General features: G+C 38.0%; 1 pseudogene; it reads left to right on the top strand.

Moving 5' to 3' along the window:
• The first annotated feature begins 185686 nt into the window (after window positions 1–185686).
• LOC129236170 (peptide transporter family 1-like) lies at window positions 185687–188580 on the top strand (annotated as a pseudogene).
• The last annotated feature ends 99778 nt before the right edge of the window (window positions 188581–288358 follow it).

The raw sequence follows: 288358 nt of genomic DNA, 5'->3' as shown, positions 1-288358 counted from the left end.
TAAATTACAGCTGGCATGTCAGGCGGCTGTTGCAATGCATACCTTTTGGTACAACTAATTATCGCGCACAAATTTTTGTAGCATATTTGCAGGCGTGCGGACATACCAACAAAGGACTGGTTGCAATATGCGAGCAGGCAATTTGTCACGCTTACATTTTTGCGCTTTGCTACAAATAGACACTTGCTCATACACAGACACACATACATACATATCTATATATAGAGAAAATGAGTCTCGCTTGATGCAGCTGGATTCATAAAATATTCGCATTTGGTATTTAAATAATGCGACATAAGGTTGGGGTCTCATTATCATTTCAGCACGCGGTGGCAGTGGTAACGGTATTCGAAACGTACAACAACAAATGCCAAGAGTGGAAGTGAGGTGAGGCGAGATATGCGAGTAACTTTGGCTCTGGTTGCGCAAGTTAGGTCGAAGGCGTAATGGGTAGGAAATACGCAAGGACATTCAAGCCTGCCAGCGGCAAATTGCTCTGCCATCCACTGCTACAGTTCAGCTACGTGGCCGATATAAATTGCGTTCTTGGATTTTAACAACTCAACGGTGTGCAGCTGAGCAGTGTTGCCATATTTAGGGAATACAAGGAATAAAGAAAATATTGGTAAATTTATTTCTCATCAGCAGTTTTGTTAGGTTGTTAGGACGAGCTGCTGTTTGAGAGATTGTAGCTGAAAACTGTAGCGAAAGTAAGCTGCTGACAAGAAAAGATAAATTTTGAATTTCAGCACACAAAATAAATTCAGGTTTTATTAGTAGGTAGGTAGTATGGTAAAATGGCTGAAGTACCACACTGGCACTCCCCAAGTAGCACTAAAGCGGCGTTTTGATACCATTATGAGACCTACAACAGGAAGATATCTACAGCCAGCCAGAGCTGTTGTTATAGTGGAGAAGATTGATGGGACTTAGGTTGGCGCACTGTCCCAAGCAGTCGAAGAAAGGAGAAAGTGTTCAACAGTCTTCTTCTCTGAAAGGTTCCCACAGCTTCTACAATGAGTATTATATATTTTTTCTACTACTTAATTATTTAACAATTTTACTCCATTTTTTTTTTTGGTAAATCCACTGCATTTTTTTTTGAGTCCGTTTAGCGAATTTTAAAAGTAATCAAAATCAGCTCTTGTAACTCTTACCTTCCTCACAATATTAGAAGAAAAACACATTGGAAGAACTACCAAACTGAAAAGTACACGTTCTAAGAGGTACTATTTTTCAACTGGTGCTGCTCTAGGCCCTCATCTACACTTATGCTCCCATAATTAATTCCTTTCATTGTACAATATTTTTCCAGCTAAATTTTTTCGCTAATTTTATTTTTATAAAAAATATAGTCCGCTGGGTGTAACATCTCAAACTATAAACATAAATTCCACAAACTTAACAAATTTATTTAAAAAAAAATTACCAGCAAATGTCCTACCATCGAACTTCACATATTTCGAAATATGTTGAGAGACACAATTACGGCAATCGTTTTCGGCATAGAGCAACGTTAACTAACTTCATATAGGCAGGGCTCAACAACATCAATATATCCAACCTGTGGTGCCAAAAGTAAGACACTTCTTGTCATACAAGAAACGGAACGCTGTAAGTTTTAATGCAGCAATTCAATGATTCGATAATCTCACAGTGATCGTTCATTAATTCGTCACAGAAACAATGAGAATTGGAACCCATCGATTATCTTCTCTAGGGCTACGTGCGTGAAGCACTTTTTGGATGTTTTGCCGAGCTCCTCCTTCTATTTGTGGTGTGGGTCTTGATGTTGCTCCACAAGTGGAGAAACCTACAGTTTTAAGCCGACTTCCAAGGGCAGATGATTTTTTATGAAGAACTTTTTCATGGTAGAGATGCATTCAGCAGTTCGTCATTGCCTGCCGATGAGCAATCGCTATTAGACAAAAACGTTTGCTATCATTTGGTGTTTCATGTACCTTCACACTACTGAATGGTAGTCACTCACTAACCCATTCGTCTACGGCGGCCGTCAAGTTCTTACTCTAAGTGGACAAGCCAACCACTCTCGATCGCTCAATTCTTCTAATAGTTGCTGAAAAAGTACTTCTACTCATCATCCAAATTCAGACCTATACCATATACTGCAGAATCCTTACTAGAAGCTTCTAAGCTTGCTCTGGTTTAAAGTCGATTACCTATTCTGTGAAAGATGAAAAGAAGCCTATCCTCAGATGAAAAATAAAAAGGGCCTATCTTTTTTATCTTTGATGTGTTTGGTTCGATATTCGAAGCTGCGATACGTGAGCTATTCAAAATCCTCTAAAAAAACATAACCTTCTATTCATCGGTACCACAAAACTGCAGGTCCTCCATTTGTAGAAAGACATGAAAATGTACATCAGAAATTCTAGGAAGACCTCAGTCGAATACCAAAAACAGAATCTCTGCACGAACTACACTCACCAATACACACAGGGAGTATCGTATAACGAATCTGGAGCGGTAGAAATAGGCTGTTCCCAAGATGTGCGCAAAAGGGAGAGCATGTCACTATTCCGGAAGCAGACCGTTGACAGATGGACTAACTTGGATATCTGCAAAATAACTAAACAAACGTGGCATCATTTTCACAAATCCAGAACTGTAGAGCTGCTAAGAAAGTCACGAGCAGACATATTGAGAATCATGTTAACAATAACCGGTCACTGGCCTTAGGGAGACCATACCAAGAAGATAGGGGAGGCCGTACAACGATAAATATGGAAGCTGCTATTAAGAAGAATCTAAAGAAAGGGTATTTCACTACCTGTGTGAGTGCCCAAGGCTGGTGGACTACGAAATAGAATGCTGGATGAATTCTCGCTGGCCAACTTGAAGGAAATTGCATAAAGGAAGTATGCGATATAGGCAGATTTACTATCAAATCAGGATGGTTTAACTAATAAAAAACAGTTGCGCACCAAAAGGGCAGCTTTTGTGTTAATCGGATCTGCGCTGTGTCACTGAAAAACCACCTTCACAACCATCACCACACCACAAATTTGAATTACAGTCTTATCCAGTTCGAGCTTGATGGTTTCTCCTTTTAACTGCAAGAGCCTCTCTAGGGGACGTTGGCATTTATGGCATACTAATTATTTTGCGAGAAGGAAACAGAATTCAAACAATATTTCCGAACAATGAAAAATATTTCTCGTTAGGAGTTTTCGCCATTCTTGGCATCTCTACTTTATATGTGTGACTACGAAAAGTTGCGCGTACACCAGCACTATTTAAATGAAGCTCCTCTGCCTTATCGGATATACTTTTTCAATTCCTCAGAAAATGTTTATATTTTGCCAGCTTATTTTCGTGTTCTACTGTTATTCTTAACTTTTGATGATTTGGGGAAAACTTTTTTTGCCGTATGTTGCGTCGCCTTCTTTGAGATAGGCTCAGATGATTTTGGATATATGAGGGGCAAGCAACTGAAGTTACGGGTATCCGAATTTTTATTTATTCAATTAAATATTAAGTCGAACAATTTACAATCTCACCACGAATAACGCAAAGTAACTTAAAACTTATTACCTGTAGAAATTTCAAAAGCTCAGAAGCGGCATTCAAAAGACCAAAAAGTTGCTCCTGAAGCAAAAAAGACACGAGAGACAGTATGATCTCTTCTTTTTCTTGGTTGGTGCGAGAACAATTTAAGCGATTTTGGCCGAGTGCGCAAGTCGTTTGTTTCTCGTACCAACCGTCGCCAGTTGTACTCACCAAGTGACGTCAAGCCCTTGTCTACCTCATTTTTCCAACGCGAAGATGGTCCTTCTTTTCCTTTGCTACCACCACCTGGTGTCGCTTTGGTATTACTTTCAGAGCGTTTGCATCTATTCAGACGATATATGGAACCGCTGGATCTTTATTCGTTGAACTGTGTTCCATCGCCTGCGTTACTCGCCCTCGCCAACATGTAAAAGTGAAAAATCTGAAGCAAACACTCCGAGGGTCGCCTCATCGGATGAGCCTTAAAATAGGACCGAGAGGACAGTACGACTAGTTGCATTAAATTCATTCATCCACGAGAAGTAAGTTACGAAAAGGACATTGGGGGTCATTAAAACTGATTCGTTCCACCTGCAGAATCGCCTGACAATTGTGGCCGACTGTCAATGACAGTCTTAGCACACTGATTTCAGATTTACGTTGGCACTGTCTAATAGGTAGACACGCCCAAAGAATGGGTGTGCAAGCACATGGCTTTATGCAGAAGCTGTCTAAATGAGCAAAAAGAAGAGACGATTTCGCACCTTTTGTGTCGTTGTCCTGGGAGACATAATGGACCATAAGCTTGAGTGTGTCCTGCAACTAAACCGCTTCAACCTTGTTGTTGTAGGTTGTAGACAGACGATTTTCTTTTCTTCAGTTCTATGTTCATTACAAACAAAGTTAGAGTATGTGGCATATTTCAATTTAGACTTTTTGTCTTTATTTCTAGGACATAGAAAGCAACGACCACGTTTTATTCCATTCTTTGTTATGAGCTTTTCAAATTTCTTTTTCAATTTCAGCTGCAACACCACAAGCCGACAAAGTGCGTCGTAAGTTTGGAACGGGTTTAGCTTCTTTGAGAAACGTTGTCTCATGTTTAGTTCAGCTAATTTGTGTCCAAGATTTAATAGAAAGACCTTTCTCTGTGATGAGTTTGAAAGTTGCCATTCAGGATTCTTATGCGTAAATATTATAAAAGCATTTAGTGCCGCTATGCCTACCATATTCATAAATATTCTAAATGGCCAACGTCAGCCACATGAGTATTCTCTTATAAGTTTGTCACTATTGTCTACTGCTCCTTTAGTTCGGTTATAGTCCATAATTGTAATTAGCTTGAAATGCATTTCATTAGAAACAGAATTTTCTGCATGTTGGGAAGACAGAAGATGTACCATCCGGTCCTTTGTAGGAATATATGACTCCATAGAGATGGTATTTGTGAAAGAAACTACCGAACAATACTCCTTCCGATTTTTTTTATAATTCTAATTCGTTGGGTGTGTCCATTTTGGTTTTTTGACAGTACACAAAAGCGTCATATTTTTTGTAAGAAGGAACTCTGCCAAATCGTAACTTGAGAAAAAACTATCAATAGTTATACCCTTGCCAGATCCAAACAAAGGCTCATCGAGTTCTTTAACCGTAGATCGTTCTTTGTATCAAAAATGATACATTTCATATTTTAGAAGCCAATAAATTCGTCCACGTTGGCAACACTTACCTCAACTTTTATGACTTTGTTTGTTCCGTTGATAGAAGCATTTTAAACTGAGTTTCAAATTTTAAAACCAAGTAGGCCGCGAGAAAAACGAAAACTTCATAATTCTACTCATTGTATCATATTTGATACATTTGAAATTTTTCATGATTTTTCGTGCGAATAGTTTTAGTTTCATCCTTGTTTTGACATTATTCGGACGTTTTTTTGTGAATAAGTGATTGTTAGTGAAGTTTGGTTCAAAAATGTCGCGTCCGCAGTATTTAACTTCAGAGGAGCTGGTGAATGAAGTTCTGGATAACAGTTCAACCGATGAATCTGAAAATGGAAATTTTTCCAATGGAGAAACTGAGGCGGAGGACTATGTGTTTGAAAATGACTCAAATGAAAGTTTTTTATCAGATATTTCTGAGAATATTGGTCTCAACTTTGATATTGATCCGTTATATACTGCAAAAGATGGTACCATATGGAATCCAGAGCCATACACCATCGGTCGTTCAAGGGCGTAAAACGTCATTAGTTTGAGACCAGGTTACTAACTGTGCTTTTTTATATTACGATTTTTCAATTTACATACTGACTTACTTCTTTTAGGAGTAACAAGAAACGCATCTAGCCGAGTTGGAAACATCCGAGATTCCATGCTATTATTTTTCCCTACATCGATTACGAAAATAATAATTGAAAATTCGAATAAGTATGGGAAAGAATTGCATGGAGATAAACATTTAGAAATTGATGAAGATCTACTTCTGGGTTTTCTGGCTGTTTTGATATTGGCTGGTGTATATAAGTACGTTAATACATATATTCAAAAACTAAAATATCATAAATAAAAAATTGTTTTTTTGGAATACTTATATAGATCTAAAAATGAAACTTTGCTTGATTTATTTCGATACTACATATGGGCGACCTATATTTCGCACAATTATGACCGAAAAAACATTTTTATATAACAGGTATTGAAAGTAATACGCTTTGATGACGTACTTAGTCGACGAGAGAGAAGAAGTGAAGATAAATTTGCACCAATTCGCGATCTTTGGGAACGCTGGGTAAAACTACTCCCTACTTTCTATAATCCTCATGATTGCATCACAGTAGACGAACAATTATTGGGTTTTCACGGCCGCAGTAAGTTTCGCCAGTACATTCCGTCGAAACCCGAGGAGTACGGTATAAAGTTTTGGTTGGCCGTTGATTCCGAAACATGTTATGTTTGGAAAATACAGACTTATTTGGGAAAAGGAATTACTGGAGTTCCAGAGCGCAACCAAGGCGAGTGGGTCGTACTTGATTTAGTGGAAGGATTGAAAGGTCCCAACGTTACCATGGACAACTTTTTCTCGTCGCATAATTTGGGTCAAAAACTTTTAAAACGAAATCTAGCAATGGTTGGAACATTCCTCCAAAGTTACTTCAGTGCAAAAACATTCCTAGATTTAATTCAACTTTTGCATTTACTCCGGACACTACTCTTGTTTCGTATATGAGCCATAAAAACAAATGCACAATTGTTATGAGCACAATGCTCCACGACGTGAATGTTCTAGGTAACTCAAAAAAATTTCCAGAATTAATTTCCTTTTATAACTGGACGAAAGGAGGAATTGATACGGTGGACAAAATGTTAACCTGTTACAGTTGCAAGCGAAAAAACAATCGTTGGACTATGGCAGTTTTTTCCAATATGATTGACATCTCAGCATTATTATATATATTATATACAATGAAATAGATCCAAACTGGAAGTCTACAAGGAAGCACACAAAACGCAAGTGTTTTCTTCATGAACTTGCCATTTCATTAGCTAAACCTTATGTTGAAAAACAATCCCAACGTACTCAAAATGGCATGCTTTCGTCGATTTTCTTTACTGGCGTCGTCAACAGTGCAGACGAGAACGAAGCTGGATCATCAAAAAAGGCTAAAATGTAAAGTTTGGAAAAAAAGAATCGAGCAAGATGTTGTATGTGTTATAGTTCCGGAGAAAATAAAAACAAATGGACCTCTTTATATTGCAGCAAATGCAAAAAACCTTATTGTAAAGACAAGCATATGGAAAATATTTGTACAAAATGCGTCAATAAAGTTTAATTTTATAACTATCTCAAAATCTAGTTAAAACACATTGGTTTGTTTCATTTTTAATAATAATTCGGTATGTATCAAAAAAGATGCACGGTATAGAATTGTGAAGTTTTTTGTAGGGCTGATCTACGGTTAACAAACCGTGCACCTCTATTTTTTTCTACATTTCCACCAGGAAGCTTTCCCGTACACACCTGCAGGTTGTATAAATATGCCATTTTCACATCAGCGGGAGCCAAAATTTTTTTACCATATCTTCCAGGTTTAGATTTCATGTATTGTCGAAATGGATATATTCCACGAAAAGGTATCAATTGTTCATCAATAGTTATCGCACCAAAAGGATTTAATGAGTTTCGGCAATTGTCTACAAAAGCGTCCCAAATTTCCTTTATGGCAGCTAACCTGTCAGTCTCCTTTCGAGTTGCTTTGATGTTAAAACTACCAAAGCAACTCGAAAGGAGACTGACAGGTTAGCTGCCATAAAGGAAATTTGGGACGCTTTTGTAGACAATTGCCGAAACTCATTAAATCCTTTTGGTGCGATAACTATTGATGAACAATTGATACCTTTTCGTGGAATATATCCATTTCGACAATACATGAAATCTAAACCTGGAAGATATGGTAAAAAAATTTTGGCTCCCGCTGATGTGAAAATGGCATATTTATACAACCTGCAGGTGTGTACGGGAAAGCTTCCTGGTGGAAATGTAGAAAAAAATAGAGGTGCACGGTTTGTTAACCGTAGATCAGCCCTACAAAAAACTTCACAATTCTATACCGTGCATCTTTTTTGATACATACCGAATTATTATTAAAAATGAAACAAACCAATGTGTTTTAACTAGATTTTGAGATAGTTATAAAATTAAACTTTATTGATGCATTTTGTACAAATATTTTCCATATGCTTGTCTTTACAATAAGGTTTTTTGCATTTGCTGCAATATAAAGAGGTCCATTTGCAGGGTGAACGATAAGAAGTGTTACCAACTTCTCACTGCTTGTATCTGTGAAACAGCTCATCAACGTCAAAATTGTTCTAATGACAGTTCAATATATTCTTTATAAGCCATAAAAAGCATTTGCGTCTCAGTTTTGCTGATTTTTTTTCTGTGATAGAATTCAAACGTAATAGTGTGATTGCGTTATATTTAGCTGAAAAATCACAACCTGCTATAGTTCGTGAGCTCAGTCACCTCAAAGTGAATGAAAAGTTTTCGAACGTGGCAAATTTCCTAACATTGTGTTTTCTGATTTAAAACACTTCCCAATTGAGCAGTTCATAAACACTCAAAACAATCGTGTTTACTTGACCGAACGCTCATACGAGAATTTGAGCCTACGTATGGCCACTCGAAGCAATTTCCCATCGCAAGTAATGGTTTGGGCCGCAGTGTCGAGCCTGGTGTCAAAGTGAATGCGATTTATTAGCGGGAGAATATTTTAGAAGCTGCTTTAGAGCCGTGGACACGCAAACATTTCGGTCGTAGACCATGGACGTTCCAACAAGACTCGGCACCGTCTCATAAAGCTCGTGTGAACCAAAAATGGTTAAAAATTCATGTTCCACACTGCTTTCGCCCACACAATGGCTTTCGAATTCGCCAGACGCAAATCCGATGGACTATTCCATCTGGTCCATTTTGGTGAGCAAGGTGAGGATTGAAAAAATGCCAGTATGGATGCGCTGAAAAAAGCTGAAAAGATTATACGAGAATGGGCCAAAATACCTCAAGATCACATTCGTGGAGCATGCAACTCATTTTTTGATCGTTTGAAGGCTATAGTCAAGGCAAAAGGTGGTCATATCGAGCTAAGGTTAATATATGTTAAAATTGTAATCATTGTTCAACAATTTTGTCTTTAAAATCAATAAAAACTAATTTCACACAAAAAAGTTATGGTGTTTTGAATCGTTCACCCTGTATACTTAGACAATGCAATAAATCTATCACGAGGCACGGATGCAGTACATATATTTCTACGAATGGGTTCATTCGTCAGTACTCCAATTTCCAGCTGTTATAAGTACTCCGAGAATGGCATCCAGTTCATCTTCGGTTACTACTCTCCAGAACTAACTACTTACTTTCCAGTAGTACTGGGGTAGTAACTTGGTTTGCCTCCGGGGATATTTTTCATTGTACTTATCAAATACTCTTTTGGCATCTTCGTTACTATGAAGTCAGATTTGCTCTTTCTTCTCTGTCATCCAAATAGTCTTCTATCTGTTGCTGGGATAAATTTTTTGTCCGGTTTTCCATTTTTGCAAAAAAACAAAATCTGTAACTTAAAGTACGAAATGGTGTAACTTGGGTCCCCCAAGAGAAAAACTTACCTCATAATTTTTAATAAATTAATAATATCAGGTCAGTCCATAAGTTCGTGCATATTTTACCCATAATTTCACTTTTGTATGATTTTTGCATACAAAATATTATTCGCGTAATATAACGGAACTATTTATATTTTCTTTGATATATTGTGCATTCAACAAGTGATTTTATTCGCGGATAGAAACACGTGTTGTTAAAAAATAAAATGGAATCTTCGAACGCGTATAAGAGGCATATTTTGTATTTTTTTTTTATAAAAGTGGTAAAAATGCAACAACTGCTGACTGCTGCTGTAGAAAGAAACACCGTTCACCGAGAGAATGCCGTGAGTGTAAGGACTGCGCAAAAGTGGTTTTCAAAATTCCGAAGTGGGAACTGCGACCAATAGGATGCCCCGCACGCTAGTCGTACTGAAGTCTTTAACTCCGATGCCTTGCTCAAACTCGTGGAAGCTGAGCCAAATTTGACAGTCGATATGATAGCTCAGAGGTTAAATTCATCGCATGAGTGAATGTGTGTTCTCAGCTGCTGCAATGGCTTGAAAATGAAAGTTTTTTGAACCGTATCGTTACTGGTGATGAAAAATAGGTCCATTACAATAATCCTGTTCGCAAACGCCAATGATTAGATAAATATGAAACACCAGAACCGACTCCTAGAGACGGCTTTCACCCCAAGAAGGTTCTCCTGTCTATTTGATGGGATATGGCCGGTATTGTTTATTATGAACTTGTGGAACCAAACCAGACGATAACTGCTGATTATTTTTCCCATCAGCTATCAAACCTGAATGAGGCGCTTATCAAAAATCGACTGGCTTTAGTGAATAGACGCAAAGTTTTGCTTCACCACGACAACGCAAAACCTCATACCGCAAGGCAAACATTAGGCAAGCTGAACGAGGTCGTATGGGAGCTAATGCCACATCCACCATACTCTCCGGATATTGCACCTTGTGATTATTACCTTTTCCGTGGAGTTCAATCCCGTATGAGTAACAAGAAATACTCCTCAAAAGAAGCTATAAAAAGGGATATCGAAGCGTATTTTGGCTCTAAGGACAAAGAATTTTTTGAGCAGGGAATTAAAAATTTGACTAAACATTGAGAAGACATTGTAAATAATGAAGGAAAATATATTATTGATTAATAAATACTTTAAACATCTTTTTTATTAATTATAAAACTACCTTTAAAAATCGCACGAACTTATGGACTGCCCTTATAAAATGCCACTAATAAGTTTTTATAAAAGATTAAAAATAAAACTCCACTACCTAAAGAGAAAAAGAGAGAAAGAAATTAGTTACGAAGTTATTAAAGAAAAACTAATCTTGGGTACCTAAAGTCCCTCACACTGTATTCTAAAGGTTAAAGTCAGGCATCAGGTCTGCATGCATCTAATAAACTAAATATGCCAAAAAGTGATATTTTTTGTAACTTTGTAGCAAGGGCAGAGTATTTTTTAATTTTACAGAAACATTTTATTTTCAGTGGCAACTCTGCAATTCTTAGCCTATGCCAGCTTAGTGACGTGTTAGAACCTATTGCCTTGAATTGCGGAAAGTCGAGATGGGCTGGTTGTTGTTGTTGTTGACTTGGTGTACTTTAATGAGCATGCGGAAGATGAAGCAGCATTAAATGTCAGCTCAGGGTGGTATCCATATACATATATTTCACCACAGACCAGTAACCTGCAATGCTCGGTGAATCAACTGTCTGTCTGCTCTTGAGTTCTTCCTATAAATTGATAATACTCGCATGCGTTCAAGTACCTATACTTATAAGTACCTATGCACATCTGTGTGTGTGTGCAAATATTTGTGTTAATCTGTGTGTTTCCGCCTTCTCCGACATCATTCGAGAAATTAATTTACTCTTGCGGTAAACGAGGCATAAATTCTGTTTATGTAAATGTGTAAGAAAAAGAAATAAAATCTCTCAGATACATCGTCCGCACCCATATAATTTCAAAAAAAAATATATATATATATATCGCTCGTGGCTGCCCGCGGCTGTTTCAATTATTTCGCTTCGCTTTAAATGCGGTGAAAATTTGCTTTAAAATTTCAAATATGTGAACTTGCCTACGTATGCATGCATGTGCCAAAATATAGTTGACGTTTTTGTGCAACGATTTAATAATCAATTTTTACATTTACCCACGTCAGTTATTTTTACTTTATTTTTCCATTAACTTCCTGGTTATTTTAAAATATAAATTCAGGCTTCACTGCATCGAATGTTGTGCGCTCCGGTGGTATTTTGTTGTCAATAACGGTTTTTTGCAACAATCCCTTTTTATTTGCTTTGTTGAATTTATAATTGATTTATCGCTTTTTCAGCACATGTGTGCGTCACACGCATACAAACACACACACACTCGCATATATGCAGGTCATCAAGCAGTTGCATGCAACCAGCTTGATTGCCTGTATGTCGTTGCCAACACTGGCTCGGTTGGTGCCGTCACCACTTCCCGGTTGGTGATAGCTCTTCAACATGTTTGGCAATTCATATCGCATGCTATTCTGACTGATTGACAAATAACAAAAGTTTTAATGGAGTAACAAACATTTTTCAATGATTTTTTTTTTCTTTTTTTTTCTCAATTTATGTTACTTTTACACATACACACACGTACATTTTTTTATTTATTTCGAGTTTTTTCTTGTTCCAGTTTGGTATTGTAATATTTTAACGCCTGTATACTGCAAATTGTAATTGTATTAAAGGGACATGCAACCATGGCGAGAGTTTCGATTGTTTGTTGATTTTTCTTCCGCGCCTGCCAATTTGCGCCTTTGCAGCATAGAGTGAGTGTTTTTTTTTATTTATGTATGGAATTATGCTTGGCTTTATTAGTTTGCAAATTTTGTGGCATTTATAGTGTACATGTACAGTAGCGAGCATAATTGAGTGCATGATGACTTTTACTTTTTTTTTTAAATATTAACAAAGGGTGATCACATTCGAGGTACTTCTTCCATTAGGATTTTTTGACAGGTCACAGCTGACTACTGTCAAACTAAGTACATAATTTTTTTTCAGTATTCAAGACTTACATTTCAACAACGTTTACAAATCGTACAAAAATCTTACGAAAATCGACGCTCTGTGAAAACTGTTCATTGCGCGCTCAGGCCAACTTCTGGTGCATATAACCGTCCTACCGAACGCACTATTCGGCAAATCATCGGCAAAGTTGAGAATAATTTGACATTACTGAATGATATTGAACTAGTTAGACCACGTACTGCCCGAAATGAAGAGAATATTACGGCTGTAAGTGAAAGTTTTGCCAAAGACCCAAAAGAATCAATTCGGCGCCAGTCTGAATAACTTCGCCTATCTTATGGCACTTCTTGGCCTATTTACGCAAAGATCTTGGTTTAAAAGCATATAAAATACAGCATAAAATACAGCTTTTCCAAGACTTGAAGCCAGTCTAGTTTCCAAAGCGTCATAATTTCAGTCGTTGGGCACTTGAAAACTTCGCCGAAAATGCGCATTTTGTTCCAATTTTGTTCAGCGATGAGGCTCATTTTTGGCTTAATGGTTACATCAAAAAGCAAAATTGTCATATTTGTGTGGAAGAGTAACCCAAACACATTCAAGAACAGCCATTACATCCATTGAAAACAACCAGTTGGTGCGGCCTATGGGCTGAAGGAATCATCGGCCAACATTTCTGCAAAGTCGAGGCTGGCGTCAATGTCACAGTGAATGGCGAACGCTATCGGGCCATGATAAACGACTCTTTGATGCCGAAGGTGGCGCTTGTGATCTGCACAGCACTCAACTCCAACAAGACGGCATTACTTGTCATACAGCCCGTGAAATAAAGAATTTACTGCATCGTCGTGTCGGTGTGCCATTTATCTATCGCCTCGGACCAGTGGAGTTAGCCACCAAGATCGTGTGATATCACACCTTTGGACTTTTATTTGTATCTAAAGTCTAAATACTATGCGGATAAACCAGCTTCGGTTGAGGTATTGGCGCCAACATTACTAAAGTTATTCATGAGATACCGATCGAAGTCTTCTAGCGAGTCGCGCGTCATTCAAAATTGGTGTTTACGCATGGCCAAATCACGGCGATTTTTCGGCCAACACTTGAAAGGGATTATCTTTAAAAAATAAATGCCATGAAAGGTTCTACACAAAAACAATAAAGATTACTCAATCAATTTTAATTTTCGTTTTTTTATCTCAATTCAAAATCCGATACTTCTAAATTGATCACCATTTATTTACAAATTTTTTCGAATACATATTTTTTATTTGTTTTCCTATTGATCACATATAATTTTAAATTTGCTATGAAACTGTAGATTAGATAAAAAAAAAATCAGATGAAAAAATTAAAAAATTTCAGATTAAAAAATTTAAACTTTATATGAAAATTTGCTGAATTTTCCTAAAGTTTGTGTAAAGCTAGAAAGTTGAACTTATAGTATGTGATTTTGGTTAAAGAATACGCAACATTAAAAACAATAGCTAATAAATTTTAACTCGAAAAACATTGTAAAAATTCAAGACGAACTCATGATGCACTCAGTTATGCTGGCTACTGTTTATGTATGTGTAAGAAGTAAAAACTCGGCCCGCTCTAAGTCTATTTTGTATATTAATTGGAACAAATTTTTAGTTCAACACTCCTGTGTTGACAAAAGGAGTTGTTTTACTGCCCCACTCGCGAGCAAGTAGCAGATAACTTACAATGGGAGAACCTCCGTTCCACCATATTTAATACGCAGGCTTGTAGTGACTGACCTTGAGCTTCATTTGTTGCTAGTTTAGATTACCTTTTTATATTCCCGACTAAAATTACAGTGAGGCATGCCGAAGAATCAGTTAGGCCCGAATTAGGCAGGCCTTACTGAGGCACGTCTCACTATTACCTTACCAGGCCCACGTTAGGCAAGGCAAAGATTGGCATGCCAGAACAATACCAATATTGGTTGTGGTCATGAAAATCTGTGGCAGTGTCTCACTTAGGCATAAATTGGAATCCCTAACTGATTTGTAGAAGGGCATCCGGAGTATTACCGAAGTACGGTTTTTCGAACCTGCGCCTAATGAGGCAGATGTGTGGCGATACCTTTCGAGACTTGGGCCTAGTTTGGCTGCCTTATGAGGCGTAAATTTGGAATGCGGTCTGCCTTATTTGCACCTAATCACCGCCTTACCAAAATTTTTAGTCGGGTTGTCTTATTTTCCATCAAAATGGGCGGTGGGCCCGCAAATGCTGACATTAAAATGACATACCTATTTATAGTGATCAGAAGATTTTTCAATTTTTCTTTTTTTTTGCTTTGCTTCCATCATTAAAAAGGGGTAATTTTTTTATAGAGAAAAATTTCCACATTCCCAACTTAGCCAATAAAAGGGGTAAATATTAGTTGCGCAACTAAGTTCTCGCTGTTTGTCAATAGATGTCGCCAGCAGTGTGTGCTAGTCGATTCTAACATAACCTAAACGTCATAAACCAAGCTAAGACATATGGCAAACAAACTGCTTTGACGCATTAGCGATTTTGTTTTGGTATCATATACTTTTGGTTTTGTGAAAATGTCTGATTTTGTGCCGAATAATCGTCATTTGCGGGAAGTGTTGATTTTCCTCTTTCATTCGAAAAAAAAAAGCGGCGGCTGAAGCGCTTCGAGAGCTACAAAAAGTTTATGGAGACGCTGCTTTAAGTGAAACAACGTGCCGAGATTGGTTCCGTCACTTCAAAGACGGTGATTTTAATGTTGATGAAGGCGTAAAGGAAGGCCAACCACTTTCAAAGACGCTGGCATTGGAGGCATTGCTCAATGAGGATCTGTGTCAAATGCAAGAAGGGCTTGCTTCAGTATTAGGAGTTACCCGCCAATCCATTTCCAAGCGATTGTGTGCTTTCAAAATAATTCAGAAACAGAGAACTTGGATTCCTTATGAGTTAAAACCAAGGGATGTTGAACGTCGTTTTTTTTGTTTTTTCGCCTGTAAACAACTGCTCCAGCGGCAAAAAAGGAAGGGGCTATGCTATGCGAAGGTTTTGCTATGTATTTGGTGGGACCAAGTTGGTGTTGTAAAGAAATGTATTGATGTAAAGAAAGTATTGTTTATTATTTGAAATATATTTATTTATTTTATTTATCGTTTCAAGCTAGACATCCAGCTTGTAAAACGATTGTTTTCTTTCTTGTGTCTTACATACTACGTACAAGCGTTTTTATAGTAATTTTTGTCAATGCAAGCCAATAACAATTTTTCGGTGTTTACTTATGTAATATGATTCTAGCATTCACGCGCCGCACATAAAATAATTACGTTAGCTATGTTTGCGTTTAATTTCAAGTGTAATGAACCTTTTAAGAAATATGATACTCTATTTAAACGGCACAGCAAAGTGAATGCATAAGTGGACAATAAAATAAAAACCAAAAACAAAATGTTTATGAATATTAATGTTAAGGCATATCCGACTTATAATCATACTACAGGGTTATTTATTATGAACTGTTAAAACCAAGCGTTGCATCACAGTATAGGAGAGATAAAAATATATATTCTTGACTCCCAGAGATTAGGCCTACAAGCCGTTGGGAACTTACCACAAAACCCGAAAATCTGAAGTCAATTCAAACATTGAGGACTTAGTAGCTATCAAATAGTCTCAATTTGGAGCTGCCATGAAGTTGAGGCCGCAATACTTAGGGCCGCATAAAAATATCGCCGCCAAGATAAGTCACGGTAGATAAGAGGTAAAGAGGGAGCATAATAGTAACCTAAAGTACGACGCTGTAGCCTTGGTAACTAAGAGCCGAATACAGTGTCAGGACGGCTGATCGTGGGAATGAGGCAGATGGCAACGTTTGATAGGTGAACGAAGGAAGTAAATGGTCAAGAAACTTGACCCGCTTGTATTACAAAACTCTCTTGAGACCAATTTGGTATCAGCAAGACAATTGTCTACAAACCAGTGTAAAGAAGTGAATTGAGCAATAGAAATTCACTGCTAAGTCCCAAGGATGTTACAGCCCTGAATGCCCTTGAGAAGGGTGTGAACATCAAAAAACTTGACAAGGTTCAAGGACTAGCATCTGTTCTCATAACTGGCGCGATGTCAAGCACAAAATCGAAAGCATTATATGCGACATTAAACTTTCTGCCGGTAAATCTGCAGGCAAAATACATCGCGCGTAGTGCGGCAATAAGGCTGAACACTCTAAGTAAGTGGTAAAATAAGAGCTACGGTCACGGCAAAATCCTGGTTGACACGTCGGTGGTTCCCGGATTGGTGGACTATGCACTCCCGCCTACACTTGCCATTACAACGTTCACGACCCTCCTACCTTCAAGGGAAGCGTCGGAACAGGACGATGTAAGACAAAGCGAGTCTATCCATATATACACTGATGACTCAAAGCTCGAGGGCAGGGTGGGCGGAAGTGTATACTTCGAGCATCTGGGGATATCCTCCAGTTTTCGGCTCCCCGACTACTGTAGTGTCTTTCAGGCTGAACTGATGACAATAAAAGTAGTCATGAAATACCGCATATCCCTTAACGAGATGGCTGAGTCATTTCACCTAAAGGCTGTAAGGAAAGCGAGCGAAAGATGGCGTAATGAAGCCTTGTAGGTGGCCCGTCAACTGTAGCCGACTCTCAATGCTAAACGCCCATAATCTTTGCTAAGCCAAAATAAACACAGTCTTAGCACATTGACGTCGGTCATAACGGGGCACTGCCTAATAGGTAGACACTCCCAAAGGATGGATGTACAAACACGTGACTTCTGTAGAAGTTGCCTTGATGAGAAAGAGGAAGAGACAATCTTGCACCTTCTGTGCCATTGTCCTGCTCTATCCAGACGGGTATTTGCTATTCTAAGCAGACAATTTTTTAACGAAATGAAAGATCTCAGTTCTGAAGAAATGGGAGGTTTTAGGAAAAATAGGGAAAGCTCCCCACGTGGCATCACAATGGACTATGAGCTTGAGTGTGTTCCACAGGACAACCGCTTCAACCTTACCTACCCTAACCTAATCTACTGCTGATTCCCAAATAAAAGAAGTCCTCTAATAACTCAAAATTAATAACATCAGCAGGAACAGCTGCCAAGGCGTGTGTGTTTTAATTTTTATGAATCTGAAAACATATTCACTGCGCTCCTTCTACAGTTTAGGAAAACCAGGTTTGAAATACAGTAGATTCTGATTTTATGCGGATTTTTTTATGCGGTTTTTAAATAGTGCGGTTTTTAAAAAAATTAAAAAATGCATGTTGACCTACCGGGAATTGTACATATAAACAAGATTCTAAACCAGCTAAGCAAAAACTCATCACAGATTACATCAAAAATGTTAACCCTACAAGTGTGGAGCCGCCTGCATCACCATCCAGATCAGACGTGTACGTTTCCTCAAGTGACGGAAGTGATTTTACGCCAAATCCTAAACGAATGCGCAACATGCGGGTATGGTCTGATTATTTTTCTGACGATGTAAATTTATTTTTCGATTCTGACGTTTCTTAAATAAAGATATTATTTTCAAAAATACAATTTCTTGTTTATGCGATTTTATTTAATTATTTCAGATTCATGCAGTCTATGGAACGTATGTGTGGTTATAATATGGGACTAGTACCCTTTTTTTATGCGATTTTATTACATTGATTCAGATTTATGCGGTTCTTAGCACTTTTGGAACGTATCTATAGTTTTACTCTAGAACTGGTACCTTTTTTATGCTGTTTTTTTTTTAAGCTGTTTGTTGGGAAACGTATATACCGCATAAAAACAGAATCTACTGTACATTTCAAGGCTTTAGGAGGGTAACTCATTCATTTCGTATGAGTAAAATACGTCATCTTGATTTTATTTCATAAATGGGGAAACCTATAGTTTTAAGCTGACTCCGAGGAACTTTTGGGAAGCTTTTTAGGATATTTATGAGGAACAGTTTTATCGTTTACCTGCCGAGGGGTGACCGCTTTAGAAAAGACGTTTTCTATCAGATCGTGTTTCATGCGCGGAGTTTCGAACAGGTTAAGATGGCCAGCTGCTCATATCCCTACAAGGGTACTCTTAGTCCTTGTACAGAGTTGCCAATATTCGACGGACCCATCTGGCAACCCTGTATAATTTTTGACAGAGACGTCAAATCGCTTAATGACATACCGCGTTGGAAGCGTCAGTCCAAGCAGATTTTTACCATGGAACAGTACACGCCACGCGAGCGCTGCCAAATTGTTGAAATTTACAATTCAATTGACACAAAGATTGTTGCCTGCGGACAAGCCTCGTCGATTGGAATGGGCTCAAAGAGTCATCGAAATCCGTCGGGTCCGTCGAATATGGGCAACCCTGTATTATCGCATCAAAAGCGATATCATGTTCGTGAACCAAACTGAAGCAATTTAAAAATTCAAATGCCAATGGGAGCAACTTAGATATTTCTTAATAAATCATCAAAAAAATTGCTTTTATTACTTCTCAACAGCTTCACTTTGCTTCAATGCATCAGATCTTACCTTTAGCCTCTTAAATTGAGAAACGAGCTACAGGAATAAAAAACGGCATCAATTATTTATTATTGGCAGCATCGCCACTTAAAGTATGGAAAGTTATGATATCTATGTATGTATGTATGTATGTATGTTACGACTTACACGGCTTTCCCTTATTTAAAAAGATGCAGTTTCAAAAACTATCACTCGCTGTTGCTGTAGCGATTATTTGTTAACGTCCATATATGCATAGATAAATAAATATACAGCCCATGATGTATGTACTTACTTTCACGCATACACACACACACACATACATATGGGTTTGCACATGCAACAAATTTTCATGTTAACATAAATAATTCATAATTCACTCAGAGCAAAAGTATGTTACTGGGTACGAAATTCAGTCAAATTTACACATACATACATGCACATGCATGCATATATTCATATACGTGTAGCCTACTTTGGTGCACTCAAACGCTTGCCCGCATGTGTGGCGCGCTTTAAATAATTCATCAAAAGTTGACTGAGCTCCCTCAACTTCTGATGCGCAGCATTCCACTCGGTAAGCTTTCCAAATAAGTCACAAGCATCTGTTTCTTACCCTTCTCTTCTCAATTTTCTCTTTGCCGTTTTCATTTTTCTTATTTATAATTCTTTCACTACTCACTCGTTCACAAACGCTAATATTTTCCGGTGAAACCGTTAAAGCCGGCGCAACAATATAACAGCTCGTTTTATACACACGAAACACCGTTTCGACCTTTAGCATGCGCATGTAAAGATTAGTGATGGCAGTCCCGAGAGAAGGAAATCCCTTCATACTGTAAAGCCAAGATTCTGGTAATTCGTTGAGCCATATTGCATTTGTACGTTTTAGTGATGGCAATCCCAAGATGCTGAAATCCCGTCATACGGTCACATATTACTTATGCCAATCTCGAAGTACCGGGAATGATAGTGCGTGAATTCTGGTCGCCCGGTGTTGTTCAAATACCGAAAATCTGGGAAGTATTTGGTATTAATCCCTGGATAATTTTTTTCCCAAGGTTAAATGTAGGAGAAATCAGGAGTCAAATTGTAAGGAAAGAATAGGAATAATAAGAAAGAAAAAATAATATGAATAAAAATTACAAAAAACAAATGAATTACGAATTCGAGCGAACCCTATGATCAACAAGTACCGGGAAGGAGATGTTGACTGTTTTCTTCGATTGCCAAGGGGTAGTGCCCCATGAGTACCTTCCATCAGGCCAGACAGTCAATAAGGAATATTATTTATCCGTTTTGAAGCGTTTGAGAGATGCTGTACGTCGCAAACGGCCGGAAATGTGGGCAAACAATTCTTGGATTTCGCATGATGATAATGCGCCATTGCCATCGTGCAAGCCCCATATTCATCTGATATGGCCCCGCGCGACTTCTTTTTGTTTCCCAAGTTGAAGTTAACACTTCGTGGAAGGAGATTTCAATCGATAGAGGATATCAAAAGGAATGCGACGAAGGAGCTGAAGGCCATCCCTTCGTCGGCCTACCAGGGGTGCATGGCAGACTGGGTTAAACGTTGGCACATTTGTGTTGCTTCAGGAGATATCCTTTTTATAAATAAATCTCGAGCCCTATAGGTAAAGCACGTAAATTTCCGACTTTTTTGATTAGTACTCACAGCTTTTGGAGCTGGAATTTTCTGTAAAGGCTTTTTATATGATGACATGGCATCTTATAATGCTTCCAGTTTCTAGTTCCAGTGCAAAAACACTACTTAGTTAACAGTTTATTGAATGTTGCGCTCCGAATATTTCCACCATACGGCGACAAAAGGTGAAGTACTGAACTAAAAGTTGATATTCAAAGGATCATTGATGAATGTAAGCCATCACAAAGTCGATATGTATTTAAAAATACTGCCGGCGCCTTGCGTTACCAATTTAAAGGAAACATTTTCAGTCAAGCCTGAAGGCTACTTCGGATATTTCGAAGCTAAAGCAAAATCAGAGGTCCTCGCTGCCCAAGGTTACTCAACTCACAACTCTGAGTTTACAATAAAAATAGCGAAACAGAGTCTGAAAATCCATCACCAATTTCTTTCTTATGTTTATTTTTTTTTTTTCAATGTATATTACATATATGTATCTAAAAGTAAATTATTTGTACGGTATTGTAGGAAATTTTGTATATCAATATTTTTGCCATTTAATATGTAAAATTAAATAGTATTTAACCAATTATTTGAAAAGTTAATTGAAAATATGTGTAGGTAACACACGTAAGGTGTTAAAATTATGTTGTCTTCAAAATAAAAGTATACATCTAGGGTTGCCACTTATTTTCAATTATTTAAGAAGTAAGCAAAATATCATAGAAATATTTTCAAAGGAGTGATATTGTAAACAAGCTTCCTCTGATACACTTTTGAACAGGGTTGCCACCTATTATGTAAAATTAAATATTATTTACTTAAATATATGAAAAGGTAATTTAAAAATATTTGGGTAGCAAACGAAAGGTATTTAACATTTTTTGTCTTCAGCACATAGTAAGTACACATGTAGGGTTGCCACTTTTTTGTAATTTTTTAGAAAGTAATAAAATATTACATAAAGTTTTTAAAGGAGTTATATATTTTAAACAACCTTTCTCCGCTATAATTTTGAATAGGGTTGCCATCCAATTTTTAATATAAATATATTTTACATTTGCATAATTTCACATTCGAACTGAATGAAATATGTATACATTGAATTGGCTACCGAAAGATGTGTAAAAACTTTTGGTCGGTGTAAGAGTTTTCCTGTAGAATTTTTATTTAGGGTTGCCAATTTTTTTTAATTTAAGAAAATAGAATACCGCAAAGAGGTTATTAATCGACAGATATTTAAGGTCGCTTTATTCATAAATTTTCGATAAATAGGGTTGCCACATAATTTTACATACTAGTGTAAGATATTTCACTAAAAATTTAAGAAGTATGGAAATAAACAAAGTTGAAAACGCTGTAAATCACAGGGTGAACGATATGAAGTGTTACCATCTTCACACTGCTTGTATCTGTAAAACAGCTCATGACATCAACATCAAAATCGTTCTAATGACAATTCAATATATTGTTTACAAGCCATGAAAAACATTTGCGTCTCAGTTTTGTTGAATTTTTTTTTTCTGTGATGGAACTCAAACGTCATAGCGGGATTGCGTTATATTTGGCTGGAAAATCACAACCAGCCATTGTTCGTGAGCTCAGTCACCTCGAAGTGAATAAAATGTTTGTGTATCGCACTATAAAAGTTACAATTATACTGGCAGCATTGCAAAACGCTATGGAGGTGGACCAAAAAAAACCGCAACAACGCCAGAAGGCTCGACTTGAACGAAATCCACGTCGAAGTGGAAGAAAAATGGCCAAAGAACTGAAAATATCGCAAGACAGCATTCGACGCATATTGAAAAATGAGCTCAAGGTCAAGGCTTACAAATTCTAAAAAGCACACGATCTTTCACCCCAGCAAAAAAGATTTCTGTGCGAAAGAGCAAAGGAGTTTTTGCGCTTGCACGAACGTGGCGAATTTCCTAACATTGTGTTTTCTGATGGAAAAAATTTCCCAATTGAGCAGTTCATAAACACTTAAAACGATCGTGTTTACTTGACCGAACGCTCATACGAGAATTTGAGCCTACGTATGGCCAATGCGAACCCCATCGCAAGTAATAGTTTGGATCGCAGTGACCGCTGATTGGCGCTCTCTAATCGTTTTTATCGAGCCTGGTGTCAAAGTGAATGCGACTTATTATCGGGAAAATGTTTTAGAAGCTGCTTTAGAGCCGTGGATACGCAAACATTTCGGTCTTAGACCATGGACATTCCAACAGCACTCGGTACCGTCTCATAAAACTCGTGTGAACCAAGAATGGTTAAAAAATCATGTTGCACACTTCATTTCTTCCTCACAATGGCTTTCGAATTCACCAGATGCAAATCTGGTGGACTATTCCATCTGGTCCATTTTGGAGAGCAAGGTGAGGACTAAAAAATATGCCAGTGTGGATGCGCTGAAAAAAGCGATTATACGAGAATGGGCCAAAATACCTCAAGATCACATTCGTGCAGCGTGCAACTCATTTTGTGACCGTTTGAGGGCTATAGTCAAGGCAAAAGGTGGTCATATCGAGCTAAAGTGAATATACTGTGAATGTATAATTGTAATCATTTTTGAACAATTTTGTCTTTGAAACCCATAAAAACTAATTTCACACAAAAAAGTTATGGTGTTTTGAATAGGTAACACTTCATATCGTTCACCCTGTATATACAATTTTATTAGTAGAAAAATAATACATATTTGAAAAAATTAAAATTTTTTAAAAAGGTAAGGTAACTCTACTTTGAAAGGAATATATTTTTGCACTTCCATACTTATATTTGTACACTGGAAATGACTCTAAAGATAATCATTATTAGAAAATGAATAAAACAAGAAAATAAGTAAAAACTACTTTCGCCCCGCGCATTTGCTTTCGCCTGCAGCAAATCGAGTTTTTTTGTTTTATCCACGAAGAAAAACTTATTTTAAATTAACCTTCAACAAACTTTTCTTTGCCCGCCTGATTGCAAATACTTTCCAACACAACGCAGTAGTTTCAGGCTTCAGCGGTTTCAGTGACATTTGGACATTGCAAAGTGACAGATAAATTGGAGCAATCAGACTCGGCTGCACTACAATCACTGGCACGCGCGAAATTTTCTCACTTTGCGTGCGATGCAGCCGCCACTTAACAAGCGCCAAATATCCCATATACACCTTTTATACATAAGCAATGATACAATTATTTATTTATTTTATTTATTTATCCTGCAGTAATGGAACCAAGAAAAAATCTTTTAATTTCACACTTTTCTCACTGACCTGCATTCCTGCTTTGTAATGGAAGTATTTTGGCAGTAGCAATCATAGCTGCTCCGTCTTCCGTGCGCATCGAAAATTTACCTTTGCTTTTGTTTTCTTTGCTTTCATTTTTCATTTGGTATTTTTCCGTTAACCGACACTAACAAACACCACCATCCCTCTGGTGTGTGCTTCTTCATTTCGCTGTCCAACGACTGACATTGAATGTATAAAACTTTCGCGGTTGGTATTTTTTCTGTTGCCGATGCATTTTCGTTCTAGCTGTCTGCGCCAGTGAGAGGAGCTGATGAAGTGATGCCTTTGAAGTGGTTTTCGTTGTATTTTGAAAGGTAAATAAAGTTTAAATAAAAGAAAACTTTGCATCCGCGGCGTCTTTTTAGCTTCTTTACTACTTTCAGCTTTACATATGAATTAATTTTACAGCTATAAAGTATCCACTTAGATTTAAAATTCATGTCCTTTTTAAGCCTGAAGTCTACATTTGATGCAAGTTCTGACTTTCTCAATAGAGAAATGGTTCATTACTATGCACACAGGAAGAAGGCATATGCAAATACAAATATGTGAATGTATATACATATGCGCATATACATATATATATATGCTCACTCAAGTAGGAGAGAGCTAGATGCCGAACGTTTGTCGTTCGTTCCGCGCTCTCGCTTGCAGTTCAAGCAAGATAACGACGATTGAGCAAGATTCCGACGCATTTTTTTGTGCGTGCAGCCGGCTAAATCGAATTATAAGACGTTATCACGTCAAAAAATTCTGACAGTAAATGAAAGATCTCATCGGGGTGAGAGTGAATTTTATCAAAAAATACCAGATTTATAAGAAAACGATCCTGGAAATAAGAAGCAATTATTGTGGACTAATGCTAAGGTCAAGAACTCAGCAAATATCATAGAGGAACTATGTACCTGATAAAGCTCTGTCTAATTTTGTCTTCTTCTTCTTCTCTTTAGTATTTTATTGTAGGTTTGCACCTGTTTATCTTCACACAATTTACAGATAAAAATGAGCAGATTACGGGTATACTTTATATAAACGATCACAAGGCGTCTCCAAAAGTTCATCAACCGCTGCTTGCGCCGCAAAATGCCAATTTTCTGGCCTCGAACTATATCCAATACCGATTTACGGAGGAGAGCTAATCAACCAGATGTGGCAACTGAAATCCGCAGAAGAAAATGGCAATGGGAGGAAGAGTGACGAAAACATCGCCAAACAGGCGCTGCAATGGAACCCCTTCCAACAGACAGGACGGAGTGCAGGCTGGTCACGAATCACCTGGTGCCGCTCAACGGAGGCGGAAATGTAAATAAGACCTGGACCAGTTGCTGACACCCTATGCTCCAACTAGGAGTTAGATGACCTTTTAATATATATATATTTACATTAAACATAACAAAATGTTTTTATTAAATTATTGCTCTTCCGTCGATGTTGAAAGGCAAGTTTCGCGCTATCTCGTTAGTGTGCGACTCGGAGTGCGTCTTTCAGATGCTATAAAATTTCTCGCTGCTCTAATAACTTTGTCGCTTCCAGCTCTTGTCATATACTCGTTTTAAGCTCGACGTCGTGCTCTGGTGCAGTTTACGATGTCGTGTATTCTAGTTTCGCTTTGGATGTCCGAGCCCAGGCGCCTTGATCGTGACTAAGTGGCCTCAATTTTTGTGCCTTCCGTAAGGACAGACCAGCTCCCGTTGGCGATAGGCTTTGTATTAAACGACCTTTATTATACTCTTTTTCGAGTTTAAGCGCTTTTCTTAAAGCTTTTTCGGCGTTTTTGTAGTGCGCCATAGATGCCATTCTCTTCTGTACCTGCGTTTTTCCATATCGAGCCTTTCGATTCCACTTTTTGTTATATTATGGACTCTCTGTCTGTTAAAAGGTTACAAATTTTTACAGAAACTATTCTAAAAATTGCTTAAAAAACTAGCATACCTCTTTAGCTATCCCAAAAGGTTCTTTCTCTAAGAACGATAGTTTTGAATAGACTCAGCAGGTAATCTAACGAAATATTGATTCCGAACACTACCAGTTTAGTTCCTGGTATAAATCAAAGAATTGAAAAAGGTGGAGTGATGAGTAGTTGCTCACTGTTTTATGAATGTTTATGAATCCATTTCACAAATTTCTCTGATTAAAAGTACTTTTAAGTACTTAAGTACCACTCGAAATCTATAATAACGGGTGATTTTTTAGCTATTACCTTTTTAAACAGTTGGTTTGAACAGCTGACGCACGTTTCGAGTTTTGTTTCACTGTCAAACATCTTCAGTTTGGTCTATAATTTAACCATGAATCGTCTTAAAAACTAACAACGCTTGCAAATTATTCAATTTTATTACAAAAATGCGTGTTCTGTTAAGAAAGCTTAAAGTCGACAAATTGTGTTCAGCGACGAAGCTCATTTTTCGATCAATGGGTACGTAAATAAGCAGAAATGTCGATTTTGGAGTGAAGATCAGCCAGAAGAATTGCTAGAGCTACCAATGTATCCAGAAAAGGTCACAGTTTGGTGCGGTTTATGGGCTGGAGGTATCATTGGATCGTACTTCTTCAAAGATGCTGCGAGTCGTAACGTAACTGTGAATGGTGAGCGCTACCGTGAAATGATATCCAACTTTTTTTTGCCCAAAATGCAAGGGCTTGACTTACATGATATGTGGTTTCAGCAAGACGGTGCCACATGCCACACAGCACGCGTAACAATGGACCTGTTGAGAGGCGAGTTCGGTGAACATTTTATTTCACGTTCGGGACCTGTCAATCGGCCAAGCAGATCGTGCGATATAACGCATTTAGACTATTTTTTGTGGGGCTATGTTAAAGCTCATGTATATTCAGACAAGCTCGCTTCAATTAACGCATTGGAAGAGAACATTAAAGCATTTATATGTGAGATACCGGCCGAAACATTGGAAAGAGTATGCCAAAAGTGGATTAAGCGGATGGGCCATTTGAAGCGCAGTCGCGGTCAACATTTGCATGAAATAATCTTCAAACATTAAATTATATGGACTGTACTATCGAGTTAAATAAAAATTTCATGCATTTTTCTGAATTTTACGTGTGTTTTTTTGAAAAACTTTCCTATAGCTCTTAAAAAATCAGCCAAGTAACTAGTCACTCTAGTACCTGTAAGCAACTGTTAAAATATTATCGTTCAACTGCAATAGGTATACGTGCCTTTGCAGTCGCCATCTTCTGGGAAGCGCAAAAAATTACAGCAGACTTGCTGACAACAAAATTGATAGCTTGCTTTAATTCTATTATTCACTGCCGCGTAAGTCGATTTCCCGTTTGCTATAAATCAAAAGCATTAGAACGATAATTAAGTTTTCATTTGTTACTGCGAAAATGTAAATTACCAAAAAGTAAGAGCTACTCGTCATTAATTTCATGTTCACTTGCCACATTTCAAATAAATATATTAGCCACACCCTCTATCGCCAGTAGCACCCCAGGCATTTCAGTGGGTGAAGAAAAAAAGCAAAATACACAAAACCTCTTAATACAGTTTACCCAGCACAAAGGTCGTGTTATTATTTGCCTATGCCGTTTCTGGTCTGTTTTTTTGTTTTTTTCTTTCTATTTTTGTTGTTTCGCCTAAAAGCATACTTCAATGAAATTAACGAGCGCCCCGTTGTAAATTTCCATTGTGCATAATCAGCAACATCAGATAGCAATCCGCGAGGCATAGTTAAAAATCACCTTGCAGCTATTTGGTGAAAGCTGAGAAAACTTTTTTCTTGAACTGGTCTATGGCTTGGTGGCGTCGGCGGCAAACAGGCGGGTAGACAATTAGGTGTACAGGTGCATATCCGCTCGTAAATCGCCACACTAAAAAGCGATACATCTCGAAACGAGGACAAGAAAGCCACTCACACATACACTCGCATACATACCCCCACTCAGGTCAGGCTACGGTATTTCAACGAGCCATAAGATGCATTAGTATTCAATTTAAATTAATTTAGCACTTTTGCCATTAGGCGCCATGAATACTGAGCAGCGTTAAACATCGCTGAACATCAGTGAAAATAAATGGTGAGAATTCATTGCCTAACGTTAGTCGCGAAGGCTACCTGATAGATGTGAAAGCGAGTTGGTATGCGCTTAACCTCGTAAGCCGCCATTACAGTCACCACCACCACCACCACCATCACCGCCGCAGAGTCCGCGAGCACATGCGGCCATTTTTCTTCGGTCGTTTTTAGTGGCCATCTGAAATGGCCATTCCGCAGGAATGAATGGGCAAATTGGCAGATGGATGGTTAGGCTGTTTTGCGTGTCGAGTAGCTGCGCTGAAGTGAAAGTTGTGCGGAATCGCGATTCTGTTTTTTCCGTTTTTTTTTTGTTTTTGATTTGGATGTAATATAACACATGAACATGAAGTGGCATAGGTATCTTCCGAAGGAATTGAAGCCATGAAGTAGAATTTTAACAAATTAATTGTTTGCAATAAATCGTGATGAGTAAAAAATGTAGGAGGCATTTAAGGGTGAGGTGCTTAATGAATTGAAAAATAGTAGTCCACTAACAACGATGAGTTTGCGCAAAAAAAAAAAAACAAATTTATATACATATAAACTAACGGTAAAATATCTTCTCTTGTTTGCGGCCTACACTGAAACATGCCGAGGTAGCAACAATTTGAGAGTTAAATGAAATTAATTTAAACGGATATGAAGTTATTTGAGTTAACAGATTTTTTTTATAAAATATGTTAAAGAATTTAAAACACCTTCGGAATTATAAGTCGCATGCACAAATATTTTCTACTCTTTATATGGGGTGGGCCATGTAAAATTTGCGTTTTGAATCGGCTATAAAAAAAAACTAATCAATATTTTTTCAAACTTTTTTTTTATTTTGAAGATTGAACATTGTCATTTATGAATGAAAAATAATATCGTTCAAATGACTGCCACGACTGGCTTTACTATAGGCCATTCGATCAACCCAAATTTTAAGCACATTTTCGATTGTTTGGGCTCCAATTTCATGAATGGCAACTTCGATTTCGTGTTTTAAAGCATCAATCGTCTCTGGATGGTTCGCATAGCATTTGTCCTTAACGGCTCTCCACAAAAAATAGTCCAACGGGCTTAAATCACAGCTCCGAGGCGGCCAATTGATATCGGAATGCCGGCTGATTATTCGGTTTTCAAAAATGGTAGCCAAAAGTTCGAGTGTAACTTTGGCAGTGTGACAAGTTGCACCGTCCTGTTGAAACCAAATGTCGTCCATGTCATCCTCTTCAATTTTTGGAAGCAACTCGTTGAGCATGTCACGCTAAGGCTCGCCATTTACTGTAACCGTGGCTCCTCGCTCATTTTCGAAAAAAATTGCCCGATGATGCCGCCAGACCAAAACCCGCACCAAACAGTGACTCGTTGTGGATGCATTTGGTTGTCTACAGTAACGTGTGGATTTTCTGAGCCCCAAATCCGACAATTTTGCGTATTGACGTAGCCACCGATGTGAAAATGAGCTTTATCAGAAAAGAAGAAGAGGACTCACCACTTTGGAAATAGGTTTTCAATATTTCCCAATTTTGGTCAAGCGTATAGCGTCCCATTTCGTAAATGTCAAACCTTTAAGTAAATTAATTTAACACGTCATTTGTGTTACCATTCTCAAAAAAATAAGTGGTTCAAAAAGCAAATGCTATATGGCCCTCCCTGTAGAAATGGGCACGGCATAAATTTCAACACCAGAAATGGCATCGATGAGATAACAGCTGGAGAAGTTGCGCAAGCAGCAAAAATAACAGAAGATCGCAAAGCTTCCGGCTCCGATGGTATTCCGCACAAGACTTAAAAAAGCCATCCGGGAAAACCAGCTAGCTATTTGCTAGGGTCATGCAGTTGTGTCTTGAACAAGGCGTGTTTCCGAATCTCGGGAGCAGGCAAAGATTTGTGCTGTTCCCGAAGCCAGGGAAGCCACCAGATATATCGAGATACTACCATCTTCTATGCCCCCTTGACACGATAGGCAAGTTTTTGGAATGATTCATAATCAACAGAATGCAATCGTGCACTGAATACGAGACGGGACTATCCCTCCAAAGCCTTACTACAACAGCAATAAAAAAGATAGTTTTGATTGGCAGGCAAACGACTCAAGGGCGGTAATAAATAATACCATGATCTTGGTTGGGAAAAATGGCTTAAACTCAGAACTGAGCTATCCTCTTACCGCACTTAAAAAGCTAGCAGTCCCAGCCTATATTTATAATATTACCAGAAGCTGCCGAGCCATCGCATTTTGGAATATGACACAGCTGTTGGAATAAAGAAGTATGAGGTTGCAGCTGGTGTGCCGCAGGTTTCACTACTAGGCCCCACGCTGTAGAAAATTATGTACGATGAAGTGTTTCGCCTCACATTTTCCACAGATATACATATCATCTTTGCAGCGGACATAGCTCTGGCAAGTGTAGACAGACACTGCTTTTGTCAAAGTCGCAAACTGGATGGATAGTGTAAGCTTATTCAGAACAGAAGTGTTTTTCATAAGTGCCCGTAAGAAACCACAGACTGCCTCTTTCAACATAGGCACAAATGAAGCATTGCGAAAACTCGACAAAAGGAATGTGGAGCTATGGGCAAAAGTCGAAGATGGTTAAATGAAAGATATGGTATCTAAGCTTAACTTCCAGCTAACACAATTCCAGACAGGTCATGACTGCTATCAGAAGTACCTGCACCGTTTAGAGTCCGGCCTTCACGACCAGTACCAGATATTGATACAAATTTGTTTTTTTTGTATTTCGCACAGAGTTTCAAACTTGGATTTATATGGTTTTTGTAGTAGAATGAAATGATTTTTAGTAGCATTTATCCAATGGCTTGTGGGCTAAGAGCGATATTGAAAAAACGGAAGTCTTTGCTGATCACTTAGAAAAAACATTTAAGCCTCATGAAGCACATCATGCTCCATTGCTTACAGATATTCATCAAGCTGAAAACCAGTTCTGCACTTCGATCTTATCACCGCTGAAACCTTAAATAATATTCCTCAAAAAACATTGATTAGGCTAACAAAAATTATAAATGCATGCCTTAAGCTAAAATATGTGCCAACGCACTGGAAAATTTCAGAGGTAATAATGATACCAAAACCTGGCAAAAGTCCTCACGAAGTGTCATCATACCGTCCAATCTCCTTGCTACCTATAATGTCCAAACTACTCGAAAAAATAATTCTGCAGCGGTTAAAGCCTTTGATTGAAAACAAACGCCTTATTCCTACGCACCAGTTCGGATTTCGAGCAAAGCACTCAACAATCGAACAAGTGCATAGGATCACAAATGTGATAGAAGAAGCAATTGAAAAGAAAAAAGTGTGCTCTTCCATATTTCTCGATGTTGCTCAGGCCTTCGACAAAGTATGGCATGACGGACTACTCCATAAAATTAAAATCTTGCTTCCAAGGGAGTCTTTGGACCTATTTACTTCGTATCTAAATAACAGATATTTCAGGATGAAGTGCGATAGCTCTTATTCAAGCCTAAAGCGAATTAAAGCCGGGGTCCCACAAGGCAGTATCCTTGGCCCTATACTTTACGTGCTTTTCACATCTGGCCTACCGGTCTCTAAGACCAGCACTATAGCTACCTTTGCTGACGATACGTGCATTTTAGCAATTGGAGATGATGAGACACAGTCCTCTCGCAAACTTCAGGAAGATGTTAACAAAATCACCGACTTGCCAATTTAGATGACCAATGCCGGAGACTTAAACGAAAAAAAACCAAATGATCTTGTTCCAGAAATTTTGATGACTGGCAAATATATGTAAATTTCTATCAGCTGTCTTCCAGTTATATACGTATTTCCTGTAAATACTATTGAATTTAATAAAATAATATTACTTGATAGTTGTGAACTAGGTGTAATCGAATGAAATGTATTTAAATATTTATAACGTTTCAATAAAAAAAAAATTATTTAATAATAAATAATATTTAATGAAATATATATAAAAAATAATTAAAAAAATTGAGAAATAAATGAATCGCTAAAACGTATCAATGAGCTTCTGTGGTATAGTTATTTACTGCACTGCACTGTCTGTCTAAAGTAGTAGTCTGGTCAAATACCCATTTAAAAAAAAAATGTTCCCATTGAAGCATCTGTCAGAATGCCTACACGCCTACAGAATAATAATCAGTTTAACTTTTTCGTTTCAGATGTCCTGAAGAGCCAAAATCCCGGTGACAAGCCACCTATCTTATTTTAAGACACTTACTTTGGTGCCACACTTCTACAAAACAATATGTAAAAAAAAAAAATAAAATTGTTTTTGTATACTATTTGATGTCAATAATAACATATTATAAAATCAAAACGATCGCATTATATTTTCTTAAATTCTTAAAAACTATCTATAAAAAATGAGTATTTGACCAGACTGATACCCTAATAGATGCGTGAGCGCCAAAATTTAAACTTAGGTTAGGTTAGGTTAGGTTAGCCTGGATGGCAATAAGCCGCGCATAGACCTTTTGGTCCCTAGCGATACCAGATGGAGACCGACCTCTATGAATACCTAAAGTAGACATCATGTAGGATGTCAGCGCTTTTGGCGAATCTAAGTAGGGCTGGGAGCTCCGCTTTTGAGACGTCTTCCAGACCCTCAAACAGTGGGGCTCCCAAGCATTTTAGTCGCGTTTTTAATAATACCGAACAAGCGCACAGAAGGTGTTCTAGAGTCTCCTCAACATCCTCTCTGCATTTTCTGCATTTGTCCGTGTTAGCCATCCCTATCTCCTATGACCTGTTAGCATACCTAAGATAGTTCTGCAGTCTTTTTTCGATAGCGTAAGTACGAATGGAGTCAGTTTTTTGTCGTTAGTTCTACACATGACTTTTGCTGTTTTGCATGTGGTCAAGTTAGTCCACCTAGCTTCCACTTGCCTTTTCATGTGGTCGTCCATTTCGTTGTATATTGTGTTTAGCGGTTTCGGTATGTCGTTCTCTTGTTCAAATGGTAGTCTCACAGCACATTTTGCTATCTCATCTACTATTTCGTTCCCCATAATGCCTTTGTGACCAGGTACCCAATAGATATGCAGCCTATTGTTTCCGGCTAGCCTTTCTATGGCCTCCCTGCTCCGTCGAACATTTTTGGACTTAATACAATATGAGCTTATTGCTCTTATTGCTGCTTGACTGTCCACGTATATATTAATTGTTGAGTTCTTTCTTGTTCTAGTGTAGGCTAGCTCCGCAGCTTGATAGGCTGCCTTAACACTAGTTTTGAGCAGTAAATGCCCGCTCTCACTCCATCTAAAGTTTCAGAGCCGCCTGTATAGATATGAAAGGTTCTGTGGCCAGGCTTCATGCCTTTGTGCCATCCCTCCTCTTCAATTGTAGTACGAAACCTTCTCTCCCAATTAAAGTACGGAGTCATGTAGTCCGTGCCACCTGAGCTCCACTTTCCTATTGAGCTGTGACCGAAGGTTCTGCAGGTGAATACCCCCGCAGCCATTAGCCTCCGCGCGGATTTCGCTGCCAGGTTTTCCGCCATGAGGTCAATAGGTGGCATGCTGAGTATCATTTCCAGCGCCGCCTTTGGAGTGGTATTCATCGCTCCTGTTATGCACAGAGCAGCGAGGCGTTGAATCGTTTCTAGCGGCATTAAGTATGTCAATTTTTTTGTCGCAGTCTACCATACTAAGGCCCCATACAGCAATATCGGTCTGACTACTGCTGTGTAGCATCAATGCATCAGAGAGGGTGATAGACCCCAAGTAACGCCCAGCATTCTTTTACATGCGTACTATTCATGACTTGCGTTCTTCACCCTCTCCTCAACGTTGTGCTTCCACAGCAATTTGTTGTCCAGTATTACTCCGAGGTACCTTGCATAATCTTTGAGAAGTAGTTTGTTGTTGCCTAGCTTCGGGAGGTTCCACACCGGAACTTTGTACTTCCTGGTAAAAAGTACCATGTCCGTTTTTCCCGTGTTTATCCCTAGCCCTGCGCGAGATGCCCATTGGTGTATCGTTTTAAGAGTGTTGTTCATCACATTACTGACGGTGTCCAGGTACTTTCCCGTAACTACTATAGCTATGTCATCGGCATATGCCACTAGTTTAGGTGCCCCTCTGTCAAGTTTCTTAAGAATTTCATTTGCTACTAGTAACCATAATAGCGGCGATAGTACCCCATCTTGCGGAGTACCTCTGCATGCATATTTGGTGACGCTCGCATCGTTCCACTCCGCTCTTATCTTTCTGCTAGCTAATAGCTGTCTTATCCATAGATAAACCGCGGGCTGCACATTAAGTGACTCTATGCTATTTAAAATAGCATCTTTTGTCACGTTGTTAAAGGCCCCTGATATATCTAGAAATACTCCTAGAGCATATTCCTTATATTCTAACGCCTTTCCTATGTTTAGTACAAGTGAGTGAAGTGCAGTTTCAGTGGATCTGCCTTTAGTGCAAGCGTGCGGCGCCTTGGATAATTCGTCCGGCGCAATTGTGTCTCTAATGTATGTATCTAGAATCTTCTCTAACGTTTTCAGGAGAAATGAAGTCAAACTAATGGGACTGTATTCTTTTGAGTATAGAGGGTTGCTTTTTCCCGCTTTTGGAATAAACACAACCCTCGCTTCTCTCCACAATACAGGAACGTAGCTGAACCTCAGGCATCCCCTGAATATCGTTCTTAACCATGGTACCACAAGGTGGCTTACCTTTTGGAGCATGGCTGGGAAGATTCCATCCAGTCCTGGCAATTTATATGGGTCGAAACTTTGTATAGCCCATTCTATTTTGTTGTTTGTAATTACTTTCGTCGGGATTTCGTGCACAATATCTCCTCTAGGTTCGAGATCTGCAGTGACCACACACCCTGAAAAGTGTGTAGCCACATCGTTAGTGTCTTCCATACTGCTACAGAAGTCTTTCCAAGATTCTCTCTTGGCTTTACGTATCTCTTTCTTGTATACTTTTAGCAGATCCTTATACTCTTTCCAACAGAACTCATCGTCAGCCACTTTGGCTAACCTATAGAATTCGTGTACTCTACGCCTTTGTGCAAATTTAAACTTAGGAACCGTTATAAAAAAAAATTCAAGCCCCGCTAAATAGGCATATCTTTTTCTAATACGCGTGGCACGATTTGCTAATTTTGTGAGAAGTTTTGAAAGCGTACGTAGCTTTTAAAAAATGAGTTCTGCGTATGAAAAACAATTTTCAGCAGTTCTATGTGTTCCTATGTGCACACCTTAAATATCCAAATCTTTACCATCATCGGTTCATGTTTCTCCCACTGCAGCATAGAGCCTCAGTAAAACACCTCCATCTGATTCTATTTTTTGCAAGAAGCTCCATTCCAATCCAAGTTATTCCTGACGTTTCAACTTACTTCTGGACAGTTCTCCTCCACAATATGTTTGGACGGTCAACCTTGCGAGCACTTTGTGGACTCCAGTGCTTAACGACAGATTTCATTTGCGTCCTTGCGAAGCATACGCTCAAATCCAAAAATTGCATGTTGCAATATTTGAAAAAGTTCAAGACGTTCATAAATGCACCGAAGCTAAAAACGTTGACTAGTTCACCGGACGACATCTATAAAAAAAGAAAGAACCTCTCCAAAGCAAGATCAGAAGATCATTGATTTGTTTGTGACAAAGCCGAACTTATCGTTGCGTGAAACTGGAGAAATTTTAAGTAAAAGTGGTGTTAATGTATTCAAAGATACGATTCAAGGACGTTTACGTGCCTCAAATTCCAGAGTACATTGAAAAAATGGCTGCCCACATCACTCAAAGTCAATCATCAATCAAAAATACCTGCATAGGTTAAGGCAAATTCAGAACGGAATTGGATAATTGGACGTAATATTCGCGGATGAATCTCTGTTTGGGCGATTAGTTGCATATGATGCTTTCCATTTCAATTCAACTTGGCTATTCGGGTCATGTTCTTCGATTTCGATGTAACTCCAATATGTTGCTCTATGGTCAAAATAATGAGACACGTATTTTTTTGTTCGCCCGAAAAAATTTTTTTTCAAGAGTTATCGGCAATTTTGTTTTTCGGCTCAAAATCGATTTTTTTTTTAATTATATAAAAAATTTTTTTTTTTAAATGCTCATAACTTAGTCAAAAATGAACCGATTTTAATAATTTAGGGTTCAAAATGATCGTCATTACTTACACGAGCGATTTCATGTAGAAACAGTTGCAAAAAAGTATTTGAAATTTTTTTATTTTGCAAAAAACAAAAAGTGCGAAACAGGTTTTTTACTCAAAAATTCATTACTCAAAAACAACTCATTTTAGCTACTGGGCTCAATTGAAATTTGAGGTGTCCTCTTGATTTGGAAAAAGTTATAAAAAAAAAAAATACACTTTTTAAATTTTGAATTTCGAAAAAATCTCAATTTTTTTCTTTTTTGCTAAATAAAAAATTGTTAACTACTTTTTTGCAATTTTTTCTACATTAGGTCGCTCCTGTAGGTAATGACGATCATTTTGAACTCAGAATTATTAAAATCGGTTCATTTTATATTATATAATTACAAAAAATCGAGTTTGAGCCGAAAAACAAAATTGCCGATAACTCTTGAAAAAAAATTTTTTCGGGCGAACAAAAAAATACGTGTCTCATTATTTTGACCAGAGAGCAACATATTTCAGTTACATCGAAATCGAAGAACATTACCCGAATAGCCCGGTTGAATTGAAATGGAAAGCATCATATGTCAATACTGATGTATCTACCGCTGATAACCGACAACTTCAACGAACTGTTAAACGTTTTTGTTTGCAGCTGCTTTTCCGAAAAAAAATTTGGCAGTTCCTTTGTTTTATCTGAAATCTGAAAAATATTTTGTGAGGCCGCCATATTGTTAATTTTGAAAAACAAAAAAAGCTTGTCTTTTAATAAAACTAATTTCTCTTGTCCAATTGATTTTAGATAAATCCCCAAGGACTTGTGATGATCCGCAAGGGACTTCTTGAGAAACGGCCTCCACACAAACGGTGATAACTTTTACAATTACTAATGTTTTTTTTTTTTGAAATTTTGCTAAAGTCAAGTCGAAACTTGATGTATTAATGCTATGTTTTTACTTTTGTGAAATACAGCAATTAACTAGCAAACAAAAATTATTGAAAATCATCATGCTTTCGGGGCTCTGATTACCCTAACCCGTTAATTGCTTTCGAACGCTTTCAGAAACTAAAATCCCATTTTTTTACATTTTCTCTAACTTCACTTATTGCCTGCATCTTTGTTAAGCGAAACTCTTCCGGGGCTCTTCATAATTCCATTAGCCACATGTATGCTAATAGTTGATGTTATTCATTCATATTTGTGTCGACTTTATTCTATGCGCCCTTTGAATCACACAGGCTGTACAATACAAAATTGCATAAATAATTTTTTGCATAATTTCCATTATTCCGTTCTTCTAATTGCAATAGCAATAGCAATGTTTGCCTGCACATTCTCCAACCCATTACCTCAGATCGAGGAAAATTGCATTTTCAAATTAAAAATTCCAACTTGGTAATTCAGAAGTAGCAGTTCAATACAATGCCGGTTAACCCATTTAAGATTGCTAACAACCGGCACTAAGAGGTAATACTCCGCACAAGTTGATAAGTATGCACCCTGCACACTAACACATACACACATACGTACGTAGAATAGCATGGTCTAGAATTAAAGACCAAAATCCACTTAAGGCACTTGTACCAATATCAAGCTCATAACAGTTCAGCTCCAGCTCCCAATTGTGGCACAGGCGAATTGAGTGATTGTGCGTGTTTGTGTATGTTGAAGAAAAGATGGCAGGGTAGGGCTTACGTGTGGGTTTCTGTTTGTGTTTCTGTCGGTTGGCATACGAAATCAGCGCTGAGCTTAAGCTTGTGCGCCTGACAACAAACAAATAGGCAAAGAGAATGAAAATCAAAGCTACTAAGCCCATTGAGGCATTGGAAAGCTACTGAAATTAATTGCGTTGCATGGAAATGTGGCAATCATAAATTCAATTGTTTGATGGTTGCGAGATGAAGGGGCTAAGTCGAGTCATTCAAATACACAAAACAACCGCGTGAGTAGGTATGCACGCGTGTACTCGTGTCAGTATAAGCACACATACACACGTAGTCCTATGAGTAAAAGAATGGAACAAAACGAGTTTCAAATGTGCGTTAACTTCATGGTTTTACAAAAGGCAAATGTTATGCAGCATTTGTATATGTGTATAGACAAATGTGTGAGCGTATGTGCGTAGCTCACATTTCCGATGAGGAAACAGATTAAAATGACGTATACGCCATGGTTGACTGTTGGAATCGTGCCTTATGACTTCTTTTTTAATTGTTAGCTTATATTACTAGCTTGGCACTTGAGTTGGTTATCTACTCAAGCATATATTTTGCTTTGCTATAAATATTCAGGGAATAATAAACTTTTTGAAATCTTTTATCAGGCAGTTTTACTGTCTCACAATTGGAATTTCTCGCATTGTCACAATGATAGTTGTGTAATTTACGGTTTGTTAATTTGTGAGGCTTAAAAAAATTGACAATGATAAAGAAAATACTGACAAAGGCAGAAATAGAGATTTCAGCACGCAAGGGAGGCAGCTCTCTCCAAAACTAACGAGAAGAAACATGTGTAAGGGTACACATAAAACAATATAATGGTGTTGAAGGAATGCAAAAGGACAGGATATACATGACAAATGCCTGACAGTCCCCGAAACTATAAATGCACAAGAATATTTCACTTACTAAAATTAAAAGTTAAAAGCTTTCAATGTTGGAAAGCATTTCGCGTTTCCTTCTGCTTCTTGATTGACTCTACGATCCTCTTAGTAACATCCGATCGCTTCCAAGAAGAGCAACTTTTTAAATCTATTTTTTATTTCATCCCTTAACTCATTTCCATTAATTATACGCTCCTCGAAGTAAACTTAAACTTATTTGGATTAAGGACTTAATATTCAATAATTTTTGTTTGCTAGTCAATTGCTTTGTTTTACAAAAATAAAAACATAGCCTTAACGTATCATGTTCCGACTTGACTTTAGCAAAATTACAAAAAAACTTAAAAAAACATAGTTTTCTGAAAAAGCATTTAAAGTTTTGCGAACGCTCCGGAGCGCCCGCGCGGCCTTTGTTAATTGCTGAATAACTCGAAAAGTGTTAGTCGAATTCACTGCAAATTTTCACACAATATTTTTACGATAATATAGTTTAAGAAAAAACCAAAAAATTAAGTTTTTTGAAAATTCTGACTAGCCCTCATCCTTTAAAAATGCAGTTTTATCTTTGTTTACTTCGAACTGCGCAAAGGTTCCGACTAATATTCCACACTAAGAGTTTTATAACCCACTTTTTACTAAAAATTGCTGAGGGAGTGAATGTTATTTTTAATTTTAGTTTTTATCTTTTTCAGATACAGAAAAAAACTTCTCCAATCCTGATAAGGCTGAAGTTCTCGCAAAACACTTCAAAAGCACTTTCACCAATAATACGCTTAATATAAACCTTCTTGGCTCTTACTTCTTTGCCACGCCTGCTGATATAGCTGGCGCTGACATTAAAAATCTGATGAGTTTCATCAGCAGCACAAAGTGGTTGACGCAAACATAGTCATCGTTCATAATCCGCACGTTCCTAACCATTACATCACCACCTCTCCCCGCCCTCTCCCTGCACCTCATCGGTCCTTCGCCTCACCTCAGTTCCTTGACAATGGTATCACAAAGGACGAATCCTTCTTCGCCCAAGTGTGCTCACTCCCTGGGCAACCATACCAACCTAACCTAATGTAAACCTTTCCCCGACCCACGCAAAAAAAGATCCATGCAAACCAAAATGTGTTACTTTAGAAGAAATAGAACAATGCATATGTAAGAAAACTGCTCCTAAGAAATCTCCCGGATACGACTCCCAGAGAGGGGGCTTATCTATATAAGGAACTTGTTCAATCAAATGTTAAGCTTGAAATATTTCCCAAAAGTATAGAAAATTGTTCAAATTATTGCAATACCAAAACTATGCAAAGATCCTACGCAAGCAACTTCGTGCCAGTATTATCAACAATTTTTGAAAAGTTACTTTTTGACAGAATCGAGCCCATCATACACATTTTTTTTTATTTACATTGTAACTAGTTAATAAATTATAAACTAACGAACGATTTGGATTTAATTTTGTGCAATACAACTAAATTTAATAATGCTCTGCCCAAGGTTTGCAGAGAAGTGGGCTACTGCGGGAATTGGTGCGGTTTTTTTCGTTTCAGCCTTTCTTTCCATTTACCGGCATCGATTAGGGCTGAGGCTTCGCTATTTAGATGGTGGTGTAGTCTTTCCATATGAGACTTTGCGTTCATATTGATCGAAGTGGCAACTGATTCGATGCCAAGGTTGCGTTCGATATCGGTGTTGCCGACGTACCAAGGTGCATTAACCGCGCATCGTAGTACCTTATTTTGGAATCTTTGTATAGATTTTATATTGGTTGATCTTGGTTGATTGGATCTCATAGGTCCAAATTGGTTTAAGCACCTGCTTATATAAGAGAATTTTATTGTATAGGGATAAGGCTGATTGGTTGCCCATAAGCCAGTACATATATCTCAATCTGATTTCGAACTGTTTTTTTTTTCTTTTTAACGTGAGCATTCCATCTAAGCTTGGTATCTAGTGTCATACATATTTGGCGTTGTTGTGATACGGAATTTGCACGCCGTTTATGTATAGTGAACCGATTTTGTTTCATTTAGTTTTATGCGCCATTTAATGGTCCACTCTGAGATTTTATTTAAATAAATTTGAAGGTTTTATCATACAAAATGATAAAATAATACCTTGCCACCAATTCGGATTCAGGTAAAAACATTCCACCGTCAAGCAAGTTCAGAGAGTTACAAAAAAAATTCTTGAAGATCGATAAAAAGCGAACGGTAACCAAAGCCTTTGACACAGTATGGCATGCAGGACTTGTACAAAAACTCTTACCTTATTTACCAACAGACTACTACAAGTTAATGAAAAACTGGAAGACAATTTTATGTAAAATTCGAAGTTGAGTATTCTGATATACTAACAGAGGAAGCAGGTGTGCCGCAAGATAGTGTCCTTGGGCCGCTTCTTTACCTTCTTTATATAGCTGATATCCCTACACCGGCAACGAAGAACTCTTTAATAGCAACATTTGCAGACGACACTGTCTTGCTAGCATCAGACAAAGATCCAAGGGTGGCTGCTTATAAACTTCAGGAATTACTTAATAACACCACTCAATTGTTCGAGATGTGGAGAATCAAAAGAAACGAAATAAAACCACCCACGTCACATGCACTAACAAGAGAAAAAAACAATACAATCCAATATTCATAGAGAATAAACAAATCCACCACGACACAAGCGCAAAATACTTGAGTATGATTATAGACAATAAATTTAATTGGAAGTTGCACAGTGGGCAAACCAAGACTAGGTTTAAGCAAGTTCATTCAAGAAAATGAGATACTAATATAAAAGTAATTATAATACCAATATAGCAATATGGCTCAGAGCTTTGGGGAACTTCAAGAAGTACAAATATAAAAATTATACAACAAACGCAAATAACAGCTTAAGGCACACAAATCGACTACTAGAGCATTCTAACAGGGAAATTCGGCAACTTCCATTAAAAGAGGAAACCGAGGCGAGGAGACTTAAGCGCAAACGACCAACTGACCTGCAGATTTAAATAGTGTCACACTTTTATGAATAAGAATGAAGAAATATATAATTAAATAACGACTTTTTTTTTTAAATCAATGTTCATAGTGGTATTGACTTCTAAATATCGTTGAAACCCGAAAAGAAACAAAAATTGTAAATATTTTAAGTGGAAATAGAATCAATAATAAAGGGTTAAAAAAAAAAAATTAATACAAAGTACTTTTAGTCTTTTAACTGTTTATGACGAGTATACTCGTCGAACGAAATTCGACGTGAGGATAAAAAAAATCGCATTTGTATTTTTACTCAACGAATCAGCAGTAATTCTTTTCCTTGAAAATGGCAAAATAAAGGTCTTTTAAAAAATGTACATTCTAGAATATTCATTAATCTGGCAACCATATTATTTGAAAACGCAATAGCTTGTATTAGGCTGAAATAAGCAATTCTGGAGGAATACCGTTTCAAAACGATTTTTTCAATTAAAAAAAGCATTTCGTATGCATTTCTCAGTTGATTGTGCGATGTCATAGTTGAGAGAGCGGATGTTATAAGGGTCTTGCGGAATTATTGAGAAGAAAAGTTATAGTAAGTCCTTTCAAACCGTTGAGGAATAAAATTGTGAAGTACATAACTTAAATTATCCTTACCAGAGGAATTATTATGATGGTGATGGAGATCTGTGATCAAACACAGAAGAACGCAAGAGAATGCAAGATGCAGAAAGTTTTGAAGAAGATATAGAAAGCAGTGATCAAGTGGAAGACAACGGGGATGCATTTAAAGAGAACAGTGATGATAATTCAACTTGAAAATGGACGTCTGTAGGTAGATTTCTTTCTTTCTTTATTGCTTCTGTTTCTTCTTTTATTGCTTCGTTTTTTCATTTCAATAAAAGCTTAATTTTATTTGTATGTGATATATTTTTTATCAGTGAAATAAATTTGGTTTGTTAACAACGAATAAAAATGTATATTTTCTGAAAAACCCACACGGAACGTAAGATTTTTAATCATTATTGCCTACTTTTACAGACAGAAACATTTTAATTTGTTAATGTCGAGTATACTCGTCTTCGCTGGAAAATAATTTAGTAGGAAGAAAAAGTTGAAAAAAAAAAATTAATCAGTTAAGGGATGACACACGTCCAGCAGCGGCAAAATTGCGCTAACAGAAAAATTGTTTTTGGAAGGGATAAGAATAGAAATAAATATCAAGAAATTCTATACATTGTTTATTAGTACTTACTCTTTACAAAAAAATGTATTTAATTTTTTTTTTACAAAAATTCGTACATAAAAATTATCTAACCCAAAGTGCAATGGAAATAAAGTTGCTCCACGGTCTGCATCATTTCTTCTTGAAATGTTGATGGATCTGTAAAAAAGGAAAAACTTCTTGTAAAATAAAGTTGTAGTAAAACATAAAATTTTCCAACTTACAGCATTTAAAAAAAAAGTATGCGTTTTTTGTTATAAAAACCACACTTTAATTATTTTTATAAAATTTTTTAGTACAAATATCAAAAATCTGGCCCGACTGTGGTCTGTCTGAGAAAATCTGAGAAAACACTTTCCAATATTTAAAAAAAACCGCATCAAAAAATATTACAAACTGTATGAGTTATCCTGCAGACAGTGTCGGAAAAAGTAGTTTCGAGAAAAACGAGTAGTAACGGCCAGCTTCCTCACACGAAGAACAGCTACCTGTGCGCATCAAACTCTCATCGGACGGTTACATTTTCTACCATTACTTTTTATCTATGGGAATTTTTACAATCAACTTGCACAGAAATACGCCTAAAATAATAATCCATAAAAAATCGATTTTTTTTAATTCTGGACGTACGGAACCCTTCTAAGCGTCCCGGTCGTCTAAAGCCCGGGTATTATCAGAAATTTTTTGCACTAAAAAAATCAAAAATGATATTAAAATTTTTTTGGCTTTTTATTTTACTGCTTTACATATAAAAATGAAAAACAAAAAAAATTTAAATAAATTAAAAAATGTTTTTTTTTGTAAGTTTTTCAATAAAAAAATACGAAATAATTGAAATAATATTGTAATATGATTCTAGTAAGGGCGATAGCTATTGATGTTGTGAATAACATATTGAAATTTCAGACGATTCGGTGGAATTGTTTTGTTAAAGTTTTGAGAGTGGCCGCGCGACAAATCTGACTCTACCTGCTAAAACGGCTGTAGAATAGAATAGCGCTCGGGCGCCCCGGAATCGATAGCAAAACTTTAAATGCGGTTTTCTCAAAACTATAATATGTTTTTTAAAGTGGTGATCACTATAACTTAAAAACCACTTAGTAGACTTCAATAAAAGTTATAATGTTTTCGAAAAAAAAAATAAAAAACTCGTGCCTGATCCCAAGATTTTTTGAAAATCTTTTGATTTTTTTAAAACAATTAATTGTCGGTTTTTTTCTTAAAAATCTGAAAAACAATTCTAGTGGCCGCCATATTGTTAATTTTGAAAAACAAAAAAAGCTTCGATCTGGCTCGAGATTATCTATTAATAAACCTAATTTCTTTTGTCCGATTGATTATAGATGAATCTTTAAGGAATTGTGATAATTATCCAAAGGGACTTCTGGAGAAACGGAAAGTCATAATTTTTTCGGACCTCTGACCACCCCTAACCCCATAATGTATGAAAGATGAAATTGCGTTAGGTGTAACTAAGTAGTGCTAGAAATGAAGGTGTAAGTACCAAGTAGAAGTACTCTAAAACAGTACTGAGTACCCAGGCACTCAGCTGTTTACAAAATATGTATATATATTTATTAAGAAATATATATTTTTTAAGGCATTGAAATTACCGGCATTCAGTGGCTTCAAATGCACCTTAGAACTATGCTTTTACTTCAAAACTGTTACTTAGAATTATCTATAGAATATATTTTGCTATACATGTTTTTGCTTGTGAAGAATAAATGTTCCCTATAGCTCTAATCACTTTAATGTAGATGCACTTTTGTGTAAAATAAATCTTGTACAAATTTTCTGGGCAACGCTCACGTGCCTTCATTTGTCAGCAATGGCCTAATAGCACACATTTCTTGCTTGCTATATTTCTTAGTAATTCTTTGGGTGCATTTAGGTGTCACATGAACTTTACGATGTGTAAATTGGGAACTTCACACGAACAAATTTACGTGTGGTATTACGTACATAGATTTTTATATTCCTTCATCTCTTTAAATACAAAGCAGGTAGAAGGCAATGGCTATACTTTCCTTTGTCTGCTGAACACAAAAATAAATAAATCGCGCACCGAAGAGTGCTGAAAATAATTTTTATTGTTGCATAAAATTGATGAGCAGCCTGAGAGGCGATTACTCATGCATATGTAAATGCACTTTGGTGTGTATGTGAGGATATACCACGCGCGTGCACTCAAACACAATGAGCTTACGACCTTTAGCACCACAGCAAGCCATGAAAATGTTCAAGGAAAGTAAAGTAACGGTAATTTTTTTTTTATTTTGTTTTTTTTTTTTGTTTTTTTTCTTCGTTTTTTTTTTGATTCATTTTACTTTTTCCATTAAGTGAAGTGGCTTCATTCGGTATAAGCTGGAACTTAAAGTTGAGTATCAATTTTGTGCTTAGACATTTTTTTTTGCACTTTTTTCCAATTCTCGGTGTTATGAGCTGTGCGATCCGCAAATTGTATTCAATTTTTATTGTTATTTATAAACAAACTAAAGGTGTGGCACGCATCGATTACCCAGCACCTACCGTCATTGTTAGTAATCACCTGCGTTGACACGCAAACGGCAGGCTGTGAATACCAAAGCAGTCGACAAAACTTATTCAAAAGACATTCACAGCTCGGCTCACGTACGAAAGGTGTGAATTTATTGACTCGTAAGTGATCGTAAATGTTTTCTACCTTTTTTGGGTAAATCTGCTAATATTATGCTTAGGGGTCTAATATGCATATATGTATGTATGTAGTCATGAATACGCCCATTTGCATTTGAGCTGCGGCTATTTTGGTGTATGTGAGTGGGCGCGTGCAACTCTTCTCGCACAAAAGTATTTTAAGTATTTACGGTTGTGTTTATGGCAAAAGTTGGAAGCTTATTTGATGTTTATGCCTGGTTTTTGGCCAACTAGGCGCCATGTGCAGTGATAAGTAATATAAAAAAAGGAGAGCTACTATAAAATAGTGAATACGTTGATGGGCAGCTTCCACTTTAATGCATTTTCGAAAATATTTTTTCTGCCAATTTGGTTGAATTGGTTAGATTCCCTTGTAGAAGGACACGCAAGTGGGGAAAGTTACTGATCGCCATTCACTTGGGAGTGGCCAGGACGATTCTTCTGCATATAATTCAAGCAGCTCACAACGTCCGGGATTAGCCCACGTATCCTCTGGGTAGCTTCCGAACACCCGTTCGGGAGTAAGCTAACGTGAGAAGGCGAAGCATTCCAGGATAGCTGGTTCTGCGTTGGGTTTGGGACCCGCCACTTAAAAATCCCTCAGAATGAAAAGATTGAAAAAGGCTCGGATGAGACCTCCCTATACTGATGACGACCACTGCAAACGAAATAAGGAATACTATTTGAGGGTATGCATCTGGAACGTCCGGTCCCTTAATGGGGAAGGTGCCACTCCCCGGCTGGTTGATGTTCTCGTGAGAGTAAAGGCTGACATCACTGCCATTCAAGAGATGCGATGGACGGGACAGGGCAAGAAAAGCGTAGGACCTTGTGACGTCTACTACAGCTGCCATGTAAAGGAGCGCAAATTCGGTGTTGGATTTGTTGTGAGAGAGAGACTTCGTCGCCAAGTACTGTCGTTCACTCCGGTGGACGAGCGTCTCGCAATAAACCGCATCAAAGCGAGATTTTTTAACATGCTAATTTGCGCCCACGCCCCGACGGAGGAGAAGAACAATGTGGCCAAAGATTCCTTCTATGAGCGCTTGGAACGTTCCTATGAGTGCTGCCCCCGCCACGACATAAAAATCATACTTGGCGACTTCAACGCCAGGGTGGGCAAGGAGGGAATTTTTGGTCCCACAGTCGGAAAATTCAGCCTGCACAACGAAACATCCGGTAACGGACAGAGGCTGATTGACTAATTGAGAAGGACCTCTCCGAGCCGTTTAATACCAAACGAGGTTTCAGACAAGGTTACTCGCTGTCGTGTGACTTCTTTAATCTGATGTTGGGGAGCATCGTACGAGCCGCAGAACTTAATCGCTCAGGGACAATATTTTATAAGAGCGTACAATTATTGGCGTATGCCGATGATATTGACATCATCGGCCATGACAACCCAGCTGTTAGTTCTGCCTTCTCCAAACTGGGTAAAGAAGCAAAGCGAATGGGTTTGGTGGTGAACGAGGACAAAACGAAGTACCTCCTGTCTTCAAACAAAAGTCTTCGTGTATTTAGGAACCAGCATTAACACCGATACCAATGTCAGCCTGGAAATCCAACGTAGAGTCTCTCTTGCCAACAAGTGCTACTTTGGACTAAGTAGGCAACTGAGCAGTAAAGTCCTCTCTAAACGAACAAAACTAACACTCTACAATGCTCTCATCATGCCCGTCCTAACGTATGGCGCAGAAACTTGGACGATGAAAACATCCGATGAAGCGACGTTTGGAGTGTTCGAGAGAAAGATTCTGCGCAAGGTTTTTGAACCTTTCCACGTTGGCAACGGCGAATATCGCAAGCGATGGAATGATGATCTGCATGAGCTTTACAACGACATAGACATAGCGCAGCGAATAAAGATCCAGCGGCTACGCTGGCTGGGTCATGTTGTCCGAATGGATACAAATGCTCCGGCTCTGAAAGTATTCGATGCGGTACCAGCTGGTGGTAGCAGAGGAAGAGGAAGGGCTCTTTTGCGTTGGAAAGATCAGGTGGAGATGGACTTGGCTTCACTTGGTGTGTCCAACTGACGCCGGTTAGCACGAGAAAGAAACGACTGGCGCGCTTTGTTAAACTCGACCAAAATCGCGTAAGCGGTTATAGCGCCAATTAAGAAGAAGAAGAAGCTTTCACTTTAATGAATTTTCGAAAATATTTTTTCTGCCAATTTAGTTAAATTAGTTAGATTCCCTTTCATGCGGATAAGAATCTCGCTGATTTTCCACCAGTGCTTCTAATTCTTTATTGTTTTGCACTTTTCATTTCACATTCAGTGTCCTCCGTCTCTCCCTTAGTGCGCTTCAAATTACCCGATTAATTGAAAGCGGAACTCTGCAATCAACACAGAAAGTTTTGGCGTAATTGGAAACAACATTGAGTGTGTTTGTGTGTGTGCATGGCGGCAAGGCAGTTAAATTGCTGCCCACTCACCCACATAATTGCAGCAAAATTTGCCAGCAGCAACACATAGTTAACAATAATAACTGTAATTATTGTTGCCTTTCGAAAACTGTTGTTGCATAAATAAGGGAAGTTATCTTTGAATATTGTTGGACAATTTATTTATTTGCCAAATTCCTGCAAGCAGTATTAGGGTTTCAGTGCGTCTTAAAATAAGACATTGCCCGTTAAACTCAAAAAGGAAACCTTTGTCTGCTCTTTGAAACGCATTTAATATAATGTTTTTAAATTTTTATGAAAACCATTGGCGTGAAAGTAATTCAAACCTTTGACTTTGCGCAAACCATTAATTTTCTATTGTACATCTAACTCATTTTGTGTTGCATGAAAATATTTTCAGCGGAATTCAGTGGGTAAAAAAGGCTACATTTTTTTTGGTGAAACATTTCTTTAAGTTGTCTTTTTGTGAGCGAAGAAGATTTTTCTGACTGCTCTGGGGTTAAAATACATAAAAGAAGTAAAACAGGGAAAAACAAATCAACCAAACTATTTGTCAAATGCAGGGATGGTAGGTCTTCTATATCAAAGTGATAATGAAGATATCTGTCGTCGCTTTGTTTTTAGTGATGAAGTGTTTTTACCAGCGGAGTCTAAGAATTTGCATGCGAGCAATAGAGGTTCTGATAATGAAAATATTGATGCATCCCCTAATAATGCACCTGTTACCGCTGCAAATATCGGCCCATTATAAGAGTACATTTCAAAAGATAGTAAAGGGTTTTCCAATAACAGGTGTTATTTAGAATAGCCAGCTATTTCGGTAGATGTCACTTTTGAAGCTGGGTCAACGTGAAGCTCCTTGTCAGACCGCAATACAGAAATTGGTGAAAAAATTCGAGCTGTTGGGACAAGTTAGTGATGTGAAGAATAAAACCCGTGCACGTCGCTCAAGAACAGCCGAAAATATTGCTGTTCTAACCGAAAGTGTTGAAGAAAACCCAGGATTGTCCATTCCTCGCCGTTCTTTGGAATTAGGCATTCCACAAACGTCATTACACCGTATTTTGCATAAAGACTTGGGTCTTAAGGCTTATAGAGTCCAGTTAGCACAAGAACTCAAGCCGGCCGATCATCAACAACGTCCTGTCTTTGCTCATTGGATCGTTGAAATGTATGAAAATGATCCAGAATTCCATCGAAAAATCATTTTGAGCAATGAGGCCCATTTCCACTTTGTCGGATCTGGGGCTCAGAAAATCCAGTTATTGTTGAAGAGCATCTGTATCCTCAACGTGTGACTGTTTGGTGCGGTTTATGGTCCGGTGGAGTCATTGGACCTTACTTTTTCGGAAATGAAACTGGAGCAACAGTTACGGTGAATGGATTGCGATATCTAGAGATGATTAACTATTTTTTATGGCCCTAATTGGATGGTATTGATCTGGATAGCGTTTATTTCCAACAAGGCACGTGCTACGTGCCACACAACCAAAGAAACCATTGATATTTTACGGGAATAGCACCTCTTATTGGAAAAGCCTTTATAATATGGAAGCCAGTCACATTTCAGTCCCAATGTATTAGCTGTAGAAATGAGAATATTATTACTATACCGCCTCGTATCATCCGATTTGCTAAAGCCCGTGTTAATCATATCAGAGATTCGCTTCACAATTTTTTCTAATCTTATTTGGAAAACTCATACCTAAAATACTAAAATATGTACCTAAGTGTATAATATAAGTTATATGACGAAGAAGTGCATGGTCCCAATTTTGTACAAATTGATTCTTCTTACAGTGCATTTACTTGACGTCGGTGCTCCCACATTTAGAGGCATTAAACCTAAACAAATTTTTCAATATAAGAATCAAATATTCGATTTGATGATGCCACAGGGCGAAGGCATTCATAGTAGCTGTAAAGGAATAGATTTAAAATAATTTCCGCTTAGATATAAAGGCCCGGAATTCAGCCATTGTTGCTGCGAGTACCTATTTCTTCTTACTTTCTTTGTCTAAGACGTTTGAATCGCTATTCTGCGTTCTTCATCTAATCATCTCTCCCTGACTATATACATAAGTCTGTGAAAGCCTGTAATACTAATTACCTGAAAAAAATTACCATATCACAAATAGCTGCTGTCAAATATTTGCATCCCCTTGGAACTCAACTACAACAATTTTGTATGATTGACGATATTTTTAAAGAGTTGGATGTTGACAGATCAACCATCGGTAAACGTTTGCACGCGATGAAGGAGAGGACATCGAGAAACGTTTGGTGAGCTGTGAGATGCTTCTTGAACGCCAGTTTTCTGCATCGCATCGTCACTCGCGATGAGAAGTTGATCTATTATGATAACCCTAAGTATTGAAAATGTTGGAGCCTGTCAGGTGAACCAGGTCCATATACAGCAAAAAAAAAATCATGCTTGAAAGGTTATGTTGTGTATTTTTTTTCCTCGGTCTCTTCGCGCTTACTGTGTTTCGAGTAGTTTATTATTTCAATTAATTTGTATTTTAGTACAAATATTTTTATACATATTTTTATGACACTTAGTTTAACAAATCCAACTGAAATAAAACGCCTGCGATTGGATACAAGCAGTGTATTAGTTATTCTACTGTATTACTATTATGATTAAATCATGAGGTAGGATTGTTTGAAGTATTGAAGTTTTTTTAAATTATAGATAATTTTTTTGACAAAATCATTGAATGATGTTATCAAACTAAGATACTTTGAAATTTGTTTAATATTAAATGTTGGAATATCATATTGTGCACATAATGTTTCGTGTCTCTGGCGTGCACTGTGAAAGCTTGGGCAGTCGTGCAAAAGATAATGCATACTCTGCACAGTGAGTTGGTCACACGGGCACCAGTCTTCGTCCACGTGTACACCCCATGTGGGTCTAACATATAGGCATAAGTTTTTATATACTCGTTGAACTTTTTCGACAACGTACTTAGCATGGTTGGTTATTCTCAGTCCATCGTCTATTACTACACTCAGGTACTTCATTCCTTTGACGAAGATTAGTCGATTGCCATTTAAAAATACAATAGTTCAGCTTGTTTAGCATTATGTCTTGGTGTCGCTAAAAGTCAACTTCACATTCTCTTTCCAATTATATATTACGCGGAGAGCATCGTTAGCGTAAAATTGCAGTTCTTTTACAGTTTTGGTGCTGACTATATATTTGGTGGACTCAGAAGGGTGTCATATATAATAAACTACTTAGATCTTCTGAAATCATCACTGGCGATCATTACCGACTCCTGCTAAAGCATTTGATTTCAGCTCTCAAAGAAAAGCGGCCGGAATGGGACGGTAGGCATGAAAAAGTGATTTTGCTGCATGACAACGCCAGGCCACACGTTACTAAATCGGTCCAGAAATATTTGGAGGGACCGAATTGGGAAATTTGCCCCACCCTACGGATTCTCTAGACATGCACCTTCGGATTACCATCTGTTCTCATCAATACTGTCAGCCCTTATTGGAGAGCGGTTCACTTCTTCTCGAGCATCGCACACTGGCTCAATGAATGGATCAAGTCAAAAGAATTCGAATTTTTCGTCGGAGGAGTCCGGATGCTCCCTGAAGGATGGAGTAAAGTTGTAGCTTCCAGTGTCACATATTTCACATAATATCATGTTTTATTTAATTCTTTTAATAATTTGTAACTTTGGCTAAAAAAGGACGGAAACTTATTCCCATACCCAATAACTTTTACAACCTTTAACAGACTGAAGAGGAATTCATCAATGGAATTATTATGTTAATAAGCAAAAACTTCAGGAATGGTTGCACCACTGGGTGTCGTCTAATAAAATGATTTTGATTTAAGTACAAATATTGCTGAATATTAGAAAACAGATTGCAATGTATTGGCAAATGGATTTAAACAAAAAAGAAATACATATAATACATATTTTTTAAATTTTGATATACAAGACAAGTAACAAAAACATGTTGCGTGTTCTAGAATCCTTAAACCAAACAATCTCTCTGCCTACACAGTCACTCTCACGAAACAAAATATGTTAAACAGAGGCTGTGTCAAGTGGACCATATAAAAAAGATGTGGACGAGCATGGATAGCACAAAAAGAAATTAATTTTTCGATCTTAGTCTATCACTCATTAAAAACACGCACGAATTGGTTGGGAAGAAACGCCACTTGCAGTTAATAAACATATTAAATAACCGTTGTTCGCACTCAAAACGCAATTTATCATATTTTTCTAAGCTGACCTTCATACGCGAGTATTTACGTAGATAATTAACTATAATAGACAATTAGGATGTGTTAAACACGCATGTACACTCTGTTCGAAATAATAACAGCGCCATTTTAGTGAAACTTCTACTCAAGAAAAAATATCTCTAAGCGAGTTCTTTTTGTTCTGTGCTTTTTATTTTGTTTCATTTGCTGTTAATTCACTTTTCTCAGAAAAATAGTAAGCAACGAAAAGTTTAACACTTCAATATTCATTAAAAAAAATATGTGTGAAAAGGAATATTTTGATTGTGATTAAAAATAGCAGTGGTCAGCGGGTCATATCAAAAATAGATCTTAATAGAATTATTTCATTCAACAAGCTGGCGCAACACTAATCGTTCAATTTCCTTTTGAATAACCCTTTTTTCACTCACCACATGGCTCCTGGATAAAAAGGTCGCATTGACCTAGGGATGAAAAAAAAAATAAAAAAAATTAAATAAACCAATATCAAAATAGGTAAAACCAGGATATGTAAAGATACTGAATTGAATTAAAAAAATCGCAAATATAGGAAAATGAATTTAAACTCCAATCCACGCCTCAAAAAAGCCTAAATAAAAACTAAGAACAGTCCGCCGGTTCATCCTACAGGGATACCGTTTTGATAATTACGTCTGGAGACCACCGTGAGCAATAACCTCATTCGTAAGTTATATTTGTCTGCTGTTCGTCATGCAGCATTTTATCAGTGCGACAGTTGTGGTTGCTGCCGCATTCGTCTCGTATCACTCCTTCACCTCCAATCAATGTTGCGAAGTTCCACGTTAATTTGTGTTGCAAAAGCTTGTACCGCCCTCCACTTTTCATTGGACTCAAGAATTTGTGGAACTAGGTTATTGGGCGTTAGAAAGACACCAGTTGTTCTTGGTAGGTCATCACGTTCCTTAATGAACCTGCTGCAATAAAAAGCCACATGCTCGACCGTGTCCACTTCGTCCAAGCATTCTGAACAATAAAGACTACCAGCCAAGTCTAGGCAATGCAGATATTTTTGGAAGCACACGTGTCCACTTAATAGCTGCTCTGGGAAGAAATCAACGTCTCCGTGTTTTCGACTGATTCACTCCTCAATCCGTGGCATCAACCTATGCGTCCACCGGGCTTTTGATGACTGGCCCCATTTTGATTGTTATTCAGCTATCGCGGGAGAACGTTCTGTTTGTTTGAGTTCCTCTGACGGCTTCATACCTTGCAAGCAGGAGCTACCGTAGTAACTGTACAAACAAGTGCAGTTCTATGCCGAAGCACGAGACACATGCTGGATCATTGTATACCCTCGCTAGGTCCGAGCGGAACTTTTTCCATTCACATTCCTTCAAAAGAAGAGTGCGCGGGATGCAACATTTGGAAGCAGAGCAAGGCAAATATGTTTACGGATATCTCGAAGTTGGACGAAAGAGTTGGTGGAGGATTATTTTGCGAGCAGCTCCCCATGAAGCTCAAATTTACGCTTCCGGACTACTGTAGTGTAATGCCCAAGCAGAAGTAGCCGCAATTAAGGCAGCTGTTGGTTGGTTGTTCACTTCTGTAATTACAGTAAAGGAGATAAATATCTGCTCCGACAGCCAAGCGGCAATTAGGGTCTTGGGCTCATTGTTTGTGCATTCGAAATTAGTTGGGTAATGCCTGACTTCCCTCTTGATTGCATCGGAATACTTTGATATTAGGCTTATTTAGGTTCTCGATCGCAGCGCCATAGAGGGAAACTGCTGAGCCGATGACAGGGTACCCATGAGAGGCTTCATCGCAATATGAGAGGATTGGAGTTCCCTTAAGAGCCTGTGGTCTACTACTGGTAAGATACAGCTCAGCAAGCGCTGACTACTAAGTAAACGTACAAAGTCGCAAGATCCTTCTAACCACGGGTAGATGGGAGGCGCTCGAGAGAGCTTCTAAGGCTAAACAAAGCTCTCGAATTTGGTGGGTGTTCTTATAGGGCACTGTCTGTTAGGTGTCCATGTGGGGAGGCTTGGCATTGCTTCAAGCCCTTTATGCAGAAGCTGTTTGGAAAACGAGGTGGAATCATCTCAGTTGCCTTGCTCTGGTCGGGCTAAGGTTTCAGCATCTGGGGTTCCACTTTTTTGCTACACCATCTAGTGAAACTCATCAGCAGCTTGAAGCGGTTAACACAAACGTAAATCGTAAAACTGCTGATCATCATTCCCAACTTCTCTAATCCAAGTCCCGGATTCAGTCTGGTTCCTCCCCCTCTCATGTTCCACTCCCCTCCCCCTTTATGATATCAGAACGGAGAAATTTTAATTTTCGTCCAATGGGCCCCTCCCAAGGGCAGCCATTTAACCTAACCTACCGAAACTTGTCGAAACACAATAAATCAGTTTTAATGAATTCTGTGATTTCTAATATCCAGGCATTTGCCTTAAATCACTGAAGGGGAAATAATTCCGAAAAGCTAAATTTGCGCCGACTAGCTGGTACTCCCATCAGAGAAATTTGCCGTTCGCAAAGGGTTAAATTGAAAAAGAATCTAAATATTTTTATTTTCATAAGCCACTACTATTTCTTCGAACAGAGTTGTATGTAAGTGTGTGCTTGTGAACCAGCTCCTAATTTTGATATCTAAATGTTGAATTGCAATAGGCGCTCATGAAAGCACTTTGCGAAATATCATTTTTACGTCACTATTCTTCAATGTACTTACATATACACATACAAAGACACATACATATTTATATTATACGTACACACATATATTATAAACTATATACATTATTAGCAACAGTAATTGACAACGACGATTGAAGCTGATATTAAAGCATAGCAAAAGAAAGCAAAGTCAAGTGAACAGATATGATGCGAAGAGGCGGGCGTTGGCTGCTGAAGGCACAATGACACGAGCCACTTTTTCTATAGAAGTCTTGCTAAGCGAACAAAAACAACAACAACAACTGCGAGAGTGCCATAAAACAGCTTTAGCAGGAAAATTCTTGGGCGTGAAGAAGATATATCATACAGATATGCCTGTGCGTAGGTGGGTATGCCGATATGCCAGAAGAGTTACAAAAAGCGGGAGTGAAATCGGATAAAAGAAGTGTACTTGTGCGTGTGTGTGTGCTAATGGCACAAAAAAGGGCATTTTTTGCATGTATACGTGTTTGCGCAATTTGTTGAATAACAACAATGGCAGCAGAGCAAATAACTAAAGCCGCTTGTTTATTTTTAGCTTAACGCGTGTTAATGAAATGAGCGCAAACAGCTCAACACAAATAAGTCATACGTGTAAAGGATTTTTCAATAGGGGCATACACATTTTTTATTTTAAATAAAAGGGGAACTCACATATGTTTTTTAATACAGCAATGCCAAATTTTATTAATTTTTTAATTTTATTTATTTGTTTAATCACAAATAACAAAAAGTCGTTACCTTAATAATATTAAGTTTGCATAACCTTAACCCCTGGTAGACACACTGGGGGTAGACTCAAGAGGTTTGATGAGTTGTGGTTTGTTTATTTCTACTAACAGGTGGCGCTAAAGTAATCCTCCTATCAGAAAATGCTATAAATTTTGCGATTGGCCCCTAACGTCAGTTTTGTTTTGACATTTGTGTAGTAAACACATGCGAAATACTAAACAATGTTACGCTACACTGCTCCAGAGCGCGGAATATTGCCGACTATTTATTTGACCAATAATCGGTCGGCGACTTTGGCACAACGTGAATTTCGTCTCAGATTTCCTCGCCGTCCAACGTCTACTGGTGAAACACTGCGATGTTTAGCCGCTCGACTCGAAAAGACTGGCACAACACGAGATGCTGCCAGGCGTGGCAGACCCCGGAGTAGCCGTTCTGCAGAGACTATTGCTGCTGTAGCCGAGGATGTCGTGGAAGCGCCGTCGACATCGACCAGACGACGTGCCACGCAAATGGGTATCAGTCGACGGTCTTTACAGCGAATTTTGGTACAAGATTTGAAGATGTTTCCGTACAAAGTCCAGACGGTGCATCAACTGTTAGCTGCTGACCGCCTATCGCGTCTAACATACGCTCAAGCCATCCTTAATCACCACCAAGAAGAAGATGATTTTTCATCAAAAATAATCATGAGTGATGAGGCCCATTTCCATCTTAGCGGGTACGTAAATAAGAAAAATTTACGCTTCTGGGGCACTGAAAATCCGCGTGTAACCCACGAAGAGCCATTACACCCGCTCAAAGTCACTGTATGGTGTGCTGTTATCGCTGGAGGAGTCATCGGACCTTTTTTCTTCGAAGACGTCGCGGGCCAAAAGGTTACTGTGAATGGTGAGCGCTACAGAGCAATGATCAACGAGTTCTTTTTGCCGCAACTTGATGAATTGGGATTGTAAAACATGTGGTTCCAACAGGACGGTGCAACGGCACACACTGCACGTGCCACAACCGTTATGCTGAAGGATGCATTTCCCGGGCGCCTAATCTCCCGTTTTGGCGATTTGCACTGGCCAGCAAGATCGCCTGATTTGACCGCTCCAGACTTCTTTTGTGGGGCTCTTTGAAGTTGCGGGTTTATGTCAACAAGCCTCAGACTCTTGCAGCTCTTAAAGACAATATCCGTCAAGAATGTGAGGACCTATCGCCGAAAGTTTTGGCCAAAGTGATGGAAAATGCCATAAAAAGGGCTCAAATTGCAATCAACTGTGGCGGCGGCCATTTACAAGACATCATATTCTCGACTCAATTTAAAAAAAATTAAAAGACCAAATAAAAAAGTTTTTCATTTACTGCCAATTACAGCCAAAAAACATCGCAAGGTTACTTTTGCGCCACCTTGTACTATTTCTGTTATTACCAACATTCGTTAGCTGTATTTTAGCAACGCCGATTTTACTCTTTGAATTCATGCAGTAAGTCCCCAATACTGCACCTTTTTTAGGAAGATCTAGAAAATAACTAACGGGTGATTTTTTAGCTATTATCTGTTTAAACAGTTGTTTAAACTTGAATGAATTTCATTATAAAAATGCGTGTTATGTTAAAAAAGTTTAAAGTCGAAAATCAGCGACGAAGCTCATTTTTGGATCAATGGGTACGTAAATAAGCAGAATTGTAGATTTTGGAGTGAAGATCAGCCAGAAGAATTGCAAGAGCTACCAATGTATCCAGAAAAGGTCACAGTTTGGTGCGGTTTATGGGCTGGAGGTATCATTGGACCGTACTTCTTCAAAGATGCAGCGAATCGTAACGTAACTGTGAATGGTGAGCGCTACCGTGAAATGATATCCAACTTTTGTTTGCCCAAAATGCAAGAGCTTGACTTGCATGACATGTGGTTTCAGCAAGACGGTGCCACATGCCACACAGCACGCGTAACAATAGACTTGTTGAGAGGCGAGTTTGGTGAACATTTTATTTCACGTTCGAGACCTGTCAATAGGCTACCCAGATCATGCGATATAACGCCTTTAGATTATTTTTTAGGGCTTGTTAAAGCTCATGTCTATTCAGATATTTAGACAAGCCTGCTTCAGTTAACGCATTGGAAGACAACATTAAAGCATTTATACGGGAGATACCGGCCGAAACATTGGAAAGAGTATGCCAAAATTGGACTAAGCGGATGGCCCATTTGAAGCGCAGTCGCGGTCAACATTTCCATGAAATAATCTTCAAACATCAAATTATATGGACTGTACTATCAATTTAAATAAAAATTTCATGGATTTTTCTGAATTTTACGTGTGTTGTTTTGAAAAAATTTCCTATAGCTCTTAAAAAATCACCCTTTAGAAAAGAACTAGAAAAAAACGAATTTCTCCGTAAATTGACAAAAATTGAATTCTTAATTAGGAGTTTTTTTTTCTTGCTCACTCCACTCGGTAGCATAGGGCCTTGACAAGATTCAGTCTTGCTTTTGAAAATTTTGAAAATGCATCTGCTTAGCCTTCTGACAGGATAGGTGATTAGCCTGCCGCTACCAGTCCTAAGTGGTGGGAATGCCCACCTGTCGTTGCTTATTAACGCCTTCTTACTGCTTGGAGCGCCATCTGTGTTTGACATTTTTTTGGCAGAAGGATCGCACAGATGGTTGAGGACTTCGCTAAATTTGGTGTGTCTGCGCTATTACCGCGATTGCCCGCTTCCTCTTGCAGGCGCCACTGATGCATTGTTTAATTGTGTGTTTTTCTTTGTTTTTGCTTGTTTTAGCAGCCACAATGCAAATAATGCGCTGACTATTGTGCGGTAGTAAGGATGAAAAGAATAAGTTTTGGCTTCAGGGAATTAATGTCTTTTTTTTTTGTTTTAGGACCAGCGAAAGTAGGTAAATTTGGAAAAGTGCGAGTACCGTGCTTTACGTGGAATTCGAACCCACAACCTCTGGTATGGCAGGCTAGTGCACTTACGCTAGACCACCCAGGCCGCTGTATAAGGAGTATGATATGAAATGTGTCTGTTTGGATAAACTTTTACACAGAAACTACGTTCCAAGCTTCGAAAAAGGTTTATAATAGATTCATCTGTTCCCAATATTCCATCCGCCCTTTTCTTTGGTGACAAAGCTGCTAATATTCTTGCTGATGCCGCTAAACTCTTTGTTGAGTTCTGGAAGTCCAATTTTGCAGTGATGAAAACTTTTCAATCGATATACAACCATCTACTGACTTCGACAAGTTAGTATTGTTCACTGAAGATGTCTTCAGAGACATTACTCGACTTAAACCCTCCTCAAGCAGTGATATTGACGGTTTGCCTGCGCTGTAATTTAGGAAGTGTGATTCTTTAATATACTCTCTGTTGTTAACCTTTTCCCTAGAAATTCGCTTTCATTTCACTTATTTTCAAGAGTGGTAATAAAAGTGATATTGGTAACTGCAGGCCTGTTTCAAAGCTTTCCGCCACTGCAAGGCACGCATCATCAAGACAAATTACTTTCAGCTTTCAGGAACATGCCGCGTCCAGAGCAGCGAGGCTTCTTTCCGGCCCGCTCAACAGTGTCTAATCTAACTGTCTTTTCGGGTGATTGTAGCGCTGCCTTTCAATCCGGTACCTAGTACAGCACCGTTTATACCGACTTCTCGAAAGCCTTTGATCGGATTTCCCATATAATATTCGCCGTTGCTTGGTTGTCGTGGACAATGTTAAGCCTCTTCCTTTCGTTGCTTACTATGGGGTTCCGCAAGGTACTATTCTGAGCCCACTCTGTTTTGCTCTGTTTGTGGGTGATATTTACTCGTGCTTCCCGTCAGGAAGACTCCTGCTTTATGCAGGCGACGTTAAGATTTACTTGGCGCTCACGAGCTCTCTTGATTCTGAATTGATGCAAATTGATTTAGATAATTTCAGTAACTGTTGTATCAATAATCGCCGGTGTTTCCAAACTACCTCTTCCCACGTCCCACTCTTATTGACACCTCTCATCACATATCTAGCACGCCCCTGTCACGTGTAAATGAAATGAAAGGCTTGGGTGTAATATATGGTTTTCCAAACATAGGTGTTATTTTGATATTCAAAGAAAAAAATCATTGGATGTTTATTTCATTATAAAGAGGAAGGTGTGTCGTTAATAGTGATAAATAACATCAAGCAAATGACCACCACGACCACCTTTACAGGACAATATCCTTTTCATGAAATTTTCCATAACGGAATTGCAAAGTGGTGTCAGATCAATACCATACAACTCCGGCCATAAAAGTCGTTAATATCCTCTCCTCCACAAGGAAAAGGAATAGTTAATTTAATTGCGCAATAGGCTGCTAGTAATAATCAGTTGGAGGAAATAAGTAAACGACATTTGGGTGGTTGGTTGGTTTGAGTGGTGATTCTTCCAGAATCCAACTAGCGCTTCCGCACCATTTTGTTGCCACATCCTCGTTACCAACTTGTTTAACGGTTATTTACAGCATGACTATATCCAGTCTGTGCGGTTTGAGAACCTTATGCGGTTGTTGACGTCTAATACAGACAGTGGTTTGAGACTCTCAAACAGCGGTTGGCCCAGGATTAACATTCTGTCCTTCCATAGGGCAGGGCACTCGCAGAGAAAATGGAAGATTGTTTCCTTTTTCTCGGGTTGTTTACAACCGTGACAGTATGTATTGTGAGGGATACCCATTTTGGCTGCTTGTTCTCCCACGCCGTTAGCCTACAGGCGTCCCGCCGTTTCATGCTTATCAATGTGCACGATTGCTTGAGGTTGTAGGTGGGCCATAACGTTCTGCTAATTTTGCATTTCGTCTGGTCTTTCCATCTACAATTCGCGATTCGGATATATTTTAGGGAAATTATATTCCTGACTACACCCAATGATGTGAATAGCGATTCTGCAAGAGCATTATTCATGACTGATCTCCCTCTTGCCAGTTCATCTGCTTTTTTGGTACCTTTAATATTCCGATGTCGCGGGACCCATTTTAAGGTAACATTTTGGTTTTCAAGGTGGAAAGGCTAATCCTGCTTTGTTGCACCACCATAGAGGTTGTTGTAGCTGAATCCAGTACCTGGATTGCTGCTTGACTATCCGAAAGAATAGCGATTTTGCCCTTAAAAGAGAAATGTGCGATCAGCAGCCGACAGGCTTCCCAATTGCCAGTACTTCCGCCAGTGCATTGAGAGCCTCTTTAGGACATGATCTGATTGCACCGACCGTTATTGCACAGGCTGATCTTTGTATTCTGCCGAGTAATTTGGTATTGTCATCTTTCCCTAGAGCTTTCCATCAAACTACCGAACCATACGATAAAATTGGTCGTATAACCGCCTTATACAACCATAATGTATACTTGGGTTGAAGACCCCATCTTCTTACTAGCATACGTTTGCAGGCATAGGTATAAAGCAATTTCAGCTTTCCTTACCCGTTCTTCGACGTTTAATTTCCAGCTAAGTTTGGAGTCCAAAATTGCCCCTAAGTACTTTGCACTGGGTGAAAGTGAGAGAGTTTGTCCGTTAATATTTGGTAGGATAAAGATTGATACCGACGTTTACTGAGGTTTCAAAAAATTATGCGAAATTCGATATTACATCATAAGCGGACAGAGCGTTTATGGACACACGCTTTTTTCTCTTATATAATGTTTAACAATAATTAAAAATATTTAAAAAAAATTATATTAGAATTATGTCTAAAAACCTGTTTTATTTACAGGCATCGATTTCATTTAGTTTTTACTTTCACGTTTCTCTTTACATTCGTAAAAATAATTATCTATGGTATAACACAGAAAACAAAGGGTTGTATGTAAAAAAGTATGGTAATAATCTAGAATTATTTTATAATCTTAAATTTCGAGAGAGAAATTTTGTATGGGTAATATCGCTTTTTAATTACGAATTGGAAGTTAAGCACGAAAAAGTCGATAATCTACTCATAAGTCGAGAATGTTAGAAAAAACTTGAAGAGGTCATCTTGGAGATCCTTGTTTTACACTATATTTTCTGGTCATTTGATCTGTTATATCTCACCCATATTTAGTCGTATTATAAAATACAACCATTTCTGGTAATTTTCTATGTATTTTTTCTTCAATGTTGGCTGAATTTTGTTTTATATTCAGTAGAAATACTTTTTTTAAATGACTTACTTTTATATACCATCAAATTACAATTAACGGATTTATACGTTTCAGATGCAAATCCCGGTTAATTAACTTTTTTTTGCTTAGCCAGTTTCAGCAATTCTCTTTTATTTCCATGAATTGTTTTAACTAAAGCAGTCCGTTTTTCCAATAATTTTGATGTCAGTGATGTGCTAGTAAAAAAGTGAGCAGTCGTCAATGAATGGTTGACTCTCTCAAAGGAATTGAGAACCGGAAATCTTAATTTTTTTAAATTTAAGGAAAAGTGGCCGCTTAAAGTATCCAAATACATGATTCGGGGACGTTTATGTGCAAAACACCTCAATTTCCAGAGCACATGGAAAAAAGACTTGCATGGACTAAGGCAAATTCAGAAAGGAATTATAAAAAAGTAGTATTCGCGGATGAATGCATACCTCGCTCCTAGTGTATAGCTGATAATCGACGAACTGTTAAGCATTCAGTTAAAATTCATGTTTGGGGCAGCTTCCTCAAAATAGAATTTGACTGCTTATTTGTATTAAAACTAGCAAACCCGGCCCGCTTCGCTGGGCACACTAAAATAGAATAGATATGGTTTAGAACAGAAAAGATATGGTTTTCATATTATTTATTTCTTTATTCTTTATTCAAGCGCTTTGGCATATATATAATGTTGTTGGCTTCCCAACACGTGAACAGCCAACGTATAGTTGGCCATGGGTGAATACTGGTTCTTCTAAATTTATTCCGCATATTTCTAAAGTTTGCCCTTGTGATTTATTGATAGTTATTGCAAATGCTAAACGAATGGGCAGTTGCAAACGCTTGAATTCAAATGGCAATTCAGGTGGAATTCTTGGTATTAGAACGTCTTCATTCTTGAATTTGCCAATTAAAATAGTTGCTTGGATAACATTATTCATCAATCGTTTGACTACTTCATTGTGTTCTTGACGTTCTTCTGATGTCGCGTTATTCCGGCCATTTCTCATGTGCCTGTTATTATTTGTCGAACGACCAATATGATTACGTGATTGTCTTGGCATTTGTACTGTAATAAACATGATTGTAATTATAGTGTTCTGAGATTTTAAAACACGTTTTTTTCAATTTTGTGGATTATATTTTCGATGCATATGTGTTTAAAAGCCCAAGTTCACATGGTCAGGATTATTTTATTTTGTTGTGATTTTCTTAAATCATCTCTTTTCTTCTGAAAATTGTTGACAATTTGCATGATAAGACTATTAATTTTTTCATCAAAGTTACGTCTTTTTCGTGCTCTTCTTTTGCATCCTTTAACAATTTATTTTGTTTCTTCTTTTGTTTTTTCTTTTTTTTTACCATTTTTTTCGCTCATGGTGTATCGTAGCTTATCGCATATGAACCGAAAAAATAAATCCGCAAAACATAATTTCATTTGAACATTCGGATTTCACATTAAATTCTCAAATTTCGTAAGAAATTATTCACTGTTGTTCACTGTTATTGTACAAACACATCCTAGGGTTACCCGGGTCCACGTTTTGGCCTATTTCTCTAGACCCTGGTATCCGATTCTTTAAATTTCAAAAAACAAACTTTTTCCACATGTGTCTCTTCATTGTGGCAAAGTTTGGTTAAAATCAGTTGAGCCATTCACCGTAAAGTTCATCACAACGCGAAAAACGGCTGAATTTTTATATATATAGATGTAAATTTTTTAAAAAGCATTCTTACCGTCCTCTGCGAAGATGTTTGGTAGAACTACGTAAACTCGGATTTTACAAGAGGAGAACGATTCCAAGCATCGAAGCGCAAAGTGTGTGAGAGGAAACACACCTCCTCCTATTTTGTGGGTGCGTCTTGATGTTGTTCCACAAATGGAAGGACCTATAGTTTTAAGCTGACTCCGAGCGGCAGATATTTTTTTTATGCGGAGCTTTTTCAAGTCAGAATTCACTCGGAGGTTTGCCACTGCGTGCCGAGGGGCGACCACTATTAGAAAAAACCTTTCCTTAATTTTGGTGTTTCATTTTATCACTGCGAAATTCACGAACGAGCACCATCGATTACTAACGAACCCACAAATGAATAGGAAGAAAATTCATCCAGAACAGCTTCAGATTTGTGGCGGGGGAGGTCATCCTTTATCCATTTTAGGAGAATAAAGTGAGGCCTTCTAGAGAGTCCATTGCATTCGAAGATCTGAAAATTACCGTTACGTTACAGTCAAGGGAGTTCGCTATCGTGCCATGCTAGAAAACTGTTTTTGGCCAGTGTTGAACGTACGTAAATTCTGTAATACAGGGTGGCTGATGAAAGCCGCTACCAAAAAAAAATTGAATAAATTTTTTTCTTTTTAAGTTATCTGTTCCATTTTTGTTTTAATTTGCAGATTGATCTTTAAAATTTATTAAAATGGATAACTGGGACACGCAAACAAGAATTTGGATAGTCCGCCGCTATCACGCACTGGAGTCCGTAGTTTTGGTACAGAGAGAGTACAGGCGGATGTTTGGCGGCGATCCCCCGAGCAGATGGACCATAATGAGACTGGTGAATAATTTTGCTGAAACCCACCAGTTCGGACGGAGGAAACGATCGCTGCTGTAGCTGCAGCTATACAAAGCAATCCAAGGGTTTCAACAAGAAGCTTATCTGCTCAACTGTGGTGTGCGGTTTCTTCACGCTGTATTGTCGGGCCTTATTTTTTTGAAGAAAATGGTCACACCGTTACGGTTACTGGAGACCGTTATTTGAAAATGCTGAAAGAATTTTTCTATCCAGAACTACGCCTTTCAACTCTGTGTGGTTTCAACAAGATGGGGCAACGTCTCACATAGCTCAGACTGTTATGACAGAGTTGCGACGAAAATTTCCCCAGAAACTGATTTCAAGAAACTCCGAATTTCGTTGGCCCCCCAGGTCGCCTGACCTTACTGCACCTGACTTTTTCTTGTGGGGTTTATGTAAACAAGAAGTTTATAAAACAAAGCCAACAAATTTGGATGAATTAAAACAATCCATTCGGGCAACAATTGCGGCTATTCCTGTCGCAACTCTCAAAGCAGCAATGAACAACTTTTTACTAAGATGCCACACTTGTGTCAACGAGCATGGGGGGCATTTAAATTCAATTATTTTTAAAACTAGTTAAGCTACATTTAATAATATTTAATGACCTTCAACTTAAAACAAAAATAAATGAATTCCATACACTAAAAAAAAAGTTATTTGAGTTTCTTAATGTAGCAAAATTCATCAGCCAGCCTGTATATGGTACCAAAAAGATGTCATACTGTTGATCAAATAATTTTGACATGAAACGGGAAGTTCGTTAATCGCATAATCTCGGCAAGACAGCCCTAGCTGAAATAATTTAACAACATCGGATCTTGTTTTATGAGGTCCCATTAGGTCACAAGATTATATGCCTACAAGCATAACTACAGCTTAAAGTAACTCAGGAACAATAACGAGTGCAAAATTGCCCAAACTCGCGCAGTTATGTGTGAATGAGTGATGGAAGATTTACTCCAAATAATCCATCACTGTGACTGTGCTACTAGTGGTACGAGTAATAATAAGTCAAGTAAAAGGTACTGAGCGAGTTTTTTTTCCTCATCTTGGCGATGGAATCTACTGAAGAACTAATAGAATTTTTAATTTTTATCTTTATTTCAGAACACCATAACACACAACTGGCTTTAACAAACACAAAGCTATCAAATAAATATTTCAATTGGAAGCATAAAATCAAAAATTCCGCCAACGCTCAGAATTTTGCACAAAACTGGTATCTTTGATAGAGAAAAAATGTATAAAGGATCTAAAATACATCACTGCGGTGTTACGGTTATAACCACAAATATCAAAGATTACTGTTTGAAAATACTTGTAGCCCCATACTCTGAGTTTGCGAACTATTGAAAAATATATATTTATATCTACATAAAGCGTTTACCGAAATTTTCTTACTGCTCCTTAAAAAGGTAACAAGCAACTTCAAAATTATATCAAACAAACTTTTTTTGTTTACTGTATATAATATTTTGCTTTTCCAAAAAAAGAAATACAAAAATCACTTCTTCTGAACAGGAAATTACAATTCATTACTTCCGGTTTTCCCTACGAGAATGCAACATACTTGTATATATACAGTAAATGTCAATGGGCGCCCACACAGCTCATCACCGTTGTGGCACCAACAGACATGTGGTAAAAGTTGCTATAGAATTTTTTTTTGCGAAAATCAGTGAAATATTGATACATTTTCCGAAGTGGGTGGTAGCATGAAAATCGATTATCTTTATTGATTCGGGTTGGCAGTTGGCCTAATTTACCCACGCATTCTCGATAAGTGAAAAGTAAATGAAAGAAAGCCGCATAAGACAAACATATATTATATGAATTGCAGCTATATTGGTTAAACCAAAGAATAAAGAAAACATTTATGAAATAATAAAAAAATATCCAAGTTGCTTCTAAATACCCAAAATTGAGTCTATCACACCATTCTTTGATAAGGTGAAGGTTAAAAGGATTGCAAAAAGTGATTTCAGCAGGAAGTTAAAGAAATAAGCAGGAGGATGGTATAGTAAATGGTTATGGTAATAGAAAATCACATAAATATTGCAAGCACCGAATACTTCAACCAGGTGTATTCTTAAAAATAAACTAACATTAGAAAAACTCAGTTTATTCTACTACTGCCTTCATAAGAAAAGGCAAACAAACCAATTGCACAGAGCGAAAACGAAATTTAGTATTGCATTAAATCAATTGCAAGTGCTCGTTTTAGTTGTCAATAATAATAGGTTAAGAGCTTTTTCGAGTCTAATTCAAATAAGGAACTGAATTCCGGCCCACTACTTATTGCTTAATTGGGTTAAACTAACGAAAAATATTCTCAGAAAATGATTACTAAAGGATTTTACTGATACGAGGAATTTAGTTTTGGGGCTTTTGCTTTATTAAGTCCATGCTAGATGGCGCTGTAGAACAATTTTATTGAGCTAAACGATGACGTGCCCCTTAGAGCGTTTGAGAGAAAGATGCTGCAGAATATTTTTGGACATTTGCAAGTTGATGACGGCGACTATCGTAGGCGATGAAACGATGAGCTGTATGAGCTTTACGACGACATAGACATAGCGCACCGAGTAAAGATAGCGCACCGAGTAAAGATCGTTGGCTGAGTCATGTCGTCCGAATGGATTTCAAATGCTCCGGCTCTGAAAGTATTCGATGGGGTACGAGCTGGTGCTAGCAGAGGAAAAAGAAGGCGACATCTGCGTTGGAAAGATCAGGAGGAATAGGGCTTGACTTCACTTGGTGTGTCCAATTGGTGCCGGTTATCACGAGAAAGGAACGACTGTTAAACTCATCCAAAATCACGTAAAAGGTTTTCCCGTCAATCCCCAGCGCACAATCAGCTATCGGTTTTTTAGTCATCGATATAAAACTCAGGGAGGTGGTCATCACAAGACTGCAACGTCATGTGAAATGGTTCAAAAAGTGAAGAAGCGACTTGAGCGAAATCCCCAACGAAGTGCCAATCAAATGACGAAAGTACTGCAAATATCATCCGCCGCATACTGAAAAATTATCTCAAAGTCAAGCTTTGCAAGACCCAAAAGGCGCCTGATCTCACACCAAAGCAGCAACAAGTCAGACTTCATAGATCGAAGGAGTTGTTTCGCTTGGCCGAAAACGGTGAATTTCTGAACATAGTCTTTTCTGACAGAACATTTTGGTGGCAGACCATGGACGTTTCAACAGGACTCGGCACCGTCTCTCAAAGCTCGAGTAAACCAAAAATGGCTAAAAAACAACGTTTCAAACTTCATAACGTCCACACAATAGCTCTCAAATTCGCTAGACGCGAATTCGTTGGATTATTTTCTTTACACCATTTTGGAAAGCAAGCTCAGAGCTAAAAGATTCACCAGTTCACGAGACGCTGAAAAAAGCCATTGTCCGGGAGTGGGCCAAAATACCTGCAAGTCAAATTCGGGCAGCTTGCGATTCATTTCTGGACCGTCTCAAGGCCATAGTCAAGGCAAAAGGTGGTCATATCGAGCAAAAGTAAATGGCTTCTTAATTTGTTATTATTTTCACACATTTTTTACTTTGAATTGAGTAAAAAAAAATTTCCCAAACTAAATTTTTGGCCTTTTTGGTTACACTTCGAGTGCTGGACTCTGAATCTGTTCAAAAGCGATTATCATCTAAATGCTTTAAAATATCTTTGCGCCATTAAATCGACTTCAAAAGCGATTGTCCTCTTTAGAATTGTGGCAGCTCCTTTTTGCGACGTACAAATCTTTGTAGGATACGTGAAATATGTTACTTTATTCAGTAAATTTGTCTTGGGAAAATAAAAAAAAGTCATTTTAACTTTAAATTTAAGTTATATTAATAAGTCAGTTTCAGTCATTGCAATTGTCTTAACTGCAAAATTTAAATATTCGGAGATTTTAGATTTCTCACTTTTTCTGCCCATTCAAGTTAACTTTTTTCTTTTTAAGATATTTTTAAATATTATTATAATGGGTGATTAAGTTTCAAGGGCCGGTGTTGATTTTGTATAAAATACATTTCTTGTTTAATTTTTGTCATTTTTCTTTACTATGATAAATTTGGTCATATTGTCATTTTTCTTTACTATAATAATCCAATTAAAACAAAATATCGGCCAAATGGTCACCGCGGCTTCGGCGGCACACCTCCATCCGATGGTCCAAATTCTCGATGACGCTGAGGCATAATTGAGGTTCTATGCCGTAGTGTGTGGAATTATCTCATCCTTTAGCTCTTGAATTTTTGCTGGCTTATCGACGTACACCTTTTCTTTCAAATAACCCCAAAGAAAGAAGTCCAACGGTGTCAAATCACATGATCTTGGCGGCCAATTGACATCGCCGCGACGTGAGATAATTCGGCCATCAAATTTTTCGCGCAAAAGAGCCATTGTTTCGTTAGCTGTGTGACAAGTGGCACCGTAATGTTAAAACCACATATCGTCCACGATCTCATTTTGGAAAAAATACGGCCCAATGATGCCGCCGGCCCATAAACTGCACCAAACAGTCACTCTTTGTGTGTGCATTGGGTTTTCGGCAATCATTCTTGGATTGTCATTCGCCCAAATGTGGCAATTCTGCTTACTGACGAATCCACTGAGGTGAAAATGTGCCTCATCACTGAAGATGATTTTCTTCACGAAGTGTGCGATATGCATTTTGATTTGAACGCCCGTTTTCATCAGAATAACTTTAACGCGTTGCTCGATTGTATATCTTTCCATGATTCAAATTGAGTTAATGTTAAATGAAATGCAGAAAGAGAACTTGACGTTTAGGTGTAGTTTGCATTCAATATCGGCCCCTGAAATTTAACCACCCTTTAATTCATCAAAATCCATTATGACTTTAACCAGAAAGCAGAGCACAGAGTGGTACGCATTTACAAATTTTTTTACTGAGTTCCCAAATAACGAATATAACTTTAACGCATTCGCTGTGAAAACCCCTAAAGTACTTAAAATTTCTACATCTCCAGCTGAGTAATTCGACCATTACAAACTTTTATTCTCCTCTAATCACAATTATTTCTTATTTTTTATTTTCCTATGCACTCAGCTTTGTTTTCCTTACTTGAGCGCTTTGCCAATTCGCTGGTATGCCATTTGTCCCATCCGCAGCACAGTCCAGCTGACCTTTAACAAGTATTTTTATGCCACTAAACAATCGCTTTCCGCAGTTCATACTCCATAAATTTCACTTTGGCATCATTAATGGCACTGAAACGCAATGGCACAAGAGCAACAGCAAAGGAAAAAGCAAGGAAGTGCTATAACAAGGCTTTTCAGCATTCGTTTGATAGCCTCGCCGGCCAAAGTCGCTGCAGCGCTTGCCATTTCTATTGTTAAGTAGCATTAGAGGACTTAATTTCAAATATTTCTCCTGCATTGCTCTCTCACATTGGACACTTGCCCTGTTTGCTGGCAAATATTATAACGGCACATTCAGTTTTTCGCTTCTATTTTATTTATGGTTCGAAAATTCTTTTCTACCTCATTTAACTGTGCGTTTGTTTTTTTTTTTCTATGCTATCTGCGCAATTTGTGTAACATTTGTTGTTGCTTGTTTTCTTTTTACTGCTTACTCGCACACACACACACTACCACTCCACTCGAGAGTTTACAAGTTACAGCTCATAATTTTGGCAAATGGGTAAATTTACACATTATTAGGGCGTGCAATTGGATCTAATCGAATTATGAATTGCTTTTATTGCCACTGTTTTTCGTTGCAGTATTTTAGGGGCACAGTTGTATGCATTGCCAGCACGTGCCAAGTGCCTTCGGCCGTTTGCCACTTATTACAAACAAACTTACCGCTTACCATTTGCCCCACACTGCAAAGTCTATGAGCCATTGCATGTTTTACGCGTATCGCCCCAACAACTTTCGACGCTTTTCCATTTCAACCGTTTCAACGAAACGCGAATTTTTACTATTTTCCTTCACTGTTAGCGCCAGCCTTTTGCTGCCTTTTTTAAGCCCTTGTTTGCGTTATTTTGAACATCACCCGTTTTCTGCGTATTACCACAATTTGCGGCATACACTCCGGGTCGCAGTGTCCCTATTATGCCTTCTGCAGGCCTTCCCTTCTCCCTTTCAGCAGTCTGAGTGGAGTGCGCAGCATGCGTTCAATGTCCTAAATAATCGTCTTAACTCGATTTTTCACAAATAGTTGTTGTTGATTGGGAAGCAGCGTTGCATGTTGTTGGCAAAAGGTACGCATGGTTTTTTTTTTTTGGATTTTTAGACGCACAAATTGGACAAAGTTGACGCAAATTCCTGGTTGAGAGAGGATTTCGTGCAAATTTGTTTACTTCAATTCGTTTATGTTAAGCTGATTTGTTGCTGAGTAGGCGGCGGCAGGTAAATACTAGCAAATCATGACTTATGCAATAAAGTGAACGCTGAATAAGCTTCTCCCTTTTTAGTTCATGCAACGTTGCTTATAGTTACAGATTAAAGGTAATGACGACGTCAGTATTGACCTACAGTAAAAGAATAAAATTTTGTTAAAGTGCGTTGTTTTAATTAGAATATTTTTTGAGCAGCTTAAAAGTTTGAACATTTTGAACTATGCGGATGGGAATCGGACAAAAAAATTGCACTTTTCAAAATTAAGTTTTGAATTTTCAAATATATCACTAAAACGTGGTGTGTTTGATGCGCCATACCAACTTGAATATATTAAATTTAACCCCTCCGTTACACACTCGATTCTGGCTAGACCTTTTTAGACTTTGTGCGTGCATTTAACATATTTCTTTTATAAAGGGTGGCTAAATTTCAAGGGCTGAGGTTGAATTTGAACCACACCTAAACGTCAACGACACCGTTGGACTTCTTTCTTTGGGATTATTTGAAAAAAAAAGGTGTACGGCGATAAGCCAGTAACAATTCAAGAGCTAAAGGATGAGATAATTCCACACACTAACGGCATAGAACCTCAATTATGCCTCAGCGTCATCGAAAATTTGGACCATTGGATGGAGGTGTGCCGCCGAGGTCATTTGGCCGATATTTTGTTCTATACGTAATTGAGTCATACCAATATTACCATAATAAAGAGAAATGACAATAATTTCCTAAAAAAATTTGATTCAAAATCAACACCGGCCCTTTATAAACTACCTGAACTGTAATCTTATTCTGTAAAGAGGAAATAGCTCATTGACTTGAAATAAGTAAATAAATAAATTAGTACTTCTCTTATATTTGTTAACTGTAAATTTTCTGGGAAGAAATTGTAATATTTTCTAGACTATGATGTTATAAGTAAACAAATAGTAAAGGGAATTTATTTTGGGTGAATTTGATGATGGAGAACGTCATCTGAAATATGACGGTGGTGGCATTACGACCAGCAAAAAAGAACAAATTAATAGAAACATTATAGAGACATGCTATCTGGTGTTACAGAAGAAAACTTTGGAGTATGCGAATGTGTTCCTCACACCGAGGCGGAAAACATCACCATAGATAGCCCAGACGAAGCAGAAATCGTAGCAGCAATAAATAATTTACGTATAAACAAATCAGCAGGCCCGACGGTATTCCCCCTGAACTTCTTAAGGCAGAGCCCACTGTAAGTGCAAACATTTTGAAGCAGCTAATGGAAGAGTTTTGGCAGAACGAGACGTTACAGGACGAGCTTAAAGAAGGCCTAATCGCTAACATTCCCAACTGGAGAACAAAGTAATCGCACATAACCTAAACAAGGTGCCACAAATCATGCGCGGGTCATATAAATAGCATACGAATATTCGTTGGCCAATCAAATGAATAGCGAACGCCACTCTCCCTTTTCTTTACTTATTTTGAAAAAGCATTTGACCGCGTAGAATGCAATACAATTTGGGAGGCGATGAGATGCTAAGGCGTGCCATCAAAAGTAAAAGCACTCGATGCGGACGCCAGCTGCAAAGTAATTCACGAGCGGATGGTCAGTGAACGAATCCTAACAGAAAAAGGCGTACGCAAGGGATGCGTACTTTCCTCCGTACTATTTAACATCACTCTCGATGTGATACGCCGGCTCTCAAAATGAAAAGAGGTATTCGCTGGGGTTTGACAAATTGTCCACAAGACTTAGATTATGCAGCCGATATCTGTTTACTAGCGTATAATCACACCGCCATGGACGCGAAACTGGACGCAGACCAGTGAAAACAACAATTTATTGTATTGTAATCATACCAGTACTTACACACGTTGATGAAACTTGGACACTAAACAAGGCCGATGAACAAATACTCAACGTTCTTGAGCGTAAAATTCTTTGAAAAATATGTGGTGCTTTTTGCGAAAACCACATTTGGAACATACGCTTCAATCACGAGCTTCAATGTCTGTATAATCACCTGAATGTTGTCACGATAATGAATCTTCACCGCCTAGGATGAGCTGGTCCCATTATAGGGGCAGACGAAGTAAACCCACCGTAGAAAATCCAACTGGGTATGTGCAGAAGAAAGAGAGGCAAAGGAAGGTCAAAGCTCCGATAGTTGAATGACGTAAGTCGGGACGCTGAGTTAGTTGGTATACGTTGTTGGAAGGCTCAAGCGAGTGATAAATCGGTCTGGAGGAAAATGTTACAGAAAGCCAAGATCTGGACCAAGTTCTTTGAGCTAACAATGATGGTGATGATGCTGACACCAGGAACTCGTGATTTATTGCGCTTGATTGGCTTGATAACATAGGTTAATTACAGCGCCTATACACCAAGAAGTATTTTTATCAACAAACATCTCTTTTATGACCGATATACTTATAAATTCAAATTTATTTAGATAAAGGTTATATTTCACTGAAAATTTAGTGATTTTGCATATCAACTACCACTGAGTACAGAGTGTCAATGCCATTTATTGGTAGTGCGAAAATGCTGAACTGTGTCAATTATTAAGTTTTTTTAGAAAATTTCATAAAAAAATAAAAATTACAAAAAATACAAAGTGAAATCCAAAATAAACAAGACTGAGCTAAAATAGAACTGACAGGAGCTTTGTTCTGATAATTTCGAAATTATTTATTCAAAATATTCCCCTCTGGCCTCAATAACAGTGTATTGCGATCTAAAAGCTTTTCGAAAGAGTGTTTCAGGTCATTGACCGGAATCCGAAATGTCCCTCAGGATGTCGGTACAAGCCTTTTGGAGGGCCTCTACGGACGAAAAACGTTTTCCTTTCATGGTCAAATACAATTTACCGAAAAGGTAGAAGTCACTGTGAGCCATATCAGGTGAATATGTTGCGTGATTGATGGTTAAAACCCAATTTCTAGTCCGAACATCCGTCACAAGAGTGGCTGGATGAGATTATCATGCAATACACACCACGTTCCTCCTTCGCGATATTCAGGGCGACTTCGACGAATGTGATGCAACAAACGCTTCAAAACACCAAGATAGATTATTCTACAGGGCCCGCCATCTATCGTTATGGATTTGAACTAGGTATTATTTGATGAATGGTAACACTTAGCTGTCATCTGATTTGACAGAAAATTAGTTTTATTCTTCCGCTGAACGAAAATGGTTGTGTATACGTTCAAAAGACCGACCACCCAATGCGTTTTCGCTTCGCTTCATGGGCTTGGGATCGACTTAAAGAAGATGAAGACTTTTACCGAAAAATCATCTTTTCGGATGAAGCCCATTTCCATCTCGGCGGGTATGTTAACAAGCAAAATTGCCACATTTGGGGCTCAGAAAACCCGCACGCACTCGAAGAAAAGCCGATGCATTCACAACGAGTCACTGTTTGGTGCGGATTTTGGTCGAGAGGCAACATTGGCCCATTTTTCTTCGAAAATGAGCGAGGAGTGGCCGTAACCGTAATGGAGAGCGTTACCGGGCCATGTTGAACGAATTTTTGTTCCGATAAATTGAAGAGGAGGATATTGGTGGCATTTGGTTCCAACAAGATGGCGCTACTTGCCACACAGCGAATGCTACGATCAATCTTTTGCGCACTGTCTTCGAAGATCGCATTATCAGCCGAAATTCTGATATCGTTTGGCCGCCTCGGAGCTGCGATTTATCGCCGTTGGATTATTATCTTTGGGGTGCCGTCAAAGACCAGTGTTATGCCAACAAACCAGCAACAGTTGATGTACTGAAGACCAACATACGCGATGTCATAGCTGAACTACAGCCGCATACAATCGAAAATGTGTTGAAAAATTGGACCGATCGTATGGGATGGTGCATGGCTAGCCGAGGCAGCCATATGGATGAAGTTGTGTTCCATCATTAACCGGAAGGATTATACTTCAAAATAAAAAAAAAGTTTGGAAAAATATTGAGTAGTTCCTTTTTTATAGCATTTTTAATTCCGTAAAGTTATACGGCAGACCCTATATTAACGGTTTCGCCCATTGGCATGAACTTCTTGTGGACAATTCCTTTGAAATCGTAAAAACAAATGAGCATCGACTTGATGTTTGACTTCTCCAAACGTGATTGTTGGGACGGTGGCTCGTCTGGGGCCTTCCATTCAGCATTTTGACCAGTTACAATGTTGTAAAGGAAGTTGTCGTCTTTTCTCGAGGAATGTAGTTCATTGTCATTTATGTCCTCACAACCATCTTTGAGACGTGTAAACCACTCATGCACTCTGGCACGAGATGAACAATCATCACCTTAAACTTTTTTTATCAATTCAAATGTTTCGGTATTCGTTTTACCGATTTAAAAGAAAAATTTGATATTAGCTCTTTGCACGGAACTCATTTTTGTACCGATGACACAAACATACTGGGTTGCCCATATTCGACGAACCCATGTGTTTTTTTTTATATCAAAGAAAAACACAATTTTTTTGATGTTGACGATAATAATCATTTTATTTGGTTCAAGTAGATTTGTTGGCATCACTTTTTGAATACTCTCAAATGGCCGCCTTAAGCCTGTACGGTGTATTGTGCCCGCTTTGTAGCATTTTCCATAATTTTAGCTAACATTTCGGCTGGAATAGCGGCTATTTCCTCACGGATGTTGTTCTTGAGCTCTTCTATGGTCTTTGGCTTATTAATATAAACCTTTGATTTTAAATATCCCCACAAGAAGAAGTTAGGTGGCGTTAAATCGAGCGAACGCGGTGGCCAGTCAAAATCGCCATTTTTCGACATCAAACGACGAGGAAACAATTTTTTCAAAAAATCGATTGTGGTGCGAGCTGTGTGTGGTGGAGCGCCGTCTTGTTGAAACCAGAACTGCCTCATACGCTTTCGACGAATAATTGGCATCACAAAAGTGGTTATCATATCGCGATAACCTGTCCGGTAACAGCTTGACCATCTTCATTTTCGAAGAAAAACGGCCCAATAATCGTTTTCGCACTTAAGCCGCACCAAACAGTAACTTTTTCGTCGTAAAGATGTACCTCTTGAATTTCGTGAGGATTTTCAGTGGCGTAAATACGTCAATTTTTCTTGTTTACCGTCCCATTCAATAAGAAATGAGCCTCATTGGGCAGGATGATTTTGTTCTTCTTCTTCTTTTAACTTCTTTTGTTGAATGTAAATTTCAACAATTTGGGAGCGCTCGCGTGCCGTGTACTGTTCCATGGTAAAAATCTGCTTCGACTGACGGTTCCAACGCGGTACGTCATTAAGCGATTTGACGACTCTGTCAAAAGATACAGGGTTGCCAGATGGGTCCGTCGAATATGGCAACCCTGTACTAATACTTTAGACGCAATAACTTCGTTTCCACTAAAACGAATGTCACCAAGTTTTCACTGGAAGTCAGCTGGGGATGTAACCTCCAACGCACTAACTCATTAAAAATACGGCACAGTCTTGTTTATTTTGGACTTCAGCTTGTATATTGAAATATGAGCGTAAATACATATGCACCCAAAACATAAGAGCTATTATTTCTCTATCAGCTATTCCTTTGCCTAAAACTAATAACATAAAAGCGTTTTTTCAGCTGTTTAAGCCAGCGAGCCAGTCATATATTTTTTGATTGTTAGCATTTGAAACTTAGATTGCTCTACATATATGGAAATATACTTTTACTATTCATAATTCCCAACAGCCTTCCTTTTGATTAATCCGAAAAATATTCGCAATTGACATTTTCAAGGACTGGTATTACGCATAAATCACTCAATTTCTCAATACCAAAATTCACAGCAGTAAAGCTTTCCCTAGCAAACTTCATCAAAGGCTTGCTAAGCCTATCAAGACCCACTCAGTGCCAGAATTCTGCGAATAACTTTGCATGAGAAACATGGAAAAATGGGAAAGTGTGAATGTGCACAGAAAATATGTAAGCGAAAACATTTCCTATCTGGTAGGAATCAGTGCGACATTTACGACATCCTAGCGCCCAATGCGCGCATAAAATCATAACCGCGTTGAGACGTCGTGGTGGTGCACTCACACACAAACATACAGTGGAGCCGAATTAAAAAAACGGGCAAACAAATGTCTTACCTGTTTATTTTTGTTTTTTTTTTTTTGCTGTTAGCTAGTCGTTCTACCTGGCTTGTGCGTGTTTGCGCGCTCTTATCGCCGCTGACCATTTGTAGGCTAGTGCTTGAAAATAGTCCTCGAAAAGTAGGCATGCACATTTACATATTTACGGTAGAGTGACTAAATTTTTTTTGAACATTGCTATTTGTTTTGCCGAACGAAGCAAGTGCCAGACTATTGGGCAGAGAGAGAGTGAGAGAGAAAAGCAAAGAAATCAGAAGCAAACAGAAAATTCAAAGGTCCACGACGAAAACCAACAAAGGCAACAAACAAGGCGTAACGAGAAGCAGAAAAAGGACAGTAAAATCAGCGACACAAAAAATCTGCCGTGATACAGTTAAGCTTTGTTACGTTGTTGCGCTTGTGGCAAGTGACAAAAATCGCAATTTCGGTATTTTCACAGCAACAGACTTGAGGCTAATACTTCAATTCAAACTCGAAAGCCTTCAAGTAATAATTGATCAGACAACTGGAATGCAAGTCTGGTTATCAAGGAGAACACATGTAGTGCATAATGTTACTCAAGGATTGCGGCATTAACCTACCACTACTGCGTGGGAGATAAACAAAACACACATTTTTTTTTCTCGCCACTAACACACAGCCATTCGTTTTACTTACTGCTTAGGTTTGGCGAGCACATTTTACACAAAATTCATATTTAGTGTCGTAGTCCCAAAATTTTGTATACACATGCATACAAGTACATATACATACTGCGGCGACCACGTGTGCGCTCCGGAAGAGAAGCCAGGAAAAAGCTTTCGTTCATTATTTACTTGCCGTGAATCGAATGAACAGCCGATGAATCAGAGCACCTCAGTCACGCCATTTACTTTGCTCAATCTCTTTCTCTCTATCTCTCACCCTCTCTTTAGCTCTCTCGCTTTCTCTCTTTATTCTTCTCTCGCTTTTTGCATCATTCATTGCCGCAAAATAAAATAAATATATACTAAATATGTATGCCACATATTGGTGCTGCTAGTGCGTCCACTTTGAGCAGCTGTTCATCGTCAGCTCTGAGTCAGTTCCATTTGGAAAATACAATGAATAACATCACGCCATGGGAGAGGCGGAAAACGGAATTTCCTGAATGCGAAGCGTACGTAAATTCTTCGGTGTCTGAAATAATAGTAGGCAATGCGCTCCGATTCAGCAGAAGCATATTTTGCAGCGCTATGCTTGTCAGATAAATATTTATTTTCAAAGTTTTGAGACGAAGCGGTGGGCGCCAAATTATTCATAAGTTTGAGGGAAGCAAGCATTAGTTTTTGGAATTTTCCGTGCAAGAGTTCAGATCATATGAAAAGCAGGTAGCTTCAGTTAGGAGAGCGCGCATAGCTGGATTGCGGTGTAAGCTGGAGATGGTCGGGAACATGTTTTTTTTAGGCCGGCTCTAAGCCAAATAGATTGGTCGTATAGATTTAAGAGAAGCTTTTTAATTGTCCAAATGCGTTTCACCAGCCGAGGATTGTCCGCGGATAGAAAAAATATTTCAAATCAGAGTAGATCAGAAAGTGCCGGGAAGATGATGTTGGCTGGTTTCTTCGATTGCCAAGGCGTAGTACACCAACAGGCCAGGCAGTCAATAAAGAATATTATTTATCTGTTTGGAGCATTTGAGAGCTGCTGTACGTCGCAAACGGCCGGAAATGTGGCCAAACAATTCTTGGATTTTGCTTATCATCAAACGAAATGTAAAAAAAACTTGACGTTTAGTTGTGGTTCACATTCAACATCGGCCCTTAAAATTTAACCACCCTTTAGTTAGATAAGCTCTTCCTGCGTTAGTTTGTTCCATGCCTCCATCAACTCTTTCCGTATCGATTTCGCGTCAGTTACTATACTTCGTCGAATTTTTCCTCTAAAAGCCTCAAATATGCTCTATCGTATTTAAAACCGGTCTCTCACGGCCGTGTATTTAGTTGTCTGGGTGAGTAGTATACGAACCATTCTTTGACAATAAATGCAGTATGCTTAGGACCATTGCTTTGTTGGAAAACCCAACCTTGCCCAAGACCCAATCACTCTACTCATGGCTTCAATGGTGTTCCAAAATATTTTTGTATCGGTCCATAATACCTTGAATAAAAGTCCTCTTTCCAATGCCAGATGCAGCTATAGCTCTCCAAACTATTACGCTACCACCACCGAGAGAAGGTATCAAATTTTTCATTTCCATATCCGCATTTCTTCTCCTCCATATTTTAGCCCGGCCATCACTTCCAAATATATTCAACTTTGATTCGTCAGTAAATAAAACTTTAGCCTTGAAATTCATTCCCTTGCCAATGTGTGCCCATGTAAACTCAAGCCGAATGGAACGGATTTTATCTGAAATCAGAGGTTTTCTACGTGGTATCGGGCTGAAATATACGCTATTATTAAGATATCTTTTAACAATTCTTGGATGAGCACTTTTGTTAGATGAGCACGGTTTTCCTTAAAACGGAGCTAACATCTCTTCGGAACAGCTTCTTTGGGCAGCCGGTTCTCTTTTTATTTTTATACGGATTACGAAATTCCATTAAACAATTTTCTCAAAGAATTATTTCTTTCTTATCTTAAGTTTTTATTACATTGCGCAGCTCCTTATCAATTGTCTAAGTTTGCAAAGCTTCCTGTTTATTTATTATTTATTTGTTTATGTCTAGAGTTAATGGTACAGGCGTTAGGAAATATTACAAAATATATTTTTCTAGTAGAATGCCTTAAGGGCAAATTCCAATAGCTTTCTGATAAATTATTACACAATAAATAGTACATCAATCTATTATATAGTATTGATTTTTAATCCGATAAGTTGAGTTCTAAAAATTCGAGAAATAATTGAACTCGGACAAAGCCCAGGAAGGGACGAGCAGTCAATTTTAGCCGAAAGGATGTCAAGCTGAAATGTCTGTTATTTAATGATAATAAGCCAAAAAGCAACGAGAGTTATAGGATGAATCGGTTCCGAAAAATTTAAGGAGTGCAAATCAATACGCAAGAATATTTTCTGCACTCTCTCCGATCGATTTATATGGACAGCGTTAAAAGGTCTCCGGATAACAACAGGGTATCCCAATTTAGACCGAACAAATGCAGAGTATAGAATCTTGAGTGCATATGGGTCAGAGAATAGCGAAGAATGACGCCTAACAAATCCCAGCATGGCCAGCGACTAAGAAATAATATTTATAATTTATATGCAAAGTAAAATTGAGCTTTGAATTAAAACAAAAACTCCTTGAAAGTCCATTAATTAATGTAAATCGATCACCCACAATCACGTGCCGACTAGGACTAATAAATGGTTTTACAAAAAAAAAAAAAATAAAGCTTATTTTTAATGATGCATTCGAAGAGTTTAGAGACAAAGGATAGTTTCGAAATCAGCCTGTAATTTGCAATGCCACTCTTATCACCACTTTTAAATTCATACAGTACTGCTCTATATACACAGCAGAGGCAGCGGCACTGCATGCAACGGTTTCCTTCGTCTCGCGATCAGATAAAAAATAGAGGCTCTCCTAAACCCGAAAAATAATTCAATCCTCATAGACAATATTCGCGATATCCTATATCGCTGCAAAATCACAATAAAAATTAAGTGGGTTCCGGGTCACGCTGGTATCCGAGGCAATCACCTAGCAGACGAGCGGGCCAAAGAAGCAGCCGGAGAACCACTGGAACTGTTTACGTATATTACAATGAAAGATATTCGTAAGCATGTGGCAAAATACTTCGTTGCTAAACATAATACAGAGTGGAGAAACTACCGACACCATTACAAAGAACATAACCCTATTGGTTTGAAGCCTAACTAGCCACCAAATTGTTTATGCAGAGATTTAAAAACGCCTACTCGCCTTAGAATAGGCCACACTTTAAAAACACATTGCCACCTTCTAAATGGATCCGACAGTCCGAACTGCTCACAGTGTAACTCAAGCTCTCTAACTCTCTCTGCTATTCACATCCTAGATGAATGTCCTGGCTTGGACCAATTCCAAAACATTTTATTCGGGAATCTTCAACTATCCAACCTTCTAAAAGCTACCATCTATGAAAACATCAGCACTGTTAACAAATTTCTTAAACTATGTAATATTACAGACATTTAGATATATTTCCATAGGCATAAGGTATTTATTATAGAATCAGTTTGTAAACCAATTTTGTATATAACGTAAGCCGAAGGCCTTAGCAGCCAGTGCTTATTATCTCATTGTATCAACTATTTATAGTTGGTTCTCTTGTTAATACAAAAAAAAAAAACAGAAAAAAAAACCAGGAGTAATAGAAGTACACTTCCAATCATTAGTGAAGACACCAAACGATAAAGACTTACTAGAGATTAATGTGAGTGAAAAAAAATTAACGAGAGACCATCCACAGAGAAGAGTTTTTAATTTTTCTTTTTCAGCCTTCAACAACGATTCTCAACTATTCGGTATTCATGGATCGACGGCGACTGTTAGGCGAATTTTACGTGTAGACGTGCCATAAAAAAACAATGTTTGGCTGATATTATTTCTTGACTTCCTTGATCATGCAAATTTGCAAATTTGCTTTTTGCAAAAAAATTTGAATTTTGTTGTACTCTGGAAAAAAATCAGTTATAGCAAAAGTTTAGTTCAGCTATTGTCTGCTTGTATGTGCGTATCTTTCTGAAAGTGAGCAAGTTACTCATAGATTGACGCTGCAAATAACTTTTAGTATTTCTTCCATCCTTCTACCCACATTTTGTTCAACAAAAATATTCAGCATTATAAAATATTTAAATCACAAAATTTAAAGTAAAATTCAACATTTTTCCTTCCTTTCTGCAAACTGGAGCTAGAGAAAGTCGAATAAGACAAAGCTTATCTTGCCATGTTGCCTAGTCATTAATTTGACTTTTTTTTACAAATAGCGCCGTAATGATACGGTTGTTTATTCAAATTGTCACAATTCCTTACCACTCTACCTAATCGATGGTATCAACATTTACTCAGCCACTGCTCTCGGCACAAAATTTTTTAAACGGAAATTTAAATCCATTGCCATTCACCATTAATCATGTTATCAATATGCAATCACTTTGTTGTGATGCGGCCACAGCTTCTACGCGTACTTCCTTTCATCTCTCTTTGAACGACTCTTCCACTGACGTCTGCTTATAATTCGCTAGCGAGTGTGGCTGTGGTGATGCTACGGTCGAAATCGCAGAGGAAACCGGTTTGCCGCATTTACCTAAACTGTTGTATTTTTGGCAGGAAAATCGAAGATAGCAATTATTTATATACCAAACAAAGATTTATATACACAAATCGATACATACCATACATATGTACGTGGACCGAAATTAGCTTAGGATAATTTTAAACACATTTTTTTTTTGTTTACAGATTTTTTTGAGTACTTTAAGGAGTATTATTGAAAGTATGTAGGCTAGTCACCTCAGTCCCGTAATTTCGGGATACTGGTATTACTAGGCTACGGCAACCCGAAATCTCTGTGTTATTTAAATATTAAAAGTATTTTATTTTAGTCGATTTGAGTCTCGATAATATAATATATTTGATTCGAATTTAAGCGTAGGAAATATTTGGAATAAAGTTTTATTGAAATCTATATAACAAAATTATTTCATTTTGATTTGAAAAAGAAGAAACGTGTAAAAGGAAGTTTTCGTCGACATGGGTTATATGCCACAAATGAGAATTATAGTTTCGCAGAGTCCACTTGAAATGCTTTACAAAACCGTGAATGCATACCAAATATTTTAAATGCATTAAACCATAAGTTCGCGATGTTTTAGACTACTAAATTTTAATACGAAAAAAAGTTTCCAAATATAAGAAAAAAATTTCCCATCTTGCGCTGATATTACTTGGCCCAAACTGAGGGAGATGCGGCTGAAAAAAATTTACAGAAATTTGAAAAAGTCGTGCCAGGAAGCACCGAGAGATTTGGTAATTCCTAAAACACTCAGCCTAAAAAACCCATTGCATTCAATGCTACAGAGACAGAGACAGAGACAGAGACAGAGACAGAGACAGAGACAGAGACAGAGACAGAGACAGAGACAGAGACAGAGACAGAGACAGAGACAGAGACAGAGACAGAGACAGAGACAGAGACAGAAACAGAAACAGAAACAGAAACAGAGAAGGAGACAAAGAATAACCAGTAACAAGGCAATGAGAGTGAATAACGCACTCATGCGTATGCTACCAAACGTTGGAGGACGCCAAGAAAGTAGAAGAAAGATTATTTCAATGGTTGCTAACTCTATTATCCTATACGCCGCCCCAGTATGGTCAGCAGGACGAACGAGACGTTCAAAGAAGGTGCTGCAAGCTAACAGACTTGGCGTGCTCAGAGTAGCATGTGCATACAGAACAATATCTGATGATGCCACCTGCGTTATAGCGAGTAAAGTTCCCCTCGATATACGAGCAGAAGAACTAAATCGACTGTATCACTCACGTGGGCACAACTAGCATCTGAAGATAAAATAACCGAGCGCGAACGTACGATAGCAAAGTGACAAAATAGATGGGATCACTCCTCCAAAGGACGATGGAAGTATTGTATAAGTTCATCCCCATACTAGATGAATGGATAAACAGAAAGCACGGCAAAACGGGTTACTATCTCACCCAAATCTTCAGCGGACATAGTGGCTTTCTTGCGTAACTCCACCGTTTTAATCTAGCAGATAATTCGACCTGCCCAGAGTGCCAAGATGAGAGTGCCGAGCAGGTGACTTTTCACTGCGCCAGATTTTATGAAGAGCGTCTTGAGCTCGCAACAGTCCTCGGCGTCGTCCCCACACCAGAAAACCTTGCAACGCAAATGCTGAACTCGAAAGGGAAATGGGAAGCAGTAAAACAGTTTACAACAAGGATATTAATAAAATAGCAAAACTTAGAATGGGAGCGCAAAGCGGAAGCAAAGCGAATGCGATTGATACAGAATAGCCAAGAGGTGCCTAGATGCGCCACCCAAAGAAGTCATTTTGAAACAGATCTCCTGTGGGGATGACTGTATTCACGAACAGACGACAAGCACGAACGCGTGAGGTAAAGCCTCAAGACAAACCCAAACCGACGGAAAGTCGATGACGAGTAACAATATTGCAATTCTCCGATAACACATTGATGACAAACCAATGGATGCTATCGATAGTGTAAAACTCCAATACGCTATTAAGAGAGGAACCTGGTCGCAAGTATCTGGTGTATCTAAAAGGCGTAAACAGGGTTCCACCTTGATGAAATTGCGTTTAGCAGTCCCAGGGTGGAATCAACCGAGAGGAGAGGAATGTTATAGGGTTAGTGGGAGCATGCCCTACATACCTCTGCTGTGACGGCACCTTTGATGATGTTTCCGACATTTTCGATTTTAACCTCCTCTGCAAAAAAAAAGAAACAGAGACGGACACAGAGGCAGAGACAGAGATAGCGAGTCCTGTGAGAATTTTCCAGATTCTTTGGCAAATATGAAAATTTCCTCCAGTTTGAAAGAACGAATTTTACTCATTCTCATCGAATCGGAACTCAAAATTCAAAGCCTTGCTCTAGCAAATGCAGGCCACTCACAGGAAAAATAGTCAGTGCTATCCTTCTCCTCTAAACAAGACAGGCAAATCCTTAGTGTTTCCAATGGTCACATACTGACCCCATGGGCTGTGTTCTGTAATAATACCGACCATTAAGCGAAGGTATTTTCTTCCAAGCTTTAGAAGAAAGTTCGACAGTTTTCTGTTTGGACTTTTCACAAACCACTCTGCAGTTCTATTACGTTCTAGACCGGACCATCGCTCTTTATGTAAATTGCACACATAATCGCTGATCCAATTCATGATTCCCGCGGAACTGATTTTAATTAATTGCTCTGATCTCTGTGGGGTAACCGCTGATCCACAGTTGGCCAATTTATCGGCAATTCCATTGCCTTGAACACCGCAGTGTCCTGGAATCCATAAAAGGGTGAACTTAATTCTGCTACATTCTTGAGCAACCCTTGAGGTTCTTTTAGCGTTAGTGCAGTCTGACTATTACTAACGACTTCAATATGTTTCCCGCTCCAACTCCTCTCAATTATCCATTTTTCTACTTTCACACTGGCAAAAATTTCCGTTTGAAAAACAGGTATCATTCCTCCCTACTCATTGCTATCGTTTATCGTTTAAGAACCATCCGGCTCAGTCCTGGACCCATGCACTTTGGATGGAAAAAATTAACTAATACCCAAGTTGATTTTGGCTTAAGAATTGTTAGTTTCTGTTGTTATTTGGAACTAAATAAAAAATATTCAACTCTATTTAGAATTTATTTTTGTATCAATATCACAACTTGTCTATGTTTAACTGTTTTTAATATAAGACTAGATTTCTTTAAAAACTCGTTTGCTTTATATTGAATTTTTTCTGAACTTAAGAAAAATATTTTCCGGAACTGATCACGGCATCCACAAATTACATTAATCCCGAAATACCGGTATCAGCAATTAATACTAATATTAGCAATCTAGTTAATACATAATTTTTGCAGGCACTTGGTTTAACTGTACAAATCCCGACATACCGAGACTATATAAAAGCATCCCGGAATTTCGGTGTCTGCAATTACAGCTAATATTGAAAATCGTTAATTTAAAATTTTGAATGCGAAAGCATGAGGAAGAATTCCCCATAGAGTCCGTTACTTGAAGTCTACATTTTTAATCTTTGTGGTAGGCATAAAAGTTTAAGTCTGAAACCTCTGCATGAAGTCAAGATTTATTTTTGCAGCTGAGCCACAGATTTTAACTCCATATGTCCATATTGGCTTCAGCCTAGCTTTATATATGTGCAGCTTAATGACATTAGCGTCATCTTCAAGATCAGCCTTATAAGGGTTCCGGGACATAGAGATATGGAAGGAAATTGCAAGGTTGATGAGCTAGCCAGAAAGGGTACTAATCGTCCACTGCTTGAAAATAGAGAAAATATTTGGATTCCTATGGCAACTTACAAATTAAGGATAAAAAATAATATTCTCCAAGAAGCCAATAGGTAATGGAAAGAAGAAAATACGTTTGCCACTACCTGGCTGAACAAAATTGCTCAATGTCTGAAGACAGAACATCCCGAAGGTCGTGGCTTGTGCTATCGGCCATTGGCGGTTAGCTAAGCACCCTTCTAAGCTAGGATTATTTTCTCATGAATATCCATGTGTTGGAATAAAACCTATCCTACGCTCCATAAGAGAGTGTAACTGGTTCCAAGAAAAAAGAACAGTAAGATTCACAAGTGACACAGTGATGTCACAATGGATCTACGATTACAATAGCTTTTGCAGTTGAAATTCATTTCTGTAATATCTATACGTCAGCTTTTCGTCTATACCGTCCACCTATGAAACAAGGTTAGGTTAGGTTGAAGCGGTTGTCCTCATAGCCCATTGTGATGCCGCGTGGGGAGCTTGTCTTTATCTCTCCTAAAACCAGTGTGTGCTGTTCAAAAATTTGAGAATATCTCTGATTTCTGCAGAACTAAGATCTTGCAACTCATTAAAAAAATTGTTTACCCAGAATAGTAAAGCTGCGTCTTGATAGAGCAGGAGAGTGGCACAGTAGGTACGGGAGCGTCTCTTCCTCGTCCTCATCTAGACAACTACTACAGAAGTCATGTGTTTGCGCACCCATCCTTTGGACGTGTCTACCTATTAGACAGTGCGCCGTTATGACTGAGATCTGGGTGCTAAGATTGTGTTTATTTTGGCTTAGCAGAGATGCTGTGCATTTAGCATTTAGAGTCAGCCACAGTTTACGGGGGATTTTGCAGGTGGCTTCATTACGTCACCCGTCATTCGCTACTTTTACAATTTTCTCAAAGATAAGTAGCTTACATGTTTGTAAGGGTATCTCTATGTCATTGTCTATGTACTCATTGGTCAATTTTGTGCCGAGTCTCGCTAGTTCATCGGCTCTACAGTTACCCTCAATGCCGCGATGGCCAGAAACCCATGTTGCCTTTAGGTGAAATGACTCAGCCATCTCGTTAAGAGATGTATGGCTTTTCATGGCTACCTTAGAGGTTGTCGACTGTTTTGTGAGCGATTTTATCGCCGCTTGGCTATCAGTAAAAAGTAGATGTTATTTCCAGATATCGTCTCACACTGTGTCAGTGTAGCGGCTTTCATTATTGCCATCAGTTCAGCCTGGAAGACACTACAGTAGTCGGGGAGCCAAAAACTGATAGAGATTCCCAGGTGTTCGGAGTATACACCTCCACCCACCGTGCCCTCAAGCTTTGAGCCTAGGTATACATGGATGGACTCGCCCTGTCTTACACCGTCCCGTTCCCACTCTTTTCTTGACGGTAGGAGGGCCGCAAACGCTGTAATGGCAAGTATAGGCGGGAGTGCATAGTCTACGAAACAAACTACACCTTAAACTCAGGGATGCTAAAGAAAATGGCATTTGTATTAACTAATCATTTATTCTACGTTACTTTACTAAATTCTTGTATTACTCTTACTTTTTCTTCAAATCTTACCATTCATGGGTAATGTAATTTAATTTTGATTTAATAAATTTTAAATGTTAAGTTCGATGTGAATTTTTTTTTTAATTTTGTATGCTTTAAGTTTTATTATCTAACACTCAAATACAACCTCTTGTTGTCGTATTAGGCTAAATAAAATAAATCAAATAAATAAAACAAAGTGATTTACCGAAATACTTCATTGGCGTCTGACCTACCTTTTTTAAAATGGCATATGAAATATTGAACTAATTCTTTAAAAAACGAAAAATGCGCAATGACCTTGAAAATTCACTCAAACTCCTTCAATTCCTTCAACCAAGTGAAACCATCAAACCGAAGGGCGCCCGTTGTATGTATCCGAAATTTACCACCACGCATACATTTACGTCTTTCCGTACTATGCACACGAACTACATTCCGCTTCCTTTCTCATTATTATTCCAAATGATTCGCAATAATTTAAAACCAATGAGTGCGAGCGCCTCAATCTTTAATGCTTCGAGACGAGTGAAGAAATCTTTTTTTAATATTATTTGCTGCTCGCCACTTTTATTTATCCTGCACAAGTACACAAACCAGCGCACGCACACACGCATACGAATGCAGCTTTACTTCGCATTGCGCAATGAAGAAGGAGGGGAAGACAGAGATGAAAAGCTGAGCTTAAGTGGCAATGTGGCATTTCAAAAACTCGCTCGAATATATTTTATTCTGAGCAAATGGCTGCGTGTTGTGCTTACGCCGAAATTCCTTTAAAATTACACGCTCACTGGCATACGCATACATGCGTACATACTTGCGGGCGCCTATGCGAATCGACCATGTTGGAAAATTTTAAGCAGTGCCATGAGCTACATTGTCCATTCGAGCAGAGCAGTCCGATTTTCGATTGATTTTTCCAATAAATCTGGTCATATGGCCTTAATGGTGGCTTGAGTATTATAATAAATCGCCTTCTTCTTCGTCTTCTTCTTCTTCTTAGCGTCACAGTCCTTGGTGAACCATTGCTTCCTTCACAGCTTCTTGTCATCATTCCCGACTTACAGCCACTTCCCTCCAACATTGCACGCGCACTTTCCTAAGATCAGCTTCCACATCTTCTAGCCACCTTTATATTATTTTTTGTGGGGCTGTGTTAAAGCTCATGTCTATTCAGACAAGCCTGCTTCAAGTAACGCATTGGAAGACAACATTAAAGCATTTATATGTGAGATACCGGCCGAAACATTGGAAAGAGTATGCCAAAATGGGACTAAGCGGATGGACCATTTGAAGCGCAGTCGCGGTCAACATTTGCACGAAATAATCTTCAAACATTAAATCATATGGACTGTACTATCGAGTTAAATAAAATGTTCATGCATTTTTCTGAATTTTACGTGTGTTTTTCCCCAAAGCTCTTAAAAAATCACCCTTTAGATTTTCAAAGATTTGCATGACTATGAAGCCCTGATCGATCGTCGACTAGTTGGCTCTAAAGCCTGCTTGGTAACCATCTAATATTTCTTCAGCTTATTGACTCAACCTGAAATATAATATTTAGTGCTGCTGATGAAATTCATCAGATTTTTAATGTCAGCGCCAGCTATATCAGTAGCGAAAAAGTAAGAGCCAAGATGCCTGCATCTTAGCCCCGCCAGAGCAGGGCAGCTGAGGAGAAGGTGCTGAGATGATTCCACCTCATCCTCCATACATCCAGCGCAGAAAGGGCTCGAGGTGATTCTAAGTCTCACAGCAATGCATTTCTCGCGCATATTGACCTGTGAGAAATCCCACGAGATTCGAGAGCTGATATTTTGTCAACCTCAGAAGCTCGCCCGAGCTCCCCCGGTCCACACGTGGCCAGAAGGATTTCGCGACCTTACAAGTTTGTGTACTTGCCCAACGCTCGTTGAGTTGGCGCCATGCCCATCTTTCCAAGAGCAGACCGCAGGTAGTTAGGGGGATCCCAATGTCATTTGTCTGGCCAGCTCATCCGCCTCACAGTTTCCCGCAATATCGCTGTGAGCAGGAACGCAGATGAGTTTTATCTCAAAGAATTCGGGCGCAGTCGAAAGTGAGGTCAAGTATTCCTTGACCAGTTTCGAATGCACCGTCACTGACCCGAGGGCCCTTATTGCCGCTTGGCTGTCGGAGTAAATATTTACTTTCTTCACTGTTAGTACACATGTGAGCAGCCAATCAGCTGCCTCCTTCCGCAATCTGTTTCCCAGCATCAAGTTGTACAGAGTATCCACAAATTTTCCTCTAACGATTAGTGCGAAGTCATCCGCTATTGGCCAACTCTATTCCACCATACTTTAGTAATTCAGCTACTGTTTTTATAATTTTTTTAATTGTGACATCTTGTTGGAACTAAATGTCGTCGTTATTTAGTAAGTGATTATTTTTCGGAAACGAAAACTTAGTCAGCATGGCCCGATAACGCTTGCCATTCACAATAACGACAACTGCTTACTCATTGCGAAAGAAGTAAGAAGCGTTGATGCAGCCAGTCCTCTATGAACTTCACGAACAGCTTAATTTCTTTTTTTTCAAAGTGAATTTTCACAATTTGGAAGCGTTTTTCTGGCTTTAAATGATTCATGTTGACTTGTCATACCTTACTGACTAGAAATGTCGGCACAGTTTGCCCGCTGCTACAAAAACAACTGATATACATTGTGTAAAATAAGTACCCGGAATTTAAAAAAAACACATTTTTTCATATTATTCATCATTATTTGTTGGATCGCCTTCAAAATAGGCTCCTTTTGAGCCGATACAAATATTCCAACGAACAACCCAGTCATCCATGGCCCGCTGGAGGCCGGCGCCGGGATGGCCTTCAGCTCCTTTAGCGAATTTTTTTAATGTCTTCAATCGACTCAAAACGCCTTCCCCGAAGTGGCAATTTTAGTTTTGGGAAGAGAAAAAAGTCACAGGGTGCGAGATCTGGCGAATACGGTGGCTGTTCGATAGTATTTATTAAGTTTTTGGTCTTGTATTCGCGTACAATCAAGGCTCGGTGCGATGGCGCGTTGTCGTCGTGCAGAATCCACGAATTGTCCTTCCACAATTCGGGCCGTTTACGGCGAATGGCTTCACGTAAACGCCTTAAAACGGATAAATAATATTCCTTATTAACCGTTTGGCCCTCTGGAAGGAACTCAGAGTGCACCACGCCTTGGTAATCAAAGAAAACCGTGAGCATAACCTTCACTTTTGACCGGCTTTGGCGTGGTTTTTTTGGATACGGTTCGTTCTCGAAGCGCCATTCAGACGATTGCTGACTGGTTTGCATATCGTACTCGTAGACCCATGTCTCATCACCAGTTATTATGCGTTTCATGAACGTAGGGTCGGTATTAGCTCGGGAAACCATGTCTTCAGAAACCTCCTTCCGATGCTGTTTTTGCAAAAATCCATAGTAAAATTCGTCAAGTAAACAAAAGATCAACTCACTTTGACTGCAGAATAAAACACACTAAGTAATAGATCCCGTTCTAATAAGGCTTGTGCATTCAAGGACATGTGTACCAACATGAAAAAACCAAATTTGAAGTGTCAGGTATTCCCGGGAGAGTTTAAATTATAAATTCCGGGTACTTATTTTACACAATGTATAATTTTTGTTCAATGAAAAGGCTTTCTTAGTGTATGAAATTTTTGAATTGCGTAACAAGTTAAAGTTACCGATAAAATTACTCTTAATTTACTTTTTAAACGATTTCCTTTTCATCCAAAATGGAGACCTGAGTTTCATATTCGTTCCCTGCAACTCAGTGACTCTTAGCTGCGCTCGAACTACTTATCTTAGCTGCCAGCTACTTCGAATCCACTTCGGCGGCATCAGGTTGAGTCAGCGCAAATTTAGCTACAGGGTATTTAAAAGTGCAGATCAGCACAGAAGACTCGTCGCAGCAGTGCGTTATTTAATATGCACCAACAACGAAATAATCACAAATAACAATGGCTGTTGCATGCACTGAGGTTTATGCCCTTGTATGTGTGTGTATGTGTGTGAGAACAAATTGTCATAGTGTGATCATGCATGCGTAGCCAGAGGTTGCCTTGAGTTGGAGAGGTTGTACGTAGTGTATGCATGTATGTGTGTGCCTTACGTCATAAGCAACACTTACGCAAACACAAACGCACGCTCACTCACACAGCCACACACACACAGTGTTCACTTACAAATGATGCAACATGTACTGCATGCGGCACAAAATAAATATTTTCCTTCACTTTTACACTTGCCTCCCTTGATTTCCCTTCGCTTCCTGCTTATTTTTCATTTGGCATGCGCTTTTGTTGCTGTTTTTTTATTTCGCCTATTTCTTTTATGCCTTTGTTTTTCCGGCACCCTCAACAGCATGAAATTACTGTTAACTATTGTTCTCTACTTTGCAGCGGCAATGAACTCGCACTGTGCACTCCCTCTACCCGGCCCGCTCACTTGTGACCCACTCTTACCGCTGTTTAAATAATTTCGGTGCATGCGTCCCACTTGCCCCAACTAATACATGCAACCACTTTAATCATCACCATCCTCTTCATTAACTTTGTTGTGTATAATCGACCACTCTACCTCTTACCTCACCGTAATTATCACCATTTGTTGTAGTTTTTGGTTTGAGCTGGTAAATTCTACTCGGCATACATTCGCCAGTGTGTTTGTGTGTCTGTGTGTCTGTGTGCTTATGTACTTTGGTAAGCGTACAACGTTTGGCAAACTAATGAAAAAACCCTGCCATGCTTCGTGTTCTAAGTTGCAAGTTGGAAGTTTCTAGTTGCCAGCTGTTCTAGGTACAGTAGTTCCTCCTTAAAGTGAACTAAACGCACAAAATGAAGATTTGTCAAAAAAACTGGGTCAACCGCTTTTGCACAGTCAAATAGCACTACATTCGACAATAAGTTCCGTTATATCAATTGCAAAGCACAAAAATGCTACAACACAGCAACAAAAATCTAGAAACAATAAAAATAATAAAAAAGTTGATTGACAATACACAGTTCGTGTTCACTCTTATGAATCTCGCATCAACAAGTTCATGACTGTAGAAAACTTCATTCATGCATTTGGATGTACCTATTTAAATGAGCGTCTACTGTATGTAATTTCTATTGTTTGCCATTTGTATTTTCCCTTTCACTTGCCAAAAATGATTTTACGTGACTTTATTTCAAAACAGTCACGTACGTGCGTATGCAGCTGTTTGTTGAATATATGTTCGACACCCTACAACAACAACAACAACAACAACAGCAGAAACGCTAATATGGTGCGTCATATTGCATAGTTATGGGCGCAAGAGCAGCAGGACAAGTCACACAATGGGATAAATGCAGGTTAAATAAAAACAAAAGAATGGAAAAATTCGAGAAAATACAAGTAGAGACTTTTGCACAGCTTCGTAGAGGTTAAAGGAAGCGTGCGTCACCCGGTGGCAATGAGCAAAATTCTGCCCTCGAGTATCCTCCAGTCAAGCATTAAAGGCAAGGTCACTGGGGTGTTGAAAACTGAAGCCATGCATTAGATGAAAGTGGTGCCACAATAATTAGCAGGTGTCAAAGCAGCAAAAAATCGGTGAACTCGCTACGAGTGAAAAGGGACGAAATATCGATAAAAAAATGCAATTTTCAAAATAAGCAAAACATTTTTTCACCATTATTATCTTTCACATCACATTTAAAAATGTAATAATTTATTTAGTAGGACTATGAATAAGTTCGTGCGGTTTTTTTGCGAAATTTGAAACTTTATTGACGTAAAATGGTTACAAATTTAATATTCAAAGTATTGTCCATCGCTTACTACTACTTTTTCCCATCTTTCTGGCAATTCACGGATTCCCTTTGTGAAAAATTCGGTCGGTTTTGCCGCAATCCACGAATCGATCCATTTTTTGACTTCATCGTAATTACGGAAGTGCTGGTCAGCCAGGCCATGTTGCATCGATCGGAAGAGATAGTAATCGGATGGCGCAAGGTCTGGACTATACGGAGGGTGGGGTAGGACATCCCATTTGAGCGTTTCTAAGTATGTTTTGACCACTTGTGCAACATGTGGCCGAGCATTGTCATGTTGCAAAATAACTTTGTCGTGTCTATCGGCGTATTGCGGCCGTTTTTCTCGCAGTGCTCGGCTCAAACGCATCAATTGTCGTCGGTAGACATTCCCCGTAATCGTTTCATTCGGTTTCAGTAGCTCATAATACACAACACCCAGCTGGTCCCACCAGATACACAGCATAACCTTCAGGCCATGAATATTCTGCGCCGACGTCGATGTTGAAGCATGGCCAGGGTATCCATACGTTGCCCGACGTTTTGGATTGTCGTAATGGACCCACTTTTCATCGCCAGTCACAATTCGATGCAAAAAACCCTTTCTTTTGTGCCGTTGAAGCAGTTGTTCGCATGCCATAAAACGGCGTTCAACGTCTCTTGGCTTCAATTCATACGGCACCCAATGGCCTACCTTTCGGATCATTCCCATGGCTTTTAAACGTTTGGAAATGGTTGATTGATCAACTCCCAAAGTTTTTGCAACCTCTTCTTGCGTTTGAGCCGGATCTTGATCGAGCAATTCCTCCAATTCGGTATCCATGAACTTTGGCGGCGCACCCTCGCGTTCTTCGTCTTCCAAGCCAAAATCACCACTTTTAAAGCGTGCAAACCACTTCTGGCACGTTCGCTCAGCTAGAGCATGCTCACCATAAACTTCCACCAAGATACGATGACTTTCGGCTGCTTTTTTCTTCATATTAAAGAATTCCCCGCAAAAACATATTATTTGGCACGAAATTCGACATTTTCAAGTGTGGCAAAAATATTGTTGTTTACGCTTCAAATAAAAAACTTATACTGACGTTTGTGCCTTACGACAGTAGCTCTCCAATGAATGTTTGGAAATGTGGATCGATGGAATAATAATCAAGTTACGCCATCTGTTGTAAAACCGCACGAACTTATTCATAGTCCTATTATTTATTTATTTATCAACATCGACGTCGGCGCAGAATATTCATGGCCTGAAGGTTATGCTGTGTATCTGGTGGGACCAGCTGGGTGTTGTGTATTATGAGCTACTGAAACCGAATGAAACGATTACGGGGGATGTCTACCGACGACAATTGATGCGTTTGAGCCGAGCACTGCGAGAAAAACGGCCGCAATACGCCGATAGACACGACAAAGTTATTTTGCAACATGACAATGCTCGGCCACATGTTGCACAAGTGGTCAAAACATACTTAGAAACGCTCAAATGGGATGTCCTACCCCACCCGCCGTATAGTCCAGACCTTGCGCCATCCGATTACTATCTCTTCCGATCGATGCAACATGGCCTGGCTGACCAGCACTTCCGTAATTACGATGAAGTCAAAAAATGGATCGATTCGTGGATTGCGGCAAAACCGACCGAATTTTTCACAAAGGGAATCCGTGAATTGCCAGAAAGATGGGAAAAAGTAGTAGCAAGCGATGGACAATACTTTGAATATTAAATTTGTAACCATTTTACGTCAATAAGTTTCAAATTTCGAAAAAAAACCGCACGAACTTAAACATAGTCCTATTAATTAATTAATTATTAACAAAGATTTAAGATTTAATTATTAATTAATTAATTATTAGTCTAAAAATACAGTATTTCTTACAGACTATGAAAACAGATTAATGCTGAATAAATTAATCAAAGTAAAATTAAACTTATAATTAATTAGTTTCTATTGTAATGAGTGAAAGAAAAAGAATACATTTTTTATAATTTACAGAAGAAGATTAGATTAATACTAAGAATTTAGTTCAACAGTTCATTTAGAACCAATTTGAAGTGATTCTTTGTGGAACAGAAATCCAGGCCAGTATGATTTGAAAGCGAATTAAAATCACCCAGAGTTCTAGAAATCGGAGCATTGGAAGCATAATTAGCTCTTGCCATCCCTAACCAGAAAAAATCATGATTCCGTAAACTTCGCTGAGGAATATTGAAATTGATTTTCTCGAGTAGCGATGGGGAGTCAATAACCCCATTTATCAAATCGAAGAGGAAAGTAATGGAGAGAATAGTCCTTCTAATATCTAGTGATTTTAGATTTATAAGCAAGCAGCGACTTTTATAGGATGGAATTGGATCAGTGAAATTTAAAGAACGCAATGCATAACGCTCAAAAGCTTTCTGGACACGTTCAAGGCTACTAATATGACAAGCATAATATGGTCTCCAAATAAAGACGGCATATTCCAACTTGGAACGCACCAGAGACGTATACAACAACTTTAGAGTATATGGATCAACAAAGTCTGAACTAAAACGTCGAATAAACGCAAGTACGGAATAAGACTTTGAAATAGTGTGATTTAAATGTTTTTGAAAAGAGAATTTAGAATCAAATACCACACCAAGATCAGTTATTTCACTTCGATGAGATAAGCTAGAACCACAAATGTGGTAGGAAGTGGGTATAAGAGAACAAGATTTAGAATAAGAAATATAAAAACACTTGCTTATATTTAAATCTAACTTATTTCTTTTACACCAAGAATCAACGTTATCTAGATCAGATTGAAGGTTTAAAGAGTCCACTGTACTTGCAATCCTCGAGTATATCTTTAAATCATCGGCATACAAGAGAAAATTTGCGTTATTAAAACAACTAGAAATGTCATTAATAAAAAGTATAAATAGTAGGGGACCCAGTATACTTCCCTGAGGTACACCAGAGGACGCAATAAAAGAAATAGATGACACACCATCAACATTAACAACACATTTCCGAGAGGAGAGATAGGATTTAATCCATTTTAAAAGAGTGGAATGGAATCCTATAGCAATCAATTTGGAAACGAAAACCCTGTGATTAAACTTATCAAATGCTTTTAGTTTGAGTTTTTTTTTAAACGATGATATGCAAGATTCACAGAACACTACAAGATTTGAAACAGTAGATTTACCTTTCGTGAAGCCGTGTTGATCTGCTGAAATAAAACGATTAACACAAAATAAGTTTTTTCTTTCACTATTACTTCAAATAGTTTTGGAACCGTGGATAATTTGGCAATTGGTCTATAATTAGCAATATTGTTTTTATTTCCACTTTTGAATACTGGATTAATGGTTGTTACTTTCCAGGCATCTATGAATTCTCCTCGATCAAGGGATTTGTTAAACATTAACAAAAGTGGATAGGCAATTGCAGAGCAGTTTTTAAGAAGATACGAAGAAAGCCCATCTACATCAGATTTTGCTGATGTTTTGAGTTGCCGAATTCCATCTTCGATATCAGAAAGCGTAAAAGTTAACGAGCCAATATTGATTGAGGAATTCATGCAAGAATGAAACTCATCAGTTAAATCAGAGTCTACTTGAAAATTTGAACAAAAAAAATCTGCGAAAAGATTGGCTGCATCTGTAGAAGTATGTGCTTGAGTTTCGTTATAGAAGACAACCGAAGGAATACTTGAGCATGATTTCCTAGATCTAACATAACGCCAGAAGGAACTAGGATTTGATTTAATGTCCGATTCGAACTTGAGAATATAATTTCGCTTTAAGTCCCTATCCAAAGATTTAAGTTCTCTAGAGAAATGTAGATATTTATCTTTATCTGTGATGGAATGAGAAAACTTAAACTTTTTGAAATATTTGTTTCTCAAATTTTTTAGTTTTCTCAGTTCCTTGGTATGCCACGGTACTCTATAACTAGTCCTATTTATCACTGGTATATTATTTTTACAGATATCATTTATATTATGCTTGAAAATATCGTAACAATTGGCAACTTCAACCCCAGTAAATAAAGAATCCCAATCTATAATATCAACTGCTGAATTAATTATATTAAAATCAAAGTTTTTAAAACAAAAATTGGTAGTCACATTCTCAAAATAAAAATCATTAAACTCATAGAATTCTATATGAAGGACAAGTGGTACATGATGCAGACCAGGAGTAGACAGAGGGTCTACACATTCTAATATAATAAAGAAAAATTTATATTGTCATTAATGAAAATGAGATCGAGAATTCGAGAAAGACTATTTGAGAAATTATTTATCTGAACCAGTCCAAAACTTAAAAAATTATCAATCAAATAAATTTCAGATATACTACTAACATTGTTTGGACATAATGCAGTACTATCATCTAAACTAGACCATTCAATATTACTCAGATTGAAGTCCCCAAGAACACAAAAGTTGCCATTATTTGAGGTTAGAGCTAAGACATTATCCACATGTGCTTTATACAGTGTATCAATACTTGACGGAGGAATATATGACGCACAAATCAATATATTTGAAGCACCATGCACAGAGACACACAGCTGATCCAGGAGTGTATCATTGTTTTTCAGAGATACGAGTGATGAGCTATACTTCCGTTGAACAGCTATTAAAACCCCCCCACCTCTGCAGAGACCAGTTTTCTCGATATCACGGTCTTTACGATAGACATGGTATAAATTTGGATCAAAAAACTCATTATCGAAAAAGTTCTCATTTAACCATGTCTCGATGAGAACAAAAATATCACAGTCCATGTGCGAACTAAACGCTAAAAGTTGATTAGATTTAGTTCTCAATCCAGAAACATTTTGAAAGTACATTTTTAAATTTTTTTGGCCATTATTGAGAGCACAATTTTTTATTGCTGCTGCGTTGGTGAATCGTTTTTTTGAAAAAAATGAAAAGGTCGGATTTTTACACTCTCTGGCCATATGTCCGCATTGAGCACCTTTTCAAAAGAGCATTCTGATACCCCCAATTTAAAATTAATTTTTCTAAGTGTATTTAATTCTGTATCTTTTTTAAGAACTCTTGACATTCAGCACACTGCACTTTCGGTTGAGGACGATCAACTTTTTGTCCACATACACACGGCATATTTGTCTTGTTTTTTATTTAGTTTTTTATTTACACTAATTTGAATTTAGTTCAGACTATAAGAAATATAGCTTAAAGTCACTGTCTTTTAGTTTTTGATATTAACACTAAAATGCCATTTTATATTATGTCGAAATAACTTTTGTATAGCAAAAATACAGAGCGAATTAGAAAAACACGTCCGACATATACCGACATATACCGCATTTGGGTATATAATTTGGGATTCTTATCACATTTAAAAATCTAATAATTTGGGATTGCGGAAAATAACTCTGGCATGAGGAGCGTAGCCGAATGGATTGACTACCGTTCGGAATTCAGAGAGAACGGAGGTTCGAATCTTGGTAAAACACCAAAATCAAGAAAAAGTGTTTTCTAATAGCGGTCGCCTCTCGGCAGACAATGGCAAACCTCCGAGTGTAAGGTATATACCTATAAAATGAGACTTTCAGCTATTAGTCCATAGATGTCGCTAGGAGTGTTTTTAAACCTTCTCAAATGTCTTGTTTTTTCGCCTGTCATCTGTCAACAATATTCAGTTCAGTGTTTGTTACGTTTCATACAACAATGCATTTTTGTCGCTCTTAAAAATGTCGAATTTCGTTCCTTCAAACTACGATTGCGGACATCGTGAAACCTGTTGGGAAATGCTGCTCTCCCGGTTTAAAAGGAAGTCTTTTTTGCAACGAAATGTTACGGGTGATGAAAAATGGGTGTATTTCTCCAATCCCAAGCGTAAACGATCGTATGCTCTACCCGGCCACAAGCCAAAAACAACGGCCAAACCAAATCGCTTCGGCCGCAAGGCAATGCTGTGTGTTTTTTGGGATCAGTGTGGTATGATTTGGTAGGAGCTATTAAAGCCAGGTGAAACAGTTGACGGGGCAAGCTACCAATAACAATTGGCCGATTTGAATGGCGCTATACACCGAAAACGCCCAGAATATACCGATCGACGTCACAAAGAAATTTTTCTTGATGACAATGCACCGCCACATCGAACAAGAGCGAGCCGGAAATTGGTGGAGACGTACCATTGGGAACCGCTGGTGCATGCGGTTTACTCACCAGACTAGGCGCCTTCCGTTTATCATTTGTTTGCATCGATGGGCCAAAGACGGTCAATTGTTTTGGCGCGGCATCCACAAATTGCCTGAGAGATTGTAAAAATGTGTCGCTAGCGATGGCTATTATTTTCAAGATTAAATTTGTAACCATTTTTTGTTAATAAACGTTTGAAATTGAAAAAAGTCTCATTTCATAGGTATATACCCTATTTCTGTCACAAAAAGCTCCTCATAAAAAAAATATCTGCCGGTCGGAGTCGGCTTGAAACTGTAGGTCCGTCCATTTGTGAAACAACCTCAAGACGCACGCCGCAATAGCTCTTTCAAACAAGTTTCGACAATTTATTTGTTTATTTGTTACTTATTTTAATTTTATATATTTTAATATATTATGTATTTATACTTGCCACGAACCGATGCTACTTTGAGTTAGAAAGTCCTATAAAACGTCGCATTCTTGGCAGACCAGCGAAATATACGCTAGTGAAGCTTGTACACTGAACAAGGCCGTTGAGCAAAATCTCAACTTTTTGCGCGTAAATCCAACGAAAAGTACTTTGTGCCGTTTGCGAGCACGGCATTTGGAGCACACGATCCAAATACGATCTTCAAAGACTGTATAAACAACCCGATATTGTCACAGCAATAAAGCTTCACCATCTACGATGGGCTGGTCACATTGTAAGGGCAGACGAAGCAGACCCACCGAAGAAAATCCATCTGGGTATGTGCAGAAAATAAAGGAAAAGGTAAACCAAAGGAGAACCCAACGGCGATGGTCAAATGGCATAGATTGGGATCCTAAGCTATTTGCCATGTGTTGTTGGAGAGCAGGGATAACTCTAACCACCGACCAATGTTACAGGAAGCCTAGACCCGTACTGAGTTGTTAAGCGAACAGTGCTGATGATGATAAAGGATTTTCCAATAACAGGTTTTATTTTGAAAAAGATTGCGCTATCGAGAGATGATTAATTATCAGGTCAGTCCATAAGTTCGTACGTTTTTTAAAGGTGGGTTTAAATTAATAAAAAAGATGTTTAAAGTATTTATTAATCAATAATATATTTTCCTTCATTATTTACAATGTCTTCCCAAGTTTAGGCAAATTTTTAATTCCCAGCTCAAAAAATTGTTTGTCCTTGGAGCCAAAATACGCTTCGATATCCCTTTTTATAACTTCTTTTGAGGAGTAGTTCTTGTTACTCATATGGGATTAAAGGAAAAGGTAATAATCACAATGTGCAATATCCGGAGAGTATGGTGGATGCGGCGTTAGCTCCCATCGGAACTTGTTCAGCTTGTCTAATGTTTGCTTTGCGGTATGAGGTCTTGCGTTGTCGTGGTGAAACACAACTTTGCGTCTATTCACTAAAGACGGTCGATTTTTGTTAAGTTCATTCAGGTTTGATAGCTGATGGGAATAATAATCAGCAGTTATCGTCTGGTTTGGTTCCAGAAGTTCATAATAAACAATACCGGCCATATCCCACCAAATAGACAGGAGAATCTTCTTGGGGTGAAGGCCATCTCTAGGGATCGGTTCTGGTATTTCATCTTTATCTAACCATTGGTGTTTGCGAACCGGATTATTGTAACCATTGGCGTTTGCGAACGGATTATTATTGGACCCATTTTTCATCACCAGTAACGATAGGGTTCAAAAAACTTTCATTTTCAAGCCGTTACCGCAGCGGAGAACACACATTCACTCTCTGAAAACCACTTTTGTGCAGTCCTTACACTCACGGTATCCTCTCCGCGCACAGTGTTTATTTCTGATGCCGCAGTTGTTGCATTTTTACCACTTAAAAAAAAAAAAATACAAACTATGCCTCTTATACGCGTTCGAAGATTCCATTTTATTTTTTAACAACACGTGCTTCTATCTACGATTAAAACCACTTGTTGAATGGCCAATATATCAAAGAAAATATAAATAGTTCCGTTATATTCCGCGAATAATTTTTTGCATGCAAAAATCGTACAAAAGTGAAATTATGGGTAAAATGCGCACGAACTTATTGACTGACCTCATATATTTATGGCCGGAATGGGATCGTATTAGTCTGCACAACGTTTATTTTCAACAAGGCGGCGCTACGTGCCACACAAGCAACGCAACCATTGATCTTTTACGGGAAAAGTTTCCGGACCGTGTTGTCTCTCGAAGGGGTGATCATATTTGCCCACCAAGATCTTGTGATTGAACACCTTGTGACTTTTTTCTTTGGGGCCACGTGAAAGAGAAGGTCTACGCCAACAGTCCAGGGTCGATGCAAGACCTTAAAAATGGAATTCGTGAGGCTATCGAGGACATAGGGCAACCACTTTGCAATTCGGTTATGGAAAATTTCATGAAAAGGATATTGTCCTGTAAGCGTGGTCGTGGTGGTGATTTGCCTGATGTTATTTTCAACTTAAATGGCATACCTTCCTCGTTATAATGATATAAACATCCGATGATGTATATTAAAAAATAGCATTTTTCTTTAAATATCAAAATAACACCTCTTATTGGAAAACCCTTTAATATGCAATTTTTATTTGACAATTTAAATTGTTTTAAGATGCATTTTACAATATAATCGCTGCTCGCTCTCCATGAGGTCTGCTGCCGTTATGAAGTAAGCTGAATGCTGCCTCGTTGACATGATTCTTCAGTCGTTGTTTGTGAGCAGTATTGCCAGCCATACTTTGTCGATACATCAAAAAAAACGGCCGAATTAAATTTTTCTTTTCCATAGCGCTAGAGAGCCATAGCACTAGAGGTACTAAGAGGTGTAAGATAAACGGAGTTCCAGAAAGCCTTTGAGTGGTGATCAAGTGCTGGCACAAGTGCCAACGAGGCAGATCACTTTCATGCGAATGTTTCGAGTTCTGAATATTAAGACCCTTGCACTCTTGACTGCACCTAATGGTGTGAATACCAGTACTGCAAGCCGGTGCTACTGAACCGATTTTAATGAAGTAAAATTTAGACGACTGAATTTTTTTAAGTAAAAAAAAGGTGACAAACCCTTTTTTTTAATTTTGAACGTCCGCTATTTGGTATTTTTTTTTTTTTTTAAGGCCGTAGTTCATACGATAACAAAATTTATATTGAGCTTGGAACTTTTTGTCGGAATCCGTGTCGCCAGCGACATACCTTTTTTTGGAAGACCATGTTTTGGGATCTGCCTTCAGATTTTTGAACTAAGCTCTTAGACCAAACAATTTTTTTTAATTTTTAACAATGGATCAAAATAAAAAATAAAATACTGTAACAAAAATCTTCTTTCGTTTCCATTTTACACGCTTTTAAGGAAACACCCAAAAAACACCATCTGAAATGAGATGAAAAAATCAGAATATATTTTTTTTTATGAATAAATTCCGGTGGTTGCAAGATGTAGTTGCTCAAACATTTGCTCAAATTCTATTTATCCAATAACTTATACAGTAGCGGTCAGCTTTTACATTCCACTGAACCTTTATGAATAGCCAAACGTGCAGAATAGTGACACTTACTTATTATTGCACTCCTTCCAATACCTTTTATCAGCAAATAAAAAGCCATTGTGGCATGCACCACACAGCTTACCAAGCAAAATGACCGGCTCTTGTTTTTTTCTGTTTTCTATATCTGTTTTTATTTATGTTGCTTTGCTAATACCCAAAATACTCTGCACAAACTTCTCACAATTAAAAGTTAAATAGTCAAACCGTCAACGCTCTTAAGTTTCCCATATATTTTAGTGCCTAGGAAATTTCCACAGCATTACGGCAACAATCTGAACTGTTCCACCAAGAGTCACTTCATAAATTGTCCAGCATATAAGTAACACTCAAACTTGCCACAACTCAACACCACTTAATACAACTTGCCACACTTTCCAGCAATGCGGCACTAAGCATTGCCAGGAGCTTAGCGACACGAAAACTTTCACCAACTTACAATTTAACTTCACCTTATCAATTAAGGTCAAGTACTTGTATGCACTGTATGCTAACTTCAACAAATATGTATGATGTGTGTGTGTTGATGTGAGTGAGTGTGTGTGTGTGTGTGTGTGAATAGGTGTGCATGCAGAACTGCATGCAGGGGAAAATTTAAATGAAGAGCGCCTTAAAAGTTTGATCTACACTTGATGGCGGCTATGACAGTCGCACCTCTTCCTAACACTGGCGTCCCTTACACCTACACGCACCTCTGTGTGATATAGGTATGTATATGGCTTGCTTATGAAGTCCTCCCAACCCATGCGCACATTTTAAGTTAATATTTTTTTTATCTTTACTAAGTTGAAGTCTTTAAGTAGCTTAAGCTGTCGCACAGCATAAAGTCGATTTGATTTTATTTACTTAGTCTGGCTTTGGCTTGCACTGTCTTTACTTTCTCTCGCTCTGCCTGCTTGAGCACCTCATCTGATAAATGAAAGGGCAGCGCGCTCGCCTTCTCAGCAAGTAAGTTCTCAAGTAATATGCATAAATTTATGCTCACTGCTAAAATTATGACATTTACGAATTTGAAAATTTATGCTGTATGCGGATTGGCCAGTTCAAGGAAAGTTGAAGAAGATGGGGCCACAGCAGCAATAGCAGCAGCAGCAGCCAAAGTAGCATAAACTTTTGTTTTGATAAAGTTGCAATCTTGCATTTGTTTAGTGTGTATGTGTGTGCGTGTGTGTATGTGTGTGTGTGTATGTTTATGTGCTTTTGTAAAATGGACTTTCAACCATTTTATTCCTTTTGTTTGACTTTAAAAGTTTGACCAAAACTTTTAGCTATGTTGCTTTTGGAGCTGGCGCATTAGCAGAGATTGTTTACTTGCTACTTTCACGTAGATTTTGCAGAGATAGGCGAATATGTATTCTGCGACAAATACACACCAGCATGAGACTTAAATATATTTTTTAAATATATGCAAAAACATTTTCTCCAAAAAATTCCTCAGCAGTGGCTGAGTAGAGGTTCTTTTAACAGCGGAAATAAAATGTTAATTCGAGGCACGGCTCCTTGACGTACTTGCATGACTGTTTTAGTTGTAAGATATTTTGTGACATATCTGGCCTCAAGTTGTCTAACAATTTAATTTATCTCTTTGTTATATTTAAAACTTTATTCTTTCCACAAATATGAGTTACCTCATTAATTTAGTTATAATACTTGGCCAGAATCACGAGTGTAGCGTGAAGAATGTAATAAAATCACGCGCAAAAGGCATCGCATATTCGAAGTGAACAAAATTTTGTCAAAAGTTGTTGGAAGTTCAACGCAATGGCCCTGCTGTGAGAAGCTATACAAGTCAGCAAATCAGTGATGCTAAAAATATTTATAGGAAGGTATTGCAATACAAAATGAAAATACGTTTTGGAAAATGTGTTTGAATTGCAAATTTAAAAAAAGTTGAGAAAAAATTTAAATTAAGCATAAAATAAAAAGAATGGTAACATAAAAATGCGAATTAAAATAAATCTTTTTAAACATGAGTTTCGAAATAGGTAAGGTGGCTGTCGCAAAGACACACTATTATAAATCCAAAGCTTCGTTAGTTTTAGATGCGCAAAGTCCGCTACATCAATTAAAAATGCCATGTTAAGAGTTCGGAGCCTCCTTGTCGCTAAGCTTTCCCACTCACATAAAAAGTGCCTGACTGTTTCCTCTTCTTCTGTGTTAGGATGGCTTCTACAGAAATCGAAGTACGGAAGTCCTAACCTTCTAGCGTGGCTGCCTATTAGACCATGACCAGTTAATATCCCTAACATTTTTTTTAAAGCTTCGCTGGGTCTATCACCCTCAGAAGCGGCCATCCTTCGGTACCGGAGCTAGCAATAGCTGTGATTCCGGTCCGGACCGTTTTTGGGGGTTGAATCGCAGTTGACTATCGGGCTAGTGCACTTTTGCTTGTGCTTGGACTTGTATCTAGTACTGCTGTTTGTAAAGTTACTGTCCTAGATTTCGCTCTGGCTGTCATTTGCTTGGGACGACTCATTAAGCCGATATTTGTGTTTTTCTTTGAGCCGAATGCGACCGTTGCTCATACTGTGGAACTGATTGTTCCTGTCGGTCTGTTAAGAGGAGGACCGAACTACTTTTTTTTTATTATTTTTACTGTTTGGACTATTCATTTTCAGACCGATGAGTGTCGGAGAAACGATGTCCGCCCGTGCATAGCTCCGAACTACACGGGTAAGGCTAGTTATTGCGGAGGGCGCCAGGTATCCGTTAGCTCCCTTTGAGACTTGGTTGTTTCTAAAAAAGGTCCCAAGCCTGACAGATTCTCGGCACCGGTCGCATCACACCTGAATCCAACCCTTTATCCCCGACCACGTTAAAACTAATTTGAATAGTGCTGTACTATTGAGGAGTATCGAACACTAACCATAGTACCCTTAACTTAGCTAAGTACCTCCTAAAATTAGGACAACTGTGGTACTTATTTCCAGCCAGCACCCTCTGGGAGGGTTCAGTAGAGAATTTTCGCCAGCCTACTATTTAGGTAAATTCTAATTAATTTGATTATATACACCATATCCAAAACTTAACCGTTTACGAGATATTCGATTTTAAAAATTGCTTTAGGAAAAAATGTGTTTTGCTTGTACCTCGACTATGTTTTAAATGATAGTTCAAATTTCCAATTTTTTTATGATTTTTGTTAAAGGATATGTCAGTTGATAAAAATTAGCTCAGAGTAAAAAATATCTGCTTGATAAAGTTTTGAGTCGATTTTTCGCTAAGTGTCTCCTACTTCACATTATTGAAAAAAATAATAATTTTATAAGAAAAATATTCTGCAAATTATTTGAAAAAAATGCAGAATATTCTAAAAATAATTTAAGTGCATCAACTCACAAATTTTCCAACACAACGAAAAATCGATTCCATACATTACCTCTTTAGTACCTATCATAGTTTGAAAAATCGAAAAAAAAATCGAAAAGAAGCTGGAAAAATTGCAGTAAAAGAATAAGAACTTGTAGCAGGGATAGGGCCATTCATGTCGAAAATGATTTATAATGAATAGTAAAGGTTAAAAACCTGACTTTTTTGTGCTTTTTTTAAGTATTTCTTTCTTATAAGATATTACAGCAGCAATATCCTATTCGGCGGTCGCCTTAGCCGAATGGGTTGACACGTGACTATCATTGGGAATTCACAGGGAGAACGTAGGTTCGAGTCTCGGTGAAACATCAAAATTAATAAAATGTTTTTTCTAATAGCGGTTGCCCCTCGCAGGCAATGGCAAACCTCCAAGTGTACTTCTGCCATGAAAAAGCTCTTCATAAAAAACAAAATACTTATGTGCCGTTTGGAGACGGCTTGAAAGTGTAGGTCCCTCCATTTGTGGAACAACACCAAGACGCACACCACAAATAGAAGGAGAAGCTCGGCCAAACACCCAAAAAGGGTGTACGCGCCAATGTCATATAATATATACATATAAATCGTAATCAAAAAGTTCGGGAAATATACTCATTAAACTAAAAAAGAGGTTTATGTAAAGTCGGGTTACTGACGATAGTTTAATATGTGAATTTATATACATATGCGCATATACATACATATATATGTGTGCTCATTCAAGTCGGAGAGAGCCAGATGTCGAACGTTGCCGAACGCGGGGGCCGATTCTGCTCTTTGTCGTTCGTTCCGCGCTCTCGCTTGCAGTTCAAGCAAAGTAACGACGCATGAGTAAGATAACGATGAATGAGCAAGATAACGACGATTGAGCAAGATAACGACACATTTTTTCGTGCTTGCTGCCGGCTAAATCGAAATTTAAGACGTTATCACGTCAAAAATTTCAAGAAGCCATATCAGGTGAATTTGATGGCTGCAGGATGGTATTCAATTCGTTCTTGGTCAAAAATTCTCGAATAATGAAGGTACAGTTCGACGGTGCTTTATCATGTTGGAAAATTAGTCAATTTTTCCACGAATAATAGTCCTCATTAACTGTCTGAACTGTTGGTGCAAATTCGTGGAGTATACTGCCGTTGTGATCCATAAAAACTGTGAGCATCGATCATCTTGTCTGGCCGAAAACGACGTGGTTTTTTCGGTATTGGTCCATCGGAGCTCTCCACTCACTCGCTGACTCGCCTGATGTCTGGATTGCCTGCCGTACTCATAAATACACACATCTGGTCTTATGTACAGATGAGTTTGATGGATGTCGTATTCAGCCTTCGAAATCGAAATCTTTAGCGATATCAACGCGATCCCTTTTTTACATGAAATTCAGATCCTTTGCAACCAACTTTGCAGTAACACAGCGTAACCTAAATCATTAACTTCAATTTTCTAAATGGATTCATAAACAATGTTCAGCTCCACTGCCAGCTCTCTGATGGTTAATTTGCGGTTATTGATCAATTTTTCTTTCACTTTATGGATATTTCATCCGTTTTCGATGTCGATGGCCTACTACGCAGAATGTTTGTCATTCTTGATGGGCACACGATCTCTTATGAAGCGTTCATGCCGCTCATAAGTGGCTATTTTCTTTAGAGTATCATGACCAAAAGAGTTTCAGAAACATTTCGAAAGTTTACGCACCATTGTTGTTGCAAATTCAAATTCATTTTTAAAACTGCAAAAAATCGAAAATACTTACTCATGTAGATCTACTTAAGATGGCGTAACTTTTATAAATATCAAGCAATGGTAGAATTGTTTATCACAGATGTGAAAAAAGAACACAGAACTCAAAGCAGTTGACTTAGCGCGTCACCTGACTGTTGTTTCGGGTACTTATTGATCAAAAAGTATATACATAATAATCTGAATAGAACGTCTTGTTTTTGGTTTACTAGTTTTTTTCTATCCTCTATGAAATTTTTTCACTAACATTTGATTTGTCGACTTATTCGGTGAATATTTCCCCCCAAAAAGTCACGAATTTTGCGATATGTTGCTCTTAAAGATCAACTATTTTCATAACAAGTTGCAGTAATTTTAAAACGTAAAATTATACATTTGTACATACAAATATCAAAGATTATACAAAAAGTGGTGACGTCCAGGAATAATAGACGTCGCTGTTGAAAGACCCTTTATAAATTACTTTCAAATGTTCTACAGAAAGATAAAGTTGTCACTTTGGCTTAAACTATGCCACATCGTCGGAAAAAAAATTTTAAGAAAACAGAAAGCCGAACCCTATAAATATTTTAGCGTCTGTAATGTACCACAATTTCGACATCTAATCTTCATTATGAACTTAAAAAAGAGTCCGTTTGCTTCGCTTCCTGTTCATATTATAAGTATTGGAGTTTATTTTGTTCCGAATTGTCTTCAGTGGATTGGACATGCGTTTCAATATTAAAAATTTGGTACCAAATGTCCTTATCGAGCGAATTCAAATCAGACTTGTATTGTAAATTGCGACTTGTATACACATTTTTGCACATTACCTAGAAAATATGCCGCCAGCAGTGTGTGCAAGTCGATTCTAATATAACCTAAACGTCATAAACATAATAAAACACAAACGGTTAATTATTGATCAATTTTTATTTTATCTCCTTCAAAGTAATCACCATTGGAGGCGATACACATATGCCAACGTTTTTTCCAATCATCATAGCATTTCTGGAAGGCCGATTTCGGTATGGATTTCAGTTCCTTCTTCGAATTCTCTTTTATGACTTCAATTGTCTCAAAATGTTTTCCGCGGAGCGGCAACTTGAGCTTGGGCAACAGGAAAAAGTCACATGGAGCCATATCAGGCGAATACGGTGCTTGCGGAACGATATTAACGTTATATTTGTTCAAATAATCGCGAAAAAGACGTGATGTGTGAGCTGGTGCATTATCGTGATGCAAGAACCATGACTTGTTGTCCCACAATTCCTTCCTTTTAAGACGAATGTTCTCGCGCAAACGCTTTAAAACGTCTAAATAATATTCGGCGTTAACCGATCGGCCTTGCGGAAGGAACTCCGAGTGCACCACACCTTCGTAATCGAAAAAAACAGTCAGCATAACCTTAATTTTTGAGCGACTTTGGCGTGGTTTTTTGGGTTGATGTACGGCCCTCTTTGAACGATTTGTACCACTGGAAAACACGTACACGCGATAGAGCAGAGTCCCCATAGGTTGTCTGCATTTTTAAGGCGTCTGAAGTCGAAATTTTGTTGGAATAACTAAATTTCAAACAAATTCTTTGTTCAACTTGAATTTCCTTCGTTAAATCCGAAGAACACACTCGAGCTTGACTTGTTTACAGTAGCACAGAAAACAAACTATGTGACATATCACGCTGAAATTTGCCATGTAAGCTTATAACAGTCCTACCAAAAAACAAAAAATTTATTTTTGCCATATGTCATCCGCGGACCGTTTTATTGATAAAGTCTCGTTCATATTTGAGCAGCAGTACTTTTGGTTTTAAAAAAGGTCTGATTTTGTGCCGAATAATCGTCATTTGCGGGAAGTGTAGATTTTCCTCTTTCATTCGAAAAAAACGGCGGCTGAAGCGCACCGAGAGCTACAAAAAGTTTATGGAGATGCTGCTTTAAGTGAAACAACGTGGTGAGAGTGGTTCCGTCGCTTCAAAGACCGACGGTGATTTTAATGTTGACGACCGTCCGCGTGAAGGAAGGCCAATACAGCGGATTACCATTTAGGAAGGAATTACCTTTTATATATAACAATTATTTTAGCATACGAGAATTAATATTTAATTTAGTAGGTCAATTGGTCGGTTTCTCTTCAGACGTCGTAAAGTTCTTCTTTCAAGTTGTGAGAGTGTATTGACTTCTCTATTTTTGTGCTGGCTTATTTCGTTAAAATACCCTGTTGGTATCGCTTTTATTTCTTCGTCGATTAATGGTATATTGAACGTAGTATGAATGTCATCATTTTTTATGTACCTGTCGGAGATTGTTCTTATACGTAATACGCGGACAGGCATGAACAAGTGATTCTACAGCATGGCGACGCTCGTCCTCACGTTGCCAAACCCGTTAAAACCTACCTGGAAACACTGAAATGGGAAATCCTACCCCACCCGTCATATTCTCTAGATATTGCGAGGTCCGACTATCACCTGTTCCGATCGATGGCACATGGTCTAGCTGACATGACCAGCAGTTCCATTCGTAACATCAAAAAATGGTTTGATCCGAGGATAGCCTCAAAAGATGAACAGTTTTACCTCGACGATAATCGAGATGTACCAGAAAAATGCAAAAAGTAGTAGCCAGCGATGGGAAATACTTTCAATGATTCACTTGTAACCATTTTTTTTCAGAATAAAGTTGTATTTTCATAAAAAGAAACCAGCGAGAACTTAGCTGCCCACCTAATATATGAAATAATTGGAATAAATATACCTTTGCTACATTCACTGATAGTCAGTATTCTTTTTATTAATACTACAAATTATGTTTAATTCTACAAAAACTCTGCAAGTAACTTTTCTTTAACAAAAGAAGAGATGCTAAATTTCGAAGTTTCTGAAAGCAATAATAAATAGTAAACCCTGAAATTACCCACGTAAAACATATATTAATTTCTAAAAGCTATAAAAGAAATCAAAACTTTCAAAGACCAATCAACAGCTAATTTAATTGACATCTAACATACATATCATAGATAGGGACGCATATTATCATGCATTTATCACAATGCGTTGAATAGATGCGCAAACTTTTCTCAGACAATTCTCACACTACCGATTTTACTTAACAAATCGCTTGCAGCTGCCCGCCAACACTTACAAAAACAGCTCATTATGCCGCAATATATGCATAGGTGTGTGTACGCACATAGTTACATATGCGTGGATGTACCCACACGTGAAAGCTATTTGAAAAGTTCTAAAACTCTAAACCGCAAATCGTGCAACGGCAGGATGCTACGCTTCTGAGGTGCCACGCATATTTCGACAACTAATCGCCTCAAATTAAAGCACGCAACAAGGCAAATTGCCACACATGTCACATACGAGTGTTTGGGAAATACGAGGTACTACACTGTGCGACAGTGAAATTATACTGTTATAGAGACCTAGTACAACTTGTAGGTATAGTAAAACTAAGAAACATGGTATAGGAGAAATTTCCAATACACCCCCAAATCTCATTTTATGGCAATAAAACCGTTTTTCAGTAGGTTGATGTGAACAATCCCTCCTAACTTCGCCAATTTCCATCCGATTTCGAATTTGTTTTTTTAGTTCGAAAGAACAAAAACAAGCCCTTTTGACAGTGTGTTGACAATTTTTCTGAAATGACAACTGACGAGACTGTAGACGGAAGTATTCGGAATTTTTTAATTTTTTCTCTATTTTTTCAAATTTGACATCATTTTTGCGATATTATCCGATATTGAGGATGTTTTTTAGTAGACTACTGTTATAGTGAATTTAATTCCGCGTCGAATGAGCTATATTTGACTGTAATTGAATTAAAATTCATAGAGTTGTGCGAGTTGTGCGAGTTTTAAGATTTTATTTTTTTTACTAATTTTATAGCAAGTGTCAGTATAAACACATCATCAGTACGAAACAGTACAGTTTTAAAATTTTAAAAGATGTCGGGAAAAACTAATCTTCATTTCAAAAATGTTTGCTTGACCTGCTCCGTTTATAAGAGTCATCACTTGTTTTACGTTTCAAGGACCAGCAGTAATCAGCAAGCATGTTGATGGAGTTCTTCCCTTGAACACGTTTTTCGATGACTCCTATCTCCTGGTGAAATCTTTCACCCTGTTCATCGCTCATCTGGCCAAGGTTTTCCGGGAAAAAATTCAAATGTGAGTGCAGAAAGTGCATCTTGATGGACATGCATCTTGCATAGTTGGAGCAGATTTTAAAAATTTGTTGATAGAAAAATATGATTCTGATGTATTTCACTCACTCAGTATTTCTTTTGAAAGTGTTTCTGAATTCCCATTTTAGAAAGTGTTTCTGAATTTTCTTGGATTTTTTTATCTTTTTTTTCGCCCAGCCTTTGAAGTACTCGTTGCAACTAGCAGTTGTATTTTCTCGGTAGATGGTTGTAGTGATCGATATCTCAGAAAGTACGGATGGAATAATTTAAAGTTTGTGCTTGTTGTCAACACATGGGACGTTTCACACAAAACAAATTAATAACTGCTCGATGCTGCCTATAGGACCACACTTCGGTCGAGCTCAAGTCAAAAGGGAAAGAGACGTATTATCAGAATGCAGAACCGAGAGACCGATATACGTGAATGCGAGGAGCTTAGAGGATGTTTCCATATGTAGAAGTTCACGCAAGTGGGGAACGTTACTGATCGCCATTCACTTGGGAGTAGTCAGGACGATTCTTCTGCATACGGTTCAAGCAGCTCACAACTCCCGGGATTAGCCCAAGTATGCTATGGGTAGCTTTCGAATACCCGCTCGTGAATGAGCAAACGTGAGAAGGCGAAGCATCCCAGGATGGCTGGTTGTGCGCTGGGTTTAGGACCCGCCACTTAAAAATCGCCCCCCCCCAGCATAATAAAATATACCAAACTACCTGGCTGTCTCCTGATCGAAAAACGCGAAATCATATCGATCATGTTGTAATGGATGAAAGACACGCTTCTAGTGTATTAGATGTACGTACGATCCGTGGACCCAACATCGACTCAGATCATTACCTTGTTGCAGCCAAACTTCGCAAACGCCTCTGTGCAGCAAAAAACGTACATCTACGTACGCAAAGAATGTTCAACATCGAAATACTGCAATCGGAACAGACAGCCAAAAGATTCGCCACTCGTCTCTCACTTCTGCTCTCAAAGAGTACTGCCAAAACAAACTGGCGTGCACGAGCAATGGAGCAACATTTCTCGTTCTCTACGTACCACCGCCGAAGAAGAAATCGGACTCAGGCGAGCCCGAAAAACAGTTGGTACGACGAGAAATGTGGTGCTGCCGCACAAAGAAAGGATGCCGCCTATAGAGCCATGCTGCGATCGGGCGCAACGCGAGCCATGTGGGATCGCTACAGAGAGCATAGAAAGGAATAGATACGTATTATCAGAAAGAAGAAACGAGAGGCCGAAATACGGGAGTATGAGGAGCTTAAGATTCTGGCCAATAGGAACAACGCCCGAAAATTATACCCGAAAGTTCGCCGGTTTACAGAAAGTTTTAAGACCGGGGTGTTTTCCTGTAAGAACAAAGACGGCGATCTGGTGACTGACGTACAGAGCAATCTTAAATTATGGAGGAAACACTTCTCGAACCTGTTAAACAGTGATAGCTGCGCATGTCACAGAGAAAGGGAAGATCCCGATACCCCTATCGTCGACGACGGAATTGTCGTTCCGCTACCCGACCATGACGAGGTGAGAATAACAATAACGCGGCTAAAGAACAACAAAGCCGCTGGCGCCGACGGATTGCCGGCTGAGATATTCAAACATGGCGGCGAGGAGCTGGTAAGCTGCATCAGCTTCTATTCAAAATGTGGTCGGATGAAAGAATGTTTGCTGATTGGAATTTAAGTGTACTCTGCTTAATGCATAAGAAGGGTGATCCTGCAATCTGTGACAATTACCGCGGGACTAGTCTACTAGTCTGAAAAATCCGCAATCGATTAAATATTCACAGTATGCCAAGTCTTGGAAAATAGCCATGAAAGGAGAATCGGATTCCACCATCCTGTATGAAAAGGAGTTACTTGTATGTCGCGATGTCTGAATTTGGTATCCGCACAAAACTAATATGGCTTTGCAAGATGACGTTGCTCAATACGAGCAGCGCCGTCAGAATTGCGAAGGACCATCGATATCATCGGCCTTAAACCCCGCGCTGTTAGTTCTGCCTTTTCCAAGCTAGATAAAGAAGCAAAGCGAATGGGTTTGATGGTGAACGAGGACAAAACGAAGTACCTCCTGTCATCAAGCAAATATTTCAAAGCCATTTAACAATTTAAATCATTGCAAGATCCATATCTAATTATCGCATATTTTTTAATCGCGGATAAAACAAGTACGATATTATTTGATGTTGCTGTTGCCGAATGCTATTCACTGAAGCTTGTGAACAGCTCTTTCATTCTTCGCTCAAAGACCGTCATCATCATCAATTTTGGTGATTTCCGCACAACTCTTTTCAATTTTTGATTAAAGTCGAGCCTAACGGCAATTTATACAACAAATGCCAATCAGCTGATTTGCTACGAATAGAAAGAGCTATTTTTCTACAGCAACACTTTCATGTTCATACCCCTCTACTTTTTATACAACATTTAAGTCAAATATGATAGTTTCTCGCAATAGGCGAAAAATATTCATTGTGACCGACCTATAAGACATTTGCTTTGCAGTTGACACTCCTACTCGGCAAAATATGCGTAAATTTTCAGGCTGCAAGATATGCAAGAAATATGTTGAACTTTTGAGGTAGACCTCGTACTTGGTACGTACATATGTATGTAAGCGCACTAGAAACGGCTTAATATTACGTATACGCCACGGCAGTCAAAAACAAATATGACTAAGTAGGATGTGGGAATAAACACACAACGTGCACGTGATTTGTGTTATGTAGTCTAATTTGCATGAGATGTTCAAAGTAGAACGACAGCAAGAATGACAACAACAAAGAGTAAATACATTCGCAGACACGACACAAACATCATTCGTATGAAGGGGATTAGGCAGGGAAGCAAAATGGGGTATAATGCGTGGGCACAGACAAAACAAATATACAACGGTGCAAATCCTATTATAACAGAATTAGTGGGGTACCGCGAGGTCGTACAATGAAATAAACAAAAAATAATTGTTTCTACAATTATATGGAATCATTATTTCAAATTTAATTTGCCTTGCTGACGATCAAGAACAAAAATATTTAAACCATTTCGTTTCAATAATTGTTAAAAAATATTAAATAATTTATTATTATTATTAAAATTTTGTTTTCCTGATATCAAAACAAATGCAAAAATGAAATATGTTTTGTTCATTTCAAGGCGTATTCATGAGAAGTGGTGCGACGAGACCAACAACAACGTTTTGTACATTAGAAATGTCACGAAAAACGAAAGTGGAAAAACAAAAGAAAGTGACTTTTAATAGATTCTTCTTGGTCTGTTTACGAATATATTTGTCATTTTTTAATTAATACTGATCTAGAAACGCAATATTTCTTATAGACTATTGACTTTTGGTGATGGCTCTAGCGCCTTTTCTTCCACAAGATACCCACTGTATGCGAGTTTTTTTTTAGTTTTATTAGTCGTATGAAGTTGTTGTAAGAGTGGAATTGGAAGTAGGAATTTCAGGTACTTCTAAAATAAAGGGCCGCAAAGACCCACTATGGGGAACAATAATGGGTTAAAATATTTAAAAATGTGAAATTATGCTTTCGAAATTTGGCGCAAAACTATCCTTATCGGAAAATTCAAATTTTTTGCAAATGGCGCTAAATATATTTAACAATTGTGAACTAGTCAAGTACAGTAAAAACAAGCAATGGGTAGCGTGAAGGTCAAAATAAAGACACACAGAGTAATTACAATAAGCAACATTGCAAAAGTTTGAAATTGTAAAATCTGCAAATTATGTAAGTTAAATAGTGAGTCGAGAAATCTAAATAAAGCATTAACATATTTTTTGTGCCCAGGAAGAAGAGAACTCGCCTTCATATTAGTTTACTGCGATGTTTGCTTTGAAAGGAAACTAGTCATAGCGGCATAGTGCATCAGCTCATGGGACTTGCAACCCGGTGCTAAAGGTGGTAACTTCGGAGGATTAGCAAGAGTGGTTCCAATCGCGCAAGAAAAGTTCTAATCATGCAGTAGAGTTGTGGATAATCAAATTTTGCTTGCAACTTAATCTGCTGTGGTTTGTTTTTTCACAAATTCCCGAATTAGGAAGTTAGTGAGCGTAACTCGTATTTAGTTACTAAAATTTGCCCAATACAGCTGAACCACATAATATATACTTCTTCTTCTTCTTAATTGGCGCGATAACCGCTTACGCGATTTTGGCCGAGATTAACAAAGCGCGCCAGTCGTTTCTTTCTCGTGCTAACCGGCGCCAATTGGACACACCAAGTGAAGCCAAGTCCTTCTCCACCTGATCTTTCCAACGCAGAGGAGGCCTTCCTCTTCCTCTGCTACCACCAGCTGGTACCGCATCGAATACTTTCAAAGCCGGAGCGTTTGTATCCATTCGGACGACATGACCCAGCCAACGAAGCCGCTGGATCTTTATTCGCTGCGCTATGTCTATGTCGTCGTAAAGCTCATACAGCTCATCGTTCCATCGTCTGCGATATTCACCGTTGCCAACGTGCAAAGGTCCAAAAATCTTACGCAGAATCTTTCTCTCGAACACTCCAAGCGTCGCTTCATCGGATGTTATCATCGTCCAAGCTTCTGCGCCATACGTTAGGACGGGCATGATGAGAGTCTTGTAGAGTGTTACTTTTGTTCGTCGAGAGAGGACTTTACTGCTCAATTGCCTACTTAGTCCAAAGTAGCACTTGTTGGCAAGAGAGATTGTACGTTGGATTTCAAGGCTGACATTGTTATCGGTGTTAATGCTGGTTCCTAAATACACGAAGTCTTTTACAACCTCAAAATTATAACTGTCAACAGTGACGTGGGTGCCGATACGCGAGTGCGCCGACTGTTTGTTTGAAGACAGGAGGTACTTCGTTTTGTCCTCGTTCACCACCAAACCCATTCGCTTTGCCTCTTTATCCAGTTTGGAGAAGGCAGAACTAACAGCGCGGTTGTTAAGGCCGATGATGTCAATATCATCGGCATACGCCAGCAATTGGACGCTCTTATAAAAAATTGTGCCTGAGCGATTAAGTTCTGCGGCTCGTACGATGCTCTCCAACATCAGGTTAAAGAAGTCACACGACAGCGAGTCACCCTGTCTGAAACCTCGTTTGGTATCAAACGGCTCGGAGAGGTCCTTCCCAATTCTGACGGCGCTGTTGGTGTTGAGCAACGTCATCTTACATAGCCGTATTAGTTTTGCGGGGATACCAAATTCAGACATAGCGGCATAATATATACACTTTGTGGTAAATAAAGTACTGATGTGATTTTAAGGATAATAATAAGTTGCTACCGAACCGACTGGTGGACGCATGGTGCTTTCTCGAATGTCTTTACAGGCTTTTGTTTTGACTCCAGGTCGTGTTTTGCCTGGATGTGCTGACTTCGTCATCAAGACTGCATCTCTACGAGCCACGGGGCGATCCACTGCTGCGTGATCCGATTGGATTACAATCAAGAGTCATTCTACTGATCTCGGAACTAGGTTTCCCCAGTTCATGGCTTATCTGTGTTCATTTGCGCTCAAGGATTTCCAGACGAATCGATTGTTGTTTACTACGACTGAGAAATTCTTGGTTTGAAACCAAAGTAATTTTCCTCCTTATACGTAGTATGAGTCTAAGAAATCGATTAATGAACATTTGAAGTTTTGCCATGTTTTTTTGGTGCCTTGTTTCACTTTCATAAAGCAGAACCGACTTTACGTTTGAATTGAAAATATGAAGTTTGCACCACTTCGAAAATGTTGAACGTACCATATTTTCTTCAGGCAGGCGAAAGATGTGATTGTAATGCCGCTTCCATATGTATTTTTCTTACTACACGTCGTTAATTAAATTTAGATCACTAATTTAGAAGACTTCACACGAGTCCAACTCTGATGAAATAAATTAAAAATTACTGTTTTTTTCTCTTATACAGTGAGGAGCAAAAATGGAACATAAATAACATAAGTTACGTTTAGTACCATATCTACGCAAACAAGCTTGTTTATTTGAATCCAATTGTACATGTATTATATAATTAGTGTGTAAGCTTTCAAATGAGCCCATAACGGTTAAAATCTAACAACAACAACTACTCATTGGAAGAGCTGAAAATAAAAACACAAATGTTCCAATTATGCACCGCTTATTTATTTATAAAAAAAAGTACAAAAAACAAATTATTTTAATATTTCGTCCAAAGCCCCTTCGATTTTTTTAATGCCTTTATACGGTTTGGCATACTTTCTGTATATTTAGCCACAGTTTGTGGCGAAATGGAGTACCACACATTCTGGACTCGCTCCCAGACCTCATTCATCCCTTTTGGCGGGTTTTTATAGTGTACGAGCTTTTGTTTTACGAGAATCCACAAATTCTCAATGGGGTTCATGTGAGGGCTTTGTGCTGGCCACTGCATAACCGAAAATTTTTGGGACTTCAGCCAGCTGGACACCATTTTTGCCGTATGTTTAGGGTCATTGTCTTGTTGAAAAATATCTTTTTCAACAGCAAGACCGATTTTGTGGATGGCAGCAGGCAAATTTTCTTGCAAGATCGTCAAGTACTGCTCCTTTTTCATTCGTCCTTCGATTTTGATCAAAGGACCCACACCAGTGCAAGTGATGCACCCCCAAACCATTATGTTGCCACCACCATGCTTCACTGTTTCTTTCACGCTTGATTTTGTTAACTGGTGGGGATCTTTTGACCAAACCCATGAACAGCCATCCGATTCAAATCGGTTGATTTTTGTTTTATCTGACCATATCACCTGTAAAAAATAAAAATATGCATTAAATGATATTAATTATTGAAGCTTTACTGCTTAGTACCTGCTGCCAATCTGCATTAGTCCAATCGGTGTGTACTTCAGCAAACTTTTTTCTGCTCATTATGTTTTTTTTTTTGAAAGCAGCGGTTTTTTCTTCTTTTCTGCAGCTTTCAATCTTAATTTTTTCAAATTTCGTCTCGCTGTCCATTTGCTGATTTTCAAATTCATTGTCTGAATGCCTCCTGACGGTGTCTTTACGCTACCGCTTGCAACTAGTTTAGCCAAATGCCGGCTTTCCCTCTCGGTCTTTTTTTGTGGACGCCCAGGATTTTGCTTAACTTGTAATAAATCATGTTTTTTTAAGCCTTTGCACTGTGGTGTGACTAACTTTGAATTTTTGGGCACATTCTCGAATTGACAACCCGTCCCGCACAGATTTTACAATATTTTCTTCAACACTTGGTTTCATAGTTTTATTTATTAATGACTTGACACTTTACCACTTTATGACACCAATTCCAGAAAAAGAACAAAAGAAACCACAGCCAAATTTAAAAAGAACCGTTAAAATTAAGCATTGAACAACAACGAAGTAAGCGGTGCATAATTGGAACATTTGTGTTTTTATTTTCAGCTCTTCCAATGAGTAGTTTTTGTTGTTAGATTTTAACTGTTATGGGCTCATTTGAAAGCTTACACACTAATTATATAATACATGTACAATTGGATTCAAATAAACAAGCTTGTTTGCGTAGATATGGTACTAAACGTAACTTATGTTATTTATGTTCCATTTTTGCACCTTACTGTATATAATTTTTAATTTTTATTTTGTAGCAACTCATTCCAATCTTAAAGCATTAAGCTAATTTATGTATTACTACTTCCTCAAAGCTACTATTCTGAGCTCTCTCCACTATTCACTTGCTCATCCGCCCACGTTTTTACACAGTCGAGCAATTTTTTACTCCATTACCATTTTCGTGCTTGTGCATGTGTGTGTGTGTGTATGTAGGATATGTGCTGTGCATGTTTCTGACATGAGCCCACAAACCAGAAGAGATTTCAAGTAAAATGCGTGTAAATAATATGGGCGTCTTTGAAGGCGGAAGGAAATCGATACACTTGATAGTGCTTCTCACAAAACGAGTGCAAATGCTCTATGCACGCCACACATGCAACATGCCACATATGTAAGTACATATCCATGAGCGAGAGTACGGCACGCATCATGCTACATTTCATGTGTGTCGTGGAAGTGAGTCGATCGAGAGCAAATAACCGCACGAGATACACAATAAAACAGTTCGCTGCACGCCATGGCGATAGAAGCTTAGAATGCACACTTTTTATATTCGTAGGTGGCCATGTGCATAGATGATACATACATGCATGTGTATATGTGCGCGAATTTAGTACATTCTAACATGCAACTTCATATTATTTTGGTGGATTTTTCTGTGCATTATTTTTCTCTTCCTTCCGGCTATGTTAATTTTACATGCTCGGTTTGTATGCCACTATTTTGATGGATGAAACTAAAAAATTAAATGAGTTGAGTTGATGGAATGCCAGAGTTACGAATAAGTGCAATATGAATTTATAAAAAAAGAAGATTCTACTAAAGTATGTCAAGAAAAAAATGTTTTCATTTTGTGCATAGAGCTTTGGTATGCGGATAAAAGAAAGCGCTTCCTTTTTGTGAAAAAGTTTATCAGGATGCCTTTTCGTCGGTAGAAAATATTTGGAAATATTGTTTAACCGAATATAATCTCATGTAAATGTTAACCCATAAAATAGTTTGTTTAGAAGCTTTTATTATTATTCTTATTATTATTAAGAAAAATATAAGAACACAACTATTATTTTACATTATTTGAAGAGAAGCACTAGCAAATGAGGCTTTCGGCTTCAAAAGAAGCATTTATTATTAATTTCAACCACATTGCTTTCAATATCGAATTCACATATACTTTCTAAATAATTCATTCTAAAAATTAACAAATTATTAAAAAGTGTTTACCATGATTTTTTTTTAATTTTTTCGCAATTTTTCTGGGATGTAAAGAACAAAAAAAATATTACAAATTTATTCATATTCATGTTTCTTAAATTTTGTCGTAGTGTATTGTAAAAGTTTTTGCTGTAGTGTCAATTTATATTAGTTTGATTGACTTGTCCGAGCGCGAAAGAGGCTAGAAAACGAACTGTCTGCTTTGAAGTACACGCAGCGTACCTCTGCATGAGACAATCAATATAGGTATGTGGCCGCCGCCATATCAGTTGACAGTAGATTTTAGTTTTTATTTAAATTGCTCTTTGCTTGGAATTTAAAAAAATAGTCGAATAGCAACATTTTTGTATTAATTTTTTTTGCAATTTTGCCGAGATATAACCTAAAATATTGGCTAAAGTAAAAAGTTCTAAATGTTTCCCAACTATCATTATTGAGTCATACCGCGTGATGTATACATCGCAACGGGTCTTGCTACACCCTCTTTTGTTCTTTCATATTTGCTGAAGCCGAGGTGAAAAATTGCAGAAAATAGTGTAGAATACTATAATGGCAATTTAAACTACATATATTCTCCTTGTTGTCGACATAAATTGAAAAAAACTTGGATGATTCTTACTTTACCGAACCGCCATTCCATAGAAAGAGTCCTTCGAAAATGACATCAACATATCATCGTTAAATTATTGAAGCTTATAACGCAAATTGTCGGTCTTTAAGATCAACTTATCGCAAAATTTGTGAGTAGAGATAATCAACGGAATGAGTCAACCATTCGAAGGTTGGTGAAAAAATTTCAAAAACTGGTGCTGTGGATGATAGAAAAAGGACTCACAGACTAAAAACCGGACGCTCTGTTGAGAATATTGCCGCTGTAGCTTAAAGTGCTGTTGAACAACCTTCAATATCGCGACGTTCTCAAAGATGAGGCGTCGATAAATCGACGACGACTGGGAGGCGGATTTTATTTGTAGACGTGAGCAGCTCATGGTGAACATTTTAATAATTAAATTTTTCGCTTATTTGTACTTGTTAAGAGTCGAGTTTTGAATAAAAAATACTGAAACTGAAAGAATCTAAATTTTTACATATTTTGTTTTAAAATAACATCAAAGCGCGTATTTTAAAAGTAAAAAAAAGGAGGAATATCCCGCAACATGGTCTATGGTTTCGTTAAAACTTTACACAGGGCCTAAATTCATGCTCAAATAGAAAGAAATAAAGTTACAAAAATTTTGAAAATTTGTTCAACAAAATTATGGGGCAATGGCAAAATTTAAAAGGGCATCGAACCAAATATGCTGAAACTTTATATAAATCACAATTTTCAGATCTCATTTGCATATTTGAGGTATAGTTTAATTTAAAAGTTAGACAGTATTTCAGCTTTATTATCTTCATAATTGTTCCAGCAAAACGTTTTTTTTTTTCAAAAGGCTCAATTTCCTAATTTTCAAAGTTTTTTCCATATACGTAAAATTTTCTTAAATTTTTTTTTTTTAATATTAAAAAATTACGCATTAAATAAAGTATTTGCCGTGTTAGAGTTTAAAAGCTTCAAAAGTAATGACCCTTTACAGGTAACCTGAAATGAATACAAACGAAAAATAACAAAATAAATAAAAAAAAACTCAGTCAACTAACTAACTCATGAAACAAATTTAATAGTTTAGAAAAATATTAAAAAAATCTGCAAACACGTCCATTTTCTTATGGCGCTTAAGTTATTAATATACAGAAAATATTTTAGATATGAACTAAAGATTATTATTAATTTTGTTCATTTGCACCTAGTTTTGGGTTAAAATATGGGTCTTAAAAATATAAAAAAATTAAAATGATTTTAGGGAAAAAAAGATTGCAGTCATTTATAAAGCAAACTGTTCAAGAAAAATAAGATAAAAATAGCGGCTGCTTGGTATGTACGTTTGCCTAGCGTAATTAACCACTTGGATGTGGATTTATTTCAGAAGATATTTTCTTGTGGAACGGATTTAATTTTTAACTGCTTCGAGTATGTAAAAACCGTACATTTTACTTAAGAATTCATTAATTTCTAAAATATTTATTAGTGAAATATTTTTTCCAATTTATTACAGCTGTCAAGTTTGGAGACTCAGTAATTTTTATAACAATTATGGCAATTTAAGCGTAGCACTAAATCATTATTTAAAGTACATTTCTCTTTACGGCATAAGAGGATGTGACATACGTTTGTTTGTAATAAAAAAATTAAAAAATAAATTTGATTTTTCGTTATAAAACAATTCGATCAGATGTCAGTAATGAATGTACAGCTCATTGACGATTTGTGAACCATCCTAAGAACTATACTTTTGTTTATATACCGTCAGCGTCAAAATAAAGTGTACAAGAGATATTGATAAATTTTAACTACGCATTTATTTATTTTGTAATTTGAATTATTTTTTCATAAAAACACGGTTCATCCCACAACAACTACTGCATAAAGTAAAGTTTCGAACTTTGTAGAAAATCTAAAAATTACGGCCAACTTAAATCAAAATTCAAACTTTTGACTCAGAATTTTTAGAAAAATTATGGATATGCAGTTCATTAAATTCTGGTATAACAAAATGAAAATTTCAAGTGGTTCAAAAATCAAGTTGATTTTTACAATTTTTTCTGCTGAGGGTGTTGCGTCTTTTCTTCCATATAAAAAAATGTGGAGTAGGCGTTGGAAGGAGAAAATGCACAAAACAGCGTCCGAAAAAAATCTTTCTACCTGAAACTTGTACTTTATTATATCAAAATTCAATGGGCTATAAAACTACACACCCAACACAATTTCTAAAAATTCTGCGAAAATAGTTTGAAACTTTGATAAAAATTTGCTAAATTTTTACAAAGTTTGAAAATTTACTTCATATGGTAGTTGTTGTAGTATGAACCATATTATAAAGAAAAGTGCGTGTAGCGTAGTACAAATAACAGAAATGAAACTTTCAAGGCAGACAAAGAAAGAGGGAGAGAACCGAGAGCGAATGAGAGAGAGAGAGAGAGAGAGAGAGAGAGAGAGAGAGAGAGAGAGATAGAGAAAGAATATATATCTAAATAAATTCACAACATTTGCACAGAATACAAATAGACACAATTTACAAAAACCGGAGACCGGACAAACAAACCATGAACACAAACCCTGGCAACAACGCGCACTACTCCGAGCGTTTATCTCCCGCACAAACGTAGCGATTCAAGGACCGCAGCAACGGCACAAATTACCGCAAGGCAATACCAATAAATCTGACGCCGGAATGGATAGCACTTTATAGCACGCACAAGCACTAGCCAGGAAACGGAAATAAGTGCCAAAAAGTAGGCACCCAAAATATATTTCCTACAAGTTCGCACCAACAAACAAGCGCAAAAAAGTAGGCAGTGTTATTTCTCACTAGAAATTATCAACCAAAAGGAAAAACTCAGGAAAAATAGCCTAAAGGGTATCTAAGATATAAAGGGTGGTTAAGTTTCAAGGGCCGGTGTCGGTTTTTAATAAAGTACAATTTTTTTAAGAAAGTATTGTTATTTCTCTTTACTATGATAATATTGGTATGACTTATGTATGGAACAAAATATCGGCCAAATGGCTGTCGCGCCCTCGGCGGCACACCTCCATCCGATGGTCCAAAATTTCGTCGATGAGGCACAATTGAGGTTCTATGCCGTTAATGTGCCGAATCATCTCATTCTTTAGGTCTTGAATTGTTGCTGGCTTATCGACGTAAACCCTTTCTTTCAAATAACCCCAAGAAAAGAAGTCCAACGGTGTCGTTGACGCTTAGATGTGCTTCACATTCAACATCGGGCCTTGAAATTTAACCACCCTTTATATAAGATATAGCTCTCTTTTTCTCTCCTTTTCCTCTACGTTATATATTTCTCCCTCGCGGAACGAAAATGCCCAGAACGTTGCATGTCCCTGAAATTTTACTCTCCATTCTCGCTCGTCCATCGACGCCTAAGAAGTTTCACTTCAAAAAAAGTTATTGAAACTACAAAGTAAATAAATAAAAAGTCTAAATTTTGCGATATGTGGCGCACAATTTATTTTAACGCTGACTGTACATCTGGATTTGCGTATACTATTCCAACAACTGTTGGCTGAACAAAACACCAGCTTATTGCTGCGTGAGTGAGGGTATTTATTTATAAAGTAATTAATTTTAAAGAAGTATTCTTATAAGCTGTTCATCACAGATTGCTTTATACGTAGCTAATATCCCTGTGGCATTGATTGATGGACGTGAATATCTCCTGCCTGGTGATGACATGTTGCATTTATTACTAAACTAAACACGAATAATTAAGTTGAATAACATCAAGTTTGCAAATGGCTAAAGCATGGCATGCAAACTGAGAACAAACACTATGCAAAGCAAAAACAAAGATAAGGAAAAATGAATAAAAATAAACAACGGCTACGCCACTTATTTGAATGCGAGTATATAGGAATTTCATATGGGAAGCATATTTTTCTTGAATTTGTTTATACACACATGCAGTCCCACCCAGGGCAACATCCAAGCCACAATCTTCACCTAGGCACGTACGGAAACCTCAATAAGGCTTTAGCTTGAACCGTTTAGCGTGACGCTGTTAATTCCTGTTAAACTCGCCGTTGTTTTCCTGGTTGTTGCTGAAGGTGCGGCTGCGAGCGAATAGAGCAGCATACTTACATATGTGAGTGTGCGCATAGGCACGTAACTTTACGTGAGGTCAGGAAATCGGCATGCGGTGCGCTGACAGAATATTTAAAATATGCTCGTACAGTGAATGAAATACAAATATACTCACACACATGCATTCAGAGGTTTGCATATCAGCAGCGAAAGTCATGCACTTAACTCATACGTGCATGTGTGTGTGCATGTTTGTAGCATCGATGACAAAGTAAGTGGCATTGACCGGTTATTGGGGGCGACCTACATCGGCGAAAGAATCCGGTTTGCATGTTTAACAGTGTACAAAAAATGGTATTAAATTTGTTTGTAAAAAAGGAATTTAAGGAAAGTCAAACTTGAAGTGAGTAAATTTTTTGCTTATGCAATTTTAATGGCCCTAAATAATTTTGGTGATTATTAAGAGACATTTTAGACATTTTAGTACAAGGTGGCGCAAAATTAATCATCCTTTCGGAATATTTATGAAATTTTAGCAAATGGTTCGTACGTTAATCATATCTGTGAATCATCTGGTCAACTCGACAGTTGAAGTATACAAACTTCTAAACGAGGGTCCAAATAAAAATTTCCATTACTCAAAGTATTTTTATTTATTTATTATTATTATAATATTTTAGTAAACGAAATTGGATGATTAATTTTGCGCCACATTGTATATCAAAAGTACATCACTCTGTGGAAGGCCAATAGCTGAAAATGACAATGAAATAATGGATTTGGGTAGATCATCACGTAACCACTTCCATGATAACCAAGAACTAAAAATTGCTCAAGCCTCAGCCTTAGTCAGACTTGTCATGAAAAGAGACACACCTAAGCCACACACAAGAGATCTTCAATAGCGAAGTGTGGGCCATTGGGCACACAACAGATACAAAATTATTACGGGTGCCACACAACTTAACACAAAAACCATATGGACCGATTTTCTATCTGCAAATCACTGCTGAAAAGCAATAAAATTTACCCGCTTTTGAAATTATTTTGCTTTATAACGCTCAGCTTCATCCCATGCAAAGTGAAATGGAAGGTCCTGCCTATTTTACTTGCTTCTGCTTCAGTAGTTACTTCTTCCGACTATGATTTTTCTTAGTAAATCTGTAATGGACGCTCTATTCAATCATTCTAACGAAACTCCAATAATCACCGAAATCCGAAATAATTTCTTATCAAATAAAGATTCCATAAGGATCATGTGGGTTGCGGGATCATTCCGGAATACAAGGCAACAAGTGCGCTGATAACAAAGCCGCCCAAGAACTCTTTCACTTTAGTGCACATTTCACTATCAAAAATTTTTGGAAAATTATACTAAAATCTCTTCAGGATAAGTACAATAGTCAATGGATTAATTACCAACACCACTACAAAAAGTACAATCCTACTGGCATCAAGCCCATATATCCTATACTCAGGTCTTCTCAGAACCTCAAGATATTTACACGCCTTCGAATCGGTATCTCTATAGCCCCCCATTTTCACATCCTAAATGGCACAATCAAACCATACTGCCCTTTTTGCAACTCAGACGACTACACGACAACACCTGTCCAGGATTGGAGTACACTGAAAATGCAATTCATCCTAACCTTGAACTTTCGAATCTACTCAACAACACAGATGACAATAGAATTAATTAAAATTAAATTAAAACTTTAACTCTTTGCGAAAACTATATATAAAACTATACTCCACTCAAACTCACACTACATACTAATCTTCTAATACTTCCTCTACTACCCTCTCCCATCCTCTTGCATAGTTACTTATCCATATTATTACTCTAGTTTAAGATACCATAAGTCGAAGGCCCTGGCAGCCAGTACTTATTTCGTAAGTAGAATAGTTATTAATAACTGTTACTCTTTTAAATAAATAAATAAAAAATAAAATGAAGTTTTTTGAAAATTATGCGGAGTTTTCAGGCAACATCATTTGTACTGATGAAGCGCCTTTCACACTAGACAGATTTGCCAACAAACAAAATTGCCGTATCTGACCAAAAAAAAAACTCTCGACTAATGAAGAAAACCAGTATTTAGTACTTTTTTGGGCCGCCTTAGCTTTAATAACTGCTTCCAAACGTCGTTGCATATTTTTACCAATACCTTGGTTTCATTAGCTGCAACATACTCCCACTCAACACTTAAAGCTGTGCTTAATGACGCCTTTGATGTTATTTTGTGCCTTCTGATTCTCCTTTCTACGAGCTCCCAGACATGCTCAATTGGGTTCAGATCCGGTGATTGAGGTGGTAAATAAGCCATTCTTATAAGATGAGTGTTTTGGGTCATTGTCTTGTTATTACAAGAACCCTCTATCATGCAAATTATTCTTCAAAATGTTTAAATACAGATGTTTGCCCATTTTATCATCAATAAAAAACATTTTTCCTACTCCAGATGCAACTATGCACCCCCAAAGCATTGCATTTCCTCCTCCATGCTTAACGATAGGAATACGATTTTTTTTCTTTAGGTTCTGTATTTGCTTTTCGCCCAACTTTGGAGGCCCATTTGATCCGGAAACATTAAGTTTCGACTCATCACTGAATATGACGTATTCCCAAAAAGAATCTGGCTCATTTATATAGCATTTGGGGAACTCCAATCTCTTCTTTCTGTTAATATCTGAAATTTAGGGCTTGCCATTCTGCTATGATAACCAGTGTTTTGCAGACAATCACGGTCCGTTTATGGGCTTACTTTTTTATGCACAGACCCTAGAATATTTCGGCATAGTATCGTGGGGGTTATTTTGGGATTTTGCGCGACTGATGCTACTATGTTGCATTCCGCACGTGAAGTTAATATTTTTCACCTTCCGGTTTGGAGGTGATTAGCTTCCAATTTATCAGTATTAACGCAATTAGCAATAACACTTTGCGCCGTATAATGCGATTTGCCAATTGTTTTGCCGATTTTGTGCAGAGACTTGTTTTCCATGTACAATTTAAGAACAATTTTACGCATTTCTAATGGTAAATCTGCACCCATTTTGCCACTTCCAATCGAGATATTTCATGCAACTGAAACTGAATCAGCGAGAAAAACTAAAAAAACCTATATAATTTCGTTTTCAGCAATAATAGTAAAAATACAAGCGATTTTTATTGTTACTTTTGTAGCAACAATATCATGAACTGAAAGCGAATAAATGTTTTGCAGCATTTTGTTACGTCTACCTGCTTGCAGCATTTTGCTACGTCTACCTGGAATCCCTCAGTGTGAGTTGAAATAACGCGAGTTTTGTTTGCTGCAATTTATCAGGAAAGTAACATTTTTACACTAATCAAAAAAAAATTTTATTGGCACAGCAAATATTTTGCCCAAAGCTAAAGTTTTTTACGTACTACGCAGGGTGTACGAATAAGTTGTGCGACCACTGCAATTATGTATAATCATATTGCATTACGAAAGGCAGTAGTGCTAAGACAATCGACCGAGATGACCTAGGCTATTATTTCCTTCTAAGTTTAATTCAGAAAGAAACAATAAAGCTAGTTTGCGGTTTATTTCACTGCAAAATGCGCATTACCCTCCCTCAGAATCGCTCGAAAAGTTAAAGTCGGTTTATTTCTGCGATAGGTTCCTTTTAACCTCCGAAGGCACACAAACGCCTACGAGTATGTAAATGCAAGATATATTTATGTAAACAACAACAAAAGAAAGAAAAAATCCACCTTCAACAACCAAGGTTATTTGCATGCATTTGTAACTCAATCGTTATCGATTGTGTGCGTGAATTTGTCAGCAGGAATGCTCCAATTTTCCACTTGAATTTTTCGCATTAATAATTCCAACACATGCGGCGAGTTTTAGGCCCAACAACCACTTGGCTCTGGCTAAACAACTTTATTAAATGGTGAATACATTGGCGTACACTGTATGTATGTGTATGCGTGTATTAATTCTATGCAAATATGTACGAGGGGTATTTGAGAAATAAGGCGAATTTTCAAGTTTCGCGGGCTACGTAGATTCGACTTTCGATTATTGTTATTATTTTGTATGTTGATACACTCGTCTCGAAGCTATGTTCACGGTTTTAGCAATATAATATCTTAAGTTTGTTTGTGACAGGCAGAAATAAAGGGAGCGTTTTAGCGATTTTCTTCTTCGATCTATTTGTATAAAATTTCATGTAAAAAATGGAATTAAATGCTCAAAAGTACTTGAAATGTTGACAGTGGCATACGGGGAGAGTACTCTGAATCAAGAAAATGTTTACAGAATGTCGAGAAGACATGAATGATGACGCCCGCTCTGGGCGCCTCAGCACATTAACAACCGATGAAAATGTTGAGAAAGTGAAAAAAATTGTTATAGAGAATCATCGAATCACAATTAGAGAAGTTGCTGAGGATGTGGCATATCGGTTGACTATTTTCGGAAATTTTGGGTATGAAGCGTGTTACAGCGAAGTTCGTTCCATTCATTGCTGAGTTTTGACCAAAAACAACGTCGCATAAGCATCGCTAAGCAATTGTTTAATAACGTCAACGATGATCCAAATTTGCTTAAGAGGTTCATAACTGGTGCCCAATAATGGGTTATATGGCTATGACATCGAAACCAAAGCCCAATCGTCCCAATGGAACAGTCCAGAAGAACCAAGACCAAAAAAAGCACACCAAGTTCATTCAAATGTCAAGGTTTTGCTCAGTGTTTCCATCGATTACCATGGCGCAGTACATCAGGAGTTCTTACCACAAAGTCGTACGGTAAATAAAAAATATTATCTTGAAGTTATGCGGCGTTTGCGTGAATTAGTATGAAAAAAACTCCCGGATTGTGGAAAAAAATGCATGGCTTTTGCATCACGATAATGCACCTGCTTACGCATTCTTGCTTGTGAGAGATTATTTGGCCAAAAACAGCACCGTTATCATGCTTCAGCCACAGTATCCAATAGATTTTGCCCCCAGTGACTTTTGATTGAAGAGACCCAAGATTGAAGAGTACCCATGAAATGATGGTGTTTTGCGACGATTCAGGAGATAAAACCCGAGTTGCTGAGAGAGTTTAAGAAAAGGATGATTTTTTAAGAGCTATAGGAAAGTTTTTCAAAAAAACATACGGACAATTCAGAAAAAAGCAAGAAATTTTTATTTAAATCGATAGTACAGTCCATATAATTTAATGTTTGAAGATTAATTCATGCAAATGTTGACCGCGATTGCGCTTCAAATGGTCCATCCACTTAGTTCAATTATGGTATACTCTTTCCAATGTTTCGGCCGGTATCTCACATATAAATACTTTAATGTTATCTTCCAATGCCTTAATTGAAGCAGACTTGTCTGAATAGACATAAGCTTTAATAAAGCCCCACAAAAAATAATCTAAATGCGTTATATCGCACGATCTGGGTGGCCAATTGACAGGTCCCGAACGTGAAATAAAATGTTCACGGAGTTCGCCTCTCAACAAGTCCATTTTCACTCGTGCTGTGTTGCATGTGGCACCGTATTGCTGAAACCACATGTCATGCAAGTCAAGCCCTTGCATTTTGGGCAGAAAAAAGTCGGATATCATTTCACCTTAACGCTCACCATTCACAGTTACGTTACGATTCGCGGCATCTTTGGGCATCTTTAGGTCCAATGATACTTCCAGCCCATAAACCACACCAAACTGTGACCTTTTCTGGATACATTGGTAGCTCTTGCAATTCTTCTGGCTGATCTTCACTCCAAAATCGACAATTCTGCTTATTTACGTACCCATTGATCCAAAATTGAGCTTCGTCGCTGAACACAATTTTTCGACTTTAAACTTTCTTAACAGAGCACACATTTTTATAATAAAATTCAATGATTTGCAAGCGTTGTTCGTCTGTAAGACGATTCCAGGTTAAATTATAGACCAAACTGAAGATGTTTGACAATGAAACAAAACACGAATCGTGAGTCAGGTGGTTTAAACCAACTATTTAAAAAGATAATAGCTAAAAAATCACCTAAGTCTATTAACGCCCTTGGGATAGCATCAGTGCTAACGTTATTAAATGCGCCTTCTATATCAAGAAAAGCTGCCAGTGGTATACTGTTTGCTTGCTAGAGACCCCTCTATTGTTCCCATTACCTCGTGAAGCGCTGCCTCCGTCGGTTTGCCTTTGAGGTAAGCACGTTGTGCAATTGATATAGGTACTAGAGCTCTCCAGCGAGCTTCTAATGTGTATATCTAAAAGACGTTCAAATGTTTTTGAAAGGAAGGACGACAGACTAATTGGCCTAAAGTCCTTCACTGATTCATGTCCGCTTCTGGCTACCTTTGGTATGAAGATGGCTCTAACAGGTTCCATTATCCATGTCAGAATATTGCCAAGAGTTTCCTGTAACATCTTGGGAAAAATCCCGTCAGAACCTGGAGATTTGAAAGGTGAAAACGACCGTCTCTTTTGTGACTATTACATCCGCAAGATGCTGCAGGTCATAGCGACTCCGCCGAATTCTCCCAACATCGCTATCGTGAGCGCTACATCCCGGAAAATGAGTATTTAAGAGAAGTTCTAGAGAGTCTTCTGCCGTAGAAGTCCAAGTACCATCTGGCTTCTTGACCCAAGAGCCATTGAATGATCTTTGGACAAGATACGGCTGAGCCTCGCAGAATCTCTGGTAGATTCGGTCGAAGAACAAAAATCTCTCCAGCTCTCCTTCTTGGTGGCCCTAGTTGCCTTTTTGTACTGTCCCCGACTATCTCTGTACAGTTGCCAATTACCTACCTGTTGAGTAGCTGAGATTAAAATTTTTTCTGGCTTCTTCCCTTAATTTCGAGATCTCATTGCTCCACCAAGGAGGATATGTTTTTTTGCTATATTTAATTGGACACGACGTCTTGTAGGCCCTACTGAATGTCTTCTCTCTACGTTTTCCGTGAGAGTGATTTGGCTAATCGGAATTCCGTCCAACCTGTTGTTCATTACATTGAAGGGACTACTTTGAAGGAGATAAAATTGAAATCTTATTCATCACTAAATATTTTTTGAGATAAATGAAAGTTCACCTCATTTTTTGAACACACCTCGTATATGCAAGTATGCGTGCATGTGTATGTTTACATCTGAAGCGGATGTAATAGATTTGCACTGCCAGTCAGCTGACTTTGATAAATGATGTAATGTACCGAACAGCCGGTCCCGCGTGTGCGGGTACTCGCATGCTACAGAAATGTGCACGTATGTGTGTTCTCTTACACTCGAATAGCTTTCAGCGCTACATATAAATTAATAGGTTTGGAGTACGCGACGCCTTCACTGAAACAGGTTTTCTCTACCTTCATTGGCATCACTTTCATAAACATTTAACTGCCTATATTTGGAGAGGGAATATCATTTACGCTCGCAGCGCTACGTTCATCACAATTAAACTTGATAGACAGTTCCTTGTTTTTGGATATTATATTATATTATTTACATGTTTAACGTTTTCTTCTTGATTGACTCTATTAACGTCTGAGGCGTCTTTGAATAAGCCAAGCAAAGCTTGCAATTGACTACTAACTTTTCTGACTACAAACTTTTCTGTCCAGGAAGTTGCATAAGTTTGGTTATTAGTTGATGGCGGCCGCCGTAGCCGAATGAATTTGTGTGTGCTTACCAATTGGTAGCGAACCTGTTTGAGACCCACGGCGGGTATATGAACCAGTAAATAACAGAAGAGAGTGTTTCTAATAGCGCTAATATCCTTGGCAGGCAATGACAAAACTCCGGCTGTTTTTCTGTCATAAAGCAACATCTTCCGAAAACATCAAAACTCGCGCCACACATTGGAGGAGGGTCTTGGCCACCCACCCAACAAGGGATTTCCCCGCCAATTACGCACGACCATTACAGTGATCCTGAAGCCAGGAAAAAATAAAGCCAAGGCAGCTTCATATAGACCTATAAGTCTGCTGTCATCTCTCTCTAAACTATTGGAAAAGTTGCTAAGACGAAAACTGATGCCGCATCTGCTGCAAAACAGCATTGTTCAAGCGTTCGACAGAGTAGGGCACGAGGGACTTATCTACAAAATCCAAAATCAGACAGATCTTCATTGGCTAATCAATTCATATCCCGGGCTTTGTCTTGATCACAGAGTCTTTCTCCACATTACAATCATCTGAAATATTAGGAATGGTTGCTGGAGCGCCGTGGTACATAACCAATGAAAATACTGATACCTTTATATTCCATTAGTGGCAGCAGAAATAGCAGTAATCCAACAAAACTACTAGCAAAGGCAGAGACACCACCCAAATCCATCGGCTCGTTCACTGTTGCATATCACCAATTCGTCACGTCTCAAAAGAATTGACCTTCCAACCCTGTGACGCATATTTGAAGCCCCCATAATAACCTTAACCCAAAGCGGCCTGGGTAGTCTAGCGTAAGTGCACTAGCCTGCCATCCCAGAGGTTGTGAGTTCGCATCCCACGTGAAGCATGGTCGTCGCACTTTTCTAAATTTACCTACTTTCCTAGTTTCTATAGAAATAAAAAAATTAAAAAATAAAAAATGTCATTCCTCAACCCCACAAACCTTATCCGTCGAATCCTTACTCCCGCACAAAAGTCAGCGCATTACTTGCATTGTGGCTACTAAAACAAGCAAAAAAACAAAGAAACAGACACAGTTATACATTACATCAGTGGCAAGAGGAAGCGTGCGACCGTGGTAATAGCGCAGACACACAAAATTTAGCGAAGTCCTCAACCATCTGTGCCATCATTCTGCCAGAAAAATATGAGACACAGATGGCACTTCAAGCAGTTAGAAGGTGGTGTTCCTAAGCAACGACTGGTGGGCACACCCACTATTTAGAACTGATAGCGGCAGGCTAATCACCTACCCTGCCAGAAAGCAAAATAGATTAACGAAACCAACGCAAGACTGTGTGTTGCCGAAGCCCTATGCTGCCGAGTGGAGCGAACAAGGAAAAAAAAAACCTTAACCTTCTTGAAGAAGCTGTAGCTAATATAATTTCGGTTAAGAATCGAAACCTTATACTGAAATTCATACTATTTCCCCTCAAGTCAAAACCGTGGCAACTATTGTGTATGTGAGAAAGCGGTAATCTGGGTTATTATAAATAGAAAAAGTTAGATTTGGAGCTTGACTTTACCGGCAGCTAGCGCTCACAGGAGTCAATAATTTAAATAAATATTTTGTAAAGCCTCAAGCGCTCTATAATATGATAAATGGAAATGCACAAAGAATGCCTAATTTCCCAAGTAAAACCTTTTTCCTTTAACCACAACCGTTCACAAATTTGGTTTTTCTACCTATTTTGCATTAGTTTTAATTTCTTGTTTTTTGTTTTTTTGTTCACCACCAGGTGCTTATATGTAATTATTCGCTAAGTACAGTCAATGTCTTCGAGGTAGCATCTCCAAAGTCTGCCTTAATGCACTCAGGTATCTGGAAAGGAAAAACATGAAAGTAATTAAATTTAAAATACTTTAGTGATTTGAAAAAAAAAAACAAAAAATTGTTTCTTAAGCACAAAAATTAGTTGATTTTCCCCAAATGAATAGCACGATTAAGGTGTGAACTTTGTTGTTGTTTTTGTAACAGCATACATATTCGCCATGCATATACGGGAAATGCTGCTGGAGTGGCAGCCTTTGGCCGGATATAAATCCGGGTTGTTCCCGTAACGTACAACCGATTGTGAAGGGAGGGGAAGACTTCTTGTCTTAGGTGATGCTGAAAATTTTGCAGCAAGCGCAGTAAATACTTTCTTACTTTCCAAGCAAGTTTGGGCACAAGAGGAATAGTTTTCATGTCGAGAATAGTTTTGTTGTTGGAAAAAATTAACAAAAAATTAAAATATTGAAATTATGAAATTTGAAAAGATCGAGCTAAGGAGCACCTAAAACACTTAGGCTAAAAAGCCCATTGTATTTAAAGCTCTGGAAAGAGGGTAGATAGTCAAGGAGGGAAGGAGAAAAGTATCAGAGAAAGAGATAGGAAATAATAAGAGATAGATATAGTTAGTCCTGTGATACTTTTCCAGATTCTTTGGTAAATCTGTAAATATCCTCCAGTTTTAGAGTACGAATTTTACTTATTTTCATGGCATCGGAACCCAAAATTCATAGCCTTGCTCTAGCAAATGCAGGACACTCACAGGGAAAATAATCAGTGATATCCGCCTCCTCCAAGCAAAGAGGCAAATCGGATCCTCAATGATTCCAATGGTGGTCATTTGCTAACCCCATGGATTGTGTTCTTTAATAATACCGACCATCAACCCAACGTCTTTTCTTTCAAGTTTTAGTAGAAAGTTTGACAGTTTTCTGTTCGGACTTGTAACAAAACACTTTGCAGTTCTGCAGCGTTCCAGACCGGACTATCGGTCTTTATGTAGATTGCATACATAATCGCTGTTTCAATTCATGAATCCTGCGGAACTGATTCCGATTACTGGCTCTGACCTCTGGCCCTTGGCCCTGGCCCAATTCATCGGGAGTTTTGTTTCCTTGAACACCGGAGTGTCCCGGAACCCATATAAGTACAAGCCGGTTTTGTCTTGCGACAGAATTAAGCTTCTTTTTACATTCTTGAGCAATCTTTGAGGTTTGCTTCGCGTTCTCCAGGGGCTTCAATGCAGCCTAACTGTCACTGAAGACTCCAATCTGTTTCCCGCTCCATCTCCTCTCGATTATCTGTTCGGCTAATTCCAGGATGGCAAACAACTTCCGTTTGGAAAACATTGACTCATGCAAAGGAAACCTGACATAAAATTTTCTTCCAAATGAAACTGTGGGTATCAGGTCGTCTTTAGGTGCCAAAAACAGTGGATACTGCTCAGATAGCATCTTAAGGATTTCTCTGTGTCCCGAAGTTCCGTCTTCGTGTCAGAAACCATATTTATAGAGTCTACACATTGCTTTAATGGGTCCTGTTGTATCTTAAGAACCAGGGGGAGCAAATCAAGTGTATCATTTAGGGCATCACCAGAGGTTGCACTCATGGCACCCTGATGCATAAACATACACTTCTTTGCAACCTGTATAGTTCTCGGATTGTGGACTTAACTATGCTCCGTCGCCACCAGACCACAGAGACGTAAGTGATGATTGGTCTGATAAGTGTTGTGTATATCCCTAGGACCACATCAGGATTCAGACTCCAGGTTTTACCAAAGGCTCTGTGGCATTGCTAAAAAATCCCTAATGCGCGATTCACCTTCAGTGAAACGTGTGTCTCCCAAATCAGCTTCTCATCCAAGAGTATTTCTAGATATTTAACTTTTACCAAGTGTTACACCTTTCAGTGCTAGAAGGCTAAGTCCACCCAATTTCCGTTTTCTCGTGAGCAAGACTGGTGGCTTTGTTCGGATTGACGGAAAGATCTTGCCTCATGCACCAGTCATCGATTTTGTCAAGAATCCCCTGGGATTTATTCGATGTTAGAAAGAACACCAACTTGCGGACATACTTGCTTGGCCCTGACGGTGATTAGTTCGTCACCGCTCCCACCAGCGGTTAACAGCTTCTCAGAGAGCATGGAATATGTCCGTTTTACAATGATTTGATTAACTCCGTGTCGTTCGGCAGAAGAACATATTGAGCCAAAAGTGGCATTATCAAAAGTCCTCTCAATGTCCACGAACACGCCCATTGTGTATTCGTCAGCTTTCAGCCCGGCTTCAATCTTGCTAACAAGATCGTGTAAGGCTGATTCACATGAATTTTCACTCTGGTAAGCGTGTTAATTTCTACTAAGTGGACTTCTGGGCAATATCCCCACCCGAATATGTTTCTCCAATACTCGTTCTAGACCTTTCAACACGAAGGATGTCAAACTGATTGGTATAAAACTTTTTTCTAGGGAATAGTCATCTTTTCCTGGTTTTGGAATAAATACTACTCTTACGCGTCGCCATGTATAACCAAGTGTAAGACAGGCTATGAACATACTTTTTAGGGCCTCAATCAGCCTGTATCCTCCTTTATTAAGCATTGATGGATATATTCCGTCAGGTCCAGGGGACCTAAAAATCTCAAAGGAAGAAACGGAAAACCTTATCGATGCTATTGTCACTAGCCGACTAGCAATATACCAGCTGTACTTAGAGATTCCACCGTCGCTACCATTATTGTTCATGCCTGTCTCTACTTCAGAGAGAGTTCTACTACACGAAAAATGGGTTTCGAGTAGAGCATTAAACGATTTTTTTTTAAATATTTCTTTTAAGGCTATACATTTTTTTCATATTTTTTTTCAGTGACTTAGTTATTTAGTATTATGGTTTAAAACTGTCTTGTGGTCGATCTTTAGCTCCTGGGCAATGCTAAGCCTACTAACTTGACGATCAACTTTGACTATTTCTGTGATTTCATCGGCATTTTCGACATTTCCCTTAACATCAAAAATGCCTGAGCGGAATTGACGAACCCAAAATTGCACGGAATTAGTTGCTATTAGTAATTAGTCGATACTGTAGGCTTCATAAACACCATTCCCAATTTGAGCGACCTGGCCTGCATTTTCTTCTTTTCGCCTTTATCAAAGAAAAACTGTAGAATGTGCCGAATTTCCTCTTCGCTGCCTTCCATTGTTAACACCCTGTTACTCACAACGGAAAGGAACAAACTAAAAACAGCGAAAGAATTTCCTTAGTCTGAAATGTCCTTGAACTTAGCAACGAGCATAAACTTCAAATTGTATGATCGATAACTTACGAGATATCGTTACAGCGATCTACCGAAAAAATAATGGATTTCTTCTTCCTCAAACTAATACTTGTCACTTGTAAACTAGACCGCCGTAGTACACAAACAGATAAGCGATAATAATTTTTTTATTTAGTAAAAAAGTTCTGCTAAAACAAACTTACGCCACATTGAGACTAATTCATCTCAAATTTTTGGGCTTTGATGCGACTTCGATATCAAACTCGATAGAAACTGAGAGCGCGCGAAATTTTCGCAGCTTATGTTGAATTGAATGTGGATTTCATTCAATTACTCGCAGCACATAAATATTTATCCTCAATTCTTGAAATAGTTTGTTCTAGTAAAATAGTAAATATATCTTGAAAAAGTTTTCAAATTCTACTTCAATCTCACTATACAAAAAGAAATAAAAAGTAGTTAAGCAAGATATCTAAAAGATAGGTGGCAACCGTCTGCGTATAAAATAAGAAGCAAAAACTGGAAGCTTTAATGTTATTACACCCATTCAAGTGTCTAAATGCGAGGAAACTTTGTGATTTTAAACTGATAACGTATCAGTAGGAAGCATACTCGTAAAAGCAGAAGTTAGATGCCGGATGATGTATAGTTGAACGAAAAAGAATGCAAGAAATAATAGAAAAAGGGGTATACGTAAAAGAGACCGAAACAGAAGCGGAAACTTTAAGTAACAATGGCACTTTGGCAATGCGGCAACGATAATGCGAAAGCGAAAGTAAGCACGTAAAGGTGTTTGTGTGTATGGGCATACCAGCATATGCACTCAAGTAATCCAACTAACAGCCCTGAAAGAGATTGCAAAACAAAAACGATAAAAAACATAAGAAAATAAAACAAAAATTTCCACAAAAAAAAAAAAAAAATACAACCAAAATGACTGAAAAAGCAACCCAAAAGAAAGGGGCCAACAAAAAAAAAACCAGAACACGAAAAGAAAATAAAAAAAAGTGGAGAGATAAGCGCAAACGAAGAACGGGCAAGTTTTTCGCCTAGCTTAATGTTTTTGGCCAAATGTTGATGAGGATAAAGGCTGTTGTTGTAGGTGTTAGTAACGTTGATGACGGTGATCGCAAGCGGTCATTAGTGGCATTCACAGACATCAGCATTAAAATCAGAGGCACACGACTTGGCTAATAAATGCAAACATGAATCCAGAAGGACACGGACACCAGCCGGCATTGTGCTGAGAAGTGCTAGCGAAACACGCAACAAGAGGAGAGACAGTGCGCACAGTGTGATGTACATATAGAGACAGCGGTCAAAAATAGTAAATTTGCTGTGATTTGAATGAAATTTCGTATAGGCTCTACTTTCGATTAGTCCAAGCGGAACTTTCTCCACCCATATTCCATCAAGCGAGGAGTGGATCGGGGGCAGCACTTGGGGACAGGGTCTTATTAACCTGTTCACAGATGGCTCGAAGTTGGACGGTAGGGTTGGAGGAGGAGTTTTCTGCAAAGAGCTCCCCATGAAACTCAAATTCAGGCTACCGGATCACTGTAGTGTGTTCCAATCAGAGGTGGCCGCAATTAAAGAAGCAGCTGACTGGCTACTTACTAGCGTAATAACTGTTAAGAAGATGAATATTTACTCCGATAGCCAAGCGGCAATTAGGCCCCTAGGCTCTATTATGGTGCATTCGAAACCGGTCAGAGAATGCCTGGTCTCTCTCTCGATTGCATCAGAATTCTTCGATATAAAGGTAATTTGGGTACCTGGTCACAGTAATATTGCTGGAGACTGCGAAGCCGACGAGCTGGCCAGACAAGGGACCCGTGAGGTGGTGTGCCCGCTAAAGGAGAGGATCGGGATCCCCTTGACAACCTGCGCTCTACTCCTGGAAGGATGGGCTTTGCACCAACTCAGCGAGCGCTGGGTAAGTACACGAACGTGTAGGGTCGCGAAGTCCTTTCGGCTACGTTTGCATAGGAGGCGTGCGACGGATATTCTGAGAATGACAAAATCTCATCTCTCAAATTTCGTTGGCATCCTCACGGGGCACTGTGCTTGAGGGAGCGTGTGGTGAAAACTTAGGGGAGACAAATCTTATCCCACATATGTGCGAAAACAAAGAAACCTGGAAAATTACATGTGTAGTGGCCGCAAATATCATGAAGAACCTTCAATATGCGGAATATGCACGGAGGTCCCTAGGAAGAGCTCCTTAACACAATGTACAGAACAGAATGACGATTGAGTAATAATGTACTCACAACGGCCTCCTGACGTTCTGCTTAACGATGAAGTTCCAGAATGGCATACCGTAGGACATGAGGGGGGTTTAGTCCCACACCACGGCTTCGGCCATAGGCTTTTGATGCTACCCTTCCTCATTTTTTTCATGAAATTTTCCATAACCGAATTGCAAAGTGGCTGCCCTATGTCCTCGATAACCTCACGAATTCCATCTTTGAGGTCTTGAATCGACCCTGGGATGTTGGCGTAGACCTTCTCTTTCACGTGGCCCCAAATAAAAGAGTCACAAGGTAATAAATCACAAGATCTTGGTGGCCAATTGTAATCACCTCTTCAAGAGATAACACGGTCCGGAAACTTTTCCCGTAAAAGGTCAATGGTTTCGTTGCTTGTGTGGCACATAGCGCCGTCCTGTTGCAAATAAACGTTGTCCAGATCAATACCATCAAATTCCGGCCATAAAAAAACGTTAATCATCTCTTCTCTTTAACACCTAACACCTGTTATTGGAAAACCAGTTAGTTTCTTTTGATGAATATTCGATCCCAAGCTTAGTTTTAGTACTCAGATAAATTGTATTTATTTTTTTTAATCTTTTGCATTATTGATATTTAATTGTCGCAATTGCGCTTCAGTTTATGATCCCTGTGCTTTCAAACTTTGGCAGTCCTCTCTTGTTTGTAATGCTTTTTTCTGCAACTCATATTAATAGTTTAGAGTCTGTTAAGAGAAGCTTCGCATGTTCTACTTTTCGCTCACTGAAATACACAAGCTCCGTCCCATCGCACACTTCTCGTTATCCTTCAACGAATGCTACATCCATCAGTGCTTGGTATCCTCTTTTCTCGATGCGTTTTACTTTTGACATCGCTTCGAGTTATTGTAATGAAAATAGGGTTTTGTGATCCGCCACGTATTTTTCGCTGAATTATGAATGAGGGTAAAACGGAAACTGTGTATGACGTGAAAGTTCTCTTCCGTTGGACACCTTTTTTAAAACCTTCGGGTGCAAAACGGAGGGTTAAGTAGGAGGCTATCTGAATTTCACTCCTATTCTTCTTGCATAGAAATTGTAATTTCAGTATTTCATGAGGAGCTTTTCTCATGGCAGAGATACACTCTGTGGCTTGCCATTGTTTGCCGATTTTGACTGCTATTAGAAAAAACCTTTTTTTATCCTTTTGTGTTTGATGCCCGAAATTTTGAACCTCGAAAGGTAGACATGGATACGGCGGCCACCTAAGATGCATATATGATATATATTTATCATAAAATGAATAACTCATGAACTAAAAGAAATAGGGAAAAATCTTGATATTTCCTTAGTCAGAGTATTTGCTTTCAATCCGAACAAAAAACTTTTCCAAAGCACCACTTAATAATTTTAGTACTTACTGCTACATCGGCCGCACTGTGCAGTGGTAACAACGGCTGTAGAAATACTTAGGAACATGGCAAAAATGCGACAAAGATTGCGGAAGGAAGTAAAGGTGGAATAGGTATTTATATGAGACAGAAGAACCAGAAAAGAAAGATGTGTTAAAGGTTGGTTTGTTTAAGAAAAAATAAACAGTATTCTCGAACAATAGTCTTTATCTACTGAGTTGTTTTCTTTACCATACCGCCAATTGAATGCACAACAACAAGAGCTTAGATAAATTCCTTAAAGGAACTGCATAGCTGAAGGAATTGTAAGCAGACAAAAAAGGGTAATAAAATAAAAACATATATACACATACTTAAGCTACATACATACATACATACACACATGCATACACCCATACACACATACAAAATTATAACATTGATTGTAAGAAGAGTACAATAAAAGTAATCTGCAGAAAATGCGCCACATGGGCGGAGTGAAAAGAAATTCCACAGAAAATCGTTTTGTCGACTTAGCAATTAGCATCAACTGCTTAGTCAGTCTCAGCCACAGCCGCCACGCCCACACTGGGTAAACGGAAATAGTGTACTCCAATTACTGCCTACAATAAAACAGACACAACAGTGATAAGAGCCTTAACTAGAATAGAATGCATGTCATTTCGAGGTCCACTGACACATTTTCAGTGAGCGAAAAGCCGAAAATGTTCCATTATTCGTTTTGTTGTGCGCGTATTTTTCGGTGATACTGTTACTTTTTGCCATGCATAGTTCATGCCTTCATGTCAATACCGCTTGCGTTGTTGTTTTCTATGTGAGTTTCATTTGTTATTTGCCTCTTTTCATTCAATACTTTGTTGTTGTTGCCGGTAGGTTAAAGCTCATAACGCTTTGCGCACTTAACACTCCATTTAATCGCTTATATAAATATTATTTTGCTTTATAATTTTTTTTCGGATTCACTTAGCGATTACTACGTGCTTCAGTTGCTTTGGCTGCGAAGGCAAAAGGAAGCGATTTGTGATAAAGATGGCTTTTTGAAAATCTATTAATAGCAAATTTTCCGCACTCTATTAAATTTCAATTTCGGCGTAGCAAAGTGAAATTTTTTCAGTGAGACTTGAATTTATTTGCATCTGCTATGATAATAGCGTAATGACGCTAGACATAAACGTAACTTAATAAACTTATAAGGAATTTGCAAAATGGGAAATATTTGTAAATGATTACGCCAGCCTCAGAGAACTGTTGATTTTGGATTCTTAAGTTACGTAAGTTACGTTAATTATTTGAAGTGAGAGCAATGAGGAAATCATCGCTCACATTACTTTCGTCAAAAGGGCGTGTGCGAGGTGTGCGGGTACTCAGTTCTGATACGCTTTAGCTGTTCGAAAACGAGCGAATAAAATTGAGAGCTCTATTATATAATATACTACAGTGGCCTCGGTAGTCTGGCGTAAGTGCAATAGCCTGCCATCCCAGAGGTTGTGGGTTCGAGTCCGACAGGCTAATCACCTACCCTGCCAGAAATCAAAATAGATTGACGAAATCAACACAGTCTTGTCGAGGCCCTATGCTCCTGAGAGAAATGAACAAGAAAAAAAAAAAAGAAAATAAACTATATAGAAAATTTCCAAAAATTTTTTTTTTGTGAGAGGAAGAAGACGAACCGTAAATCGAGCGGTAATTCCCCAAAAACAGATTCTGCGAAATTCAGTGATTTCATGAGAAAAATAGCGCTCGAGATGTGTACTAACTACAAAGCAATGCACGTTGGGCCAAAACAGGAGCTCGGAATTTAGCTTTACCAACATTAAAAAGCACTGCTAGTTACTGACAAAAACTTAAGAGGTCCGCTCCAAAGATTTAGGTTTCGCCAGGACACAATACGCGATGAAAAAAGAAACTCGTGCTCTCAGATAAAAAGCAGTTCACGTATAACAGATAACACAAAAACCAAATAGATAGATTTTGATCTGTAGAAACCCTAACTGAGAGCAGAGAATGTTTATGCATTTACATTCTCTGCTGAGAGTGCCAGCATAGAACATCCCCAAAATTATAATATGTGACAGTATCAGTAAGGGCTTGTGCCAGTGATAAAACACTACTGATTTTTGTTACAGTTGTTAAAGCTGACTAAGAATTGGCGGCATCTTGAGAGTCCCAACGCTGTTGTGGAACTAGACACAAAATATGGGCCTTTCACCAGTAGTCAGCATCAGGCCAAAAATATAGAATGTGGAAGAAAAGGTGTAGAGTTATTTTCCAATTTTTCCGAGAATATTTATACGCCCTATGCCCCGGATCTCCATGTACTGTATTGCGGCATACGTTCAATTTGGAAGATCAGGCAAGCGTTGTATCAGGAATGGGATCGAGTAACTGTGGAGAGGCCGCAAAGCTTCCTCAAAATTGTAGAAATCGTTCAAAGCGGTGCACTCGCGCCAGGGCAGATTACTTCGAAACTGATTGCATTTTTTTTCTGTGGTGGAGAAATGGATTTAGTGAAATATATTTACACATTTCTTAACTATACTAAGATTCTTGTAATGCTTTCTGATTTGCAATTGACTCCAGTGTATTTTTGCCATAAAAAAAACTCTTCATAAAATACCATCTTCCCTTCGAAGGAGGCATGAAGCTGTAGGTCACTCCATTTATGGAACAACATCAAGACGCGTCCCTAAACTAGAAGGGGGAGCTCGCCCAAATACTTAACAAAGTGTGAGAGTATCAGTTAGGGCGACGCAAAATTAATCATCCAATTTTGTTTTTGCATAACTTTTTACTAAATAAAAAATACAGTGAAAATTTATGGAGAAACATCAAGACGCGCTCCTAAACTAGAAGGGGGAGCTCGCCCAAATACTTAACAAAGTGTGAGAGTATCAACTAAGGTGGCGCAAAATTAATCATTCAATTTTGTTTTTGAGTAACAGGTGCCTTTGAGAGGATTTTTTTTAATATTTCGATTACAGCTCTGCGTAGTTCGGAGTTCTTCTATGTTGGTGTCTCAAAATCTCTGTATACTCGAAATGCTGTTATTACTACCGCCTTAATTGAGTTTAAAAAATCCCTAAATTTGGTGAGATAGATTTTTGGTTTCCAAAAGATTGCACATTGAAATTGTTGAATATTTATTAGGTGCACAACTAAGCTCTCGCTGTTTTTTTGATGAAAATACAACTTTACTCTGAAAAAATGATTGCAAGTGAGTCAATGAAAGTATTGTCCATCGCTGGGTATTATTTCTTCCAATCCACGGATCAAGCCATTTTTTGATGTCTTCATATGAATGGAACTGCTGGTCAGCTAGACCATGTGCCATCGATGGGAACAGGTGATAATCGGACGGCGCAATATTTGGAGAATATGGCGGTGGGGTAGGATTACCCATTTCAGTGTTTCCAGGTACGTTTTAACGGGTTTGGCAACGTGAGGCCGAGCGTTGTCATGCTGTAGAATCACTTTTTCATGCCTTTCCGCGTATTGCGGCCGCTTCTCGCGCAGTGCTCGGCTCAATCGCTTGAATTGAAGTCGATACCGATCCCCAGTGATGGTTTCGCTTGGTTTTAACAGTTCATAATAAATAACACCAACTTGGTCCCACCAAATACATAGCATAACCTTCGCAGCGTGAACATTCGGCCGAGGCGACGACGTAGAAGCATGACCGGGCAGCCCCCATCACTTTCTTTTCTTTGGATTGCTGTAATGAATCCATTTTTCATCACTCGTCACGATGCGGTGAAAAAAACCCTTTATCCGTTCGTTTTTTGGAGCTGGAGCAGTTGTTCACAGGCGAGAAAACGAAAAAGCGACGTGCAACATCCCTTTGTTTTAACTCATAAGTAACCCAAGGCCCCTGTTTCTGAATCATTCCCAAAGCAAGCAATCGCTTGGAAATGGATTGGCGGGTAACTCCTAATACTGAAGCAAGCTCTTCTTGCGTTTGACACGGACCCTCATTGAGCAATGCCTCCAATTCAGCGTCTTCGAAGATTTTTGGTCTTCCTTCACGCGGATGGTCGTCAACATGAAAGTCATCGTCTTTGAAGCGACGGAACCAATCTCGGCACGTTGTTTCACTTAAAGCAGCGTCTCCATAAACTTTTTGTAGCTCTCGATGCGCTTCAGCCGTCGGTGTTTTTTCGAATGAAAGAGGAAAATCAACACTTCCCGCAAATGACGATTATTCGGCACAAAATCAGACATTTTCACAAAACCAAAAGTAAATAATACCAAAACAAAATCACTAATGTGTCGAAGCAGTTTGTTTAGCATGTGCCTAAGCTTGGTTTATGACGTTTAGGTTTTGTTAGAATCGAACTTGGTTGCGCCTCTAATATAAAATATGTCCACTTAGCCTATAATAATCTATTATATTCATTGGGTTAATGAATAAAAAAATAAAAGTAAAATTTAAATTTAAGGAAAAATATTAAGACGCGCTCTGCAAATAGGAGAATAAAAAGATAAAATGATTTTTGGTTATGAAAATCTTTAATTTATCCTTAGCACGCTGTACTGCTCGTCTTGTTGTATGATGTAGCCGCCTAGTTCATTAATGTCAAATATAATTGAAGTATGACGTCATTTTCAAAAATTATAAATCTTCGGCTACGTTCTATATTTAATGTTTTTTGAAGTGCTATTGCTATTCAGCTCCATATTTCAGCGCTTCTTTGTTTTTAATCTGTGGTGTAACATTTTTCTCCACCTGCCCAATTTAAGCAACTGAAATTTACCAAACACTCGAAAGTTCATTGCACTGTTAGTGATGCGTTAGGCGTCGGTAAAAAGCCTCCATTCTCGAGTTTCAGCATATTTTGGCACAATTTAAGTCTGAGCATAGCCATCACCAACACAACCACCCCTCACATCATCTACCGTTGGCTATCTGCGTTTAATGTAATAAAATTTGCTGACCCACTTTTGGCGCGCATTTCCGAAATTTCGCTCCAAGGAAATACCTACCGCAGCACACCTGAAGGATAAGGATAAGGATGTGTGCACACTTACAAGAAAATGCCGAAATCTGCGCGCCAAAAATGTTAAAGGCATACAAACATAAGTTTGCTAAGAGTAAAATGAAATTCAAAACAAAAACAAAAAAAAAACAACAAGAAAGTCAGAAAAGCGAAATTCGCGTGATAGTATTTTGGCGCTGTGCCAACGCCACAAAGAGAACGAGAGCGTTTAAGTGCCTGCCGTGCGCGCTTTATTCGTTGTAGCATAAGTGCATTGTATGTCTGTATGCCTGTATGTATGTTTTTGCCATTTATTTTTAACTGTGTGTTTGCGCGAGAATTGTAAAGTTGTCAGTAATTCCCTTTACACGCCTGAGTAAGTGCGGAAATTCTTCATAGCGTCACCGATTCAAAGGGTGATTGCTTGAATCTCGAGAGCAGCGGGTGAGTGGCGCTTACTTCCACTTAAATGGAGGCGGAGGAGATGTGGGTGCAGGAGATGCATTTGGCACACGTTCCGCAGTAAAAGGAAATTCGTTAAGTAAAGTCAGTAATGCCGCTTGCTTGAAATTGGCGGAGTTTGAGGTAACTGGGCGCTAATTGAAAGCGTAGGTGTGATGCATTAATCAAACGGAATTTCCGATAAAAAAAGATAAACAACAATGAGGAAAACGTAAGAGCTATTTGCTTGAAAAAAACTTGAATAGTGGAAGCCCTGGAAAGTTTTTAGCCATTTTATTGAATTGAAACCAGTTTAATGCGATAGTTGTCTAGCTCCGGATATTCTTGTTGGGTGTGATTCTGTGGCATCCGCGGAACACCCGAATCGGAGTGTACAAATTCCGTGGCATATTTTTGTATTTCCTTAAGTCTTAGTTACTTTCATCGCAGCATTCCTGCACGTATCAAAATATGGTGTGGATGTACGGCGTAACGGGTGTCTCTTCCCGGCGAAAGTGTTTAAGTTTTTCTAATGGTATTTCACAGTGATAACCACTGAAATTTACTTCCCCATTTGTTATGTTGCGCTCCACATAACAAAATTTTGCCAGGCCTCAGTTGAAGATCGCATACTGTGCACTGCGACCAAAAGAGTACTGGTGTGCAAAGCTTACTCAGGTACCCTATACTGTAAGGCTATTTAAAATTTTTCGCACATTCTGGGGTTTATTGTTTCATATTCTGGGCTCGCTTCTTTTTGTTCTGTTTATCAATGATATTTACTCTTGCTTTTCGTCAGCAAGATTCCTGCTTTATGCAGACGACGTTAAGATTTATTCGACGATCGCTAGCTCCCTCGTTTATGAATTGATGCAAATTGATTAAGGTAATTTAAACAACTGGTGTATCAATAATCGTCTACGGCTTAACATAAATAAGTGCTTCCAAATTACCTTTTCCAAGCGTGCCACTGATTTTGACTCCTCTTATCACATATCGAGAATACCCTTGATACGTCTAAGTGAAATTAAAGACTTGGGTATAATATTTGATTCGAAGCTTCCCTTAACTACAGGGTTGCCCATATTCGACGGACTCGATGACTCTTTGGGGCCATTCCAATCGACGAGGCTCGTCCGCAGGCAACAATCTTTGCGTCAATTGAATCTCATAGGGGAATAAATGCAAATCAATACGAATAATTCGTTGTAAAGTGGTCCGAGAAATGTCCAACTGCTGAGAACGGTTATTTTGGGATGTCCTTGGCGATCTCATCCGATCGGCTTGGTCGGTTTTGATTTGGCCTCTTTGGATTAAAAAGAGCATCACCAGTCCAAAACTTTTCGTACAAGCGTTCAATGGTGTTCTTAGAAGGCACACTTTTCGGATTATTTAATTTTTTATACGCACGTTGAGTTTTCACAATTGACTTCTTTTGTTGAATGTAAATTTCAACAATTTGGGAGCGCTCGCGTGGCGTGTACTCTTCCATGGTAAAAATTTGATTGGACTGACGCATCCAACGGTATGTCATTAAGCGATCTGACGTCTCTGTTAAAAGTAAAAATATTCGACGGATCCATCTGGCAACCCTGTAGCCATACAATAAATTTAATTATTGCCAAATCTTACGCCATGCTTGCATTTGTTAGGCATCATAGCTCCGATTTCTCCGACCCTTATACGCTGAAGCTTTTGTGTACGGCGTTTGTCCGTTCTAAACTGGAGTAAGCATCATTCATTTGGTCTCCGTATTATTCGTGCCATGCTGTTAGAATTGAACGAATCCAGAAAGTATTCATTTCGCTTTGCGTAATTTACGCTTTTTCGATCCTATCCCTACATATGAAGCGCGATGCTTATTGATCAACTTAAAATCATTGCAAAGCAAGAGAATAATCCAATCTTTATCTTTCATTTTCGACTTAATCCTGTTAGGGCTGTGGACTGTCCGATGCCTCTTAAGAGAATTTTCTTTAATAATTCGGCTAGAGCTCTGCGTAAGTCGGAGCTGTTCTATGTTGGTCTTTCAAAGTCCCTTTATGCTCAAAATGCTTCTATTTCCAGAACCTGGTTTAATAAATAAATAAATAAAATTTATATGAATATGGTCGTATTGCCGACCAAGGTGGAGTAGCCATTTTTAGCCTAGTAAAGAACATTCACAAGGAATGTATTCTGAATTTTCAGTGTTCACTTCAAAGAATGGCAGATGATGGTTTCATAGAGACCAATTTTGCTTAAGTCAAGGCAAAAGTGAATTTGTAAAGTAATCAGTTGCAAGTCTTAAGTCTCTAGTCTGCTTAAGAATTATTCCGCTTCCCACTGACTATAGAATTTTGACAGTGTTCTACGAATTTCTTCTCCTAACATCTCCAGAGAAATTCATTCACGTGGCCACAGAAGGCTCTGGACCAATTAGTGGCATGTTTGCCCCCTTTCTTAGCTTGATAATCAGCCTTAAATTTTCCTTATATGGCTCTTGCGCGGGAATCCATAATACTCTACTGAAGTTTTCTAACATGTTGGGTAGGTTCAAGCAGTCATACACCATTTTTAGGTGATTGTAGTTGATAGAAGGACTCTCAAAACCGCCTGACTATCTGAGGGTTATGTTGTTGGTTGTTCTCATTTTACTATGGAGAAATTCTCTCACCCACATCTCAATGGCATGTATTGCTGCCTAGAAGATTGTTAGGAAAATCAATTTTCGAATCAATTTTTTTGAATTTAGGCGCATTGATTAGGCGCAAATATTGGAGTTATTACACAAAGCATTTGGTAACCTCTCGCTTTTGGCACTGTATTCAAAAACGTTATTTAGAGGAGCTTCTAATTTTCTCCTCAAAACTCAGTTTTTAAATTTTGAGCTTAACACGTGAGAAAATCCTCGATTATTATTATTCACTGCGACGTCTTTCGGCATCGCGAAACGAGCATAAACAAAAAAAAAAAAACTCAAGTGGAATTTTCAGTGAGTATTAAAATAATCTAATAAATAATGACAACAGCAGTCACGACGCCCGAAAAGTCAGAACAAAGACAGCACAGAAAGCGAATTATGCCCACACTAAATTCCTGAAGTCTAAACTGTCTACGGGTGAATGCAAACGCCGCCTCCACCAGTCAACAATACTGTCTTACGACTGCGAGTGCTGAGCAATGACAAGCAAAGACGATATGAGCTGAAGAGTTTTGCAAATAAAAGTTCTCCAAAGGGTATTCGGTCTCATTCGTAGCAACGACGGAACGTATCGAATATACTACAACGACAAAATGCTGAACTTATGCCGGAGAGAAGACTTCGTTAAACACGTTAACCCCCAAAGGCTTCGAGGGTTAGGACACATTGTGCGCATGGAGAGCCACCATCCTCAAAAATCTGTTTTAGCGTCAAATATACTAACGACTCGGTCGAGGCCATCCAAGGTTAATCTGGCTTAACCCTCCGATGTTCGGTGCCTTATGATGCGGTAAGTGCATCATAAGGGGCTGCCCAGACCCATACAAATAATGTAAGAAATACGATTTTAAAAATAATTTTATTTATTTATTTGAACGGATTAGTATTAATTACGAAGAGCAATTGGGTTAACAACTATATAGTTGCATGGAATGTTCATTAAGACATAGGGGACGATTACATTTGCTGCAGTTATAACGAGTTTTACGTCGCTTTTTCGAAGAAGAAGCAGCACAATGGTAACACGATGACCGTGTTGAAGCAACTTGAGCATATGATTGTTGCTGTGCTGCATCTGATGTCGATGGACAAGATTCCGGTACCTAAAAGTAGCGAAATAATTTATTTTAAATTAGTAAATGTGAATACATGCATACACATATCTTCATACGCGGAGATATATGTATGTTCATACTCACCTTGATATTGAAAAGATTCTTTGCTTGTCTTATATGAGCAAACCTCCATACTAATGGGTTAGTCGCCCGTTTCGTCATATGTGGGATAACTAGCTGCCGTGCCAATTCAATGATAAATGAGCGCCTCTTATCACTCTGCTTTGCCGGATTCAGCTCGTCATAGATGATGAATGAAGCCAAACCGGCAATATCAAGCATATTATAAAACATTGCCAGTGGCCAATGGTTTGACGAGCGTTTGCACGAATAGCCAGTCAACATTTGATCCATTGTATTTACTCCCGCTTTAAATTTATTGTAGTCCAAAATTTGAATCCTTTCAATGGATCGGTGCTTTGACGGTAATGGGCAGTGGATAACATAATTACTGGCTTTTTCGGTACCGACGAAAGCCACTCTACGATCCATCAACAGTTCTGCCAAGTTGTATGTTGAAAACAAATTGTCAGCATAAACAGTCCTACCGCTGTTCATATAATTTTCCATCAATTTCATGACGACCCGTTCACCTTGATTCGTTTCTCGCTGGCCACTTGGTGGTTTTGCGGTATAAATTATACCTTTCAAAGGGTAGTTTGAAACAGAGTCACAAATCCACCACACTTTCATGCCATATTTTGCCGGCTTACTCGGAATATATTGGGTGAATCGAGTGCGCCCACGATATGGAAATAACTGTTCATCGACGGTTACATGACAATGCGGAGTGTAGGTATGCTTTCTCTAAATTGGCCATCAGCATGAGCCGTACATCGTCCAGGGCAGCAGATTTGCTTTGCTTCAACCTCTCAGCACGCGTACCACTGTTATCGAAACGGATGAAAGTAGTTAAGCTCTTGAACCGATTCAATGACATAGTGGCCTTATAAATTGGCATATTGTAACTGGTCCACAATTCTTTCGCTGGCTGAGAATTCGAGTGGAATACACCAGTAATAAGTAGCATCCCAAAAAAAGCATACATTTCGTCTTCGTCATTACCCAAGAACGCTGTTTATTACTGGGATGCTTTTCATTCCATAGACGAAACGCTTCAACGGCTTTTCTGTTGGTTTCCCGCACAATGATACTTACGATTTCAGCAGACAGCAATAGCTTGAAAATAGTTTTATGACTCAGTGACGCTCCTCGTAGTGGCCCTTTACGAGTAAAAGTTGTAACATTGTGACAACGAGGCCTTCCAGGTGGTGGAGGATTTGAATTCCACATCTTACCATCTTTCGACCTGTATATAAGGGCCTGGGTAATAGATGTGCTGCATGATTCCATTGTGGTTGAAGCCTGAAGGGCGATAGCTTCTCTATACAAATCCTCAATATCATCATGGTTTTCATCCAGAACAGCCTCTAACTCGATTTCCTGTTCTATATCTGATGCTTCACCGAAGTCATCTTCATCTGGAAAATATTCATCATCTCCTACGTCGTCACTTGTTTCAAATGGATCGGACTCCTGTCCCATAATTTCTTCAATTTGTGCCTGAAGTCGCTGACGTTCTTCCGGACTCACATTTGCTGCACTTAGCTTACGAAGCAAACGCGTCATCACATCAACTTCATCCATATTTACTTGTTCCATTTTATTTAAAAAAACATATCCCACTAATTAAAAACACGTGTTCACTTTAATTTTCAAATGTCAACTAAAAAATTATCTCTGCCGCTGCCTCCGCTAACAGTTTAGTTGTTTACACCTAACGGTTAACCAATTTACATGAGAAGCTTATATGGGTCTGCACAGACCCATGTGAGCTTAATTAACGAAATTAGTTTAAAATTATTATTTTTACAACAAATATAGCAAAAATCTTAATTTTGCTACTTCATTGTGTTTGGCACACTATATTTTAGGAAGTCATGGACTAAGAAGCCTCAGATATTAAAAATAAAAGATCTACATACATTTAAAGATGGAATGGATCTGGCCAGACCCATATGAACATCGGAGGGTTAAGCAAGTCATAGCCGACCTGAAGAAGCTACGAGTTAAGAGCTGGTGGTCTATTGCTATGAATCGTGCAGAATGGAAGAAGAATGTGAACGAAGTTCAGGCACATCCTGAGCTGTAATCACTACCTGATGATGATGGTTTTAAATACATTTTATTATAAAATCTATGAATACTAGAACATTTTTTAAGGGCAAAATAAGTATAGTTTTAATTTTAATTTAAAAAGTTCCCGAAAGACGATGAAGAAAAATCCAAGTTGGCACATACCGAAAAACTTCACCATTAAGCCTACCTATTTTCGGCCGGCCTGATTTTTTTTCGGTATGACACCCGTGAAGAGGAAACTCGCAGCAGTACTGCTATACCGGCAGTATGCATGATTTGTAACCTCATAACTACACCTACGTACTAAACACCTCTGCCTTCAAAACTTCCAAAAAGGTATTACCTTACGGGGCTAGTTAGCTCATAGACTGCTAGTTATTACGTCTGCAAAGCACTGCGCGCTTTAAATCATTATGGATATGTTTTACATGCGCGCAGTTTCGCTTCCAGTTATCACTTAATTTCTGCATAAAATCTATAATATTTTCTCCATTTAGAATGTTAGAAGTTTCGGGAGCACAACGTGGGCATTGGGACAAGACGTCATCAAGGTCTTCTTCCTTCTCCGTACAGATTGGGTAGCTTGGGATACTAAATATAATGGGCGAATCTGCAGAGGTATTTTCAAAATATCACGTGCCCTAAAATAAATTAAATTAGGTGGAAGCTTGTTTCTCCATAGTTCCTCTATAACCACTTCACAAGAATGCCTATTACACCTATGCCTATGCACCTTTCGGTGATCTGTTCTACCAGCTCGCCAGTGGGCGATCGAATAACGCATTTGTTAGTCTGCATTATCTTTACGATATACACTCTCTGCGTTTCTTTCGTCAAAATGTCTATCGAGATTAGTCTTGCAATAACGAACGAGCCGTCATTCGACATTGTACGGAAGCCGCAGATAGTCCCCAAAGTGCTATGGCGATAGATGAATATTAATTTCCATCGGTGCCGCGTATGAAAAGACCGAGCTGACAATTCTACGATATAGTACCCTTTTGGTATGACTAAGGCCACCATTCCTTCGAATTATTCCTGCCAGACAGGACTGCACATTTGAGTCCTTCTTCATAGCAAATTCTAGATACATTTCAAAGTTTAAATGACTACCAAACAATATTCTATTGGCATCTTGCCGCTTATTAAGATCTCATCAGTTCTATGCTTAGCTAAATCCGGATTCAAGTACGTCAACCAAGCTTTGATTCTTTTTAAACAGCTGCAAGCTGCCTAATGTGACTTACAGGTTATTTGGCCCACTCGTGGACAATGGCTTTTTTCAGCGCCTCGAGATTGCTGAATCTTTTATTTCAGACCTTGCACTCCAAAATGGGCCAAAAAAAGAATAATCCATCCGATTCGCGTCTGGGAAATTTCAGAGCCATTGTGTGGACATTATGAAGTTCGGAACGTTGTTTTTTAGCCATTCTTGGTTCACTCGAGCCTTGTGAGACGGTGTCGAGTCCTGCTGTAGTGTCCATCGTCTGCCACCAAAATTTTAGTTTGCCCACGACTTCAAAGCAACCTCCAGAATACTTTCCCGATAATATTTTGCATTTACCTTGACGCCAGGCTGGATGAAAACGATTGGAGAGCGCCCATTTTCGGTTACAGTGGCCCGCACCTGTTCCGGATGCTGCCTCCTAGTTGTCAATCGATGACTAAAATTCTTGTATGAACGGTCGGTGAAATAAACCCTATCGTTTTGGGAGTTTACGAATTGCTCAGTTTGAAAAATTTTCTCGTCTGAAAGCAGAAATTGACCGCTTTCGGCCAAGCGAAGCAACTCCTTCGCTCTTTCAAATCTGACTTGATGCTGCTTTGGTGTGAGATCACGCGCCTCTTGGATCGTGTAAGACTTTACTTTGAGATCATTTTTCAGTATGCGGCGAATGCTACTGTCAGATATTTTCAGTTCTTTCGCCATTTGATTGGCACTTTGTCGAGGGGTTTCGCTCAAGTCGCTTCTTCACTTTCTGAACCATTTCACGTGACGTTGCAGTCTCTTGATAACCACCTCCATGACGTTTCCCGATGCTACCAGTATGAACGTGTAACACGCAATGTTGCGATAAGCAAAAACTTTATTTACTTTAAGTTGCTCGAGCTCACGAAAAATCGCTGGTTGTGATTTTCCAGCCAAATACAATGCAGTCACGCTATTGCGTTTGAAATCCATTCCTTATTTCTTTTTTCGCATTTACTTTGGGCAAAATGCTTCCACGCGCTTGTACACAATACTCTGGACTGTCATTTAGCAAATTAACAGACAGCTGATGCGCGGGCATCAGCTACGCGAGCGGTCTGAAGTTGGCTACACTTCGAGTTTCGGACCCTGTAGATTCGCTGGCGATCTTCTCAATACAGGGTTTGATTGAAAAGTAATGAGCCTTCCCGCGCGGAGCCTCTGCCAAGCGATCAACCGAATCGGCTGGTGGGGGAAAATGATCATTGGACCTTCCCCTTCCACTAGAAACTGGCTCCAGTTCGCTGGCAACAGCGGTGCAGTCGACATCGCTCCGCGCGTGAAAGCTGTTTTAAAAGTGTGTTAGGATTTTGCAGGGGCGAAAATACAGCGATAGTTGGAGCAACGTTACTGGATCAAATTTTGCATAAAGCTGAACAGAACGAGTACCGAAACCATTGGGCTACTCAAGGTGACTTTCGGGGATCAATCTCTGTCCAGTGCCCAGGTAAAACGGTGGCAGAAGTCGTTCAAGGAAGGCCGGGAGGATGCCGAAGACGAACAGCGATCTGGAAGGCCTTCAAGGACGCAAACAGACGAAGATGTGAACCGGGTTCGTGAATTTTTGAACATTGACCGTCGTGCTAGTCTACGAGAGATCTTTTACAAAGAAGTGCTCCTTCGGCTGAAAAACCGCGTCGCCCGGGTTCGGCCCGACAACAATTGGACCCTTCATCACGGCAATGCGCCGGCGCACACCGCCTTCCTCTGCACCTCTGCATTGGCCAAGATGGGGGTTCCGGTGCTTCCCCACCGCCCCTACAGCCCAGACCTGTCCCCTCCGGACTTCTTCTTGTTTCCGAGCCTGAAAAGAAAGCTGAAGGGAAGGCGTTTCGACTCAAGGGTCCTATTTTGAAGAATATTAGTTGTATAAGCCCAAATTTTTAATAAAACTGCTTAAAAAAAAGGCTCATTACTTTTTAATCAAACCCTGTATCTTGGATATGTTTGCTACAATTAATATTGCGAAATCGTCCGCGAATCCTATGACTTTGGTTCTGGGAGATACTCGTATATCCAATCTTAGAACACCGTCATATATTAAGTTCCACTGTAGTGGGCCAAAATTGATCCTTGGGAAACCTCTGCAGTTACGCTGTACTCGCCAATACTTTTACCGATTCTAAAACACAGCACCGCCACACCATCTTTTGCCCTCAATGGCTTCTGTTGCCACTTCTACCACACATTTTAAAGCATCCACTGTTGAGCGGGATTCGGCTGGCCGATCTATAGAATTTCGATCGTACAGAATACGTCACCGATACTAAAATCAATTTTTTCGCAAAGGGACCGTTTGCCGATTTTGATGTCGATGGGAAAATGTGCCGAAGATACCATAAAATTATACCCAACAATAAAACTCTGGATTAGACAGCTTCCGCACTAAACTCGGTTCAAGCGCTTCAAGTAGATGTATCCAGTTATTTATATTATTCGTGTTGCTTCCAGAGCATCAAAGGATATATTTTTCATCTTGGCTACCCGCATCAGCGTCCGGTCTAACAACACCAAAGGGAATTGAGTACGCGCGCTTTTCGTCCTCTCTTTCGCTCAACTCTGCTGCTCAACGCCAAGTAAAAATAATTTCCAAATTGCGCACAAACCAAAGAAACTCTCTGCAGCCTACATTAGAAATTCAATGCCTACAACCACGCATATTGCGGTTGGTTTGTTGTTGTGTTTTTATATTTATTTTACTTAACTTGCAGTATTTTGTATTTGCGGCTGCAATTTTTGTTTCCTGTTGCTCGATCTGCACTAGAGGTTACTTCTCTAATTTTTATTCGCCTGTTATTTTTGTGGCTGCTGCTACTGCTGCTGTAAATTCCCTCACGTATTAGGGTCATAGTAGTCGTGCTTTGTTTGTCAAAACTTACTGGTATAATAAAAACGAGGAAGCAACGTCTAGCAGGCGCTTGAATTGGAGCAAGAGGAAGGCCGGAGGAGATGGAGAAGAAGGAACGGTTATAGTTGAAAGAGTTGAGTGCCAGGCAAAATCTGCTACAAATGAAAGAAGGCAATTTGTATTTTAGTTTGCGTAAAATAATTAAACCTCAAAACTTTGGTCAGAAATTTAATGAAATTACTCAGATTTATAATTTGTTTAAAAACTATAAAGAGCAGCGTTTAGGGACTTGCATATAATTAAGGTAAAGAAGAGTAGAAAATTAAATAATAAATAAATACGTGTAAAAAAAAGCAAATATATCTATGAAGTTGAATGCGCAATAAGCTCGCGCGCCTGTAACTAATTGTTTCAGTGCCTTTGCTTTCAGTTCAGCTCGACTGCTCCTCGGTTTTTGTTGCAGATCAGTGCAAAGGTGATGATTAGCAATGCTTTTACAAAACGCTTACGATGACCTTTTTACTGATTCTTTATTACCATAGTACAATTGAAAAGGGGAAATCCCCATTTGTTCTCCCGGCCCTTTTAAAAAAAGGGGTATAAGGGGTGGGGGGGGGGTAGAGGGGTGTATCCCCATCTTAAAACTGAAAACAGAACCTACCGGAGGCTTATAGTTTTTAAGTTATTTGAGTTTAAAAATTGTAAAATTGACCAAGAATCCTCCTATTTTGGTTACTACAACCAGCCGAAGTGCTGCCAGACATCGTATAAATAAACAATTTTAAAAGATAATAAATGACTAGAAATACAAAATTTTACAAATTATTTCTATATTATATACGTCTATTCATATATATATATATAAGTGACATTATGTCTCTACAACAATTCCCTAAAACATTGTTATTCTCTCTAACTGTATATAATATAATTCCAATTACTACTTTAGAGTAAGTTCTTAGCTTTTAAGTTCTTCCTCACTCACTCTTGTTTCTTGTTTCGAACGTGTTAGAACACCATAGTGAATAAAATTATGAACTTTTCAATTGTGGTATTAATTAGTGAATAAAGTTATAATAATTAAACCTTCAAATTGTGGTTTATGTTAGTGGCGCAGTCGCGGAGTCAAAGAACATGACTCTTTAAACGAACCTTCGAAAAAACTTCCTTTTAATAATTTTAATAATTAAATTAATATTAACAAGCTAATACACAAGCTCAAGTGAGCAGCGTTTGGACTAATATATTTGCGTTAATAAGCATTTAAAAACAGGAAAAAAAAAAAAAAAAAAAACTTGAAGCTACATATGTAAGTAATAAGACATTTATAAAATTAAAGTTTAAATTGAAGAAGAAACATTTTGATGAAAATAACTGTTCATACTAAAGCGGTTGTGGAAATAAAAAAAAAAAAAAAACAACAACAAATAAATTGTAAGCAAAGTCAAATAGCGGTCGAAGAATGGAGAAAGAAGAATAAAAACAACAATAAACATATCGTATGCAAGACCAACAGCTTCACGAAATTTGCACACAAATCGGCTCACTGCATATAAGTACCTGCAAAAGAATAACGATGGAAGAAATCAGAGAAAGAAGAGACCGCGTCGTGCAAAGCATTAAGTTAGTCTCCCCTTTCGATGGAGACAGAAATTACCTATCGCTCTTCATTGGCAGTATTGACAACATCATTCCGCCATTCACTTCTCTTACAAATGAAGAGAAGCCCTTCTACTTCCAGTGTATAGTAAGCACATTACGTGGAGCAGCGTTGGATGTAATAAGGAGAGAACAACCATCTGATTGGCTTACACTACGCGAGTTATTAATTAGTGAATTTATTGAGCATACACCCATAACTACTCTTATATTGTCAATTGATAATATTAAGCTTAGCAAGAGTGTAAAACAATTATGTGATGATATTAATCAAGAAGTATGTAAAATAAGAGATCGTATTAAATTAGGTAATTTAGGTATTTCTCAGGAAAATTTTTTGAAAACGGAATTACAACAAATAAGTTTAAAAACATTGAAAAGAGAGTTACCGAATCATCTTACTGCTTTGATTAATATTAATTCACCAGCTGACTTAAGAGATGCTATTCGAATTTTGAAAGAAAATGGTGAATACAGTGAAAATAAGCAAATCGTAAATCTTAGTAAGCAAAATACTGCTGAGCAAAATATGCATAAAGACAATAGTTTCCAAAATGATGTACCAAATTTTCCTATTTTCAATCCCTATCCACTTTCTTCTGCAGTAGATACTAGTTTTTATCCGTACCAGCCTCGTTTTCCCAGTAGTAGAGTGCAAAATATGCCGCACTACAGCCAGCAAAGTGCCCAACACCGCGTTCCTTATATGCCAGTACCTGATTCAAATCAGTTTCGTTTTAATCAGCGTAGCGTTCAAGCTGGTACTCGCACAAATCGAGCTAATTCTAATCAGTCTCGCATTAGACGATTCGGTGCTCCAGTACCTATGGAACAAGATGAGCAAAATTTTCATTTGCAGGCCTCGGGAAATTACCAAGAATTCAGTTGAATATTCAAAACAAACTGTGCGCGTTTTTGATTGATACTGGCTCTTCAGTCAGCTTAATCAAGCCAAATATTATAAATAGTGAAATAATTTCTTCCGACCCTATAACTTTAAAAACCGTTACCGGATCAATAAATATAAATTACACGCAGGAGTTAGTTGACGATAAAAGAAATAAAATAATATTTTACGTATATGATTTTTCTAATAGTTTCGATGGATTGTTAGGATGGAATGCACTCAACCAATTATGCGCAAATATAGACATACCAAGCAAAGCTATTACTTTGAATGGAGTAAAATACAAGTTCGTTGATGAAATCTTTCGTAGCGAGTGTATCAATCTGTTGGATGAATTAGGCATAAGGCAAGATTCAAAAGAAAATATGTTTAGGTTAGACCACTTAAATGAAGAAGAGCGTGAAAATTTGCAAACTCTTTTAGATAAATACAGTAGCTTATTTTATAAGGAAGGCGAAAAATTAACATTTACAAGCTCAGTTAAGCATCAAATTAGAACAATCAATGATAATCCTATTTATGCAAAGTCCTATAGATACCCAGAAGTTCACAAGGAGGAGGTGAACAAGCAAATTAGAGAAATGTTAGACCAGAAAATTATCTGTAATAGTAGTTCGCCATACTCTGCACCAATTTGGGTTGTGCCAAAAAAGGTCAATGCATCGGGCATTCAAGACTGGCGTATCGTTGTCGATTATCGTAAGTTGAACGATATTACCATCAGCGATAAATTCCCCATACCAAATATGGATGAAATTCTCGACAAATTGGGCAGATGTATGTATTTTACCACGTTAGATTTAGCAAAGGGGTTCCATCAAATAGAAATGGATCCCCAAGATCGTAGAAAGACAGCCTTTTCAACACAAAATGGCCATTACGAATTTCTCAGAATGCCTTTTGGGTTGAAAAATGCTCCGGCGACCTTCCAGAGGCTGATGAATACGGTGCTGGATGGTTTAATCGATGTCAATTGCAGAGTTTACTTAGATGACATAATTGTTTTTAGTACATCTTTACAGGAGCATATCGATTCGCTTAATAAAGTTTTTGATAGATTAAGCAAAGCTAATTTAAAAATCCAATTAAACAAGTGTGAGTTTTTAAAGAACGAGACAGAATTTCTTGGCCACATTATTACCAGAGACGGGATAAAACCAAATCCCAATAAAGTGGCAGCAATTCTTAAATACCCCGTTCCTAAAACAGAAAAAGAAATAAAACAATTTCTTGGTTTAGCAGGGTTCTACCGCAAATTTATCAAAGACTTTTCTAACATAACTAAACCCCTTACGCATTGCTTAAAAAAGGGTAACAAAATCGACTCAACTAATGAAAAGTATTTAAGAGCAATAGATACAATTAAACTGCTGATTACTAAGGATCCGATATTAGCTTATCCTGATTACAGAAAAATGTTTACTCTCACAACAGATGCGTCGAATAAAGCTCTAGGGGCAGTCCTAAGCCAAGATGGGCGACCTGTGTGCTATGCGAGCCGTACGTTAAATGAGCATGAACTTAACTACTCAGCAATCGAAAAGGAATTGCTAGCTTTGGTGTGGGCAACAAAGTATTTTCGGCCATACCTATATGGTAGGAAGTTCGTTATTCACACTGATCATCGACCTTTGCAATGGCTACACCATTTAAAAGAGCCGAATTCAAAGTTGCAAAGGTGGAAAATTAAATTGAACGAGTTTGATTTTGAAGTGAAATATATTGCTGGGAAAGAAAACTACGTTGCTGATGCGTTATCAAGAATTAAAATTCAGGAATGTAACTATGGCGAAGATGATTCAGTTGTAGGAACTATTCACTCGGCTTCTGAAGACTCTCAAAACTTCATAGAAATTACAGAAAGACCCTTAAATATATTCAAGCGGCAATTAAAGTTAATACGAGGTGACAAGAATTCATTCAAAACAGAAAATGTGTTTAAAAATAATTTAACTACAGTAACTTATACTGAACTTAGCACTGTATTGATAAAAGAAATAATTAGTAAGTATCTGCTTAATTTTAAAGTTGCTATATATATACCAAACGATTATGACTTTGTAATTTTTCAAAATGTGTATAAATCGGTCTTTCAAAATAAACGAAATTCACTAGTTAGAGCAACGAAATTGTTAGAAAATATATTTGAATACGCTGACCTTAAAACAAAAATTTTACAAATTCACCTTGAAGGGCTGCATCAGGGTATTGAAAAGGTTGCCAATTGTTTTAAAGCAAAGTACTACTTTCCAAATTATTTAAAAGAAATCACCAAAATCATAAATGAGTGTGAATTGTGTAATCATTGCAAAAATGATCACATCGCGTTTAAAATTCCTCTAAAAGTCACACCTCCTGTCTACGAGACAAGAGAAAAATTTGTTGTTGACATTTGGGAATGGGATAAACATCACTACTTGACATGTATAGACATTTATTCTAAATATGCTATAGTGGAAGAAATTAGTTCACTAAATTGGTTAGAAACTAAGAAAGCGCTATTAAAAGTATTTAATGTTATGGGCCCCCCAAGGGTACTTAAAATAGATCAAGACCAAGGTATAAATAATGTGAATATCAAGCAGTGGTGTGAACAACTAAATGTAAAGTTGGAAGTAACTACTGGTAAAACTGGTATTGGTGACATCGAGCGCTTACATAAAACCTTGAACGAAAAACTTCGAATAATTAACACTTCCGATAATCAAGAATTAAAATATTATAAAATAGAGCAAACAATTTTTACTTATAACCATAACATTGTACATTCTACTACTGGTGAGACCCCATATAATATATTTTTTAACAAACTGTCTCCTAAACTAAATCAGCAACTAATTAAAGAGAAAAGAATCCAAAATATTAATTCTACAAGAAAAGATACTGCTATTGATACTAATTTCGTAAGTGCGGAAAATTCCAGAAAACGTTTAGATAAATCGAAAAACCCATTTAAGCAAGTAAAATTAGTCAAAGCAGAGGATGATAATGAACATTTTGTCGTCAAATTTAAAAATAGAAATGTAAGAAAATACAAAAGCCAATTTAAGCGAAAAAGAAAGAAAAATGTGTAACCAAATTAATATAAATTAAATATAAGATGTTTTGTATTTACTAAAATCCATTAACATAATTAAATTAAATTTTTTTTTTTTGAATTTTACGTATTTAGTTTAAGTATACAGCAATTTCTTAGGAAGGGAGGAGTGACATTATGTCTCTACAACAATTCCCTAAAACATTGTTATTCTCTCTAACTGTATATAATATAATTCCAATTACTACTTTAGAGTAAGTTCTTAGCTTTTAAGTTCTTCCTCACTCACTCTTGTTTCTTGTTTCGAACGTGTTAGAACACCATAGTGAATAAAATTATGAACTTTTCAATTGTGGTATTAATTAGTGAATAAAGTTATAATAATTAAACCTTCAAATTGTGGTTTATGTTAGTTATATATATATATATATAGGTATATTTATGGATATATGTATATATTTATATACATATATATATTAATGCTTGATTTTCAGTAAAGTATGTTTGATTGTATGCATTTTGAATATATGATATATATATTTTTAATTCCAAATTTTCCCTATATTATGAATATATGATATATATATATATATATATTTAAAAAAAAAAAGAAAAAAAAGCGCCGCAGGCGAAAATTTGGAATAAAAAATCGCGCGATTTTTAATTCCAAATTTTCACTATATTATACATATATATATTTAAAAAAAAGAAAAAAAAAGCGCCGCAGGCGAAAATTTGGAATAAAAAATCGCGCGATTTTTAATTCCAAATTTTCACTATTTTATACATATATATATTTAAAAAAAAAAGAAAAAAAAGCGCCGCAGGCGAAAATTTGGAATAAAAAATCGCGCGATTTTTAATTCCAAATTTTCCCTATATTATGAATATGTTATATATATTCTTTTTTATATATTAAATATGTAACATTTTGCGTAAAACTTTTTTCTGCGTAGGCGGCCTACGGCCGCACTTCAAAAAAATAACCCTTAATAGTGCAACACCGTCTCCGCTGCACATAGGAGTTTTACGTGAAGCGGAACTGTATTTCGAAAATCATATCGATATTGTATTTATATATATTTATGAACTCAATATATACACCTTAGAGGTTGTAAACCCCCATTCCTTCATTATTCTGACAGAAAAGAGTGTGTGGAAATTATGTTCCTATGTTGCTTCGTTTTCAATCGCATTCTATTATTTTTTTTTATTTTTTGCTTCTGGCAGCACTCCATTCAGCCATGCTTTTCAGTTATTGTAAATTTAGCTGGCATATTTGGAGTTAGCAACTTAAAAATGCAATATAAATGGTTAATTTGTGGTATAAATAAATAAAAAGAGTTAAAAACGTATGTGTATGTTAATATAGTTTCAATATTTATTAAAATAAATGTGATAAATGCATTTATTCTATCAAAATTTGGTGAAGATAAAAGACAAACTTTATCAACAAATAACTTAAAAACTATTATTAACAGAATAGTGTTGGTGCTAGTTTTAGCAAAATAAGCACGAAGTGAACATCTCCTGTGAATTTCATTGAAAAATTCGTAATATTTCTCTCAAAACAAGTGATGGGAGAACACATGGGGTCGGAGCCATTGAAAAAAATGAGTGCTGAAAAAAAGGCCAGTTTTATGGGAAAGCAATAACAACGAGGGTAAAAAGGAATTAGAAAAATTTTAATTTTATGAAACGAAAACAAAATGGAAAAAATTCAAGATTATACGTGAAGTGTATAAGAAATATTAGGTTAGGTTAGGTTGAAGCGGTTCTCCTGTGGAACACACTCAGGCTCAAAGCCCATTGTGATGCCGCATGGGGAGCTTCTTCCTATCTCTCCTAAAACCTAACTAAGTGTGTGCTTTTATTATCTATGGATAAGTTCGTGCGGTTTTACAACAGATGGCGTAACTTGATTATTATTCCATCGATCCACATTTCCAAACATTCATTGGAGAGCTACTGTCGTAAGGCACAAACGTCAGTATAAGTTTTTTATTTGAAGCGTAAACAACAATATTTTTACCACACTTGAAAATGTCGAATTTCGTGCCAAATAATGTGTTTTTGCGGGGAATTCTTTAATATGAAGAAAAAAGCAGCCGAAAGTCATCGTATCTTGGTGGAAGTTTATGGTGAGCATGCTCTAGCTGAGCGAACGTGCCAGAAGTGGTTTGCACGCTTTAAAAGTGGTGATTTTGGCCGCGCCGCCAAAGTTCATGGATACCGAATTGGAGGAATTGCTCGATCAAGATCCGGCTCAAACGCAAGAAGAGGTTGCAAAAACTTTGGGAGTTGATCAATCAACCATTTAGAAACGTTTAAAAGCCATGGGAATGATCCGAAATTCAAATTTCGAAAAAAAACCGCACGAACTTATTCATAGACCTATTAAAAAATTTTAGAATATCTCTGATTTCTGCAGAACAAAGATCTTTCAACTCATTGAAAAATTGTCTACCCAGAATAGTAAACCTGCGTCTGGATAGAGTAGTACAGTGGCACGAAAGGTACGGGATCGTCTCTTCCTCGTCCTCATCTAGACAACGTCTACAGAAGTCATGTGTTTGCACACCCATCATTTGGGAGTATCTACCTATTAGGAAGTGCCCCATTATGAGTGAGATCAGTGTGCTAAGATTGTGTTTATTTTGGCTTAGCAGATATTCTGTGCGTTAAGTATTTAGAGTCGGCCACAGTTGACGGGCGATTTTGTAGGTGGCTTCATTACTTACATAACTTTCGTTTGCTTTCCCTACAATTTCTTCAAGGATGAGTAGCTTACATGTTTGTAAGGGTATCCCTCTGTTATTATCTATGTACTCATCAGTCAATTTAGTGCCGAATCTTACTAATTCGTCGGCTCTACAGTTACCCTCAATGTCGCGATGGCCATTAACCCCTATTACCTTTAGGTGAAATGACTCAGCCAGAAGATGTGCGGTATTTCATGGCTACCTACCACAAAACAGTTATGAGGGATTTTATCGCCGCTTGACTATCAGTGAAAATGTAGATATCATTTCCGGATATCGCATCGCACTGTATCAGTGTCGCGGCTTTTATTATTGCCATCAGTTTTGCCTGAAAGTCAATACAGTGTTCGGGGAGCCGAAAACTGAATGAGATCCCCAGATGTTCGGAATATACACCTCCGCCCACCCTGCCCTTGAACTTGAGCTATCTGTATATACATGGATGGAATATATCTCACATCATCCCGTTCCCACTCTTCCCTTGAGGTTACTCGACCCTATCATAGAATCCGTCGTAGAAAACCTACAAATACGAATGTCTACTACGAATACGTAAAAATTGTAATCGTGGGTTCCATGTGAAAATGAAAAAACTGCTGCCAAATTAAAATGTCAAATTTTAATATATCGACAACAGCTCACTTCAATGTAAAGAAGACAATTTAGCAAATAATCAAGTTAGCTGAATTTTCATATTAAAATGGCACGTGCGGGTGTGTTAATGGAGGAAGAGAGAAGTAAACGGAGTCCAAAATTGAGCGCAAAATGTTGAGAGATGCCTTTGTAAGTGCTTGCCTTTTTGTTAAAGAAAAAGTTTACTTAAATTCGGTTTAAAATAGGTCTATCAAAAATTACCGATTAAATGAAATTGCATTTACATACGTTTTGAGTTTCATTGAAGACCGCGCAAGCTCAGCAAGGTCGTCATCCATAACTCCGACTATCCTCTGTTTTACGGTTTCTTGCGGAGGGAGGCTATCAGCACGGAGTTGGCAAAGATTTCAACGTGCCAATGGGGCACTCGACATTTACTTATGTACTAAAAGACGTATTGGGGTCACGTTTGTGTCCTCAGTGAGTAAATCTTGACATGAAAGTCATTAAAATAAGGCAAAGCAAGATGGAATTCCATCAAAAAAATATGGACTTCCTGGCATCATTTTGTGTGTAGACGGGACGCACATAAAAATTATTTCCCCCATCATATCAAATACGCATGCCGTAACAAAATCGACTATAAATATATTCTCGGATAGCCAGGCGGCCATTAAGTCAATGAATGCGGCAATACTGAGATCGAAGGTTACACAGGAATGCCGGGCAGCCCTAAATGATATTAGTGTTGTATTCGAGGTGAGCCTTACTTGGGTTCCGGGGCGCAGAGCTATTGAGGGAAACTGTAAGGCCGATAAGCTAGCCAGAAAAGGTATACTCATGTCCACAAGTAAACTAATAATAAAAAACCACATTATCCAAGAGGCCAATAGGCCATGGAGAACTGAAGATGGGTGTCTAACAGCTAGGCTACTATGGCCGCAAATAAACGAGAAAAGAAAAAAGGAATTGCTTAGCCTCTCAAGAGATGATATCTCGAAGGTCGTGGCTTCTTTAACCGGTCACTGACTATTTGGCAGGCATTCCTCGATACTAGGAGTTTTCTCCCATGAATATTGCAGAAGTTGCAGAGATTAGGAAGAAATAGTTGAGCACTTTCTTTGCAATTGTCCAGCCACAACTAAAATCAGAGCAGGTTGTCTACTTAAATACTTTTTTAATTCTCTTACAGAGCTGTCTGGCGTGGGGTTGGGATCAATACGTTTCATAAGAGCCACAAAATGGTTCCACGAAGGAAGATAAATGTGGTTCCCGTGCAGCACAGTAGTATCACAACGGGCCTGTAAGGTCTAAGTGAGTTGGTCGTGCAGAACAACTACCACCTAACCTAACTCCCACCAAATTTTCTCTACTACAACCGGAAGGGCTACTACAGGATCAATGCCATTATTTATTTCTCCTTTATTAGCTCCAACAAAGTGGCATACTGCTACCGTGTTGTTACAATTTTACACCTGTGAAAGTCACATAAAAGTATATATACTTCAAAAATTTCTTTTTATTTACATATAGTTTAGTTAATTAATATGGGACTCACATTTTACTCCTTTTTTATTTGTTTCCTTTTAAATCCTCTTTTTATCTTAGTTTTAAAAATACCTAAAATTAAGGCGTCTTTGAAAAGAGAATTTAGAATCAAATACCACACCAAAATCAATAATTTTACTTCGATTGGATAAACTAGAACCACAAATGTGGTAGGAAGTGAATATAAGAGAACAACTTATCTCTTTTACACCAAGCAACAACGTTATCTAAATCAGATTGAAGATTTAAAGTGTCCACTGTACTTGCTATCCCCGAGTATATCTTTAAATAATCGGCATACAAGAGAAAATTTGCGTTATTAAAACAACTAGAAATGTCATTAGCAAAATTTATACAAGTATACTTCCCTGGGGTACACCCGAGGACGAAATAAAAGAAATCGATGACGCTCCATCAGCATTAACGACACATTTCCGAGAGGAGAGATGGGATTTAATCCGTTTTCAAAGAGTGGAATGGAATCCTATAGCAATCAATTTGGAAACGAAAACCCTGTGATTAAACTTATCAAATGCTTTTAGTTTGAGTTTTTTTTTAAACGATGATATGCAAGATTCACAGAACACTACAAGATTTGAAACAGTAGATTTACCTTTCGTGAAGCCGTGTTGGTCTGCTGAAATAAAACGATTAACACAAAATAAGTTTTTTCTTTCACTATTATTCACAAATAGTTTTGGAACCGTGGATAATTTGGCAATTGGTCTATAATTGGCAATATTGTTTTTATTTCCACTTTTGAATACTGGATTAATGGTTGTTACTTTCCAGGCGTCTATGAATTCTCCTCGTTCAAGGGATTTGTTAAATGTTAATAAAAGTTGATAGGAGGTTTTTAAGAAGATACATAGATAGCCCATCCATATCAGATTTTGTTGATGTTTTGAGTTGCCGAATTCCTTCTTCAATATCTAAAAGCATTAAGGGCGTATTCTGGTCTAGACGCCTTAATTTTAGGTATTTTTAAAACTAAGATAAAAAAATTAAAAACATTTGTTCTACCCATTTTTGTTATGGTTTTTATTAATATTGGAAAAGTATAAAAAAAATTATAAAAAAAAAAATCGTGGAATTACAGGCCGGCGGAGTGGGCCTGGTTGACATGATTCCAACTCTTGTAGTGATCTAAAACAAACAAATTAGAAAAATTTTTCATTAGTTAGGAAGTCGCTATCGGATTACAGCGAATCAAAGAAAAAACAAAAATCACAAAATGGCGTCAACTTGAAAAGAAATGTTTTTACCCTTTTTTGTACCTTTTCAAGTTTTTTAAAAATACTTAAAAATACGTCTTAGACGCCACGTCACAAAATCTGCTGTATCTCCGAAAATAATTCGAGTTTTGAAAAATCCGTTGAAGAGCATATTTTTGAAGGGCTAAACTTTGAATATATGCAAAAACAAAGCGATTTTTCAAATTTCTAAACCAGAATACCCATTAAAGTTAACGAACCAAAATTGATTGAGGAATTCGTGTTCCAGTAACACTCATGAATTAAATCAGAGTCTATTTGAAAATTTGAACAAAGAAATCTGCAAAATAATTGGCTGCATCTATAGAAAGTATGTGTTTGAGTTCGTGACAGCAGCCCTGAAGAAAATCTTCTCGGCATGCCTGGCATTGGCTTACATACCACGCTCTTGGAGGATGGTGAGGGTCGCTTTCATCCCAAAGGTTGGAAAAGACGACTACACCAGCCCCAAAAGCTTTAGACCCATCAGCATGACCTCTTTCATGCTGAAAAGTCTCGAACAACTGGTGGAACTGCGCATACGTCAGAAGTCGCTGAAGGCTCACCCTCTGTCTCTATTTCAGCATGCCTATCAGAGTGGAAAATCCTGCTAGTCGGCACTGCAAAACCTTGTTGCTAGGGTAGAGCTGGTCATCGACAGGAAGGACTACGCTGTGGGTATCTTTTTAGACATAGAGGGGGCGTTTGATAATGCCACTTTTGATAGTATGTGTAACTCTGCTAGAAGGCACGGCGTAGACCGGGTGCTAGTAAATTGGATTCGTTCGATGCTGGCCCAAAGAATCATTTCGGTGCGAGCAGAGGAAGATCTGCTGGTGTCATCTGGGGTTAACAGAGGCTGCCCCCAAGGCGGTGTGCTGTCTCCGTTGCTCTGGTGCATGGTAATCGATCCTCTACTCACCACCTTAAACGATTCGGGAGTCTACGCACAAGCATATGCGGACGATGTTGCTTGCTTGGTAACAGGCTCTTCGCTTATGAACATCTGCAGGAAAGTGCAGAAAACTCTGGATCGGATTGACACTTGGTGCTGTGCGAACGGGCTGTCGGCAAATCCCGCCAAGACTGGTATTGTCCTCTTTACCAGAAGGAGGAAGCTTGATGGACTCGTTCTGCCAAAGCTAAAAGGAGTCACAATCCAGCTGTCCGAGGAAATTAAATCTCTTGGAGTTATCCTCGATAGTAAGCTCCTATGGAAATCACACGTTGAAACAAAGACATCCAAAGCGCTGACAGCTTTCTGGCAGTGCAAAGGCGTCTTTGGGAAAACGTGGGGTCTCTCTCCTAGCAAGGTCCTATGGATCTACACGGCTATGATAAGACCCATTATCACCTATGCATCAGTGGTCTGGATGAATAGACTCTCTGTAGGAGGAGTCAGGAGGATCTTATCCAGACTACAACGCACTGTGGCCATCTGCTGTACCGGAGCTTTTCCGACTACTTCAGGCCCGGCACTAGATGATCTGATTGGTTTACCACCACTTGATGATGTCATCCAAGGAGAGGCCTTGAAGGCCATCTGCAGACTGAAACACAGTGGGAACTGGGACGGCCCTTGTCCGGAACACAGAGAAGGCATGGACATCGATCCAACGATTCTCTCCATGCCCCTTGACTCCATGCCATCAAGAGTCGTACTTGAAAGGAGATACAGTGTAGTGCTACCAGAGGCTCAGTTGTGGGGAGACTCAGAAAATGAGCCTGGTAAACACTGTTTTCGCATTTTTACGAATGGCTCCAGGACCGAACATGGCTCTGGCTCTGGGGTCTACGTGGAATCCAGCGGGACAAAACTGCACTTTGCTCTTGGAATGCATGCATCTGTGTTTCAAGCGGAGGCGATGAACTTTGTTGTGGAAAAACGATGGAGAGGCAAATCTATATGTGTCTGCAGCGACAGCCAAGCTGCGCTTATGGCCTTAGACAGCCCTCCAACCACATCAGGGGTAGTCAAGTCCTGTAAATCCAGGCTGAACTATGTCGGTAGACATAATAGCCTGATGCTAACATGGGTCCCGGGACACGTGGGTATCGCGGGTAACGAGACCTCTGACTCTTTGGCCCAGAGCCCGCTTTGCCACTTCCCTTTGCGGCCATCACGACCACGGTTAGCAAATGGGTAACTACCACTCACAAGCGAGCTTGGCAGGCTGAGAGAGGCTGCAGATGGACAAAACTGATGTTACCTTTCATGTCCGATCGACTGTCGCAAACCCTTCTGTCATTAAGCAGAGGGGAGTGCAGACGGCTGGTTGGACTGATGACGGGCCACTTTCTGTGGGCAAAGCACATGGAAAGGTTGGGCATCTCAGACAGTATACTCGCCCAGCTTGTGAAGAGGAGGATGAGACGGCGGACCACTTCCTGTGTGTCTGCCCCGCCTTCGCTCAGGTTTGAGGTCTTTGGCACTGATGTGTTAAGAAGCGACCATCTTGGCTCTTGGCACCACAAGATCTACTCAGATTTCTTCGGAGATTGGGTAGATTTAAATAAAATTAAAAGGGAATCCAAGTGTAGTACAATGGACTTTATTAATGTTTGAGTGCTGCACTTGCTAGTTGTCCCGACAAAAAAAAAAAAAAAAAAATGTGTTTGAGTTTCGTTATATTTAGAAGGCAACAGAAGGAATACTTCAGCATGATTTCGTGGATTTAACATATCGCCAGAAGGAACTAAGATTTAATTTGATGTCCGATTCGAACTTGACAATATAATTTCGCTTTAAATTTCTATCCAAAGATTTAAGTTCTCTAGAGAAATGTAAATATTTATCGTTATCTGTGATATTTATCTTTATACACTCATTTTCCTGATAAGCTCACAAACTCAATTAAGCAGCTGAAAATTATTTATTCACTTTTTTTACAAATCATGCCACATACAATTTTTAAATCTTTTCACACTGGACTGCGATTTTCACTTTGCCGAAATAGACGCACATTTCTAAATAAATGTGTGTGTATTTATGTATGTGTCTTAACTTATTAATTTATTTGCGATAGAAGTTGTGCGCTGGTAAACTCGCAGCCAGCCTCAGTAGCTCTTAGTTGCTGCCTCGGCAAAACTTTCGCAATATTTCGTTTAATTGCCGCAGTCACACGCACACACACCCAATCCCATATACATATAGGCAATGGCATGAAATCCAAACGCACACACTTACACAAACTCTACTACTACTATAAATGCATTTAAAAGTTTTTTTTCTGCCGCAAGCGTCATATTTACATAAAATAAAATAACAATCGCTTGGAAAATTTAAAGATTGTTTTAATGAAGTTGAAATAAATAAAAGAAAAAATGAGAGCGGCGCCACAAAATGCGAACAAAGTAGGGCTTTCGGCAATTCTTTGCATCATAAAATCGCTTTTACCCCAGCAATGAGGTAATGAAATTGCCAGCCTGCCATAAAGCCCATACGCGTGTGTATGAGTGTATGTGTGTGTACACATATTTATGTAGGTGCTTATATATGTGTGTATGTAAGTATTGGCTGTTATTTTGGGTTAGTCAAACAATGCGCCAGGCAGCTGTGCCGCAAATCAATTCAGTCGTAAATTTTTCCGCAAGGAGGTGCGGCGCCGCTACTTAATTATTTTCTTTTCCACTTTACGCCGAGAATCGGGCCCGCTCACCCACCACATATTCCCTGTGCTACCAGTTCCGGGTATGAGTAATACGTAAGAGGATGCACGTGTACGTTTTAATATTCGCAGCAATGTGTACGGGTACAACAAAAACAAAATACAACAGCTGCAATGGCACACAAATTCTAAGCATGCCAATGTTTTGACGATGAATGGAAATGATGAATGCCACTTTAAGCTTGGGCTTTAACATTAATTGTTTGTTGCCACCTTTCGATATACGAGGAGCGCTCAATGTGTTCTCGGTGTTATTATGTAAAACTTTTCGATTTATTTTAATATAAATATTATATTTTTATTTTTCAATATAATCCACCACACCCTCAATTAACTGTTTCAAAAACCTCTAACTTTGAGTAATTCATCGTGAGAAAATTGTTTTCAAAGAAGTCTTCTCAAGGATCAGTGGGAATTTGGGTAAGAAAGCAACCATCCAGCAATACATCGAGACTCAGTTTTCACTTTTTTTTTAAGGGATTAGAGGTACTCAGAGTTTTCAACAAATTAATTTTTTTTTGCATTTTCTTAAACTATATTTTGATTTTTTAGCTATTATCTTTTTAAACCGTTGATTTAAACAGCTGACGCACGTTTCGTGTTTTGTTTCACTGTCAAACATCTTCAGTTTGGTCTATAATTTAACCATGAATCGTCTTACAAACGAACAACTCTTGCAAATCAATGAATTTTATTATAAAAATGCGTGTTCTGTTAAGAAAGTTTAAGGTCCACTTTTTTATCGACAAATTGTGTTCAGCAACGAAGCTCATTTTTGGATCAATGGGTACGTAAACAAGCAGAATGGACGATTTTGGAGTGAAGATCAGCCAGAAGAATTGCAAGAGCTACCAATGTATCCAGAAAAGGTCACAGTTTGGTGCGGTTTATGGGCTGGCGGTATCATTGGACCGTACCTCTTCAAAGATGCTGCGAATCGTAACGTAACTGTGAATGGTGAGCGCTACCGTGAAATGATATCCAACTTTTTTTTGCCCAAAATGCAAGAGTTTGACTTGCATGACATGTGGTTTCAACAAGACGGTGCCACATGCCACACAGCACGCGTAACAATGGACTTGTTGAGAGGCGAGTTCGGCAAACATTTTATTTCACGTTCGGGACCTGTCAATCGGCCACCCAGATCGTGCGATATAACGCATTTAGATAATTTTTTGTGGGGCTATGTTAAAGCTCATGTCTATTCAGACAAGCCTGCCTCAATTAACGGATTGGAAGACCACATTAAAGCATTTATATGGGAGATACCGGCCGAAACATTGGAAAGAGTATGCCAAAATTGGACCAAGCAGATGAACCATTTGAAGCGCAGTCACGGTCAACATTTGCATGAAATAATCTTCAAACATTAAATTGTATGGACTTTACTATCGATTTAAATACAAATTTTTCTGAAGTTTACTTGTAATTTTTTGAAAAACTTTCCTATAGGTCTTAAAAAATCACGTATCTTATCTTAAAAATATTGTGTGAACATTTCAAGTCAAGTCGACAAATACTACGATTAACAAAGGGCGCTCGGGAGCTCCGGAATCGATAGGAAAACTTTAAATGCGTTTTTCTCAAAACTGTGTGTTCTGAAAACCCTTTGGTAGATTTTAACCCCTTGGTAGATTTCAATTCAAAATTTATACTACTTAAACACATAAGAAAATTGAGATTTTTTTTAAATAATTAATTATGGGTTCTTTTCTCGAAAATCTGAAAAATATTTCCTGAGGGCGTCGTACTGTTAATTTTGAAAAATAAGCTTCGATTAGGCACAAGATTATCTGTTTATAAAACTAAACGGGCTCCACAGAAACAGCGATCACTTTTACAATTATTAATTTTTTTTTTTAATTTCACTTAAGTCAAGTCGAAACATGATGTATTAATGCTATATTTTTGTTTTTGTAAAATAAAGCAATTGACTGACAAAAAAAAATTATTGAAAATGATCACTTAGTCGGGCCTCTGACTTCCCCTAGCCCCTTAATTTCTTTGCTAAAATTATACAAAGTGCAGCGTAGGATGCTTCGTTTATCGTTCAAACCACTTTTGTGTTCTCAATCAATGAAATTCTAAAACACTGCGGCCATAATATTTCCAGCACATGGGGAAACTTCACATTTTTAGGAGGGTATGAACCGCCGTAGCCGAATGGGTCACTAGCATTCAGAGTACGTGGAATGAAACAAAAGTTGTTTCTAATAGCGATCGCCCCTCGGCAGGTAATGTATATCTGTTGCCGAGTGTATTTTTGCCATGAAAAAACTCCTCATAAAAAAACATTGGCCGTGCAGAAGTGACATAAAACTGAAAGCCACTCCATGTGTGGAAAATATCAGGAAGCGGATACTACTAATTGGAGGAGCAGCTCGGCCAAACAACCAAAAAGAATGTAAGCGCCAATTATTTATTTTTTTATGCACCTTTCTTATGCCACTGCCTGAACTCCCTACTACTTTCAAGGTCTTAGTGATGAATCTATAACTCATCCTCAGTGTAAATGCCGTCAATACCCCACTTAGGGCCTTCAAAACTTTATACAACAGTTCGCTCCCACTTGTTTTTGAACTGCCGTGAGCAGTCGCGTTGTCTACTTCGCCCTAACTTTTGAGCGATTAAGATGACCATGAAGACTAGCAAATAAGTTATTAGCGGATTGGTTAGTCTTCTCGGCTAACAACTTAATCTTTACCCAGGCGTCCTCCAATACGAGAATTTCTCAATTTTTTTTTAATTTTTTTTCTGTAGTGGCAGTGGAAGAGATGTCTAAGCGAGGGTCGGTTGCGTTTCTTGTTAAATTCACTTGACCACATCAGAAGTAGATGAGAAGGGCGTGAACCTTAGGTAGGTAGGTAGACAGATTAGACGGCAAGAGTACCCCAGATACACCTCAAGTAGCACTTACGTGCCGTTTTGAAACCATAATGTGGACCACCACTTGCGAAAAAATTTAGGGAAGAGAACCTTAGGGAACCTTCTACAGCCATCCAAATTTCTTCAAGTCATTCCTAAAGGGTACGCTAACGAATCTCAAGAGACTAGCCGCCAAGGTCGGATATTTGCAGAGTAAGTGTTCAACAATCTCTTTCTCTGCAGGATCCTCACAGTTTCTGCAATAGGGGTTGTACGGAATTCTGAGTTTCTCCGCATGAGTACCGTTCACCCAATGACCAGTGAATACCAAAATGAGTTTGGAAATTGGCGGCAGATTTTAATTACCTTAAGCGTCCTGTTTATATCGTTTTGAGGCCGTTGTGTTTTCGAAATAGCACACGATGAGACAAACCTCCATCTGTCTTGCGCTTTACTAGAAAGAAATTGTGTAGTTTCCCTCTAACAACAAGAGGATAAGACGACACCGATGTCTGAGAAACCGGCTCTGTCGACCCTTTCCTGGCAAGCTCGTCGGCAATTTCATTTCCTTCTATATTTCTGTGCCCAGGAACCCAGATAAGGGAAATGTTTCTTGCACGTTCAAGACGTTTGAGTTCCTCCTTACAGGAGTTCACCAGAAGAGAGCTGCAATACGGCGACGACAGGGCCTTGATCGCATCTTGACTATCGGAAAAAATATTAATGCCTCCCTCCCAACAGCGATCCTAAAGCATTTGGCATGCCTGCAGGAACGCGAAGATTTCTGCTTGAAAAACGCTGCCCCTTTCCGGCAGTTTAAATGAGACCGAAACATTAGCTGATTTAGAGAAAAGCCCCGCTCCCACTCCAGATTCCATCTTGGATCCGTCTATCGCCTCTTTCCAATCTTGCCTGCACGGAGATAGCTCTAGCACAACCCTCAAACCCAGTTTGCGGATGAAGATGTCAGTGCGAAGTATAGACAAGGAAGGGCAGATCTGCTTCAAGATGCTACTATGCACTAGCAGGAAGTTGTCTCCAAAGGCCAATCTCCTTCAGCCTAATAGCGCTCTGAGCAGCAAAAGATTTAACTTCAAGATCCACGGGAAGTAAGTGCAGAACAACGTTGAGCGCAGCAGTGGTACATGTTCTACAAGCACCAGTGATGCCCACACATGCAGTTCTTGCACTCTCTCTAGTTTAGTGGTGTTGTAGCTTTTCTGAAGAGCTACCCACCAAACTAGGCACCCATATGTCAAAATTGGCAGAACCAATAAGTTGCACATCCAAAGTACGACACGTGGCTTGAGATCCCATTTTCCGCCGAACATAGATTTACAGGCATCGAAGGCTACACTGGCCTTCTTAACTCAATTTTCTATGTGCAGCTTCCGGTGTAGCTTGGCTTCTGATGAGAGTGTAAGACACTGGTTGTTTAGTATTGGAAGCTTAAAAGGTGGAAGCTTGTATTTCCTGGTGAATAGCATCAACTCCGTTTTTTCAGTGTTGACTCAGAAACCGCTATTGTCAGCCCAACTACTGAGTGTAGCCGGTGCACCTTCCAAAATTTCAGCCATTACTGATGAGACCATGATAAGTAGGCAACATTTTTTTGTCAGTGTTTCTGGATTTTACCTAGTTTTTAAAGGAATTTAATCACAGCGCGTTATTCGAGTTTCCGCAAAATGGTCGCGTCAGACATTATGAATTTCTACATAGACAATTCCTAGATAGCCAAAATGATGTAAAAATTTGCATTTTTAACCGAAGTAGTCTTATTATTTATTTCTCTTATTAAATTACCAAGTCACCGAAAACACATTGACAGCCCCTCGTACTTGTATTAAGCAGCTGAAGAAGTATTTGATTGAACTACTTATTTTACTGAGCCCTATCTCTTTCTGTGTGAAGGAAGAATATGAATAAATATTATTTTTATACTAAACACATATGGGTAATTACATGCAACCAGAAAGCTATTCTCTTCACTAATAAACCGTGTCCTAACATAAGACAAATTTAAGTGGCGGCTCGAAAATCACTATCGAATCGTAATCAAAAACCAAGGTTGCTGATCTAATTGTTAATCGAGTGGCATCCAATCAACCTCACTCACATCTTATGAGCATCACCTTCCTCACGGCAAATTCTTTCGAAACTGTGTGTGAACTCATCAAGTAAAATTCTGTCAAAATCACGGAATAGAAATGAAAAATACTGACCTTTTTCCGCTAGATGTAGACCAAAAATATGAATATGCAAACAATAATTATATATTCCATTAGGCTACCACAACTGCTATTTGAGCGCAAACTAATATACTAAAGTAGCGGATATAACAACATAAAAAATATATAAAAAAGGACATAAACTCTGCATTCAATGTGAAAGCATAAAATAAACATGAAAACGCATTATTTGAACTTGTTTGCAAAAAACAGAAAGCTAAAAATTAATTAGTTAATGAGAACAAAGGAAAATCATTATTAATTCAAGCGTAAAGTATTTTTTCATGGGTGCGTAAGTATGCATTTAAATGTTAATATTTAGTTTAGCTAAAATATATGCAAAAATATTGTTTTCATTTGTTTTAATTTTCAATTACCTTGTCGATCTGTCAAAAACAGAATTCACCCCTTTAGAAGTCACTCATACACCATGGGCAATCATTTCCAAAGCCCACTTACAATGAAAAAGGCGTATTAATAAAGCGTGTTCAACAAATAAATGTTCACGATACGTAAATTTTACAAAAGAAACAAGAAGCCTTTTGAATTTATTAAATCCTTAAACTGCATACCCTTCTGAAAGTAATAATTGCTTCGGAGCTCACGAAGAAAATTAGTGCTGATTTATTGTTGTAGTTTTTTATTACTACAGATACAAATAAATATGTTGGTAAGTGAACTCACTACAGCCTCGAAAAATTTTAAGTCTCCCTGCATAGGTAATTATTTTGTCGAAATTAAAAAAAAAAATTCCAATAAAACCTTAGAAAAGGGGGTAAGAACTTCTCTAAGTTCTATATTAGCGGGTTAAACTTGGCATACAATTTTTTAATGCCAATTTAAAAGCCTTTCTTATAAAAACTATAAACCCTTACTATATAAGCTAATACAGTGGCAGCGGATGTGCAGGACCAAAACTTATTCATAACCAAGACGACCAGGGTTGAAAATCAGGGCCCTGGAGGAAACAAGCTACTGCTTGAGGATGGACACTTATTGGACGATGCATTCTCGTCGGGCTCTATCCGTAGCTCGTGTAGCTGGGTGAAAATGAACTTGGCTCAGCGGAACCAGTGGAAGCTATGGAGATGTAGGCGACCTTGAGCTGATTCTAGGAAAACTGCACCAACTCATTTACGTCTAAGTGCTCTGACGCTTTTTTCTACGGACGGAAGTAATGTGGTTAATTTGGGTGCAAGTCCGAAAAGTACCATTGCATTAACGGCTATAAAAAAGTGTCTGATTCATGAGGAAATTTGGAGGGCGCAGTCATGGTTATGACCCAGGTAACCCCTGCCTATCATGTCACAACGACCGAGAAAACCAAATTGGTTCCTGTTCTAACACCAATTTCGGTGACTGTTGGGACTCTGGTTAATTACATCTCTCTAATAGGCAGAAGAAGCGGCAAATTCAGAGGAACGTAGTACAAGGATCTCCTGACTGAGTGCTCGGACTTCTCCAACCCTTCACAAATTTAATCTAATCTACTACTTCTAAAGCGAATATTTTTTTATATAAAAATCTGTAGAAAAGCAATAAAATATGAAGCGACGGACACAAAAATATTGACCCTTGGAAACAATTACATTTATGTTATTGTAATATATATAAAACTTAATGAAATGTAAATATAAAGTGACGGACATAAAAATGGAAACACTCGAACAGAGTCCGACTTTTTTGCACTTTTCTGCTAGTTTCAAAACAAAAGTGCTTTGTTCATAACAGTCAGTGAACATATTAATTAAATGTACAGTGGTGGACATAAAAATGGTAGCACTCGAACTGAATCAGACTTTTCGCAGTTTTCTGCTACTTCCAAAACGAAAATGTTTTTACCTAAAAATCAGTGAACATATTATTTCAATGTACAGTGGTGGACATAAAAATGGTAACACTTGAACACTATCATATTTTTGGTATTTTTCTGCTACTTCTAAAGAGAAAATGTCTTTTCCATAAAAAACAGTCAAAGCAGTGACTAAATATGCAGTGGTGGACATAAAAATAGAAACACTCGAACAGAATCAAAGTTTCTTACCCTTCTCTGCCAGTTCCAAAACGAAAATGTTTTCTACATAAAAGCAGTGAACGCAGTGATTGAAATTACAGCGAAGGGCATATTATACTAAGAGACTATTTTAACACTCGAACACAATCACATTTTTTGTGTGTTTTTTCTGCTACATCTACAATAATGTCTTTTACGTGAAAATCAGTGAACACAGTAATTAAATGTACAGTGATGGACATAAAAACAGAAACATTTTAAAAGAATTGGACTTTTTTGTACTTTTCGGCTACTCAATACAAAAAAGTTTTGTACATAAAAACGGTGAACACAGTAATTAAAGTTACAGCAGGGAACATAAAAATGGTAACACTTGAACGAAATCATAGTTTTGGTATTTTTCTGCTACTTCTAAAAGGAAAAAGTGCTTTCCATAAAAACAATGAAAACAGTGTCTAAATATACAGTGGTGGACATAAAAATAGCAACACTCGAACAGAATCAGACTTTATTGCACTATTCGGCTATTTCCAAAACGAAAATGTTCTCTAAATAAAAACGCTGAACATAGTTATTAAAATTAACACTCGAACAAAATCACATATTTCGTCTTTCCTTGCTACTTCTAAAACAGAAATGTCTTTTCCATAAAAAACAGTGAAAACAGTGACTAAATACACAGTGGCCGACATAAAAATATTAATACTAAAAGGCAATCACATTTTTTTTAAGATTTTCTGTTATTTCTCTTTGTTTTTTGGTTTCTGGAAATTGCTTAAAATATATAATTTCAAAAAACTAATTTGTGTAGTAGTAATGTTTCTCTAAACTTATACTCTAACAGTATCTTCTTCTTGTTATCCTACATTCCACCAGATAGCACGTATGATATTTATGAAAAGCATTTAAATAATTTAGCATCTATTTATAATAATTTTACTCAAAATGATGAAATGATGTATCTTGGAGACTTTAATTTAGGAAATATTTCATGGTTGTCATATAATAATAATCTAATACCTTCTAACGTTAAATCTGAAATTGAGTTACTGTTTGTAAGTACTTTATTATCGTTTGGCCTTAAACAGATCAATTCAGTTCTAAACGATAACAATAGAATATTGGATTTAGCTTTTATTTCTGCAGACTTGAATTCATCCTGCCAACAATGCTATTTACCTATTTTAAGTAATAGTCAACATCATAAAGCGCTCTTAATAAATTTTGAATTTTATAAATTCGATAAACTATCGTCGATCACTACACTTGGACGCAATTACTCTAAAGCTGATGTTACAAAGATGAGCGAATACATTGATAACACAGATTGGTCATTTTTGGACACTTTCGATGATCCTAAAACATCTTATAGTATTTTATGTGACAAGTTACTATCAACAATTTCCCGCTTTGTTCCTCTACGAAATTGGAAATCTCATAAGAAACCCCCCTGGTTTAACTCGAGGCTTTGTCATCCGAAAAATTTAAAAAATAAAGCATACAAGAAACTAAAAAGAACCAATAGCATAATCGATCGAGACAACTTACTCCGATTGAAAAGAGAGTTCAATTGTCTTCATAACTACTTGTTTAAACATTATATATTTAGAATTGAGCCAGAAATGCGCCTCATCGCTGAACAAAATTTTGCTCGAAAACAGCGGATCTTCTTCAATCTTTTCAAAAGCCCAATCAGCAAAACGGTGACGTGCAGGAAGGTCATTTGGCTTTAGTTCTTGTACGAGCTGTATTTTGTATGCTTTTAAATGAAGATCCTTCCGTAAAATTGACCAAGTTGTTCCATACGACAGTCCAAGTTGCTGAGAACGGTGCCGAATCGATTCATCGCGGTTTTCACGTACACTCTCTGCTACTGCCGCTATATTCTCAATGCTTCTTGCTGGACGTGGTCTATTCGGTCGGGAATTATCCACCAATGAATATTCGGATTCAAATTTGTTGATGGTATGTCGAATAGTGTTTAAGGCAGGCCGATTATGTTGACCATAATGCGGTCTAAGCGCACGAAAAACATTTGTCACAGAACGCTGATTTTCATAATACAGTTGAACAATTTGTAGACGTTGTTGCGGTGTGAGTCTTTCCATGATGAAATGCCAAACGCTGTTCAACAAATCCACGATGACAGTTTGCCACAACTCGTGCGCGATCTGTAAAAAAAACGCAAATGAAAAAAACTCCTCTTAATTGGTCACCCGTTACAAGCAGCTTCAAAACTGAATAATAGCTCATCTACCGATCATGAAGGTTTCTGCCCCGTATTTTTTAAACTCGTCTCCACCTCAATAGCGAAACCGATCTCAGTTCTCTTCAATAAATGTCTAAACAAATCGATTTTCTTAGATGCTTGGAAAATATGCTCAATCACGCCAATTTATAAGTCAAGAAGCCGAAATGACGTAAGCAACTATCGCCCAATAGTTAAACAAAGCACCATTTCGAAATTATTTGATTCTATTCTCAAAGTTAAAATGTTAAGTCGTATTAGTGATCTTATCTGCGAGTACCAGCATGGCTTTGTCCCCTTAAAATCCACTTGTACTAATTTGGCACTAGTCACAAACAATATTATTAACGCTTTTGTAAATCGCGCACAACTAGATGTAGTTTACACGGATTTCTCAAAGGCATTCGATAAAGTCGACCATTCTATCCTCATTAAGAAGCTGAGTGCATGCGGTATTAAGGGAACACTTTTAAAATTCTTTTTAAGCTACCTTACGGGAAGGAAATTATTTGTTAAAATAGCATCGTCTAAATCTACATTATTAATTAATGCTTGGTCTGGAATACCCCAAGGGACTCACTGTGGGCCAATTCTTTTCTTAATATTCATAAACGACTTACCTAAAATATTTCAATATGTAAAATGCTTAATGTTTGCAGATGATGTTAAGTTATTTTTACAAATCAGCTGTATTGAACATTGTTCCAATCTTCAAAAGGATATCAAACTTCTTCAAGATTGGTGTACCATGAACCACCTACACTTGAATACCGACAAATGCTGCGTGGTTTCATACAGGAAGAAATCTAATCCATTCATCTATAATTACTTTTTGAACAATACTATACTTAGTAGGAAAGAGGAAATCAAAGACTTGGGCATAATCTTCGATTCAGGACTTACGTTCTGGAAACATATTGACTATATTTTCTCTAAAGCTTTTTCTATGATTGGATTTTTACGTCGTAATACGGAAGACTTTTCAGATCCCTTGACTTTGAAAGCACTCTACGTCTCCTTAATTCGAAGCCGACTAGATTATTGTTCTCTAATATGGAACCCGTTCTACCATTGTCACATAAATAAGATTGAAAGAGTCCAAAATGTCTTTACCAAATATGCATTGTGTAAGCTGCGCTGGCCTAAAGGGCTCCCTAAAACCTTTGAAAAATAGAAAATTTTAGATTTTTTTAGAATCTTAAATGGAATTTTCTTTATAAAATAAATAAATATATTATTCTATTATCAATACTATTTATTACAGCAGTGTTTTGACATAATCTTTATTATTAGGCGTCGAAAAAATAATAACTTTGCTTAAATGATTTTTAACTCAAATTTTAGTATTTTTACTTTGTATTGTGAGAATTCTTTTACTTGCTATGACACACTCAATCGACAAATTCTTCCAAAGAGATACTGTATTTTTATTTACTACGCATCTCCAAAATAACTCTCTAACTACTTAATAACTTTTTGTGTTCATGATTAAGAGGGGAAACCGGTTTAGGAGGACAAAATGTTGGTGTTTTTCGCGAATTTTTTTAACAAAGAAGGAATAATAAGAGATTGTTTAAGTTTGGAGGATATTTTATTTATATTTTTAGGTACACTTTTAAATTTTTTTGAAGCTATTTCCGCGGAAGATAGTGGCGTTGGAGCGTGCTGTCCATGGTGGGAATTCCTGAAGTTGCAATTTTTTTCTGAAATCAACCGCAATTTTGTTTTTCTATTAACAACATATTTCCTAAGAATATGAACCTAATTGTGGTAAAAAAATATTGAAAATTGCATGCTTTTGGGCCGCTTGAACACAAAGCAGCTTTTTATACCATATTTTTTCATCTATTTTGCTTAAAAAACCATATTTTAAATAATAATATAATCCCAGAATTAGGTTCATATAGATTAGAATTAAATAAAGAAAAAATCTCGAAAAATTCTAGAACGGTTGGTCGATAACTTTTTAAGCTAGAATTCGCACCAGTTGAAAAAAAGTAGTTTCGAGAAAAACGTCGTTCTAACTAACGCGCGCTACGGTGCGGAACCGACAGGCAGTCACTTAATCATAGAATCGGGAATAATGCGAATTTCGCTTTGAAATGTTTACCACATATTCTTGAGTAGTCATACTAACGATGTATGCAATAAAAAGAATCGATTTTTTGATTTATAGGGGTTATATTATATAACAACTTTTCCCAGGCGAGACTATCACTAAAAACGCCGATTTCTGCCATATAATCATTTAATAGCAGACTTTATTACAATTATTTTGATTTTCAAATAAATTAAGAGCAAAAAAATAAAGTAAGTCAGTTTGCTGCGATTATGGCGCTGAGTACTCTGGAAAAACCGGGGATAGCTACTCTAGAGTGTAACCATTAAAATACTGGAATAAGATGGTAATCCATGCTTTGGTTAATCATCTTATTCCAGTAATTTAATAGTAACAAGTCTACAAGTATCAGTGCTAATTACACTGTGTAACAAAAAAAAACGAAATATACTTTTATGGAGACCTAGCACAAGTTGTAGGTATAGAAAAACTAAAAAAAATGGTATAGGAGAAATTTCCAATACACCTCCGAAATCTCCTTTTATGGCCAAAAAACCGTTTTTCAGTAGGTTGATGAGGACAATCACCTCTAATATCGCCAATTTTCATCCGATTCCTAGGTAGGTAGGTAGGTAGGTAGGTAGGTAGGTAGGGTGGTTGTCGTAAGACACCCTTAGACCTTCGGCAGGTCCATTGTGATGCCACTGGAGCTTATCCTTACTCTACGAGTTCCCTTTCAAACCATCCGGTTGCTTTAATAAACGAGCAGAGCTTCGTTAGCTTTAGATGGGCTATATCCGCTACATCGGTTAGAAATGCTGTATCGAGGGTGCGCAGCCTTCTCCTAGCTAGGCTTTCACACTCACATAAAAGGTGTCTGACTGTTTCCTCTTCTTCTGTATTAAGACAGCTTCTACAGAAATCGAAGTAAGGGAGTCCTAACCTTCTAGCGTGGCTGCCTATTAAACAATGATAAAACACCTATCATTTTTCTTATAGATTCTCTGTTGAATCTTAGCAAGATCTTCGATCGACCGCTGTTCCAGTTCGGCCATGTCTGTCTACTTAGTTCGCATGTTGTGAGGTTTTGCCAGATTGTATTTACCTTTTTGATGGTTTCCCTGTCTATAAGTAATTTACAAGTGGCTATAGGCATGGGTATCAGCGCCTTATCCGGTTCGAGATCGAGCGTTGTACCGGCTCTTGCAAGTTCATCCGCCTTACAATTTCCTGGAATGTTCCTGTTGCCTGGTACCCAGATAAGGTACAGCTTGTAGCACTTAGATACGTCATCTAGTAGTTTAAAACATTCTAGAACTGTTTTTGAGGAGTACGTTTTTGATTCCAGCGCTTTTATTGCTGCTTGACTGTCCTAGTAAATGAAGACTTCATTTGTGGATAATACTCTCGTTTTTATTTCTTTAAACCCCTCTTTTATGGCAGTGACTTCCGCCTGAAATACACTGCAATGATCAGGTAAGCGAAATGATTGGCATACTCCGAGTTTGTCGGAGTAGACCCCTCCACCTACTTTATTATCCAGTTTTGAGCCATCTGTGTAGATGTTTAAGTCATTTATCTTAACAATGAACCCGTTATCCCATTCCTCTTTGGAAGGAAATACTGTGACAAAGGATTTATTAAAATTGATGTCCTTGGTCCTACAGAAATCCGTTGTGTTGGGAATACAGGGGAATTTTTCTAAAATTGAGGAGTGTCCTCTTTGGTTCGTTCTGAGTAGGCCGATTTCTCTTAGTCTGAGAGTTGCTTTGGCAGCTGTTTGCTTACCGTACTGCTCTATTGGTAAAATGTTAAGCATGATATTTAGTGCATCTGTGGGTGTGGTTCTGAGGGCCCCGCAGATGCAAAGACTGGCCATTCTTTGCGATTCCGATTCCTAATTTTTGGTTTTAGTTCGAAAGGACAAAAGCAAGCCTTTTTGACTGTGTGTTCATAATTTATTCAAATTGAAAACAGTCGAGACTGTAGTTGTAAGTTTTTGGAATTTTTTGCTTTCTTCTCCATTTTTTCAACTAACACTACGACAGGTAAATGCCGACAAATAATTTGGCTGCCTCCCTGTCTAACAGTTTCTCTAACGCGTTTGTTCTTTGAAAGGCGTTCGCCTCATCTACGGCTCAAATACCTCAATTCGTGCAATTTCAATAAATTTAATATGGATTCATCTAAAAATACTTATTCAAGGAGGTTTAAATTTAACCACACTATCGGAAGATTTATAATTTTTGCAAATGGCGGCCCACGTAAATCATATTTGAAACTTGTGAACCAAACAGCGTTAATGTGTCATACAAACAGGCAGGATGAAGCAGGAAAAATAAGGATTTCCTTAACTCAAAACATTGTTGTTTTTTTTTTTAGTTTATTTAGTAAAATAAATTATTCAAAAACAAAATTTTGATAGTCGTCCTCCCTTTAGACCAGCAAAAAGACCAGTCCCCATTAGACTTCGTCGAACCACTTTCATGCCTAACCCTGCTGAATGTGTTTCCACCGACACTCTTCAATTGCTGTTCGCTGTCGCAAATATTTTTTTTTAGGCAGCGATCTTCTCGACCGTTGTTTTTTTCACACTCTTCCATAAGTTTTTTCCTTTTCATTCTAGGCGCGCAGTAGGCCAGCGAGCATTTAAAAATTTGCTTTTGCAAATCTAATCGACTCTGCTGCTGCTATTCCTCAAAATTCAATTTTCATAATGTGAGAAATTTCCTTTAATGACTTTCGGTTTCTCATCGGTTTAGCATTTTTATATTCACCGCAGTATCAAAGTAGCCACAACCAAAATACCTTTCGAGGAGTTATTCAATAAAGATGAAAGAAAAGTTTTAACCACACACACAGCAAGTCTGGAATATCGACAAAGAGAAATGAAATTAAACAAACACATGAAGAATTTTGTTTGTTTCCCTTTGATAAACATACATATATACGAACATACTTTCCAATTTCTTTATATTATTCAAAACTGGCTGTCCAAATATATACATACATACACCTACACATACATATATACATTCCCTTTAAGCCCGAACACAGCTTATAAAATTCTTGCCTTGTCAACAACTTTAACAGAATTTTCAACTTTTCAATGTAGTCGGAAAATGGATTTTACACTTGGCCACAAGTACCACAATTTATTGATTTATGTACATATATTGATTGCCAAGGGGCCGGTGTGTGAACGTATTATTGTGTTACAAGGAAAAAGGGTGTGTTTCAGGGCGTTAACGTAAATATTTGCTTTTTTTTTGTTTTGTGTTTTGCCATGGGAGCCTCAAGAGCAAAGCATTTAAGTTAGAGAATTTTAGTTTAGATATGAAAATTGTTAGTTTTTCCAAAGCAAGTAAGTTTTTCTCGGGCAGAAAGTAAATTGATATTTCTTATTATTCCAATTTTGAAATCTACCAGCCAATAGCCGGCATGTGCTGCTTTGCCGTTCGGACAAAGTATGCATGAAAAGTAGTGAACAATAAAATTAGAAATCAGCAAATATAGAAATTAGAGAGTATAGATTTTTCATCATTTCTTTGCCTGATTGTTCCCACTCAGCGGCGTTTGGCACAAAGCGAGCATACGCACAAACAAAAATTAAAAAAAAATTCCCGTTTGCTTTGAGAATTTAATATTACCTTGGCGTTATTTACCTATGTAAAGATTTAAGTTTTCAAATGACTAAAACTTTTAAAGTTTTGGTGCCAACTGAAAACTATTTGAGATCAGTGGTCAAATTTTCTCTTCTCCCCGGTTAAAAAAATCAAAATTTAGTCGTATGCTCTACAGCTCTCGGTACGGGTGGTATTAAGCCATGCGTTTCAGTCCTTTGGCGGTGATCAGCTCCGCATGCCTGAGCAAGTCAAACAGTTAGCTATATTTTTCCATTGTTCTACCTCGCCATCACGGCTGGTTCCATGAGTTCTACCACACTTACGCCCATATTACGTGAGGATGTGCACTGTATTAGCGGTACGTGCTGTTTTTCATTGAACTTCGGCGTGCCAGCTTCCTCAGTAGAGACTTTTGTTGCTGCCATAAATTGTAATTGGTTAAGCCACCTGCTGTAGGATGGTGGAGGGAGTTTAAAATGATTCGGCGCGCATTGGTTCGTTTATGCGGAGGCAACTTCCGGACAAAAAATGGTGACTGATACGAAGGTTTTACTAAAGATTCTTACGTTATTTTTGCCATTTCATGTATTCTATGCTCTCTTTGATTAGCGAGGCTCACATTGGACATTCCAGGTGACGCGCAATAATGGCGAAACATTCGGTTATGTCGTTTAGCCAGATCAGATACAAGTGAACAATGCATTGCTCATATTTAGGATGATTCCTCTGTTCACCTATTTTAGCAAAGTTTGATATCAAATGACCATTGCAAAAGCGCACTCTTGGTGATATAGTAGGGAGAATGAGGCGCTGTCTGTGCCAAAGCCACAGGTCGTTGCAAAGACTTCTTGGGCACCCTCCGACTGATACCTGGTAAGGAGATGGGTTACTACATTTCCAGTGAAGGTTCGCTTTTTAGGCTCAGGGGCCAAACTAAAATTTGGAAATGCATGGTATGCATGCCCCCAAGTGCCATCACTTTAACCGATGCTGTAGAAACGACGGTGCTTCAGGTCTTTAACAATGTCACGCTAGTTGTGAATTTGGCACAGGCGAAAGCGAATTGCAAATTGATACTAAACCAGTGGTTATTTAAATACCACAATCCACTATAAACATATATTGTCTACTTAATTATTATATTTTAGATATATGACAACCCTATTATAAAAAAATAGGTTTGAATTAAAACTTTGTCAAATAGCTTTCGTTTGAAAATAATTTTTTAATTTGCGTTTTATCGATTTCACTAAACAATTGGCTACTAAACTGTGGCAACCCTACTAAAATTTGTTTTCTGATTTAAAAAATGTAATTCCAAATACCGTTTATTTTTTATCAGTACTAAAATATACAGCTTATTAAGTTATTATAATTTAGATATACATAAGGCAACCCTATCTAACAATTTTTCTGGTCTCTAATACCGTTTATTTGTTACCGCTACTAAAATATCTACCTTATTTAATAATAATAACTTAGAGAAATATGTTGGAATAAAAAGTTCTCAAATAGCTTCCGTTTTAAACCAATTTGTTAATTGTGTTTTAGCATTTACACAAAACAAATGATTATAAAAATGCGGCAACCCTATCCAAAAAATGTGCCAGTTTAAAAAGTGTATTTCTCAATACTTGTTTTTGTTATCAGCACTAAAATATCTAGCATATTTATTAATTATAATTTAGATATATGGCAACTCTATTAGAAAATATGTTGGAATAAAAAGGTCTCAAATAGCTTACTTTTGATATCAATTTGTTAATTTGTATTCTAGCATTTTAGCGGTTACACAGAACTAATGATTATTAAAATGCGGCAACCCTATCCAAAAATTATTCCTCAATACATGTTTTTGTTATCACCACTAAAATATCTAGCATATTTATTAATTATAATTTAGATATATGGCAACCCTTTTAAAAATTTGCTGGAATAAAGACTTCTCAGTGAGTGTATATATGTAGTTCACATTATGTTTTAGACAGGTGGAAACAATGTTTATAAATACTAAAATTGCCTAAAATACCTTTCCTTTGTAATACTTTAATTAACTTACACATTTAATTTTAATCTTTTAGGTAGGTGGCCACCTTTGCCTAGCCATAACTAACGACTAGCTGTCATTTAAATTAAAAAAAATGCAATTCAGACACAACTTAAAACTTTATGCATTCATTTCGCAAATTTGACAATTTTGTATTCTTAATAACTAAGCATAACGCAGCACAGCACAACACAGCACGAAGCAAATGTATCCTTTCTGAGGCTTGGCTGGTGAACAGGGGCATAAGTCCGGCAGCATTATGACTACTGAAATTGCTTTCACCGCATGGCCGCCGCAAACAAATAGGTATGTGAACGAATGCGCCCACAGAGCAAAACTCACTTACATGCACATAAATACATTCATAGGAAGTTGGTAATATGCGCCGCCAGCTGTCACAGCTATTATTTCCTGCTGCGCGCGCATTTATTGCTGAGCATCACTATTGATATTATTTACTGTTGCCGCTCTTTGTGCACTCCGCTCTCCACAAGCACTCATAGATGCACATGCTTGGCCTAGTATAATTAACAGTGACTTCGTTGTGCAGCAAACATCCATTGGTGGCATTGGGAGTGCGACAATGTTTTGTTGCTTGTTAGCTCCTCTTTGTTGTTAGCTAGAAAATTTGCAATTTTGCGGCTTTATTGGTATGGCTTTCCCACTGCCACTAGCTATTATAGGTCATGCACTTTAAACCTAAACATGCAACGTTTGCAGGCTAGCAGGTTGAGTGTTGTTGGCGGTTGAGTGGTAGTATTGAAAATTTGATCAGTCTCCGGACGCGCACTATTCTTGCTGTATTTGTTGTATTGCCGCAGAAGAATATGCTGCCTCTTTTACATACGAAATTTCGATAGATGCTATCTAAGTACCTGTCAACAAGATTTCTTTTATCAGCTTGCACTTTGACTTTCTGATTCTCCCAAATACATAATTCATTTATTCTTCGCAACTCGTCCACCGTCAGTTTTAAGCTGACTCCGATATAGCAAATGGTTTTTTGTGCGAAGCACTTTCATCACAGAAATACACTCGGAGATTTGTCTTTGCGTGTCCAGAAGCGTACACTGTTCGGAAAAAAAATTGTTCTAATATTTGGTGATTCATGCCCGGAGATTCGAACTAGTGCACTTCCGTATGGTAGTCACGCACCATTCCATTCGGCTGCAGCGACCAGTCGTTACCCAATTTAAAACTTAATTGCTCAATTCAATTACATGTCTGGACATAGTACAAGACAGTTAATATATATTCCGGGAATGCATCATCACATCAGAAACTAGATACGATGTTTTCCAATTATATCGACTTTAAACCCACATATTGGGCAGTTTTTGTTTTGTTTGACAACAACTACAAAAAAACATTCTCTTTAGATACAGTGGGATAAGGAATCAAAGTGGTCAATGACTAAGATTTCCTAGTACCAATTTATTCTCTACCAAATATATCTCTTAACGATATAACGAGGTAACGAAGGTAGGAAACCAAAGAAATAATTATTGGTGGAAGATTTCGATTATAGTAGCACCTAAGTACATATAACGGGTTTTCCAATAAAAGGTGTCATTTTGAATAGCCCGCTATTTCGGTAGATGTCACTTCTGAAGCTGTCAAGTAGAAACTACGCCATTAATAAAAATGGAACGATACACGCTTAAACAAAACATTGGAATTATTAAAATTCACTATAAAAATGGTGAAAATTTGGCAGAGACGGTTCGTAAAACTCAAACACTTTTGGGTCATCGTGAAGCACCCAATTCGAGCTGTTGGAACAAGTTAAAGATGTAAAGAATAAAACCCGCGCACGTCACTCAAGAACAGCTGAAAATATTGCATTTGTAGGCGAAATTGTTGAAAAAACCCCAGGATTGTCCATTCCTCGTCGTTCTTTGGAATTAGGCATTCCACAAACGTCATTACACCGTATTTTGCATAAAGACTTGGGTCTTAAGGCTTATAAAGTCCAGTTAGCACAAGAACTCAAGTCGGCCGATCATCAACAACGTCTTGTCTTTGCTGATTGGGTCGTTGAAATGCATGAAAATGATCCGGAATTCCATCGATCAATCATCTTGAGTTGAAGTCCATTTCCATTTCGGTGGCTTCGTCAACAAGCAAAATTGTCAGATCTGCGGCTTAGAAAATCCAAGAGTTATTGTTGAAAAGTCTCTCGCCTATCCTCAACGTGTGACTGTTTAGTGCGGTTTATGGTCCGGCGGAATCATAGGACTTTACTTTTTCGAAAATGAAGCTGGAGCAACAGTTACGGTGAATGGATTGCGCTATCGAGAGATGATTAACGATTTTTTATGACCGGAATTGGATGGTATTGATCTGGACAACGTTTATTTTCAACAAGACAGCGCTACGTGCCACACAAGCAATGAAACATTGATTTTTTATCAAAATAACACCTCTTACTGAAATACCTCTTAGCGTTTCCCCTATTGCTTATTTACTGGTTTTTGTTATATTTACGCAAAGAGTACGCCTCTGCACTTTATCTGAAGTCATTCTTACTCGGTCTATAATTTGTAGTTAGAAATCCTTGTCTAATGGTTTTTTACGAAGAAGTGTCCCCATTGGACGTTAACTGTAACACACAAAACTCTCATTCAAAATATAAAAAATTTTGAACGACGAATTATCCTTTAATTAGTAATAAATACGCAGAAAAAATTATTCCTCAATTTTCTAAATTGAACCACTCAAGCTCTGGAAAGAAGTTCCAAAATGTTTTGATATCGAAATAATGTAGAGAGAGGGTAAAAGGGTCTGGTATCAATTTCAAAATGCCTCCTTAATTCCATTTGTTTTCATTCTGCTGTCACTAATGAAACTCTCCAACTTGTGCATTGAAGGCAGCACGGATGAAGCACACACACACATAGGAGGGTGCCTGAATGCAGCTGAAATTGAAGCTGTAATTAAGTTTAAGAAGAATAATGGAGTATGGGGGCATTCCCCTCCCGCATGCACACTCACTTAGGTAAAAAGCTGCGCATATGCCAGCGGGTATTTGGGGCGGAACTTATTCGAGTTGAGAACGCTGGGGGGTTAAGAGCGCTGCCACACGCAGGTATGTACATATGTATCTATTTGCTGCCACAACTGGCGCTGCAATTCGTTCGCAGTAAAAGTCTGATAATAAAGATACATCTATCGCAATGCACAAACTGAGTGTGCAATTGCCATGAAAATGCGCGCAAAGGCATAAAAGTATGTCTGGATGCAGTTCAAATACAAATTAAAGCCAGTAGTCCTGAAAGTGTTATGTTGGGTAGAGGGGGAAAACAATCGATAGTAATGACTATCGATATTTTTCGATAGCATGTGCACCCTCCATCGGTAAATCGGTACTATCGACCAAATTTTTATCGAATTTAAATCAACAGTACCTCCCAATATATTTTTAATGGATCAGAATTATAATTGCACTTCAGCTGCTCCAAGTTTTGTTTTTTGCGATAATTTTTTAGCTGATTATATTTCTGCATTTTCGATATTTTCGTAATTGCAGGCTTCAAAAAAGCAAATATTATATTAACATTTGATATTCCAATGCCTTCGATGCCCATCTAACAAGACTCGAAAGTCTCCTATTAGAGTACACCACAGATTTATTCTTGCGAATTCTAATAATTAGCTAATTCCGGGCATTAACCGATAAAAGTCTATTTTTTAACTCGCCAAAATATTCTCTTTGGATGATAAAATGCAAAATTTTTCCTGCATACAGAGCGAGTCATCAATAACAAATTTTCCGAAAAGGGAAAAAACATTAAAGTGCCTAATGCTCAAACAAAAACGCTTTTGCAGCATCTACGCTCGATGTGAGAGCTTAAAATTGTTGCGCACATACAAATGCAAGGCGAGAAAACGTCTGACGAATCGAATAGGTCAATTCAGCGCAGTCAATCAGAAAGCGTATTTTTACACTTTTTACCCTTTTCATGACGATTTGCCTTATTTTCATCAGCGTTTACTAATACAGGGTCTCGTAAGCGCGAGTTCTGTTTTCTGTAGAAAATTTACACTGTGCGCAAGGAATTCGATTTTACTAGGTAGGATTCCCTGAAGGAAGAAAATGATAGATCAGTGATTTTGTAAAATTGTAATATTTTCAGTTGGGAGCCAAGAATAAAAAAGTTTATCGAAACGTTTTAGTCAACTTAGAAAACTTTAAGAGTTTTAGTTCCTCTAAGGTGTAATTGCAAAAATTGAGGTTGAAATGTGATGGATGTTGAAGTTGAGGTTTGGATGATGTTTGGGTTAATGTGAGGTTGAGGTTGAGGTTGAGGTTGAGATTGAGGTTGAGGTTGAGGTTGAGGTTGAGGTTGAAGTTGAAGTTGAAGTTGAAGGTGAAATTGAAGTTGAAGATGAAGATGAAGTTGAATCTGAAGTTGAGGGTGAAGTTGAAGGTGAATTTGATGTTGAAATTGAGATTGAATTTGAAGTTGAAGATTATTTTATGGTTGAGATCGAACTAGAAGTTAAGGTTTCGGTTGAAGTCACGGTTCAGGCTCGTGTTGATGTTAAAAATGAGATCTAGGTATACTGAAGTTGAGAATCAGGTTTTCGCTGAGAAGGAAACATTAAAATAGACCGAGCCTCATAAATTAAATGTGATTGTGAACGAGATGTGGTTTCAACAAGGTAATTCATGAAACGTTTACATAATTCAATAAAAAGTTGTAAACTATCTATAAAAATATTCGTTCAATTTAAATTTAAAGAAGGAACCCGAACTTTGTATACCCTCTCACTGTAAGTGTAGGTAGCATGAGGTAGCTGAGGACCTGCATATATGTGGCTATAACTTCCCGAAGACATTATTACAATTTTTTTAGTTTTTCTTTTTTACTTTTTTCAGATAAGTCCTCCATACAACTTAACTCAAGAAATGAAGGTACATGCAGTCGCTATAGAAACATTCTTAAGTCTACCCGTTCATTCGTTTGTAAGGCTCGCTGTGAGTTGGAAGTATGTATTAGAATCGCCAATGCACAATCCGTTGCAAAAAGCAAAAAGCATGAGGAACGCTTTGAAGTACAACCGATCACTGACGATAAGCCTTCAAAATTATTGAGGGTCCTTGCGAGGGAGCCTACTGTTTCAGACGGTCTTATCCATCCGTCGATTTGTCTATCAAAATTAATCTCCGGTATAAGTCCTACGTTACGACACTAAGTAAAACAGTTTATGTCGGAGCAAACACCAAAGCGACTTCTAAACAAAATTATGGTTTTGTTATGGTTTTCTTCTGACGAAAAAAGTTGTGACCAATACCTAAAGACCAACCGCAGAAATGACGAGAATGACAGATCCCACAAAGGTTCCTTTTTTAAACAAGCACACGAAGCTTCTAGCCACTGTTATGGTTTTAGGTGTTATGAGTAACAAAGGGCATGTTAAGCCACCACACTTCTTTACTCAAGGATTTTGAATGAATTCTGCTACATATATCGAGATTCTAGAGACAGTAGTGAAACCCAGACTTGATAGTGTGCGCGGTGACAGCCCATAAATCTTTCAGCAAGACTCTGCTCCTGCACACAAAGCGATGGCGACACAAGATTGGATGGCTGAAAATTTCCATGACCACATAACAATGAACTTATGGCCACCAAACTCTCCAGAGTTTAACTGCCAGGATTACTACATTTGGCGCGTAGCACCATTTCTTGTCTGAATACTGCTATTAATGCTGATCCAGTCAATCCACATAAGAAGCATTGGATTCGTGCATGCAATCATTTCCGGACCCGAATCGAGGAGATTATGGCAGCTATAAAAATTGTATTGAATGGTTTTTTCGGAAAGTTTCATTAAATTTTCGCTAATTAGTTTTACTCTCTAGTTACTCCCCAATACCGTACGCACCCTGCAGGCGCCTGCAAGTTTCGCACAACTGCCTTCTACTCTTTGGCAGTTGTGCGAAAGTAAACAAACAAAATGGCAGGCACGTATATACATATCATATAGTATATGTACAAATGTGTGTATTTGTATGCCTTTAGCTATAGCTGTTTTTAGCAACAACCAGCAGCAATACTCGCCATCCGCTCATCGATGCCACTGCAACAGTGCCAATAACGTCATCATCATCAACATTTTTATCAAACTGCAAATATTAACCTTATCGATTTTTTTGTATTTACCGGCAAACACACACAGTTAGGCACGTACAGCCGTTTGCATACGCGCTACCAAAACATCCGCGCGCACATACATTTCAGCTTGGACGTACATATAAAAAATTGCATACATACACATACATATTTCCATGTGCATACATGCGTATGTGTATATGTGTGCGCGTGCATTTACTTGTATCAGCTGGTTGTTTATGGCTGCGTTGAAGTGCTCGGCGTTGATGTTCAACACTTTAATAGCCTGTCGTTTATTGCGGAATTGCTTGCCACACTCGCGTGGCTACCCTTCATTTTCGATCCCGCACCTCTCCGCATGCATACCTCCCAGGTTTCCTGCTTCACCCTTGCCTTTTAGCCTATCAAGCAGACTGATTGGTTGCTTGTTTGCGCGTTTGTCGGGTCGTCCCGTCTGAAATTGCTCATTCGTTTGTAGCCAATGTTGTTGTTGTTGCTATTGTTGTTGGGTCTACTGATGGCGCTAAATCATTAGAAACTGGCGCAGTAGGCCAACAGAATATACATGCATACATATATATGTACTTAGGTAAATTTGTATGTATTAATTTAAGCGCAAAATTTTAAACAAGTCCGCAGGCATCCCCACCAACTTTAATGGCTGCGTTAGCGTCATAAATTTAAATAATTTAATGAAATCACTCGTTTTAAAGTCATAATTTACTTTTGCAATACAGCGCTGACTAATGGCATCACTTGGTGGCCATGAAATCTGTGAAATTGCTGTGGTCATTATAACTGTAATTTTTTATGGTATGTTGCTTCATACTTCATGAATGTTCAGACTTTTGCGGACTCAACTCGAACTTTTCATAAATAATTAAATTTTTTATCTTTTTGTTTGTTATATTTTGTGTAATTGAATTACCGATGCATTACAAAAAATTGGAAATTATTTATCCAATACGCCGATATACGAAGGACTCAGAAAGTTCTTTGGACGCTTCGCCATTCAATTTCCAAGCTCGTAGCTGTGGTTACCGGTTACTGGACGATCGGCACACACGCCGAAATGCTAGTGTTACCATTTAACCCCCATTGCAGAAGCTGTGGGGACCTTTGAGAGAAGGAGGCTGTAGAGCATTTTCTCTGTAAATGTCCGGGTTTGGCAGCTGGACGACTAAGGTCAGTGGGAGATGCCCTCTTCGACAGCCTGGTTAGCACGAGAAAGAAACGACTGACGCACTATGTTAAACTCGGCCAAAATCGCGTAAGCGGTTATCGCGCCAATTAAGAAGAAGAAGAAGTATGCAATAGGTGGCAAATCTTAGATCTATGTACGAGTATATGAGCGAAAAGCAAGACAGCAATTGATCGTATTTCGATCGCATTTCTGTTCCAAGATGAGTTTAATCCAACAAAAATTGTTTGCTGATGAAGAACCTCAAAGTAAATGGTCACCTATTTGTTCGAAAATCCTGATCATGTTCCTGCTATACCACCAGAGAAACTTAAAACAGTTAATTTTGTGGTAAAAACACATTTATTTGCAAGAAAGTGGCGAATAATTAAGGAAACCCAACTGCAGAAGCAACGAATTATCCTTCGCTAAGTCAATGCCGGTTTTCTCGTATCGGCTAACACAAGAGAGTTAATTAATCATCCGATTCAGAAAAGATAACTGGAAATACTAGCCTATATTCAATGAAATGCGGTTCTTGCTACACAAATTGCATAAATATCGATATGGAACAATTGAGAATCTTGCGAGTTGCTAAGCAACGAATAGATCTTAAGGTCATCCGCATAAATCAGACATTTAACTGACGAGAAACAGATATTAATGTAATTGATAAAGAAAACAAACAAATATTGGACCCAGTATATTGCCTGGCGGAACACCAGAGTAAGCAAGGAACTGTAAAGGCCCAGCATGCACCGATGATAGCCATGCGCCGATGATTGTGGAAGTAAGATGCAACCCAGCTCAGGAAGACTGAATGGAAAAAATACAGGCTAATTCTTTTATCAGGATTGCATGGAAAACCCTTGAGCCGTAAAAAAGTCAGCATGAACTGTGTCTAACTGGGTACCCGATTGAGAGTACATTTGTATATATATCGGATTCTCTAACTCCTAGTTGTAGCATAGAGCGTAAAATTGCAACTCAAGAATATAAGAAGAACCCCTTTTTGAGCACAGGACTGCTATAAAGTAATCTGGTTCTCTACGGACCGGCACTGCACAGCAAATCAAACCGATCAGACACATCGCAGTGAGCAGTCGCTTTAAGAAATGCCTATTTGAAGTGGGAAACAGAAGAGGTGCAAATAAAGGTTCTGTTCGCGATCACCGATTAAGAAGTTGCGCCATTATCATCTGAAAAGCCAGCTAAATGACGCACAGTTGATCGACCCGGAATAACGCAAATTAAGCTATGCTTTTCTAGCAATCGGGCACCAGTTTAACATAAGAGTTTGGATTTGTCTACAAGGAGGTTGTAATAGGTTTTCCAATAACACGAGCTATGAATGCATGGATTGCGCTATCGAAAGATGATTAATGGTTTTTTATGGTCGGAATTGGATGGTATTGATCTGGGCAACGTTTGATTTCAACAAGACGGCGCTACGTGCCACACAAGCAACGAAACAATTGATCTTTTACGGGAAAAGTTTCCGGACCGTGTCATTTCTCGAAGAGGTGATCACTATTGGCCACCGAGATCTTGTGATTTAACACCTTGTGACTTTTTTCTTTGGGACCACGTAAAAGAGAAGGTCTACACCAACAGCCCAGGGGCGATTCAAGACCTCAAAGATGGAATTCGTGAGATTATCGAGGGCATAAGGCAGCCACACAAAAATAGCATTTTTCTTTGAGTATCAAAATAACACCTCTTATTGAAAAACCCTATATATAGTTAGGATCTACTACTACGCAGGCGAAGAATTGTTGATATTGTGGAAGAAACGTTGAAAAATTGGCTATTGCTAGTCGCGGATGACGTTTATTAAAGTCGAATTTTCCGGTAAAATTATTTTTTTCAAATCATCTCTGAACTTTTTCGAATCTCTTCTTAATTTTTTCTGCATCAAATGTACTAGAATCCAAATCATGGACATAAACCATGCAATTAAGTTATTGTTGTTTTACTTAGCTGCCTTTTCTTAGGATAGTTTGGATATCTTTCAAAGGGATGTCCTGAGGGTCAAGCCGTGTTCTGTTTTATCGATTTGTGTTGTCTCTGATATTTGTGTGGGCTCAAGCGAAGGTCCTAAAATGCTCAATAAAATTCATTTGAATGTACCATCACGGATTTTCTGTTGTAATGAATTCTTTTTTGTGGGTAATGCTGAAACTGTTTATGGGATGAATAATCCTTCTGGAGGACGCTAGCTCAGTTTAATGTATATTCTTCTTCTTTAGACTCCGATTTTTCTTGCTCTAAGCTATGTTTAAGAAGTTACTCATAAGACACTTGCCATTTGTATTTGTTTTTAGTTTGTATGTATCTACCATTCAATGCAGGAGGTCGCTTCCGCTCATCCACCAACACAACACCACCCTTTCTTGAGTTCCTGGCCACTGAAGAGTGGAGGAAAAGGAAATATTGGATGAGTGTGCAAGGAAATGCGCTCAGCTTGACCTTCAGCGCGTGGTAGAGGACATAAGCATTCCTCTCAATGAGCTGTATACTGCGATTAACTTGAGCGGAATCGCGGAAACAAATAGATGGTGATCTCTGAGTACTAACTGCAGGGTCTCCAAAGCATTTTGGCGAAAACTGTATCTTAAAAGGACAAAATGCCTGCTTGGAATTAACAGAATAACTACCAGCGTCCTCACTGATGTTATAACGGGTCACTGCACTCTTGGCATATTAGCCAGTAGAATGGGTGTACCTCACCATGACTTCTGCAAGAGCTGTGGAGATGAAGAAGAAATTGTGTCGATATAACACCTCCTCTGTGAATGCCCTGCACTTCAAAGAAGCCAGTAAAATATCTTGGCGATTAAAGACCTAGACATTTTTGCAAAAGTCTCAGTGGAGGGACTTATTAACTTCTCAAAAAGATCTAAGTAGTTCAGGCAACTTAGTTAGGGGATGCCAATAAAATGCAGGTATCACAAAGGGCCTTAGGGCAACCGAGTGTCTTGTCTTAGACAAGCAACCTGGCTAAGCTAAGCGAATCCATCAATAGTCGTAAGCATCTCGTTTGTTGATAAATAAATAAATAAGTAAAAAGTTGGATTAGCAAAAACCTATTTTCATTTATATTCTCTTCTAACTTCCAAGAAATAGAAATTTAGTTAAAAATTACAGTATTCTCTAGCAACTCATGTTAATAAATTAATCACTGCATTCACTTTTGCGGTTTATTTTAAGCTCTGCTTGCTTGCGTAGAAGTAAATCACAATCACATACAAATAATGCACTCACTTCGAAAGTTCGCTTTTAATTTACCCAATCCTGTGATCTTAGTTGAATCATTGGCCAAATTTCAATCAGATTATAAGTTTGTATTGTAAATAAATATTAATAAAATATTAGCAACGGCAATGCATTCTTAAATTCAAATCATCATTACTGATTCCCAAAAGTACCAGAAATGAAACCATTGATTGCTCAAAGTATTTATTGTATAATGAATTCACTTCGTATGCGGAGACCTGAAAACACCAAATTCCACAAATAGAATTACATATTAAAATCTTTAATGAAAATTTAATCAAACAAAGCATTTAAGCCGAAAAATAGGCTTCGTCTGCTGCTAAAGTGGCTTCAAAGTGGCGGCCACTTTCCATGGCTGCAACCGCACTTGCCACATTAATTACAAGCTCTTTTTATGTTTCACGCACACACATGCACTATGCATATGAACGAGTGTATGTGTGTATGTAAGCGCTTGTAAGTGTATGCCAGCTTTTGTGCCTCATTTAAATATGTATGGAACCAGCCAACTAATTAAACTCGTTTACTGCCTTTTTCATGCTCTTTTGCAGGATAACGAGATGCCTTTGACCAGCGAGCCGACTGCATACAGAGCATATTGTAGCATAGCAAGTGGACAAACTAACTAACTAACGAGCTAGTAGAGCAGCAGGGCAACAAGGCAGCAGGGCAGCGTATAGGCGGGACTGGACGAGGGTGTTCCATGAGGATGGGCAGTTAGCACGAATTGGCCGCATTGTTGAAACAAAGTTGCAATTTCGCTTTTGAATGCAGGCAATGCTAGCAGAGGGAGAGCGAAGGGAGCGTCAAGTTTGGAGATGCATTGAGGGACAAACAAACACCAGCAATGTGTGTGTGTATGCTTGCGTGTTTATGTGTTTTTGTGTATTTATGCGCCGTTGTGCTGCACCAAACAGCAGTTGCTGCCGCATGCCATAGATGCCACATTTTAGCCACATACGTATGCTTGACACACATGCCGCATTGTCCGGCGCATACACGCAAACACACGCACACACAAGAACGACAAGTAAATTTGTGTATTAAATAGAATGCAAAATGCTTTGTGTTGCTTTTGTTGTCTATCGCTTGGCGCTAAGTTGGCGAGCTTTGTTGATTGCAACTTCTACATTTCAACAGTATTTTTGTTGCACAAACTCGTAGCACAGTTGTCAAATGCGGGTAGTCATTTCGTTGTTGTTGATGTTTTTCTTGTTGTTACTGTTATTAAAAGTTGTAACTTGTTTTGTGACTTATTGCAACACCAAATAAACAACCATAAACCAAGGAAACATTTTGAAGGAAAAAAAAATTGCTGAAAAAAAAGTGTTGATGGACAAAAATTCTTAATTGCGTTTTTATATTTTTACAGCCGTTGTACCACAAAGCATTTCTCGCATTCCAACAATTACAACAATTCCAAGTCACGAACCAGAGTTTTGTAGGCATTTACACTTCTGCGCATAAATACACGTATTTGCATGTGTGCGTGGGTTTGTGTATGAATGCATGAAGTGGTGACATTTATGACAAACCTGCCTGCAGGGAAAAATGCTAGTTTTGAACTAGAAAAATAAAATAAATAAATAAAATAAATAATAATTGGCGCATTGGTCCTCCGATTCGCGGTGTCCTTCTTGATATTGCGCCACAAATATGGAGGGACCTACAATTGTAAGGCGACGCTGAACGGCAAATAGTATTGATGAGAGGATTTTTCATGGCAGAAATACACTCGGAGGCTTGCCATTGCCTGCCGAGGGTCAACTGCTATTAGAGAAAGCGGTTTCTATTATTTGATGTGCATGCACGGAGATTTGAACCAACGCTATCCCGAATGGTGTGCATGAAGATCTCGTTCGGTATCTACAATATAACTATGATTTGGCAGTTGAGAATGGCAAATTGTGTTGACACCTCTCTTCTGTAGGGCTTGAAAAGTCATCAATAATCGTTTAGCACTACAGCAAACCTAAAATTGGGGAAATTTACTTTGAAAAAATAGCTGTCGTTGTGGTGAATAGCGAACGTTGAATTTTCGTTTCGAATAATTGATCAGCTCAAGACGGCGCAACTTGCCATACAGCGCAATTAAGAATACATTTTTTGCAGTATTCAGGCCACCATTGACTCCATACGGCCAGATTTATTGGAAAAAGTATGGTAGTAGATCGAACGGACCATGTAACTCGTAGCCGCGGCGAACATAAGACAGATATTTTATTTATTTGTTTATTCATTTATATCAATAGTTCAGAGTAAGACTAAGGTCTTTTAATAGTACTTCAAAAATATTATATACAACTGGAATATTCTTATCATGAAAGTTTCTTAATCTAGATAAATTTGTACACCAGTTCATTATAAAATCAATCCACCTTATCAAGGGACGATGATGAAAAAAAAGGATTTAGAAAAGAAAAAAACAGAAGTAGTAATTTGAGAATTTAGAGAGAAATTTAATGCCGTAATTCAATGCAATCAAACACTTTTAAAGTTATTATAGACTTGTGCCCTGTAGTAAAATCTGTTAAGTCCAGCCTTTACAGTGTCGGGTAATGAGTGCCACACTTTAACAGCGCTAACGAAAAATAATCTAGATGATGCTAGGTAATTAAATGATGAATTTGTTGTGACTGCGAGACCTTACTGGTATCAACTTCTCTGTCAGGTAGGGAGCAGGCTTCAATAATGTAAGTTTGCACAAAAATATGCAATGTCTAGCAGTCAAATAACTGTTAAGGCAGCAGCCCAGTAACCAGCCATCCAGGCAGAGATATGATCATATCTGCAAATTTCATATATATAACGCGCGTCATTATTAAATGCCACATTAAGTTTATGGCAAGATGTGGAGTCAAGTTTGCTGTATACCACTTCAGAGTAGCTGATGAGAGGCATAATTAGCTGAAGAACTAATTTGCGCCTCGTTTTCTCTTGCGTGAATGTTGCAGAGACTCTCAGCTTACGCAATGTAGCACAAATATTCCCCACGACCCTATTTATATGGTCAGCACAGGCAAGTTTTGTGTTAAGAATAAACTCCAAATTTTGTACCTCATCCGTAAAGGTAAGGGTAGAAGTAGTACCTATCCATAATTTAGGGATATTGTCAACATACACCACACTATTACATATACATAGGTAAGACATATGACTTTGATGCGTTCAAACATAAAGAGTTATCAATAACCCATACAGAAATGGCAGACAAATCACTGTTTATTTTGAAGCATAAATAATCTTCAAGGAGACCAATACGACTGGACAAGTACAATTGTATATCATCAGCATACGCTTGGACATTCACATGCTGACAAGCGTTAAAAACAGCATTAACAAAAAGACTGAATAACCCGTCTTTGAAGCCGAAATAGTGCTTAAGCTTCAAACATAACAATTTGTGACTCACTGAAACTAGGGGCCAGTCTCCGTTGTCAAAACTAATTCTAATATCGTCTAATGTTTTAACCCAAGCTGTCGAGCAACTATAACTTTGTCTGAAGGCAGATTGTAGAGGAGAGAGTAGACGATTGGCCTGTATAAATGATGAAATTTGCGTGGCCATCAAGTTTCCGCAAACGTTGAAAAATGTGGCCAGTATGCTGACACGTCTATAGTCACCAGCATAAATAGCATTTGCCTTTTTTGCGATAGCAAAATGATAGCATTTTTCCACACTACTGGAGAAACCTGAACTAGTCATCATATCATATTCAATAAATAAATGCCATGAAATTATTTACCAGACTATAATAAAAAAAAAAATAATTTCAACAATATTTCTGTTTTGTATTATCAAGCTCTTAAAAAATCGGCCGAAAGAGTTCTAGAAGTTATGTTATTGCAAGGGTAAGTAAAGGGTTGACAACACTGCACGACAATACTATTGTGCCGTCACGCACTCTCTGATAGGCGTAATCTTGTTTCTATCATTCTTCGATTTCTTTTATGCAAAGCCAGTAACTGATTTTTAGTTTTGTCCTATCTTCCTTTCCATAGTAAAAGAAAAGGAACATATGACACAAAATAGTCAGAACTTAAAACTGAAAATAATCAGGAAAGGCTGAAATAAAAATGATGTGAAAATATATTTAGTATTATAATCAGAATGGGGAGTGAAGAAAGCCCACCTTGCATAAAATATAATCTTGAATTAGTAGATACACAGAAAATCAAATCAAATCTTGAGGTGTTACTCTTGCATGTCATGTACGATATAACAAAATCATCAGTTATGAGAACTGTAGCTGTCGTACAATCCAAACAAAAGGAGGGTGTGAGAAGCAAGGAGATTTGAGAACTATTTTCTGATTGAGCCTGATACGTGGGATGCTGTTATTGCCGCTATTTTGCCTCTGACTTTAAATTGTGGTTTTAAAAACCTAATTAGGCGTCAGGTGTTACTCAGTAGGTAATTGAGAAGTATTGATTTGTAACTACCAGTAACTATTTTCAGTAAACAATAAGTATTTCATTGATAATGCAGATCAATTTTTTTTATTTCCTTATTATTCCACTTGGGAACATAAGGCTTCAACAAAACATTTATATCTTATTCTGTTAACCGCTGTTCTCTTTACCACATCCCATGTTTGGTTAACTGTTTCTAGTGCACGAAGGTAAGAATGCCTCCAAGTATTTCTTGGACGTGTCGTCTGTATCCTTGTGGGTTCCATGCCAACGCTGCAAATGCTTGCCCTGTCCTTTCTGAGAGTGTGCCCGATCCATCGCCATTTACGACCACTTATCACCTCTTGGATTGGATCTTGCCCGGTGATCTGCCATAAGTCCGTATTTCAGCCAGAAAACTTTACATATTGTATTATCCGAAGGCATTTATTTGAGAAGCGTTGTAGTTCTGCGTAATGCTTCTTGACACCAGCCACGTTTCACTGCCATATAAAAGTGTGGATTTAACGCATGAATTGAATACTGTTGTTTTAGTTTTCTGCGAGATTTGTCTATTTTCCCAAATTGGCTGTAACCGTCCAAAGGCTGACCTAGCTTTACGCTGACGGTTTTCTGCGTCTTCTTCAGTTCCACCATTCGTTGAATTTATGCTACCAATATAACAGTAACTGATCAAATTACATTATTAGTATTCTTACTTTTTTCAAGTAATCAGTAAAAGTTTACTGGTACGGCAAATAAAATTTCATTAGCAGTAAAATTTTACTGTTTACTGCTATTTGCAATGTAAGTAAATACGAGTGGTTCTGCGTAACTGAACTAGAATGTTTCCGCACTAGTTGGGCTTTTCCCTGCAGGGATGCCACAGTACGTATGTATGTGCATATATGTATGTTAATTTGCTGCAACAAAATTTATTTAGCTAAGTTGTAAATATTGGCTTCAGCAGGAAAAGGTTATTTAACAGTTATTTGCGTTCATAAATTCGCTTTTAACTACTCGGCGTTTTTTTTTTTTCAATTAAAAATTTTCATTAAATTTTTGAAAATAACTGCTTCTACTAAAATTTCAATTTGAATAACTCACTAATGTGGAATTATTAAGCTCACTAAAAGCATTTAAGCTTTTCAACAAAAATGTTGGGAAATACAATTTTTTCTAAAATATGTCAATTTAGGGTGTCGAGTTGGAAAAGTAACTACTATACATTGATGTGAATTCTATGTAGAAGAATATACCGTCAATATACGGTCTACCCAAAGACAATTTCATATTTATTTTAATGCAGAACAAAAACCCAACAGAAGTTTATTTAACATATTGAGAGTCATGTGAAGCGGGAGGCTACGAGAGTCGTTCTTTCACATTAGACTTTAACGGGAGTCACTACGTGAAATCCAATTCGTCTTCCTGACTATGCCAGCGTGTTCCAGGCAGAACTGTTAGCTATCAGAGAAGCATGGAAATCACTAAAACTCTACAAGGAAGTTCGTGCAAGAGTAGCTATCTTCTCAGACAGTCAAGCAGCTATAAAGGCCTTATATTCCAACTCCATTTCATCCAAACTAGTCTTAAGGTGTATAGAAAAGCTAGAATTGCTTAGTCATTGGCTTGAAATCATTCTGATATGGGTTCCCGGCCATAGGAACATACGGGGTAATGAGATAGCGGATAAGCAAGCAAGAAAGGTTCGACACTAGAAATTGCAGAGGCAGTGGCAGTCTCCACCCCACTCAACATAATAAAAGCATCCATTGCTTCACACTATCATGCTTTAGCTGAACGAAGATGGAAGCAACTAACTACATGTATTACAACAAAAAAAACATGGCCGTCATACAAAATCGAACGAATGATCTGTCAGGATGCTCTCGGCTAAACATCTCACGCCTCACTGCACCCCTTACAGGCCATTGGAAAGTAGGGAATAATACAGCTAGACTCAACCTCCCTTTAATCCAATCTGCAAAAGCTGTCGAGCGGAAGGAGCGAAGGGCAGTCTTATCCACTACTTATGTGAATGTCCAGGGCTAGCTAGGGCACGACTCTGTTCCTTTGGTAAGCCTTGCTTGTAGCAAATTAATGAGATCTCCAACATCTAGATAAAGAATTCGCTGCTATAGTTTGACCTCACTAAATGGATCTGACTTAGAACAAAAAAAAAAAAAAAAAAAAACAAAAAAACAAACATCATTAAACGAGGACGGTGGTAGTAAAACGGTGCGGGTCACTAATTGGATTATTTCAGTGGAAATACTCAACAACAACGTTACTTGAAATTCTTTATGTTTTTAGATCAGGTCAACAATCTAATAGTAAAAAATGTTGATCAAATTTTCATAGGCTATGATGATTTTTACGCTTCTGGTTCAGCCATACCGGGTTAAGTCGTACAAAAACATGCAACAAACTAAATTCGGCGGTAGGCAGATAAAAATAAAGTAAAAAATAAAATTTAACTTTATCAATCCAAAGTGAGGCCGTAGTAAGAGTTTTTAAATTCAGATACCTTATATGTTGGATTAATGCGCAGTGGGACCTCACCGAGAAAATTAAAACAGGCAAAATCAGCAATCCACAACTATAAAAAATACTCTTCAACCTTGAAATTAACGTGAAATTAAAAATTTGCTTCGTCAAATGCTATGTATGGTCCGTACTCTTGAATGCAATGGAGCCTTAAAAAAGCAGATATGAATAGGATGGAAGCCTTCGAAATGTGGATATACAGACGTATGCTTAAATTTCCATTGCCAGGCAATGTTTCTAACAGTGAAGTTTTTTGCCAAATACACCGAAGAAGGCAGCTTCTTATGACAGTGAAAAGAAAGAAGACGGCTTATCTAGGGCATATTCTACGAAAAAAAAGTAAGAAAAGAAAGTTATCCTGGAAAGGAAAATCAAAAACATGGGATTGGGAGGAAACAGATCTTAAGGCAACGAAATATTCGGTACTAGACAGGAATCGGTAATACTAGAAAGTTATGGAAAATGGCAAGAGACAGAGAAGCTTTCAGTGAATTTACAAAAAATATTTTTTTAATAACATAAATTTGTAATATACATAGATTTATCAGGATCTGTTGAGTTGGCGGCTCGTAGAAAAATGCTTACATCCAAATACCCTAGAAAGGCTAAAGTCATTTTGAATAAAAATGTATTTACTATATTTATCAAAAATTATGATCGGAGATAATTAAATTTAGAGCAATAGCAGAGATAGTGAAAGAGCAGTTTGCAATGATTTTGCACAAGGAGCTGCAGTATGGTTAATGGTTAATGGTTGTAAAGGGTTAAGATATGGCCCTTTATCACTGCGACCATATTGATCTATTGTGCACCCTATGCTGTCTATTGACTGTTAAGTATGCCTATGAATTGTACCAGCTCCTTCTTCATCTGTAAGCATGAACTTGTTTAAAAACCTTTTCCTTCTATGCGTCAACCTCGGACATTCGATAACGAGATGTTCTATAGACTCCTCATCTTCGCAGCAAAATCTGCAGGTGCTGGTGTTAGTTATGCCTAATTTATGTAAGTGTTTGTTGCAGGTGAAGTGACCCGTGAGGGCTATGTTAGCTCTTTTAGCGTTGAAACTTAGGAACTTTTTGGAGTGTCTAAGACCCTCTACATTGTTCCAATGCTGATTTAATAGAGTTTTGGCCCAGTATTTTACTTTTTGTTTCAGGTTGTTTTTGTTGAATCCGAACATAGGACTAGGTCCGATGAAGTTTTCATCTGCCCCTTTTTTGGCTTGAAAGTCTGCCTTTTCGTTGCCGTCATATCCCTCATGTCCCGGTACCCAAATTAATGAAACATTGTTTTTAGATGCCAGGTTATTGAGTGCCTTGTGGCATTCTAAGAGAGTTTTTGAGTTGTAGGTATAGCTATCTAAAGCGTTTAGAACTGATTGGCTGACCGAGAGTATTTTAATCTTTACTCGCTTGTGGTTTCTACGTTGCATGCTGTTTGCTGCTTCCAATATTGCGTATAGTTCCGCTTGGAAGATGGTGGTGTCCCTGGTGAGAGTGAATGATTTGTGGATTCTGGGCCCCACTACTCCTGCTCCTACACCATAAAGTGTTTTTGATCCATCAGTGTACCATTTTTGTGAATCATCACTCATCCATTTCGAGTTTGTTTTCCGCTCGATCCTATCTCCACTCGATCCCATTGCAGCTTATGAAGGGGTTTTTTTAAGATTACTTCTTCTCTTAGATGGTATTCAAATAGTTTTTCCATTGTCTTTAACATGAACGACGATAGACTGATTGGTCTGTAAGCTTTTGGAGAATCAGGGGGTTTGTTGCCTGCCTTAGGAATAAATATTACCTTCACTTTCCTCCATATCTTTGGAATGTATTCCAATATTAGACCAGCTCTGAAGATTTTCACCATGACTCGCATCAGTTCCACAGTGCCTTTGGAGAGAAGTGCTGGGAATATTCCATCCGGCCCTGGTGATTTAAAGGGTTTAAAGGAGTTAATTGCCCACTCTACCCTTTCGAAATTTATGATTTTATTGACAAATGAGACCGTCAATCTCCGTTGATGGTGAGTTACCATGTCTAGACTATTGTCGATTGATGGGTCATGACTTTTACAATCTGGGAAGTGAGATTTTAGAAGAAGCTCTAGAGTTTCTACGAAATTGTTGGTAATAGTTCCGTTTGGACCTTTTAGTGTGCTTATGGGACTTGAGTCACCTTTGGAAAGTGATTTTTGGATTCTAGCAGTTGCTGGAGTATCTCTTAGTTCCTCGCAGAAGTTTTTCCAAGAGTTTCGTTTGGATTTCCTTAGTTCTTTGTTATAGTTAGTTAGGGATTTCCTATATTCGTCCCATTTGTTTGTTTTCTTTGCAGTGTTGAATAGTTTTCTCGTTGCTTTCCGAAGTTTGTCAAGTTCATTGTTCCACCAGGGAACCCTCTTCGTGGAGGATTTCATTTTTAGTGGACAACAGTCTTGATATTAGGCCATGATTGAGTCAGTCATGTCTGTTACTGCCTCTTCTAGCTCCTCTGTTGATGTTATTTTGCTTACGCTGTTATTAAGCTTAGCTGAAAGACATTCATTGTATCTTTTCCAGTTTGCTGTTTTTGGGCTTCTGTAAAATGTGGAGAACTTTACCATCCCATTGTATGCACAAAGAGTATGTGTTTGTGGTCAGACATTGAGTCCTCATCCGAGACTCTCCAGTTACTGATCATATTCAAAGATTTGTTAGTAATTAGAGTTAAATCGAGTACCTCTTGTCGTATTGCGTTTACAAAAGAGGGTTTATTACCTCTGTTTACTACTGTTATATTACTAAGTAATAAAAATTCAAGGAGTGACTCACATCTGTTGTTTGTATTCGTGCTTCCCCATGCCACATTGTGGGAGTTTGCGTCCCATCCAATTATGAGGGTTTGATTGTGGGCTTGGCAATACTCCACTAGGCCTCTGATTTTCTCTGGTGGTACTATGTCGGCGTCTCCTGGGAAATAAGCTGAGGCGTAGTGAAGATTTGCCTGGAAGCACCTCATTTTGTTGGTTGGTTTTCGGAGTCTTTGGGAGGACTTTCATCCTCTTCTTGTAACTCCACTGCCTCCATTTGGTCAACTTACTCTTCGGTCGTTATGTTTTCAGCTTTCAGCCTGAGGGTCACTTCGATGAAACGAGAGTTTACTCTACCATTGTACTCCTTCAGGCAGGCGGCTGATTTTTGACTACGACTAGCGGAGCCTCTTTTGACTCTTTTTAGCAGGCGCCAGGAATCAACATTGAGGCCTTTATTCTGCCCCTGTACAAAGTCCAGTATCTTGGCTGTCTCGACTTTGACTGAGTTGGGAAAGTACCCCACTGCGATCCGAGAGTGAGGAATTTTGGATTCCTCTGTGGCCCACAGTGTTGCACCCTCCCACGGCGACGCATTTGAAATGGCCGCTTTGACCCATTCTGCCGATGTGCCCTCCTTACAATGCAGGACAAGGTATCCTGCCTTGTAAGTAGTGCCCAAGAACGCTGGTTTTGTGGCCATGTTTTTCCCCGCCAGCATTTTGTCTAACAGAAATTGTTGGATGGAGTCCATTTCTTTGGTTGTCAGTACCGTATTGGGGAAGTCCCTAGCAAGTACTGCCAACCTGACTCCTGTTGTTACGTCTTTGTATGTGGCAGTGGGCTGCCACTTTTTGCTCCTTAGAGCTGCGTCTTTCGATGTGGACGGACCATCATCTTTAGGCCGCTTTTTTGCTGTTGCTTCGGGTGGTATGTCCTCAACGGACCTTAGTCGTTTCGGCCCCGTCGATTTTCTTCCGGTGTTTTTGGTCATGGGCTCCAGCGCCTTAGCATATGCTTCTTCTCTGGTTAGCCCTTTTTTTAGGAAGTGTGCAAGTCTTCTCCTACCCGCACCACTGAGCTTTTTTGGCTGTTCCGTTGTCGGCCCTTCGCCATCGGCTGTCGGCTTCACGCCTTCAACTGCGGACCGTTCCTCCTTATTAGTTTGAGGCATGGTGGCCTCTTCCTGTTGAGGTGTGACCGCCTCTGTTTTTTGAGGTTTTTTGTTAGCCTCTTGGTTGAAGCCTTCTTGGCCGCTTCCGCCATTTTTTAGTTTTTCTTTGCTGGTATTCATTTTGTTCCCACGAGTAAAGGGGTATATCGGTCACCTGCTCCAGTGTCCCGGTAGCGCAGGAAGGCATTTTTGAAATGGGGCCTCGCCAGGGCGCCCCAAGTCCGCATACTAGCGACTAGATCCCCCTCAAGCCAAGCATCCCTCGGCGTATGCTGTTCCACCTTGGATTGGGGATTTATACTTACCCAAGGAAGCTTAATCTTCCCGCCCGACTATATTAACCAGGACCCCAACAGAGACATGACCGTGCTGGGGTATCCTGTTTCCAGTGGCCACCACGGGGAGGAATAGTCGCACTTCCGACAGTTTTGCAGTTACGGCACAAAGTCCACGAAGGCCTTTGCGTTGTTCTCCCTACAAAGACTGCCAGCAATGATCACCCCCTGCAGTATAAATAGACACAAGCAATGGAGCTTATAAATATTAAATGAGAGAATTCCTTCCCTCAAAAATATTTTTTTTTAATTCGTAAAAAACATTGCAACGTCATTGCGAAGCCCGACGAAGAGCCAATCAAATGGGGAAAGAACCGAAAATATCTGATCATAGCCAAAATACTTCCAAGTCACTTTCGGGCAGCTTGCGACTCGTTCTGGATGGTCTTAAGTCCATAGTTAAGGCAAAAGGTGGTATTATCGAGCAAAAGTAAATTTTTTCTTAATTTTGTGTTATTTTCACACAATTTTTACTTTGAATTGAATAAAAGTAATTTTCTAATTTAAATTTATGGCCTTTTAAATTGGTGACACTTCGAGTGTCGGACCCTGTAAAACATCATAAGCGGGAACATTTTTCAAAAATACGTGACTTAAAACACTTAACAACTAACAACTTCTTAGTTTATTGTAGTTCGTGCTCGACATGAATGCCCCCATTCCTAAAATAAATTATCATTGTTATGCTTATATTTCAGTAATGAATTCATATTCAAGTTATGCATTTAATTTGAGTTTAAAACGAATTATGTGCCACATTTTCGGCCAACTGCAAAAAATTGCGCATCTTAAAAAGTTAATTAATAATCCGCTTTCATGGATCAAAGCAAAGAAGGAAGCTCATATTCCGCTGGATCAGTAAATTTGCTTAAATTGTGCGGAATACTACATACATACATACATATACACACACATTCATATACACATACATAAATTCATTCCCACACACATACATACATAGGTAGGCAGGTGGAAGTGGCAGTCGGTCGCAAAACGAACTCACTTTGACTGTTACCGCCCCATCGTGCTACCACAGATATACAAAAATGCATCCTTAATAAATAACTTTTTACAAATTCCTTTTCAACCAATCACTAATTTATTAAATCATCTACTGATAAAGCAAAACTATTATATTTTATTAATCTGTGCATGAGACAACAGAAATATTTATGCATTCGCTCACTTTGTTCTCTTTTCTCCACTTTAATTTGTCGCTCATTTTTTGCTCCATTGTTTTTACTCAATTTATGGTTCAAATTGTGTGCAGAATGCGTGTAAATTAAATTTCGTTTGCCGGAACTTGACTAAAATTTAAATCGACAAACAAAAAGTAATAAATTTATGTTTGCCAAATTTATTTATGCCACACACAGGCGCATGAAAGTTAAAAGCATAATTTAAAAAAATTATAAAGAAAAAAATTTACGCCATCAAAAATATATACATTTTCCTTTTAAATTATTTAAAATTTTAACATTCATGCGCACTTTTCTATAAATAGGGATTTAGAAAATCAAAAAATAATGTTGCGAAATAAAATTTAATTTTTTCTCCTACAAAATTTTGCTTTTTTTGTTAAAATTTCAGTGCACTGACCATACATAAGTTCTTGGAAAAGATGGGTAATAGTAAAAATTGTTTGAAGAAAAACAAATTTTGTCTTTTTTTCTAAAAATGGGATGGACCATAATATTAGTTTAGGTAAATACTTATTTTACGGTTAAGTCTTTAATAAACCTAAACCAATAAGAATTTATAAATGGCCGCTCTACACCTACTAATCTTGGTGTTTTTAGCGAATTCTAAAGGGCAGTTAAGTATTAAGGGCCGGTGTTGATTTTGAATAAGATACAATTTTTTTAAGAAATTATTGTCATTTCTCTTTATTATGATACTAATGGTATGGCTCAATCACGTATGGAATAAAATATTGGCCCAATGGCCGCCGTGGTCTGGGCGGCACACCTCCGATGATCCAAATTTTCGATGACGGCGGCTGCCGAAACCAAATGGGTTTGTGCGTGATTACCATTCGGAATTCACAGAGACAACGCTAGTTCGAATGTCAGTGAAACAAACATTTTTCTAATAGCGGTCGCCCCTCGGCTGGCAAAGGCAAACCTCCGAGTGTATTTCTGCCATGAAAAAGCTCCTCATAAAAATATCTGCCGTTCGGAGTCGGCTTGAAACTGTAGGTCCCTCCATTCGTGGAACAAGATCAAGACGCACACCACAAATAGGAGGAGGAGCTCGGCCTAACAGCCAAAAAGGGTATACGCGCCAATTATATATATATATATGAGGCATAATTGAGGTTCTATGCCGTTAATGTGCCGAATTATCTCATCCTTTAGCTTTTGAATTGTTGCTTGCTTATCGACGTACACCTTTTCTTTCAAATAACCCCAAAGAAAGAAGTCCAACGGTGTCGGTGACGTTTAGGTGTGGCTCACATTCAACATCGACCCTTGAAATCTAACCACCCTTTATATGTCATCGTTTTTAAAACTCCTTCAAGTTGATTGCATTTGCCCCGACTACTCTAATGCATTTGACAAAGTCTCGCAAGAGATTCTCGTCAACAAGTTAGCCTGCTGGGGCTTTCACTTCACTTTTCTGCTATGGCTTAAATCATATTTGACGGGCAGACGGTGCGCGGTAAAAATCATTGGAGTTTTTTTTGTCATTTTTACCAATGACATTAGCAAATGTTTTAGCTTTTGGAATTTTTTGCTCTTCGTGGATGATTTACAAATTTTATCATCTTTGTCTCAATGGATGCTCAGAAACTTCATCCCGACTGAAGAATCTGAATTGTTAATGCATTAGGTCGCATCTACCTTTGAATGTTCAAACATGTTTTCATTTAATATGGTATTTTCGAGGCTTCAGTACATCTTTAGCAGATCCTGCATACACCATTTGTAATAATGTACTGTGAAGGGTAACAGAGCTTAAGGATCTTGGAATATCATATTATTCGATACGAAATTTTCCATCAGTGGACACACTAATTTTGTTCTTTCAAAATCGTCTCGGTTCTAGGCCACATTCGTCGCAATACATCTGAATTTTCTGATCCGTATGCCTATAAACTGCTGCTTACGGCTCCTGTTCGTTTTCACTTGGAGTACGCGGTAATCATTTGGAGAACTTACGGCCAATTTTCGATTAATGGAATAGAGCGCGTTCAACCACAAAGAAGGTACATCTAGGAATACAAGGTTTCTTACAGATGAAATAGACCTAGCAGTATTTCTAACAATTAAATATACATATGTACAAATGTATGACAGCTTTTAAGTCTTACCTTTAAGTATTACCATCTTTTTTTAGCTTTAGTCCTAAGGTTCTGTATCCATATATTTAATAAAATGAAATAAAAAAAATAATCTTCTTCTTAATCGGCGTATCCATACTGGATGTTCGCGATTACATACAAACGTCATTGTGATCTTAGTCGTAGGTCGGTTGTCAGGTCATATTATTAATGATTTCATTATATTTTTGTCTGTTTTTCGCTGCAGCTGTTAGTTCGCCGATTGTTTTGAGGCCTGTCCACTCTTTGATGTTGTCTAGCCATGTCATTTTCTTCCTACCAATTCCTCCTAAAAAAATAATATTGTAGTCAAATTAAGCAATTTTGGGCTGGATAGGCAATTGAGAAACAGACTAGGTTTTGTGCGCTGGGTTTTTGCTGCAGTGTGAATCTGAATCCTGCGTCAAGAACTCTGTCACTAAAATGTATGATGCTCCGCTTAATTTCAAGTTGTGTTTTCAAAGCTTAGAATTAGTTGTTCGGACATATGCTTTCGATACTCATCCCAGTCGGTCCTCTTCGTAAATATTTGGGCTGTTGCCTCTATAGGGTAAATTTTTGTTGTGTAATTAAATATTATCGGCGAGTGGTCAGAAGATAGTTCAAAACTTGGTTTAAGCTTTAGCTGGTTATGGTTAATGTTTTTAGTTATACAGAAGTCGATTAACTTATTTAACAATCGTGGGCCAGTAAGTGGGTTCACCCGTGCTTATAAATCTGCTATTTTTTTCATGGATTGCGTTAATTAAATATTATATATATCATAACTTTTTTATTAGTCAACCTTGAACCCCAGGGAGTATGTTTTGCATTTAAGTCTCCTCCAGCAATGAATCTGTTATCTAATGTCTTAAAATAATCATCATATTGATACGTCTTTATCAAGCGTCGTGGTGGGCAGTAGATAGAAGATATTATGGGTTCATTGTTGTCAACAATTTCTATTTGGCAGTCGTTCAGTATGCTTTATGTTTGTTTTGATCATAATGGCTGTTCCTTCATGAGCTTTTCCGTCGAAATGATTATATCAATAGTTGCATATAATTTGTATCCAGGAAATGTTAAATAACTTTTTTCTGTGAAATGTGTTTCTGCAATTAAAGCAAAATCAATTAAAAACCGCTTCAGCTCTTAATATTGCCGAGTTAGTCCATTTGCATTTAAGATAAGAATTTTTGTGTTATTACTTTCGTCCATTCGAGCTATTCATTAACATCGTAATTATGTTCATCATATTGGTCATTTGGGTGATTAAAGTTTTTATCATGAGTCCATCAATATCGTTCTATTTACTGTGGGGGCCTGATGGGGCTACTGCGTCAGCATAACTTATAAATACCTGGTATTACTGTTGATACTCCACATAGCGCACATACTGAGTCTCTTGTGTAATAATTTTTTGTATGTCCATTCTTCTGACATTCCGTGCATTGTGCAATTATCTTTTTATGATGTGGCGCCTCTAATGATACGATGCAGTGCATTAATTTGTCCATGTTGTAAATGTCTTTTCTGTTAGTATTTGTTTCTAATTCAATAAAAAATAGTGGTAAGGGTTTCTTGTTGTTGTTTATTTTATATTAAATATATTAATGACATTATGACCTTTTTCTCTTAATTCGCTTATTATTTCTTTTCGGTCCACAGAAGGATGCATGTTGCGTAATACTACTTTGCACCGCTCTCAATGTTCAGAAGGCATTAGAATCATTCGAGGGTATCATTTTACGCATGAGCGTGAATTTTATAGCAAAATGTATATTAAAAAATGTCAAAAGAAGCAATGATTACGTTAATTTGACCTGTCTGAAACGAGTGAAATTTGTGAAATTTATTAGCTGCGAAACTGTGAGGCTGGTAGACAGGTAAGTGGGTTGAATGGTTGCAGTACCAGTCTGCCATTCCCCAAGTAGTACTAAAGCATCGTTTTGATACCGTTTTGAGATCTGCAATGGGCAGATATCTGCAGGCAATCAGAACTGTTGGCAAGCTCATCAGAAATTTCATTAATATCTATGTTCCTATGTCTATGAACCCAGATCATAAAAATCTTACCTGCACACTAGACCGGGTCGATTTGTGGGAAGGCAAAGAAATCGCCTATTGCTCTGTGAAAATCATATTCTAGGGATCAAAATAAGAAACTTTGCCGAAGGAACCATACCTCTAAAACGAATTCTAATGTCCCCCAATTAGGGTCGAACTTTTTAGTTTCTTTTCTCATGTAAAGGCCAAAAATGATGATATTTTGAAATGATTGTATGGGGAACCTCCCAGGGGAGTTCCAGGGGGTGTGCCACTGGCATGGGTGGATCGGCCGTCCAAAGTTAGTGGGGGTCGGTCATACATTTGGACTCGATTGGAGCACTCTAAATGGCTCAAAGTGGGATTTTTCGTTCGAAACAAATTGGGGGACATCAGAATTCGTTTTAGAGGTATGGTTCCTTCGGCAAAGTTTCTTATTTTAATCCCTAGAATACGATTTTCACAGAGCAATGAGCGATTTTTAAATCGACCCACCCTACTGCACACCCAAAAGATTTCATGTCCTTCTTGCAAGAGTTGACCGGTTTGAATCTGCACCATTGCATCGCTTTGATTCCTACTTGACTATCGGGAAAAAGTTTATATTATAAGTAGTTTATGGAACAAACTAGTCGCGCTGGCACGCACTGTCGGACCGGAGGTCAACATCGCCAAGGACAAGGCCGTGAGAGTTAACCACAATAACGCAAGGCAAATATTGGTTGACGGATGCCTGGTGGAGTTCGTTGAAAGCTTCCGCTACCTCAGCTGCATCATCAGGGCAGATAGTGGAGCAGATGAAGATGTGAACTGCAGGCTAAACAAAGCGAGGGCGGCATTTGGGCGAATGCATACAGTATGGGGGAGTTCGCAAATCTCCAGACGCACTAAGCTGCGATGGATGGGTCACACATTGAAAAAACCACCAGATAGCATCACGAGAATGGCAATGGACTGGAATCCGCAAGGGAGCAGAGGTCGCGGTCGACTAAACACACTTGGAGAAGGTCGATGTTGCGTGAACTAGCAGATGCTGCCATCTCATGGGACAGTCCAAAATCAACAGCACAGAACCGTGTACGATGAAAAAAAGGAAAAACGAAGCCCACTATTTTCTCGGAAGAGGGCTGTAATAACCGGTCAAACAATTTAAAGTTTATGCTCGTTGTCAAGGTGACATTTCACACTAAAAAAACGTTTGCTGTTGGTCAAATGTCAATGGAAGAGAAAATTCGGGATATTTTCTTTGATGAAGGCGAAAATGCTGATATTGTGAATGATGTCGATAAGGCATTTCTGATGTGAAGGAGAATGACGGTAAAATCATGATATAAAAACGAAGTTTACCGGCATGTTAGTAGTCGTAGCATCGACCGTAAAACAGTTTAAACCCCTTCGCGCCGGAGTTTTACTTTCGCTACCGGAATACTTCTTGCACGCATACTCAAAAAAGACGAAAAATATAATAGAAAAAATATGTTCTGCATACTTAAAAAGTCCTTAATTCCTTGCATTATCCTTGGACAAATTGTCCCAATAAGGATTTATATTGTAAATTTAGTATTTTTGTGTTTTATTACAGAAAAAGTATTTACTTATGGTACGAGGCAAAACATTTGAAACAAAGTGCATTGTTGCATCCAGAGCAAATGTAATTTGTTCTCGTTACTTTTTGCAGGGAAGTGCATCGTACGCAATGACGTCGAGAACTACCTTTTAATGGTAAATGATCACCTATATTCAAGAGCTCGGTATGTGGGCGTTTAGATGGTTTTCCACCAGTTCGCCGAGTTTTTAACTCCCTGTGCTTGGTTCCTTCCGCAATAAGGGACTCTGCTAATGGGACTATGAACTGTATCAGTGTTGATTTCTTACGGTTCAGGTCGTTATGCACAATCCAAGCATTGACAGTTGAAAGCATCAGAATCTTGTAAAAAACCTTTTTCCACCACTTTTGGGATTGTCGGTTGATATCGTATACCGCTGCTTTCTGATCAGCTAGATCTACGCCCCCATCAAACGATTATAGTCCATAATAGCTAGGGGGCTGGCAACTTTTTTCTTCTTACCGTCCTTTTGCTTCCTATCTACTTCTCCTATGCTCGGCTTGTGACAGTTGGAGACAACAAGTACTTCTTTCGAGTCCATCCAACGAGAAGCTGGTAGACCATCGCAGTTTATTTGGAACTGGCTGCCCACGTTCTAGTCTCGACCCGAACTCCGGTGTTTCTTTTCGATTTCTCATATATGTACCAATAGCAGGAAATGGAATGGATTTCATCAATGTTATTGATGTGAAAAATCGATCGAATGCAACAGCCATATCATTATCACGGATAGTACCTGCTAATTTCAAAACCACTCTTTCTCCAAGAGTTCCAGAAAGATTAGTGGTGACATCTTTACCAGTGTATACATTCAAATCGTATGTATATCCTGTTTTTGCATCACATTGCAACCAAATTTTAACACCGCGTCTGATTGGTTTCATAGACATGTACTGCTTTAGAATGGACCTAGCTTTGAATTTTGCCATACATTCATCGATTGATTGAAAAGGACTATCACTTCGTATTCGCATGAATTTTTCTTTCACACATGAAACGACTTCGGAAATATAGTAATCTTTTGGAGCACTATCAGGTTTGTCACAATCATTTAAATATAGTTTCGAAGAGTGAACCGATCGCGAGAAATACTTTGCTGTATCATTTCGTTTCCCATTGATGCGTATTTGCTCCAATAATCATATAATGATGGCAAATGGTTGTAGTGCATAATCATAGGCACGCCTAAAAACACCTTTATTTCATGTTAATCCATTAATGTTCTATTAGTTTTCTTCTCTTTATTAAGTTTTTTTAGTCGCTGATTTGTGCATTGTGCAATAAAAATACACAAACTTTTTGGAAACAATTCTCTAAATACACGGAACTCGGTAGACCCTCTGGGAAGATCTACCAGAACTTGAAAATCTCTTTCTAATGGCATTCGAAATTTGAGTTCGAAACATCCATCTTCTATGATGTTTGTCCAGGTGGCAATGGCAGGTGCTTCACTCACCTCATTCTCGCATAATTCTTCTTCCTCATCCACACTCGAATTTATGTCATCGGCAGTATATTCTCCGTCTGATTCGGAATAGAAAGCATCACTCTCACCTTCAAACGTATTATCTCCATCTGCTTTGCAGTTCCCAGAGTTTGAAGATGGTTTGTAGCTACTCTCAGATGGGCTAAAATCTTCCTCTTCACAGCTTTCATATAAAATATCTGCAACCTTTTCTACAGTGTACTTTTTCTTCGCCATCTGGGAAAAACCATATTGGTACGAATAAGTCCCATGTAAAATGCAAACTAGGACAATAGATCCCAAGACATGCAAAATTATATGCTACTCACCTTTACTGATATTCTAAAAATGTATTAAATGCAATATAGGGAGAATTCTAAGTGCACTATTTACTGATTCGATGCTAACGCAATGACGATCGCCGAACATATGTTTTTTACATCGTTTGTCTTGCCATATCGTCAAAATTTCTCAACACGTGCTTGTTAACTGGATCAGTGGTGCCACGTATATTATAATAACGATTTTTTTTGGGATTTTTTTTATAAATGAAACCAAGAACTTTTATTGGGACAGTTAAGATGGAAGTTTTATTGAATAACAAAACTAATAAATAACTTTGTACGAGGTTGGGACATATTGTCCCACTAGGCGCGAAAGGGTTTAGCCATTTGCAATAAAATTTCACGCAAAAAAATGGATTTCTTGAAATTGCAAAAAATTACGTTTGTTTGGAAATACTTAATGAGTATTAGTAAGACTGCATTCAAACGGGAATACTTGTGTTGCCTCAACTTCGACTTCTCTTCCCGTTGGTGTTGCCGGTCTTGTTCCCACACGCCAACTCCTTTGATTGCAATTGTTTTAGTTTTAGTCAACAGCCAACAGCAACATTTAGATGAACGAGAACTTGTTTGAAATTTTTCATCAAGTGGGCAGGCACCAAACATAGGAAGCAGAGAAATGGCAAATCGAAGACGCCTATTGTTACGGACATTTTTTTATTTATTTAATATTTAGTTGAATTAAGCAGCTTTTTCAAAATTTTATGTTGAGAGTATTATTCCCTTGAATTTCGGTTTTATTACCATTTCTGTTCGCGTGGATAATTCCATATTTCTGTTAGTCTCTAAAGTAAATTTTAAACACTATACTGAATTTTACCTACGAAAATTTTGTAAGATCTATAAAAATCAGATAGTCGCTTAGCAGAATTTAGAATAATTATGTAAATATATTAATTTGTTTCATTTGCTCGTTGTTTTGAAGAAACCTGGCGGTCCGATGAATTTCAATTTTTTTAAGCTTCAAGTCCTTTCGTCTATCGTTGTGGTACATCTATCGGCACATACTCAGTCACTCACATGCATAGAAAGTGCACACATGTACACCACTCAGCAAATCAACCAACCTTTCAGCGAAAAACACTCTCCAAACAAAAACAACAACTACCAACAATTCAATGTTTATCGAAGTGTAATTAATACCGTCTGGCAACATCGAATGAGTACCAGAAAATGCCATTAAATTTTGTGTACTCGTACACCATGCCTGGCTGAAAAACAAAAACAAAGCCAATGGAACTCAGTGAGTCGATGCGCGGACGTATGTAGGAGTACGAGTTTGTTGGCATTGTTGCAGAATAAAAGCTTTAATGAACGATATTGCCTTTTATTTTGATTCGCTATTCAGAAATATTTTATTTATTTTTTAGCTTTTGTCTTTTGTTTGGCGGTGCCCACTAACAGGTGCTGCTGATGTGTGTGCGCGAAATATAAAGTGTGAATGGAGCTAATAAAAAGAGGAAGAGCTCATTCCACGTTGCTGGCAATTTTGATTGACAATGTGTTGAAATTTTACCAGCCAGCGGAAATGTTGCACAAATAAAGATATATCCTTGTTTCAAGTGAGCGATTGGCGATTGACGACCGATATGGCAAAAAACAAAAGAGTCTATAAATGAAGATCTGCGAAAAAAACAGAAAACTGATTACATTGTTTAAGGTTTATCGAACGATATGCCTGAATAAATATTTTTATTTTTCGTAATGTTTCTTTTTTTTATATACCTACCTACCAGTTAAAAAGAGTAAGCGCTGATTTTCGACGCTGCAACACCGCTTTTAGTGGCAGTCAATTTGAGCGGTGGGTGATTGGTTTGTGCCCAGCATATTTTGCCATTTTACCATGAAAGAGTTACGCCCAGACAAGCGCTTGCAAATTGTAAAAATTTTTTACAATAAAAATATTTTTCCAATAGCTCAGTATTCTGCTAAAAAGCTCGAATGATAAGCCACAAAATTGTTCAGATTGAAGTGGAAAAAAGGACGAAACTTTGCAAGGCAATGAGTTTCGATTTCGCTAAAATTAACACATCCACGAAATTAAGGGGTTTTATACAGTTAGAAGGTCGAAAAAAGCGAACTTTCCAGAATTTCTTCTGGGAAAACTTTTAAATTTATTGATCTAAGAAACATATTGTGCTATATTTTAACTGTATATTAAGACTTAGTATTAGAAAAAATATTTATTTGGAAAAGAGCTACTCCTCTCAAAAAAGACGTTTTGCGATGACCACTATATCTCTGAACTGGATCTTCTGAAATTAAAAAAACCAAATAGATTTTGTTAAATCTATTAATTAATCAAAGGAATAAGCAAAATAAATTTTTTTGACAAAATGGCGGTTTCTAAAAAAAAAATCGATTTTTGACCAAAATTTCGGCCTTAAATTGTGTAAAAAAAGTGCGTGTAGCGTAGTACACATAACAGAAGTGAAACTTTCAAGGCAGACAAAGAAAGAGGGAGAGACCCGAGAGAGAATGAGAATAAGAGAGAGAGCGAGAGCGAGAAAGAGAGAGAAATAATATATATCTAAATAAATTCACAACATTTGCAGAGAATACAAATAGACAAAATTTACAAATAAATTCATTGCTCGACATATTGACAACAAGTACTTTTACGATAGATAGTTGCATTGTGTGCGTGCGGACAAGCCAGACGATACGACCCGTGTGCGGAGGCCCTAACTGCGTTAATTCCGAAACATTCTTCAAATTGAATCTGCCCTTGGGAATACCTAGCAGCGACGTTGAAATAAAATTTGCTTCCGCATAAGTGCCTTGCTTCACAATAGGGCAAGCGCATCGAACTTTGCACTAACAACAATGATTTTTTTACAGACGTACACGGGGATTAATTTGTTTCTTTTTCGTAATATTTGAAATTAAATTAGTTAAAAATTCTTAATTTACCAATTATCGAGGAAAAACAACATACGGTACGCAACGACTATGGATCTGAGCTTGGACGAAATAGTAAAACCAAAAAGATTGCTCGACCATCAGCAGTTAAGAAATTGTAAGTATGTCGAAATATATTTCCCTGTATTCAAGTCTGAGCAATCTGAAATCTTTTGGTTAACGCTTTTCATTCATTGCAGCAACAATTCGGAAAACCCACGTAAAGGATAAACATTGCAAAAAACCTTAAATAAGCCGATATTTAAACAGAGCCTTGTGACTGATGCCCGTAATAAAATAATACAAAATATAAACTGTCAAATATCAGACGGTCAACAGCAAATAATCAATCGAAAATGGATAGATTTATGATCGTAAATTAATATAAAATATATTAGGTATAGCTCTCTCTCTCTTCTTTTCCTCTACGTTATATCTTTTTACTCTCTCGCAGAACGAAAATGCCCAAAACGTTGCATGGCCTTGAAATTTTACTCTCCATTCTCACTTGTCCATCGACGCGTAAGAAGTTTCACTTCAAAAAAATATTTATCGGTGAGAAAAAATCTTCAACTAATTACTTAAAAATTTATTTGAAAAGCTCGTGCTAAAATTTGAGACTAATCGGATTGACGGTTTTCGAGTAATGTTGGTCACCGACTCTCAAAACACGAGAAAAACGTATATAACCCCTTAATAACTAAATTGGCAGAATTGGACTTAACACAATTTTGGCATCTTTTTCATAATTATGTATGTAGCACAAAATCAAGAAAGTCCTAACAAAACTAAGTGAAACATCATTGAAAAGTTTATATGGCTAACAGTATTTCAGTTTGATTATCTGCATAATTTTTACCACCAAATAACTTTTTAAAAGGCTTCACTTTTTAATTTTCTAAATATCGTTCCATATTCTCACTACATTTTAGGCTAAGCTACAGTCATTAAAAATATCGGAAAACTACATTTTACTAATTTAACCAAAAAGCATAAAAAAGTTTGGCAGGCAATGGCAAACCACGGAGTATATTTCTGCCATGAAAAAGCTGCTCATATAAAGCTGTCTGACTTTCGGAGGCGACAGAAATCATAAGGATACAAACCACAAATTGAAAGATGAGCTCGGCCAAGGTTAGGTTAGGTTGCAGCGGTTGTCCACTGTCGGACACACTCAGGCTCTTAGCGCATTGTGAGTCTGTGGGAAACTTTACCTTATTTCTCCTAAAACCAGTGTGTATTTTCCAAAAAAATTGAAGATCCCTGATACCTAAATATGAGTGAAGTATTCCTTGAGATGGAGTCCCGAAGGCGTCAGAAATTATGACTATTTGAAGATATACCAAATGAACTGATTATTATTCTGTAGGCTTGTCATTCTGGCAGGTGCTACAATCGGAAATTTTTTTTGAAAAAATAACAAAGTGGTGGACTTTTGAAAAAAAGGACCTTTAACTTTTTCGTTTCAGATGCCCTGAGGAACCAAAATCCTGTTGACAAGCCACCTATCTTTTTTTAAGATGCTTACTTTGGTGCCACACTACTACAAAAAATATGTCAAAAAACAAAAAAAATGTTTTTGTATACTATTTACTTTCAATAATAACATATTATAAAATCAAAACGATCGCATTTCATTTTCTTAAAATTAAATTCTTAAAAAATATCTATAAAAAATGGGTATTTGACCAGACTACTACCTTAAAATAAAAATACAAAACTCAAATATTGTTGGAACGATTTTTTTTTATGACCGATTAAGTATACTTGTCATCATATACGTGTTTACACATGATCCTAGCAACACCGAAATTGGTTAAGCTAAGCCATCTGCCTTTTGCCTTTCTTAGCGTGCGTTCCTCTAGTTCTTTTTCAATAGTGCGCAGGGGTTTAAGTATCTGATTTGTTTGATCCCCTGCATGTCGCGCGCCTTCTTTAGCTCTTCCATCCACTGTCTCATTTGCCTCTATGCCTTTATACCCAGTAACACAAAAAACACAAAACCTTCCTGAATTACTTCCATGCATTCGTGCACATTTTTGGATGATACTCAGTATGATTTCATCGCTTTTATAGCCGTTTGGCTATCCACGTAGAGGTTTATTGCACCGTTAATTGTTGCAACTGTAGATACAAGTTCTGCTGCTTTCCTGGCAGCAAATATCTCAGCTTGAAACACAGTTCAATAGTGAGGGAGTTGAAATGCCTTATTGATGCTTAATTCCGCACAATAAATGCCAGCGCCTACCTCCTCTTCCATTTTTGATCCATCAGTGAATACATTGAGGATGTTACTACTCGGAAACGAGCATTTGCGCCATCTACTGTCTTCTATAACAGTCTTTAGTGGTTATCCAAAACTCACAACTGGAACCATACATTCTGTCAAAAAAGTGGTATAAGATTTTGCAGAGGGTCGAGAAGTCGGGAAATTTGGTCAATTTGCCCCGATCTAGTCGCCTATCAACGTCTTCAATGGATGAAAACGTCGGCAAAGTCAAGGAAATAGTGCTGTAAAACCATCGCAACATTTTACACCATCGATGGGGCATGAGGCTCGTTCCAGAAGAGTTGAATTCCTTTCAAAAAATTCATCGGAAGAAGGTGGCTGAAGAAATGCTTGAACAAGTGAATTCGGAGTCAACACTATGAGGTACATGAGTTTGACATGCAAACCAGTCAACAGGCGGCTGAATAGCGCTATCCACCTGAGCCGAAACCCAAAAACTACGCTAAAGTCGGTCAAAAGTGAAAGTCATGCTACTCGTTTTCTTTGATTATCGTGGTGTTGTGCACTCCGAATTCGTTAATTCGTTCCAAATAGCTCTACGGTATATAAAGAGTATTATTTGGAAGTTATGCGACAATTGAGAGGGAAAACTGATGGATCTTACACCATGATAATGCACCGTCTCACAAGACTCAGATTGTGAACACTTTTTTGACCAAAAACTCGAAAAATTTAATCAAACAACCACCCTATTCACCGGATTTAGTCTCCTGTGACTTTTTCCTTTGAGGCCATTGAGAAGAATTCGCTGAAGGAGCTGAATAAGATCTCTTCAAACGCGTTTAAAAGGTGCTTTGATGACTGGACTAATCGCTGGCATATGGGTATTGCTTTGAAAGAAACCTATTTTGAAGGCGATACAATAAATTTTGATGATTAAATAATTATTTTGTGTCTTATTGAATAAATCCCGGTACTTTTTTGACAGAATTTATAGTCTGAGTTGACTGTTCGGTTGTTTGTTGCCTCACAGCCAAATTTGCAACCCTATTTTCCACATAGACATCAATTGGTGTTAGGTTGCGAATAGCCTCGAGAGCTGCCGTTGGAGTTGATTTCATGGCTAAGGAAAGTTGATGCCGGCAGTGGCCAGAAACGCCATCACAGTTGCGGCTAAAACAACACACTTTGGAAATATGTGGAAAGAGATTTCATTGCTTAGCGCACAAATAAATTTGGCTTATTAAATTCATCGTACTTTATAGCTATAATTAGCGTATTTTTTTCACAAAATTATCAGGGTAGGTATTAAAGTGTATCGAGCACATACATGCACACCTACTAATAGCTATGTACAAGGTGAAGTCCAAAATAGACAAGACTGGCTTCATAAAATAGTGCGTTGGCTACATCCCTAGCTACATCCCTAGCTGACTTCCAGTAAAAGCTTGGTTCGGTTCGGTGAAAGCCAAGTTATTGCATCTCAAGTGTCAGTATGTTTCACGTGTCATCAATACACAAATGAGTTTCGAACAAAGAGGTAATATTAAATTTTGTTTTAAAATTCGAGAAAACGTTCACCGAAACATTTGAATTGATGTAAAAAGTTTACGACGATGATTGTCTATCTCGTTTATGAGTGGTTTATATGTTTTAAAGACGATTGTGAGAACATAAAGGACAATGAACACGCAGGCCGCCCAGAATCAGTAATCAACAAAAACTCCATCGAATTTCTTTGTAAATTTATCAAAAATGAACCGAAAACACAGTTGAAATTCATGGAATCGGAGTTGAGTATCTCCAAAGCATCAATTCATCGCATTTTAACTGATCGTTTGGGCTTACGAGAGGTCTGTGTACAACATACGAAAGACCTCAATAAAAAGGCGAGCAAAGGCGGAAACTTCCTTTAAAACCTTGTAACTGCCGATGAAATGTGGTGTTTCCAACATAAACCTGAAACTAAGCGTCAAAGTGGCGAATGGAAGGCCACAGACGAGCCACCACCCAAAAAATCGCGTTTGGAGAAGTAGAAAATCAAGTCGTTGGTCATTTTTTTTTACGATTCCAAGGGAATTACCCACGACGAGTTCGTGCCAACAGGCCCAACCGTCAATGCAACTTTCTATCTTGGCGTTTTGAAGCGTTTGTTGCATCCAACTTGTCGAAGTCGCCCCGAATTCAGTGAAGGAGGCAGCTGGCACAATAATGCACCATCTCACCGATCCACTCTTGTGACTGATGCTCGGACTAGAAACGCTCACCGTGTTCGCCTGATATGGCTCCCTGTGACTTCTATCTTCACGGAAAATTGTATTTGGCCATGAAGGTAAAACGTTTTGCGTCCGTAGAGGTCATCAAAAAGGCTTGTACCGACATATTGAAGGACATTCCGTTCAATGACCTGGAACACTCTTTCGAAAAGCTTTTAGATCGCTCAAAACAGTGTATCGACCAGAGGGGACTATTTTTAATAAATAAACTCGAAATTATCAGAACAAAGCTCCCGTCGTTTCTAGTTTAGCTCAGTCTTGTTTATTTTGAACTTCAGCTTGTATATGTATAGGATGTGGAATCGCTTCCGTTGTATAGAGCAAATACAAAAGAGCAAAATCAAAAATAGTTCACTTCAAAGTAAATATAAGAAATTTTTTCAAATTTTTTTCAGTTTTGCTACACTATTTTATTTCCGTTAAAATATGCGATTTTTTGCTAAAATTACAAAAAGCTTCGAATGAAAAACTAGCAACAAAAACACGCAATTTCGAGCACATTGTTACATTCGTAAGGATATCCCATAAACTACTCTCATCCCACAAGCGCTTGCTTCAGTGGCATACTCGCAATGCTATACCTGCAAATGCCTTTGTAACGAACACTTCTTTTATGTTGTAATATTTTCTGTTACTATTTCGGCCGCCGTAGCCGAATGGGTTGGTGCGTGATTACCATTCGGAATTCACAGAGAGGTCGTTGGTTCGAATCTCGGTGAAAGCAAAATTAATAAAAAAAACATTTTTCTAATAGCGGTCGCCCCTCGGCAGGCAATGGCAAACCTCCGAGTGTATTTCTGCCATGAAAAAGCTCCTCATAAAAATATCTGCCGTTCGGAGTCGGCTTAAAACTGTAGGTCCCTCCATTTGTGGAACAACATCAAGACGCACACCACAAATAGGAGGAGGAGCTCGGCCAAACACATAACAGAGGTGTACGCGCCAATTATATATATATATATATTTCAACCTTTTGTGACATTGTCAAGGAACTTTGACTCTTACTAAACTTTTAAGGATTTTCCGCTCTATGTGAAATGAACTATTTCGACAATTTATTTAATGTATGTGCATGTTTGCTATTTAGGGAGAAGAGAGTGGGTCTAATTATCATAAGTTGTCATTATTATTATTTTTATTTGTTAGATGCCAATGTACGAGTATATCGAAAGTGGCTGTAACTAAATACAAACAACGAGTTGACAGGGCTTACGACTCTTAGTCACAACTTCAATATCTACTCAAATATATGGAAAAATTTACATTCGCTTTGAAATCTTTGGGTTGTTTTGGCAACGTTGTGAGCTCTTACATTATAAAACTGAGCACTAAACAACTTAGCAGTTACATTGTAAAACGCCACACACAAAAGACACACCAGCAGAGTTATTCATTTTTACCATTTAAATTTTATTCGAAATATATTCACAAAACGGTTGAAAATGAAAAAAAAACTTAGGAATCTTCCTACTTCTTTATAATATTTTACTACAGCAATTACTCAAAGTATTTTTTTTTTTAATTTACCGCCTACTTAAGATGAAACGGAATGCGAAATCAAAAGAGATTCATATCTTAGGTATAAAAAAAGTTCTAGAATTAAATGAGAAATAATGGTAGTTTTTTTTTCTAAGGACACATTAGACTTCTGCTTCGTTTATTCATAGGCGTAGACCTTTTTGTCCTTTTGAGTGAAAATTCAAAAAACTAAAACAGGAAATTAATTAGGGCTGTAATAGCTTAAAATAGTACACAAATTTGTTTTATAAAATTTCGGCACATATCTATATACTTGTCCTAATCATACCCCTACGATTTCCGCTCGTATACAGTCTGTCACAAAATTATAAGCACACCAATATTCCATTATAATTGAGTTTTAACTCCTCAAAAACTTCAGAGCAGTGATCACTTACTGCCAAGGACGAGCTGATAGCTCTGAATTGTTGTTGACCAAAATATTGGTGCTACGAGCTATGTGAATGATGCTACATTTTTCTAAATCAAATGACAGATTAAATGAATTAGCCACTGCCTTAAAGGCGTTTACGTTATTGCGCAGGCTACTTTCCACTACTCGGTAGTCTTTGTGGTGCAACAAAATGACAAAGTCATCCGCAAACTGATACAGGGACGTGTTTTTATCAGGAATTGTGTGTAGTTGATTCAAATAAGTGTTGAAGAGTAGCGCGAATAGACAACTGTCTTTCGGAAACACGCCCGACACAAGCATCGTCTTTTTCGCTAGCTTAAGGAATCTCTTTGGGAGGAAATTTCCAATCCTCGCAATTGACACCAGGATACCATATATCTTGCTTTTGAAATTGAAATTTAAGAGGTCGAGCCAAGGAGCACCTAAAACACTCAGGCTAAAAAACTAATTATATTTAGAGCTCTGGAAAGAGGGTAGATAGTCAACGAGAGAAGGAGAAAGGTGTCAGAGAAAGAGATAGAAAGGAATACAGACAGAGGCAAAGCTAGTTAGTCCTGTGAGAATTTTCCAGATTCTTTACTAAATCTGTAAATATCCTCCAGTGTTAGAGAATAATTATTACTCATTCTCACGATATCGGAACCCAAAATTCGTAGCCTTACTCTAGCAAAAGCAAGAAACTCACAGAGAAAAAGCTCAGTGCTATCCGCCTCCTCCAAGCAAGACAGGCACATCGGTTTCTCAATGATTCCAATGGTGGTCATATGCTGATCCTATGGGTTGTGGCCTGTAATAATACCGACCATTAACCGAACGTCTTTCCTTCCAAGTTTTTGTAGAAAGTTTGACAGTTTTCTATCAAGATAGTCTTGTTGCCCTTTGGGCAATAGACCGTCTTGGTTGTCGGTAGGTATCTCTACCATCATTTTCTTTGCTGTCACTCTCGCGAAGAAGAATATCGTTCGACATTTGAGGTTTCTTAGCCGTTGCCTTGTCAGTGGTGGTTTATCTGCCTTGGATTGGGTCAAGAATGGAGGCATTTCCTACTTCTGTTTCTCGACACTCCTCTTCTTTGCCTTTCTCCTCTTCCCGGTCATTGGCACAGACCCCGTTTCGGTACCGGAAGTGTGCAACGTTACAGAGGAGTCGAAGTTGATGGAGCGTGAGTACTTGTCTTAGCTAATGCTTCGGCTTTCTTCGACTTCAACTTCTTTGTTTGATCTGCCTTGCTGATAGACCAGCGTTAGAATCTCCAATAACTGCAGTCTTTTTACCGGTACTTACGCACCAGGCTTAACCGTTGACAAAGTCTTACTCAAAATCAGAGATTCATCTGAGTCTACTGAGAGATTGTCCGCCATCTCCACATCCTCCACAAGTTGTTCAGTTGCTTGACGTTTTGACGTCGTTTTATTGCTCTGACCCACTCGGCTCTCCATTGTCATAGCCAATGTGCCATTTTTCACCACTCGTAGTGCGTTTCCTCCGAAACCCTGAGTGTCAGTTCTGGTCATAAGGAGATGTGGGGTTCGGGTCTGCACATCCGATGCCCGAGCCGTCGATTGGTCAACGGGAGGATTTCCCAAAAGTGGGTTATCTCATGCAGAGAGATCCTTGTTTAACTTCCACATTGCACGAAAGAAATGCATTTTATACCTCCTGCCAGATCATTGGTACGGTAATCTCCGTTCCGCGCATGGGTGGATACCCAATTCCTATATGAAGCTACCCTCTTAGTTTGTGGTAAGTTTACCTCCATAACAGGGGGTTGAATCACCACTTAAGCTTCATCCCCGCGGCAAGGAGATCGACACGATATATGTCCTTGGCATGGCTACTCTCACACAAATGTAAGCGTTTTTTATATCCAAAGTAAACAGCAGATTTCCTGATTGCAATTTTTGTAGCAAGCAATTCCATGTAGCATTTACTTCAAGCGCATAGCCGCAGATTTGTTGACTCGGTAAGTAAAGCTGTAACTCTAAGCTGTAAGCCCTGGTAACTCTTTTTTAATTACAAAATGTATTATTTTTAGGAAAACATTTAATTAACGGTGTAAACCTAAAGTTTTTGAAAATGTTAAGGCCCTTATTTACTTTTGGGATCGATATAGTTTATGTGATTCTCCACTTGCCTCGAGTATTGTTTGTCAAAAAGGCATTAGTCATGGTCGTAAGTAACACACATCGGCATATATCTGAAAATGACTTGACCAATTCATAGGTGACCCATCCTGCCTCCCTTCTTCCCCCAAGAGCACCCACCATTTTCCCGTACGAATAAGTCAAAGATGAAGGCACTGGTTCAGCCTGCTTCCTTTTGCAGAGTCGTTCTCCCATCCGGAACTTGGTCTTTGAGGTGTTCAAGGTATCTTCCATTGTTTTTTTCTTTCCATCTGTTCAAACTTTCAATATTGCCAAAGGCATATATACAGTTAACAAATCTCCAAGCTTCATTGGCTTTGGAATTACGATTTAACACATGGGCTGAAAAGTCCTGAGCATAATAAAATTATCTGTTGAAAATTGGCTTTACTCATCAACGTAATTTCTATCAAGAACAACGCAATCTCAAAGGACAAAATTCTCTTTTTTGAGCCAACTCAAAATTTTGAACAGATGGGTAAGTTCTACGATTTCTAAACTCACACACAAAAAGTTGATACGAGTTGCCAAAAGAATCGTCCAAGCATGATTTTGACTTGCAATTTTCAGTAACCTCATAAACAACAAGCAGGCCATCACCTCTTCAGTAAGAATTTCTTCAATGGAAGTGGAAGTAAGGTTCAAATTCTACTGTTTTTAATATTCTAGGAGTTTTCGTTTGGCTCAGAACCTATTCTTGCTGCTTGAAACATTTTTAAGTTCAACTATGATTAGGAAATTACGACTCTTCCAGAGAGGAAAGGGCAGAACCTTGCAAGAGCATTTGTTTTCGATACAGACCAGGGTCAGGTCAAAGACTGAATCTTCTATATCCCTCAGGTTAGATTAGGTTGAATGGCTGCCCTAGTTTAGGGCACACTTGGAAAAATATTGACAATTCGCCCGTTTTGTTACCATACAGAGGAGAGGAGAAAGGAGAAGGGAAGGAAGAAGGAACCTTGGGATTGGAGACGATGATGACCATGCATTTTACGATGACGCCGACAGTGGCTGATTTGCGTTCGTAATTAGCCGCAACGAGCTAAATACTTATGAACTTCACCAAATTTGTGATTTTTAGACCCGCTAAATCCGCAGGAGTAGCGAGAAAATGATAGCTCAGATGTCGAAGTCTTTGCCAGACGAGAGCAGGGCAACTGAGAAGAAGGTGTTGAGATGACTCCACCTCGTCCTCAAGACAGCTTCTGCAGAACTTTGTTAGCCTTAGGTGTTCCTTCGAGCGCCCCCAATCTACCCGTGGCCAGAAGGAACTCGTGCCTCTGCACGTGTGCCCACTAGCCCAGAACTCGTTGAGTTGACGCGACGCCCATCTTTCCAGGAAATGATCACAGGTTCTCAAAGGAATCCCAAATCTCTCATTCTGCCACGGAACCGTATCCAAAGTTCCCTGTCTAGCCAGCTCATCAGCCCAGCAGTTTCCCTCTATGCCGCTGTGGCCGGGAACCCAAATGGGCCTGATATCGAAGTATTCGGAAGCAATCGAGAGAGAAGTCTGGCATTTCCCGACTAATTTCGAACCAATAAACAACGAGCCCAAGGTCCTAATTGCCGCTTGGCTGCCGGAGTAAATGTTTACTTCCTTAACGGTAATTACCGAAGTGAGCAACCAATCCATTACTTCCTTAATTGTGGATACCTCCGCATGGAAAACACTACAGTGGATTCGGAAGCCTGAATTTAAGTTAGATGGGAAGCTATGTCCCTTACTATGTCCCTCAAGTATTTGCTTTTTTTTAAGATTAACTCGCTATTATTCAGACACCTGAATTTGAAATTATGCACCAGCTTGATCATTTTCTTACCCATATTAGAGTCAATATACTGTTCGTATATTTTTGATCTCACATTAAAGTCCCCGGGATTAAAAACACTACCAATTTTTTCCAAAAACTCTGTAAGCGTCGCATCTCAGATTGAAATTCATTTATTAAAACATTCGGTGGTTAATAAACGGCACAAACAATTAGATTTGGAGTGAGATTTGTAGTCTGCACAATCAGAATATCTTGTTGAGAACTAGTCCACCAATAAGCCACTATAGCCATTCGCCCTGCTGTTTTGTTTTTAATTAAGTTAAAGTTACACGACTTTCAGCATCTCTCTTCGCCATAAACAAAGATTTCACTAAAACAGCAAATATCAATCCCGTTGTTATTGATACAATAATAAATGGTATTGATACTTACTTTGAGTGATTGTGATTTTTCTATTATAAAAATATAATTTATAATAAAGGGTAGTTAAATTTTAAGGGCCGATGTTGAATGTGAACCACACCTAAATGTCAAGCTTTTTTCGTCATTTCATTTGACATTTTTCAATTTCAGACTAACTGAATTTGAATTATGGAAAGATACACAATCGAGCAGCGCGTTAAAGTTATTCAGGCTCATTATGAAAACGCGCGTTCAAATCAAAATGCATATCGCGCACTCCGTGAAGAAAATCATCTTCAGGGATGAGGCACATTTTCACCTCAGTGAATTCGTCAATAAGCAGAATTGCCGCTTTTGGACGGATGATAATCCTAGAGTGATTACCGAAAAACCAATGCACCCACAAAGAGTGACTGTTTGGTGCGGTTTATGGGCCCGCGGCATCATTGGGCCGTATTTTTTTTTCCAAAATGAGGCCGGTCAGGCAGTTACTGTGAATAGTGTTCGCTATCGTGAGATGAAAACGAACTTTTTATGACCCGAATTGGATGTGGACAATATGTGGTTTCAACAGAACTGTGCCACTTGCCACACAGCTAACGAAACAACGGCTCTTTTGCGTGAAAAATTTGATTTGACACCGTTGGACTTCTTTCTTTGGGGTTATTTGAAAGAAAAGGTGTACGTCGATAAGCCAACAGCAATTCAAGAGCTAAAGGATGAAATAATTCGACACATTAACGGTATAGAATCTCAATTATGCCTCAGCCTCATCGAAAATTTGGACCATCGGATGGAGGTGTGCCGTCGAGGCCGGGGCGGCCATTTGGCCAATATTTTGTTCTGTACGTAATTGAGCCATACAATAATTTCCTAAAAAATTGTATTTTATCAAAAACCATATAACCCAAGGTTTCAAACTTTGTGCAACATTTTTCAGAATTTCACAAACTTTAAACTTTTTAAACAAGTTTTTTAGAACTCTTCTGGGTACACTGTTTGGTAGCCCATTAAATTTAAATATAAAAAATGCATTCCAAATGACTACAAAATGCAACCACTTTTTTACAAGTTTTTCGGTGAGCAGAGACCTGCATGGCTCACTGTTTTCTTGAGTTGTTCATGCGCTAAATTTCTTGCTCACATTCGTTCAATTGAACCAAAATATTTGGTCAAGTGCAGTCAGCTCATGCAGGCGAACGCGTAGTTCAGCTCAGTCAACACGTATGATCTAATGTCTTCGGCTCAAATCTAATCATTGAACAAAAAGCAGCATTGAATGAAATTAGCATCGGCCTTTGCGTTCAAACGATCAAACTTGTTCAAAGAAGTAATTGTCATTATTGTAAATAGCACATGTTCGAGCAAGCGAGTGTTGGCGTACAATGTACGCTGTAAATTACGTTTCGTATTTGAAAGGGATTAGTTGGTTTCAGCAATGTTTCCTTATTTACATTATTTTCTTTCGTGTTTTATTATAAGTTTTAAGAAAAAAACAAATATGAAAATATAGTGTTTTTGCTTTAAAATTTTGCTTTTACTTTGCTATCGTTAGTTACAATCATGCGGGATCATACGTGTTCAAACCGGCTCATTTGGCTCTATAGCAATTTTATTCTTGCTCAAAAAAAAATGAATGTACAGCCGAACGAGCAAATACCCGAAACGGCTATGAAGACGATTGGTGATAACATCGGAGAGCTAAAACGCAGCACATGATTTGATTGAGCTGAAATGAACAATGACAATAACTTTTTTGAACAAGTTCGATCGTTTGAACGCAAAGGCCTGTTTTTTTGTTCAAGCGAAGCGTATGAATGTTTTACACTGAGCCGGTGCAGTTCTCTGTCGGTGAGTTGCCACGGCTTTTCTTCCGCTCAAAGTATATGCTACAATTTCTATTTCTTTAAATATATCTAGAATTATTTATTTTAAAAAAATTTGGCCGAGCTCTTCCTCCTGTTTGTATGGTCTGTATCTTAATGTTTTCCCACCAATGGAGGAGCCTTAAGTTTTATGTCGAGCTGCAGATGGTTTTTTATAAGGGATTTTTTCATGACAGAAATACACTCGTAGATTTTCCACTGTCTGTCGAGAAACAGGCGCTACTAGAAAAAAACTTTACCTATGAATTGTTACGTCATGCCCGGAGCGGCGGACCTGTGCTCTTCTTAATGGAATAATAGTCACGCATCAACCCATTGGGCTACAGTCGCCGCTAGATGTGATATTAGATTCAGAATTTTTTTTTTAATTGTAGTTATGGTGTTTGTCTTAAAAGACATTAAAATAATACTTACAAATCTCAGACCTTATGGCTCTACAGCCACTTGGCTTCTGCACCTTAAACAATTTTATATGAAATTAAGTCAGCTGTTCACTTCATTTACTCTACGAGTTCAGGCGGCTTGGCATCCACACGAAAGCCACATCAACCGGTGAGGCTTTATCAAAGAGGCCAACGAGTGAAAAGTAAGAAAATGTTGGCAATTTTGGCAACAGGCCTAAACAAGCAAACTCAAACGCCAAGTTGGGAACTTTGCTGAGGGATGCGATTTCAGCTTACTGACGCCAAATTTATAAGTTTGTATGCATGTGGCACACAAACCCACAAGCACAGAGATAACCTCTATGGGAGATTTGTAAGCCGAGATTTGTATGTAAGGCATCTGTATTGTTGCTGACAGCGATGAGAAAATTGTGTGCTCGGAATCGAAATCCGAAATGGTTGCGTGGTAACAAGGCATCCGACCAACAGCTAAATACGAGCATCAGCTGTGCTGCAGGTGAACGTAAACGAGAAATAGCAATAAATTTTGGCATCAAGTACATTTTGCTGATGTCGCTGCAATTTTGTGTTACATTCAAGTGTGCACGCACACTCGCACACTAATGTATACATATATACTTATATATGAGGGCAGCTGGAGCTGGACACTCTATACTGCAGATATTCCACTTTCTATTGGCATGCCATGTCAAATATCAATGGAAGTCAAAATGTGTCGCTCGGAGCAATGCTGGCAATGGATGATTACTGCCTACGAGTGCAATAGGAATGGAGTTGATTTGCTTGTGACAAAAGCAAAAGCAACTATAACAACGACAACTGCATGCAATTGAGCCAACAGCACTCGAAATGAAAATAGCACAACAGATTTCCGAGCCACGCAGATTTTCTTTTCACTTTCAACCAACTCAATTGAGTGACATTCTTGGTCACATACGTTTCGGCCATTTGTTGGCTAAGCGGCTGAGTGAGCATTTTAGACTACAAGCAAATGATTGTGGGCGAGTGCAGCGTAGTTGACGTGCAAAAAGCGCATACGGGCGAGCGTGTGATGCCGCAAATAGAAATGGCTTGGGTGACATCGGCTCACTGCCTATGTGGGCTGTGCCTGGGTGCTTTGCGATTTATGTGGTAGCCAACTGCAATTTAACCGCAGTGGCCGACCGCTTGTAATTCGACTTGAAGCGGCATACAAAGGGTGCATTTTTTATAGATGCCCAATTTTTTTTCTCAAATAAGTGACAAAGACATCATTTAAAAGCATTACAATTTTATTAGCTGATAAATTTATGACACTCAACTCATATTAATAGGTTCTGACGTATGATACCATGAGGGAGGAAATAATAACCGGATATTTCGGTTTTCTAGTACCTTAACCTTAGCCAAGTCCTTCTCCACTTCATCTTTCCAACGCCGAAGAGGCCTCCCACTTCCTCTGCTACCAGCAGCTAGGACCACATCGAATACTTTCAGAGCCGAGGCGTTTGTATCCATTCGGACGTCATAACTCAGCCAACGTAGCCACTTGATCTTTATTCGCTGCGCTTTGTCTATGCCGTCGTAAAGCTCATTCAGCTCATCATTCCATAGCCAGCGATTTTCGTCGTTGCCAAAGTGGAAAGGTCCAAAAATCTTGCGCAGAGTATTTCTCTCAAACACTCCAAGGGCCGCGTCACCGCTTTCTTCTTCTAATTGGCGTGATAACCGCTTACGCGAGTTCAAAAAACGACTGGCGCGTTTCTTTCTTGTGCTAACCAGTGCCAGTTGGACACTCCCACTGAAGTCAAGTCTTTCTCCACCAACGCAGAGGAGACCCTCCGCTTCCTTCTGGGACTGCATCGAATACTTTCAAAGCCGCAGCGCTTATATCCATTCGGACGGCATGACCCAGTGAAAGTAGCCGCTGCATCTTTATTCGCTGCCCTATGTCTATGTCGTCTAAAGCTGATCCTCGTGCAGCTCTTCGTTCTATTGACTTTGCCACCTTACAAATGTCCAAAAATCTTGCGCAGAATCTTTCTCTCAAACACCCCAAGTGATGCAGCTGACTGGCTACTTACTTGCGTAATAACTGTTAAGAAGGTAAATATTTATATTACTCCGATAGCCAAGCGGAAATTAGGGCCGTAGGCTCTATTAAGATTCATTCGAAACTGGTCAGGGAATGCATGGTCTCACTTTCGATTGCACCAGAATAGTGACATTGCTGGAAACTGCGAGGTCGCCGAGCCGGCCAATCAAGGGACCAGTGAGGTAGTGTGCTTCCAAAAGGACAGGATTGGAAACCCCTTGACAACCTGCGCTCTACTCCTGGAAGGATGGGCTTTGCTCCAACTCGGCGAGCACTGGGCAACTATACGAACGTGTAAGGTCGCGGAATCCTTCTAGCCACGTTTGGATCGGAGGCGTTCGAGGGACATTCTGAGGATGACAAAATCTCAGCTCTCAAATTTTGTGGACATCCTCACGGAGCATACATACCGTGAGACTCCGAATTACTTCGAGATCTTTTTGCGTCAGCTGTATGGAGGATGAGGTGGAATACACTCAGCACCTTCGCCTTAGATGTCTCACTCTTGTAGAACTAAGATTTAAGCATATTGGTGCTCACTCCTTTTCTGCCTCTATTGATATCAAAAATCTGAAGAACTTCATCAGCACCTCGTTTTTCCCCCTTGCAATGGTATCACAAATGATGAACCAAACTTCTTTCGTCCAAGCGGGCCCACTTACTGGTCAACCATTACAACCTAACGTAACCCCAAGTGACTCCTCATCGGATATTGACATCGTTGAAACTTTTGCGTACAATAGAACGGTCATGATGAGAGCCTTGTCGAGTGTTAGTTTTGTTCGTCGAGAGAGGACTTTACTACTCAGTCGCTTTCTTAGTTCAAAGTAGCACTTGTTGGCAAGAGAGATTCGCCATTGGCTTGCAAGGCGTTGACATAGCTATCGGTATTGAAGCTGGTTGCTAGATAAACGAAGTCTCTTAAATCGTCGAAATCGTAACTGTCAGCAATGACTTGGGTGCCAATGCGCGAGTGCGCCGACTGTATGTTTGCTGACAGGAGATACTTACTGTTGTCCTCGTTCACCACCAGATCCTTTTGCTTTGCTTCTTTGGAAAAGGCAGAACTAACAGCGCGGTTGTTACGATCTAAATATTTTTTTTTTACCAGCTTTCTCGTCTCTTAAGGAGCGTTAGCTTCACTATGTTGCCCTTTGTCCAGCACGGAGGCAGCTTTCCATTGCTTCAGACGGCGCTGATATGGGGATGAAGTATTCCCGCTGATATTTGCGGGTCGGCTGTCATTAGTTCAGGCTCTATGCCATCTTCACACGCCACCTTATTGAGCTTCAGCTTCTTAATTGTATCATTTGCCTCCGCTAGGCCGGGGCAGGATTTTGTTATTTTATTACTGGTTGTCGTTGTGCTGCCCACTTCAAAGCTAGATGTATACCTAGCAATTTTGCTAGTTGCTTCAAAGTGTTCCTTCCATCTGCGGATCTGGTCGCCCTTGGAAGTCAGCAAATCACCATTCAGAGCTCTGATCGGCTGGTTGCTGTTACTCCGCTGGGTGGTTAGGCGGCCAACTATGCGGTACAGCTGTCTCATGTTCTTTACTCCTGCTGCCGCTTCGGCATCGCTAGCATGGTCTTCAACGAACTTGCTCCTATTATTTCTGGCCGATTTTTTTACTTGATTCGCCACCTTTCTGTAGGCTGGTCGAAGAGAGCCATCGCTGATAAGTTGCCTTTAAAGTTCGTTTCTGCTGAATGATGCCCCAAGTGGCGTCAGAGATCCATGGTTTGCTGTTGGTGGTCTTTATTGTGCCAAGTTTTTGTTGAGCGATCTGCCTGAGCGTGGCGTGCCTTAAAAATAAATACTTTTGAAGGAAATCCTATTAATTTTTAACTACAAAAATATATAATTTCTGTTATCTGTCACGTCATATGCGGTATGCCGAGGACTGCAATCGTTTTCTACCCCTGCAAGAAATGAATTGGCGGCAGTTGAAACTTTTCTTGATCATAAACATGCGGCTATGTTGGCGATTAAAAGCCACATCAAAACTGGCATAAAATCACAACTGCCAGCGCGAATAAAAAATCACCCTTTACTTACACCAAGTTCTTACTGCCTGTCTAGGTGGGCAGCAATGCAATTGTCAATCCACCAGTTACCTCACCGACTGCTGACGTGCGTAATAAAAATTGCTGAGGCAACGCCTTCTTGAGCTGATTTTGATCCACTTTAAACTGAACACTTTGCACAGGTCTGAAATGAATATTCTCTCAAGCCTGCTGGTAACCACTTATACGCGTATATGTGAAAACTGTGAGCTGTGATATGAAAAAATTGTATGTATAATTATGTTTTTTTTTTAAATTGGCAAAAATTGCAACCTTAAAAGTTTAGTTGAAAAAATGTTGAAACAAGCGGCAGCTTATTTTATTATTATATTCGCTTGCTTCACAAGTCAATAAATTATGCGTTAATAGATGCCACTCCCAGCTGAATTAATTAAAACTAATTTATAACATAAACAAATACCGTAATTAGTGGTTCATGCAACATATTAAGCAAATACAGTTTAGGCGTTTAGCATAAAAAAATTAATGGCCACTTTTTATGTAGTAAAAAAAACATAAAACCAACAAAGTTTCAAATCACTGAAGCGCATAAATTCTGCTTAAATTCAATATTCCTACCGCAATTATTGAATTTTTTTTTGTTTAATATTCTTTCATTTTTTTTTTTTTGCTTAAAATACAAAGGAAATAAATAATAGATATTTAACTGAGCGGAAGTCAAACAAAACAATGCAAATTTTTACAAAAGAAAACTGTTCTAAAAAACACAAAATACTTTTGCACAAATAAAATTTCAATCACATATGAAATTTTTTGCCATAAATCATATTTCGATGAGACCAAGCCCTCGGGAATATTGCTGTAAATTATATATTCTTTCGCCTATTTAAATGAGCGGTATGAACTTTTTGCTACCATAAATTTTAAAAAGCGTGTGCTTTAAAAAAAAACTATATTATATACTTTTTTTATTTAATTATAAATATATTAAATATTTAAGATTATTTTTTGGTAATTTTTTTCTAATTTTTTTATATTTTTTTATTCCCCTGCGTCCAAAATAAAACTTGCTAATGACAATTTCATTAGGTATACAGATAAATCAGGGCTGGAATATAAGGGAATTAAGATAGGCGGCCGCCCTAGCGGAATGGGTTGGTGCGTGACTACCATTCGGAGTTCACAGAGAGAACGAATTAAAAAAAACATGTTTCTAACAGCGGTCGCCCCTCGGCAGGCAATGGCAAACCTCTGAGTGAATTTCTGCCATGAAAAAGATAGTCATAAAAATATCTGCCGTTCGGAGTCGGCTTAAAACTGTAGGTCCCTTCATTTATGGAACAACATCAAGACGCACACCACAAATAGGAGCAGGAGCTCGGCCAAGCACCCAATTATATAACGGTTGGTTAAATTTTAAGGGCCGATGTTGAATGTAAACCACACCTACACGTCAAGCTTTTTCTGCATTTCATTTAACAGTTTTTCAATTTCAGACTAATTCAATTTGAAGCATGGAAAGATGCATAATCGAGCAACGCGTTAAAGTTATTCAGGCTTATTATGAAAAGGGGCGTTCAAATCAAAATACATATCGCGCATTTCGTGATTTTTTCAGTCAATTTAATCATCCAAATGTGTGTACAATCGGAAAAATTGTGCAAAAGTTTGAGCAAACCGGGTCTGTAGGAGATGTGAAAACACCAGTGCATGCTCGTACAGCTCGTACTGCAGAAAATATTGCTGCTGTTCGCGATAGTGTGGTTGAAGAGCCGTCCACCTCAACTCGTCGTCGTGCCCAACAATTGCACCTCTCACGCTTGTCGTTGATGAACTCTATTTATAAGGTAGGTAAGACTAAAATTCGAGAAAAGCCTGCCCATATTTCAAGCAATGGTTTTCACAATCGAAATCACTGTCTCTATCTGCGAATGCCTTCGAATAAGCATAAATAAAGGGTCTTTGAAGTGGTGCCTAGGTGCCATTAGTGAATAATTCCCAGACGGTAACATTTTTAGCATTTGTCTAGATGCATATTTTTACGCGATAGAACAACGCGTAAAAATTATTGAATCATATTAGGAAAATGATCGATTCTTAAAAATCGAAATATTGTTCCTTCCAAAATTCCCGATTTCTTTAGTGAAAATAATCTTTCGAATGAATTGACAATTCAAAGGTTGGTAAAAAAATTGATTCTATCGCAGACAGAAAAAGGATAGGCAGATCAAAAACTAAACCTCCTGTTGAGAATATTGCTGCTGTAGCGCAAAGTGTTGTTGAGCCACCTTCACAATTAGGCATTCATGAATCGACCGTGACTATTTGGCGTATTTTACCGGTAGACGTGCAGTGCTCATGATGGACATTTAAATTATATCATCTTTCATATATAACTGCTAAGAGGCTTATTTCCAATAAAACACCTGAAAAGGTCAAAATTTTTTCAGGTTTTATTTAAACAAAAAAACTGCAGCCTCGCCTTGAAAGATCCTTTAGTATTAGAAACCTCGCCAATCAAGTTGCTGTCTCGCTGTAATGGTCTTAGGCCAGTGTTGGCAACCTTTTGAGTGGGAAAGCCAAAAAATACGATTTACAAACTTTTAAAGTACTTAAAGAGCCACTAAATTTATTCTTGCCAACAAAACATGCTGTCAAAAAATATATGGAATTGCTCATTTAAAAAGTGCGCGTTTCACATCTGGCTAAAATTTTTTTTGCTGGAATGTTGGTACAACTGTCCTCTATAGTCTCGCAAAGTTTGCGCGTGATCTGGCAATTAACTTGTTTTTGGCATTTAATTATATCAATCAACCGCAAGTGTGCTCCACGGTTTTCATTATGGATAAAAATATCGAACAAAAAATTTGGCTTAAGTTTTGTGTTTTGAACCGGATTTCGTGTGTCGAATCATTGAAAGTGCTGAAGAAAGCCTATGGCCAGAGTACTCTATCAAAAACACGGTTCTACGAGTGGTATGACTACGACTAAGCAGCCCTTTTGCAGAGGGCCAAGAAGTCGTGGAAGATTTGCCCCGATCTGCTCGCCCATAAAAGTCGTCAACGGTTGAAAACGTCGACAAAGCCAAGGCAATGGTGCTGGAAAACCATTATTTAGGTTTGAGTGGCGTAGCTCGTGGTGACCTTAGCCCATCAATTGGGCATAAGACGCTGCTCGACTCGTTCCAAAAGAGTTGAATTTCTTTGAAAAAATTCATCGGAAGAAGGTGGCTGCAGACAAGCTTGAGCAAGTGAATTCAGGCCCAAAGTTTATCTAGCGCATAATAACGGACTAACAGATGAGATGTGCGTGTATGAGTTTGACATGCAAACCAGACAACAGGCGGCTGAGTGGCTAAATGGCGCTATCCACATGAGCCGAGACCCAAAAAACCACGTCAAAATCGGTCAAAAGTGAAAGTCATACTTCTCGTTTTCTTTGATTATCCTGGTGTTGTGCACTCGAAATTCATTCCAAATGGGTCTATGGTAAGTAAAGAATATTATTTGGAAGCTATACGACGTTTAAGAGAGAATGTATATAGGAAGCGGCCCAATATATGGAAAGAAAACTCATGGATCTCGCAACATGATAGCGCATCGTCTCGCAATGCTCATATTGGCAACACTTCTTTGACCAAAAAGTCGAGAAATATCATCCAACAACCAACGTATTCACCGGATTTAGCTCCCTGTGACTTTTTCCTTTCGCCAAAACTTAAATTACCCCTCCGCGGACGCCGCTTTGAGTGGATAGAGGGCATTAAGAAGAATTCGCTGAAGAAGCTGAATAAGATCTCTTTAAGCGCGTTTAAAAGGTGCTTTGATGACTGGACTAACCTTTGGCATTTAGCGTTGGTGTATTGCTTCGAATGAAGCCTATTTTGAAGGCGATAAAAGAAATTTTGATGATTAAACATATATTTTGCGTTTTATTGAACAATTCGCGGTACTTTTTTGACAGAAAAAAAAGAAGAAAAGTACTCTCATGAATAAATTAACTCACTGTAGCAATCTGGAAGACTATTTCATGCATCGAATAGAAGTGCCTCAAATCGCGGCTCCTCTTTTACAGCTGTCCACTTTTGTTGCATTATGTACATACATTTCTGGGCCTCCAACTCTTTCCACTTGCTTTTCATCTCTGTAAGTATTTTACTTTTTGGCATTTCAATCAATGGCATTTCTGGAGATCCAGTATCAATTCCAAATGGCTCAATGTGGATTTTGTTACTAGTATTGCGAATTTTTACTATGAATGCTAGAGCGGTTTTGTTGCATAGGCAATTTTAGATTCTGCTTATTTAATTCCGCTGTGATATTTACCATAAAGTAAAATTTTTGCACCCTTTTGTTGCTTTCTAATTCATTTTGATTAATGCCTTTTTTATTTAGGAATTTATTTATTTAACTCAAGCACAAAGACAACCATTTCAACATCTCACCTTTCGAAAGCCATAGCACTTTGATGTGAAGAAAAAGGTCGGAATACTAAGTTTCTATTTCGTTTAAAAATTCTCTAAACTGACGATGGTAGAGTGCTTTTAACAAGGTGCTGTTGACAATCTTGACTACGATCGCGAGGACAAGTGGCTGAGGTATAGAAACGGTACCGAATGCTCGTTAAGGCGGCAAATTCCTGTAAACGGCCATATTCTCCCTGATATGAAAAAGCCAATATATTTTTTTCAAAATTGGCATACAGTTTATTTATACATTAAAATAATATAATTTTCTTTTTTTTATTTTAATCATTTAATTTTTTTTTATTGTCATAATTTCTACATGAATTAAACAAAATGGAAAAAAATAGCGGAATAAAAGCTTACAAAAATTAATGAATTTTTTAGCAAATTTTCATAGTATTTTTGCTTCGAAAAAATTTTTTTTTCAAAAATTTTTCGAAAACTTGAAACACATAGAAAGTAATATCATAAAAAAGATGTGTGCAAATTTTCAGGGAGATCGATCATTTTATCGAGCTATCGAGTTATCGTGTACGCGAATGCGAAAAATATAGTTTTGAGAAAAATGCGTCTAAAGTTTGAATACAACGTAACTATACCTCTCCCAGCGCTCGAACGCTCGTCATGGTTGACGACCTATAATATAAGAATTACTTAAATTTACGTTCTAAAATTTTTTTGATATATTCTTAAAGGATTATATTAACATTTTATGAAAAAAAGTGGTTTTTTTTAACTTTACAGGTATCTGTCCCCTTAAGCGGAAATAAGCAGGTAAAACAACAAAAAAATGTATGCGCTCTGATTTCTATATCTGTTGTTTTGTTATTGTGTGGCTCACTAATACTTCATGTGCTGTATACTTTAAGTTGCTAGTATTAAAAAACAACAATTTTCATTTATTATTTGCATTGGCTTTTTTGTTTTCCAATTTACATTTTTTTGTTAGCATTTTTTTTATATTTTTTTTGCTTGTTTTTGTTTTGTTTTTTGGTGTCTTGTTGCTTTTATAATTTTCAACCAACCTGCATATTTACTTTTAATAATCAAATATTTTATTCCCTTGACAAATAAGTATTGATAACCAACTATGCATCACCATATTTCGCAAAAACTGTCTATTGCTCGTCAGATAAAAGTGATAATTAATTTCCTAATGTACAGTTATTTTTTGTTTTTATGTCATGCAATTTATCACTGCAGTATTTTGAATTTGCGAAAAATGTGCAAAAATGCCCTTCGGCGGTATATCACATTTTTCAATTTGTATGGGTATGTATGTGAATATGTATGTGTGTGCTTTTGAAATACCATTTTGACCAAATCAAATTTCAGGCGCAATTAAATTTTGATGATTTTTGCATACAATCAACCTTCAAAAAGGTCAACCGCATTCGTTGACTGTGGAATATTTCGTGGTATTTCGTGTTTAGTTTAGCTAATGCGGAGGTGCGCTTTCATAAGATTTTAATTTCACAATTACTAGTTCGTATTGCTTCGCTTTCCAGTTGGTGCATTTTGTGTGTTAATATCCCTGGTTCCCAACTTATGCCTTTTTTATTGGCTGGAAAAGCATTTAGTATTACATTCCTTTAAGTGATGCTTTGGCTCTTCGCCCAATTCATACTATTATTATTTCCTGAGATTCCAGGGAGGAACAATGATTCCAAGAATGCAGGAGTTCACAACAAATCCCTTCCATTCAGATTGGTTTCTTAGCTTCATTTCAGGTTAACTTCACGACGCGCGTTTCCAAATCCAACAATCGTCTCCAAGTGTTTGTTGCTCTTTCTCGTGTTTGGTTGCCTTGGGGATTCCCCTGAAAAGCCGCTCTTGTTAAGTCATCACATCATCTGTGAAGAATGTAGCCAATCCAACCACATTGTCTTCGGCAAATCTCATGGGGTGTTGTGGTTTGCCGAGTTGTTTTCCACAGATCAGCATTCGAGATTGCGTTTGGCCAGAAGATTTTCAGAATTTTGCGTAGGCATCGATTAGTGAAAATATGCAGTACAGAGTAAAGAGGCTCATTTACGTGACTACGTGGCTCTTCGTCCATTTCATATGGATTCCACTTATCGTAGTAATAAAACTTTTGTTTATTCATAATGTACTCGTGAGTCGAAATGTGCTCGTCGCTTATTAAGCTTTTTTTGGATAAGAAACCAACCTCTTTTTAAAACAGGTTTAACAGAAAAAAAGGTAATTGAGCTTCGTTTGACAGCCAGAGGGCAGCAATTGCTGCCCTTTATAAGGGAACATCTACAGTTCTTTTGTAAAATTTCGGCCACATCTTACGACATCTCTAGCAATAACAATAACTTGCCTGTGCAATCTCTTCCTGTAGCTCAAAATTTCCCGCCTGGCTATGTACACATACATACACATGCATACAAACCATATGTTTGTTTATTCAGATAGATAAATACCTGCGAGCAAAGTATCTCTAATAAACGCGCATCTGGCGAATATAAACTAGTCATCTATAAAAATATTTCTACATAAAATGGTTATAAAATCATTCATATATTTTACATATTCACATTCATACTCGTATCATTACACATTAATCTAGCTGACCGGGCGAACTTGTTTCCGTCTTAGAGGCAATAAATAAGCATATTTTGGATTTGAGTAAGATCAATTTTTTATTAGGAAATATCGGCACAGCGAGATGAAAAAAAAACTTATTCAACCGAATCATTTGAAATTTTAATATGTTGTTCACAACATCAATGGCTATCGGAAGTACTAGAATCATATTATTATTTCAATTATTTCGTATTTTTGACGTAATAACGTCTTATAATTCGACTTAGCCGACTACACGTACGAAAAAATGCGTCGTTATCTTGCTCAATCGTCGTTATTTTGCTCATTCGACGTTACCTTGCTTGAACTGCAAGCGAGAGCGCGGAACGAACGACAAAGAGCACAATCGGCCCCCACATTCGGCAACATTCGACATCTGGCGCTCTCCTACTTGAGTGAGCACACATAAATATGTATGTATGTATATGCGCATATATATAGTTATAAATTCACATATTTGTATTTGCATATGCCTTCTTCCTGTGTGCATGGTAATGAACCATTTCTCTGTTGAGAATGGGACGATGATAGGAAAAGTAGGAAATTAAAGGGGGTGTTTCGAGTGTAAGGTGTCTTGAAAAAGGCAAATCGAAAGGAAATTGAACAAATCTTTCATGAATTTGATAAATGTTTCGTCATTTTTCACGTTTGTGTAAATGTAACTTGATCAATTCCATTGCGATTCCATTTACCTCCTCCTCTATATCCATACAAAATATCTATCAAACAAATAAAGTTAAAATTTGGTTTTGAAAAATGCGACCATTCCATCAGTATTTTCTTGTGACGTTGTCACGTTAAACTATCGTCAGTAAACCGACTTTACCAACCTCTTTTTTGATTGAAAAACTGAAAAAAAAAACGATTTTTAGGGTATTAAATTCAAAACCACGCCATTTCGTCGTCAAACAAATTTTCTAAGTACGGGACATAGTTTTGGTTTTTGTGTGCAAGATAAATAGAAAAGCCAAAATGGACAACACCGTTCAGGTCCAATTTTTAGGGAGGGTCAACTTCAGTGTCATTTTTAAAATTATTAATAAACAATATTTTTTTTTTCATTTTTATATGTAAAAGAAGTTAAATAAAAAGCCTAAAAATTTAAATATCGTTTTTTTATTTTTTTATAGACCACCGTGACCCCTTAGCTTTAACAATTTTTAACAAAAATATAGTTCATTTACCAACAAAATCATATAAATCCAAATTTCAAACTTTGTGAAAATTAAAAAGAAAACGTATGCTATTTTATAGTCAATTAAATTTTTCACTGGCCAAAATTGGCTTTAATATCATTTTTTTCTGGCGCTATTCGATTTTTTCTTCCATCTTCTTCCCTATGCCAAGAAATCCGTGCCAAAAATATCAACACAAACTGAATGAATCCACTCCTCTGCGATACTTCTCTAAAAAAGTATTGAAATTAGTTTGGTTATTAAAACCAATCTTCTAGATAAAAAAAAAGTAAGTTGAAAGCAAAAAATAAAGCGAAGAAAATACCAAAATACACAAAATGCACGCCACTCAACAATTTGCAAAGGTCTCAACTTTCTTATGAATCACATTCTATACTTTCTTCTTCATATTGTTCTCAAGTCCTGCGCAAAGGCTCCTAATCATTCGCAAATGCGTAATACCCATCAACCGGCGCCAAAAGAGAATTCAAATAGACTCCAATTATTTGCTGAGAATATTCCGTTTGAAGTAATTGTTGGCAAAAGCACCGGAACTTCATCAATCGCCAATTGTACAGCTGCTGCTCTGCTGGAAGTGTGTTGTCTTGTATTAGCAGCATTTCCGCCTCTTCACATTTATGTCACAACACCCAAGCGTTTCCGTCACCTACACAGCTGCTAAGTTGACCCGCTTTAAAGCTTAATGCGCCAGCGCCAACGTTTGTTGTGTCAGAGCTGTTTTCATTTGCGAAGCTTCTCAAACACTACGCACACACACACACACACTTGCGCACGGTGTGTGCGTAATAAGCATGTACATGGCCAATGTTCATTTGGTTACTCGGCGACCATTGCTCTTACGCACATTTCGGTAATTAACACTTGACCTCTGACGTAATTAGATGCACAAAGTGATTTTATGCTTTACATCGTGGGCGCTTGTTCAGCTCATTATCGTTGATACGTTAGCTTCTAGTAATATTGTTGTTCTTTTTGTTGTTGTTGCTACTGTACGTATTCTTGTATGTTGGTACAGAATTGTTGTCATGAAATGCTGTTAGCTTCGAGTGCCCTCTGTACTGAGCTTCATACGCTGGAGAGCCTACAATTATCCTGATAATCAATTTGTACGTAAATGCTAATCAAAGTATGTCCGCCCTCTTCACCACTGTCGCAATTTCCACTCCTTACACTCATAAGATGCGTGGGCGATCTTATGCTGCCCAATGACGATTCCATGTATTTGCTTTTGTGTCCCTAGACTTGACTTGGAGACTTGTCCTTACATGATTGTCTCGTGGTGTACAAAGCAGCTTGCGTTTAGTTGTTGTCTTGTTATTTTATAGTTACATATGTCCTTACTGGTATTAGCTTTGATGAACGACAGCTAACGCAAAGGCAAAACTGCGCCACTGGACTAAGTTAAAATTAATTAAAGAGCGACTAATCGAAAATAATCAAAGTGAATACCAAAAATACAGAGGCAATGGAAATTAGGAATTGGGAAATGAGGAATGCTGTAATGAACGCATTTCCAGATTGGAACTACTAGTTGAATAAATGCGTAAATGATTAACAAGTCCAGCCGCTATGTTATTAGATGTGAACCACTACAGGAAGGACCACTTGCACGCGACATATGCACGAATTGAGCACCTTAATGGATATTTAAACCTTGCTGCCTCTTTACTGCCCTCCGAAACATCCAAAAAGTCTGAGACGCTATATTTTGACTTTTCCGGAACTCTCAAAGACCGTTTTATCGCAGGTGGAGATTTCAATACAAAGCATACCTTATGGGAATCCAGAACAGCGAACAAAAACGTAAAAACTCTTTATGATGCCATAATGGAAAACAAAAGTAACTGAAGCGCATGCCACCAGCCCTGAAGAGCTCGAAGCATGATCTACTTCACTGTCCTCGCGTGTGTCATACAACCGAGCGTGTCTCATGTAATAAACTTCAAAACACTGTTGGGATGCGGCTTGCAAGTTTGCTGAGCTGGTGATGCGATCGCTATGTGAGCTCGATGCAGAAAAGCGAGAAGGGAACTGTTTCAATAGCAGCAACTAGAAACTGATAGTTATCGACGTTTGAAGCAAGTTGAACGTAAAGGGTGGTTAAGTTTTAAGGGCCGGTGTAAATTTTGAATAAAATACAATTTTTTAAAAAAATTATTGGCATTTATCCTTATTATGATAACATTGGTATGACTGAATTACGTATAAATCAAAATATCGGCCAAATGATCGCCGCGGTCTCGGCGGCACACCTCCATCCGATGGTCCACATTTTCGATGACGCAGAGGCTTAATTGAGGTTCTACGCCGTTAATGTGCCGAATTATCTCATCCTTTAGCTCTTGAATTGTTGCTGGCTTATCGACGTTGCTTATTGAATTGTTGCTGGCTTTTCTTTCAAACAACCTCAAAGAAAGAAGTCCAACGGTGTCAAATCACATGATCTTGGCGGCCAATTGACATCGCCGCGACGTGAGATTATTCGGCCATCAAATTTTTCGCGCAATAGAGCCATTGTTTCGTTAGCTGTGTGACAAGTGGCACCGTCCTGTTGAAACCACATATCGTCCACATCCATATCTTTCAATTCGGGCCATAAAAAGTTCGTTATCATCTCACGATAGTGAACACTATTCACAGTAACTGCCTGACTGGCCTCATTTTGGAAAAAATACGTCCCATAAACCGCACCAAACAGTCACTTTTTGTGGGTGCATTGGTTTTTCGGCAATCACTCTTGGATTCTCATTCGTCCAAATGCGGCAATTCTGCTTATTGACGAATCCACTGAGGTGAAAATGTGCCTCAGTACTGAATCACGAAGTGCGCGATATGCATTTTGATTTGAATGCCCGTTTTCATAATAAGCCTGAATAATTTTAACGCGTTGCTCGATTATGTGTATTTCCATGATTCAAATTGAATTAATCTGAGATTGAAAAATGTCAAATAAAATGCAGAAAGAAATTTGACATTTAGGTGTGGTTCACATTCAACATCGGCCTTTAAAATTTAACCACCCTTTATGTAGGTCAAATGGACAAAATTATGTGTGAAGAAGATAAAAGGAAGAGTTACTGAAAAAAATTTACGTCCGACACTTAAATATGAGAGTGGGTTGGTATTGGTATGTGGTTGCATGTCGGCTGCTGGAACTGGAAATTTGTGCTTCAGTAACGGCAGTATGGACGACAAACCATACTTGAGAATTATGAAAGAAAATTTGGTCCAAAGTGCTGAAAAGTTGGGCAATTTCCAGTACTGTCAATAAAATGACCCCAGGCATAAGGCACTTGATGTCCGTCTATGCCTTGTGTACAACTTCCCTAAACTATCATACTTAAAACACTTCCACAATCTCCAGATATCACTGTAATTGAACATCTGTGGGCTCATTTGGAAAACCAACTGAAAAACCTTGTTATTAGAAACAAGAAAGACCTAGAAGATGCTATTAAAGAAGAGTAGGGGAAAATATATCCTTTAGCATGCAAGAAGCTGGTCGAAGCCATACCAGGAAGACTGAATGCTATGAGAAAAAATAAACGCTTCCCGACTAAATATTAATTTTATTGTTTTTTCTTAAATATTATTTGCCTGACTCTACTTTATATAAATCTCCGAGTTCGTTTTTTGTTATACCTATACTAATTTTGTTAAGTTTTTATGTTTGTTTATTTTTCACAATAAACAGGACTGAGCTAAAATAGAAACGACAGGAGCTTTGTTAACTGATAACTAATAACTTCGAGTTTATTTATTGCAAATAGTCCGCTCTGATCTCGATACCCTGTTTTACGCGATCTAAAAGCTTTTCGAAAGAGTGTTTCTGGTCATTGACCGGAATGTCCTGCAAGATGTCGGTTCAAGTCTTTTGGATGGCCTCTACGGACGCAAAAGGAATAGGTAGAAGTCTCTGGGAGTCATATCAGAAGAATACGGTGAGTGATTGATGGTTAAAAAGCGATTTCTAGTCAAAAAATCAGTCACAAGAGTGGATAGATGAAATAGTGCCTCATCATGCAATAAGCGCCAGCTTCCTCCTTCGCGGTATTTAGGGCGGACTCGACGAATTCGATGGAACAAATGCTTCAAAACGCCAAGATAGACGGTTTGGCCCATTGACACGAGCTCTTTGTGGGCAATTCTCTTGGAATTGTGAAAACAAATGAACATCCAACAAATTTTTAACTTCTCCAAACGAGATTTTTTGGGTGGTGGCTCATCTGGGGCCTTTCATTCGGCACTTTGAGGCTTAGTTTCAGGTTCATGCTAGAAGCACCACGTTTCATCACCAGTTACAAAGTTGTAAAGGAAGTTCTCGTGTCTTTAATTAGGTCTTGCGAATCTTGCATCCCGAGCAATTTTTGGTCCTCAGTTAACTTGTGCGGAATGAAACGTGCACAGACTTTTTGTAAGCCCAAATGATTAGTTAAAATTCGATAAATCAATGTTTTGGAGATATTCAACTCCGATTTCATGAATTTCAACGATAATTTCGGTTAATTTTTCATAAATTTACAAAGAAGTTCGATGGAGTTTTTGTTGATTACTGATTTTGGGCGGCCTGCGTGTTCATTGTCCTTTATGTTCTCACAATCATCTTTAAAACATATAAACCACTCATAAACGAGATAGACAATCACCGCCGTAAACTTTTTGCATCAATTCAAATGTTTCGGTGAACGTTTTCTCGATTTTAAAACAAAATTTGATATTACATCTTTGTTCGAAACTCATTTGTGTATCGATGACACGTGAAACATACTAACACTTGAGACGCAATAACTTCGCTTCCACCGAACCAAATGTCACCAAGCTTTCACTGGAAGTCAGCTAGGGAGGTACCTTCCAACGCACTAACTCATTAAAAAGTTTGCGCCGTCAAAAACATTTTTATGACACCAGTCTTGTTTATTCTTGGACTTCTCCTTGTATATGAAAATGGTTTGATTGAAAACCATATCAGTTGGGTGTCCGAGTTCTTTATTTAACAATTGTATATATAATATAAATCTATGATCGTGCCAAACTGGGCATGTGACATAGAAGTCTAGTGAATGGCAAGTAAAGCTAGCATCAACATTATTCAAGGAATACAACCGAAAATATTAAGAACAATGCTCCTTGTTACGTTCCACATGAAGATATCCAATGCACCTCAATATCGATACAGTAACGGAAAACATCCACAAATTTAGCACAAGTCATATTCTTTGTTTAAGGAATCGTACGAATACTGACATGCAACAACTCCCGTCAGCAGAAATCGCAAATTCCCGGCGGCTCAAATGACCAACACGAACTCAACTGTTAACTAGGAAAATTTGAAGTTAATACATTTCAAACTCACACAAATACGCAACAAAAATGTGGCATTGATAATTATTAATGTCATGAAATCCAAACTGTAAAAAGATTTACTTAGTGTCATAACTAGCTTAACTTTCGACAGATGTTATTAATAAAGGAAGCAAAAAGGAAAAGAAAAAAAATTTTTATTAATATTATTAATATTTATTAATTATTCAAATTTATTGTTTCCTTTAACTCCTATTGAGGCATAGGGCGTCAAGTCACTAGATTCCACTTAAATGTTGCCTCGCATTTTGTATTTCATATCTTATTTTATTTATTCACTGACGATACGCGTCATTCGTTGCAGCGGTTCAAACATTTTCCTTTTCTGAATAACTCGAAACTAATTTTTGCTTTTATTGTAAAATTTACTTTACTTCTAATAAAAATGGGAACAGCGCAGTGAAGTTTGTGTTTTGTAAGCTTTCATACTGTAAATGCAAAATTTATGTATTTTCTGTGGCCAAATGGAATAAACAAAACTTTGCGTGTATGGTACTGTCACATATATACGAGGTATTTTCAAAAAGAATCGCGAATATTGTGTTTTTTCAAACATTATTTATTTATTCATTAATATCTCTTTTGTTCGCTTCAAAGTAATCCCCATGAGACATTATGCACTTGTACCAGTTTCTTCCAATCTTTAAAGCACTTCAAAAAATCATTTTTTTTTTATCTTGTTCAGCTCCTCCTTCGATGCCGTCTTTATCTCGTCAATCGTAGCGTCGTCCTTTCATGGGCCTCTTCCGTTTCGGGAACTAGAAAAAGTCACAGGGGCCTAATCTGGGGAATACGGTGGCTGTGTCATCATTAGTGTGTTGCCCCTGCAATCGAAGAAAACGGTAGGCAAAACTTTTACATACGACCGAATTTGGCGCGCTTTTTTCGGTCTTAGTTCGTGCGGTAGTTTCCATTGAGATGATTGAGCTTTGGTTTCCACATCATAACCATAAACCTATGATTCGTCACCACTTATGAACATCTGGGGCAAATTTAGGTCGTCACGGACGGAGTCCAACATCTCATTAGCAATGTTCATGCGATTCTGCTTTTGGTCGAAATTGAACAGTTTTGGTACGGTGTTTCGGTGACCCGTTTCATGTCCAAATCATTGGAAAAAATTGAATAGCACGAGCCAATCGATCGTCTGTTGTTGAATTGCTCGGCCGTCCGGCCCGCTTTACGTCGTTCCCATCTTCTCGGCCTTTTGAGAACATTTTGTGCCACCGATAAACGCTGCTTTGGTCCAAAGTAGCTTCTCCGTATGACACAGTCAACATTCGGAATGCATCCGCGCACTTAATTTCATTTTTCACACAAAATTTGATACAGGTTCTTTGGTCCATCTTTTTGAATAGGTAAAAATCGCAGACGAGCCGAAACACGTGCAAGCAAAGCAGTTAACATTTAACAATTAACTGAACATTCAAAATGGCCGAACTCATCGGCATGAATGAGAAAATGAATGAGTACCAACATATCGCCACAAAAAATTGAAATTCGAATATACGTAACCAGCGAAAATTCAAAATTCGCTATACTTTTAGAGCACACCTCGTAGGTGTATGTGTGCATATGTGTATAAATATATGTATATAATTATGTATACTCATACTAGCGCATTCAAGGGTTGTTGCACTGCTCGAACGTTCGCTTGCCAGCTTCATATAAGAGAGTTCAGCAAATGCTTTTCCTATGCCCTAATTTTCTATTTACCTACCTACTAATTGACATTTCATGGCATGGATTTTTCAATTTTCTCATTTCGTCATTTTGTGATTTGCTGCTGTTCAAAACAAAATCAAAATATTACTGCAATTTCTCGTTAACTACGCCACTCAATTTACTATTTTGCTACTTTTCATTTATTTGGCGAAAGAGGCGGTACTTTTCATGAGATTTGTGGTAAATACGCTAATGGAATTGCTAAAAAGATTTTTGTGTTTATGTGTGTGTGTAAATGTCTAACATTCATCTGTTGGGTTCTAATTGGATGTACAGCTTGGAAATCGGCTTCTACTACAGTCGATCCACCTAAAATTGACAGCAAGTAACAGAGGTATTTGACGACATACCGTTAAGAGAAAGGGCCTAAAAATACATAGTGCCGCGAAATTAATGATCCAGTTTGGTTTTTTATAACTTTTTACTAAATAAAAAATGATTTTGCGTGAAGGAAATCTTTATTTCGACCTTTATAAGTGGCATTGCTTGTCTGTTTTTATATGGCAGCTGTTAAGTTCACAACTGTCAAAAATGATTGACGTACAACGCCATTTGTGAAAAGTATAAATCTTCCGACAGGTGTGATGCAAATTTAAGCGGCTTCCGTTTTGATTAAATAATTGAACAATTTTATTGATGTAAAAAGATATAAAGTTGAAAGAAAAGTTGAATCTTAATAAAAAATTGACTTTATTTCCATTGCATACTAGCCCATTAGCGGTGAGTGATGAAGTAAAAAATGTGGTGCTTCTTGGGCAAACTATTACGCATTTTTATTAAACTAGTGGACCCGACAGACTTCGTTCTGTCAGGTAGATTTTAAATGTGGCAGTTTATACTTCGATCTTAAGACGTTTTTATTCTGCTGACCCTCACATGGTGACGGTTCTGTTCAGGAGAATTAAAGAAAAGGGTCAGCTCGGTTGACCTAAGTAACTTCGCTTCCACGAACTTTGGCCACCATTTTGGGACTCTCTAAAAACCCCGACTGGGATGGTTGCCAGAGGGCTTCAAACTAAGAGGGAAACTTAAGGTTCAAACCTGATTGAAAAATAATCTAAAGGGATAGTGGGAACCTAAAGGTGGCAAATATTTATAAAGTTGGTGCTTCAATGACAAAACATAGAGATAGTTAATTATTTATTTTTATTATTGTATTATTAACATAGGGTTAGTAACCGTTATAATAAAAAATAATGAAAAAAAACGTATATAAGTATTTTCAGTAATCGCTTTATTGTAAATCAAGTGAATCGTAATTATTAACAAAAATCTGTTTTATTTTTATTGTAGTGCTTTATGATATACAATGTTTTTTGTTTGATTACCTGGTGAATATACAAACAAATCTGATGGTTTTCCAACACAGGAACAGGCAACATTCAATTGACCATGTGAGTAACATGGGTTTTCTAGATTAATAAATAATGTTTGCCTTTTGTTATTCTTAAAATATGTTTGGATTTGTTCAGCCCTGCATAATTATTCTTAGAATTTTCTTAACTATTTTTATTTATTTATTATTTGTGAATGAAATCATTCCTTAACTCGTTCTGAAACTAAAACAAAAGAAAGAATATTGCGAGGCCAATCAAATCTATAGCTCTTACATTCATTGACTTTTCAATTTGGTCGGGTTCACGATATTATCACTTTTGTGTGAACGCATTAGATCCTCCAACGCGAACACGCACACACACCAACGCGCAATATTTGTATGGGGAAAAGAAAAGAGCTCTTTTAAGGTTTTCCCGGAAATATTTCGAATTTTTTTCGCCGTAAAAACCATCCTTGGATTTGAAGGAACATTTTAAAAAAAGAATGGTTAAGATTGGTCCATGCGTTGTTGAGTTATGCGCTTACCAACACATTTTGCGATTCATTTTTATATTATAGATAAGCTCTCGTCCACTTAATTGAATATCCAATCTTTGGTTTTTTCCCCCTTGTTCACTCCGCTCGGTAGCATAGGGCCTCGATAAGACTCTTCCATCGTACACGGTTCTGTGCTATTGTTTTTGCACCGGCCCATGGGATGTCGGCATCTTCCCCGAGTGTTTTTTTTGGAGAATGCTCCCTTGCGGGTTCCAGTCCAGTGCCATTCTCGTGGTGCTATCTGTTGGTTTTTTCAGTGCGTGACCTATCCATCGCCACTTTCTGCGTTTGATTTGCCTAAGGATGGGTTCCTCGTTCGTTAATCTCCTCAGTGCGTCGTTACTGATGATGTTTGGCATTTTTCGGAGATATTTGTTGATTAAGGATTGTAGCCTTCATCGACAATGCAATCTAGATCTTAATTTTTTTTTACCGCCACTGCATTTTCGTTTTGACATTTACGCTGTGTCAAGGCAAAGCAAAAATATAAAAAGTTCCATCTTTTAAGCGGTGTGTATGCATAAAGTTTTAAAAAAAGTGTATCGTGTTGATTTGCTGTTACATTTTTAATTAACAAAATGTGCCAGAAGGATATAGAAAATGTATTATACGAGTATCCCAGATTTTTTAGTAAGTTATCTTATATTACCTTTTGCAAAAGTTCCATGAATGTTCATCATGTTGTCTATTTCTGCTATTAGTTTTATGACCCTAGTTTTGTCAGTCTATCACACCTCTAGAAATATTTTCACCATGCCTGTTTCTTCATTACCACATTGATTTGCTTATAAAAATGGAGACTCACTTTTTCACCACACAGAACAAAATCTCCTATGGTTAGTGGAAGCGGTAACGATTTTCAGTTACCTAGGTTTGAAACTTCGCGAAACAACAAAATCAAGAAAAAGTATTTTTCTAATAGCAATCGCCCCTTGGTAGAAAATGGCAAACCTCTGAGTGTATTTCTGCCATGAAAAAGGTACTCATAAAAATATCTGCCGTTCGGAATCGGCTTAAATTGGTTAGGTCGCTCCATTTGTGGTACAACAACAAGACACACGCCACAAGTTGGAGAAAGAACTCGGCCAAACACCTAACAGAAGTGTGCGTTCGAATTATTTATTTATTTTTTAACGATTTGCGGTAGGACGACTTACTGGTAAAAAATGTTTGATAAAAGCTAGAACAGATTGCTGATTGGTAAATGGACAGTGAGAAGCACCGATAATATGCCTAATATGCTAGGCAGAGACATAGGTCTCAACAAATGGATAGAGAACATGCTTAAAACTAGAATAATCATCAGTGAGGTAGGCAGCAGCACGGTAAAACGCTCTGTCAACAAAGGGAATCCCTCAGAGAGGAGTCTTATCCCCTCTCCTGTGGTTACTAGTCGCTAACAACATCCTTACCAAATTCAACCGAAAGAGAATTAAAGTAGTGGCATACACGGACGACATAGTGCTTATGGTTTCAGGAATGTTTCCAACCAAAATCAGTGAAATTATGGAAGGAGAAAAACAACTGATGCTATTCAACAAGAAAACCAAGATACCAAACTTTAATCTCCCAAAACTAAACGGCGTTAGTCTCACTCTTACCCAACAGGAAAAATAGTTAGGTGTTATCCTAGACCCCAAACTCAGCTGGAAGTCCAACGTAGAGTACAGGGTAAAGAAAGCACTTTACACGTGTAAGAGAATGTTGGGTAAAAAATGGGGTATCCAACCAAAACTTTCCGATTGGTCCTACACAGCCGTTGTACGGTCAATACAAACATATGTGGCACTAGTTTGGTGGCCCGCAATAGAAAAGAAATACAACCAAGCCAAGCTGAACAAGATACAAAGAACAGCGTGTCTCTTAACCATAGGAGCGCTTAGCACCAGTCCTACTGAAGCGTTCAATGAACTAACTCATCTGCTACCATTAGATTTACACATTAAAACAATAGCTACTTGCAGCGCGGTGAGACTCAGAGACAAAGGAAGCTGGACAACAAGGTCGTACGATCATAGTAAGATCCTCCTCCCTCGCTGCTCAAAAACAGATCAGACTACACAGTCCCCGACTTTAACTAAAGAAAGACTTTACGGTACGTTTTCCACCGAGAGCCGAATAGAGCAAAGGGAAGGTGATTGGAAGATACGATATTGAAATCTATACCGATGGTTCTAAGATGAATTGTTGTGTGGGAGCTGCCTTCCATTCGGAGCCGCTCAACTTATCTCAGTCAATTCGTCTTCCCGACTATGCCAGCGTCTTCCAGGCAGAACTGTTAGCGATCAGAGAAGCATGCAAATCACTAAAACTCTACAAGGAAGTTGATGCAAGAGTAGCTATCTTCTCAGACAGTCAAGCAGCTATAAAGGCCTTGGACTCCAACTCCATTTCATCCAAACTAGTCTTACAGTGTAGAGAGGAGCTGAAAATGCTTAGTCATTGGCTTGAAATGACTCTGATATGGGTTCCCAGTCATAGGAACATACGGGGTAATGAGACAGCGGATGAGCTAGCAAGAAAAGGTTCGGCACTAGTAATAGCAGGGGCGGGGGCAGTCTCCACCCCACTCAATACATTAAAAGCATCCATTGCTTCACACTATCATGGAAGAAAAGAAAATGGAAGTAACTAACTACATGTATGTATTACAACAAAAAACACATAGTCGTCATAAAAAATCTAAAGAACGAATGATCTGTTAGGATGTTCTCGGCCAAACATCTCACGCATCACTGCAACCCTTACATGCCATTGGAAAGTAAGGGATCATGCAGCTGGACTTAACCAACCCTTCAATCCCATCTGCAAAAGCTGTAAAGCGGAAGGAGCGAAGGAAAGTCTTTTCCACTACTTATGTCAATGTCCAGGGCTACAACCCCTTCAACAACAACAACCACAACAGCACCGAGAATGGCCGCATGCAATTGAATTAACTTTGGTGCATTCAAATTCGAAGTGAAAACATTGGTGAACTGACTTTTAATGGCAATTGATGCATGGGCCTAAATTTTAAAAAAGTTTTTTTGTTAGTCTTTATTATAAATTCTTCTTAAAAAATAGTAGAATTGCCTTAAGGTTGGCATGAGTTTATTTTGTTCTTGTTTCTGAATGACTCAATTTATAAAATTTTTAGTTAAAACTGAAGCATACAGGAAATTACTTTCAAGGGGTTAAGGGTAGTCGGAATTTTCAGAAAATTGCATTTGTTTCTTTACATTTTCTTGAAGTATAATATCTTAAATTATTGCGTGAAAATTTTAAATGAATCGGACAAACACCTTTCGAGATATTCAACAATTAATAAAGGGCGCACGGGCGCTCCGGAGCGTTCAAGAGCAAGTAGCTGGCAGCTATACATAAATCGGTAGCAAGAGTTTAAATGAATTTTTCTCAAAACTATGTTTTTTGAATTGGTGATCACTGTAACTTAAAAACCGCTTGGTAGGTTTCAATAAAATTTGTACTGCTTTTGAAAAACATTAAACAGTCGTGGCTGATCGAAGGATTTTTTTTCAAAAATTTCGACTTTTTTAACAATTAATTTCCGATTTTTTTCTCAAATTGAATTGAATTGATTTCATCAGTTTTTTGGGTCTCTGACTACCCCTAACCCCTTAAAATTAATATAATTGAAAATTACTTCCACTAAACGCTGAGTATTTCTGCGCAAAAATAAAATTTTTATAAAAAGCGGCAACTAATTAAAATTTAATTCAAATATACCCTCCTTTTTCCTTTGGAACGATTTTTATTACTAAAATACTTTTTTGCTCAATAGATACTCTAAAGCTCGCTTTGCTAGTCAAGTTTTAGTATCGAAAGTAAAAAAATGGCAGCTCAATGCGAAATTTGCCGTAAAACTAAAAAAAAAAAACGCTTCAAACGCTTAGCTCTAAGGCTGTACGCTTTACATTCTGCATAATATTCCAACGAAACTGGATTAAAAATTCGAAGAAACTTCAACTATGCAACAGCACTGCCTGCAAGCGAAACGCACAAGTATTCAATTTTGAATGCCGTTGTTACAGCTCGATTCCATTGGTGCTACGGGTGCAACGCCATCGATATTTAAGACTTCGCAAGAAATCCGCCTCGAGTTGTAAGCGATTAAAGGCTGAAAAAGGAATAAAGTTTCAGTTGCATTACATGCGAATTTCACTTCAAGGAATACAGCAAAGATAAATCGAGAAATAGGTGGCAATCGAACAGGAGCGGCAATTTTAGCGTAAAAGTTTTAAACTTTGTGCAAAAAAACTATGTATGGAGGCAGGGAGGCTGCTATAAATTGCGCTGCAAAGTGCTCAATTGCGCTTGGGCATTTTACCGTTGCACTAATTTCGTTGAACGAAAGCAAATTATCTAAATATGCCACAATTGCTTTGCTGATCATTTAATTTATGGCAAAAATAATCGCACTGCCAAATATTTAATTATGTTTGTATTCACGCATACATACAAACACATAAACATGACAGCTAACATTTGGGCAAAGTGGAAAGTGTTTTTCGATTGCAATTATTTGCGCTATATTTAAATTAGTTGGAGTGCATTGAGTTGATTGTTTGCGTTTAGTGAGGTCAGAAAGAGTTTTGCTCTGATGATTTGTGGGCATAACTTTGGAAATTTTGTTAATTAATTTATGCGTGTACATACATACGCAAACCCATATTTATGCATACACATTTTTTTGCACACTTATTTAAAATTTAATCCTTATTATCGGGCTCTAAATAGAAATTTTACTATTTCAAAATTTTCAATAAATTAAATTTTATATAATATACTTTAAGAGTTACCAGTATTTTCTAATGATGCTCGAAAAGACTCAGGAATTGAAGTTTTACGGTGAGTAAATTTTTTTTTCGAATATATGCAAATAGCCACGTTTGCGTGGTATTTTTTCACATATCTATTTTTTGCAGAAACGGCATGAAAAAACGTATTAATTTTTCCAAAGAAAAAAAAAACCAATTTTAGCATAACGAAAAACCCACCCGGCCTCTCATGCAGAACATAAATGTGAATTAATTTAAAATTATAAAGGGTCAAGTATTAGGTGCACAACTAAGTTCTCGCTGTTTTTTTGAAGCAAATACAACTTTATTCTGAAAAAATGGTTTGAAGGGAACATTGAAAGTATTGACTATCGCTGACTACTACTTTTTCCTATCTCTCTAGAAGATCTCCTATACCGTCGCGGTAAAACTGTTCATCGTTTGAGGCTATCCACGGATCAAGCCATTTTTGATGTCTTCATATGTATGGAACTGCTGGTCAGCTAGACTATGTGCTATCGATCGGAACAGGTGATAATCGGGAGGCGCAATATCTAGTGAATATGGCGGGTGGGGTGGGATTTCCCATTTCAGTGTTTCTAGGTAGGTTTTAAAGGGTTTGACACGTGGGGCCGAGCGTTGTCATGCTGTAGAATCACCTTTTCATGCCTCTCCGCGTAGTGGAGCCGCTTCTCGCGCAGTGCTCGGTTCAATCGCATCAATTGAAGTCGATACCGATCCCCAGTGATGCTCTCACTTGTTTTTAACAGTTCATAATAAATAACACCAACTTGGCCCCACCAAATACATAGCATAATCTTCGCAGCGTGAATATTGGGCCGAGGCGACGACGTAGAAACATGGCCAGGCGTCCCCATGGCTTTATTTTCTTTGGATTGCTGTAATGATTCCATTTTTCGTCACCCTGATAGCGATCTTCAGTGCTTCGTTCGGAATGCCGTCAGGTCCTGGTGCCTTAGCATTGCCGAAACTTTCCGTTGCCAAAACTACCTCTGCCTCATTGAATATTACACTACTTTCTGCTGCGTGGAACTGGGTCTTGCTTTGGAAAGATTGTCTGTACAACCTTTTCTAAAAGAATGGGGCAAGTTGGTGCCTGTCCTCAACCTCCTTTGACCTTGGCCATAACGGGTTTGTAGCCATCACCCCACGGGTTTTCGTCCACATTCTGGCACAGTTCTTTAGAGCTGGCTGTCGTGCTACTTTTAATGACTTTCTTTAATTCCTTCCTTGTTTTTTTTTTTATAATTCTCGCGAAGCCTGTAGTGTTCTGCCAGCCAATAATTCCTTTGGGAAAGGCGCCTTGCTTGTTTGCATTCGCTTCTTAGGGTGCTGATCTCCTCGCTTCACCAGTATGCAGGCTTGCTGGGCGCGCTCTGTTTCTTCCTGCAAATGGCGGCATCGCAGGCTCTGCCAACATATTTTACTAGCAGCTCCGCTTGTAGTTCCACATCATTAGTGCTAGTCGGGTTCTCATCTAGCATGATTTGGAATAGTTCTTCCTCAAGGGGCTCCCCTCTCCAGCCCTTATTCTGTATTTTCTGTACGGTTTCCGTTCCATACGTAAAGTCCACAACAATGGACACACACACTTTCCAGCTTGCTGATCATACTAGGGCCCTGCTGGCGAAAGTGATGTCGATTATTGATGCACGACCATTTACTTCGAAGATGTTTTTGTTTTCAGTGCTTAGCAGAACCGCATCAATCAGTGAGAATGCTTTAATCAAAGCATCACCGTCTGTTATACCTGCAGTTAATCTTAGGGTGCGGACCAGGTCTTTTAATTTTTCTTTATACGTCATGATTTTTTAAAAAGTGGTGGGTAGTATTTTGCGAGCCGAGACTCTCGTCTCGATTCACTAGAAGTCCGCTGATAATCGCGCTCCTCTTGGCATAGGGCCCTAAAAAGTTACTTTCACTACGTGAAAATTATTTATTTGCTAATGGAAACTATAAACGAATCCTTGAAATTGTGATAACCTTTATGTTATTTACAACTCTGCACGCTTAGCTACAAAAGCGAATTAACAGTCCCCGATATGTTAGCACCTGCATTAAATTCGTGCCCTCACTAATTTATAAATCTCTAATATATATTTGCCTGCTCATAAATTCAAAGAAAACCCACATTTCACTGATCAACGTCTGTTGCCCACATCAGTTTTGCTGCAATCAAGAGTAGTTCCTATCGCCACAGACGCCACAGACGTCACCACAATTTGCGGTTATTAGTGTGATAAGCATCTTTTCGGCACATTAATTTTGGTAACGGCATCATGCAAATGCTACGTCAGCGGCAGCAATCAATAGTGGTGGCAGCAACAGGAGTCATTGTTTGATACGTAAGCAACAATCGCGTGATTTTTTTCCTTCCTCGCCGGTTTTGCCTCCACCGAATGAATCCGCTGTTGCTTTGGATTGCAACTCGGTTTATATGGATTTAATTTATGGCATATTAAGTGTTTGCTAATACGAAAAACACATTTTCCTGAAATCACACTGAAATTGGGTATATGCGCGAGTATATTGACTAGGAAAATAAAGCAAATTTGCCTTCGTACTAAGTACCAAAAAGCAGAAATATTAAAAACAATTAAACTAATGCACAAAAAATCACAGCTCTTTATTTTCCGCTTATTAAATTATGCATTAGAAACACAAGTTTATTTATTTGGTGTTTTGTGTTTGATTTCAGTTTGTGATTATCACTAAAAATATGTATAGGGTGAAGCAAAATGTTTTGAAAGTTTTCGCTCAGTTGCCTGTCGCGAACAATCTCTCATGATGTAGGCTGCATACACAGCACAATTTAAAGCTGGTATCCTGTCTAAGAAAACATTTTTTACCATTTCCTATTTAACGAAGCCAACTGTGTGTCAGGACATTCTAAAATGCATATAAAAGATACAAATCGATACCTTTTTAAGTACCACTGAAGGAAAGTGAAAGGTCGTAGCAGGCGGCTAAAGAAAGTGTGCTATTTATGGAGCCAATGCAGTATTTAATGCAATTTCGAAAAGATGGATCCAACAGTTTCGTTTTAAGAATATTACCACCGAAGATGAGGCACCATTTGCTAGAAAAATTGTTAAAAATTTTTATAAAATTAGAAAATTGGCCAAAAAACTAAGCGAAATCATTACATTTCATTTCAAATTTATTTCCTTCTGTGATATATAAATGTTATCTACTAGATAGTCACACTGTAAGTAACGGTCAAACAACTTAGTTGGAATCTGGGAGAATCACCACTTCAACCAACCACCACCCAGATTACAAATTACTTAATAAATTAGCTAAGAATATAGCGTTTCAAGAATGCAGTAACCCAAATGAGGATCTTGGTGACGAGCATTCACAATCATCTCGTTTTCACCTGATACACATTCTGTTAAACAAATATCGGAAATTGTTCATTTAAAAAACGCGCGTTACACAAATGTCTAAATTTTTTTTGCTGGAATGTTGATACACTGTCCTCTGTAGTTTCGCAGAGCTTGCGCCTGATCTGTCAATTAGCTTGTTTTTGGCATTTAAATATATCAGTCAGTCGCAGGCGATCTGGTCGACCGTCAATGTCTTCAACGGATAAAAACGTCAACAAAGTCAAGGAAATTATGCTGAAAACCTATCATTTAAGTTCGAGGGGGGAAGCTCGGGACCTTAGCGTGTCTCAGGAATCAATTCGCAACATTTTTCACCTTCAATTAAGCATGAGACGCGTGGCTGCTCGAGTCGTTCCAAAAGAGCTGAATTTCTTTCAAAAAATTCATCGGAAGAAGGTGGCTAAAGACATGCTTGAGCAAGTGAATTCGGACCCAATGTTTATCCACCGCATCACAACAGGTTATGAGACGTGGGTAAATGAGTTTGATATGCAAACCAAGCAGCTGGCGGCTGAATGGCGCTATCCACATGAGCCTGAACCCAAAAGACCAAGTCAAGGTCGGTCAAAAGTGAAAGTCATGCTACTCGTTTTCTTTGATTAACGTGGTGTTGTACACTCGGAATTCATGGATCTTGCACCATGATAACACACCTTTTTACAGGGCTCATTATTGGGAACACTTTTTTGAGCAAAAACTCGACAATTATCATGGAACAACCAACGTATTCACCGGATTGAGGCTCGTGTGAAATTTACCGCCCCTTTCAGTCGATAGAGGCCCACTGAAAGAACTGAAGAATATCTCTTCAAACGCCTTTAAAAGATGCTCTGGTAACTGGACACGTTGGCATTTGTGGCGACAAAATTAAATTTTGGATGATGAAATAATTATTTTGTGTTTTATTGAAGAATTCCCGGTACTTTTTAGACAGAATGTAAACCTCTTTACCTTCAATATTCCGATGTCCCTGAACCCATATTAAGGTAGCGTCTAGAATCTCACTCAAGGTAGTAAGAGTATTCCTACTTTGTTCCATCAGATTAGAGGTTCTTGCAGTCGCGTTCAGTGCCTGGATTGCTGCTTGGATAATCAAAAGAATAGTGAGCTTCTCCAGGCATTAGGAACACTTTCAGGTATTCCAATTTTAAGTATAATTTATGAGAATATAAACCAGTTCCAACACCACAATCCATTTTAGAGTCATCTGTATAGACTGGCAGCCTTAGCCGAATGGGTTGGTGATTGATTACCATTCGGAATTCAGGGAGAACGAAGTTTCAAATCTCAGTGAAAGACCAAACTTGAAGAAATCATTTTTTTCTAAAAGCGGTCGCCCCTCGGCAGACAATGGCAAACCTCCGAGTGTATTTCTGCCATGAAAAAGCTACTCATAAAAAAAATCTGCCCTTCGGAGTCGAGCTGAAACTATAGGACCCTCCATTTGTGGAACAAAATCAAGGCGCAGGCCAAAAATACGAAGAGGAGCTCAGCCAAACACACAAAAAGGGTATACATGCCAATTATATATGTATATATAAATGCGAGAAAGGAAAATCGGTAATGGGTTTCAAACGTAATAGTGGGATTGCCTTATATTTGGCTGGAAAGTCACAACCAGCGATTGTTCGTGAGCTCGAGCACCTTAAAGTAAATTAAGTTGTTATTTATCGCACCATTACTCATTGCATTGATACTGGTAGCATCGCGAAAAGTCATGGAGGTGGTCATCAAAAGACTGCAACGTCACGTGAAATGGTTCAAAAAGTGAAGAAGCGACTTGAGTGAAAACGTGACGAAGAGCAAATCAAATTGCGAAAGAACTGAAAATATCTGACCGTTGCATCCGCCGCATACTGAAAAATCATCTCAAAATCAAGCCTTACAAGATACAAAAGGTGCATAATCTCACACCAAAGCAGCAACAAATCAGACTTGAGGGAGCGAAGGGGTGGCTGCACTTAGCCGAAAGCGATCAATTCCCGAACATTGTGTTTTCTGACGAGAAAAAATGTTCAAACTGCGCAATTCGTTAGCTCCCAAAACGGTAGAGTTTATTTGATCGACCGTTCATACGAGAATTTGAATCATCGATTGGCCACCAGGAGGCAGCACCCACCACAGGTAATGGTTTGGGCCGCTGTGACCGCAGGTGGGCGCTCTCCAATCGTTTTCATCGAGCCTGGCGTCAAGGGAAAATATAATCGGGAAAGTATTTTGGAGGTTGCTTTGAAGTCTTTGGCAGACAAATATTGACGTTTCAACAGGACTCGACACAGTCTCACAAAGCTCAAGTGAACCAAGAATGGCCAAGAAACAAAGTTCCGAACTTCACAACGTCCATACAATGGCTCTCAAATTCACCAGACTCAAATCCAATGGGTTATTCTCTTTGAACCAGCTTACAGAGCAAGGCCGACCTAAAAGATTCACCAGTTTCGAGGCGCTGAAAATAGTCATTGTCCGCGAGTGGGCCAAAATATCTGCCAGTCACATTCGGGTAGCTTGCGATTCGTTTCTGGACCGTCTCAAGGCCATAGTCAAGGCAAGAGGTGTTCATATCGAGTAAAAGTAAATTGATTCTAACTTTGTATTATCTTCAAACATTTTTTACTTTGAATTGTATAAAAGTAATTTTCCAAACTAAATTTATGACTTTCTAATTAGTTACACTTCGAGTGCCGGACCTGTATAAAGCAATTTCTGCTCTTATTTTCAATGTTTAATTTCCAGCTAAGTTCAGAGTTACCCCTGAGTACTTGGCACTGAGTGAAAGTGAGGGAGTTTGTCCATTAATATTTGATAGGATAAAAGTTGGTACCTTGTATCTGGTGGTAAATAGCAAAATTTCTGTTTTACGTGCATCTAAATTCAGGCAGAAAAAGGATACATTCATTTAAATTATGGAACAATCCCCAAAATGTGCTAAAATTGTTTGAAAGCCCTAAAATATAGGGTACCTCATTAGGCTTTGCACCATATGTAGATCTCTTTTGGTCGCAGTGCGCAGTAGCCTAATAATAATAGTAATAATAAGTACATAAGTACGCATACGCATACACGCATACCTAAAAAATTTGGTTGTTGACGCGGTTTAGAGAAAAATTTGCGAAAAATTGCGCCTCGTTTAGTTTTAACTGGCTTTATATATATTTTTGTGGTCAATACCAAATAGTTGCGGATTAGCACCCTGATGGTCAATGTTGTTCTTGCTGTTGTACAAGTGTTCTATATGTTTGTATGCATAACTGTGTGTGCTCTGGCCGAGGTAGCGATAATGGCATTCGTGTGATGTTGTTGCCATTCCACTTTTGCTGTTTTATGGTACAAAAACCGCTCTCGCCAAATAATGAAGTGACTAAGTGCACACATACCAGAGAACGTAAATTCATAGAGAAGGCGCAGGAACGAATGGACAGGTTAAATGTCAAAACACATCAAAACGAGGGTAGGAAGTTAACAGTAGAGAGTTAACATAGCGGAGCGTAGTCAACATAGCGGAGCGTAGTCAACAGAAATATATATAGCGTCTGCATTGAAATGTAAAATGCCATGATTTGATGTTAGGGAAAAGAAAATAACAGCAGACTTGTACATTTTTCTTTCATGCTTATTTGCCGTCGGCATTTCGCATGCGCAAATAGATTATTTCTTGTGAGATGAATAAATTAATTCTAAGTAACGCAATAGCACCGTAGGCCTAAGTAGCTAGTGTGCTCTATCAATTAGTGTTATATTTCATATTTCTCTAATAAATAATAATAATAATAATTCTAAGTATACGCATGCATGAATATGAAATTTTAAGTATCTAATTGACTAAATTGTATTGAATTTAGGTCTATTATCAAAATTATTCAAATATCATAACAAAAAAATAACTTTGTAAACCATTCCATCTTCATGTGGCCATCCATATTCATGTGGGCAGAAAAAAACATGACTTGCCTCAAAACCCAGCTCATACACCTCTCTTACACATCTGCATATAAAGAATTCAAAGCAAATAGACAAACGTATGCAAACATATTTCTAATATACATATGTACATATGTATGTATGCAAAAATCACATTTATTTTTCATGCTTATTTCCCGTAGGCATTTTGCATGCGCAAATGGATTATTTCTTGTGAGATGAATAAATTAATTCTAAGTACATATATGCATGCATGAATGTGAAATTTTAAGTATCTAATTAACTAAATTGTATTGATATTAAGTGCATTATCAAAATAATTTCAGAATATTCACATAAAAAAATGGATTTGTAAACCATTCATTTGCATCAACGGTTATTATTCAACAATATGTGTCCTTTTTAAATTTTTATATCCATATGTATGTACATATATGTATTCATATACTAAATAGATGTAACATCTACCATCCATATTCATGTGGGCAGAAAAAAATCTTGACCTGCCTCAAAACACAGCTCATATGTATCTACATATAAAAAATTCAAAAGCAAATAGACAAACGTATGCAAACATATTCCTAACATATGCAAAAAAAACTCATCTAAACGGTATTCGCGTACATAAACATATGTATGTATATATGCATATATGAATACATATGTTGGGACAATGTACATATGTACGTAAATGTTTCTATTCTAAGCAAAACAATGAATATTCGTATATACATATAATATAACCGCACATACTTACTTTATGCCTCTACATGTGTATGCTTCCAAAACTAAAATTCTAAGCCTAGCGACTACAAGAACAAAATGCATTCCTAGGCGTAGCTGCTGCGGCCATGATTATTTACCCGCGACGGCGCTGAACAGTTTCAAATATTAAAAAGCACAACAAAAACAAATTCATTGATAAGTTCGAGCTCATATTTCTACGAGCAAAGTACTTTCATTCATAAAACGAGCCGCCCATATGCCAATTTTCGCGACCATTCGAAAATAGTCAATATTGGAATATTTCGCGTTGAATTATTTGCCAATATTTGGTAAATCTTGAATTTTTGTCAAGTCGAGCGGCCGCGGCTCCGTACATATGTATGCATCAATATATGTATGCAAATATGTGTTCTCAATTCTCGACAGCAATAGCAAATCGAAATATTTTTTCTGTCGAAGTGCTCGCAGCCTCATATGTATGTATGTCTATGGAAGTTCGTAAGCATGTATTTATGTATATGCGTGTTTGCTTTTGCACGTCCATATGAACGATTTTTCATATGCAGATATTCATTTGATTTAGCTGAACGAATATATTGATTTTGTAAGGAAATCCTGTCGAATTAAATTATTGTCGTGATTAAGTGAAAATTGTAGTGGTTTAAAAATCTAGGCTCAGGTGCTACCTGAAAAATAAGATAAAAGGAAAACCTGAAAGATAGAGAAAAATCTGAAGGACGGAGAAAACCCTGAAAAATAAAATGTTACTCATTACAATTTGATGTAACTCTCTACCATTAAAACCATTTTTGGAAATATAGTAGGAAAATACATACTTCCACTTAGAGCACAACCCTTTAACCATAAAAAAACAACATTTGTTCCCTATTCTGCTTTGACGTTGACCTTCCCCATGGTCCACAAACCCATCAATTATATCCCTACTTTTATTATAAGTAAGATCCGGCTTGATGCTAATTTCATCAAATAATAAAATGCATATGCGTTCTGTGCCGGACATTTTGCTAGCAATTTTGCTTAAATTGTTAACGACATTGGCATTGAAACCTGGAACAACATACCTGATGGGGCGCCAACGCAAAAGCGATGATTTGTGTGGTAAACAAAAACCTACATCGTCACGCATAAAAGTATATGCTTTAGTGGACATATAGTTCAAATTTTGAGCCAATGTCTTTTCGTCCTCATTATACCAACCTTTTTTGGTACTGACGATCATTTTTGCAAAAGTTGCTACAACTTTCTTCCGCAATTATTGCACGTTTCAACAACTCAGAATATTTATTTTTTAGGTCATTATTTTCTTTTTCAAGCTCCTCAATACGTTTATTAAATTTGACCGCGTTGCTCTGATAATAGCGAGCAGACTGAGCAAACCGTTTGCGAGTGGTTGTGGTTTCTAAGTCCACGCAGATCTGATTACTATAACTAGCCTGCCTGTTTTCCTCTAATATCGAATATTTCTCAAACTCTTCCAGAGTTAAATCTTCTTCTACTTGCTTAACTACCCTACAATAAGTTGCAGTGACGGGCGGGCAAGCCCAATCAGAGCCAGCACTAGGCGAGCGACTTCTATTTACTGGCTCTAAATTGAAGCAAGGAAAAGCCCCTTTCAAGAGTTTATATTTTGTAACCAATGTGGGTTCAAAATGGCGTTGGCAAATAAAAACCCTGTCAGTGCTTGACACTTGCACGATGCAAGCCAAGGCCCAATTCTTACGGGTCTCTTCGTCCCTAGGAAACGCAAAAAGTATAACTTTATCCTTAGGCACGCAGCTCTCGATACATCAGCTCCTTTTTTTCTTTTTTTCGGTCCACTTGTTCGGTGGGACATCATCATAGCCTAATTAAAATTTTTATTTTAATTTTTACAAAATTTAAATTGAGGTATATTCAGTATAATCATATACATATATAAAACAAGAAACCGCACCCTCCGGGGATTTATAGTTTTCAAGTAATTAATTGTTAAAATTGTGTAATTTAGCGAAAGGATATTGTTGTTTTGAATACAAGTATAAAAACCAGTAAAAATGCGTTTGTGACCATATATTTTATGAATTGAAGTGAAATTTAGAACAAAATACATACATATATGTATTATATTGTACCAATTTATAACTGTATTGTATTAAAATGCGTGTAAATATTGAAAGATATAAAAGTTGTTCTTGAGCCACTCAAATTACCCATACGGCATTATCCTACACCCGATCCTTTAAATTCAAAAGTTTTTTATAAATATGTAAATAAAATAATGAGAATGTGCGCATTCAAGTTCAATTGGTTACAAGCAATCATAAGAGCTTTTCAATATTTGGCGCAATTTTCATATATGTACATATGTATATACATTTATCTAATCAAAATCAAATCTAATGCAATCATACATTTTTTCCAATATTTGGCGCAATTTTCATATATGTAAACCTAAAATAAATATGCCCTTTGCTAATATATGTATATAAACATGCATACATAAAATTTCGCGCAATTTTCATAACTTAATTACATACATATGTCCTAAATTACGCGCAATTTTTATAAAAAAACCAAAAAGAACAAATCTGTAAACATGCATACAAATCATATGGACATATCAAATGAACAAATCTGTTCTGTACGCAAGCAAATGTAAGCTAATGTAAACTACATTTTTTTACATTGCGTATCACTCTCTCCCTCTCATTTCTCTCCGGCAGCCATATTAATTAATTTCCCACTGTTAACTTGTGCTTTCCTACCCATATTTTGTTAGGAGGAACGGGCCGGGACTGCGCCTTCTCTATGAATTTACGTTCTCTGCACATACCATTAAACGTACATATACATACACACATCAACACAAATATTGCGGTTTGCTTCTGTGACCACTTCTATTTGTTCATTAGCCGTAATTTATACTCGCTTATATTTGTCCCGACTACACGTCCGCAATGGCGTTTTTGGCGGATGTGATAGCAACACGACTGCCGTGAACGCTATTGAAATAAAATTTTTATCTTGTTCAGCTCCTCCTTCGATGCCGTATTTATCTCGTCAATCGTAGCGTCGTCCTTTCATGGGCCTCTTCCGTTTCGGGAACAAGAAAAAGTCACAGGGGTCTGATCTGGGGAATACGGTGGCTGTGTCAACATTAGTGTGTTATTTTTGGCCAAAAAAATTGAATGGCACGAGCCAATCGATGTGTCTAGATCCTCAGCAACTTCTCTAACGGTGATTCGACGCTTGGCCAATACAATTTTCTCCACTTCAATAATTTTTTCGTCTGTTGTTGAAGTGGTCGGCCGTCCGGCACGCTTTTCGTCGTTCACGTCTTCTCGGCCTTCTGAGAACATTTTGTACCACCGATAAACGTTACTTTGGTCCAAAGTAGTTTCTCGTATGACACAGTCAACATTCGGAATGCATTCCTTACTTAATTTCGTTTTTCACACAAAATTTGATACAGGTTCTTTGATAAATATTTTTGAATAGGTAAAAATCGAAGACGAGCCAAAGCACGTGCAAGCAAAGCAGCTGTCAACAATTAACTGAACATTCAAAATGGCCGAACTCATCGGCATGAGTGAGAGACATGAGTACCAACGTATCGCCACAAAAAATCGTAATTCGAATATACGTAACCTGCTAAAATTCAAAATTCGCGATACTTTTTGAACACACCTTGTACACTGAATGAACCTACCAAAGTGCTTAAAAATAATCGATTAATTGTTATAGATAGGTATGAAGGGTACGTGCGTACTTCTGCCCTCTACTTCTCACAATATTTCACCCAGATCAAGTTCTCTAAAGAAATCTAAGCTGGTATGAGGCTGCATTAAATGGAAGTGCCTTTATTTTCACCAAATGTTTTACCTTTTTTTCCGAGATGGGATCGCATTCGAGTAGCGGAGCATTGACGTCTCACAGAATCGGTCTCAAGTCTGTGCGTAAACTTTTCGGTCTCTGGACATTTTCAGTTAATTATTTGGGAAAGTTTGTAAGTTCATTGAACCTCTTAAGACTAAAACTTTGCCAAGCAAACTCCCACTGTGTGCCACAGTTTCAGCCTCCGTCTGGTCAGTCTGGTGCCAGTTTCAGTCTTGTAGTCTTTGTTCTTCTAAGTGGAGGTCTTGTTTCACAGTGTCTTCTTCCACCATCGGAAAGACTTTAGGTCGCATTAGTTTCGAAGCAGCAGCCTATTTGGCCAACCTATCCGCTATCTCGTTTCCGTATATGCTTTATACATGGGAAACCATTGGTGCTGAATGCCATTACCGTCTTCAGAGGTTTTGGTGTCCCTATGCACTGTAGAACAATGAAGATTTTACCTCAAGGGATGAGAAAGCCGTGACTGCAGTACAAATATGGCAACTCAGCATTCGTATCGAAGAATTTCTCTCAACAAACCGTATTGGCGTGAATTAAGACACCAATAATCCTCATGAAGAACGTCGAACATTAGTTATGTGACCAAATGCACAAGACTCCCCTTACCGAACGGATTTGCAAAAATAAACGAAACTTTGCACTAACTAGAAATTTTCTTCCTATTATAACACAATTTACTGCGCTATAAAACTAATAAATTATATAAAAATTCTTAAATACATCGCAATTTGGAACATAGGAATGCCAAAGGAAATTCGCCGAAAAAAATTGTTGTAGAAATATCATCGATACTTAAGAATTCTGGACCTCCATACACTTGCACTTGCAAAACTGGTGTCAACCATTTCAATAAGGAAAAAGAAGCCTATGAAAATGACCTGCTACCGCGTCGCGGTGACCCAGGAACAGTTGATGCTGAAGAAAATATCAAAAAAGTCGAAATATGTAGACTGGATGGTAGATAAAAGAAGAACTACAGACTAGCAGAGAACGAATTGGGAAATTTTCTATCAGCTATTAGTTGCTTATGAAAACAACAATGATTGAAGATTTACAAAGATCCAGCTGCAAAGGATGAGGGCTTCGAAATGTACTGCAATGGAGTGCCAGCGCTACAGTCCGAACGGATTTCCCAGTGACTGTCACAAATTTAAAAAGAGAATTACAAGGATGCAGATTTTCGGACTAGAGTGCGATAAAAGCGGCTAAAGAAAACCAATTTGAAGGAAAGAAGTCTTAAAAGTATTATTTCAGTATCAATGTGTGGAAAATCTTAAATTCTGGAAAGTATATTCCGGATCATCTTGAAGAATATTATTAAACATTTTTTTCTATTTCGTTAGCCCAACCGTTAACAATAATCTTTAAAAAATCGCTGGCTTCTGGTGAATTTTTATATAACTGAAGAAAATATTTTATCATGCCGATACATAAATCTGGCAAAATTATCGCCCGATCTGCACATCTTCCAATATAGCTAAACTCTTCGAAAAACTGGTTCATAATTTGATACTCTTCCAGATTTCTAACCTCATATCGCCGGATCAGCATGGCTTTATTAAGGGTAGATCTACTGTTATGAATTTTGCTTTACTCACAATTTTTGCCTTAAACAATTTGAAACAGCCCAACAATGCGATATCTGATGTACGCAGACAACTTGAACATTTACAGTAGTATAGAGGGCGTAGCTAATTGCATGAGACTTTAAGAAGTCTTAACAAGATTTGAAGCATGGTGGGATGATAACTTCTTACCTCCTAATCCAAGTAAATGTCAGCACTTGTCCTTAGACGTAAAGTTGCGATTCATTTCAATCACTAGTTGGGCACTACCACTTCCTCTAAAGTTTATAAAAAAAGACTTTGGGGTCATATTAGCATGGAAAATGTCGTTTTCTAAACATATAGAATTTATTATTAGCAAATATAGATCTATGTTCCCATTTTTAGCAAGGAATTTAAAGGAATTCCAGGATCTTTCCACGCTAAATAATTTATATTTTTCTGTAGTTAGATCAAACCTCGAATATTGCAGCATTATATGGGACACATTATGTATGGGTTGATCTTTAAGAAGGGAGAAGGATCGGAAACGTTTTACTAGATTTGCCATTCATTCCCTGTGTTGGCTTACTAGAGCTAATACTTTTCAATTTTCTTACTTGTAGTCGCAATATGTTCGATTCACCTTATTACAAAACCAATTTTAGTCACAATGAAACGCTTCTACGTTGTATAAGACAGGTAACTCGATAACTGGGTGTCACATCAATTGAAGTTGAGGGATATCGAGAGACATTTGGTGAGGTGTGAGATGCTTATTGAACGACAGAAAAGAAAAGGTTTTCTGTATCGCAGCGCCACTGGCGACGAAAAATGGATCTATAGTTATAACACCAAGCATGGAATATGTTGCAGCCTGCCAGGTGAACCAGGTCCATCGAGAGCGAAAAAAAATACTCATGCTTCAAAGGTTATGTTGTGCATCTGGTGGGATTAGTGTGATCAGAAGGGTGTCATCTATTATGAACTCCTTAAACCAACTGGCGGGAATGGGATGGTAAACCTGAGAAACTGCATGACAACGTCAGGTCACACGTTGCTAAATCGCTCCAGATATATTTAGAGGGACTGAATTGGGAAATCTTGCCCACACATTGCACCTCCGGACTAGCATCTGCTTTGATCAATGCAGTCAGCCCTTATCGGAGAGCGGTTCACTTCTTACGCGAGCATCGCAAACTGGGTCAACGAATGGATAAAAGAACTCAAATTTTTCGTAAGAGATACGGATTCCGCTGCCTGAAAGATGGAGTGCAGTTGTAGCTTCCAATGGCTCATACTTTACACAATATTATATAATATATTATTGCATTGTTTAAATAATTCGTGGCTTTGGCTAAGAAAAGACGGAAACTTATTCCCATACCCAAATAAGTTTCCGTCCTTTCCTAAAATCATAATGTACTGCCACGAACTTCTCAACCGTAAACCATAGGTAGGTGAAATTGATGAAGTGCCAGTCTGGCACTCCTCAAGTAGCATTAAAGCGACGTTTTGGTACCATTATGAGACCTCTAACAGGCAGATATCTATAGCCAGCCAGAGTTGTTGACATAATAGAGGAGATTGATTGGATTTAGGTTGGCGCAGTGCCCCAGGCTGTCGAAGAAAGGAGCGCCCAGTGACTTTGATTCCTCTTGATCCAATCCTGCATATTTGGAAAGATTGTCCTAGCATGTCCCTCAAACTCTAGTTTGCGGATAGAGAGATCTGTTCGAAGTCCGGAGAAATACGGTGTTAACTGCCCGGAAATGCAACCATGTCCTTTGAGAGATTGTCTCCAGAGGCCAATGCCTTTTGAGCCGTCCACCATCAGTGTACTTGTATATATCAACTCAAAGTAATAAAAGATAGTAATCATTTGGTTCAAACTGAGCTGTGGAATTTATTTTCATTTTTTTTTTCTTTTGTTTTTTGTTCGACTCAACCACATCATTATGCTGCAATTTTCACAAATCTTTCCCCGCCGATTATCCCTGTTTCGAGCTAAAACAGAGCGCATAATAGCTTACATAATATGAGTAACTTACACAATATATGGAGTAAATTTTTGTTTTCACAGCGCAATGTTTAATTAGTTACGTGTACTTTGAGTGCATAATTCTTTATGCTTGGTCATTTGAACTATCAAATCAATAGCTATTATTTCTGCTATTTCGTTTATCCAAATTATTCAACTAAGCTTTTGATTATTGAAAATAATAATTAGAAACGATTTGTGTTGTCTGTATCATTACTTTCAATTATTGCGTCATTATTTCCCATGCACCCTTCCAAGTTTCACTGCTAGAGCAACCTTCACACACACATACATACGTTAAACGGCACGTTTTTAAAACAACTAATAAATAGTTATCAGATATACAAATAAATCTCCGGAATTTCTCAACAAAGAAAACGAATTCCTTATGAGAAAATAATGAGCTGACAATTCTTCAAAAAATTATCTATTATTAGCCACTAACTTTTCCTATTTTTATGTTAACCTTTTTGATGTCACCCACCAATTTACTCAATTTTTGCTATCTTCATATGCTGTAGAGTGCTGCTTTGGCATGCTTTGTGCCATCGAGATAACAAAAGACAATAATAACAGGTGATTAACATAACGGACAACTTTATGAAGACCTGGCACAAGTTCTAGTTCGAGTAAAACCAAGAAAAATTCTTTGAGAGAAAATTTCTTTATGGAGGCGCGTGACAATTTTTGGTACAAGTTAACACCAGCTACGTGCTTATTCACAAAAACTTGCAGATTCCTTTGGTAGCTGACACTTGTCATTCCAACTTATTTTTCATTCCAACTTATTTTGGAGTAATAAGAAACTGCACCTGCTTATTGCTGCTACAATAACCAGATGTGCTACGTCAATATCAAGGGCAGCTACCCACACATTATTTTCCCCCAAGAAATGTTGACGATAAGTCTGCTATTTAAGAATACCATGCAAAACATTAAAACAAACGAAACGACATGTTCAATTGCATTAAACAACTGTAGCAATAGCGGATGCGCTAGCAGAGGCAATGACGCCAACGCAGCAACAACAGAGCAGAGTAGAATAGAGATTCTAATTGTTTAAACACTCTTTGGCAGGCTCGCGACTGTAACTGTTCATTAAACCGGCTACTCTTAAGTATTATATTGGGTAGTCGAAAAAGTATTTTCGTATTTTGTCAATAGATGTCGTTGGAGTCATCTATCCCCAGTGCTACCAATCACATCGGAGAAGTTGAAAAAAAGTTACAGCTGTTCAAAAATGAGTGAAAATAATGAAGAAATTTGCTATACTATTTTGAAATTTTTATATAAAAAAGGGAAGAACGCCACGCAAGCCACCACTGAAATTTGTGAAGTTTACGAAGACGATGCTGTATCAGTTCGGGTAGCACAACAATGGTTCGCTCGCTTCTGTTCTGGAAATTTCGATGTGAAAGATGCACCTCGCTCCGGTCGACGTATCGTTAAAAAAGTCAATGAAATTATGGAAAAGATTGATCAGGACCGTCACATAAGCTGCCATGACATTGCCAAGGCACTAAACATTCATCATCAAATAGTTTTGAACTCTTTAAAAAAAAGCTGGTTGCAAAAAGAAGCTCGATGTTTGGGTACCACATGAATTGTCTGTGAAAAATTTAATGGACCGAATTAACATCTGCGATTCTTTGCTGAAACGAAATGAAATCGAACCATTTCTGAAGCGAATGGTAACAGGAGAGGAAAAGTGGATCAAATACGACAATAATGTGCGAAACAGATCATGGTGCAAGGGTAGTGAAGCTCAACAAATGGTCGCAAAGCCAGGATTGACGCCTCGAAAGGTTATGCTGTGTGTTTGGTGGGATTGGAAAGGAATCATCCACTATGAGCTGCTCCAGCCTGCTCGAACGATTGACTCTACACTTTACTGTCAACAACTGAAAAGATTGAAGCAAGCAATCGAAAAAAAACGGCCAGAACTGATCAGCAGAAAGGACGTCGTCTTCCATCAGGACAACGCTAGGCCACACACATCTTTGATGACTCGGCAAAAACAGGGAGAGCTTGGCTGGGAAGTTTTAATACATCCACCATATAGCCATGACCTTGCACCATCGGGCTATAATTTGTTTCGGTCAATGCAGAACTCCCTTAATGGAGTAAAGTTGGCTTCAAGAGAAGCCTGTGAAAATTACTTTTCGCAGTTTTTCGCCGAGAAACCACAAAAGTTTTACACTGATGGAATAATGTCTCTAGCAGAAAAATGGCAAAAGGTGGTCGACCAAAATGGTACATATTTGTTTTAATAAAGTTCATTATAAATATAAAAAAATGAGTTGAAGTTTGATTAGAAATACGAAAAGACTTTTTCGACTACCCAATATATATATATATATATAATATTATAATTGGCGCGTACACCTTTTTGGGTATTTGGCCGAGCTCCTGCTCCTGTCTGTGGCGTGCGTCTTGATGTTGTTCCACAAATGGAGGGACCTACAGTTTCAAGCCGACTCCGAACGGCAGATATTTTTATGAGGAGCTTTTTCATGGCAGAAATACACTCGGAGGTTTGCCATTGCCAGCCGAGGGGCGACCGCTATTAGAAAAATGTTTTTGTTAATTTTGCTTTCACCGAGATTCGAACTAACGACCTCTCTGTGAATTCCGAATGGTCATCACGCACCAACCCATTCGGCTACGGCGGCCGCTTCCAAATATTAGATTGTTAAATAAGTTTTGCGTTCGATAGGAGAGGATGCTGCTACTAGCCTATATTTTTTTGTTTTTGGTTATTTTCGCACACTCTTCACATGAACTCATGTGAAGTTTCATTTCAATCTACAAATTCGTTCTTTGTTTACTAGCCATTTAGTGACGACGTGTTGCAGTATTTTCTACGATGAGAGGAACTCAGTATTGTGCAGTGATTGAATTTTTATTTTTGGAAGGTTTAAAAGCAAAGGATATTTATGAACGAATGTTGAGAGTGTATAAGAACTTGTCGCCATCAATTAGTACAGCAGATAGATTGGTTGCTGAATTCAAACGTACCTTGCAGATGATGCACGTCAAGAACGTCCAAAACAGCAACAACAAAAGGAATCATAAAAAAATATAAAATGCCGTATTGGAAAATCATCGAGTTATTAAAAGAGATTTAGTAAAAGCTCTAGGCATTTCATTCGGCAGTGCAAGCAATATTTTGATTGAAGTATTGGGTTTTAGATAGCTGTGCGCGCAATGGGTGCCGCATTCGCCAACGAAGGAACAAAAACACATTTGAATGCAACTTTCTAAGCAACATTTAGAGCGTTTTCAAAAGGATAAAATGGATTTGTGCGTCAATTCATTACTGTGGATGAGACTTTGGTATATCACTATGATCCTAAATCCTAACAGGAGGCTAAAGAGTGGTGCGAACCTGGTTCTTCAACTCTGAAACGAGTTCGTTTCCAAAAATCGGCCAAGAAAGTATTAATATCAAGTTTTTGGGATGCACTAAATTCTGAATATTATTGCCACCTTTTAAACCAGCTGAAGGAAAAATTTGTTAAGAAAGACACAGTTTGCAAAAGAGAAAAATTATTTTTCATCAGGACGCGTTGCATTGTCACCACAGCATTTAGGCAATGGCTAAAATCCATGAGTGAAACTTTGAATTTTTGGAGCATCCACCAGATTTGACCCTAGCGACTTTCATCTGTTTCCAGACCTAAGTTAGCTTGGGTTAGACTTGGTTGATCCTCTAGATTGCACACAAACCTGAAATTAATCCATAGTGATACCAGGTGTTACTATGGAGAGTTTATTTTATATTTTTTCTTTAATATTAGAAATTTGGAAAATTTGAGTAGGCTGCTAATTTTGTGATATTCCAACCTTTCTAATGTTGAAAATGATGCAGAACCTAAGTATTTTCTTCAAGTTTTGCTAAGTGCAGATAAGGCGTTCCAGAGCTCCTCCCGCATGCATTGAACGAGACCTAAAAAAATTAATGCATGAAAAGCCCACTTCACCAAATGATGAGCTCATAACAGCTGTGGAAGCATATTTTGCCGCCCTTCCAGTTTCTCACTTCAGGAATGGAATTCGTTTAAATTAGATTCTCGCTGGAACAAGTGCACTGATGTTCTAAAAGACTATACTAAATAAAAGAATGCATTTTAAACCATAAATTGTGTTTTCTCAACAAGCCGTAAAACTTATTGAACAACCTAGTATGTAAGTCTCATTTGTTGACATTAAACAAATCAGACTGCAATTAAAAGTATTTGCAATTTTTCGAAGAACTTTTTTACGTTTTAACATTTGACAATGATTTTGCGATGTTATTAAATAACTTAAAAAGTTTCCAAAACCATATGCCTTGGATGTTTGATTAACATTTACTTCGTTACATATCGTGCACAAGCTTCATTTTGGCCGCGTATGATGGCGTGAGTCAGTGTCCCCACTACAAGTTTAGAATCTTTCCTGGGAAATTAGCTGTTTTTGCTGCATCGATGTCTAGTAGTTGTTCGCAGAGAGGTGGTTATATGACGGCTATGCTAGCGGCAGGAAGATTTGCGCCTGATTTAAAATTGATTTTCTCGCAAAGACGTCACAGAGGATAAACTTGAAACCACAAAGCATGAAACCTTTTAGGTTCAAAGACTTTTATCTTCAAAATTACTGCAAGAATTTAATGGAGTAGCTTGAAGGTTTCTGGTAGCATCTCGCAATATATAGGCTTCATTTTATAAAACTCGATTTACTGAAAAAATGGGTATCTTAGCTTTAACTTCTGCTCAATCTCAGCGTATTAGTGGTACGTACTCGGGAACTACAATATTTTTTTCAAATGCTATTGATTTCCCTAAGATTTTGCTAAACAAACTGCACCAGTAAATCATTCAACTCTGTTATATTTCTCACAAATGCAGTAATATTTTAGAAGGTTATCACTTTTACCTTTCCACTTCTACATAGTTGTGTATTCAAAACTGTCTATGCTCGTGAACTAGTTCTTTATGCGATAATGTCTTGCTTTGTTTTTAATTCAGCACGTAAGCTTCAAGAATTCGTACTATTACTCCCTTGCCAACCATGGAAGATCTCTGTTATGTGAAAAAAAATGATGATAAATGTTAGCTATTTGACCAAAAAGTACAAAAAAATCTTTGATTGGAATAATAGAAATTTACTTAATTAGTCGTTTGTTTCCTACTGCTCACGTACACACATACATATGCATGTATGCAATTAAACTGCATATGAGTGATAATCAATAGCCAGGAGATGAATGCTTTCTAAGCAATTTCTTACACTTTTTCTGGGTACAATTAACACTGTCATTGCCATAATCACTGGCGCTAGCCAAGACAAATGAAAATAGCGAGACATTTCGGGCAAAAAATATGAGGCTAGACATTTTGCACGGCCAGCTTTGGTTTAGTGTGAACACAAAATGAGTAGAAAATAATCGTTTCCGCATAAATAGTTCGTATAATCAGAAATTAAGGTCAATACTAGGTTATGCTTGTAAATAAATATGTTAACCCTCTACCGCACAGATCAAATCCATGGTGGACAGAATTGACTTAACTTTTTTTTCAGAATAAATTTACACGTGAAATTGGAATCTGAAGATGAATTTTCAAGCGAGAAATATGCCACCCATTGTGCATGTTTTTGTCATCGACGCAGCGACAGTAATTAAGATTTGGGGAAGCACTGCTAAGCTCTTAAACCCGAACTATGCTGTCAAGAACTGGATAAGCTGTAGGAAGCAAACGCTCAGAACTATCCAACCTTGGCTAATAGGAGAGAGACAAGGCGACAACGCCTCGACCAATGGCATTGTTTCGGACAGTGAACAAGACTCTTGTGACCGCTTTGCAAAATTTTTCCAAAAAGTTTATGAAAAATTTGACAAATTAGACACTTTTAACTTTTATGTATCCTCTTCTGAATCTTATGATGACTTTACTATTTCAACCAATGATGTTGTACAAGCAGCTTCAAAACTGAATAATAGCTCATCTACCGATCATGAAGGTTTCTGCCCCGTATTTTTTAAACTCGTCTCCACCTCAATAGCGAAACCGATCTCAGTTCTCTTCAATAAATGTCTAAACAAATCGATTTTCTTAGATGCTTGGAAAATATGCTCAATCACGCCAATTTATAATATAAGTCAGGAAGCCGAAATGACGCATGCAACTATCGCCCAATAGTTAAACAAAGCACCATTTCGAAATTATTTGATTCTATTCTCAAAGTTAAAATGTTAAGTCGTATTAGTGATCTTATCTGCGAGTACCAGCATAACTTCGTCCCCTTAAAATCCACTTGTACTAATTTAGCACCAGTCACAAACAATATTATTAACGCTTTTGTAAATCGCGCACAACTAGATGTAGTTTACACGGATTTCTCAAAGGCATTCCATAAAGTCGACCATTCTATCCTCATTAAGGAGCTGAGTGCATGCGGTATTAAGGGAACACTTTTAAAATTCTTTTTAAGCCACCTTACGGGAAGGAAATTATTTGTTAAAATAGCATCGTCTAAATCTACATTATTAATTAATGCTTGGTCTGGAATATCCCAAGGGACTCACTGTGGGCCAATTCTTTTCTTAATATTCATAAACGACTTACCTAAAATATTTCAATATGTAAAATGCTTAATGTTTGCAGATGATGTTAAGTTATTTTTACAAAGCAGCTGTATTGAAGATTGTTCCAATCTTCAAAAGGATCTCAAACATTTTCAAGATTGGTGTACCATGAACCACCTGCACTTGAATACCGACAAATGCTGCGTGGTTTCATACAGGAAGGAACCCAATCCATTCATCTATAATTACTTTTTGAACAATATTATACTCAGTAGGAAACAGGAAATCAAAGACTTGGGCATAGTCTTCGATTCAGGACTTACGTTCTCGAAACATATTGATTATATTATCTCTAAAGCTTTTTCTATGATTGGATTTTTACGTCGTAATACGGAAGACTTTTCAGATCCCTTGACTTTGAAAGCACTCTACGTCTCCTTAATTCGAAGCCGACTAGATTATTGTTCTCTAATATGGAACCCATTCTACAATTGTCATATAAATAAGATTGGAAGAGTTCAAAAAGCCTTTACCAAATATGCATTGTGTATGCTGCGGTGGCCTAAAGGGCTCCCTAGTTATATAGGCAGACGCAAATTGATTGGACTGCAAAGCCTTGAGGACAGACGAATCTACTTTTCGATTCTCTTCGTGTATAACCCTTTAAATTTCAATATAAATTGATGTGAGTTACAGAGTTTAATTACATATCAAACAAATCACCATGATTTAAGGCAGGTTCGTTTATTTGTAGATCAACGGTATAGAACTAACTATGCCCTCAATGAACCAATGGTGAGATGCATTCGATTCTGCAACAATTATCCTAGCCTCGACTTTAGACTAAGTTTATATAATTTTAGGCAACAATTGTTTATAATCCTTAACTAATAATTAAAAATTGTCTAATATAGTCTGTAAGAATTATTTGTAGACTGAATAAACTGAATAAACTAAAAAAACCAATAGTGAAGAGTAATTCACCAGAAGCTCTCAATTGGTGATTCATTCGCATTTATATCATACAGTTTGAATTCATTCAGATATCCGTAAAAACTTTGGGTGCATCCCTCTATCCACTAATCTATATACACCCTCTATATTACTCTTAAATTCCCTTCGCTTCGTCCAAGAAGGAAATGATCCACTCACACTCCATCAAAGGAAAAGTGGGCGGGTTGCAGCATTTGGCGGCAGGTGAATTTGTGCACGAATGGCTCGAAGTTGCATCAAAGGGTTGGTGGGGGAGTATTCTGCGAGGAGCTACCCACCAGACTCAAGTTCAGGCTACCGGACCACTGCAATGTGCTCCAAGCAGATGTAGTCGCAATCAAAGGAGCAGCTAATTGGCTGCTCACTTGTGTGATAACTAAAACGAAAGTAAATAGTAATAGAAAGTAGTAGATATTCCGCAAGCCAAGTAGCAATTGGAACCATAGAATTGATGATGATGCACTCGATACTGTTCGGCGAATACCTGACTTCACTTTCCATGGCATCCGGACTCTTTAATACAAGGCTTTTCTAGGTACCTGCTTATAGCGATATTGCAGGAAACTTGAAGGCGGATGTCGTTGCCAGACAAGGGGCTTGTGAGTTAGTTTCCCTCTGAAATAAGAGATCTGCGTGGCACTCGACTACCTGTGCTCTGCTTCTGGAAGAGTGAACTCCGCATCAATTTAGACGAGCGCTGAGCAAATACACAGAGTTGTAAGATCGCGGAATCCTTCTGGCTACATTTGAATTGAAGATCTCGAGGATCTTCTCACATTAATAAAGTCTCAGCTCTCGCATTTGGTGGGTATCCTTAAAGGACACTGTTCGCGATAAATGCATTTGTGAGACTCTGAATTACTTCGAGTCCATTTTGCGTCAGATATATGAAAGGTGGGATGAATAATTTAGTATCCTAATAGAGGGTCACTAACCATCTACTTCGTTAATGCAGCTTTGTATGAACTTTTGAGGAGTTATAAAATAACAACGTTTTGAAAATTCGTATTTTCTATTAAAATGTGTTTCCATCTCGGAGGCTACACTAGCAAACTAATTTCATTATTTGCATCTCGTGCATCTCGACTCACTGATGTTCGCCACATTTTTCTGCGAAAATGAAAAACGCAAGAATGTTGTACTCAAGGAATAGAATTTCGTGTAGACACTAACATTTTTTTTCTTGGCTATCAATCGACCAATTGGGTTTTATTTAACTCAGTCTCATTGTTTTTGAAACCATCTGTAGGATTATCGCTTATATTGATGGAATCGCTGAAACCTATTCGAATAATCAACAACTGGTACAGATAGATGCATGCAGACTAGACATATGAAAGACCCCCAGTAATGAATGTTCTAATATTTTTCGGAACTCAAATCCCAATATATTTACAAAAGAGTTCGTACCATAAAAGCAGTGGGATTCCTATAGCGTACGCTGGTAGCGAAGTAGTAAGCATTACAAGCATGTCAAATGGGGAGCTCTGCAACAGCTGCCTGAAACCAAGGAAAACGTCAATTTTCCGGCAAGGCCTAAATATGATCAGTATACCCAAGCTCCATACGAAACCGGAATGGGTGATTTCAGCGATAATTTTTATATGCTGATCTTCACACTGCCTATGCTACAAGGGCGCCTGCACAATACAAGCAAATATCTGTGGGGGAGTGAGTTCAATGTCTCACCTCTTAAATGAATCTTACAATCAAGTTATTAATTGAGCATTCACAGCGTGACTTGGAATACAGGAGTCAGTCTCCATTGTGAGGCCTATGAGTTCGATGAGGCCTACGCTGTACCTGATGTTGTGATGTGTAGAGCTTTTAGTTGCTTTCTGTCTTTTATCTTTTGGGTGTTTTAGGTTATGTTACGCTGAAACGGTTGTCTTGTAGAACACACTCAGTCTCATAGACCATTGTGATGTCGCATGAGGAACTTGTCTTTATCTCTCCTAGGACTAGTGAGTATTTTTCAAAAATTTTAGAAGAGCCCTGATTTTCGCAGAGCTGAGATCCTCTAATTTATTGAACAATTTTCTACCTAAAATAGTAAATCTGCGTCTGGATAGCGCATAAAAATTTTCACAAATACTATGTTATTTTTTAACGGTATTTTAAGATTTAATATGATATTAGTAAAAATATTTATTTGGAAAGGAGCTACAACTGATCTCCGGGAGCACCTCTCAAAAAAGACATTTTGCGATGACCACTATATCTCTGAACTGGATCCTCTAAAATTAAAAAACTAAACAGAGTTCGTTAAAGTAATGGTAAATCTAGTAATTAGGCTAAGGAATAAGCGAACTAATTTTTTTTTAAATGGCGGTCTCTCAAAAAAAAAAAACCAAAAAATTAATTTTTGACCAAAATGTCGGCCTTAAATTGTTTATAAAAAAATATTTATCGGTGAGGAAAAATCTTCGATTAATTACTAAAAACTATATTTGAGAAGCTCGTGCTAAAATTTTACGCTAATCAGGGAGATATTGATCACCGACTTTGAAAACACCATTTTGAGAGAAACGCGTTTAAAGCCGGGCTTGTACTTTCAAGCACTCAGAAACGGCTTTTCGAATTTGCGTGTAGCTGCGAAAATATTCACCGGAACGATATTAAATCTTCTGTATGTATACTCACATATATGTACATTAAGAAAATAAAAAAAAATATATAAATTTTTTGAAAATTCTTAATGTATATAACCCTCCAATAGGTATATCTTCCTGTGTAGGCGAAAAAATTAGTTTTGAAGAATAATTTT

Source organism: Anastrepha obliqua, chromosome 1 (assembly GCF_027943255.1).
Source record: "Anastrepha obliqua isolate idAnaObli1 chromosome 1, idAnaObli1_1.0, whole genome shotgun sequence".
NCBI lineage: Eukaryota > Metazoa > Arthropoda > Insecta > Diptera > Tephritidae > Anastrepha > Anastrepha obliqua.
The sequence above is the reverse complement of the archived record's forward strand: the minus strand, read 5'-3'. Positions and strand labels throughout refer to the sequence as shown.